Consider the following 267,676-nt stretch of genomic DNA (forward strand, 5'->3'; position numbering starts at 1 on the left):
ATGGGGCGCCTGGGTGGCTCAGTCAGTTAAGCGTCCGACCTCGGCTCAGATCATGATCTCGCGGTCTGTGAGTTCAAGCCCCACGTCGGGCTCTGTGCTGACAGCTCAGAGCCTGGAGCCTGCTTCAGATTCTTTGTCTTCCTCTCTCTCTGCCCCTCCCCTGTTCATGCTCTGTCTCTCTCTGTCTCAAAAATAAATAAACGTTTAAAAAAAAAAAGAAATAGATTGATAATAAATAGGTATTTAAATACTGCTTATTGGTCAGGTTATTTATGGTTTGTTCATCCACGAGACTGTGAATGTCATCGGGGAAGGGAACTTTTTTTTTACTGTTGTATATTCCATGCGTGTGTAGTGTTTTGCCTGTGGTAGTGCTAGAAGATAAACCAACCAAGGTGTATTAAAAATTCTAAGAGTTTATTTGAGCAAAGATTGATTCTAATTGGGTAGTGGTAAACCAGAAGTGTTTAGGAGTACTTGGCTGACAGGAGCCAGGGAAGACTTACATATAAAGAAAGGAAATTACTTGGTTGGCTATAGCTTAATTCTTTTTTTTTTTTTTTTTTTTTTTATGGTTACTTATTTTGAGAGAGAGAGAGAGAGAGAGAGAGATCAGGGGAGGGACAGAGAAAGAAGGAGAGAGAGAAACCCAAGCAGGCTTCACGCTGTCAGCACAGAGCTGGGTATGGGGTTCATCCCACGAACCATGAGATGGTGACCTGAGGTGAAATGAAGAGTCAGATGTTTAACTGACAGAGCCACCCAGGTGCCCCTATAGCTGAATTCTTAGTTGTCTGTTTGTCACTGGTTGTTCTCAGATTTGAATTCTGTAGACTTGAATCATTTACACGCTTACATTTTGGTGTGCTTCTGTTGGCCACCACAGCATCAGAGCCACCTCGGTCTAATGGCCTCCCTGGTTATCTAGTAAATGAAGAAGGGAATGAATTCACAAGCAAGGACTTAGCAGAAGAGGAGTGAAGAATAAAGAAATCCTGAGCAGACAGTGTAGAGTTAGAGCACTTTGAGATTACAGAAGATGATTCTGTTTGGACTTTGTGGTAGTTAATTAATAGCCCCCACCCCACCCCACCCCACCCCAAGTACACCCATGTTTGAATCCATGGAACCTAAGAATATGCCATGTTTCATGTCAAGGGGAAAGTAAGGATGCAGATCAGGTGCAATAATCTTGAAGTAAGATTATTCTGGATTATCTGTTGGGACCAGTGTTGTCACAAGAGTCCTTTCAAGTGACCAGAGAGGTGGACACAGAGGTCAGAATCAAAGAGAGAGACTGGCAGATGCTGGGCTGTTGGCTTTGAAGATGAAGGAAGGGGCCGCAAGCCAAGGAAGACCAGTGTTCTCTGGAAGCTGGAAATGGCAAGGGAACAGATTCTCCTGCGGAGTTTCCCGAGGGAACATCATCCTCCTAACACCGACGTCAGCCCCGTGAGACTCACTTCAGACTTCCGACCTGCAGAAGTTTTCCTCCTTTGTATCAGGTGAGTGTGTGATTTCAGACCTGGCCACCTGGAACATTGCATTTGCCTGGTCATAGTTTTTCCTTAAGAGGTGGCTATACCCGAGTGAATTAAGAGTAAAAGCCTTTTTCTGGGACCTTTGGAAGAGAGGCTTATGGGCCTAAACCCTGGAGATGTGGGGAGCCGTCTTACCACCATAGAGAGCCCCAAACTAAAGGCAACGTGAGGAGCTCAGAGCCCTTGAATTTCTCTGTGACATGAGCCAATAAACTCCTTCCACCTATTTTCATCATAGAGTCTGTGTCTATGCACAACCAGTCACTTTTTCATCTTTAAGAAGATCTGTGGGAAAGCAAGCCGGTTCCCAACACCACCGCTTCTGGCTCTTTATAGACATGCGGTCACTTTGAATCCGTCTGACTGTTAGTCTCAGGATTCGATCAGGAAGACAGTACCCTATGGTGGAATTTTGAGGTAGCAGATGTCACTTCTGTCTCTGTGTGCTCTACATTATATTTCTTAGCATTATGAAATTCTTCTCTTCCTCATTTGAAAACATCAGCTATTAGGGTTTAAATATTACCAGGAGGTTGTTTTTTTAAAGCACAGTAAATTTTTTTTAATGATTTGACTTCACTAAAAAAAATTGTTTGGTTTTCTTGTGGCTCATCCATAGTTAATTTATTTCTTAAAAACTCACCAACTTGATTTTATACACATTGGCGGTTTTATTAGTTGAGGCATATTTGTCACTGGGTCATTCCACATCAAAGAACAAAATTTTCTCTGCGTGGAGGCCTCGCTTAGGAGGCTTCATCCTGGATTGAGGCTTCCTTCCGTTCACACGGCGGGGTGGGGGGACTTCTAATTCAAGTGCTTGTTGAGACCGAGTGGGTCATGGATGCCATGGGCCAGTGGGCTGGGTGGGGACTGTGGTTCACAAGAGAGCTCACGTTGGTCGGAAAGGCCCTGTTGCTAAGGGCCAGCTGCTTCCTGCTGCAGAATGGAGACCCAATTGTTGATCTTCTAATTTTTCAAACAAGGTCATAAATCTGGATATTTATCTGGGAAGCTCCAGAGCTTTACATATAGGAAACAAATTTTTTAAAAAAGTGTTTTATGGGCCAAATAAATCCAAACAAACGATAAAAGTCATGTCCCCAGGCTGCGTTGTGGCTCCCAGGCCATAAGTTTGTCCTTCTAGAATACACCGATTCCTCCCCTGCATCAGCAGATGGCACAGGCCTCACTTCAATCAGTAGTCTGGTTGTGTTGTCTATGCTGTGTTTCATCATCATGTGTTTTGGGACATTATTAACCTGACACGGCCAATAAGTCTCAACACTGTTGAGAACACTGGCAAGGAAGGGCCACAGTTATGATGGGAGGGTATTAGAGAAAACACAACACAGGAAAATGTGACAAAGCACAACTTCTGTCAGAAAAGGACAGAAGTTAGACACACATCATGGATGAATTCTTTGGGGGTAGGTATGATTCTGAAAGAGAAGGAAAATCTTATAATATGTGAAAAGTCCATGCCCATGTAATCTTCAAAAGTAGCAAGAAAAGAAGGAAAGTTGTGCTAAACTTTTTTTTAAAGTATTTAAAAAAAATTTTTTAGTGTTTATTTATTTTTGAGAGACTGAGAGAGACAGAGGGTGAGCATTGGAGGGGCAGAGAGAGAAGGAGACACAGAATCCAAAGCAGGCTCCAGGCTCTGAGCTGTCAGCACAGAGCCCGACGTGGGGCTCGAACTCACAAACCGCGAGATCATGACCTGAGTCCAAGTCGACATTTAACCGACTGAGCCATTCAGGCACCCCAGTTGTGCTAAACTTTGATTGACAAAATGGAAAGCATGGTGGGGTGCCTGGGTGGCTTAGTCAGTTGAGGGACCAACTCTTGATTTTGGCTCAGGGCGTGACCCCAGGGTTGAGGGATCGAACCCAACACTGAGCGTGGAGCCTGCTTAAGATTCTCTCCCCCACCCTCCTCTCTCTCCCCCAACTCCCTACCCCTCTCCCCTGCTCACACTCACTCTCAAATAAATAAATAAATAAATAAATAAATAAATAAATAAATTCATTAAAAAAGAAGGAAAACATGGCGAGTGCTGGCTGTAGGACTCAGCAGTAAAATAGATGGTTATTAACCTAACATTTCCTAAGAGAAGGCTGGCAGTGTGTTGAACTTAAAGAGTATACATGGTGGAAGTCCTGCAGAAAGTTTTGGGACAAGCCATGGGTATGTCCATGGATCAAGTCCTGTTTGGGTAAGTAGGTGGCCAAAAGTATGAGCATTTTAGGCATTAAGGAGTTTTCCTGTGACATTTGTGGATGTCCTCAGTGAAGAGATTTATTTACCTCGGCTGAATTTCAGTATTGATGGAGCTGTTTCTTTTTGTTTATTGAGATATGATCTGTGTAACATATTACTTCCATTTTAACCATTTGTAAGTGTTCAGTTCAGTGCATTCACATTGTTGGGCAACAATTACAACCATTCACCTCCAGAAAATTTTCATATCCAACTGAAACTCTGCACCCATTAAACACTAACTCCCCATTTCCCCAACCCATACAGCCCCTGGCCACCACTATTCTACTTTGTGTCTGTATGAATTTGACTATTCTAGATACCTCATGTAAGTGGAATAATATTTGTCCTTTTGAAGCTACTCTTTTTTTTTCTCAAAAAGATTTTTTCATTCAGTTAAATACTTGTTGAACCCTTAGCATGTGCTAAACTTTGATCTATGTGTGGGGATATGGTAGTGGAAACAATAGACCTGGTCCTTGCTATTTAAGTGGGTGGCAGGAGACAGACAAAAAGGAATAAACATAAAACAAACGAGGTAATTTCATAGTAGACTTTGAATATATTAAATTTGAGATTCCCATTAGATGTCCAAGCAGACAAGTTGAATAGGAGTTGGATGGTGGGTGAGCCTGGATGGCATACCTGAGGCTAAAGCCACGGTGTCCTTTTCATAGAGATGGCATCTAAATCCATGGACTATCGGAGGTCATCTAGAGAGGGTGTAAGTATATCCAAATGGAGCGCTACAAAACTCCAAGATTTAGAAGTTGAGCGATGAATGGAGAAGGACAAATGACTTGGAGAAACTCAAAAAGACAAAGGAGGAGAGGTCAGTGAGAAGGGAGATAGGTGTGTGCAGTGATTCAAAATCCAGGAGAAGAGACTGGTTGCAAAATGGCGGGTTGGTCAGCTGAGCACAAATGGCTGAGAACTAGAGATGAACAGGGCACAACCTTTGGCTTTGGCCTCACAGAGAGCGCCTGGGACCAGGTGATCCTAGGGGCAGGGGAGAGATGAAGAGGTCAGCCTGCACTGACCTTTCTCTGAGAGAAATGCTCTGAAGGAAAGTCATGGAATGCGAGATTCTTCCTGAGAGAGAATTTCTCAGTAAGTGGGAGAAGTTGATGCCCCTCTTTCAAGACTCCTAGATCCACTCTCTGCTTTGGAGGAGACACCTCAGGAATTGCCACCTTCGAACTTATTAACAAATCCACTTGAGAACCATCTCTTGAAACCTAAAGTATTTGTAGATAAAAGAGTGTTTCTAAGCATGTGTCTCCATTAAATCTGAAGGAGGTTAGAATATTTTGGCAAACTTTTTCCCCTAAGGAAATTGGGCCAGCAGTTTGCATAGTAGGTCATGTGTTAGCGTAGATAAAACATTGTTTTATGCTCAGGTGGAAACTTTTCCATTTCATAGCGATTTTATGTGGCCGAATTACTCTTGATCATTAATCAAACAGTGCAGGTAGACAGATAAGAGAGGAAGAGAAGGGACGATAGGTTCTCAGGTGATTCCAACAAAGGCCGGGATATTTGAGGAACACCACTGCAAACAACCCTCAAGGCCACTGGTCGCCATCCCTCCATGCCTGGCTTGAATTATCAGGCTGCTTAGTGCTGAAGTAAGTAAAGCAAGAGCAGTACAAGCATCAAAGAGGGACCAAAAAAAAGACATTATGTTTTTGAACATTTAAAAAAGGCACTCCACAAAATCTTGTCAAAAGCTCTAATCGTGCCCAAGAATTAACAGTTGTGGGAGATTTAGAGTTTCCTCAAGACCTCCCAATTTTTGTTAACAGTGTCTTCCTGGTCAATAAATTTAGGGCAAAAAGTGGTTGAAGAACATGAATAAACTGTTAAATTTCCTCTCTGAAGGCACACTCTATTCCTTCTTTCCAAATAAAACCCATACCACTCAACAACCCACGCATTTTCAAGCTAAAGCATCATGGCTGCGGGAGGAAGCTGCCGCATTACATCGTCCCAGCTGCTCTTCCAGCCACAGAACTTAACTCTCTCCAGATGTAACCCTTCACTCCTTCTCCCTCCTCATAATTTTTGTCTTGAGCAAAACACAACTCAGTGAGTTGTTTTTTTTTTTTTCTTGGCTCATGTGAACTCAAAAGCAGGAGACGCGAAATTGCAACTTCAGTGATGAATACTTGGTGGAGTGTGTTTTTTCTCCTGTCCCTTGGATATACATATAAGGGTGATGGTATCATGAGGGAAAAAGGAAAAAGGATACTTAGAGTGGGGTCGAAAGGACTAGATTAAAAAAATATGGTAGTTTATATCAAAGGAAAATCTTGGTTCTAGATTGAAAGGGACAATTTACCAGTAATGACTCTTTCACAGACAATAGTATTAAGGATGAAGAGGTGTGTGTGTGTGTGTGTGTGTGCGCGCGTGTGTGTTGAAGAGAGAGAAAGAGAGACCTTGGTTAAGCAGCTAGAGCAATACTCTATATAATGGCTTATTCTGGTGGTATTAATAGTCTTCAGGTTGTTTTCAGAGTTAGTTATATGAATATAGTTGTTATCTTGTGTCCGTGGGATGAGGTGAGCTCAAGATGTTTCTACTCTGCCATCTTCTCTGACTGTGAAGGTGGTGATAGCAGGATGACTTCAAGACACAGAAGTCTTGGGGTGCCTGGGTGGCTCAGTCAGTTAAGCATCTGACTTCAGCTCAGGTCATGATCTCACAGTTCCTGAGTTAGAGCCCTGCGTCGGGCTGTGTGCTGACAGCTCAGAGCCTAGAGTCTGCTTCGGGTTCTGTGTTTCCCTCTCTCTCTCTGCCCTTTCCCCACTCACATTCTGTCTCTGTGTCTCTCAAAAATAAACATTAAGAAAAAAAAAGGAAAGAAGCCTTGGTGGGACATGACTCATTGGGTATGAGGAAGGAGAGGGAGCCACGATGGCACAAAAGACTGAGGGTCTGGTTAAATACAGAATAAGGGAGGACACGAAGAGGTCCTTTCTCTGGTACTCAATGCCTTGCTGAGTGTCGGGGCTTGGAGTATGGTAAGGGAACAAGACTGTGACGGGCAGTGTCCAGGGCATGACTCCAGACAGGTACGGCGGCCACCACTGATGAAGATGTTGAATTAGACTTTTGTTCTTAGAACTTAGGGCTTACAAATTACCAAGCACAAAACGGACCTAATTTTATATGGAAAGCTATTTGTTCACACCATCCAAAAAGCTGGATGCCCATATTCTAAGCTTACAGTGAGGCATCTAATAGCGTATCTGTGTGTGATCAAGAGAATATTATTTTAATCACTTGACATGTTCTTAGCTTGTACAGGTAAAAATAACGTGCAGAATGCAATATGTCTGCTTGTGCTATGTAACTTACAGGTATATGTGTTTACTTGACTGGAGGAAGGTCTGAAGTTCAAAGCAGGAATTTTTAATAGTTCATGAGAAGTTTCAGCTTTATAGTAATACTATCATTGTAAAAGCAGACTATAATGAAGTCTGAAGATGACAGCACTTCAAAGAATTGAAGAGTTGCTAACATACTGTTTACCCTGTTACAGTTCCATCCATATATACCTGTTACACTTGCCCATACACATTTTCAAAATGTTCCGTGCACATATATATACATTTACACACACATATAATATGAATATATTTTCACATGTGTAATATATCATTATACTTAAATCATGACATGTAGCCCAAGAGTGATTTCTCCCTTTTCGGCATGGGAACCCTCCTCTAGTTGGGGAGAATTATCCTATCTCAAGATCTGTCGTGTGACCAGGCAGGGGACAGGGTGGTGGAACGGAGGTTGAAGAGGAAGACCCTCTCTGCTCCCAGGCCACCATGGGCCCTGCTTACTGCTGGGAACTCCTGGACATGGGCGCCTCAATGGGACGCCCTCGCCTCACACAAGCTAGAGTGGAGGAAGATTCCAGGGCGTGTCATACCTCCCTTTATTTGCCTAGCACCTTTATCCTTCACAGGAACCGCACAGCGTGGTGGTGAAGACTGGCCTCTGCATGAGGGCTTCTGCAAGCTTGTCTTTCTCTCAGACAAACCGCTTATATTATTATGTATGTTATTTCTCTGGTTGGCAGGGGTCAGGTGATCTACACTAGGCTTGGGTGGGGGTGGTTCTGTTCCACGTGTCTCTCACCTTCCTCCTGGTGCAAAGAGCTTGCCCCTGGCATGTCCTTCTGGTGATGGCAGAATTAATGGACAGCAAGCTTTATTATGCATGCATCTTTTCATGCCTCTGCAAGCTTCCCATCTGCTAACATCCCACTGGCCAAAGTGTGTCATGTGGCCGAACTCAGACTCATGGTAGAGAAGGACGGGGGGCCTTTTGATGGGGGAATAACAAAGCCAACATGGCAGAGGGCATAGACACGGGGAAGAGTGAAGAATCCAGGCCATTCCTGCAGTCTGCTGTTGAACCGCGGATCGAATTCCACTGAAATGAAATCCCTGAAAGGCACTGTTGTGTAAGCGGGGAAGACTTTCCCATTATCCTCGGGAAGAGCACCCATGGAGTGTTTCCTTCCTTACTCCTGTCCTCAGTTTGCTCATTCAACCAAGCTTCCCTTTTCTAATCTCCATGCTGCAGATCTCAGTCTGCCCTGAAGGAAAGGCCGCTTCTCACTCACCAGACCACCACATGGTGCCCATCCCTGTCCGCAGCATGGCGCTTCTGCATGTCTGAGCATTGAGGCTAGTGGAATGTTCCTTAGGAGGCTTTATTTTTATTTTTTTCTTTCTGAAATTCTTTTTTTAAACATGAAATTTATTGTCAAATTGGTTTCCATACAACACCCAGTGCTCATCCCAACAGGTGCCCTCCTCAATGCCCATCACCCACTTTCCCCTCCCTCCCACCCCCCATCAACCCTCAGTTTATTCTCAGTTTTTAAGAGTCTCTTATGGTTTGCCTCCCTCCCTCTCTAGCTTTTTATCCCCTTCCCCTCCCCCATGGTCTTCTGTTAAGTTTCTCAGGATCCACATAAGAGTGAAAACATATGGTATCTGTCTTTCTCTGTATGACTTATTTCACTTAGCATAACACTCTCCAGTTCCATCCACATTGCTACAAAAGGCCATATTTCATTCTTTCTCATTGCCGAGTAGTATTCCATTGTATATATAAACCACAACTTCTTTATCCATTCATCAGTTGATGGACATTTAGGCTCTTTCCATAATTTGGCTATTGTTGAGAGTGCTGCTGTCAACATTGGGGTACAAGTGCTCCTATGCATCAGTACTCCTGTATCCCTTGGGTAAATTCCTAGCAGTGCTATTCCTGGGTCATAAGGTAGATCTATTTTTAATTTTTTGAGGAACCTCCACACTGTTTTCCAGAGCGGCTGCACCAGTTTGCATTCCCACCAACAGTGCAAGAGGATTCCTGTTTCTCCACATCCTCGCCAGCATCTATAGTCTCCTGATTTGTTCATTTTAGCCACACTGACTGGCGTGAGGGGGTATCTGAGTGTGGTTTTGATTTGTATTTCCCTGATAAAGAGCGACGTTGAGCATCTTTTCATGTGCCTGTTGGCCATCTGGATGTCTTCTTTAGAGAAGTGTCTATTCATGTTTTCTGCCCATTTCTTCACTGGATTATTTGTTTTTCGGGTGTGGCGTTTGGTGAGTTCTTTATAGATTTTGAATACTATAGCCCTTTGTCTGATATGTCATTTGCAAATATCTTTTCCCATTCTGTTGGTTGCCTTTTAGTTTTGTTGTTTCCTTTGCAGTGCAGAAGCTTTTTATCTTCATGAGGTCCCAATAGTTCATTTTTGCTTTTAATTCCCTTGCCTTTGGAGATGTGTCAAGTAAGAAATTGCTGCGGCTGAGGTCAGAGAGGTTTTCTCCTGCTTTTTCCTCTAGGATTTTGATGGTTTCCTGTCTCACATTCAGGTCCTTTATCCATTTTGAGTTTATTTTTGTGAATGGTGTAGGAAAGTGGTCTAGTTTCATTCTTCTGCATGTGGCTGTCCAATTCTCCCAGCACCATTTGTTAAAGAGACTGTCTTTTTTTCCATTGGCTATTCTTTCCTGCTTTGTCAAAGATTAGTTGGCCATACTTTTGTGGGTCCAATTCTGGAGTTTCTATTCTATTCCATTGGTCTGTGTGTCTGTTTTTGTGCCAATGCCATGCTGTCTTGATGATTACAGCTTTGTAGTAGAGGCTAAAGTCTGGGATTGTGATGCCTCCCGCTCTGGTCATCTTCTTCAATTTTACTTTGGCTATTCGGGGTCTTTTGTGTTTCCATACAGATTTTAGGATTGCTTGTTCTAGCTTCGAGAAAAATGCTGGTGCAATTTTGATTGGGATTGCATTGAGTGTGTAGATTGCTTTGGGTAGTATTGACATTTTAACAATATTTATTCTTCCAGTCTATGAGCATGGAATGTTTTTCTATTTCTTTGTATCGTCTTCAATTTTCTTCATAAGCTTTCTATAGTTTTCAGCATACAGATCTTTTATATCTTTGGTTAGGTTTATTTGTAGGTATTTTGTGATTCTTGGTGCCATTGTGAATGGGATCAGTTTCTTTATTTGTCTTTATGTTGCTTCATTATTAGTCTATAAGAATGCAACTGATTTCTGTACATTAATTTTGTATCCTGCAACTTTGCTGAATTCATGTATCCGTTCTAGCAGACTTTTGGTGCAGTCTTTCAGGTTTTCCATGTATAATATCATATCATCTGCAAAAAGTGAAAGCTTGACTTCATCTTTGCCAATTTGGATGTCTTTGATTTCCTTTTGTTGCCTGATTGCTGATGCTAGAACTCCCAACACTATGTTAACAGTGGTGAGAAAGGACATCCCTGTCGTGTTCCTGATCTCAGGGGGAAAGCTCTCAGTTTTTCCCCATTGAGGGTGATATTAGCTGTGGGCTTTTCATAAATGGCTTTTATGATGTTTAAGCATGTTCCTTCTATCCCAACTTTCTCGAGGGTTTTTATTATGAAAGAATGCTGAATTTTGTCAAATGCTTTTTCTGCATCAATTGACAGGATCATATGGTTCCTATCTTTTCTTTTATTAATGTGATGTATCACATTGATTGATTTGCGAATATTGAACCAGCCCTGCAGCCCAGGAATGAATCCCGCTTGAGCATGGTGAATAATTCCTTTAAATGCTGTTGAATTCAATTTGCTCGCATCTTGTTGAGAATCTTTGCATCCGTATTCATCAGGGATATTGGCCTGTAGTTCTCTTTTTTTGCTGGGTCTCTGTCTGGTTTGGGAATCAAAGTAATGCTGGCTTCATAGAATGAGTTTGGAGGTGTTCCTTCCCTTTCTATTTTTTGGAACAGCTTGAGAAGGATAGGTATTATATCTGCTTTAAACCTCTGGTAGAATTCCCCAGGGAAGCCATCTGGTCCTGCACTCTTATTTCTTGGGAGATTTTTGATAACTGATTCAATTTCTTCGCTGGTTATGGGTCTGTTCAAATTTTCTATTTCTTCCTGTTTGAGTTTTGGAAGTGTGTGGGTGCTTAGTAATTTGTCCATTTCTTCCAGGTTATCCAGTTTGTTGGCATATAATTTTTCATAGTATTCCCTTATAATTGCTTGTGTTTCTGAGGGATTGGTTATAATAAGTCCATTTTCATTCATGATTTTATCTATTTGGGTCCTCTCTCTTTTCTTTTTGAGAAACTTGGCCAGAGGTTTCTCGATTTTGTTTATTTTTTCAAAAAAGCAACTGTTTCATTGATCTGTTCTACTGTTTTTTGGGGGGGACTCTATATTGTTTATTTCTGCTCTGATCTTTATTTTTTCTCTTCTTCTGCTGGGTGTTGGGTGTCTTTGCTGTTCTGATTCTATTTCCTTTAGATGTGCTGTTAGATTTTGTATTTGGGATGTTTCTTGTTTCTTGAGATAGGCCTGGATTGCAATGTATTTTCATCTCAGGACTGCCTTCGCTGCATCCCAAAACATTTGGATTGTTGTATTTTCATTTTCATTTGTTTCCATATATTTCTTAATCTCTTCCCTAATTGCCTGGTTGACCCATTTATTCTTTAGTAGGGTGTTCTTTAACCTCCATGCTTTTGGAGGTTTCCAGGCTTTTTCCTGTGGTTCATTTCAAGTGTCATAGCATTGTGGTCTGAAAGTGTGCATGGTATGATCTCAATTCTTTTATACTTATGAAGGGCTGTTGTGTGACCTAGTATGTGATCTATCTTGGAGAATGTTCCATGTGCACTCGAGAAGAAAGTACATTCTGTTGCTTTGGGATGCAGAGTTCTAAATATATCTGTCAAGTCCATCTGATCCAATGTATCATTCAGGGCCCTTGTTTCTTTATTGATCCTGTGTCTACATGATCTATCCATTGTTGTAAGTGGGATATTAAAGTCTCCTGCAATTACCACATTCTTATCAATAAGGTTGCTTATGTTTGTGATTGTTTATATATTTGGGGGCTCCTGTATTCGGTGCATAGACATTTATAACTGTTAGCTCTTCCTTATGGATAGACCCTGTAATTATTATATGATGCCCTTCTTCATCTCTTGTTACAGCCTTTAATTTAAAGTCTAGTTTGTCTGATATAAGTATGGCTACTCCAGCTTTCTTTTGACTTCCAGTAGCATGATAGATAGTTCTCCATCCCCTCACTTTCAATCTGAAGGTGTCCTCAGGTCTAAAATGCATCTCTTGTAGACAGCAAATAGATGGGTCTTGTTTTTTTTATCCATTCTGATACCGTATGTCTTTTGATTGGAGCATTTAGTCCATTTACATTCAGTGTTATTATTGAAAGATATGGGTTTAGAGTCATTGTGATGTCTGTAGGTTTCATGCTTGTAGTGATGTCTCTGGTACTTTGTGGTCCTTGCAACATTTCACTCACAGAGTCCCCCTTAGGATCTCTTGTAGCGCTGATTTAGTGGTGATGAATTCCTTCAGTTTTTGTTTGTTTGGGAAGACCTTTATCTCTCCTTCTATTCTGAATGAGAGGCTTGCTGGATAAAGGATTCTTGGCTACATATTTTTTCTGTTGATCACATTGAAGATTTTCTGCCATTCCTTTCTGGTCTGCCAAGTTTCAGTAGATAGGTCTGCTACTACCCTGATGTGTCTACCTTTGGAAGTTAGGGCCTGTTTATCCCTAGCTGCTTTCAGAATTCTCTCTTTATCCTTATATTTTGCCAGTTTCACTATGATATGTCATGCAGAAGATTGATTCAAGTTATGTCTGAAGGGAGTTCTCTGTGCCTCTTGGATTTCAATCCCTGTTTCCTTCACCAGATCAGGGAAGGTCTCAGCTATGATTTGTTCAAGTACATCTTCAGCCCCTTTCTCTCTCTTCTTCTTCTTTTGAAATTCCTGTGATATGGATATTGTTCTGTTTGATTGAATCACTTAGTTCTCTAATTATCCCCCTCATGATCCTGGATTTTTTATCTTCCTTTTTCTCAGCTTCCTCTTTTTCCATAATTTTATCTTCTAATTCACCTATTCTCCCCTCTGCCCCTTCGGTCTGTGAGAGGCTGAAGCAGCCTCCATTTTATTTTGCACCTCATTTATAACATTTTTTAGTTCCTCATGACTATTTTTTAGTCCCTTGATCTCTGTAGCAGTAGATTCTCTGCTGTCCTCTATGCTTTTTTCAAGCCCAGCGAGTAATTTTATGACTATTATTCTAAATTCTTGTTCCATTATTTTGCTTAAATCGGTTTTGATCAGTTCGTTAGCTGTCGCTACTTCCTGGAGTTTCTTTTGAGGAAAATTCTTCTGTTTCGTCATTTTGGGTAGTCCCTGTGGTAGCTGGGTGGGCCGCAGTCAGACCCAATGTCTGCTCTCAGCCCACCGCTGGGGCCACAGTCAGACTAGTGTGTACCTTATCTTCCCCTCTCCTAGGGGCAGGACTCACTGTGGAGTGGTGTGGCCCCTGTCTGGGCTGCTTGCACACTGCCAGGCTTGTGGAGCTGCTTTGATGGGATCTGGCCAAGGGCGTATCAGATGGGGTGGATCCACAAGGTGCAAAGGGGCGGGAGGGGCAAGCTTAGCCAGCTTTGCTGTCGGTGGTCCCCTGTGGGAGAGGCCCTGCAGCACCAGGAGGGAGGCAGGCCCATTGGAAGGATGGATCCACAGAAGTACAACGTTGGGCGTTTGCGCAGTGCAAGCAAGTTTGGTGCCGTGAACTGGTTCCCTTTGGAATTTTGGCTGGGGGGGGTGGGAGAGGGCAATGGTGCTGGCCAACGCATTTGTTCCCCGCCGAGCTGAGCTCTGTCTTCCAGGGCTCAACACCTCTCCCTCCCAGTGTCCTCTCGCCCTCCTGCTTTCCGAGCAGAGCTGTTGACTTATAACATCCTGGATGTGAAGTCCGGCTGGCTGTCAGAACACACTCCGTCTGGCCCCTCCGCTTTTGCAAGCCAGACTTGGGGGCTCTGCCTTGCCAGGCGGGCTGCCCCTCCACCGCCCCAGCTCCCTCCCACCAGTCCGTGTAGCGTGCACTGCCTCTCTGCCCTTCCTACCCTCTTCCGTGGGCCTCTTGGCTACGCTTGGCTCAGGAGAGTCTATTCAGCTAGTCTTCCAGTGGTTTTCTGGGTTATTTAGGCAGATGTGGGTGGAATCTAAGCGATCAGCAGGATGAGGTAAGCCCAATGTCCTCCTAAGCCACCAGCTTCCTTTCTTTCCTCGGAGGCTTTACGGTACAGTCTGCTTTTCCAGTGAAGCTCCCTTCAAGGTTTCCCCACCAGTGTGCATTGCACATTCTCTTTACACACATATTCTCCCTCTCTCTCCCTCCCCCCCACCAACACACACATCTCATTTACATCCCTTCCACACCTATGAATAAAAACTAGTTCTTGAACACAGTGTGGTCCAAACCCCTGAAGAGAAAGTACAATGTCTTCTGTATTTCCCTGTCTTCCTACCCAGCCCAAATGAAATGCCTGCCCCATGAGGCATCAGGCAAAGCCACACATCATTACTTTTCCTTGACCCATGGTCTTCCTCACTGTCTGTCCAACAGGAGAGCGAGTTAGGAGAGATTCATTCTTCTAAGTGTACACATAGCATCTTGATTTAAAAATAAAGTTTAATATTTCAGCATCACAGATCCTGAATTACATATGAACAGACATCGATGCTGATGCAGTTAGCAGACCTCCTTGGTGTAGGATTAAACTGGAATTCTATTTGTCAGGGGTTAATCCTTTATTACCTCTGGTTTCCAAAAGATAGGAACAAAACATCAGATTAGTCCTCTGAATAACTAGGTCACTAGACAGCAATTGTTTTAGGGCTTGGCAGGACATTATATGAGATCACGGTTTGCTACAATGAAACTGGAAAAGTCTAGATATTTTGATCTGACACACTAAGTTTATTCCAGCTTGAGGGCTTCTAACCAGTAGCTTTTTAGTATGAGGAAAACTATTTAAAGTACACCATTTTCCAACTCTGATATCCCTGTGGCTTTGGGAGTCAGTGTCAATCTTCATGAATGACCTAAAGAATGAGTTTCTCAATCCATATATTCTTCAAATAAAGTAATGTATACCTAACTTGTAAGGTGTTCACAGGTGTTGAGAATATATCACCATATGCATGAATCTAAAGAGAGTTTGGAAAGTAAGAGAGGACAGGAATTCTCTTGTTCTAATCCAGACTCTGTAACTTGAAGGACCCAGCTCTGTGCTTTCATACTGAGAAGCTGTTATTATTTTTAGTAATAATACATTGAGGGAGAATTTAAAATTAAACTAAAATTTAGAATTTAAAATAAGTTCTGGGAGAATTTAAAAGAGATCATCGAGGTCATGAAAAAACATTTAACTCCATTTTCTTAAGTGATTCTGTCTCTTTTGTTTATTTACTTAGAGAGAGAGAGATTGGGAGGGACAGAGAGAGAGAGAGAGAGAGAGAGAGAGAGAGAGAATACCAAGCAGGCTCCACACTTCAGCATGGAGCCCAATGTGGGGCTCAAACTCATGAACCTTGAGATTGTGACCTGAGCCAAAACCTAGAGTTGGACACTTAACCATATGAGCCACCCAGGCGCGCCTTAAATGGTTCCTTCTCTAGTCTCCACATAGAATATAGTAGGTGCTCTTTTTTTTGGTCTTGGCCTCTGGAGGTAGGCAGACCCAGATTTGAATCTCAGTTCTTCCACCAGCTATGTTGTAGACCATCAAGCTATTTACTCTTTCTAGACCTCAGTCTTCTGGAAAACAGGGATAATCCTAGTATCTGCCTCCTATGGTGGCTGGGATGAAAAATGCACAGGAGGCACTTAGTAGAGGGCTTGACCCAGAGTGCAAGCTTAATGAATTTCCATTTTGTTGCTGTTATTACCTTTACTATTCCATCCCAACTCCTTCCTACTTCTGCCTCCTACTCCTTCTATAGTCCTTCAGGGATTTCCTGTCAGATAATGTCCCCTAGATGTTCTTTTCTCTATATTAGCCATCCTCTTCACATTGTGTGCTTGAGGCTTGTCCTATCTTTGCAGCTTTTCTCAGCAATGATATCCCACCAGGGCAGCTGATGCCTGGCGCTTGCCGGCTTGCACAGAAGCCTGAGGCTGAGTGTGGGGTAAGAGGCCAGTGGCCAAAGGGAAGTGTGCAGGGCTTTCCCCCTGGAGCGGGAGCCACCCCGCCCACCCCACGTGTACACTGATGGAGACTTCTGTTGATGATCTGGAAGAAAGTGGTGGGAAGAACAGACAGGTGCAGCAGAAGCCAGAGACAGGGCCGCTCAGTGGGCTCTGACTCTGACCTGTTGGCCAAACGGTGAGACCAGACTTATGTCTGTTGTTAGGCACCGAGGGTCTCATCTTCTTTCTTTCTCTTTTTCTTTTTGGGTAAACTCCCCTGCCACACACAACACGTGCCCAGTGAATGCTGGTTATCTTTGCTTTGTTTTCTTGTCTCTTGTCTGTTTTCAGCCGTCCATCACGGTAGCTGTTTCTCTCAGCTCTGGTTATTGCACGTTTAAGAACTGTGTTGACCAGTGGGGCTAGGGTTCAAGCCCTACGTCCCCAAATAGAAGCTTTTCTTGGGATTCCCTTACACAGTACCAGCACCGTTGATTCTAACCAGGAGGGAATCTAGTCCCTCGTATCACAAAGCTCACATCTATCCATTGAGTCTTGAGAATAAGATGGTTTTTTCTAAAGAGAAGGAAAGTGGGGAATGAGAAAGTCGGGGGTGGCAGCAGAAAACTGCTGAGCAGAAGAGTCAATCATATGACAAATGCAACTATCTTAATCTTCTAATATGTGTGTGAAGCAGTAGGTGGCAGGGGGGAGGGGCAACGAATATTTATGCATCTATTAGGTACTTGGCAACACTAGTATATTACCTGTGTGAGTAGAAATCAAAAGACAGATACAAAGATACCCTCTTTAAACTCGTCAGCCTATCATTAATTCATATGTGCTTTATCACCTTGTCATCTATCTGTCTTGATATTTTTGCAAGAGGGTATTATGACTTGAATTGTGTTTTGCCAAAACATCGTATTGAAGCCCCCCCCCCCCCCCCCCCCCCCCCGCCTTATCTCAGAATGTGCCTGGATTTGGAGATAGGGTCTCTAAAATGAGATCATTGGGATGGACCCTAAACACCTTCATTTCAGATTTCTGGCTTCAAAAAATATGTGACAATAACTTCCTGCTGTTTTAAGCCACCCAGTTTGTGGTATTTGTTATGGCAGCCCTTTCAGGAAGCTAACACAGAAAAGAAATGGGGAGTTTTTAAAAAATTAAACATTCTCAGAAAAATAAAAATGCTTGCATATGCTCTGACCCTACAATCAATTAAGTGAATGAAAGTTAAATCTGAAATTTTTAATCCAGGGGGGCCCCCTGTTACTGCTTAAAAGATCATCCAAAGACAGGTTGGATAGCAGGGCAATTTGCTGATAACTCGGTTCTTTCTACAACACAGTGCCCAATCAAGATATGCAACAGCAGACAGATACTAAGAACATTCACACTGCGTCCTATCATGGTGCTGAAAGAAGTTAAATTCAAGACTTTTTATTGTCAAGAGGCGCTCGTATCAAGCTACATTTCCATATGGGTTTTGGCTAACAATCATAAATAACAGAGAACTTGCTCATGAACAATCCCAAAAGGCAGTGTGTCAGGCAGATGGCATTTTGGGGGTGGGGTCGGGGAGAGTTTAACATGGCAAGCAGAGTTGTGCTTTATGTGTTTGCTGGCCATTCTGAACGTGCCATTGACTTCAGCAGCACTGGGGGGTTATGGTTTTGCTCAGCTCCCAACTGAGTCTAAAGTTGCAATGCTTTAAACTTTTCATGCTAAAGAAATCAGCCTTTTAATGTCATCAGAGTTCTGAAGAAGAAAATCTGCTACATTTGGGGAGAAGAACATCACACCCTAGGGAGGTAGTATCTTAGCATTCATGGATATCAAGCAAAGGTTTTCACGTTTTTAAAAATTTTTTTTAATGTTTATTAATTTTTGAGAGACAGAGACAGAGCACGAATGGGGGAGGGACCGAGAGAGAGAGAGAGAGAGAGAGAGAGAGGGAGGGAGGAAGACACAATCTGAAGCAGGCTCTGGGCTTTGAGCTATCAGCACAGAGCCTGATGTGGGGCTCAAACTCAGAACAGCGAGATCATGACCTAGGCTGAAGTCGGATGCTTAACCCACTGAGCCACCCACACGCCCCTAGGTTTTCACATTTTTGATCTCCTTGGGGGTGCCAGGGTGCTGTGTTCTATAGACAACCTGTAAGGATCTGTGCAAACTTCACAGAGCAAGTGTGCAACTTGGAAGGGAATTTCACTTTGTCACAGAACCTTACATTCTGATTAGAAAATACTGATGCAGGGGTTCCTGGTGGCTCAGTTGGGTAAGCATCTGACTCTTGATTTCCGCTCAGGTCATGATCTCCTGGTTTGTGAATTCGAGCCCCACGTCAGGCTCTGCACCTTGGTGCAGATTCTCTTGGGATTCTCTTTCTCTCTCTCTCTGCCTCTCCTCTGTTCACTCTCTCTTTCTCTCTCAAAATAAATAAATACACTTAAGAAAAGAGAAGGTATTGATGCATTTAAGTGTCTACATATAAAATGACTGGAAGTGACAAAGATATCAACAGAATTTGTTGAGAAGAGCGAGTTCTCACTGCACGCATCCAACTACAAAGCCTTTTACTTCTGTAAAAGACATGGTAAGATGGTTTTTTCCCTCACTATGAACATGTTTAGGCTTTAACCAGTGCGGTTGGCCTAGAATAGACCCTTGTGTGTGTTACGGGAAGTCTTGCCCCACTCAGGCAAGTTGGTACTGGGATGGTGCTTTGATGGTCAGCTCCGATATTACCAAATCTCAGATTTGGTTTTGCATTTTTTTCATCTGGGATACACAGGCATCCTTGAAAACCACCATAAGCCTTTAGATATATATATGTAGGCTTTGAAGTGTGAGTGATATATAATATGAAGTGAGAGATTCATCTGATAGCTTGCTTTAGGCTATAAGGAAGGCATGGGAATGCGGGGTTCTTCTTGTTGGGATTCATGGATACTGGCCAGACAAATGGCAGGTCTTTAAATGTCTTACAGGGTATGGCCAGCACATTGGTCTATATTAAATGGTTGATAAATATTAGAACTCAAAATTAAATGTCTGTATCAAATAACTGAATTCTAGTGAAATACAATTAAAGTATTTCTTGGAAACAGTTACCAAAATATTTTAGAATACTGACAGAATTATGAAGGAAACAGTATATTTAGGTTAATGCAAATTGATCTAATGCTCTTAAGAAGCAATCTTTTCAAGAACCACAAAAAGCTTCTATACTTTGACCAAGTAAAGACATGTGAAGTTCATTCATTGAAGTAACCAAGAGAAGCCTCATGGATGAAAGTTATTCTTAAAATTATTCTTATTATCCTTAAAATTATTAAAGTTAATTATTAAAATTATTCTTAATGGTATTCTTAAAATTTTTTAATGTTTATTATTTATTTTTATTTTTTAAACTTTTTTTATGTTTATTTATTTTTGAGAGAGAGGGAGACACAGAGCATGAGCAGGGGAGGGGCAGAGAGAGGGAGACACAGAATCCAAAATAGGCTCCAGGCTCCGAGCTGTCAGTACAGAGCCCGACGTGGGGCTTGAATCCACAAACCGCAAGATCATGACCTGAGCCAAAGTTGGACGCTCAACCAACTGAGCCACCCAGGCGCCCTTATGTTTATTTATTTTTGAGAGAGACAGAGATAGATCATGAGTGGGGGAGGGATGGAGGGAGGGAGACCAAGAATCCAAAGCAGGCTGAGCTGTCAGCACAGAGCCGGATGTGGGGTTCGAACCCACAAACCGTGAGATCATGACCTGATCTGAAGTTGGACGCTTAACCGACTGAGCCACCCAGGTGCCCCTCAATTTAATGTTATTCTTAATAAATGAATCTGTGAAGAACTATTTCTGATGAGAGGGGGGATGTTTAAACAAAAGATGGCCTACTAATTGAAAAGAACTTGGGGTAACTATTAAAATAACATTGTATGAACACTATGAATAATGTGTGCACCCTGGGGCTTTGTAATGGAAGTAGATTACAAAAGTACATGTTCCCTGTGATTATTATTATACGCATAGGTATATTTATTTATTTATTCTAGAAATGTTTGTGAGCACTGACTATATAGCAGAGGTTGGTCCTAGGTCCTGGAGACACAAAGGTGAAAAGATTATGTTTCCTGCTCTCATTAAGGGTCAATGCAGTTGGAAGATAGTCATGCAAACGAAAGGAAAAGGCTAGTGACTCGTAAAATGCCATTAGGCAGCTGGAGACACAGCTTGGCTGAAGACACAGAAGAGAGCTTCATAAAGGAGCTAAGATTTTGGGGAGCCTGTGTGGCTCAGTCGGTTAAGTGTCTGCCTCGCGATTTTGGTTCAGGTCATGATCTCACGGTTCAGGAGTTCAAGCCCCACACTGGGCTCCATGCTGATAGTCTGGAGCCTGCTCGGGATTCTCCTTCTCCATCTCTCTCTGCCCCTCCCCAGCTTGTGTGCACTTTCTCTCCCTCTCAAAAATAAATAAATAAACTTAAAAAAGGTGCTAAGATTTTTATATGGTCAAAATTTGAAAGGCAATGTAGAGAAAAGTAATCAGTTGTATAAGGGTAGAGTTATTAGAAGTAACTTAAAAATGTTTCTTAAATACCTTTATTGGGATTTAATTCACATATTATAAAACTTACCCATTTAAAGTGTACAATTCAGTATTTTTTGGTGTATTCATGGAGTTATGCAAACATCACCACAATCTAAGTTTAGAACATTCTCATCATCCCAAAGAAATGTTGTATTCTCACTCTTCCAGATTTCTTCCAACATTAAATGTCTTTATAATAATGAAAAATCAAAGCATAAAGATAGAAACGTTTGATCTCTGCTATTGTGGGAAAGCTGTACGTTGTGTGCAAAACAGACCACAAGTACGTCATCGTGTCTTTAATTTTTCATTTTATTAGTGGCAAGGTTAATAGGCATGTGAAAATCTTCACAGATATCTACATACATATTTAAATAAAAGAAGAAAAAAAAAGGAGTTGAAAAAGTGGGGGTTTCAGTGGTGACTAGTCCATGTTTATTTACTGTATAAAAATCTCCAAGTGTATAAAACTTGATTTGCCCCTTTTTTCCACGTCTTCTAAGCCAGCTGTAAGAATTTCAAAAGGGATATCTAAGATATACATAGACTCTAACAGAAGCATGGTACAACATGAATTATGAAAGTGATCGGCAGTGTTATGGCGAGAAGCAGATACTCTCAGTGCATTGACAGAGTGTTCCTTAAGCGGCGGTGCTGCTCGGGAACTGATGACTGGTGGGTTCACCTGACCTCAGGTGCCCCCTTTCCTCCATTTGCTTCCACATCTAAAGTGGCAGAGGGGGCCACTGTGTGTGTGATGGTCCTCTGTCAAATGTCCGTCTCTGCAGAGAGGACCACTCTTGACTGAGACTGTGAGGAAACCTCAGATCTCGCTCCGTTCCGGGTCCTAGTCTTGTTCCTGGCATCTGTCCTTTCCTCCGGGTGTCTGTGTGACCCAGCTCATGGGGTCCTACATTTATGTAGCCCTAGGGGTTCTGAGTTTCTTCACGAATGTTAACTTTTAAAAGGCAATGGGTGGGTTTTCTCAGGGTCCTTCTAGAACCCCAAATCCTTAGGAGCTAATCTCTATTGGCCCAAAGTCAGGCATGATGACAAGAGTTAGGGTGTTATGTGGGGGCGGAGAAACCTGTTTGGCACTCCTCCAATCACATATAGACAGCCACCTCCTTGCTAAACCAATTCTACCTGGAGGACTAACACAGAAGACCTGCAGAGGCTGGTGTGGGACCCTCAAACTCTCTGAGGCACCTGCGGTTCTCACCCACAGTCGGCCATATGCCCTGGGAGCCAGACTTCTGTCCTTACAACTTGAAACTGCTACCGTGACAGGATTTAATTCACAACTGGGAAAAATATGAACTGCGTCAGAGTATCCTTCCATGAGCCTTGCATTTGGTTTCCAAGGAAGATCTGCAACTATAGCCAAATGGCTGGCCTCCAGGCGAAGGCACAACAGAAAATTTAGTGTCTGTGAGTTTGGCTCATCTTTCAAATAGAGTGTGATTGCTGACGCTGGGAATACAACTTTTCCAACTGCTTTGTAAACCTAAGGATTTTGGTCCACTTGCTCTATTATATGTAATAGGATATTAATTAAAAAAATAACTAATGCCAGTGTAAACATACATGCTTTAGATATGTAGGTCTATAAAATATTGCACATAAATATAAAATTTGTTCAGCATTTCTTCATGGTAATTTTTCATGATCATAAAAAGGCTACAAAACTGTGCAGATTATATAACTTTGGCTGGTCAAGTTTACTTCAGAAACGATGACATTACACACGACTATGGATTATTTACAAGAGTTTTAAACATCAACTTTCTGTGGTGGTTAAATTTTAGGTGATGGGAGAATAGCTTAAATAAAGGTTATTTTCTGAAGTTGTGTATTATAAAGATTAGCGGTAAAAATGAGTAGTAAGGTTAGAATAGGAAATTCTAAATAAAATTCTTAGGAATCCCTTTTCTGGGTTCATCTCACATCTGCATAACTGTATTTCTTTCCCATGTTTGCTTGATGTGTCTTCTCTGTGTATATAGATTTGAGGAATAGTAGAGAAATAGGTGATTTAATCCCAAGCTAAGTATTGCTGTTGTTCCTTATAGATATTAAAAATAATGTTTACCCATATTGTAAAACTGTTTTTGTATCAATGGACTCAGAAATTTTACCCTTACTTTTAAACACCACACAGGTGTGAGAGGACCTTGAAATCTGTGTATTGCTAATTAAGTCAATAGAAAGCATTTTTTTTTTTTTTTTGTATGAAAGGAAATATAAATACAACTTTTTGCCAAGCTAAATCAAGCAGATGTGAGTCCTCGGAAAGTGTGAGTCCAAGTGATTTCAGGTAGCAGGCAGCTAAGTATTAAGTGAAACTGTCTGCTTTTTCTTAGCGCTGTCTAAAGATGTTCTGTGAATTTATCTGCACCAGATGGTTACCTTAGAAGGAAATTTAGTGAGTGATTTCGAGAACCAGCTAACCAAATCTTCATGTCCAAATCTTCTAGATGACCAGGATATCTGCCCAGAGACATGGAAAATAAATAAATAAATTGTTATCCTCAGTTACAAGATTATCTTTGTCGTTTCAAAAGTACTTTCACAGTACCAACAACATATGCTTGTCTCCCTGAGCCATAACTTCATTAGAAATGCTTCTTTTCCATAGGGAGGTGTCAAATATTCCGCTGGATACAGTAGTGTTGGAAGGTTCGGTCCTAGTTCACCTTCTGAAGTTGACCGTAATTCCAATAGTTCATCTCTGCGACTTGAGTTGGATTTACCTGGAAAGCAACTTGAGTTCCCATGCCCATTTCAGAGTGTCTGCCAAAGGCAGAATGACTAAAGCAAAAGATGTCTTCCGTGATGGCTAATGGTTTCCACGGTGTTGAGGACGTTACCTCTCCCAGAAGGGTCTCTGGGCTCCGTGGCATCTTCTCCAAAGTGCAGCACAGATGAGGTGATATTTCTGGGGCCTTTCCATTTCCTAGGTCGCTGGCGGGTACAGGGAAACCTTTGTTTAACCTTTATGTTCCTTCTTTGCTTTGAACAGGACCAGTGTTCGAGTGTCTTGAACTTTGCTTTTGCTTTTCATGTCTCAATGGTTTTCTCATCTGTGAGTTGTTCCCTGTCATTCATGTCATCCTGGGGTGGTCTTGCTCTGTCAAAGAATCCGCACTGTGAAAAAGAGAAACGGTGTTCTGGGAATGGGTGAAACTCCTCGTTCTAAGAATTTTCACTTTATTGTATTTTCTATAAGAAACTGAAGCTCTGTGGATATTATCTGACCAATTCTCTGAATTAGGAGGGGAAAGCCGAGGATCCTTTACCTGCGGTGACAAATTTATTGCATAAGGCAGAGTGTTCGTGCTAGTGGGAGAATTTCCCTGTGTTATATAATCCACTTAGGGACCTCGTATATTTTTCCTGAGATTATAGCAACAAGGCCCAAAGATTTCCTCTCTGCTTTTCTGCATGTTTTTTGGAGCCAGCAGAAGTGCTAACTGCTGCTGGCCAGGGAAGGGGGACTCTCTCCTGAAGTGTGTCATAGGCTATCTCAGGGTGGAATTTAGGAAAAAGAGAGGAGAAACTTGCATATCCCTCTGTACTTGTGGAACACAGAGCATAAACAGGAAAAGCAGATTGTCATTCTTTGTCTAGAAAGGTCATTCCTTTAAATCCCAGAACATCTAAGCAACTTTCTAAAGATCAACCAACAACTTGGGGAAGAAGTGATTCTAGAATCTTAATCCTCCTGAATTTCAAATTAGTATTTGGTCTAGGAGAATCTAACTTTCCCTAGAAATTTTGACCTCAATCCTTATTTATTGCTTCTTACACCAGAAGCCAAATGCATTGGGTTTTGTTGATAACTATTGAGTTGTCTTTTTTTTTTTTTTTTTTTTTTCTGCAAGACTAGGACCATATTCTGTCAATTGCCACACTATCATTTATGGAAACAAAGATGGTATAAATAACAGAATAACACAAAGGTCTATTTCAAAAGGTAAAAAATTCAGTAGACCGTGTAGGCTCAGGATGGCACAAAACAATTGATAATGATCAGGAAAGCCGTTATTTAACTCACATGGCAAGGTTTTCTCCATTTTTTAAGCATGCCACATATTGTTTTAAAATAAAAATACACTATGATTTTGGGGAACCCCAACAATAGTGGTTAACTAAGATGTGACTAGATTAATTACTCTTACAGTCATGTAATTGTGCCACTGTTTCTTTTTTGGAATGGAAAGGTCTGTGAAACTTGGCAGTCGTGTTGGTTTTCAGGCCAGAAACACATGAAAGAATTCATTAAGCCTTCCTAATGGAGATGGACTTATTGGCAAGATCAAAAAAAAAAAAAAAAAAAATTCCAAGCATATAACATGCATGATCTATTTGGCCCAAGAGTCCAAGTATCAGTTAACTACTATATTAATTGCATTTGTGGTGCTTAAAAAGAAACATCTCAAACAATTGCTGATGGGACCATGTCAGCAAAAAGCTTGAGATCTTGATTAATTAAACAAGAAAAAGAAGGCTTCACAGTAACATTTTCACCACAAGTATATTGGAAAGAAGATCACAGGTCTTAGCTAAGAAAGTCTAACTTTCTCTGTATTTATTTACAAGAAATCTCCAGATAAAAGCAGCATTAAACACTCTTGGTCTTCTTAAATGTCAGCTACACAGGCATAGTAAGTTTGCCAAGACAAACAAGACACAATTTTCCCTTTATGTCTGTTAAAAATCCCCAAATCGTGCCTCTGGCATTGTCTTTTCAAATCACTAGGTGGATCCTTGTAAATCCCCTCAGTGGCCTCTCTACTCAAAAAGAAAAACAAAATAAATAAACTTACCTTCCATAAAGCTAAGGTTAAGATGGCCAGAACCAATAATCCGAGAAGTATTGCTAGTATTATTACCCATAATGGGATTGAGAAGGAAACATTTGGGGTTGCCCAGATAACTGATGTCTTAATCTGAAATGGAAAATAAAGCAAATGACCTCAAATTTGAAAACTGTTGGGTGAAATAAAGTAGTAATTACCATACAATACTGGGAGTAGTTCTGAAAAGATCCATATAATAGTTGAAATCATCCTAGGGGAGATCTGAATGTCTACAGAACTCAAACATAAACTCTTAAAAAACAGCACATTCTGAGGTCTCCTGGGTTGAATGGAAGATCTAATTACAGACACTTGGTGGGTGTTTGGCTTAGAACAGCCCAGAAACCCTGGAATGGAATTGAAGTGGATCAAGACTGAGAACCAACAAGGTGAAAAGGAATGACCTTAAATTGGGCTGGACCTTTTGTGGCAGTAATGACTGCCATTGACCCTATGAAAGGCCAAGTCCGTCCACACACATTTCTCTACAGAACTGGGCTAACCTCACTGAGAAGTGAGTTGAATTGGATCCACTGGATTGTTGAATGTGCAAAAAGATTAGAAATCACCTAATATAACCACCACTACCCCCCCCCCCATTTTATTGATGAGAAGATTGAGTCCCAGAGGAGCTAAGTGAGTCACACAACTAATTAATGCCACCACCTCTTTATCTCTAGCTTCTGTGTTTATGATGGCCCACAGCCTCACTAGCCATCTTGGAGTTTATGGGAGTAAGCAAAGTGAATGCTAAGTGTCTGGGTGCATTGGGGTTGCCTTCAATCCTAGATCCAGTTTTCGGTTGCTGTTAGGACTCATTTCATTCCCCACTGTTGCAAGGGAATTTGGAGGAAAAGAAGACCTTCCCAGCAGGACTGCATGCTCAGTGTCCATGAACCACCCCTCCCCTCCCCCATGAGCAGAAGCAGCTCCCCTATTGCCCACGTGCTGGGGAAATGTGTCTCTGGAGACCCCGACGGCAAAGAAGCTGTAGACCCCCAGACAAAACCAAGAGACCCAGTCACGCTGCTAACACCTCTGCCAAAGAAAATAGAAATGAAAATATTCTTGGATCTGAAATGTTATTCATCCAGGCAGGTCTATCTGGTTTTAGAGAGAAGTAAGCACTGCCTCTGTTAAACCAGGCAGAGTGCTCCTCGTTTTAACTGTGTTGGTTGGAAGGATCATAGGTCCAGTTCTGATACATGTTTGGGACCTCTAGGTCACAATTCTCTAACCCACTAGTCAAGAGATGATGGACTCATAGCAAAGGTTGGTGGCTCTGGATTGTGTCTTGGCTGGAAATGTATGGGTGTTTTCATAGCCTGTACCCAAGTATTGGGCCCTGACCATGATCACCTCTTTCCTCTGCCTTCTTAACTAGATTGGAGCATCCTGCCCCTGGTTTTCTCAGCTTATTAGGCTTTTCACTGCTCCTTCATCTTGGTCCATTTCCCCTATGCAGCGGACATACTGATGACTTAATTCTCTCAATTCTCCAGTCCCAAGCATCATTGATATCCAGACCAAAGGCATCAACAGTAGTGAGACTGCTAGTCATTCCACATGCACACTAGTGCCAGGGACTTGCTCCCTGCTCTCAGTGAGGAAAAGGCTGGCCATAACCTCCTTACCATTTATACCTTCCTCCTTCGCCCGTTAATGCCCATTGCCAGCACAGTCCCTATTTCATCCAACGCATCAGCAGGAAGTACAACAATTCCATGACCATGATGGGATTACTCTTGCCCTGCTTGTTGCAGTCTAAGGACAGGACACACGGCATGTGAAGAAATGATGCACTGAAGGACTGAAAGCAGTCACAATGCCACCTGGATTCTGCAGCCTAAGTGACTTACTCTAAAACAATCCTTTGCATGTATATGGCTACATGAGCAAGATAGGGACTGATGACTTCTGAATCACTTCCCTTTATATTCTTTTCCCTTAGTGAATTACATCTAATACCTATGAAATCAGTGCTCAATCCTCCTCTTAAAGTGTTTGGAGGAAGGACATGAGGTGATCTTTCAGAATGAAATAACATTACTGGAAGCAGACTCAAACAATTTTGGTAATGAGAATTTCAGACTTTGAAACTACCAGGGATGGTATTGATCATGTATGTATTCACTGGCCAGTTAGGGTGGCCCAGGAAAGAGAAAATCTGGAGCCACGGCCAATTCTGGGGTTTCTTATAAATGTTTCTTCCCCCCGAACTCTAATTTCACTGAGGAAACAACATAGTTTCAGGCTATATTGGGTGCATGTGTTAGAGATTGCCAAAATTTACTAGTAGGTACTTTACAGTAATACAGCTAAAAGGGTTGAAAGAAAGTCCATAGACTATTCTGTTCACATTGTTAGTTTAATAAAAAGCAATGGATTGGGAGAAGAGCTACTAACAACTTTGCTGGGTTTCTTGGCTACTGTAGGCTTTGATGTTGTTATTTAAAAAACTTCTCATTCTTGGGGCACCTGGATGGCTCAGTCAGTTGAGCTTCTGACTTCAGCTCAGGTCATGATCTCGTGGTCTGTGAGTTCAAGCCCCGAATCGGGCTCTGTGCTGACAGCTCAGAGCCTGGAGCCTGCTTTGGATTCTGTGTTTCCCTCTCTCTCTCTGCTGCTCCCTGCTCATGCTCTGTGTCTCTCTCTCTGCCAAAAATAAATAAACATTTAAAAAAATAAAAAAAAATAAACTTCTCATTCTGTAGAAACAGGTAGGGAGGTCACTTACAAAGAATGATGCTACATATGTGGACTTTTTTTTGCAGCAATGATGGAAAAATATGAATAAAATATTAAATTGAACAGGATATGCTTATTAGAGTCTCTTGAAGCAGAGAACAGCATATAGGTACAATTACAAAATCTATTGGCTTTTTGTTTGCATTCACTTCCAAAGGTGCTGACAGTAGTGTCTTAAAAATGTCCGAGACCAGATGATTGCTACTGTGCTATTCAGTTCCAAAATTCTGAAATTCTCATCACCCAAACTGTCATCAGTCTGCTCCCAGTAACATTATGCTCACTTAAAAAATACCACTCCATGGGGCACCTGGGTGGCCCAGTTGGTTAAGCGTCTGACTTCGGCTCAGGTCATGATCTCACGGTCTGTGAGTTTGACCCCGCGTCGGGCTCTGTGCTGACAGCTCAGAGCCTGGAGCCTGTTTCAGATTCTGTGTCTCCCTGTCTCTCTGACCCTCCCCCGTTCATGCTCTGTCTCTCTCTGTCTCAAAAATAAATAAACGTTAAAAAAAAAAATTAAAAAAATAATACCACTCCATTCCCCTTCTCTGGGTATTTTAAACGTTAAGATTACACATGTCATGTACATTTCCTGTAAATCATCATATGTAATTAACCAGGAGGAAAGGACAAAGAGTTCTAAAAGAACACAAACTCAAAAACTTTCCTCCTGTGCCTGTATTCTGCTTTGCTTGCCAGCTGCCTTTAGGATATCCATGTGGCACTGAGGCTGCCCAATCTTCTCAATCTAAAATGGGAGCAGCTGCAAAGACCTTCCTTGGCCCCTGGTGTTTTCCTAAACTTATCTAGGCTTTTCGCTGCCTAGTCAAGAAGTCACTGCACCAAGGCCAGTGGAAATATGGAAAATCAACAACACTGCCCCAGAGCATTTCTCCAGATATCCAGGGCAGGAGAGCTCATCGGTTGTTGATGGAAAGAGGTGGATGAAGAGTCAAGTGTAACACGTCATTGGAAGAGTCACACATGTCTTGGAAAGAGAAGTCTTTCTGAAAACACATTGATCAGGGAGTCATGTGACATATTCATGTCTATAAATGGCAATGGGGGCATTTCATCCGTGGGTGGAAATAGGTAAAGCCCAGCCTTTCCTGAAACTCAATGCTTTGTATGAATTAGAAACTTGAACTGCACAGGCAAACTTACTAGGGAAAGACTTAATTGACTACTTTTATATGACCAAAGCTTATTTAAATCTGTATCAGTGCTATGGAAATTTCAGAATGGTTTGGGAAAGCTTGGCACGAAATAAAATGTTGGAAAATACTGAAGCTTTGTTACTCATTGTTTATGTTCATCTTGCAGCTCATTTTGTTTTTTTGTTTTTGTTTTTAAATTTTTTAACGTTTATTTTTGAGACAGAGAGAGACAGAGCATGAACGGGGGAGTGTCAGAGAGAGGGAGACACAGAATCCGAAACAGGCTCCAGGCTCCGAGCTGTCAGCACAGAGCCTGACGCGGGGCTCAAACTCACGGACCGCGAGATCATGACCCGAGCCGAAGTCGGCCGCTCAACCGACTGAGCCACCCAGGCGCCCCATTGCAGCTCGTTTTGATAAGCCCACAAGAAGCTTACATTATCCATTGGAAAGTAAATAGTAAGAAAAACAGGTCTTAATTGTCAGAGTTTGTCATGACTAAACACTAATTTACTGTAATAATTTTTCACTCATTTCAAATAAGACTGATTTAACACTCCAATGTTCTCTGGAGCTCTGTAGCTATTATCACCAGCTCCAAACTGGAACCTTGTATAACCCTGCAATAGATGAGTGCTGTCCAACAGAAATATAATGCAAGCCACGTGTGTGACTTAGGAATTTTTTGAAAAAGGAAAAAGAAAGATGAGACATTAATTTTAATAATTTATTTAACCCTAAATATCCAAACTATTATCATGTCAACATGTAGTTGATAATAAAAATATCCACGAGACATTTTATTTATTTTTGTTTTTTATTTTTTTTAACATTATTCATTTTTGAGAGACTGAGCCCAAGCAGGGGAGGGGAAAAGAGAGAGGGAGACACAGAATGTGAAGCAGGCTCCTGGCTCTGAGCTGTCAGCACAGAGCTTGACGTGGGGCTCGAACCCACAAACCGTGAGATCATGACCTGAGCTCAAGTCAGATGCTTAACCGACTGAGCCACCCAGGTGCCCCTCCACAAGACGTTTTAAATTCTTTTTTTTTTTTAACGAAGTCTCCAAAATCCAGTGTGTATTTGATATTTACAGCATATAACAACAAACCAGATTTTCAGTGGTAAAAGCAAAATGTAGTCTCACCAAAAAAATATAGCTGCATTTAATGGACAAAAAATCTTAGACTGCTACAGTTTTTAGGTTTACATTTAAATGAGTTAAAATGAAGTCAAACTTCTAGTTTACTTCTTCAGTCACAGTGGCTACATCTCAGGTACTCACTATCCACCTGTGGCTGATGGCTACCATACTGGACTACATAGCTCTAGAACATTCTGTATAGTCTCACACAAAGGTGTGATTTGCCCAATTACCTAAGCCCCTCCTTGTAAGAATCATTCATCTAGAAGGTGGTCCGATGGCAGAAAGGGTGTATTGAGGACTAAAGGTTTCCTTTAAAAATACGAGCAAGTGATTATATATTTCAACTGCTTTCAGAAAGAAGGGTAGGGGCACCTGGGTGGCTCAGTCGGTTAAGCGGTTAAGTGTCTGACTTTGGCTCAGGTCATGATCTCACTGCTCGTGACTTTGAGCCCTGTGTCGGGATCTGTGCTGACAGCTCGTAGCCCGGAGCCTGGAGCCCATTTCAGATTCTCCATCTCTCTGCCCCTCCCCCACTCATGCTCTGTCTCTCTCTCTCTCTCTCTCTCAAATATCAATTAAGAAAAACATTAAAAAAAATGAAAGAAGGGTAATGTTGACTAACTGAAGTACTTAAAATTTAGGGTGAAAAACTTAAGTGTGTGCCAACCAATCAACAAACTGTTTCAATTCATCTTTAAAGAACCTGTAGCTATTTAAAGAAATAGTATAAAATTTTAACAATTCACTTATTATAATTATCTGCAATCTTAGGAAGTGAGATCCATAAATTATAAATGGAATTTAAACTTTCTTAAAGTGATGCTAAGTAGGGAACATTTAATCTTACCTTCATCATGTCATAAATCTCGTTGTTCTTTATTACGGTTGAAGGACCATACATAACTTTTTAATATGCCTACATTTTATCATTGACGTTTATGATATGTTTTTGTATATTTGACAAAATACCAAGGTAGAAGGAAAAAGCTCCCTTGTATTTGCAACTGTAATTAATGTTGACATCTGTATTTATGTCTCACAAAATCTTGTGTAAACATACTTCATAGGGGTCGCAAGAATGGTTTAAATGTACCAAGATGCCCTACCTACAGTGCCATTTAGAATAAAATAATAACATAAAGTGGACCAGCTGAACACACATTTTAACATTTCAATAGCCCCTATGAGATAAGCAGTTTGAACTCCACAAATAATTGTTGAATATAATAACTCTATTTTAAGGTTCTAAAGCTGTGCTAGCAATGAAATGGATTTACAGTTTCTGTATGAGGTTTTTGCTTTAAAAATATTTTTTAATGTTTATTTTTTAGAGAGAGAGAGAGACAGAGCATGAACGGGGGAGAGAGAGAGAGGGAGACACAGAATCCAAAGCAAGCTCCAGGCTCTGAGCTGTCAGTACAGAGGCCGACGCGGGGCTTGAACTCAAACCGCAAGATAGTGACCTGAGCCACCCAGGCACCCCTGTAGGAGGTTTAAGGAAAGATTTTCGCTAACTAGTTTATAACAACTACAATTGCAGTTACTAGACAATAATATTCCTTTTCTGGATGTAAATTATAGAATTTGGCTTCAGTGGCACCACATACAAATGCCAAAGATGATTATTAAGCAAAGTGTTCAAATGACTGAATCCTGTTTTTTTCTCTGCTGCGCTTTAATGACTCTGTGTTCAGTTTATTCCTTGCCTCATGCAACCTTTCCCTCACCTCTGAACACGGCCAGAGTCATGCTTCATGAGTTCATTTGTCACAAACAGACATGCTGCAGGTAGCAAATGGGGATTGCTCTCTTCTTCAAAGAAGCTCACACTGGGCTCAAAAAAATGGCTGAATCATGACCTTGTTGCCAAGGAAGTACAAACAAACTAATCAACCCGCACAAGGGCCTAGGAAAACAAGCCATCAGTCTCTAGGCTCATCACAAAAAAAGTATCCGAGAAGGTTTACCCAATGGCAGAGTAGGAATTGGGGTTCATAATTATGATTCCCAACTACCCATTCCAACTGATTTAGCGCCTTAAAGCAATTCTCTTCTGCTGCTTTCTTTTCCATATAAGAAAGACCTTTGAGAAGAACTTGCTAGAAGAAAACATCAGCCAGCCCAAAGCCCAGTCCTCTCAAAGCAAGCCACAGGAAAATCATTTCCCTTGAGCGTGGGGTGGGGCAGATCTGCGAGACCTCAGAGAACCTTCATTCCGAAATGTTTTCCCAATAACCTTCATATTCATGATGTGGTAAATCATTCACCCCAGATAACAAGGCTTTTGAAAAATGCAATGACAGGAGTGGTGGGGATGGGGGAAGCACATGTATCTGATGATTTTGTGGATCTTTTGAGATGGGTTGAGAACAGCAGGCTGTCACCTGTGGCCAGTGCAGAAAGACACAATACTGTTGATGGGACTGACTGTAACATATGTTTCTTTTATGAAACACATGCTCGGAGAAAACAAAGGGACCCAGATTTATCTCCCTTAGAGCAACAAGCCTTTGAACCTCTTCGGAAGAACATCCTATATTAAAAACCCAAAGCCTCTGTCTTCTAGGTTGAACATAAATCCAAACTGTGGTAGACATCTTGCTAAGGAAAGAGAAATGAGCCACATAAAGAAAGATGTGGCAGTGCTTACTTTCAAATGCCACCAATGTTTACTCAAATACTTTGACATTTCCAGTTTGGGCTTCCTCAACCTAGAGGGAGAGGGTAAGGCATTTTGGGAGGGTTGCTATTACTGACTTGAATACCTTGTTCTAGGTGTAATGCTTGGGCTCCTCAGACATCATTTTATTAACCTTCTTGACAATGCTTTCAGGTGAATATGGTTAATAGCCCCAGCGAAGCAGAGTGATTTCCTGAAAGTTTCTTAATTAGAGTGGGCGGAGCCAGGATGAAGGCCGGAGAATGTGTTTTTTTTTTTTTTAAACTGTTTTTCAATTTTTTTTTAAACGTTTTATTTATTTTTGAGACAGGGAGAGACAGCATGAACAGGGGAGGGTCAGAGAGAGAGGGAGACACAGAATTGGAAACAGGCTCCAGGCTCTGAGCTGTCAGCACAGAGCCCAACACGGGGCTCGAACTCACGGACCGCGAGATCATGACCTGAGCGGAAGCCGGCCGCTCAACCGACTGAGCCACCCAGGCGCCCCCCGGAGAATGTGTTTTGAAACACATTGGAAATGTGGGTCTTGCTCCGTGCTGCCAGACTAGGTGCTAGAGATTCTCAGTGCTTTCAATGTTTTGGGGTTTTTTTGTTTTGTTTTGTTTTTGAGAGAAAGAGTGAGCACAGGGCAGGGGCAGAGAGAGAATCCCAGCAGGCTCTACACCATCAACACAGAGCCCACCGTGGGGCTCAGTCTTACCAACTGCGAGATTACGACCTGAGCCGAAATTACAAGTTGGATGCTTAACTGTCTGAGCCACCCAGGCGCTTTTAAAGCACAGTGCCAGACCTACTGAATCCTGATGTTTGGGGTGAGGTCTTAGCATGTTTTTATCTTTAAAGTCACATGAGTGATGCTTCTTTGCATAGTCAAGAGTTGCAAATCACTAATCAATGGATTCATCTAATTTAAATGGCTAAAAGTAGATCAGGCTATAGAAAGATTAAATTTTATAATTACATTTAAGACCTAGGCTGATAAGACACATTATGATAGTATCAACTTATATACCATCCACAGCAGTGCTTCTCAAATTGTTCTGGGTACACGATGCCCTGATGATTTTGAGAAAATGAAGATTCTAACTCAGCAGGTCTGAGTTGGGTGTCAGTAATGTTTGATAGCCTCAATTTGAAAATAACATTTCATTCAAATGAAGCTCATAGTGTCCTTTTCTTTTCAGGCAAAAATTATAGTTCTTTGCCTAGAAAGGAAAGATGACTGTCTAAGGTCATCCAGCTGTCCCTAAGGAAGAGACTCCTTCCTCCCCACCTCACTCACCATGCTGTCCTTAAAGTTAAACAATCAGAAAAGAAGTAAATAAATAAACAATTAAACAATCAGGGCAATTTCAATATAATGATCATTGCTATCTGGGCTCCTTTCAAACAAAATGGCTTGATTAAAAAGTGATATTAGTCTGGGGCACCTGGGTGGCTTAGGTGATAAAGGATCCAACTCTTGATCTCGGCTCAGGTCATGATCTCATGGTTTGTGAAGTTCAAGCCCCGCCTCAGGCTCTTCCCTGACAGCGTTGAGCATGCTTGAGATTCTGTCTCCCTCTCTCTCTGCCCCTCCCCTGCTTTCTCTCTCTCTCTCTCTCAAAATAAATAAATAAACTTAAAGAAAAGTGGTATTAGTCCTGCACTCTCAAGTTTCTCAAGTTAATGTAATAATCACTTAAATGTAGCACAAGTTGAATAGTGATTTAAAAAATGATTAGTTCAGTGAAATTATTGTGCGTCTATATTTTTCAGATACTTACTCCTATGCTCCCCTCTGGGAGTTTTGCTGGCTGATCTTGATAAGGCATCTTCTTAACTTTGAAGGACACCAGGGATGCAAGAGAATAGGGATCATTTTTTCTCTGAAATTAAAAATATATATTTAAATATATTCCAAGTAAATCTTTTAGAAGTTACAATGGCAGCCAACTGTTTTCAGTGTCTCCCATTTCCAAAGCAAAATTCCACCTTCTTTCTTTCTTCTTTTTCTCTCTTGAAATAAATTTTTTCCCCATCCTATGATCCATCCATCCATCCATCCATCCATCCAGACATCTTTGTAGATATCCATGCAACTGTCCATCCAACCGTCCCCCCAACAATCCATCCTCTTCTTAGTTCTGAAAAGAATTTGTCTTATTAACAAAAGACTTGGTTCAATGATGTTAGAATAAAAGCAGAACATCAGAGTCCCTGAAAGGAGTCAGCACAAGGATTACTACAGTTGCTGCTAGTGAAGAACAAAAGGGAGGTATAATGAGTTACAAAACTCTTATTATATGATAGAGGGAACCGTTTTAGGAGAGAGACTGGTACTAAATTATAAAGGAATTTATCACATTTCATCTTATCAGAAGACCCGGGAAGGCTCTCTCAGTCTCAGTACTGTTAGGATTTGGGTTGAATGCGGGACTGTCCTGAACACTGCAGGACGTATAGCAGCAGCTGTGGTCTTTACCCACTAGATGCCAGTAGCACCTCAACCCCAGGTGTGATAACCAAAAATATCTGTAATTATTGCCAATGTCCCCTGCGAAGCAAAATCCCTTTGGTTAAGAACCACAGACTTAGAGCCATGGCGTTTTTGAGAGAACTTTTCAGCATAAGTTTTTGTCTGTTTAATTGGTTCTCACATTAACTGTTGATTAAAGCCAAAGGAAAATATTTAAGAGCAAGTCAAGGAGAGCCGTTTTGAGAATGTAAGCCTCTGTGGTTCTCCTCCATTTAACTTGAGACAGTGATTACAGCTATCCAGTCTTGGGCTGTAATTGGCTCACAAGGCTCTTGAGAGCAGAGTGTTAAAATTTCAGCAGTTTTGAGTATCAGTAGTTAAACAGAACCAGTATTAAAGTTTAAATATACATAACCTTCAGAAAATTATATTTTTAAAAAGGTAATACACACTCAAAGCTCACTATTTCTTAATTATTTTATTATATTTTACTGGTATCTGTGCTCTGGATATTATTTAGGTCTATTGGACCTGGGAGTGGAAATACTACATGATGGTGTACAGGAGCCTCACCTCCCAATTCCGTATTTGGTGACATTGTGTTGGCAGCTTGAAATCGGCCATGGTGGGGATATTTACACCATGGGAATCAGCAAATGCTACATATTGGAGCTTTTCTCCCGCTCCCCCAGAACAGTTTATTAAACATTGATGAGCACTTCCCCACCTATAATCCAATGTTGGGTTGCTTGCGGCCAGTCCATCAGGTTGTAGTGTAATAATTTTGTTTACATTTTTTTTTTACAAAGTTCTTTTTTTTTTTCCCCCCTGTGGCTGAATTTTTCCCCTCCCTTCGTCCATCAGGTTGTATTGTAATAATTTTGTTTACATTTTTTTTTACAAAGTTCTTTTTTTTTTCCCCCTGTGGCTGAATTTTTCCCTCCCTTCAATAAACCCCATTTCCTCTAGATGATAAGCATAGGCTAGACCATGCAAAACTTTTAAATACTTGAAGTCACTCTATCTTCAACTTTTTCTTTCTTTCTACCCTAACATTCCAGGATAAGTAACTTTATTCATTTGGAAAAAATTCTTTTTTTGGTGGCTCCTGTCTCCTGGCTTTTCCATTTTACCCGAAAGCTGGATTTTTTGTTTGTTTATGTGAGAAGTGTTTTTTAGAACGTGGAAAACCTTGGGGCACCTGGGTGGCTCAGTTGGTTGAGTGTCTGACTTCGGCTCAGGTCATGATTTCACAGCCTGTGAGTTTGAACCCTGCTTCCTGCTCTGTGCTGACAGTTCAGAGCCTGGAGGCTTCTTCAGATTCTGTGACTCCCTCTCTCTCTCTGTCCCTCCCCTGCTTGTGCTCTGTCTTAAAAATAAATAAAAGTTAAAAAAAATTTTTTTAATGTGGAAAACCCGGCTAATAAAATTTTATGTGCACTTGGTGATTTTTTAATTTTTTATCTTTCTTTTTGTGAGAGAGACTGTGAGCAGGGAAGAGGGGCACAGGGAGAGACAGAGAGAGAACCTTAAGCAGGCTCCACAGTCAGCATGGAGCCCAGTGTGGGGCTGGATTCCACAACTCTGGGATCATGACCTGAGCTGAAATCAAGAGTTGGGATGCTCAACTGACTGAGCCACCCAGGCGCCCCTGATCTACTCTTTATTCTCCAAAACAATGTTTCTGCCACTCTTTTCAGTAGGAAAATGTATTTTTGCCCATTTTTCTAAGATGCTCTAGAGCACTAAGGAATGAGAAACGTCAGCTATTAGGCTTCGATCAGCTAGGCACACCAAGGATTCGCTCCTCTTGTGGATGCAGGTCAAAGGCATGGTGCAGATAAGTACTTAATTCGTGAACAATAGTTGGGAGCAGATTCATTCCATGTTTAAAGGTGAATGCTTTCCGCCATGGTCTTTACATAACTACATTATTCTTGTTATTAAACATTTTTTTAATGTTTATTTATTTCTGAGACCGAGAGCACGAGTGGGGGAGGGGCAGCGAGAGAGGGAGACACAGAATCAGAAGCAGGCTCCAGGCTCTGAGCTGTCAGCACAGAGCCCGACACGGGGCTTGAGCTCCCAAACGGTGAGATCATGACCTGAGCCGAAGTCGGTGGCTCAACCAACTGAGCCACCCAGGCACCCCCATTATTCTTATTATTAAAATAAATCATGGGGCGTCTGGGTGGCTCTTGCTTAAGCGTCTGACTCTTGATTTCGGCTCAGGTCACTATCTCACAGTCATGGGATGGAGCCCCACATCGGGCTCTGCACAATCTCTCTCTCTCTCTCTCTCTCTCTCTCTCTCTCTCTTCTGTCCCCCGCCTCTCCTTCCCCCTCTCCCCTGCTATCGCTCTCAAAAAACAAAACAAACAAAACAAAACAATCTCTTCTTCCATATAGCAATCTATTCATGTAGCTGCAATAGGATTGAAAAAGCAGCTGCAGTTAATATCCCTCGACAATATCTCAGACCTTCAACCTGCCCCAGCTAGCAGTCAATCCTCAGAAAATGCCCTATTCCTATAATGGCTGCGTCATTTATACCCTGGTTTTCAGCTCACTAGCTGCCTCTGTTATTCACTTGTGCACAATGATTTGCTTATGGTCTTGGTACTAATAAAAGTCCTCTAGTTGGTAACAAATGGAGAGTGAGGCTTTTGAACTGGTTAAATACAGAGTGTGGCTAGTAACATCATGAGTTCTTTCCTTCCCACCTTCCCACTGCTTAATTCTTTCTCAAGAATTGTTTTTGACCACCCAGCCCATGTGTAAGTTCTCAACATTTACCAGAAACAAAGCCTTGTGAGACGACAAAGATTTTACTGGTAAAATCTTACACTGTGAAGGATTGTTTTAAGCAACAGTCACAGGACAGGGTGTCATTTAGGATTAACCTAAATAAAATCTTTTTCTGACCAGTTTGCACGTTCACCAAGTGGACAGAAACAAACACAATGCAGCAAATCATGTCATGCAAGAATTGTAAACTTTCTAGTTTGGATTAGGAAGGCAGAAAATGTTTACCTCCTTCTGGATTGCATGACCTCCAGTATATAGTATATTCTTTGGGAGGGTGGGGAGGGAGGGAGGAAGGGAGGGAGGGAAGGAGGGAGAGAGAGATTGCAATAAAACACTCCTCTTTGGCAGTCACATTCCAAGACAGGAATAAGCAGAAACTGGGGGTGGGGGGTACCGAAATTTGGGCTATGGCTGAGGGTAAATGCTGGTGACTTGGGCCACTCTCTCTGGTATCTGGTATCAAAGTGGTACTTTGTTCCGATAGGACTTAAGAACGTCCCTGCAGATTGTTCTGGTTTGACTCTGCTTGTGCTAAATATTTATAGTTTGCAAACTTCCTCAATTGGTATTGACTTCTTCCAGACTTACTGGGTCATCCTTAACAGGAAAATGAAGATGGAATTTTCTTTCTTTTTTTTTTTTTAATGTTTATTTTTGAAAGAGAGAGAGAGAGTGTTTGTGTGTGTGTGAGCAGGGGAGGGTCAGAGAGAGAGAGGGAGACACAGAATCCTAAGCAGGTTCCAGGTTCTGAGCTGTCAGCACAGAGCCTGATGCGGGGCTCAAACCCATGAACTGTGTGAGATTGTGACCTGAGCCGAAGTTGGACACTTAACCTACTGACCTACCTGGGAGCCCAGCCCCAAGATGCAACTTTCCCTCTGAAGTCCTCCTGCTGGAATAGATTAACATCACAGAACTGACACATGACATCGAAAACAATCATGTTTCCCTTGACTGTGGTGTTGTAATGATTTTAGTCCTGCTCCACCAAAGTTATTCTCCCTTATTTCAGTAGGATGTGATGATACCCAAAGTAATAGAAGGGATGGATGGTCATCATTGAGAGCGCATGGGCTTGGGAATTCAGCAAGACTCCTCCTCTCAACTCCTCAACGCTGAGATCAGAAGTAACAGCCCCAAAGTACAGGGACCATGAGCAAATTGATGGAAAGTACATGGTACTAGAAAGCAGTGCCTGGTGCATAGTTGTTGATATTTGTTGAGTGATATTTGTCCATGATATTTGTTGAGTGAATGGATAAATAATGGTTTAGCTTAAAAAAAATCAAATAAATTGGGTACTGCACTTCTCCTTGGTTTAGGCATTAAAAACTGGGGTGATTTTGCCCCCAGAGGCTATTGGCAATGTCTGGAGACATTGTTGGTGGTCACAACTGGGGTGTGAGTTGCTATTGGCATCTGGTGGGCAGGGGCCAGGGATGCTTCTAAGCATCCTATAATGCACAGGCCAGGGCCCCCCACAACAATGAATTATCCAAGATATTAATGCTGAGATTAAGAAATCCTGCCTTAGGGGGGCGCCTGGGTGGCTCAGTCGGTTGAGCGTCCGACTTTGGCTCAGGTCATGATCTTGTGGTTCATGGGTTCGAGCACCATATCAGATTCTATGCTGACAGTTCAGAGCCTGGAGCCTGCTTCGGATTCTGTCTCCCTCTCTCTCTATCCCTCCCCAACCAGTGTTCTGTCTCTCTGTCTCCCTCTCTCTCGAAAATAAACATTTAAAAAAGAAAAGAAATCCTGCCTTAAGTTAAAAAACAAAAACTTCACGACCTTTTAAAAAATACCTTTAACTTTCTTTTTATCTTCTTTTTATTTAAATTAAATAAGATTTGTGAGACTATGGAGGTATTTTCAATCACAGAAAATGTGAAAATCCCGAGGTATGAAATTCTGTATTTAATAGCTACACTTAACAGGATTCTACCATTTGATTTTCTATGCACAATGAACCAAATGAATTTTTTAGTAGTTAAAATATGAGCAAGAACGTATAGACTTGGTGAGGTTTTTATTTTAGCTCATTTCCCCCTTTCTAAATCCTTTCCAAACAACAAGGTCACAAACAAAGTAGTCTCATTTAAAAAAACAGCTCTTTCCCAATGGAGAAATTAATCTGCTTAGTATAAAAGAGATTTAAAACCTTGACAATGCACACAACCAGCAGAATTATCTGCAGGAGTGTGGGATGTCACAGTACAGAGAGGCCAAAGCGGCGAAGAAGAATCTATGAATCACACGTATGTGTCTCTTCACCGAGATGCATCCTGGCTGGAACCCAGGCTGTAGGAACACTAAACTACTGCAACTTTCTAGGGCAATCTCCCTTCTCCCTTCTTAATTGGGTTCTATCTTGACCCTCCTGGGCCTGTGGCTTGCACTGTGCTCTTACACTCACCGTCATCCCACTGGCTAATATTTACTGAAGAACTACTGTGTGCTGGGCACTGGGTATAAAGAGGTGAGCTAAAGAGATTTATTTGAATCTAAGTTACTGTCTAAAGGTCTTAGGGACGCAGGGTATTTAAATGGTCTTCACCTCAAAGCTGGTGAAGGAATATCACTGAGCCATAAAAAGGAAGTCCTGTCTTTTGTGACAACGTGGCTGGACTTGGAGGACATTATGCTAAGTGAAATAAGGTAGACAAAGAAAGGCAAATACTGTGTGAAATCACTTCCATGTGAAACCTAAAAAAGCAGAAGTCAGAAATAGAGTAGATCAGATTGGTGGTCGCCAGGGGCTGGGTGGGGTAATTGGGGACAAGTTGGTCAAACGGTACAAACTACCAGCTATAAGATGAATAAGTTCTGAGGATCTGATGTATAATTAACAATACGGTCTTGTGTTCTTGAGAGCTGTTAAGAGAGTAGATCTTAAAAGTTAACCACCTGCCCTCCACAAACATGCCAAGGTAATTACGTGAGGGGTTGGAGGTATTAACTAACTTCAGTGTCGTAGTCATCCCAAAACGTATACGTGTATCAAATCATCACCTTGTACACCTGAAATTTACATACACTGTATGTCAACAATATCTCAATAAAGCTGGAAAAAATAATGTCTTCACCTGATGGGAAAGACGACCGGCTGATACCGGCTCAACTCCTTCATAGACACTTCTCTTAAAAGTGTTTTAAAATTGAAACACTTAAAAATATTCATAAAAATTTTAAGTTAAAAATTAAACAAATCAAAATTTTCAAATGAAAAAAATTCCATTTGTTTTAAATTTTAAAATGACAACATTTAAAAATCCCTTCTAGAAGAGCTTCCTGCTGAGCTTTTGAGAAGAGGTTCCCTGCAGAGTGTGTGCATATGAGTCAGTGTTGTTACCTGAAGGAAGGTCTTGGCCCATAACCGTGATCTGACTTTTAGGACGGCGCTTTCTCCTCCTTCTAGTCGCCCCACCACGCAGGAGATTTGTAAGCACTCGATATTTGTACAATTCTGCAAAAAACACAACAGCGATGTCTTTAAACCGTGGTAGAAAATCAGCATTGAAGTCAGTTTATCTACATTGCATTTTCTCAGAAGTCACCACCTAATCCATAAATTATTCATTTAAATAACAAACAGCTACAGTGAAACAGCTTGGTAGTAATGATGCATCAATTTTACTGGTAATCAAATTTAAGCTTTTTTTTCCCCCTAAGAACTTAAAACAATCTTCCTGCAGCAGTGATTGGACTGTTTTGTTTCATTTTCTCAGAACTTGGGAAGACATTTCTTATAGACATTTACAACACCTGACCCTAAACTAAGCAAGCCCTGAAATGGCTTCAGACAAAGCTCCCTGTGTCTAGATTATCTCAAAGACCCAGTGTTAGCAACCCATGGACAAGCATATCTCTATAACATTCTTCTCCCTAAATTACTTCCTGCTTATAAAGCAGCATCTTGCAGGTTCCATCCATTAAGCTATTTTTAAACTAGTTTCTAGGTTTGCCAATTTATAATGGGTAACTTTTCCTATATGAGATGCATCTTTCTGGGAAGTATTCATTAAACTGATGACATTCTCCCTGTCAAATCATATTTTCTGATTGGATCCGGTATGGAAATAAATGGACAACTCACCTCCATTTTCTGTGTACCCATGTGTAGGATGATACTTCTTGAATTGTACTCCCTTGCTGATTTTAATTTAACGCATAGGCTATACTCTATTTATTTCTCATGTCTCAGGCACTGGGCACTGGCCTATAGATGCTCAATAAACATCAGTTTATTGGACATTATGCGCAGGATTTAACGGAGGCATTTCACTTTAAGTAATGGATAAGCCACAGAGGTACATGTTGCCATGAAAATCTTTTTCAAGAATCTCAGAATTCTCTAAAAGCAAAGCAGTCAGTAATGTGTATCTGGTAAATTCTGGGAAGGCCACATTTCTACATGCTATTTCCAAATTGAGGTGGCTGGGATTTTTGTTCTACTTGGGCTGGGTGCTGAGGTGTTGGGGGTTTTGTGCCTCCAGCAGGAGCAGGAGTCCTGCAGTCCCTGCAGTCCCTGTCACCTGTGAGGACCTGCATGTTTCCTGCGCTCCATTACTGACAAGCTGTGTATCTCCAATCCCACCCTCTGGAGGCAAAGGAGGGGAGTGGGAAGGAGGTGATTCTTATAACTCCCTGGAGCTGTTGATCCTGGTGAGCTAGCTCTGTTGGAGGATTCTGGAGACGGTGGTGCTCAGAATGAACCTTGAAGGGTGAGAAAGAGTGAGGTAGGCAGATGAGGACAAGACCAGTGTGCGTTCAGAAGAGAGGAGAGAAGGGTGTTTGGGGCAGGGTGGACAGGTGGAAATGAGATAGGAATGAGAGAAAGTCTAGGTGGTAAAGAATTTTCCTATTTGAGCCAAGGAATTGTATTCAGAAGATCCCATTTAAGCAAGAGTTATGATTGGGCGTGTGTTTTAGGGGCAGGTGGTATGTGAGGCAAGAATGGCGGGAGGAGAGCAGGAAGCAAGGAGGGTGATAAGCGCTTGTTGCAAGGGTCCAAGTGGGAGGCAAGGAGGCTCTGAACCAACGCTATGGGGATGGAGAGAGGAAGACAAAGTTAAGGGCAGCTCAGGAAGCAGAACGGGATAGTTGGTGACAAATTGGAAATCTTGATGAAGAAGAGGGAGGATGGGCGGGGGGGGGGAACTGAGTGGATGGGCACCAGCATTACTGAGATTGGGAATTCTAGAGAAGCACATTCTGGGGATCATGGAGACAGGGTTTTGGACATGTTGGGACCGGCGTGGCTATTAGACATCCAGATGAACGTATACGCTGCACCCCTCAGGTCCAGAGTGCAGCAGGGATGGCTAAGATAGCAGGAGGCACGTGGGTATGGCTGGAGTTATGATCTTGCAAAACATTTCTCTTAAGGCGTGAAGTTGGTGGGGGAGGGGTGGGGCCCAAGGATGGAATGCAGAGGTACAGGGGCGGATAAGAAGCCCAAGAACAATTCTAAGAAGACGCAGGCCAACAGGCTAGAAGAGAACCAGGGGAGAAGGTTTTTGGGGGAGGCCAAGGGATGCAACTGTTGCAGGAAGCGGTTAATAGTATCCTATGCAGAAGAAGGTTTGAAAGATAAGGTTTCTGTAAGCTGAGTAGGGAAAGGACAAGAAGAAAGCCCGGAGATGAGGAGATGGGGTGGTCCCTACAAGAGCAGCAGGGGCCCAGGATGAGAAAGGCAAGGACATTCTTAGGCGGAGGAGAAATTATATTTCAGTGCTAACGGATACAAATTTTTCCTATGCAAAGTGGAAATTATGATCCCAACACAGGATGTTGGCATTTTGCACTTTCAAATTCCTAATCAGAAATGGGATTCAGTAAGTTGTTTTTAACTAAACAAAAACCATAGGAGGTCTTATTTAACTTTTGATTTTAGAATAAACTTTGTATAATCACTTTCTATCCAGGACTGTTTTGACTTGAGGACATGGGGAGGCAGAGGATTTGCAATTTTCAAACCAATAAGAGAGAAAGAGAATAAAGCATGAGTTCATAAGGTCAGACATGGAAATCAAAAGCTGCCTTGCTGTCATCTGCAAGTAATAAGTTTCTATGATATTCAGAAATTAAAAATCATCTTGCCTTAAAAATCCTTAATGAGAAAGAACAGGAGGGGGGTAGAAAACCTAACCCTACAACAGAAGTGCAGATAATTTTCAAGAGAATTTTAGTTACTGATCCCTACTGCCTCTGTGAACTCATGAGACATACACTATAATGGAAGTTGATTTTTCTAAATTGTTGGTTCCCATATAGGTCTGGGCACTGGTTCTCCAGAGGGCGTTCACATTGGTACTGCAAATTAGAACTCTGTAGATGCCAATCATTGTTTTTCTTTTTTAAAAATTAAATTATAAATTTTTTTATTGAGGTATAATTGATTAATTTTATTGAGGTATAATACACATAATGTATTAGTTTCAGGCGTACAACAAAATGATTTGGTATTTGTATATGTTGTGAAATGATTGCCACAATAAGTCTAGTTAATATCCATCCTCACAGATAGTTACAGTTTTTTTAACAATAACTTGTAAGATCTCCTCTCTTAGCAAGTGTCCAGTATGCAATGCAATATTATTAGCTGTAGCCACCGTTCTGTATGTCACATCCCCAGGACTTAAATCATTGTTTTCTGTTCTTTTGTCCCTCCTGGAAGCTTCCCTAAAATAATAATATGCAAAATTGTATTATTTTATCCTAAGCTGAAGAGCATATCAGTTTCCCTACTCTCGGGTTTGGAAAAACATGACCGTGCCATAAAAATTTATAGGGACTCGGGGGCACCTGGGTGGCTCAGTCGGTTGAGCCTCTGACCTCAGCTCACGTCATGACCTCGTGGTTCCTGAGTTTGAGCCCCACGTCGGGTTCTCTGCTATCAGTGCAGAGCCCGCTTCGGATCCTCTGTCCCCCTCTCTCCCTGCACCTCCCCCACCTGTGTTTTCTCTCTCTGTTGCTCAAAAATAAATGAATATATGTATATATATACTGTATATATATATATGTGTGTGTGTGTGTGTGTGTGTGTGTGTGTATATACATATATATGACTTAAAAATTTTAAAGACTTGAAAAAAATCTGCCAATGACTTTTGGCCAGGTTACTTCAGGTACTTCTATTATAATAAACATTCTTCCCTTGATTTCAGTTTAACTGAATAAGTCAGACTTGCTTGTTGTATTTTTCTGTCCATCTCTGCATTTGAAACTTTTTATGAATGTTATGTTCAAGACAAACATTAAAAATTTTTTTAGCCTTTTTAAAAAATGTTTTAATTTATTTTGAGAGAGAAAGAGAGTGAGAGAGAGAGAGAGAGAGAGCACAAGGGCAGGGGAGGGGCAAAGAGAGAGGGGAGAGAGAGAACCCCAAGTAGGCTCTGTGCTGTCAGCACAGAGCCTGACACAGGGCTCAAACTTAAAACTGCGAGATCATGACCTGAGCCAAAATCAAGAGTCAGACGCTGAACTGACTGAGCCACTCAGGTGTCCCGCATTTTAGCTTCTTTTAAGTGTAGAGTTTGGTGGTATTAACATTGACCTTGGAAGGAGTGAGAGAACTGAACAGAAACTACTGACTCTTGAGCACTCTTTCAGTTTTGCAAAGGGCTGACTAAGCTCAGGACGGATCTCTGACATCCCCCAGTGCTAAGACTCTGTAGGATTTTGGCCCAGGAAATCAAAAGGCCCCCTTCTCATCTCTTCTGGACGAGCAGAGGAGTGTGAGATGTAGGGGCACGTCTGACCTCCCAGGACCCGCTGCCCACAGCTTCTTTCGCACTCTTGTGCTCAGTGTCTGGGGACAGGCTCACAGAGAGAGCTTTGTGTTCTGCAAATGCATTCCCCGCCATGGTTTACGTTCTCATCATTATTTCTCTAACATGGTCTGCATGGCAGGTTGAGAAGAGTGAAAACACTATAATGCAAATACTCCTTTGTCCCCATGGAACATGGCTTTCATGGCTCACTTCATGTAGGGCCAAGACATGGTGGGCCTATCTGAGCACTGACTGACAAGGAGAAACTATAGTTGAAGTTAAAACCATCTGTGTTTGGGAGTTCTGTCCTATCCACCCTTTCCTCTCCCATGTGCGTGCACTGAGACAACTCACGAGGATTTTTGCGGGGCTCTGTCTATGGGGCTCTGGCACACGCACGTCTCTCTTCCTGACAAGATGAGGGATGGTCGAGTTCCGTAGAAAGGCGCTCAGCTCGGGGGTGTCCTCTGGGGGGGTGGCGGGCTGCAAAGAGAAAGCAAGAGATGGCATGTCAGTCTCATAAATGCTTGCCTCCTTTCCATCAGCCTTGAACTTGAGGCATTTTTCCCCCTCAACTGGCCATGAGTCACATGAGAAGTCAGACCTGTCCTGATTTACCAGCAGTGTGTTCAACAGCAAAATGAACTGTGCTGACAAGGACCAAGGCTTCCCATTCTCCAACGATAGGAACTCCTGAAGGATAGGGAATGCATTCCTGGAAAATTTATCTCGTAAGGGTCCGATTTTAGCAGAAGTGATTTCCCCATAAGGGAGTGACTTTTCAAGCAGGAGTCATTTACTTGTTACTTTACTCTCGTTGTATATTGGGGCTGGTGAAACTCAGGAACCTTCTGTGTGGTGAGACGGATCCTGAGGTGGCAGGAAAATGAGGTGATGGCCAGTGTGATGCGGTCAGCGACCCAACTTTGGCATGTCTGAGCCCCACACTCCTACAGTTGTAAAACATTCTCCCTCAGGAGTGAATCGTGTTCTAATAAAAACGACTTTTCCAAAGCATGCCACATGAACATTGTGCTGTGAGGGAGCTTGTTTTCAGCCCTGAGTTTGTTTTGTGAGTGTTCTGGAACTTATGATTTTTATCTGAGGCTCCATGCTGGGTACATCTGATAGCTGAATAAATATTTTTAAAGTTCCAATAAATCTCACACAATATCCTATTAAAACTCTTCATTTTAAACCAAATGAATATAGAACCTTAATTTTCTGTCTTCCCAGGTTCCCCAAACACATGTTTTCCTTTCTAGTCCCAGGAAAAATAATAGTATGCTTATTTCTATGGGATGAAAAAAGATATTCTTATATTGCAGATGTAGGATGCACCACAAAAGATGAAATGAGAGTGCTCAGTGTGTCATAAGAACCTAGAAAAATCTAGTGGATAAACAGGTAGAGTCCAGACTCCTTAGTATGCCATGCATAGCCTACTTCTCCAGCCTCATTTCTTAACCAAGAGCCCTTCACATCCTGCTTTGCACAGGATGCACAGAACCTCCGTCCACTCCTGATGTGCACCAGGCTGATTCCCGAGCCCCTGTTTGATATCCCACATGATGGCTCCACTCCCCCATCAGTACCCATCAAGCTGTATAGTAACTGCCGACCAGTTGCCCAATGAGAAGATGTAAAATAATAAGGATAGGGTTACATATAACATCGAAGGAAATATCAGGAAACAGGGAGAGGAAGAAGATCCAAGGAGGAAAAGTAAGATGGGGGAAATTGGATGTAAGAGACAATCCAAGAAAGTATGGATCTAGGGAAGCCCAAGGAAAAGGAAGCTGCAAAAATAAAGAGTGACTGAGGATGTCCAATCCTGCAGCCAGGTAAAGAATTAGGACTAAAAGGAGTCATTAAGTTTGTCACATAAGAAATTATGGACACATCATCTAGCAGTTGCCCTCTGGGTATTCATCCGAAAAAAGGGAAAACACGAGCTTGAAAAGATCTATGCACCTCCGTGGTCACTGAAGCACTACTTATAGTAGCCAAGATATGGAAGCAACCTAAGTGTCCATTGGCAGATGAATGAATAAAGATGTGGGGTACACACACACACACACACACACACAAATATTATCCAAACATAAAAAAAAAAGAAGAAAATCCTGCCATTTGCGAAAACATGGATGACCTCATGGGCATTATGTTAAGTGAACTAAGACAAAGAAAGATAAATACCATGTGGAATCTAAAAAAAAAAAAAAAAAAAAAAAGACCACCCCAAATCCCCCAAAACCCAAACTAAACCTCTAACTCATAGATATAGAGAACAGGTTGGTGATTGCACAGTTGGGGGACTGGGGAGGGGGGTGAAATGGGTGAAAGTGGTCAAAAAGTACAAACTCACAGTTATAAAATAAACAAGTCCTAGGGGTGGAATGTAGAGCATAGTGACTACAATTAACAGCATTGCGCTGTGTATTATTCCTGTAGCGGTCGCAGTAGCAGTAAAATAATAGCCCATAGAGAAGAAAACTCTTCAGCTTCCTGTGTGGTTGCATCATATGCAGCTTGTGCACAGGTAAAGAACACGTTTGTGGTGGCCCCTGGTGCGTCATCACTTACAAATACTTACGAGTGGTCTCTCAGCAAAACACAGGACTTACTCTGAGCCAGAGAATGAACGAGACCCACAGCAGGGGCTGGTAAAACATGCTTCTTTCTTTTAGCGATACTGTTTTACAGATAGAGGAATGTCCCTCCTAAACACCACACTGAGAAAGTCTTCCAGTGGCTTCCAAACCAGTGTTCTGAAGTTGCATTCCAGAAATCGTTTCAAGATACAAAACAAAAACCCAAAACACAAAACGAACCAAAAACAAAACAAAACACACAAAACAAAAAACAAGGGAGAAGTTATCCAAGAAATGTAAACAACAGGTACAGCCTATTTTCTAGATGAACTTTTGGAGCCTTTTTCACAATCGATTGTGAAGCCACAGGTCATGTGTTTCCTTAATCTGAAATCCTTAGCGGTGAGGGCCTCTTAGCACCCCTGTTAGGCAGACGTTCGGTGCAGAATACAATTTGCTAAGTGCTCCGAGCAGCTGGTGGCAAACACTCAAGTATCTTCTTCAGAACAAATGTGAAAATTGCTCCTTTCTGTAATAAGGAAACGATTGTTAGTAAATATGGTTCTTTCCCCCCAGCTGCTACTCAGATTTTGACTCCAACAGGAGTTTTCTATTTTCATGACTCTTCACCAAGCTCTTCACTCTGGGCTACGTTTAAATTTATGAATTAAAGGAATACTGGATAGCTGGATTGAGCAAGACAGCTGGAAATGCAGCTTTTGAAGAACACAGTTGGGTGAGATAAGATTAAGGGCTCTTTGAACCCAAACAAACACAACGCATGCTCTCGTCTTCTTGTTTGTGATTTGTCTTTGCATCTCAGGTAGTCCTAGTTCACAAAAGATGGTGGGCTTTCTTTCATATAACTCTTCGTCTACAATTAAATCGAAGTAGGGACAGACCATGGAGGTCAGTCTACCATGTAATTTCCTTAAGACATAAATGTTAAGGATTTGTCAGGAGAGGAAAAAAAATCCACTTTTTTTTTTTTATACATTCTGAAAAGTTCATGCGAAGAATGACTAAAAGAATCAATTCACTCCATTGGCGATTTTGAAGCTTTTCTTAGTTGTGGGACATGTTTTTACATTTTAAAATTTACAGGAGGACCTGAAGACCATCTTAAAGAGAAGATAAGGCAGGGGCACCTGGGTGGCTTGGTCGCTTGAGCATCTGACCTCGGCTCACGTCTTGATCTTGCAGTTCCTGAGTTCCAGCCCAGCGTCAGGCTCACTGCTGTCAGCCTGTTAGTGCAGAGCCCATTTTGGATCCTCTGTCCCCCTCTCTCTGTCCCTCCCCCACTTGTGCTCTCTCAAAAGTAAGTAAGCATTTGAAAAAGAGAGAGAGAAGATAAGGCAAAGAGAAATTGACCCTGGAGAGTGTATTCCCTTTGGTGGCTGAAAATCGGGCCTATAGGCACTGTTAAAAATAAAAGGTGGGGCACCTGGGTGGCTCAGTTGGTTAAGTGTCCAACTTTGGCTCAGGTCATGATCTCATATTTGTGAGTTTGAACCTCATATCAGGCTCTGTGCTGACAGCTCAGAGCCCACTTCTGATCCTCTGTCTCCCTTTCTCCTCTGCCCCTGCCCTGCTCAATCTCTCTCTCTCAAAAAAAATAAACGTTAAAAAAAATTTTTAAAGTGAATGAAATAATTCTATCAAGGGGAGCATGAGAGAGAGAGGAGAGAACACAAGTGGGTTGGGAGCTGTAACCAGTGTTCCTGCATTCTGAATTAATAAGAAGCAGTAAGTAAATGGAGGCAGTAATGAAGGAAAAAATTCTCCTAAGTGTAAGACACAACTGCAGATTTGCCAAGCCAAGCCACAGTCTGTGTGCTCACCGATTAAAAACAAAAAAGAAATAGAAAAACCAACAACTAGTTGTAGAGCTGTAATCCTTGGCAAACGGCCTCTGTGTTTCTGTGTCCACGTTTGTACTATCTGGTTGTAATTCGGGCTTCCTGTGAGAATGATCTGGTTCTAGACAGTTGTAACCTTCTGCCTTCCAGGCTCCAAGGTCTGTTCTTTGGGCAACAGTGGCTTTCTCTCTTGTTGCCGTCACCCTAGCCCAGCCTCTGTCCGATCGTTTGTGCCTCCGGCTTCTTTCTTGAGCTGGGGCCCAGAACGTGGTGCCCTGATCTCCGTGCAGGTTGAATTCCGGCACCTTGCTTGTCCCCCGCCTCCCTGGGGTACAGTCTGACATTGCGCAGCCCTTTTGTCCGGTTCTCATACTTGGCTGTTGGTGACGAAATCTTGCCAACTTCAAAAAACATCCTTTACTCTTTATGCAACTTGGGTTCCTAAATAACGTTTGCTTTTTCAGCTACATCTTATTGAGAGATCATAGCTTGTCTGGAGGACTCCCCAAACCCCAGGATAAAGTTCACCAAAATAAGATAACGGATAGTTTGAAATCATTCTTTGACTGCCTTTAGAATGGTTGAGAAATGCTGTATCCAACTGTAAAAATTTATTTCAAGAAGGATCTGGAATGAATTAGATGTAATGGATTGGTTGGGAATGCTGCAGACAGTTGAATGTTTCACAATGTTTTAGATGGTACAATGTGAAGAGATTACCGCGTTAAAATCCTGTCTCTGGGGGCGCCTGGGTGGCTCAGTCGGTTAAGCATCCGACTTCAGCTCGGGTCATGATCTCACGGTCCATGAGCTCGAGCCCCGCATCGGGCTCTGTGCTGACTGCTCGGAGCCTGGAGCCTGTTTCGGATTCTGTCTCCCTCTGTCTCTGCTCCTCCCCTGCTTGTGCTCTCTCTCTCAAAAATAAATAAATAAACATTAAAACAAAATTAAAACAAAATCCTATCTCTGAAGCCTGGAGGCAGAACCTTCATGGCCATCTTCTTACGCCCCTAAGCTCTTAGAAGACAGAGAGATGAACTTGATGAAGTGAAACCATCATGGGAAGAACAGAAAACAAAACACAGCAACCATTTCACTGGGTGGCAGAAGTGAAAGCAGGAGTGAATGTCCAGGTGCTGCCCCACCCTCTGGTCCCCCTGTGCTGGGCTGTGTGGCTCACTCACTTTTCCTGAACCCCATCACCTGCACACGGTCCCATTTACCTTCACACTTGGGTGTTTGAACAGCATCAACAAAGCAGGCTAAGCGAATCCCCACAAAGCCTGATATGAGGCAAGTATTTAAAAAACAACTCACTAACTTCTAGAGGCATTTGAGTGTGTCCTTGCCTGCACCCCAGACCCCCCAAATTTAGTCACTGATGCTCTGTATTTGGGCAATGAGTGCGGGTGAGAACTTCTGCCCCTTGTCTCCCATGATCATGGTGGTGACTTTCAAAGGCAGACTGCTCTTCAAACTTTGGGGACATTTGGGCCACTTGGTGGGATAATTAAACTGTACCGGTCACTGTTTTGAAGACTGAATTCTGTTCAGACCTTATCAGACTTTGAGGTTTATGTGAGGAGACTCACATTTGGAATGCATGTTCAATTTACAGATGGGTTATATTTCAGACGATTTTAGACTAGGTGTTTGGCACTCAGAATGCATTTCTCTTTAGAAGCAATCTTTTAAATGGTGGTTCAGTTTTCAGGCCAGCCCACAAAAAAAAAACCCTTACTTTATCTACAATATGGCTTTGATGAGTAAAACTATGTATTTTCAATAAAAAACAAAGCCAGGAGGTTGCTATAGGAGTAAGTTTTTTTAAAAAGCAGAAAGAAGCCATATTGTGTTAAATACATTAGTTTTATTAAATGCTATTAGATTTAATTAGGCAGAAAGGAGAAATTATTTTGAAATGTTGTAGAGCGTCTGCAGGGGATATCTGGGGAATTGCAAAGGTTTTAGAGTTGGTGCTGGTAGGTACTTGGAGCAGATGGCCTAGAAAATGCTTCTAAGGAAATCTGGACAGTTTCTTTATCATCAGCACATTTCCTGAGACATTTGTGGGAGCTGCAAAGAGGCGATGAAGAAGGGAGCTACTTTCAGTAGTGAAGTTGGAAAAAAGAGAATATATACAGAAGGGGAAAGTGGACAAAAAGGCGTTTGTGACCCCGAGAGAAAGGGATTTTGCTGCGGGGAAATCAGTTGAATGGCTGGAGAGGCAAACATGGTGGGGAACTTGAAAATCGTCCAGAGGACACTTAAGACTGTGGCTGGCCTGGGATATTGTGGTGGCTTATCCAGTGGGGACTACAGTATCCTCAGGAAAAACTTAGAGAAAATAAACTGCTCGTAGATGCAGATGTTTTAGGAGGCACTCACTAATTATTGCTGTATTTATAAAGAAATTGTAGGAGCACCTGGGTGGCTCAGTCAGTTAAGCATCCTAGTCTTTTTTTTTTTTTTTTAATGTTTGTTTATTTTTGAGAGATAGAGACAGAACACGAGTGGGGGAGGGGCAGAGAGGGAGGGAGACACAGAATCCGAAGCAGGCTCCAGGCTCTGAGCTGTCAGCCCAGAGCCCCATGCGGGGCTCGAACTCTCGAGCTGTGAGATCATGATCTGAGCCAAAGTCGGATGCTCAACCGACTGAGTTACCCAGGTGCCCCAAGCATCCTATTCTTGATTTTAGCTCAGGCCATGATCTCACGGTTCCTGAGATTGAGCCCCAAGTTGGGCACAACACTGAGCATGGAGCCTGCCTGGCATTCTCTCTCTCCCTCTGTCTTTGCCCTTCCCCTGCTCAAGCTCTCTCTCTCTCTCTCTCTCTCTCTCTCTCTCTCTCTGTCTCTCTCAAAATAAATAAATAAACTTTAAAAAAAAGAAATTATAGAACCGAATCATAAGGAATTTTACCTTGGTGGGCAAATGAGATTGATTATTGATTACTAGGATTTAATTTTTGCCTAGATGAATGTATTTTGACTGCCTGTTCCTTTTGCTACACCCACTCTTTCTCTGCTTCCTAAAGAACTAAGTTAAAAAAAGTATATTTATTTTTAAATATCTATATTAAAAATATAGCAATTAACTTTCATGTAAGGATCTGAAATTGATACCTAAGTTAAAAAAGTTTCCCGCACCTATTCTAGATCTAATAAATAATTTGTTCTTTACTAATTTCAATTCATATTTAAGACAGAGAAAAGAATGTTTAGCTCTGTATTATCTAGGAAGAAATAAATTGCCAAGTAAGTTTATAGCAACTTCACCAGGAAATTATTTAATATCTTAAGCAGAAAATAACTTTCAGGTACTCTCAGTTTTTGATAGCTGCTGATATAAAATTTACTGATAATTAATTTTTAAAATCTATTCACTGATAAAATCCCTTTTAGACTGTCCGGGTTATACATGCTACATATAAGTAAAGGTACTTGGAGTACCTGAAATTAAAAACACTTCAAGTTTTTCACTATTCTGAATTTCAAGAATTCATGAATTGTTATCACTTGTTATTTTGGGGAGCTATTCCTTCACCCTGTAATCAAATCTTCTTATATTCAATTTCCACAAATTGAGAGTTTTATAAAAGCATAATTAAGTTGCATTTAAAAAATTACTAGCCTTAGGTTTTTAAAAGATGTTTATTTATTTATTTTGAGAGAGAGAGAGAGCATGCTTGAGTGGGCAAGGAGCAGAGAGAGAGACAGAGGGAGAGAGAGAGAGAATCCCAAGATCCCGAGCCCCAATCGGGGCTCGATCTCACGAAGAGTGACATCATGACCTGAGCCAAAATCAAGAGTCAGACGCTTAACTGACTGAGCCACCCAGGCACCCCCTAGCCTTAAAGTTTTAATCAAAGGCTATACTTTAAAGAAAATCTGTGTGGCAGGGAATGCAGGTGCACGAATCTGTCAACACTGAAGGCAAACGATCTATTGGTATTGTTCCAGTCACTGCAAATAATTGTTAAATGGCAAGAAAAAAGAATTCATAACCAACATGGGTCATATCACACAGGTTACATAAAATATACAAACATATATAAATAGTGTCATATATAAACCAAACATTACACTCGGGAGTTTAGAAACCTTCCCCATGATCATGTGCTCCAGGAATCCACGACTGAAGTAGAGAACCCAGTAACTACAGCACATGAAATGTGAAAGCTTTAATTGCTTAGATGTTACACATTATTAACATTTGAAGACGTTACTTTATAGTAAGCCACTGTCTTTGAAGACATTAAAATCATCTCAATGAAGAGCCAAGAGAGAGGAAATGGAAAAAAAAATTCAGGGAGGCAGTATTTTAAATAATTTTGTGGAATACAAGTGGCCTTATTTATTATTTCCCCTTGAAGAAGGAGACTTGTTGCCCTATAAATCCTTTAATACTGAACCCCTTTTACTCTTCCTCTCTTGGAATAGAAGGCACGTTGGGTTGAAGAAGAAAGCCTTTCATAACTGGCCACGTCTCAGCGCCACCTGTTCCAGGAGAGGCAGACCCGCGTTCCAAATGGTTGAGTTAGTATTTCATGAAGCACCATTTCTAACAGACACACTGTCTCCCTGAGCTACTAGACAACGTTCATTCTTAACACGAAGTTCTCTTTTGAGGATAACATCGGGTTACAAACGTTTTTTTCCCCCTCCATTCAAATGTGATATTCTCCAGCGTTGATGCTAATTATGTTCTTTTCTTCCCAGAAGAAACCTAAAGCCAGATTTGGATCTTAATCTGAATGAGATGAGCTCCTTGGACATTTGAGCTCCCAGCATGGATGTCAGGTGGGGGTTGCAGAGGGGCAGAGTTTCAGGCCCCCCTCAGGCCCTGCCTCTAAACAGACCTCCAGGTGATTGGCTATGCTTAAGAATTGGAAAAACACTGCTCTAGGCTTCTCTATAAGCTGCACTGAAGAACGGGGTCCAGAAATTTCCAGTCTGGGGGTTCTCAGGGCACTGAGATGGCCTTTGGCAAATTATCGCATTTTGCTACTTGCTATTGACAACATCTTGAGAAGCCCATTTTGGCAAAGATCCTTATATCTTTTGGCAATGTACCAAAAGGACTCCAAAAATAGCATTTGGTACGAATTCTCCAAAACATGACATGTCTACTTATGATTTTGGTTTGGTTGTGCTGCAAGTCAAACCATATGCAAAAGGTACACATTCAAATAGACTAAATAAATGACAGGTCGCCATGAACAACAGAACCAAGAGACATGTAAGTTTTCTAGGAGTGACAGTTGAAGTTAGGTCTGGCATTTTAGCCATAAAACGAAAAGAAAAGGCTGGACAGATGATCACTGAAAGACCTTACTCTTGTAATTATTTTGCCTTAAAAAATAAAAGCTACAGTTTTAATTTTTTTTTTCCTTACCCTAATAAACAAGCAGAACAGCTTAGTTGGACCAGGCTCCTACCTTTATATCTAGTGGGTTGATGTCAGGATTTGTTTGACACTGCAGAGGTCCGAGAGTTTGAATATGAAAAATGTAGAGGAGAAATTCATCCCGGGCAGAGAATGGCCAGCCCACCTCCAGGAGTGTGTCACTGATGGTACTCGGTCCAATATTGTGCAGCTACAAACAAGGAACACATCAAATGATGGTACAGCACAAAACAGAAAGATGAAACCAAACTCCACATACTTCATGCCCAGTCTAAAGAAGCACATATTTTCGGCTTTAATGCATCTGGGCGATGATAGTGGCTATACGAAAACAGAATCTTTATCAGCCAGAGATGCTCCGAAAACAGGTGCTGGTGCTCAGACAAGAATCTTCCATTTTATGAAGCTCTAAGGGCAGATTTCCTTAGCAAAGACCATGCAAAGACCAGGTCTGATGATGACGTTTACCTTAAATTTACATTAATTTAATCACAGTGCTAGAAATGCAATTTTAATTATGCACTTTCAAAACCTAGTTACTCTTTCTTTACATTGAAATCTGCCGTTTTCCTGACTGCCGACTTGTCAGTTGTAACCATCTGTGGTGCACTGTCTTTCACCCTCTGGAAAAATGGTTACCATCAAATGCTGAAGACCGTCCAGCCTCACCCCAGTTCACTGCAAGTGTGCATTTCAAAGCTGGGCTTCTTTTGTTTTAATCAGTGAATCTCAAAGAAAGGCCACATCTCATAAAGAGATGAGCATTTTAAACACATGAATCCTATACTCACAGGACACAAAAAACAGCTTGAGAAGTTCACTAAATGTACTTAAATTTCTTGTGGTTTTGAAAATTCACTTCAAAGTTAGCAGGAAACTTTTGCCCCCTTTTTTTCCCCACAGTTCTGACCATTATACTGATCAATGAAACAATTTATAATTGGTTTTGCTTATTAGGCGGCTCACTCAGTTCACATTATCAGAGCAACATGACATCCACTGATAACAGTATATTTTGAGAATGAGAATAGCATGGAAGAAACATGTGACGATTGCTTTGTCACCATGGATTATTACCCTAAAATCTTATGATCCGTTTCTTCTAAGATTAGAAGCAGGGCTTCCCTGAGAATCACTGAGCTTGAATATGGTGGCAGACTTTAAAGTTTCACCCTTCTTAAGCAGAAACTGGTGCACACAAGTTTAATCAATTATTTGACAGCATTTTTTTTTTTTTTCTTTTCCAGCGAGGTTCTTAATCCGAGTGGCCTTGGGGACTATCTTATCCTTTTGCTAGCAAGAGAGTTTAGGGCAAAGCTTTGATCCAGCTTTGGACAGGGCTGATTCTGAACCTCAGGTTGGGCAGATGACAGAGGTTTTCGTGTTGACGCTGTGCAGGAGTTGATGCTTCTTTCCCACATATGTAAACAGCTCATCAGTTTTGAAATGGCTTCATTGTTAACCTTAGAGAATGCTATTCATGTCCCTTGTAGCTTGAGATGAAAGTCACAGTCAGGATTATTAGGTCAGTGGAATGAGTTATACAGGAAACAGACAGCATTAAATAAAAAGGGACCTCAAACAGAAGACGGCTTGGAGCATCATTTTTACCAAAATTCTATCCCTGATCCTTTGACAATGAACAGGAATAACTACTCTCCACTAATGGTATTTATTTTATTAAAAAAAAAAAAAAGAACAACTACTGAACTAGCCCTTTACTACATATTAGTTTCTAACTCTAAGAAATTTAAATGTTTCAGTAATTTTTGTGATGTTTATTTATTTTTGAGAGACAGAGACAGATCGTGAGCAGGCAAGGGGCAGAGAGAGAGGGAGACACAGAATCTGAAGCAGGCTCCAGGCTCTGAGGTGTCAGCACAGAGCCCGACGCGGGGCTCGAACTCACAGACTGAAAGATCATGACCTGAGCTGAAGTCAGGTTGCTTAACTGACTGAGCCACCCAGACTCCCCTAAGAAATTTATATGTTTCAGATGATGTGTCAACAAAGTTACTCCTTATTCACAATTTAACACTTGAAGTAGAAAAAGATCATCAGGGCTTTTTCATGAGCTGCTGGTTTCCTTCTGGAAAATATTTTTCTAATTGACGACTATTTCAAATCTCAGAATAAGTTATATATATATATATATATGCTACTTGCATATATATATATATATATATATATATATATATATATATCTGTTATAAGTTATATATATGGGTTTTAATATATATATACATGTATGTATATATGTGTATATATATATGTGTGTATATATACATATATATATATATACATATATATATATATATATTTTTTTTTTTTTTTTTGTACAATAGTGAATAATCCATAAAATTTTCTCTGTCTGGTACCTTCTGGTTGGTGACTTTCAGTTTAAGAGGTGGGTAGGTTTTAAATGTTCCTACATTTGAAAATGTAGGAAGAGGCAAATACAGTTTAGGAAGCTCATCATTTTGATGCTTAGGCTGTCCAAACGTTAAAAGAAGAGGAATTAAGGAACATTTAAAAGAGAACAGTAGGGGTGCCTGGGTGGCCCTGTCGGTTAAGCATCTGGCTTTGGCTCAGGTCATGATCTGGTGGTGCTTGGGTTCAAGCCCCACATCAGGCTCAGCGCCTGGAGTCTACCTCAGATTGTGTCTCCCTTTCTCTCTGCCCTCCCCTGCTCATTCTCTCTCTCTCTCTCTCTCTCTCAAAAATAAAAACATTAAAAAAAATCTATAATAAAAAGAGAACAGTAACAAGATAAAATAGTCTCACTACATAACGGCTCTTACCACTAAAAAGCAAGCGACTCATACAGTCCCCCGCTCCAATATGATAGCAGCATATAAAGCTCAGATCTTGGATCGGTGTCTTTCAAAATGTTACTAAGAGTTTATTGGTAAAGAGTGTAAGAGAACACTCCCAACACAGCTTTAAGATAGACGAAAGCTACCTCATAAATATGTTCCACCACTGGTCCAACTCCCTCCTCTTTGTGGAGCTCCTCTTCTGGTTCCCAGTTAGGAACGGGCAGAACGATCTGCGGAGGGTGCGACACTCTGAAACATGGAGCGTTTTGTTAATTGCTGCTGATGACACAGGTGAAGAAGGCTTCACTAGTGGATGGTATACGAACAGCAACTGGACAAAGTGGCCCTCAATTTATTTGAACTATTGAACTATAGACTTATAGTCTATATAGACTTATAGACTGTTTGAACTATAGACTTAATTGTCTATAAGGAAAAAAAGTATGGAAAGTGATGTCTAGCAAAACAGCTAAAGGAACCGTAAAGGATCTAAAACATCTTCCGAAGGCTCTTAATTCCTAGTCTCTAGCTCACAGGTGGACTATTTTATAGTATCTCATCTCTTGGGCACTAGGGGGCAGAGTGGAGAGCATTCCTGAGTTGAGATGGAAAATTAAACATACACACATATAAATGTATAAAGCTACCTATAGGTCCTGTGCAAGTGTATGAGTGTGTGTGTGTGTGTGTGTGTATGTGTGTGTGTGTGTATACAGGATATAAATCCCTGCTTCAAGCCATACCAAGAACTGGGACTTTTTTTTTGTGGATAAAAATCTAGAATACCGTGTGGTGTGTTAAATAATGAGTTGTGAAGAAATGTAGTTTTTAACTAAATACTTCAGAGGAGAAAAGCAGCCACTTGTATAATCCTCCTTCTGAGATTTCTTGGGCTTTCCCCAAGGCTAGGCCCAGAGCCAAAATAAAGCCTGATGGAGTTCTAGAGTTGTCTTCTAGATAAGTTAAGGGTAAGAGACAGAGAATCACATGATTTAATCATGTAAGTAGGATATTAACTTGATACATGGATATTTCTTGCCTGCCATTTACACTTAGAAAGAGAGCACCGGGTGAATACAGTACAGTACCTGGGCATTATTCTACAGTAAAAGCTGGTTACAAACCAAATTGTTATTTTTATATAAGCTTAAAAAGGTGAATTCCCAAAAGAACAATTTTTTTTTTTTTTAGCAATTTTTGGGTAAAGTATGTTTAAAAGAATTCCTAGACCTTTAGTTAAAAGCAACTCGAACAGAAAATCCCTCTTTTGGCAATCAGATGTCTTAAATGCCCTTTCAAAGGCATTAGTACTTAACACAGCCTCTAGCAACTTCAAACAGCTATCTTTATTTTCCCCTCTGAGTAATCTCTTTCTAAAGCAGAAAGCAAAATTTACTGGGCTAAATACTGACCCAAGGGCAAGTAACTTAATTTCTGTGTGTCCCTATTTCCTCATCTGGAAAATTATGATAAACTCTTCGGGTTGTATACCACAAATGATTGGAAAACAACTCAAATGCTCTTGGTCAAAGTTAATTTGGCTGCATTGTCTTCTGGGGGTGAGTGGAAGAAGTAAGTATATTTTTTCAACTGACAACCCACAGAAATTCTACTAAATTATACAATGCTTTGCTTTCATCCTTAATGGGCAACTATTTAACAAAAAGTGCAGGGCACAGCCTTGAGGGGCTGGTACCTCAATGTTGCCTACCCTTGTATTGCTTTGTTGGTATGTGATACTCCCCCTTCTGACTTGATTTGATTAATTCATGTTCAGACCAAACTCTGGGAACTTGGCGACGAGAAGAGTACAGAACACAGAAGGTTACTTTCACTTGAGTGAAGCCCAGAGAGTTTGGGCTTGCTTTCCCATGGAGTTTTCACAACCTAACCATCCAAAACTTTTCTTTGCTCTTAGCAAAGGCCACAGAGAGCTGACTCCATGCTCCACATCCATTGTGAGGCTCTAGGGAAACCTTTTTTTTGTTTTGTTTTGTTTTTGTTTTTGGCATAGAGAGCAAGTATAGGACACGTATAGAACAAGTATGAAAATTTTTTTCTGAAAAATTGTGTTCTTATGGTCATCAATCCTGTAAGACTGGTCATAAATGCTCCAGTATCACAGAATCATAAATACTTAGAACTTGACAGGTGCTATGGAGGCGATGTGTTCAAAACCCCTCATTTTATACATGAAAGGAAAACGTGTTCAGAAAAGTAGAGGTTAGTGGCAGGTGAAGACCAGAGCTCAGGTTTACTCAGAACCATCCATTTTACTTCCAATATATGGTTGACCCTTGAAAAACACAGATTTGGACCGTGAGGGTCCATTTATATGCAGATTTTTTCCATATATAAGATACAGTACTGTAAATGTTTTTTTTTCTCTTCCTTATGATTTTCTTGGTGACTTTTTTCCCCTCTAGTCTACTTTATTATTACAGTATATAACGCATATACAAAATATGTGTTAATCAACTGCTTAAGTTATCAGTAAGGCTTACTGTCAACAGTAGTTCAGTTTTGGAGGAGTCAAAAGTTACATGTGCAGGGGGTTGGTGCTTCTAACTCTTGTGTTGTTAAGAGGTCAACTGTGTTAATGCACCAACAGGGGCCACTAAGCAGCAGTGATTTTAGCAAGGACAACTTAAACTTCCTGCCCCATTTCTGTAACAAAATCAAACAGAAATCTGCAAGGAAACAAATAATCTATTATAGGGCATGGCAAAATCATTCAAAAGGTATGGCTCACAAAATTCAGTTATCTACCCTCTAAGACTTTTTCTTTTCTTTAAAAAAATTTTTTTTTAATGTTTATTTATTTTTGAGAGACAGAGAGAGACAAAGACAGAGCATGAGCAGGGAAGGGGCAGAGACAGACAGAGACATGGAATCCAAAGCAGGCTCCACGCTCTGAGCAGTCAGCACAGAGCCCGATGTGGGGCTTGAACCTATGAGCCATTATATCATGAGCTGAGCTGAAGTCAGACACTTAACTGACTAAGCCACCCAGGTGCCCCTGAGACTTTTTCAAATCTGGGGAAGCCATGGCAAAAACAATGACTCTCTAAAGATTCCAAATAAATAAGTGAAAGGTTATTCCTGGTTTCCAAAATTATTATTTTTTTTTAAGAAGGAAAAAAGAGTGTAATCAACTATTAGCCTAGGATAAACAGCCCAAACAGCCCTTACTGAATAGTGCTCACATTCTAAGATGGAGGACAGACCACTGCTCCATGGAGATGCACCAGTAATATGAAGAGTGGGGCACCAATGGTAATACTAGACATTAGGAAGGGATTAGGGAAGCAAGGAATTAGGTTTTTGATAAGTTAAAGTCTATATGCTATTGGATGTTCAAATCTGATGCTGCGGTAGTATGGTAGGGACCCTATTTTCGTAATCCTATTTTCTTTAAAATTTTTTTTTTTTCAACGTTTTTTATTTATTTTTGGGACAGAGAGAGACAGAGCATGAACGGGGGAGGGGCAGAGAGAGAGGGAGACACAGAATCGGAAACAGGCTCCAGGCTCCGAGCCATCAGCCCAGAGCCTGATGCGGGGCTCGAACTCACGGACCGCGAGATCGTGACCTGGCTGAAGTCGGACGCTCAACCGACTGCGCCACCCAGGCGCCCCCGTAATCCTATTTTCAAACACTATTAGTCCTAAATAGCAGACTACTATTTATTGTGGGGAACAACAGTGGCTCTCACCGCGATGGCCAGTGTCCATACAGACCATGGTTGTTCATGATGGCAGTGTCCCTTAATCAAACCCACTCAATCCTGATTATATTACAAAGGACATGATTTTATTACTCATTGTGAGCTCAGTACATGTGGTGCTGCCTCTTGTGGCCAGATTTACTTCTTACAGACTTCAATGCTAAATTAATCCTTTGTCCCAACAAATGACATGTAAATCTGCTGAAAGACAGTGTTGACACCATCTGGCTTTAAAATCAGTAGAACATGGGGCGCCTGGGTGGCTCAGTTGGTTGAGCGTCCGGCTTCGGCTCAGGTCATGATCTCACGGTTTGTGGGTTCAAGCCCTGCGTCAGGTTCTGTGCTGACAGCTCAGAGACTGGAGCCTGTTTGGGATTCTGTGTCTCCCTCTCTCTCTGCTCCTCCCCTGCTATGCTCTGTCTCTCTCTCTCTCTCAAAAATAAATAAACATTAAAACAAATTATAAAAAAATAAAAATCACTAGAACAATTCTCAGTATTTTTCCCCATTAAAAGAAATCAATCCATTTGAGTTTATTTTTAAAATTATAAAAATGAAATAAGAACTGCTAGAGATAGTGGATGATAAAATATATTGGAATAAACCAACTGGCAAAAAAAAAAAAAAAAGATTTTTCTGGAGACTGAGTGTGGAAGATTTTCAACACAGCAGCTGTCTGTTCCTTGAAGAATTAAACATTGGAGCTAATATTTTTGCTGAGTATTTGGAATAAAGAGTTTTATTTTGCAAAATGGTTAAAAAGAACTTTAACACTATGTTAGAGAATAAACTGTGGTCAAATGCTGGACATTTATCTAGCGATTAAAAAACCTGCACCCAGATGAGAAATCCAATTCTAATGACCTGCTTTGAACATTGGTAAAATGAATAGAAAATGTCCTTCTTTTTAAACTTAGAAACATTGGTGTCATCATAAATGATGGCAGAAATGCACTTGTAAATATTTGTCTTACAAATTGGATATATAAGAGTAAATACAGTTATTTTACACACTGTGCCGCCTTGGACTGAGTTATGTCTTATGGAATAAAAATAGATCCCAATTTAAAATTTGTTTTGGAATTTAAAAAGTTTCAATTTATTTTTGGTTAGCAAAACAAAGAAAAACTAAGCTTAATGAAGTAGACAACATTTCATGTATTCTAAGGTATAAATGTTAAAAATATGTCAAAATAAGATAGTACAAAAATGCTTATTTCTTCTCTGATTTTCTTTAGTGTTTTTCTCAGACAGGGGAGTTAAATAAGAAATGCACAAAAATGAAACATCTGGATTAGCTCCAATTATCTATAAATCAGACTCATTTCCTGTGAGTCAACTCATGAATTGAGGAAGAAATCACAAAGGAAATTACAAACGCTGTGACTGAAAACCCAACATATTCACATTTTGGTATGTGCTCCAGCAATTCTTAGAGGAAAATTTACAGCACTAAATGCTTATGTAAGAAAAGAAGAGAGGTCTCCAGTCAATGATTTAATTTCTACATAGAGGAACCAGAAAAAAAGAGAAAATCGAACCCAAAGTGAGCAGAAGGAAGGAAATAATAATAACAAAAGCAAGGGCCAATGGAATAGAAAACAAACAAACAAACAAACAAATTAAAAGAGAGGGTAAAAAAAAAGAAAGAAAAAATATGAAACCAAAATGAAACCAAAAATCTGGCTCTTTGGAAAGGTCTTTAAACTCTCGTTAGAGTGACTGGCGGCGGGGGGGGGGGGGGGGGGGGGATGTGGGGGAGTAAAAGATACAAATTGCCAATATGGGGAATGATGAGGTCCTACATACATTAAAGGGCAAATGAGAGATTATCATGAGCCATGCATGTAACAACTTAGCTGAAACAGACAACTTCCTTGAAAGACAAACCGAATGTTTCCCCTTAAGATCAAGGTAGGATCTAAAAACAAGGCAGAGATGCCTTTTTGCACCATGTCTATTTGATCCTGCCTTGATACTCCTAGACTGTGCAGTATGAGAAGAAAAAGAAATAAAAGGCATAACTACGTAGTAAACAACTTAACCTTTTCCCCAAACTGGTGTGGCCTTTGGCCTCAGCTTCTGAGAGGTAAAATCTAAGCTCTAGAAATTTTATGCCTGAGAGGAAGAATTATCTTTGTTTTCTTGGGGGTCTTGGGTCCCACTGGATATTCTAACTATGATTTAGAGTGAGAGTTGCCCACATCAGAAAGACCAACAGTGTGATTCAGGGTGGGAGCTTGATCACATCATATCAGACAACCTGGAGACTGAGATCAATTAAGTGGTCAATGAATCGGTCATGCCTACATAGGCAATAAAAACTGTGATTGGGGATCACAGTTGGATCCTGGGTTGGGGATACTCCATATATACTGTTACATACCCATACGAGGAAAGTAACATGTCCTGACTCCATGGAGGATAACAACAGAAGCCTTGTGTCTGGTGGTACTGTCCCCAGGCTCCAACTTATACACGTCTTCCCTTGGCTAATTTTAATTTTTATCTTTTCCCTGTAATGAACTGAGCCCATGAGTATAATACCTTTCAGTGAGTTCTGTGAGTTCTTCTATGTGGATTATCAAATCTGAGGGGGGTTTGGGGAACCACTCAAATCTGCAATTGGTGTCAGACATAAGGGTAATCTCTTGGGGCACCTGTGTGGCTCAGTCGGTTGAGCGCCGACTTCGGCTCAGGTCGTGATCTCACAGTTCGTGGGTTCGAGCCCCGCGTCGGGCTCTGTGCTGACAGCTCAGAGCCTAGAGCCTGCTTCAGATTCTGTGTCTCCCTCTCTGCCCCTCCCCCACTTGCGGTTAGTCTCTCTCTCTCTCTCTCTTTCTCTCTCTCTCAAAAATAAACATTAAAAAAAAATTTTTTTAAAGAAGTAAGGGTAATCTCTTGTGGGTACTATTGCCTTGAACTTTGGAGTTGGCTAAACTTTTGCACATACAGATGAGATTAGTCAGGATAAAAAATAAAACTTTGTATTCACAGATGACATAGGAATGTTATAGAAAATTCTAGGAAATCAACAAACAATAAAGCTACTAGAATTTGTAAGTGACTTTACGAGATCTCAGGATACATTGCTTGCATTTCAAGACTTATTATACATGTAGATCAATGGAACAGAATGGGAGGTCTGGAAACAGCTTCACAGATAGACAAAGGTATCAAGCAATTCAATGGGGGAAGGATGGTCTGACAACCAATAGCATAGCAACAATTGGATATTCTTATACCAAAGTGAGCCTTGGACCTTACCTCAGATCAGATTAAAAAATAATTTAATCATAGACCAAAATGCAAAATTGTAAAACTTGTAGAAGAAAACAATAGAAAATCCTGCGACTCTGCAGAAAGCAAAGATTTTTTTTTTTTTTTTTACAAAGGACAAAAAGAGGGCAAACTATAAAATATTTAAAGTCGAATTTCATACAAACTAAAAATGTTTGCTTTTTGAACATCACTGTTAAGAAAATAACAAGCCAAACCATAAACTGAAAGAAATATTTCAGTAAGAAAATATTTGCAGGACACATATCCGATAGATGATTTTGCATGCAGAATATATAAGGAACTTTTACAGCTTGATAATGATAGACAATAATAAATGGGCAAAATTTTATTTATTTTTAAAAATTATTATTTTTTAAATTATAAGGTTGGTATTAATGTTTATTTATAAATTTATATTTATTTTGAGAGAGACAGAACGTGACTGGGGGAAGGGACAGAGAGCGGGGGAGAGAGAGAGAGAATCCCAAGCAGGCTCTGTGTTGCCAGAGAGCCTGTGAGATCATGACCTGAGCCAAAATCAAGAGCCAGATGCTCAACTGACTGAATCACCCAGGCACCCCGGGCAGAATTGTAAAAGGCACTTCAAAGAGAACCCTAATGGCAAATGAGTTGTGAACAGATGCTCAATATCACCAGTCATTAGAAAATGCTAATTAAAACTCCATGAGATTCTTCTCACATACTTATTACAATGGATAAAAACGAACGAAAAAAAACCAAACCTCAAGCACATTGCCTACAAGCCCACGGCACAGCTGGAACTCCCATCTGCCGGGGGGGGGGGGGGAACGTCAAATGAAAATGGCACAGCCACTTTGAAACACAGGTTGGCAGTTTCTTGTAAAGTTAACCATACCTTTGCCATACAACTCCACTCCATTTGTGAAAACAAATACCCCAACAAAGACCTGTATGTGAATGCCTCTAGCAGGCTTATTATTTATAGCCCCAAACTTGGAAACAACCCAAATGTTCACCAACCTGTGGACGGATGAACATTTCACGGGACTTCTGTATAGTGGAATACTTCTCAGCAATAAAAAGAAACAGACCACTGATACATGTAGGAACATGGGTGTTTTTTTCAAATGCATTATGCTAAGTGAAAGAAGCCAGATTCAAAAGGCTACATTCTGTAGGAGTAGATTTATATTATTTTTCTGGAAAGACAGTGACAGAAGATAGATCAAGGTTTCCAGAGCCTGGGAGTGAGGGCTGGGTCAACTACAAAGGTGCATGAGAAGCTATGTGGGGTGACAGAACTGTTTTACATTGAACGTCCTTGTGGTGTCTTAATGCTTCAAACTGAACATCTAAAAAAAAAAAAAGGGTGACTTTTACTTTATATAATTTATACCTCAATAAACCTGACTTAAAAAAAGATAAACCCCATAAACTGAAAAGATATTTGCAACCTCTGTAGCTGATAAAGGATTAGTGTTTCAACTCTAGAATAGGAAAGAGGGCTGCCTCGTGGCTCAGTTGGTTAAGCATCTGATTTCAGGTCAGGTCGTAATATCACAGCTTGTGAGTCTGAGCCCTGCATCAGCTCAGAGCCTGCTTCGGGCTCAGAGCCTGTCGGCACAGAGCCCGCTTCGGATCTTCTGTCCGCTTCTCGCTCTCTGCAACTCCACCACTCACGTTCTCTGTCTCTCAAAAATAAGTGAATATTAAAAATAAAAATTAAAAAAATAGAAAAGAGTTCCTATGAATATGAAAAAAAGTCTCTTAGTAGAAATGTGTCTTTAAAAATGAACAGAAATTACCCAGTTTGGGAAGAATGGAGTCAGCAAATGCATGAAAATGCTACTTGGTCTCATTTAGGAATCGGGGAACAGCAAATTGAACCTTCAGTTAGATAGTATTTCTTATCCATCAAAATGAAAAACTCCACCATTCTGTGAGTTTAGTTAACAAAGTGGAGAGTTCTTTGAATGATAACTTGGTATAATTATTTTGAAAAAGTTTGGTACTATTTAAAAAAAATTTTTTTAATGTTTATTTATTTTTGACAGAGAGAGAGAGACAGAGCATGGGGGGGGGGAGGGGCAGAGAGAGAGGGAGACACAGAATCGGAAGCAGGCTCCAGGCTCTGAGCTGTCAGCGCAGAGCCCGACGCGGGGCTCGAACTCACAGACTGCGAGATCATGACCTGAGCCGAAGTTGGACGCTCGACCGACTGAGCCACCCAGGCGCCCCAAGTTTGGTACTATTTAGTAAAGTTAGTGTACATTGTCTGATCCTGAAATTCTACCTCTAAGCAGGTACCCTTCCCACCTCCTTCTACATGTGTACCATGAGGTATGCACAAGAAAGTCTGTAACCAAGGAAAAAGAAAAGCCCCAGTGTTCATCAAGAGGGGAATGGATGAGCAAGTTTCATGTTGCTTTACAATGTTAAACCCTACTGCAATTAAAATGAATGAACTATAGGCACCTTCCCTAGAGTGGGTGAATGTCAAAAACACTCATTTGAATGAAAAAAAATCACAGAAGCATAAACAAACAAGCTTTTGCATAGCTAAGGTTCAAAGAACTCTCTCATAGGCCGCACGGCATGATCATTTATAAATATGCACCTGGAGGCAGGCTGCCTGTACTTCCATGGTACCTCCCCACTTCCTAGCTGGGTAGCCTTCAACTCCAAAATTCCCTCACCTGTACAGCAAGGATACTGGTCCACATTAAGAGGTGCCAATGGGTTGGGGTAGCACATGGAAGGATCAATCCATGTTAGGTATTATTCTGTTCTAATCCACTAAGTGGCACCTCACTGGTCCCAGGAGGACAGGCAGGGCTCCACCTCCCCACCTCCCTCACCCTCACAGAGGGCAGCCAGAGGCTGCAGCATCCTGGAGACAAGGGCTCTGAATGCAGTGGCCCTAGCTGCCAACATGGAGACGTGGGAACCACTCAGGACTATGAAAAGGATAAGGGAACTGGGATTGCTGGAGCCCCAAAGACAGTTCGGCCCAGAATACCAAGTCCTAGATTGTCCTGAAGGAATAAGAATTACAATGAAATCAATGAGGTCCACATTTGTGTAAGATAAGAACTCTATGCCCTCCATTTCTAATGTCTTTTCATCCCCCAGGCATGGATTTCCCAAGATGGTAGTTCTTCTAAGCCTTTTACTTGACCACTTTCCTCTCATCTCTCAACTGATTGCTTATTGGTACCTTTTTCAAGGAATAGGACAAAAGGAAAAAGATATAAGACGGAGATCCCATCAACCCTCACTCACATCTACGAGCTGGCCATTTGTTAAACTCAAGATGTGGTATGGTGAGGCTAGGTTTTCATTATATTTCCAAAATAATTTTTGGAGAAGTGAGACTCTCAGGGTCTCACCTGTCTGTCTATTTTATCTGGCGTCACTAGTTTTTATAGTCTGATTACTGAACTGTCAGTTTGGGGAGTAAAGTGATCTCTTGTGCTGATATCCTTCAAGTCAATTACCATACAGGGTTTACTCTAGTTTTTAATGGAAGGCTAATGAAGGGTAGAAAAGCATGAAATTTATAACCAGAGTGAATTGTGATTGCTAATGCATTAGGAAAATTCCATATAGTTTTTCCTAGTGTTTTTCATAACGCTCACATACAGGAAGCCATTATTATAGTATAACTACTACAATATCTTGATTATTACTTACCCTCTTATTTCTACTTGAGCTACAGCAGTGATGTTGATTTGCAGGCTCACAAAATTGCTGTCTGGGTTGTCCTTGTTGGAACTAAAACACAGCGACAATATGATTTCAATATATTTTCTCAGCCATGTTACAACATATGATCATAAAAAACATTCCATATATAAAAAGAATAACAAACATTACTACTTCAGTCATTCAGAAAACAATGGCGTATCCATTCTACGAAATCACAACCATCTGAAAGTGGAAATGCTAAGATTTTCTATGGGTAAAAATAATGTAACTTTCCATGAGGCGGCATCTTATCTGAAAACACAACAGACATCTAGGAAAGCTAATGCTTTTTTGTTTCAATGGCTAAACCAAAAAGGCAGTGAGCTGAATTCATTTTCCACCTTCTACCTTGGACACATTCCTTAGCTTCTCTGTGCATCATGTTTATTGCCCATCAAATGGGAAAGGACAAGCACAGTGAACTCCTGATTCTCCATGCTAATAAAGAAGAGAACTGGCAAGAATAATCCAAGGGCAGCACATAATGGAAAAAGCGTTTGCATTTGGCTCTGGAGTGCATCATACCATACATTGTTTTGGCAGCAAATTTATCTTACTTATGGTTTATTTCTGAAGTAATATTAAAATAACTGCACATTCACTGCATGCTCACTGGCTGACTAGGGTGGGGGGCAGGGACTGAATTAGAAGCATAGCCAATGACGATGGCAGGAAGAAGGAAGACCCCAGGAAGTCTGGCAGCTCAGACTGACGCAATCAGGAGAGGCCATCGATGCTGTCCAGGGCATCGAGAATCTCAAGATAGAAGGTGAATGTTTAATTATGTTTCTTAGAACAGTGGCAAAATTATTTTTAAGTCTGCTTTTTTTTTTTCTCTCAAGCAAATATAATCACGTATGAAATTTAGCTTTTGAAAAATACATGTGTTGGGGCACCTGGGTGGCTCAGTTGGTTACGCCCCCGGCTCAGGTCATGATCTCGCAGTTCTCAAGTTCGAGCCCCGTGTCAGGCCCTGTGCTGACAGCTCAGAGCCTGGAGCCTGCTTCAGATTCTGTGTCTCCTTCTGTCTCTGCTCCTTCCCCATTCGCACTCTGTCTCTCTCTCTCTCCAAAATAAACAATAAAAATATTTTAAAAATTAAAAAAAAAAATGCACGTGTTAAGCGGGCAGTAAAGAAAATGAAACATGGTCTCATGAGAGGCTTGACCAGTAGCTGAGCTTTGAATGCAGATGTCATTTGCCTTTATTACCCTCTTGTGCTTTCACTGAAGTCACCCTCATATCCCCAAGATTATGCAGCTTTCAGCAAACAGATGTGGCCACACCACCACTGACAGGTCATGTTTATATCCAGGTCTCATTAAGAAGAGAAAGCGTCCGCTTTTCATCATCGACTTTCACACAGATTCAATGGATAATGCTTTAACACTGCAGGAGTGGTAATGGGGTATGTTCTGACTAGCTTTTGAAGCTTCCCAAATGTGGGAGCTGGAAAGGAGATGTAAAAGTCAGCTTTCAAAGGAGGAGGAGGAGACAGAATCATCCCCACAATGCTTTTGAAAAGTCTTGTCTGATTGTATATACTGATAAGGCCACTTAAACCACAAACACACATAAAAGATATAAACAGGCCAATGTCAGGCTCATTTCCTGCAATAGGGCATCACTACTAAGCTAGTGATGAGCCTAGGGGGACTTGTTCACCAAAGTTTGAACCCCAGTTTCCAGGCCACTTTATTATTATCACATCTGGGGAAAATCAGTTAACTAAAAAGGTTTTTGGGTTTTTTTTTTTTAAGGCAGAATTCTTAATTACCAGCAAGAAGTCATTAAGTCTACTTGTTGTACATTGCATGGCTCTGAATGCATTATGGGAAACTCTTCAGTTTGGAAATTTAGGTCTCATTGTTGCACACGTTACCCAGACTTGGTTCTATTTTCTAGTTCACACTGCTTTGCAGCAGTGAATGTAAAAATGATGAAAAAAAAGTCGTTTCATTTAAGCGATCCTGTAACTTCATTGTGTTTTGTTTCCATGTGGTTTAAATAACACAATTGTCTTTACTCACAAAAAAAGCCAGCAGATGTCAAGCCCTGAAATCATCTTTGGACAGGAGTCTAACATGAAGCTTACGGAGGCTATTTTACCATGTAATGAAAGCAATGGCAGAGGTGGAGACGAAACCTGTTGGCTAATCAAAATCATCTGTCACACAGCCTTGTCATGACACTAGGTACTGCCATCAGCCAGTGGTGTCAACAAAATCTCCCAGTAAGAAAGGCACCAGGCTTGATATACAACTTAGATGCTTCCTTGACCTCTTTTCCTGGAAGGAAACCTCCTTCACTAACACCACTGCTACATTCAAACAAGCAATCCATCACCGTCCGGGATGCTGAGCTATTTATACTGTCGGTGCTAATTCTGCATGGGAATGATGGATTTCCTCTCCACAACTACGCCCCATGTCATGCACCAAGGATAAACACGTTTTTCATTTATCACTCTGATGCTATTTTCCTTTTCTTTACTGTTCCCTCTTTTCTAACATTCCCTCTGTACTTTCTGTGGTCTTTGGAATGCTAGCAAATACAATACGATGTTCATTTCACCGCTGCTGAGGAAGCAGTTTCACTGATATCACAAAAGACCTGTTTGTATGTGGGAACTGCTATCTGAGACCCGCTCTACACAGGGAGGAGAATGTTTACATGTCACACAGAGCTGCGGCATGAAGAGACCATTTAATGAAAACATTTGGTAACATGAAATATTTTAAGTTGATTAATACATAAAGCCCGTTTCTCTTTGGGTTCTGTTTGTGGAAAGGGGCATTAAAAGTGGGTAATGGCGATCAATATGGTCAAAAGCTTAAGAACTTAGACTTCAGAATATTTGGTTTAATTTACTTTAGGTTTTAACACATTTAAATTGAACGCACACCATCCATAAATATTGATTTATGCCTTTGGAGTCTGCCAACGAGGCATGTAGATAAATGGTCACTCGTGAATACTTCACTATTTGAGTGTTAAGTATTCTCAAACGTTTTTATCTTGGAAATGTCTGTTTTTGGAATTTGATGCTTTGTGTATGTTCCTGTAGCCTCTCTGGTTCTTCCTTCATTTCCACATTTTTATGTTTTTTTCAGAATAATGTTAAAATAGTCATGAGTTTCTATAGCACATAAGGATGGAATATCATCATGGTCCACTCTTTTAGATGAAGCGAGATGTTAGAAGTGTGACCGTTTCTATCTTCCATCAAATTTAGCACTTTGTTGCTAAATTCACTGGTTGGAGGATGATCTCCAGGATGGGTCTGGGGAAGGCATTTGGAATATTAGTTGTTGTCCTTTGTCCCCAGAGTGAACTACTCGTTTCATTTATTCTGTTATCTGTAGCTGCAATCAAAAGTAAGAAGGATGTGTCAGGGAATTTGCTTTGCATCTTTGTAACAGATTTTATTTCTAAATAAATGATTTCTATTTTGTGAGGATGTATCTTCATACTGTTTGTGGGACTGACATCACAGACAGTGATGGTAAGAAATAGAAACTTGAGGCTGCTGTCTGGAGTGATGGTTCTCAGTATAGGGTGCCTTTACTTTTTTTTTCTGAAAAAGTTAAAAATATAAGCAAAAGATTCCCCAAATAAAAATATTTAGGACTACCTAAACCTTTTGGAAAATATACATTTATGTAGACATAAAGAAGTGATTTAATATGCTTTTGGTAAAATGGTATTACAGAAATCATTGTGTCAGCGTCTCATCACTAATATGGGTAAAATTTTTTTAAAATCTCTTAAGAATCAGCAGAAAGTATTAAGTTAAATCTTTAAAAAGACTTAATTAAGGTCAGAAAAGGACGTAAGGTAGGTGATAAAAACCTTCCTTCTTAGAAATCTATCACAAGATTTAGGGATGTGGTTTGTGATACAGGTTGCAGATTTTTTTTTTTTTTAATGTTTATTTATTTTTGAGAGACAGAGACAGACAGATCGTGAGCAGGCAATGGGCAGAGAGAGAGGGAGACACAGAATCTGAAGCAGGCTCCAGGCTCTATGCTGTTAGCACAGAGCCCGACACGGGGCTCCAACTCACGAACCATGAGATCATGACTTGAGCCGAAGTTGGACACTTAACCGACTGAGCCACCCAGGCGTCCCGCAGGTTGCAGATTTTAAAAATCTGCTATGTTCTTATACAGTTTATATATTTTATTTTATTACTATTTTTAATTTTTTTTTTAACGTTTTATTTATTTTTGAGAGACAAAGCATGAGCGGGGATGGGGCAGAGAGAGAGAGGGGGACACAGAATGCAAAACAGGCTCCAGGCTCTAAGCCCAACATGGGGTTGGAACCCACAAACGATGAGACCATGACCTAAGCCAAAGTCGGACGCTTAACCGACTGAGCCACCCAGGTGCCCCAAGTTTATATATTAAAAAAAAAAAAAAAAAAAAAAAAATAGAAACCTTTAATCCAAGTAGCTATTAAAAAGTAATGCATTGCACAAAATCATCGCTCTCTAATCACTTCTTACAGGATAGAAGATAAGTGTAGAGATTTATCCATATTGCACACTAGTATTTGAGGACCAAATTGTAGATACTGACTTCAGAGTTGTGTTATAGAACAAGGGTTCACCCAGCTGAGTATGTGCTGTCGACATCAATGCTGTTTAAAACTTTTTTTTTTTAAATGTTGTTCAAACTTTTAAAATCGCAGACCACAGAAAATTATTGTATTTCACAGGGTGTCTTACTATGCACATTTACATTTCTCTAATTGGATCGTTTCATGAAGAAGACTGTATTGTATTCCATTCACTTTCCTTTTCTTTTAATAGTGGCCTGGAGTCATTACATTTATCCCATCACTGGCTAATGGGTTTAAGTCCACACTTGGGCTTTTATGCACACTGCTACCTCCAAGTCTTTCCACTCATTAAATATTGTTTTTGGCCATGAAGGAACAAACAGGATAGACAGTGAAAAGATAAGTCACACTTGAGTCTCTGAAAAGTGTCAGTCTTAGAAAAAAGGGGCAGCTACCTATATGCTTTGTCTTACAGTTACCAAAAAAGGCTCTGTCCTCTGAATTTCACCTGCTTCCTGCCATGGGGCTCACAGTGAAACCGTCAGAGACCCATTCATTCCTGACAAGTTGGATTTCAAGTTTGCAAACGCATAATCTATGCTTTCTTGCAGAGATTTTATTCTCAGGGATTTAATGACCCCCAGCTCAGAGCATGGCAGAGATATTGTTGGGGTGTTGGTGAGGGTGGGAGAAAGGATGTAAATCAGAATCAGGAAAAATGGAGGTAAACCAGGGTGCGAGGGTACCCAGGACAAAATTTTACTAAAATAACTTGGCTTACAGAATGGATCTCTTTTCAAAAGCAAACAAACAAAAACCAAAAACAAACAAAAACTTACAAAACTGAAAAAAACAGACACAAAAAATGATCTGTGAAAAGTCTGGGTTCTAAGTTCAGGTTAAGGAGTTTGATTCGTGGCCATTCATCTCACTATGGATCTCTCTAATAGTGGATGCTGACCATGATTTTAGGCATTTAAAGATCTAACCTTCTGATTTGGAGATCGAAGTTAATGCTCATGTTTGTTTTCTCAAGTCGTGGAACTGCAAATCGGAGGCCCAGAGAGTACTAAAAGAAAAAAATCACAAGACACTAAGGTTATTACAGGGAGGGACCATATACACAGCCTAAAAATCTTTTTAAATCATCCCTGCACTTCTCTCTCTCTCTGCCCCTGGTGGGATTCTCTCTCTGCCCCTCGCTCACTTGTGCCCTCTCTCTCTCAAAAAAATAAAAAAATAAAAATCATCCCTGCAAATCCCTATCTCATATTGCTGCCCTTTTCCCTGCTTCCACCCCGGGGGTTGCCTAGAGGAAGCCACGGAACTAAGACTGCAGAGGCCAGACATTCAAGTCCCTCTACATTGTGGTTCATTCTCTTCATTTAGTCCTGTACGAATTCTCCTGCCACCTTCCTATGTGCTAAATTAAAAACAACCTAAATATACAAGAGGCAATTGATTTGGAAAACTGTAATGCTTGTATTTGATGCACATTTACGGCGTCATTGAAACTGACTGCGAATTGGGTCATTGGGTGGGACGCCTACGCAAATACGTGGAAAATGCTTCTAATGGAACGATGACCGATAAAGAAAAAGGTTACAAAGTTGTACATGCAGTGTGTTTCAGGTATTGTTTTAAAAGTTTGTCGGTGGAAAAATGACTGTACAGGAGTGAGGGTGTATTGTAAAAAAATATATACCAGAATACTATGCTATGGTAATAATATTAAGGTTATGAGCGTAGGGATTGTTTTTGTACCTTTCTTGATTTCCCAAAGTTTTAAACCTCTTATTTTTTTAAGCTGAGGACAGGTTTTTAAAACTTTGGGGAAAATTAGTCCAATGATAATATCAATAAGGAAGTAAAAATAAGAGCCAATAATTCTATCACTTACTCTCCTATGTACTGTGCTAAAGCCTTATATGCCTTGTCTCACGTAATCATGACAACCACCCCATGAGGTGGGTACTCTGATTGTTGACATTTTACACTCTGAGCAGTCATCTGAGGATCAGGGAGATCAAGTGCCTTCCTCCAGGTGCACAGCAAAGGACCTGTAGAGTTGGAATTGAAATTCTTGCAAGCTGACTCTGGAAGCTGCACTCAAGGCCACTACGCCCCGAGAATCAGATCATTGATTAAAAACTCGTGTTAATATGAACCAGTAGTAATATGAACTAATAATAAATCATCATTCTAATCATAAATCGTCATCATTTCCCTAGCCCTTACTGAATGCGTTACAAGCAGGCACTGTCCCAGTGGCTTTATATATATCATGTCAGTGCACTGCTCCAAACTTTCCTGAATGTGGTGATTCTCCCATTTCAATGTGACTCGTCCAAGGTATCACAACTGATGAGCAGCAAAGCTGGGATTTAAACCCATGTGTATCTATCAAGCCTATGCATCCTTATGCCCCAGCCATGATGAATTCTTTTATGATATCAAATGTGCAATTTTTGGTCAGACCCCTGGGACTTTGCACATACACTTCCCCCTTCTTTGAAAACCTTAAAACTTTTCTGCTTTCTTCTACTTGAAGACGTTCTACTCATGCTTCAAAGCTCAGGACAAGAGATCCTCCTGCAACATACTATCCGATCCCACAGGCCCGGTCAGGCAGAAATTTTCTCTTTATTCCCCCATCTCCTTCTTTGCAACCTCCGATAGTGTTAATGTTGAGTTTCTTATTGAATGGGCGTTGTATATTTTCATCTTGATATTGTCAGACTCTAGCTTGGTACCAGGTATACAGAAGGGATGCACTAAAACAGTTCCAGTGGTGGGGATCTTACTCTATTGGGATGAAGCCTGGCTAATGTCGGTTCCTACAGAACAATTCAGCCTGGTACAAAGATACAATAAAGATGTGACAATTTCATATTGTAAGAGACACATGTGTTCTCAGCTAGAACCAAACACCAAATATCTGGGCGCTGATTCTGAAGGACTTTTGCTGAACCACCATTTACTCGTCTTCCTGCTTGAGAGATTTTCCAAGTTTTTATAAATCCTATTGGCACCTGTTTTATATGACTATAGCTATTATATGAAAATGACATTACTACTTACAAATCAGGAGTAATACTTCTGAATACTACCTTGAATGTTTTGTTAAATTAAAATAAAATCACTCGAAAACTGTTTTTTTTTTTAAATATTGAGTGGGACTTAACTAAATGTTTCTGGTGATTTATGATGCTTTTTAATATTTAGGGCTGCTTTTATATTTGGAATTTTACTACGATCCACTGAGAGTATTTTTTTTAGTACAAAATGAAGAAGTAAATAAATCAAAGTGTTTTAAAAGAAAACAGAATGCAATAAAATTTGATGTGTTTAAGGGCATTAAAGGGTGAGATAAGAAAGCTATTAGGTTTCTTCCACTAGAGACCTCACAGATAAATGAATACAAACAATTTACCTCCTTGACTTCCAAAAATTATTTGCTGGTAAAACGGGCAGACATCATTTCACATAAATACATCCATGGTTAAGACCACACTGCATTTTTACCCTCTTTGAATGACACCAGTGGCCAGTTTTGCTCCAAGATTATTATTTGTTATTAATGATCTTGGATGATCTCTGGTTTAGATTGAACACTTGTAATACTGAAAAAGGAATGAGTGCCTGGTCATTTTTATAAAATTTTATGCAAATGCCATGGTTACCATGTCAATCTGTTCCTCTTTAGTGTTAGGTAGACCTCTTCTTCATGCCAAATTAGGTGATTGGATTTTTCTTGATAACCAGCAAAAGGATTTATTAGTTTCTGGACAAAAGGATTCTAATGGAAAATGTCCCAATTTCTCAGCTGAGAAATCCCATTCTGTCTTTCATGGCTTCGTTTAAAAATCTCATCTTGTCTGTTATTCATTAGTTTTTATCCAAATACTTTTCCCAATTTTGCAGACCAGACACAACATGGACTTTGTGTGAGGTCCTGGTTCGAATCTTGGTTTCGTAGTTCATTATCTGTGTGATTTGGGGAAATTTATTTGATATCTCTCAGTCTCAATCTCGTCATCTATAACACAGGAGAAATACTCAACTAATGGGATTGTTGGTTGTGAAAATTTAACGAGATAACATAAAAAAAGTACTTAGTGATGCATTTATAACACAGAGAGCAATCAGTACATGTTAGCTAATAAAAAACTGTTATAAAATTTTATCTTTCATTTAAATAGTTACTTCTTTTGGCCTAACAAGTGAATTTACCAGACTATAGCTTGGCACACTTTATAAATAACTGGGAGTTTAAATAAAGAGCGTAAAAAGTGTGTAAAAAAGCAAAAATATTATTTACTTTTAGAGCGTAAGAAAGCAAAAATATTGTAGCAGAATACCCTAAAGTAAAAATTGGGAATAGGAATTACTTGATACTTTCAAATGCTCAAATAAATGTGAGAGACCTTGGGCTAAAAGGTTTATTTACTGCAGGACTTCTCATCACCTTTAAAATGCAAATGTGCACCTAAATGTTCCAGAGGAGAATATGATACCCAGCAGTGACCACAGAACTCCCTTTTAAAGCCTTATCTCAAGGGATCAACACTCTTTGGAATATACTTTGGGAAGCTATTCTAATACAAACCTATGCAATTATGAATTTTTATGAAATTTTTTTCAAATAGGCCACTTCATTGATAATCATAAATATCTAATTTAAAACAAAGGAATACATATGTTTAGTTTATGAAACATTTAAATATGCAGTATTTGCAGATTTCAGAATTTTTTTCTGATTTATGACTTCATAATAAGTATGTCCACTGGGATATTTATTACAACAAGTTACTATGTGTACTTAAATGGCAGTTGCAATAAAATAAACTTATTGTCCACAAGAAAACCCGAATGAGAAGTTCCTAAATCTGGAAACAAGGAAAGAAGAAGAAAAACATGTCTTTATTCTTCCAAATTCACATTACAGATCATTATTAACTCTCTCTTTTTCTTGCTACAAACACATTTCAGTATTATTCTCAAGTTCAAATGCATGGAAAATATAGACCTGGCAGAGCTGACTCAAAACCTAGATCATGGTAACATTTTTAATATGAAAATACTGTGAATGATACCCATACGGGACGGGACGTATGTCAAAAATCCAAGTTTAATCACCTTTGCTAAAGTCTTTACTTATGTTATTTCTTAAGTCATTTACGGAATACCGAGAAACAATTGAACTGCCGTGAGATTCAAAGAAACAAATATCCCAAGAAAAGATCTGTAGTAAAAAAGAAAAAAAAAAAAAAAAGTCTTCATAGATGTGTACCATCTAAAAGACATGTTAAGAGTAAAATGAAAAGAGAAAGCATATGAAAGTATCCATCTTTTCATGTGTTTAACCTCAGGGTTCCCACTCTGTATAGGATGTAATGCCCCCCCCCCCCCCCCCCCCCCCCCCCCCCCGTCGTTTCCTGCCTAATTTGTTTTTGTTACCAGGTGCTAAACAGCTGAGTGCCAGTGGGGGCGCGCTTTCCACGAGCTGTCTTTAAAATGCAATTAGAACCTAGGAAGGGCTTCTGGGTTTCTCTTACATTTGTTCCAGCCACCATAGGGTTGCCAAGGTCACACACCACCATCCGGCTTGTATTTTCCATCTTGTACTCACAGCTCAGTGGACGTAGCCCCTGCAGTGGGAAAGAACACCAGCATGGAGTTCGGGGGGGTGGCGGGGGGGGGGGGGGGGTGGCGGCAAATAAGTTACATCCTGTCACAAAGGCAACGCGGTGTGGGCGGCAAGCTTCCCTTGATTTCAAACACCCGTGTGGGCCACCGGGCCCAGGAGTTCACGGGTGACCATTAACAAGGAAGAGACGCTTGGGAGACAGAAAGATCAGAGTTTAATTTGAGAAGGAGGTTGGAGCGGTAAGCGCGATGTGTTTCACGGAGGAGCAAAATGCTTACCACGTGCAACAAGGAACGTTTTAGAAATTATTGGCACTATTGCTCATGTTAAATTTGGGCCAGGAGGATCACAGATGAGTAACCACCACGGAACAAATTTATTCTTGCCAAGATGAAATGGCGGCTATTAGCAGAGGGTATCGTATGCCTCGGTGACCATGTGCAAGAGAACTGCTCTGAACACAGAGTCCTACACACCATGGTCCTAATTTTGAGGCGACACAACGATCTCTGTTCGTTCCTCTAAATACTCAAGACAGGAAGAGAACGCTTTCGTGTTTCCCCAGTGCTTCCTGTCTCCCTTCTTCCCCTTATAGCCTGTTCTCATCAGAAAGTATAAAAACTCAAGTTTGAAGAGGCGTTTAGAGCTAGGTGCGGGACAAGTTCTCAAGGTTACAGCAAACGAAAGGGAGAAGTGAGGGAGCTTTATCTCTGAACTTCTTCCCTCTGCGTCAGGTCTCTCTCGTGTCTTGATGCTACTCCCAGCTGCCTCGAAATCCGCACCTTGCTGTCCACCCTTAGTCCCTTTCCATTTTTCAAAACCTGATGTCCCTGTGGCCCTGCTCCACCTCCAGTGATAGCTACAAACGTTCACCCCTTATTTCCCTCTAACTTACGAAGTGCCACTAACATGACCCGTCATCCTCATACCCAGAGATAAGCTGACAACAGGGGGACCTTCACAAGGAGCAACCTTTTGGGAATTTCCGCCCCAGGAGAGGTCCGTGGAAGGAAGAGTATGAGGACCATCTGTCCATCTGTCAGCTCTACCGAAATTTCATTTAAGGAAGTAATGTGAATTCTCATGTAAAAGTTTCAGAAATCACCCTCTATCCCATTCTTCCCACTTCATTGAGGAAAAACCAAGATCCAACACCAAAACAATGAGAAGCTAGACAAACAACCAGACATCAAGGTGAAAAATTTTGTTAATTTTGCCTCGAGAAAATTAACCTCAGGGGGACAGGGGTTTTTTGTATCTCTTTTATTCCCAGTGCCTGGAGCCGTGTTGGGCACAGAGCAGTAAATGGTGTCAGGAGACAGCAGGAGCAGATCACACGCTTTGCTAAGATGGGGCTGAAATGAATGGAAACACAACTAACTATAAAATCCTCCCTCCTGGGGGCGCCTGGGGGGCTCAGTCAGTTAAGCGTCTGACTTCAAGCTCAGGTCATGATCTTGCAGTCTATGAGTTGGAGCCCCACGTCTGGCTCTGTGCTGACAGCTCAGAGCCTGGAGCCTGCTACGGATTCTGTGTCTCCCTCTCCTTCTGTCCCCTGCTCACACTCTCTCTCAAAAATAAATTAAAAATCACACACACACACACACACACACACACACACACACACAAATCCTCCCTCCTGCAGTCAACCAGGTAGGAACACCCACTGAAAAGTCTGTTCAGAATGATCAGAAAGGAGCAACTGACCGATATCTGGAGGCACCTTAATATATGCTCTCTCTAAATAACTTGCATGACACATTAGTATCTAGGCAGCTAAGAAACATATTTTCAAAAAGCTGGTAATGCTCTCTCTTCTGAAAGATAGCATTAGCATGTATTTAAATTTTTTTTTTAACTTTTTTTTTAACGTTTATTTATTTTTGAGACAGAGAGAGACAGAGCATGAACAAGGGAGGAGCAGAGAGAGAGGGAGACACAGAATCTGAAACAGGCTCCAGTCTCTGAGCTGTCAGCACAGAGCCCGACGCGGGGCTTGAACTCACGGACCGTGAGATCATGACCCGAGCCTAAGTCGGACGCTTAACCAACCAAGCCACCCAGACACCCCTTTAAATTCTTAAGGATCTGTAACTAACCCTAATTGTACAGAGATGTTTGTGTTCAAATTATTAAGTCAATCCTGAAAACAGAAAAAAAGAACCCAGCTAAAACGTTTTTTAAAATGTCCACGAGCCCTTTGAATATATAATTCAAAGTTAGTTTCTATAGTAAATATTTTTATCTTATCTAAAGGTTAAAAGTTATATGTACATTTTTCCCAGCTTTCTAGAAATAGCTTTTTCACATCAATCAAAGATCTTTTCTTTCCCCAGTCCCTCCCACCCTTTTTCTTTTTTTAACCTTTACTTCCTTTCTCTGAGAGGAACAATGATTGTTTTTCTAGATATTTCTAGATTATTTTCCTTAGGTGTTCCAGGGACACTCTTGCTGTAATCCATTTATAGCTCTTAACATATTATTCATTCACTAAAAATATGTACTGTGTACCTGCTATTTACCAGGAACTGATAAAAACTCCTTGTCCTCACCGAATTTCCAATTACTGTAACAACCATAATAAGTAATCACAAGCATTCTAAAAAGTAATGGAAACATAATCAGTGCAGTTTCAGTTTTACGATAGGAGAGATTCATAATGATAGAGGAGGTTATGCACTTAGATGTAAGTAGCAGATTGAAGGAGGTGACATCAGGCTGCTGGGGGGCAGTGCAGACCAGTGGTTAAGAGCACGGGATTGGACCCACCAGTGAAGTGTATGCCAGGCAACAGCTGTGTTAGGCATGTTAGTAAATCTCTCCTCCTCTGTAAGTGGGGGATACCGATAGCCTTTCTGTTTTGCTACAAGTCCGCTACGGAGATTAAGTAAATTAAACCCATATAAGATCTCAGAGCAGTGCCCAGCCCATCTCGATTCTTCAATACACGTTTGCAGCCTCAATCATGACTGAGCTGAGACTTGAAGGATAAAGAGAAAGAAGTGAGCTGGATAAAGGGGAGGAGGGAGTGGAGTTGGTGCATCCGAGAGAATGAGCAGCAGCCACAAACTCTTGTGGCAACAGAGCACACGTGCACTCCAGGAACTGGAAAGAAATTCAGTCCTGCTGGCATGTAGGGTGCGGGGGAAGGGAAAGGATCCAAGCCCAGGGACGAGAGGCTAAAGAGGTGAACAGGGGTGACAGAAGTAAGGGCCTCGGTAGTTACTGAGGGGCTTTGGGCTTTATCCTCAAAGCAATGGGGACTTAATGAGGGGTTGCAGCAAGAGGGTGCTGTGGTCAGATTTACATTTTAGGGAGAGGACGACCCCTTGCAGAGAGGGGAGGGGAGGCAGGGAGATGGGGAGATTAGTTAGGAGACATTTGTGATCTCGGCAGAAGATCACGCCAGCTCTGATGAAGGCAGGTGTCAGGGGCGGTGTCAGGGGCAGCAGGTGGAGAGAAGAGATGAACTGGGGACAGAGGTGGGCTGGAGAAACGAGGTGGCTCCTGGTGCCTTTCTCTGACCCAGGCCATGGAGGCGGGAGAAGGGTGAGTCTGGGAGGTTGACAAATCTAGTTCTGGACACGCTGGATGTGAGGTGGCCAGGAGGCAGGGGAGGTGGTCCATGAGGTCCCCCGGATACCAAATGCATAGAGACAGAAAGCTGACCTGTGGTTACCAGGGGCTGGGGGAACAGGTGTTAGTGTTGAGTGAGTACAGGGTTTCCATCTGGGAAGATGAAAAAGTTCTTTGCTGGATGGTTTTAGGTAAAGGTTGTGCAATCATGTGAATGCACTTAATCCCATTGAATGACACACTTAGAAATGGTTAAAATGCTAAAATATATTACATATATTTTTGCCATAATAATAATGCTAATCATAATCATCACATAAAGCACATAAGCCCTTATTCCTAGAACATTTTAGAAAAAGTCAGCAAAGGGAAGTATGAAGTCTGGCTCGGTGAAGGTTTCCAGAGAAGGAGATGGTCAGCATTTATATTTTTGAAATGATGAATGTGTTCAACAAAAGAATAACAAAACTTACAATCAGATAATCCTAATACGTTTTCCCCTGAGAGAAGATTGTCTAAAAAAAAAACCCTTGAGCTGAGTTCAAAAAAAAAGGTACGCAAACCTCAAACTGCTTAGAGAGAAAGAACAAATTAGAATGTGGCTTCAGTCATGCGAGATTCAAAGACTGAGCTAAGTCTCTGCCCAAGGGAAGCTGATGGAAGAAAAAAAGTTAAGGGGCTTATTTGAGACTGTGGACGATGTCCGTTGTAATGTTTACAGCCAGAGATGGAAACGATAAGCGTTCTCCCATATTTTCCATGCAACCAAGTCCACGGTAAACTGGATGTTTTGCTAAAAGAACATTTTAGAAAAGACGCTTTGTTTAACGAAGTCGGGGGTGGAATGACATGAAGGAACTGAAATGAAAACATGAGTGAAGCCACGGAACATTTTTAAAAATAACATACTCAAGCCTCATTTCTTTGTTTGTTTACATAGTATTTGCATGTAAGTGTGTACAGGTGATATTTTTCCATAAATTTCTCCAACAGAAACTCGTAATGATTCTATGACTGTCAAAGATATGTGATGATCACTCACCTGGATTTCTTTTTTTATTTTTCACGAAGAAGATAATTTAACCAACACATGAACCGCAAGCCTAGAGGGGTGAGTAGAGATTTTAATAATCTCTACATCTATAAATGCCTATGAAGTATCAACATCGCAACAGTTTGCTGACATTAATTTTTTTTAAGTTATTGTCTACCTTTTTTTTTTTTAATAATTTCTAGGGGTGCCTGGGTGGCTCAGTTGGTTGGCGTCCGACTCCGGCTCAGGTCATGATCTCAATAGCTTGTGGGTTTGAGCCCCTCGTGGGGCTCTGTGCTGACAGCTCAGAGCCTGGAGCCTGCTTCCGATTCTGTGTTCCTCTCTTGCTCTGCCCCTCATCCACTCATGCTCTGTCTCTCTCTCTCTTAAGAATAAATAAAAAACATTAAAAAAATTTTTTTAAAGTAATCTCTACACCCAACGTGGGGCTCGAACTCATGACCCTGAGATCAAGAGTCACATGCTCTTCTGACTGAGCTAGCCAGGTACCCCTGCTAACATCTCTTGAGAGAAATCGTTTTTCATTAAATTATTTAGTCTTTATGGGGCACCTGGGCGGCTTAGTTGGGTATGCAACTGACTTTTGATTTCAGCTCAGGTCATGATCTTGTGGTTCATGAGTCTGAGCCCCATGTTGGGCTCTATGCTGACCGCGCTGAGCCTGTTTGGGATTCTCTCTGTCTTGCTCTCTGCCCCTCCCCCGTTTGCTGTCTCTCCCCCACACCCTCAAAATAAACAAACTTAAAATTAAAAAAATTATTTAGTCATTAGAATGTTCATACGCCTCAAAGTATGTGGTATTTGGAAATTAACAGACATTTAACAAATAGTAGTTCAATGAACAAACCCATCGGCATGTCTTAAAGGAGTTCCCTTCGTGCCTCGTTCTATGTGAAGCACAGAGGTGGCCATGAGGAAATGTTAAAGTGGGTCTCTGTCCTTGATTGTGAGTCTGTACATTTCTGAAAATGAGGGACTTTCCCCACTGTCCTGCAATGTATTTTTGATGTGTTTTTAGACCAAGTGATTAAAAACACAGCAGAACCTGAGGATACCCTGAGTGGGAAGATTCATGTTCTGATAAAGGAGAGGAAAGATCGTAAAAAGCATTGTCAGTTTAATAAATGGTGGCATTGCCCGACCAGCAAATAATGACAAAGACCTGGCTTTTCTCGGTCCTGGTCCCAAAAAGGTGGGCCACGAAGAAAGAAAAATGAACGTGTTTCCTTTCCAGTGCCTGTCTCTGCTGTTATCAGTGCTCAGCTGGGATTGGTCAGACCTTCCTCTATAAGCAATAATGAAAACCAGAGCTCCCGGGACCTGCTTGAAACGAAGGGAACTAAAAACAAAGGCCTGAAAACAGCCAGCGAGGGTGGGAGTTAACAGGGGAGTCTAGCTGATAGATCGCATTAGTGAGATTCTTCTCTCAGCCAGCTGTATTCTCTTCCTTGCTTCAGCTCTCCATCTTTGCCCAACTGATCTTTGCACTATGGCCAAGAAAGATATTAATATTGCTTAAGACCACCTCCCCTTCCTGGCTCACTGCTATTATGATTAGCAAAGCCGGGTGCCATTTTGTTCTCCTTCATTTGGGAAGAAAGTCTCAGCTAAGATGGCTCTACTTAATGTCGCTTTGACTTCAAATATATACCGGAGTTCTTTCCGACTTCAAATACTGGGCAAGGCATTACCTTGTTGCTGCGTTCAATCCCAACATAATCTGCCTCTTCTGGTGTCATCACGAAGAGTTCAGCTTCGTAGGCACCTTCTCCTTCATTTCTTGCATTGATTATGAGCATAAGATGATTTTCATCTCCAATGATGAGCTGATACTTATCTCTAAAAACGTAGTTTAAAAGGAATATTAGTTACGATACTTCTCTGGATTCGCAGATATTTTATCTAAGGACTTGGAAGGAAAGAAGGAAGATAGGGAAATATGAGACTTCGACAAGAAGATGGTTGGATCATCATGAGGGGGTGGTGAGAAGAAGTAAGAGAACCGCATCTGTATGGGCAGAGCAGGAGGACATCCAGTGGTGTGCTGGTAACGCTGAACAACATTACCAAAAAAAAAAAAACAAAAAAAAGAGTACCAATGTGTAGCATTTGCTCATTCCAGCGGCCTAATCCTCCCACTGTGGTCAATTTCAGGCTACTGACATACTTAATCTGCCAGAAAGAAATCCAGGAAATCAGGTGATTGGTTCCCAAGCCAGAATAAGGCAGCCCTGGCGTATCACTCAACACACCCGACAGGAAGACGATGAGCAGTGGGTGAAAAGGCAGAGACGTTTTAGAAACGGACAGGGGGAGGTGTGGATGCCAAGAGAACTGTAAGAGGGAAGGAAAGAGGCAGATACAATAAAATCTCAGCCGGTGGAGGATTCTGAGGTATTTTGAGGAATTTTCCTTCTCTCCAAACCTCAAACTGAGCCGATTTTGCCACTTTTAACCCTTAATCAATCACAGCTGTTGTTTCGGACACTGGCTCAATCGTGAAGTTTGGGAAGAACATCCCCTAAAAAGACTGCCAAGCAGGTTCCAAACACTGGCGGCGAGATGGGCCTTGGGTGGGTGTGTGTTGGGGATGAGAAGCCTGAATCTGCTTTTCCCGACATAGGATGTTGTACATCTGACTCTTGTTTCTTGCCCTAACAAGATGCAGTGTAGTTACCAGTGCCAGACTGGTGACTCTCCATTACAGGCAACCGGAAAGACTTTTGATTCTTAATTTGACTTGGGGACACCTTCTGCCTGACTCCACAGAGTGCCATTAAAATAGTTGTTTCAGCAAAGTAAAAGCGATTACGGTTTGACAACTTTAAGGATGCTTTTGAGCCATGGCCCCCGCACAAGCTGGTTCGGGCTAAGGCGGAAACAGAACCAGCCCGAGTCTCTTGCACGCACGACTCAGGCAAGTACGTACAACTTGAACCACCCCCCAGATGAGTTTACTTTGAACAAAAACATTTTTTTTTCCCGCTTTTGCTGAAAGATGAAAACAGCCCAAGCGAAATCTTAGGGTGTGTTCATTTCACACCGGTGACAAAGGACTGACCCAAACCACAGGCTGACCCGAAGTGTTGCCAAGCTCAAGAATTTCACACAGGGTATTTTTTTTTTTTTTTTTTTTTGTAGTCGTTGGAAGTGTATACTTTCTCCAGAGAAGCTTTAAATAAACACCTGTATTCCATTAGATAAAACGCACAAGTTTATTTATTTAAACTTACGGTCTAGCTGACAGCTTCAGGTCAGGAATGCACATGTTGTCTTCTCCACAGTCCACCAGGATGTGAGCCTGTGTTGTGCAAACAGGCATCAGGAATAATCTCGGAAAACCTGAATCACATCCTTTTTTCTTGACAACTATGAACGATTCCACAAATTAAACCAAGGCTTTCGTTTCTCTCTGCGTGAATTCTGCCCAGCTAAAAACCCGAAGCAAGGCAGTGATCTTCCGGTATAACTTCGTTTACATAATAGCCTGATCCCCATTCATTCGGAAATGTCCATAAAGAAGGTACTCGGGCAGCACTTTGAGGATCAGAGGCTGTATTGATTCCATTACAGCCACATTTTGAACAAATTAAGTCTTGGTTGCACAAGGGGAAGGGCTTCCGAAAACACAGTGATGCAGCGTTTCAGGAAACACGTTAGGAAAATCTCCCAAACGTTACAAGTTTGTGTGCAGGAATGAAAACAAAAGAGGCTGGATTTGGTGTTAAGGTCACAGGAGCGCTGCCCAGGGCCTGACCGAGAATCAACCATCAAAGACCGTCGGGGACCTACCTGCTCGGTGACAGTGTTTTCCTTGTAGTAATTCAATATTGGTTTCACGTCCAGGCCTTCTTTAAAGGTGGATTCATCCAAACTGTAATTCAAACTAATGTTGATTGGAGATAATTTATCTCGGAATTCGGTTTCATCCTAGGGAAAATAATCACAAACGCAAGGAAGGCTCTGTGAAATAGCTACATGATGTTAGTCTGCGAGAGGCAGGCAACAGGTGACCTCAGTCAGTGGACGTGAACGAGGAGGTAATTATCACGGCAGCGGGCTTAGGTACACGCTGACTGAGGTGGAATATAGGATTAATTAACACACGCTCGGGAACGAAACCGTTTAGACTTGTGGCTTCGTTGAAATAGATGCTTCTGGAGGCAGTTTTCAGGTTCTGCAGATCTCAGTGACTCACACAAATTGGTTAAATTGCAAAGGAAAAAAACATACTCATATACGCAATAAATGTCATGGAAAGTTTCGTGACTTTTTATTTTCATGAGGTTGGCCGCATTTAGGAGTCCTCTTGGGCTCAGGAGAAGGAAACATCTTGATTCTTTTCCTCTCTTATTATCTCTTTCAGCTTGCATGAACTGCAAAACACCTTCACCACCCTCGGAAAAAACAAACAGAAGCCCTCCAGGGGAAGAGGGTCGTACCCCCAAAGGCCTGAAGGGCGGAGACAAAATAAGAAAGAGGATAACCCCACGACTGGTAAAAAAGCTGGGATAATAGTGTTATATATATTTCGGCTCTTTTATTCCACAGTAGGTCTTGGAGTTACTGTAAATATACATTTCTTTAAAAACAGAATTGTAAATTACTTTCAATAAAGGCATTGAATGCCTGAACGTTTTCCCAACTTGGCTCTGAAATGCACATCGATAACATCTGGCCAAGCATCCTCACGCAGGAGAAAAATTCAAATAAATTGCGTTTCATGTTTATGGTTTTTTGGGAGGGAGGCAGTGAGAAATAAAAACCACCTGAGTGAGTACTATTATCAGGCTAGTGTGCAAGACAGAAAGAAGCTTTGGGAATTAATAGCCACATGCTGTTCGGTCAGCTGAAGAAAAGCTCAAAAACGGAGCGTGTGGCCCTTAGAAGAAAGTTTCCTCCTATAAAATGAAAATAGATGTGGATCTCTGTGGACCCGAAGGATGGTCCAGTAGAGAAGAAAGGTTGGAATTGGAGTCTGAACGTTAGGAGGCCAGAAGTGTGATTCTGGAACACTCACTCGGAGGTAAACGACAAAGTCCTGGCATTGGAGGGATTTCTGCCGCTTGATGGTGAGAGGGAAAATGAAATGTGACTGATTGTTGTCAAGGAAAAGTGTGCGTTTGACGGCTCCTTTTTGTTTCAGAGTGTCCAAGTATACCTCGGCGGTCAGGCCTAAGGGACAGAAATAGAGCAAATATAATCAGGAAAGGCAAAGTATTCAGTGAATGCAGTGCTCGAATGAATTTCTATTTCCACTTGCTTATTCAGAAAACATTGTTTTCATAGTTGGGATCAAAAACAAATACACGAGCTGCAAAAGTTTTATAAAATACTCCCCAAGCTATGAAACTTGTTTTGTAATGGTTTGACACAGTCACTTCCCCCTCCCCCATGATGGTATCTGTTTTTATAGATAATATTAACACCAATTATTCAAGGAATATTTACAGAGAGGTTTCCATATATACAGTAGAAATCTTAATATTAGAAACGGGCTCATTGAAAGTTTTATAGGGTCTGCAGAGGAACGTTTATTGTTAACTTTTCTCAGTGTAGCATAGGAGTGTAAAAATGAAAACATGCTTACCTATTGTATTTGAAATGCTCTGGCCCGCTACTGAAGCACATACTTTTAAAGAAAAGCTATGGAAAATAATAGTCAATAATGTATTGGTTAATAACATTTTGAATCTGAAATAGAAATCTTACTTCACCCCACCCCAGGTCAAATGAATACATCATTTTTCCTTTATACTTCTCAGTATACACACACACAACTAACTGAATATACATGTATTTGTAAAAAAATACATACATACATATACACATATATACATACATACATATACATATATACATACATACATATACATATATACATACATACATATATATACATATATATATATATATATATATATATATGTATATATATATCTCACCAGTTGACCATAATACAATTAAGACAACTAACATGAATACATAGGAAGGTAATACTTTAAAGCATTACTAGCAGCTAACTGATTTAATCATTGGATTAGTTAATTACTGGCTGCTTTGATTCAACAAATACAAATGAATATCATCCATGTGCCAGGGAGGGAAGAATTAGTCAATGCAGCTGGGGAACAGCCAGTCATAGAGCCTGGAGATAAGCAAGAACATGACTCCATTTGAGGAACCTGAGGAAATTCAGTATGGTTGGTGCATTCGAGCAAGGCCGGAAGCTAGAGGAGGGGAGGCTGGTTGGGTTGATCTGTGGGGAACAGGACTTTGAAAGTCATGTTAATCCTAAGAGGCACGGAGCCCTATGGGATGATTAACCCACATCCCCACCCAGCTTAGGAGGAGATGGGGACCTGGTGGTAACTTGCTGGGTGTGGGTATAATTTGAGGCAGAGACATTCCAAGAGGGCAGGGAGAGAGAAGGAACATAAGGAGCTGAGTGTGGCTGTCTCAAGCTGGGTAGGCACAATGATATGGTGTAGAGAGACTATAAAAAGAGGGTTGATGTGCGTAAGAAACACCTTATAGTTTTGCTGGGAAATTGACCTAAACTCCAAAGAGATGTCTGCCATGGTTTGTAGGATGACCGGCACTCGGACCTGTTCGGTGGCCAAAGAGGGAATGAGAAATGGCCAGTTGTCTCTGCCTGGCTTTGCACAATGTGCTCACGTCCCTCCTGAACAATGGTAAGCCCTAACAGCCAGCATTCGGAATGGGGCTTTTTCACGTTTCTAAGAAAGTAAAAATAGAAGAGACGACTTAACAATGATTTAAGGACACTCTTGACGTTTTCATTAATAAAATACTATAGTATAATTTGAATATTTCTACAGCATCCAAAAGCTGTAAATAATCCCCAATCATACTTTAATTATGTGTCAGCTTCCTGTGTCAAATATAATGAAAATGTGTCACATCTGGGACTCATCTATCTACCGTGACCTCAGTCAATGTCTCCCTTCAGGGTAAATAATTTGCCACATGCCATTAAGCCAATAGTTTCCTGAGATGTCTCTGCTATTACAAGTGTTTGTACCCCTTCCCCAGAGAAATCACAAATTCCAGCCCACTTCGACTTTAATTAGAATTATTTAAGAAAGATGAGTGGTTAACCATATCTTTAAATTCTGCAGCAGGTATGGCTTTCAAAACTGAAATATTTTCTGTGTCCAACTTTTTTTGGGAAGTACTTGGCTGTGTGTTAAAATCATAGACAAAGTTCATTAACTTTTACAAGATAAATTCCTATTTGTAATCAGATTGTCAACTTAGCTACGTTAAAATAATTTTATAGATAGGATTTTGTTTGACATGAAGATTTCAAAAGCACTGGAGTTTTTGAAAAAGTAATAAACGAAACTATGAATGTGAACATGATTGTCTCTTTGCGAGGAGGTATTTGATCGACAAATGATGTTAGCAGCTGAGTTATGAATTATATCAGTTACCGGTCAGTGTTATTCTTAACTCCCCCTTTCTGTTACCTTCAAATCATTAACTGGATGACTGTAACTTTCTTTTTTTTTAATTTTTTTTTAACGTTTATTTATTTTTGAGACAGAGAGAGACAGAGCATGAACAGGGGAGGGTCAGAGAGAGAGGGAGACACAGAATCGGAAGCAGGCTCCAGGCTCTGAGCCATCAGCCCAGAGCCCGACGCCGGGCTCGAACTCACGGACTGTGAGATCATGACCTGAGCCGAAGTCGGACGCTCAACCGACTGAGCCACCCAGGCGCCCCTGTAACTATCTTTATACAGGTTTAAAATAACTGCTACAACTGATCGAGTTATTGTTAGTAGCACCTCAACCTAAATGTGCTAGTTTGTAGACGTCTTTCAAAGAAAAGAGTTACCAAATCAAAACGTTCCAGGCCCCCTGGTTCTGATCTAAAAGGAAAACCTCAAAATTTTATAGTAGTGGACAAAAATATTCATTCTTTTAAAGAAAATTTTTATTATCGGGCACCCGGCTGGCTTGGTCCCTAGAGCATGAGACGCTTGATCTCAGGTCCTGAGTTCAAGCCCCACACTGGGTGTGGAGCTTACTTAAAAATTTTTAAAAAGACCTAGTTTTATCAGGTGTCAGAAAATGTCATCCAGTTATAATAAATAAAACATTTAGAAAATTTTTATTACTGAAATATAGTAATATTTCAGTAATACAGTAATATAGTAATATCACATACAGTGTTCTATTTGTTTCAGGTGAACGACCCAGTGATTCAACAGCTCTATACATTACTCAGTGGTCACTGTGATAAGTGTAGTTACCATCTGCCACCAAACTTACAACAAAATGATGGACTCTGTTCCCTCTGCTGTCCTTTTCATCGCTGTGACTTACTTATTTTGTTAACTAGAAGTCTGTACCTCTTCCTCTTCACCTATTTTGCCTATCTCTCCGTCCCTCCCTCCTCTCTGCCGACTGCTTGTTTGTCCTCTGTATGAATCTGTTTCTGGGTTTTTTTGTTTGTTTATGCATTTGCTTTGTTTTTTAGGTTCCCCGTATGACTGAAATCATATGTTATTTGCGTTTCTCTGACTTATTTCACTCTAGGTCCATCCATGTTGTTGCAAATGGCAGAATCTCATTCTTTTATGGCTGAGTAATTTCCACCGTGTATCTATACCCCATCTTCCTTATCCATTCATCTATGGACACTTCGGTAGCTTGGCTATTGTAAATAATGCTGCAATAAACATAGAAATCCATATGTCATTTCGAATTAGTGTTTTTGTTGAAGCATTCACTCTGAATTTAGCAAACTATATATTGTACGTAAACATACACATATATTCACTATGTGTTTTATCTGCCAAAACATTTGGTCCACTCACGGTCTACACCTAATTATAAAGTACTCTTGCATTTTCAGGGAAAGCTGTGACCTATAATTAATTAGAGTTAAAACTGCAAACTTGAATTTATGGTCACATCCAATATGGTACATTAGTCTGAATAGGTCTGATTGGAGCAAAGACAACAAATCAACCCAGATCCCTCATCACATAAGTTCTAAAGGAAACTGACGTCTGTAGTGCTTCTAATATATCAGAAAGCCGGACAATACGTTATAAATCCTCTGACACCAGCCCCAACCCGATGTACAGTTGGAATAATGATGCTGTGGTATAACGGTGAGCGTAGCCATGCTTGATGGAAAAAGAATGAGGCGGATATGAAACAGGATTTAAAAGTACAAAGCAGTTCAGTTTTCAGCCTACGCAATTTAATTCGATTTCAGTGACAGCAAATATCAGATTTTGCATAAAGGTAGGCATACTGGAAAAGGTTTCCTCAGATTTGAAAAGTGGATCGGGATGATCTTTTACATTTATCAAATGAAATATCTTACTAAATGCTTTTTATTTTTCTAATTGATTAGTAACACTATTAATATTTGTTGTGCCATTTTTTTTTTCTAATTTAGAAATACCAGTAGCGGATCATTTATAAAAGGACACAGCTGTTTGAAAGACAGAGAAATTTACATTGGCAGACATGAAGAACTATTTCCCAGTCCGGGTTCACTCAAACAGTTTTCAGATGTAGAATACAAAGTTCGATCACATACAGACAAAACTACAAGAAAGCACATCAACAAATGCCTGTCAATTATTTTGGAAATACTGACCTAAATTCCTAAAATAAACTTACAAAGTGTCAGAGAAACACATTCTAGACTGAGCCAGCTGTTAACTTGCATCTTCTAGTACTCTGAGGCACCATTAATTCCAAATTTTTGCATGTGAAAATGAAATGTTTTGCAGAGAATGCATGCAAGAGGATGAAATAAATAATTATAAAGACATATCCTATGCATTTTCCCACATAACAAATTGCATTTTACCTTAATATGAGGTAGTGCAATAAGGAAAATGGCTCATGAAAAGAAATATGTTCTTTTACATAATAAATAAATATATATAAGCATATACGTATAATAAATATATAATAAATATAATAAAGTAATACTCTTTCCATAAAACCAAACAGACCCCATCTCTGTTAAAAATACTTATATTTTATTTATTTGTTTATTTATTTTTAAGTTTATTTCTTGATTTTGAGAGAGAGAGAGAGAGAGGGCACACGCCAGCATGAACAGGGTAAAGGAAGAGGGGAAAAGAAAGAATCCCAAGCAGGCACCACGTGGAACCTGATGCAGGGGCTCGAACCTACGAACGCTGAGATCATGACCTGAGCCGGGAAACCAAGAGTTGGACTGACTGAGCCACTCACACGTCTCTTATTTAAAAACAAAACAAAACAAAACACCTAAAAATCCTTTAAAAAAAAAAAAAGATGTAGTTCAAAACAACACTTTATATCAAAGTGTGCCACACACAGATACTTCAAAGAATCCAGCCTAGGGTCCATTCAGCCATGAACCGGGGAACACCAGACTCTTTGGGGAACTGAAGACTTAACACTCTTGCCCAAGTAGCTCCCACAGAACATTTCAGTTAATCACGCCAGGGTAAGGATAGATGCTGACTCTTTCACATATTTTCTCAGATCAGGTTTTCATTATAATATTTTATGGTTTTAAACCCTTTGAAAATGTGCTCAGGGCACTTCCCCGCTCTGTCCAAAAACTGGCAAAGGAGAGGGCATGCCTCGCAGAGTCCTTTGCCCAGCAAAGGACATTCTTCAAAGACTTGTTCAGGGTCCCCCTCACTCCCCACCCTCCACCCACGATGGCTTTGACTCTGGTATGAGCTCCTGTCAAAAGGCCATCAACAACATGCTGAGACTGGCTGGAAAGAAGTTCTCTGCGTCAACCCTGGTTTGTTGTGCCTCTAACAATTCTCAGGAACTGAACATACTGTCTGAGTTCGACCACACCTTCTGGAAAATGAGGGCAAATCTCAAACACTCCCAAGTATTTGTTGATTTTTCAGAGGCTATGCCCTGTTGGCATTACCCAATTAAGACAGACCTCTGACCCTTGAGGACCTACATACTGAGAAACAAAGTGACATGTTCCCAAGCCGTGTTACAACTGAATTCCATTTGTACTTCCTTCAGATGCCTGGCAAGATTGAGAAGGAACACTTCCAGAAGCCATGTAAGTTGTGTTCTCCTATGGCCCACCAAAGGAACCGTAATTTTACTACTATTCCTGATAATGTGATCACAGCCACAACCACAGAGTTTAGAGCAGGAAAATCACTATTTTTATAATGTTTACCTCCTGTCAAATTGTGCGTGCTAAATCATGAAACTGACGTGTGTTTTCAGCACAGGAAACTGAGTAGTTTCACTAAAGCCTGACTAAAAGAGAGAGACATATATGTCTGGAAAGGGGTCTCCATAAGCATACACAAATATGAGAGTCAAGGTATTTTCTCCTATTTGCAGTGCGGTTAATATTTATTTCAGCATGCAAAGAATCCAAAAGAGATCACCAAGATTTGTTACACTGGGAATTTTCCCAAATGTTTTTATGTTTCTCCTTTCACCTGGAGCCTGCAGACTGGGGAAGTAGCCTTCAGGTGACAGGTTAACAACAAAAGATCAGCATTATGTCCTAGATCCTTCTCTTTTTTTCTCTATCTGTATTTATTTCTATCCCTATATGTTGAAAAACATGAGTTCGCATTCAGGCCTCCCATTCCAGCTTCGCACCACAAGAAATATTCTAAATTCCCTCCTTTCTGTGTTTGTACCTTTCTTCTCCCATGCTGAGAAATATTGCCACCATTGTCCTCATCATACTTACTTACATCGCCAATCTCTCTGAATATCGTTATCTTAAAAAAAACATTTCTTGAGCATCACTGCCACACACTGTTACATTAGTTTCAGGTACAGGATTCCACGATTTGACAAGTTGCTACGTTACGCTCACCAGCGTAGAGCTACCTTGTGTCCCATTACACGGCTCTCACGGTCAATATTGTTGACTGCGTTCCTTATGCTATGCTTGCACTCCTGTGACTCACTCGTTCCGTAACTGGGGGCTTGTGTTGCCATCTCCCTTTCACCCCTTTTGTCCAACACCCCCACCCCCTTCCCCTCTGGCGACCATCGGGTCGTTCTCTGGATTTATAGTTCTGATTCTGCTTTTTGTTTCTTTGTTCATTTCTTGTAACGATTCCATTTACGAGTGGAATCATGTGCTATTTGTCTTTCTCAGCCTGACTTAATTACCCTCTAGGCCCATTCATATCGTCTCCAATGGCAAGATCTCATCCTTTTTTACAGTTGTGTAATATTCTATCGTATATATATATATATATATATATATATATATATATATATGCGTATATTGTAATATATTGTAATTTTGTACATGTAGCAATATATCACATATGTGTATACAGCAGGAATGTGTATGTATGTATACACATCACATTTTCTTCGTCCATTCAGAAAGACTAACTCTTTGCCACTCAGATTGGGTGCGCAGACCCACGGCATCAACATCTGACTGGAGCTTTTCAGAAATGCAAAGTCTCAGGCCGCACCCCAGGAGTTGCATTTCCCGAGATGCCTGGGTGATTTGAATCCACAGCGGAGTTTGAGAAGCGGCGGACTAACTCACCAGGCCACAGGTGACACAGACTCCGGAATCTGGCATGTTTTATTTTCCAGATTGATAATCATCGGGTGCAGCAAAAGCTGGGCATCCACAGTCACGACCGGCCTTGCTCTGCAGGGAGGAAACAAGAGGTTTCGATGAGCCACATGAACAACACTGCACTTCTAGGGACCACTGCCAACGTTCCCAGCCTTCAGGCCAAGAATTTGCCTCACTGCATGAACAGGTGGGCTCCAGACTTAACTAATTACCTTAAAACACATGTCGTCGCTCATGACTCCAAATGAAGGATGCTATGGGCCCCATCAGGCAAAACTGTGTTCACAGACTCGCTTTGTTTATGGAGGGTGCTCAGGGTATTTGGTGCTATTGCCATGCACTGCCTCTCTGGAATCTGCTCTATTCCTATCGGAGCAAATTCGTCATTCTGCCTTCACTCGTGCCTGTAAGTACTTGAGTTTTGCAAATTCTCTCATCTTACGGGCTGATGGTGTTTTATTTTGATTGATAATGTTCTATGCAAGCTTTGCAGATTTAGCTAAACTCATAAGGGTGGGTTGACAAGATCATTCTGGACTTCACGCAGAGCAGTGGCTGTCGATCCTGACTGCACAATGTAAGCATTCCAGGAGTTTCCAAACAGGTAATATGTCCAGGCCCCACCACAGATGAAGTGCATCAACTCCTCAGGGGGTCAGGGCCAGTCACGGGAATGTTAAACAAACTCTCCAGGTGGTTCTAATGCTCGGCCAAATTTGAGGAGAGGGAGGAATGTAGAGCAAATGGAGTTCCGCCCACCCAGGTGAGGCTAAGCAGAGGCGCAAGTAACTCATTAGGGGAGGGGACAGGGCAAGTTTTGAACCTGAGCTCCGAGATACGAGAGCTAAGAGCCAAGTCCCCAGATGACAACAAGAAATGATGTCGCGTTGGGTAAGTTTTCCTTTGACAGGAGGGAGGGCCGTGCCTTGGGACAGTGTGTGTTTATGATTATCACAATGGGCCCCACCGGGAGTTTACCCTACACGCCTTACCTCTACTTTGTTACATAATTTTGTTTTTAATATTGTGTTAGCTCCAGGCCTTGAAAAAGCAAGACAGTAAGACCGAGTAAGACATGCCCGGAGTTAGACAACCACTGGGGCAAATACCTATGAGGAAAGACAGGGAGGGAGGGAGAAGCCTGGCGGCCAGGCGTCAGCCTGCGAGGCAGGTTAATAGTAATCTTTCCCCACGGGTAGCCCTCCTCTATAAGCACCTTTCAATGCTTTTTCAAAGCAAAGAGAAAAATTCAAACATCGCGTATCGTTTTAGAAGTTCTCCTAAGATTCATATCTTAATTTAACATTATGTGAGTAGGGGCTGGAAGTCTGGTCATAAGGTATGAGAATAAAAAGACAGAGAGATGAGGGGCGCCCGGTGGCTCAGTCAGTTGAGCATCCGACTTGGGCTCAGGTCATGATTTCAGGGTTCCTGAGTTCGAGCCCCGCGTCGGGCTCTGTGCTGACAGTTCAGAGCCTGGAACCTGCTTTAGATTCTGTGTCTCCTTCTCTCTGCTCCTCCCACGCTCTATCTCTCTCTCTTTCTCTCAAAAATAAACAAAAAAATACAGATGAAGGAAAGCAATTGAGAGCAAAAATTCCTCCAAACTTTAAAAAGAGCATCTACATGTTCTCCAAAATAAATAGTTGGGACGTACTCTGTAAGGCAAAAAGAAACAATGAAAAGAACACTTGCATACTGCAAAGCACGTACCTGTAAACAGCTACTTTTCCTGTTCCGAAGGCACCTACAATCAAATCTAAAAAAAGACAAAAACTCAAAACACATGCACACACTTTACAGAAACAATCTTAGCTCATAATCATAAATAGCATATTTAGCACCCCAAAATGCTGATGGTAGAGAGTGAAGCTCATCAAATGAGAGCGGCAAACTGCACCGTCCTGAAGACATTCTGGAAAGGATCCTGGAACATCACTGTAACCCAGGAGGACACAGAGACCAGTACCCTTCTGGATTTAGGAAGGCCAACTTTCTCGAAGTGCTTTAGAAATCCATCATAACACCCTTTCTCCCATCCTCTGGAGTTAAGACCTACGTGTGAAGGAAAGCAAAAGGGGAGAAAACTGGTGCCTAGTGCCTGTATATACCAGGCTTGTGACACACATTGTTTTCCCATTCCTTCCCAGCACGTGTGAGGCAGGTACTATAACCCATGAAGCGATACATGTTGACTGTCAGGTTGACACAACCATTCGCTCTTTAGGAATAGAGTGGATGGTGAATATCCTCTTGGCAAAGCGATTAGTAGTTTATGAAGTAACCGATGTGTCATTATCACGATCTTAAATGACAATAACGTTGGTAGTAATAAATAGCACGTGCTGAACACTTCCTCTAGGCCAGGAATTCTTCTGAAGGGTTGACCTTAATGATTCCTTGCCACAAGTTAGGAAGTCTCTATAATTATTAGCACAGTTTTGCAGGTGAGTAAATTGAGGCTTAAGAAGGCAAAACTATGGGGGCGCCTGGGTGGCTTGGTCGGTTAAGCGTCCGACTTCGGCTCAGGTCATGATCTCGCGGTTCGGGAGTTCGAGCCCCGTGTCGGGCTCTGGGCTGATGGCTCAGAGCCTGGAGCCTGCTTCCAGTTCTGTGTCTCCCTCTCTCTCTGCCCCTCCCCCGTTCATGCTCTGTCTCTCTCTGTCTCAAAAATAAATAAACGTTAAAAAAAAAAATTTAAAAAAAAAAAGGCGAAACTATGAATTCACTGGGGCTGGTCTACGGCCGTGCTGAGTAATAGAACAAGCTTAGGTGGTCTGAGGGGTAATGTTCACACTGATCCCAGTGATCGGCTAATACACAGGTAAAGCGGTCTGTGCTTCTAAGTCTAATGTATCATGGTTATCCTTGGTAGAGGGCAACCAAACAAAAATTAAAATGACAGTGGCTGAATCTGCGGAGCAAAATTTAGATGCAGATGTGAGCAAACGGGACCTGGTAGAAATAACGGCCACAGAAGGAAACTTGCAATAGTTCAGACCATAAGTGGTTAATCCTAGCAGAACAGAAATGAAAACACACACACACACACACACACACACACACACACACACACACACACACACGCAAAAGGAGGGGAACGTATCTGGCCGATCCATATGGAAAACCGATCATGGAATTAAATGGGTTTAACGGACTTTGCAGGAAAATGATTTGTAGACACTCACCTTTCCTGGATGTAGGAGCAACATGGGGCTGTGAACAGGGATGATTCCCCTTGGAGGACGGAAGTGCCCTGGCCTGAGCCCTCAGCTAATGATGGATGGATGCTGATGATAATTGGGGACGCCCACTTCCTCACCCCTCCAGTGGGATAACTCTGAGGCATCTTCTGCCCCGTCTCCCACATGTCCCCAGCTCCCGCTGTCCACCGAATCAACCTGCTTCATAAGCATCTTCATGGTGTTCTCCCTTCCCACGGCCCTCTTCCCTCCTGCCTTAGCAACGTTTCTTGGAACCACTTTTCACATAAACTGCTTGCTTTCCAATCCTTGTCTTAAGGTCAGTGCTGGAAGAACCCAACCTAAGACAACAATAATTCTTGTGAAAAATGTTGGTTTAAAAAAAAAAAAAAGAAAAGAAAAGAAATGGACTCCGACATCTTCAAGGTTAAAACCACAGTCAAAATGCCTCGTGTTTTATAGCCACAGAATCCGATTCAGATAATAGGCTCAAGACTCCAAAAGCTCCGCATCTAAAAAAGTGTGCATGCTAATGTTCAGAAAGGTGAAATGAAGGTCGTCTTAAAGGATTCTGTTATTTGTGAGATTAAAAGACACAGATTAAAAGAAAAAAGACAATTTGGAGGCGCCTGGGTGGCTCAGTCGGGTAGGTGTCCGACTTCGGCTCAGGTCATGATCTTTCAGTTCGTGAGTTCGAGTCCCGCGTCGGGCTCTGTGCTGACAGCTCAGAGCCTGGAGCCTGCTTCAGATTCGGTGTCCCCCTCTCTCTGCTCCTCCCTCACTCTCTCAAAAATAAATAGACATTAGAAAAAAAATTTTTAAAGGAAAAAAGACCATTTGACAACTGTGGCTCATGGAATAAAATAGCCTTTTCCAAGGATCCAAGTCTTTGAAAGCCAGAAACCAAAGTTTCTGAGTCTACCACTTTTAAAAATTTTATCAGAATTTCAACTTTTTCAAGTATTTTCACATATATTTTTTCTGTTCCCTTCTTCTTTTCTAGCATATCCGTGCATTTCTGCTATGTCAGAGGAAAAAAGAGTTACTGATTTGAAAATACAGACTCCAGTATTCAGACAAGTGTGGGCCACACGGTCCTCAGGGTGATCACTATTTGTTGAAATGACACCAGATGAGAGTTCTATGAAAAACGACTCAAGAGGAATTGTGTGCTTTGTTTTGGGCTCCAAATAAGGTTAAATATTAATATGCCAAGATTAGACATTTTATAAAAGATGGGTTTTAAGAACGGACTGTCCAGAAATGGCAAAGAAAAAAAGACTAGAAGCTCTTCCAAGGCAAGAATCTTTCTTCAGGCTTGCACATGACAAGTACTTCATGGGATGGTACAGGTTGAAATAAATGAAGATAGAAATAATTTTGGGCTGCACAGCACCAGGTACAGGGCCAGATTTGGAACAGGGGCTTTATAAATGCTTGAACTAGGAGAATAAGTAATAATGAGATAATACACTAAAGATAAGAGAGATGAAGAAGTGCAACAGACTAGCTAATGGAAAACAACGGTTAAGTTCTGCTAGAGTTTTGTGTAGGTGCACATGCACATGCACGCACACACACACAGAAGCCCCAGCCAGATTCTAGAAAATTCCAGAAAGTGGTACAGAAGCTGCATCATGACTAGATCATCGTTGTAGACAAGAAGGTGAGAAACACCGTCCTGACAGTAATGAACAAGAGGCCTTTTCCTTTAGGAACTTTGATTCATTCCTGTGCCTCAGGGTGGGAATTTTACTACTCTGGAAAAATAAATTAACTGGCAAAATAGGCCACAATTTTCTTCAGGAGAATGTGGCCACAGTTATTCAGAGACCAAGAAAGCAGTTATCTACCAGGAAAGTATGTTTGCCTTTGGAGACACCATCTTGGTATTGTGCCTGCTGGAAAAGGCTGGAAACATTTAGGCTCCGGACCTTAAAATTCTGGGATCTCTGTAGGGGGAAGAACTGATCTTCCAATTTTTTTCCTAACCGATTTGTCCTTTCAAAATATGGGATTTGTTTTAAAAAGTACTATGCAGTTTCCACATATGTGTGTATGTATATATATACACACACACTCACACATGCACATATTATCCTTATATATACATACATATATTGATGTTTGTGTATATATGTACACACATATGTATGTATATACATACATATATGTCCACACAGATATACATGTGGGTGTATATTATATATATATATGCATATATATGTGAACACATAATTTTTTTTAACCTTGTGTAATCTCATCATGCTTAGGAATTTAAAGGACAATTGGAAGAAAAAGTAATTTGAGTACTGACACTTGCATTCATAACTTCCTCCCTTTGAGATAACAGGTCTTATACTATTATGTGATGGATATTCTCCTTTCTTCTAGAAACTTCTTAGAGGCAGATTCTGAAAACAAATTAAAAATTTTGCCTTTCTTTATATAGAGACACAGCCATTTTTTTTTTCTTGAAGAAACAGCTGGCAACTAAAATAGGTTCTTTCCCCTTAATCCAAAACTGTTCCCAAAATGCTGGAGTCCTTTGTTATCACCTCACATTGCCTGAGAAACTTAGTTTATTTTCCTTTTGGCTTTTGATGAAACAGCTGAGTACTTTTAAGGATACAAGAAGGGGGACATTAGCATGAATGCAGGATCAGTTGGCAAGAAAAAATAACCCTAAAAATGTGAGGTCGTAGGAGATGTATTACACCTCCGGTTTGCATTTTATTTCTCCGCAATTATGATTATTAAATGAGGAAGAAGAAAAGAGCCAAACTTCTAAAGTGGTACTTGGAAGGAAATTTTAGAGGCGGAAGACGTTCTACGTGAAAACATCAGCTTGGTTTTGAGTATGGGTGTAGGTGGGCAGGAGGGAGTGGAAACTTCCTAGAGGGGACAGAGGGGAGTCGGTGGGAGGGCAGACAGCAGGAAGAGGAGTGACCCTGCTGTGTTAAAGGATCACCCAGAATCCTTTAGTAGAAGTCCTCTTGGCCGTCCAAGTGCCGCCATTTCACAAGACGTGAGCCTCTTACCAGCCACCTTCTCACTTTTCCTTCCCACACTCATCTTGTTGAAGAATGTACCAATGCTTACGAAAATGCCATCAGACCACTCTTTTTATGGTTTGGAATTAAGAAGCATTTACTATTTTAGAATAATTCTGCACAATGAGAATTGCCATAAAGAGCTTCCAGGCACACTTTCTCTCCATCTGTCTCAAAATAAATAAATAAACTTAAAAAAAATGAAAAAAAAAAAAGGAGGGGGGGAGCCTGGGTGGCTCAGTCAGTTAAGTGTCGGACTCTTGGTATCAGCTCAGGTCATGATCTCACACTTTGTGGGTTCAAGCCCCGCGTCCAGCTCTGTGCCCACAGTGCACAGCCTGCTTGGGATTCTCTCTCTCCCTCTCTCTGCCCCTCCCCTACTCTTTCTCTCTCGTCCCTGCCCCCCAAAATAAATAAACTTAAAAAATGATAACTTCCAGACAATTGAGAAATATGGGAACATACAACCAATAGTTGTATAAAAAGATTACAATTACTCAAGAGAGAAGGCTTCCTCAAACGTGACCAAAACAATGTGGGAATCACAAAGGAATTCGAAAGTGTAAATTCTTTTGCAAAAAAAATCGAAGCAGGGTCAAAAGAAACAGGAGAAGATGTTTACAATGTATATGCTTGATCAAATGTGAGTATTTTTCAATGCTTACAAGAATGTCTGGCATGGAGTGAAAAATACATAGTAGTTATTATTAACCCCAATTCATACTACACCCATAGAAATTAATAATAAAGCTATAAATATTCTAGTAAAAAGACCGTAAAGAGGCAATGTACATAAAGATAAATAGCCATAACCAACAAATCTATAAAAAGATGTTCAGCCTCATTCGTCAGCAAAGGCATCCAAAGGAAAGGGACAATGAGGTATCACTCTGACCTTTTGATTGGAAGATATGAAAGGTTAGTAGCAGGCAGTGATGGGTGGAGAGCAAAGGACTGAAGTCATGCTGTCTGTGGGAGGGAGGGTAAACGGGCACGATTTTCTTGGGAGGTAGTTTGCAGAGGGCTGTGACAATGCAAACTTTTGACCCAGCATTTGCACTTCCAGGAATATATATATATATCCTGAGGATATATTGGACAATTGTGCAGAGATGTGTCAGACATAAGCTAACTTTATAAACTATTTATTATTTAAAAAAAATTTTTTAATGTTCATTTCTGAGAGAGAGAGAGACAGACTGTGAGCAGGGGAGGGGCAGAGAGAGAGAGGGAGACACAGAATCCGAAGCAGGCTTCAGGCTCCGAGCTGTCAGCACACAGCCCCATGTGGGGCTTGAACACATGAACCGCGAAATCATGACCTGAGCCGAGGTCGGGTGCTTAACTGACTGAGCATCCAGGCGTCCCTATAAACACTTTAAAGATACAAATTCCTTTGCTGCAATAACTCCAAGAGATGCATCCTTTAATTATTGCCATTTCAAAATGAGGAAAATGAGATACAGAGAAGCTGAATACAGTACGTGACAAGGTCAAGTTTTAAACGCAGGCAGTCTGGCTGCAGAGCTGATCCATTTCCTGTTCTACCATATTGCGTCCCAGCAGCACATCTACAGGCCATTTTTTCTCTCTTTAATTTTTTTTCAAATTAAGGTATATTTTTCCTAGAGTAATTGCCTCCTTTCTAAGCAATCGTGTTCCAAGAGCTTTGATAAATGCATCCAGCCATATAACCACCACCATAATCAAGGCATAGAACCGTTCCATTACAATGTCCCCCATGCTGCCTGTCATCAAACCCACCCCACCCGCAGCCCCAGCATCCACTAATCTGTTTTCCAGAATGTCAGAGAAATGGAAACGTACAGTGTGTAGCCTTCTGGGTGTGGCTTCTTTCACTAAGCTTGGTGCCTACGAGAGTCACCCACCATGCTGTGTCATGAGTCCATTCCTTTTTATTGCTGAGCAGTATTCCACTGTGTGGGTGGCCCGGAGTTTGGCCATCCCCGTCTAGGGGACACTTGAGTTGTTTCCCGTGTGGGGAAGATCACTCTAAACTTGCGTATACAGGATTTTGGTTTTGATTTGTAAATTGTCTTGTTGAATCTCTCTCACATCCTTGAATCTCTCTTATAAAGCAGTGTTTTAATTCAAGTGGAAAATCACTGAGCGGAAGGTAAAAAATTGGGAATTCTAGACTCCAGTTCATCTTGCCACTGGTTTCCTAATGGCTCTGGGCAAGTCACTGTTCTCTGATGGGTGTCTGGCAAAATCTTCAACGTTCTCATGGTTCGAGAAAGCCACGAGCTCCGTAGAGTTGGTGGGGGTCCCATGACTGTGCCTCCCATGCTCTGTTTTACTGTCCAGGCCTCTCCCTTGCCTGTCATTCAGCCTTGCTCCTACAGAGTTTCTATCTCCCCTTGCCCTCACTCTGGGACGGCCAGTTTCTGCCTTTCTTCCTGACTTACCCAGACTCAGGCCTGCGACTTGCTTACCTCTGTCACTCAGCTGCCTGAGCTCTTCGTTCAAAGACTTCTGGCTGCTGTCATAGCATTAAGTGATGCTCACAGCTCCCGACATCCCCTCCAGGCCCTTCTCCTCACTGTCCTCACTGTCCAGGCTCCATCTCTGCTAAGCCCTCCCCACAGCATGCAAGTGTCCCCAAGACGAATGGAGGTTGTCCAATAGAGTTGTATACCCGGCCCCGCCCAGGCTCTCCTCATTTTCCTACAAGGACGCCATTCAGAGAAATGGTGGGATTACAGATGATGTATAAAATGATGGGGTCAAAGGTGGCGAGTAAATATGGCAATGTTGACTTGTAAATAGGTTATGAAATTGGCTTCAGCGTTTAGCACTAGAGAAACAGCTCATGTCTGCGGGAAGCAGGCATTAAGATAAGTCTCCTCGAGTTTGGCAAACGTGTCAATCTAAAAATAGACAGAGGCTGCCTTTCTTCCTTGCTTTTTTATTGCAACATGCAAAATATTACTGAGAGGGGAGGTTATGAGTTGAGGAAGAAATGCCTGAAAAAAAAATTGCTTGGTTTTATCCCAGAAAGTAATAATCCTAACAATCTGTCTGAAATGCTTCCAAATGAACTCTGGACAAAAACATTTATGAGCTGGAATGCAGTATTAGGTTGCAACATTCTAATTTACGGAGAGTTTATTTTCCTTTTTTCAAAAAAGAGTCCCACAAAAAAATAAGAGTGAAATATCAAATGATGAGTCTGTCTTATGAAAACAGTTTTCCAAACATTACTGGCTTCTTGGGGCGGCAAGGATCACCTTTTTCCCTCCGCTGTTGCTTGATGTTTTACTTGTTGCGTTCTGTCACCGAATCAAAGGCGTTTCACTTTATCCCTGGTGTGGCCACGTTAACAATATGTGTGCCGTCCAGTCAGTTGCTAAAAGTCTTGGAGAAAAGTCTGTTTCTTTAGGACCAGTCCCATTTATAAGTGGCTGCCAATTGGGAGTGATTTCACAGTCTCCAGAAGAGCGTGGTATCTCACAAGGCACTGGCCCCACATGCAGCCTGATAGATAAAAGTCTAGGATCCAAACCTTGTGAGGCTTTATAAGTTCGCTAATTGTTAGAGTTTACATGTTGTAGTCCTAACCCCCAGTACCTCAGAGTGTGACTTTTTTGGGGTCTTTAAAGAAGTAATTAAATTGATATGAGGTCACGAGGGTGGGCCCTATTCTAATCTGTCTGGTGTCCTATAAGAAAATTTGGGCATAGGCACAGCGAGAGGGCAGACCATGTGAGGACACAGAGAGAAGATGGCCATCTAAAAGCCAAGGAGAGAGGCCTCAGAAGAAATGAACCCTACCTACACCTTGAACTCGGACTTGTAGTCTCCAGAACCACGAGGAAATAAATTGCTATAGTTTGAGTCCCCTAGCACGTAGTACATTGTAATGGCCGCCATAGCAAACTGATACACTAAGATACACATTTATAGAGTTGCAAGGGAAGTAGGAGGGGAAGAAGAGAACATTTATGCAGTGGTTCCCTCATTCAGACTTGCTATTGAACACCTGCCATGAGCCCAGTCCTGTCCTCGCTACCAAAGATTCAGCAGAGGGCAAGAAGACACATTCCTTGCCCGTGAGGCACCTGTAGTCTGTCAGCCATCTCTCTGAGGGGACTTGTTAAAAATGCAGGCCAGTGCCCTCTAAGTCAGAGTTCCTGGGTGTGACCCACTTCCCCAGGTCACTTATATCCTGATAAGAACGAGAGTGTTAGCTCCTTCCCCACCACACATTTGAGGAAAGGAAAGAGTGTATGTTTCTGTAGCTGGTGTGGAGGAGTGATTGGGGGCAGAAAGAAAAGGAAGAGGGGGATGAGAAGGGCTGAACATCCCCCCAGTGAGCTTCACCTACTTCACCATTTAGCTTGAGGGCTGGCCAGACCCTGAGCTTTCTGTTGTACCTTCATGCTCTCGTGAATTTCCGTCAGGGTTGATAGTTTTTAGGAAACCAGCTATTAGTAATGTCACCATGGGAAAATGTCAGTAAGGAAATATGAAATGATGGCCACATAGAAAGAGGAGCATCACATGAGCAATGTTGGCAAAGAGAAAGTACTGAGAAGGATTTTGCTCGTGTTAGTTATTTTGAAAATTTCTCATCCCTTTCTTGTTAGGAGGCTTTAGGCATAAGTTACCTAAGTCATCACCTTAAGGCAAAGGCGTAGGTCTGGCTCAAAAAGCCTGGGTCTCTGCCTTAGAGCTAGATCCCCATCCCTCCCACCTCTGTTTGGTGAGTGCGTTAAGAAATAACAACAATCGACTACGTAGAGGCCTTCACAGTTTGCAAACTGTCTTCATGACAGTCTTGAGGGGTGGAGAAGCCATGGTTAGGAGACGTGTAAGTGGTATGTCCCAGGCTACAGAGGTGATAATGACCTTGACTCCGGTTTGCTGAGGTTTCTAGCATGCTGGCTACTGGTTCTCCTGGCTTAGCAGTTTGAACAGCAAGTGGTAGTCAAATGTCCGGCAAATACAGAACTAGGGTCAAGGGTTCTGCTTGTCAAGAATGAGGGCACCACTTGAATCAGGCTTGCCGTGATCCCAGGAGAGGATGTCAAGGTTTATTTTAAAGGGGCTCATCATCTCTGTGTACATTTCCATTCTCCTTCCGCACAGGAATAAAATCGTTTACTGGATCTAAGCGGAGCTGGAAGGTAATGGTCAGGGCAATAGTGTGTGTGCCAAGGTGTGTGGCTATGAGAAAACTGATTGATTGATTGAGTGATTCACTCATTCATTCATTGAACACATATTTACTAGGTGCCTTTTCGTGTCAGCCACTGCCTTGGGCACAAGAGACTCCACAGTGAGCAAATCCAAACCAGTGCTCGCCCTCACCTAATACAGGGTCCAGTGTAGTGGGTGAAATAGATATTTATCAAATAATCGCACACATGTGTACTTCCAATTGGAGATAAGTGTTCTTAGAGAAAGTCAACAGTCAGGGAAGACTTCTTAAGGAAGTGACTTTTGAACCGAGTTCGTAAGTGGGAAGTGAACTCCCGGGAAAATGTCCAGGGTGCATAAAGACAGAAGGGATGCTTCAAGTGAATGACTCTGAAATATGGCTTTTAAATCACATACTAATAAATCAAAAATGACTTGCAGAAAGAACATGCAGTGGGAGGTCAGAAATAATGCAGAGGTTCTAAGTCTGGGAGAACTTCCTCCTGCTCCTCCACATCCTGCCCCCCCTTCCACCCGCCCATAACGGGAACCGTGGTAAGGCATCAAGTTTTTATTAGCTATATCTCTACAAATAAGATCGAATATAAATGATATCCTGTCATATTTACTGTTGCCCTGGGTTTCATAAAGAAGCCAGCTTCTCCCCTTTCTGGTCTGGCACAGACGAAGCTTGGAAGTCACTACTCCATCCCAACAACAAGTCAAAAGCTGAATAAACTGGGGGCGCCTGGGTGGCTCGGTCGGTTAGGCGTCGGACTTCGGCCCAGGTCATGATTTCACGGTTCGGGAGTTCGAGCCCCGCGTCGGGCTCTGTGCTGACGGCTCGGAGCCTGGAGCCTGCTTCGGATTCTGTGTCTCCCCCTCTCTCTGCCCCTCCCTGGCTCACGCTCTGTCTGTCTCTCAAAAATAAATACACATTAAAAAAAATTAAAAAAAAAGCTGAACAAATTGGAAAAACCAACCGCTCTTCTGATATCCACAAGAGAAGTGACGTCACAGGGCAAAGAGCTGTGCAGAAGTGGAGAAACTGACAGGCGGATACAGCAAACCGCCTACTGGAACAGCAGCTGCCTTGGGAGCCAGGGCCGGGATGCAGAAAGAAACCTGACCAGCAGCTGATGAATTGCTGGAGGCCCAGTGTGGAGGACTCCGCAGACTAAAAACTCTGGGGGTGGGGGGACCCAGTCACTGGGGGATGGGGGGAGGTACACCTTAGTGAGTTTTATCTCCTGTGTCTCTACCAGGTTCTCACAATAAATATTAGAGGAAAAATCCCTTTACGCTTCTGGCAGGGGGAGGGGAGACACATGCTCCATTCTTTAAAAAAATTTTTTTAATGTTTATTTGTTTTTGAGAGAGAGAGAGAGAGACCATGAGCAGGGAGGGGCAGAGAGAGGGAGACACAGAATCCAAAGCAGGCTCCAGGCTCTGAGCTGTCAGGACAGCTCAGCTCAGAGCCTGATGTAGGGCTTGAACTCATGAACCAGGAGATCATGACCAGCGCCTAAGTTGGATCATGACTGAGCCACCCAAGCACCCGGATATATGCTTCATTCTTAGCAAGGTCTGCCCTCAGGAAAAACTAAACCAGAGCCGAACCTGCTGGGGTATTATCAGAGCCTAAATGAGCTGGGGGAAGAGAAATACTAACTCCAACCCACTCTTGACATTCTGCTCAACATAAAAGGGGGGGGGGGCGCTAAGAAGCATGTATAAATTTCACAGTCCTGAGGCTCACTAAAAGACTGAGACCTAATCACGAGATTATAAAACACTTCCCCTCCCCCAACACCTACCATCCCGTCGCTAAGGCCTGTTTATAGCAGTTCCTTTTATTCAGCATATCATGCCCAGTAATCAAAATGTTACAAGACACAGCTAAAAGGCAAAAAATACAGTGAGGAGACAGAAAGAGCAAGCCTTAGAACCAGGTTCAGATATGGCAGGGATGTTGGAATGATTAGACTTGGAATTTAAAATAACTAGGTTTAATATGCTAAGGGCTCTGATGGATGAAACAGATAGCATACAGAACAGCTACTCAAGGTAAGCTGAAGGATGGAAACTCGTAAGAACCAAAACGAAATGACAGATCAGTAACACTGTAACAGAAATGAAGAATATCTCTGATGGACTTATTAGTAACCTCTACACAGCAGGGGAGATATCTGAGCTGGACGGTTCTCAGACTGAAAAGCAAAGAGAAAAAAGAGTGGAAAAGAACAGAACAGAATATCCAAGGACTGTGAGACAACTATAAAAGGTGTAACATATGCATAATGGAAATCCCAGAAAGAGAAGAAAGAAAGGAATAGAAGAAATGTTCAAATGATAATGAATGGAAATCCCAGAAAGAGAAGAAAGAAAGGAATAGAAGAAATGTTCAAATTATAATGAATGGAAATCCCAGAAAGAGAAGAAAGAAAGGAATAGAAGAAATGTTCAAATTATAATGAATGGAAATCCCAGAAAGAGAAGAAAGAAAGGAATAGAAGAAATGTTCAAATTATAATGAATGGAAATCCCAGAAAGAGAAGAAAGAAAGGAATAAAAGAAATGTTCAAATGATAATGATGAAAATTTTCTTGAAATCAAAGTTCCAGGAAGCTCAGAGAACACGGAGAAGGATAAATGGCAAAATAGGTCACCTGTGCATATTACTTTCAAACTACAGAAAATAACAACAACAACAAAAATAAATAAAATAAGAAAATAAAGAAAAAAATTCTGAAAGAAGCCAGAGGGGGAAATACCTTACTTATAGAGGAGCAAAGATAGCATTGCATCCAACTTTTCTCCAGAAACCATGCAAACCAGAAGAGAATGAAGTGAAATACTTGAAATCTTAAGAGAAAACCCCCCCACCAACCTAGAATTCTTTACCCTGCAAAATTATCCCTCAAAATTCAGTTCAAAAGTGAGGGAGAAAAAAAGTCCTTCTCAGGGAAACAGGAATTGAGGGAATTTATTGATAATAATCCTGTCTTCAATAAATACTAAAAAGAAGTTCTTTAGAAAGAAGGAAATGATATAAGTCAGAAACTTGGATCCACATAAAGAAATGAAGAGCTGGAGAAGGAATAAGTGAAAGTAAAATAAAAACTCTTACTTTCATTATCCTAAATGGATCTAACATGTAATAGCAAAATGATAATAGCAACACTGCATTTGACTGTGTGTGTGTGTGTGTGTGCATATATATAACTTAGCATGTATATACATTTTATTTACATGTTATGCGTGTATGTCATATAAATATATGGCAGCCATGATACAAGGAATGGGAAGGAAGAATTAGGATTATTTTGTTACTATAAAGTACCCATACTACCTGTAAAGTGCTACAGTGTTATCTGAAAGTGCATTTGGATTAGTTGTAAAAGTATACTGCAAACTCTGGGGCAACCACTTAAAAGTCAAAAGGAAGTATATATCCTTAGTAAGAAGAAAAAAAATGGAATCATAAAATGCTCAATGAAAATCACAAAAGGCATAAAAAGAGTGAAAGACAAAAATAAGAATAAAGAATAAGGGCAACGATGGAAAGTAGGAACGAATACAGTAGAACTTAATATAATTATATTAATAATCGCTTCAAACTTCAATGGTCTAATATACCAATTGAAATGTAGAGACTGTCATAGTGGATTTAAAAATAAGACCCAAACGGGGCCCCTGGGTGGCTCAGTCGGTTGAACGTCCGACTTCAGCTCAGGTCACGATCTCGCGGTCCGTGGGATCGGGCCCGCGTCGGGCTCTGGGCTGATGGCTCAGAGCCTGGAGCCTGCTTCCGATTCTGTGTCTCCCTCTCTCTCTGCCCCTCCCCCGTTCATGCTCTGTCTCTCTCTGTCTCAAAAATAAATAAACGTAAAAAATTTTTTTTTAAAATAAAATAAAATTAAATAAAATAAAATTAAATTAAATTAAAAAAAAAATAAGACCCAACTATATGTTGTCTATAAGACACACATTTTAAATATAAAGATGCATATAGAATAAAAGTAAATGGATGGAGAAATATATCCATGGTAACATTAATCAAAGAAAAGCAGGGGTAGCTATATTAATTTCAGACAGAGCAAGCTGCAGAGTAAGGAAAGTTATCAGAAATAGAGAGGCATTACATAATGATAAGGGAGTCAATTCTCCAAGAAGATATAATGATCTTTAATATGCATGTGCCTAACAACACAGTGTCAAAATACATGAGGCAAAAACTAATAGAAATTAAAGGAGAAATAGATTAATCCACTATTATAGTTAAAGTATTCAACACCTATTTGATAATGGTAGGTGAAGTGGAACAATTTCTTGAAAGAAACAATATGCCAAAACTAACACAAGAAGAAAGAGAGCATTGGAATAGGCCTGTATCAATTTAATAAACTGAACTAACAATATGAGTTCATCTGTGAATTCTACCAAAGATTTAAGGAAGAAATTATAAAATTATCTACATTCTTTTCCAGAAGATGCACGTGGAGGGAATATGTCCTAACTCATTCTACTAGGCCAGCATTACCCTAATATCAAAACCAGACAAAGGCGGGGCACCTGGGTGGCTCAGTCGGTTGGGCGGCCGACTTCGGCTCAGGTCATGATCTCACAGTCCATGAGTTCGAGCCCCGTGTCGGGCTCTGTGCTGACAGCTCAGATACTGGAGCCTGCTTTGGATTCTGTGTCTCCCCCTCTCTCTGACCCTCCCTCGTTCATGCTCTGTCTCTCTCTGTCTCAAAAATAAATAAACATTAAAAAAAATTTAAAAAAAAAACAGACAAAGGCAATACAAAGAAAGAAAACTACAGGCCAGTACCTCTCATAAGCATAGATACTAAAGTCTTCTAAATATTTACAAATTGAATCCAAGAATGTATACAAAGAATTATACATCACAACCAAAGGTGATTTAGGTAAGCAAGGTTAGTTCAACATCTGAAAATCAATTAATGTAATCCATCACATCTAAAAGCTAAAGAAGAAAAAATCACATGGTCATACCAGTAGATGCAGAAAAATAATTTGACAATATCCTACAGTTATTCAAGACCCGAACTCTCACTAAACTAGGAATACAGAACTTCCTCAACTTTATGAAGAATGTCTACAAAAACCGAACAACTAACATTATACTTTGTGGTAAGAAACGTGAAGTTTTCCCATTAAGATTAGAAATAAGACAAGATATCCCCTCTCACCACTGCTTTTCAAGATCACAACAGAAGGCCTAGCTAATGCGATGAGACAGGACAAGGAAATAAAAGGTATATAGATTGGGAAAAGAAGAATAACACTATCTTTGTTCACAGATGGCATAATCATCTAAGTACAAAATCCAGAAGAATCAGCAAATAAACTCCTGAAACTAATCAGTGATTATAGCAAGGTTGCAGGATATAAGGCAAATATACAGAAATCATTTTCCTATATACCAGTTAGATACAAATAAATAAAATTTGAAATTAAAAACACAATACCATTTACATTACCACCACCCCCCCGCCCCCCAGTGAAATACTTAGGAACAAATCTAACAAAATATGTACAGATCTGTATGAGGAGAACTAAATAACTCTGATTAAAGACATCAAAGAACTAAATAAATGGAGCAATATCCCATGCTCATGGATAGGAAAACTCAATACGGTAAAACCTTGCTTTGTGAGCATAATTTGCTCTGGAAACATGCTCATAATCCAAAGCACTCAAATATCAAAGCAAATTTCAAGGACTATTGGCTCAGTTATGATCATATGACATTCAGTGTCATGTACTACTCGTATTACAAGACATCGCTCGTTTATCAATTAAAATTTATTAGGAATGTTTGCTCATCTTGCAGAACACATGCACAACAAATCACTCACAATCTAAGGTTTTACGGTATTGTTAAGATGTTATTGCTCTATAGATTCAGTGCGATCCCAATCCAGATCTTAGCAAGTTATTTTGTGGCTCCCAACAAACCAAGGTGCGTACAGGGAGGCAAAAGATGCAAAATAGCCAATATAATATGGAAGGAGAGCAAAGTTGGAGAACTGACACTACCTTACTTGAAGACTTACTATAAAGCTAGTGTAATCAAGACAGTATGGTATTGGTGAAAGAATAAACAAATCAATGGAACAGAACTGAGAACCCAGAAATACATCCACATAAATGTGGTCAACGGATCTTTGACCTAGGTGCAAAGAAAATACAATGGAGCAAAGATAGTCTCTTCAACAGATGGTGCTGGAAAAACTAAACATCCACATGCAAAAACAAAACAAAACAAAACAAAACAAAACAAAACTAGATACAGACCTGATACTCTGAACAAAAATGAACTCAGAACAGAAAACTGACATACATGTAAAACACAGAACTGTAAAACTTGTATAAGATAACATAGAAGAAACCCTATGGATGGCCTCGGGTATGGTGATGACTTTTTAGATACGATACCAAAGACACGATCCATGAAAGGAAGAATTGATAAGATACAATTCATTAAAATTAAAAACTTCTGCTCTGTGAAAAACAACGTCAAGACAATGAGAAGATAAGCCGCCAACTGGAGAAAATATTTGTAAAAGATACATCTGATAAAGGATGCTATCCAAAATACACAAAGAACTCTTAAGACTTAAGAGTAAGACAATGACCCCAATAAAAATGAGCCGAAGTCCTTCACAGACACCTCAGGTGACAGTGAGCCTATGAAAACATGCTCCACCTTATAAGTTACCAGGGAAATGCAAATTAAAGCAACAAGTTATCATTACACAGCTATTAGGAAGACCCAAATCCAGATCACTGGTGAGGGTGTGAAAATGGAGGAGTTCTCACTCACTGCTTGTGGGAATGCAAAAGGTTGACGGTGACCCTGAGCCTGTTGACCCCAACACACCTCCAGGCTGCAGTGTTATTACTGCTGGACTCTCCTGGTTCAGTGCACGGCTTTACCTGAGATATTTTCATGGCTTTTGCCCTCAAGTTTCTTTTGCATTACTGCTCGTTCCGATCATTCCTGAAGACTGAAGTAATTGAAGTGTCATTTTGAAATATACAATCTCTTTTCCCCATTATTTTCCTAATAAAGTACCAATTAGTTATGCTATTCAAGGCCCTTCATTACCTGCCCCAAATCTACCTTTCCTCTCTCCATTTATGCTCCCATGAGTTTGAACCAAATCACTTCTGAAATCACATTTTCTTACCTCTGAGCCTTGCTCGTGCCGTGTTCCTGTTTTGGAAAGCTGTCTCCTTATAACCACTTAAAATCATACCTATATCTTAAGACCTTGCTTAACCATTACTTCCCCCAGGAAGCTTACTTTGAACACTTTACTTAGCTACAAGAAGCTTCTATTTTTAACTCATTCAATATTAATTTTTTTTTTACCTCTTAAAACTCTTCTTATATGCTGTTTGTACTATAGTTAATTGTTGGATGCTTTATCTCCAAGATTGGATTGTTTCTTAAAGGCTTGGATTAAGTCAAAATAGTATCAATAGGTCACTTATAACTAATATTTAGCAATTCCTACTAGGTTTTGTTCACAGTGTCAACCGCTTTATACATATTATACATACGTATCTAGCTTAACTTTCACAACATCCCTTTAAAGTAACTTGTCATGCTTACACAGTCAGCCATGGTAACAGCTAGAATTTGAACTCTGGCCCGTGAGGACAGGGTCATTGTTTAATTCAGTGCTATATCCTCAAAACCTAGAAGAGTGCCAGGCACACGAATGGCACTTAATAAGTATTTGTTGAATAAATTAATGAATTGTATTTCAAAAGTACAATTTCTTGAATATCATATAATTAGTAAATATTATAATACCTTTATCCTTAAAAATGAAGAAAAATGGGAGCTGTTCTCAACATTAGCCGAATAATATTAATGTTGCCCAAATACCTGTTGTTGGCAATTAAAATGAAAAATGTTGACTTACAAAGCATAGGTTGAATCATGAAAACATGATTTGTTGATTTCAAGCACTACTGATGGTTTGCAATGGAGCTATAATGTATGACAACATGGCAATCTACAGAATTCCATGCATTACAAGTCTTGACATGCTCGTTACCATGATAAAACCTAGTGTCCAGATCTTGATTTCTAAATATTGTTCTTCAATAAAGAAACTGTAGGTTTTTGAAGAAAGGTTGATTCCAGGGCTGAAGCACCGAAAATACAAGATGAGCTCAGAGCATACTGTGATGTTATACAGTGAGGAAATGTTCGTAAGAGGATGGGAAATATTAAAAGAACACATGCTAGTCAGTTAAGTGCTGCACTTCGGTTCAGGTCATGATCTCACCGTTCGTGGGTTCAAGCCCCATGTCAGGCTCTGTGCTGACAGCTCAGAGCCTGGAGCCTGCTTCAGTTTCTGTGTCTCCCTCTCTCTGTGCCCCTCCCCCGCTTGCCCTCTGTCTCTGTCTCTCTCAAAAATAAATGAAAGTTAAAAAAATAAAAGAATACAGGAATGAACTGGAAAGCATTCCCAATGGCCAAATATCGAACACAATAGGCAACAAATATAAACAAATGTAGTAATAGTTTATAGCCCCAAAATAAACATCCATGAAATCATACAGATTTAAAAAAATTAAATGGGTAAATGAAACATCGTTTTTCTTAAAAAAACTTTTTTATTTTAATTCCAGTATATTTAACACACAATGTCACATTAGTTTCAGGTGTACAATATACATTATCTATACATTACTCAGTGCTCATCATGGATGAGTGTACCCTTAAGCCTCTTCACATATTTCAATCACCCCCCTGCCCACTTCTTGTCTGGTAACCATCAGTTTGTTCTCTATAGTTAAGACTTTTTTTTTTTTTTTTTTTTTTTTTTGGTCCGTCTTTTTCTTTTTGCTTGGTTGTTTTGTTTCTTAAATTCCACGTATGAGTGAAATCATACAGTATTTGTCTTTCTCTGACTTATTTCACTTAGCATTATACTCGCTAGATCCAACCATGTTGTTGCAAATGACAAGATTTCATTCTTTTTTATGGCTGAGTAACATTCTTTCTTTATCCACTTCTTTATCCATTCATCTATCAATGGACACTGGGCTGCTTCTACAATTTAGCTATTAATGCTGCAGAAATATAAGGGTGCATTTATCTTTTTTGAATTAGTGTTTTTATATTATCTGGGTAATAGCAGTGAAATTATGGGATCATATGGTAATTCCATTTTTAATCTATAGAGGAAGCCTCCACAGTGGCTGTACCAGTTTGCATTCCCACTAATAATGCATGAGGATTCCTCTTTCTCCACATCCCCACCAACACTTGTTGTTTCTTGTGTTTTGATTTTAGCCATTCTGACGGGTGTGAGGTAATATCTTATTATGGTTTTGATTTGCATTTCCCTGATGATCAGTGATGCTGAGCATATTGTCATGTGTCTGTTGCCCATATCTATGTCTTCTTTGGAGAGATCTTTGTTCATGTCTTCTGCCCATTTTTCATTGGATTATTTGTGTTTTTTGGATGTTGAGTTATGTAAGTTCTTTATATATATTTAGATACTAACCCTTTATTGGATATATCATTTGCAAATGTCTTCTCCCATTCAGTATGTCGTCTCTTAGTTCTGTTGATTGTTTCCTTTGCTGTGCAGAAAACTTTTCTTTTGATGGAGTCCCAATAGTTTACTTTTGCTTTTGTTTCCCTTGCCTTGGGAGACATATCTAGAAAAATGTTGCTATGACCAATGTCAGAGAAATGACTGCCTGTGCTCTCCTAGGATTTTTGTGGCTTGAGTTCTCACATTTAGGTCCTTAATCCCTTTTTTGAAGTTGTTTTTAAGTTTATTTATTCATTTGAGGGGGTCCGAGAGAGGGAGAGACAGAATACCAAGCAGGCTCTGCACTGCCAGCGTAAAGCCTGACTCAGGGCTCGAATTCACAAACCATGAGATCATGACCTGAGCCAAGATCGAGTCAGACGCTTCACTGACTGAGCCACCCATGCACCCCTGGTCCTTAAATCTTTTTCAAGTTTATTTTTGTGTATGGTGTAAGAAAGTGATCCAATTTCATTCTTTTGCATGTAGCTGTCCAGTTTTCTCAACACCATTTGTTGAAGAAACTGTCTTTTCCCCTTTGGATATTCTTGCCTCCTTTGTCGAAGATTAACTGACCATATAAATAACAGGTTTATTTCTGGGCTCTCTACTCTGTTCCATTGATCTTTGTGTCTATGTTTGTGCCAGTCCCATACTGTTTTGATTGCTACAGCTTTGTATAACTTGATATCTGGGATTGTGACACTTCCTGTCTTGCTCTTCTTTTCCAAGATTGTTTTCACTATTTGGGGTCTTTTGTGGTTCCACACAAATTTTAAGATTATTTGTTTTAGTTCTGTGAAAAATGCTGTTGGTACTTTGATAGGGATTGCATCAAATCTGCAGATTGCTTTGGGTAGTATGGACATTTTAACAATATTTGTTTTCCCAAACCATGAGCATGTAATATCTTTCCATTTATTTGTGTTGTCTTCAATTTCTTTTTCTTTTTTTAAAAAATTATTATTATTATTTCTTAATTTAAATTTAAGTTAGTTAACATATGCAGTATTGGTTTCAGGAGTAGAATTTAGTGGTTCATCACTTACATGTAACACCAGTGCTCACCAAAACAAGTGACCTCCTTAATGCCCATCACCCATTTAGCCCATCCCCCCACTCAACACCCCTCCAGCAACCTTCAGTTTGTTAAAAGTCTCTTATGTTTTGTCTTCCTCTCTGTTTTTATCTTATTTTATTTTTCCTTCCCTTCCCCTATGTCCATCTGTTTTATTTCTTAAATTCCACATATGCGTGAAATCATATATTTGTCTTTCTCTAATATAATGCACTTAGCATAATACATTCTAGTTCCATCCGTGTTGTTGCAAATGTCAAGAATTCATTCTTTTTGATCACTGAGTAATATTCCATTGTATATATACACCATATCTTCTTTATCCATTCATCAGTTGATGGACGTTTGGGCTCTTTCCATCTTTTGGGTGTTGTTGATAGTGCTGCTATAAACATTGGGGTGCATGTGCCCCTTTGAATCAGCCTTTTTGTATCCTTTGGATAAATACCTAGTAGTACAATTGCTGGGTGATAGAGTAGTTCCATTTTTAATTTTTTGAGGAACCTCCATACTGTTTTCCAGAGTGGCTACACCAGTTTGCATTCCCACCAACAGTGCAAAAGTGTTTCCCTTTCTCCACATTCTTGCCAACGTATTTTGTTTCCTCAATTGTTAATTATAGCCATTCTGACAGGTGTGAGGTGGTATCTCAGTGTGGTTTTGATTTGTATTTCCCTGGTAATGAGTGATGATTGGATGTCTTTTTTGGAAAAGTGCCTATTCATGTCTTCTGCCCATTTCTTTACTGGATTGTTTTTTGGGTGTTGAGTTTGGTAAGTTCTTTATAGATTTTGGACACTAACCCTTTATCTGATACGTCATTTGCAAATATCTTCTCCCATTCCGTCAGTTGACTTTTAGTTTTGTTGATTGTTTCCTTTGCTGTGCAGAAACTTTTTATCTCGATGAATTCCCAATAGTTCATTTTTGCTTTTGTTTCCCTTGCTTCCAGACACATGTCTAGTACAAAGTTGCTGCAACCAAGGTCAAAGAGGTTGCTGCCTATTTTCTCCTCTAGGATTTTGATGGTTTCCTGTCTTACATTTAGGTCTTTCATCCATTTTGAATTTATTCTTGTGTATGGTGTAAGAAAGTAGTCCAGTTTCATCTTGATGCATGTTGTTTTCCAGTTTTCCCAGCACCATTTGCTGAAGAGATTGTTTTTTTCCATTGGATATTCTTTTCTGCTTTGTTGAATATTAGTTGGCCATACATTTGTGGTCCATTTCTGGGTTCTCTATTCTGTTCCATTGATTTATGTGTCTGTTTTTGTCTAGTACCATGCTGTCTTGATGATTACACCTTTGGTTCTATGCATCAAGGATATCTAACAAGTGTAAATATTTATGCCCCCAACCTGAAACACCCAAATATATAAATCAATTAATCACAAATATGAAGACACTCATTGGTAATAATGTAATAATAGTAGGGGACTTTAATACCCTACTGACAGCAATGGACAGATTGTCTAAGCAGAGAATCAATATGGAAACAATGCCTTTGAATGACACATTGGACTGGATGGACTTAACAGATATATTCAGAACCTTCACCCTAAAACAGCAGAATACATATTCTTCTCTAGTGCACATGGAACATTCTCCAGTATAGATCACATACTGTGTCACAAATCAGCCCTCAACCGGTACAGAAAGATCAAGATCATACTATGCATATTTTCAGATCACAACTCTATGAAACTCAAAATCAGCCACAAGAAAAAATTTGGGAAGCCCTCAAATTCATGGAGGTTAAAGAGCATCCTATAAAAGAATGAATGGGTTAAACAGGAAATTAATGAAGAAATAAAAAAAAAAATACATGGAAGCCAATGAAAATGAAAACATGACAGTCCAAACCCTTTGGGATGCAACAAAGGCAGTCCTAAGAGGAGAGTATATTGCAATTCAGGCCTATCTCAAGAAGCAAGAAAGGTACCAAATACACAATCTAACCTTACGCCTATAGGAACTATAAAAGGAACAGCAAATAAAGCTTAAGGCCAACAGAATAAGGGAAATAGTAAAGATAAGAGCAGAAATAAACAATATAGAAAAAACAGACAAAACACAGTAGAACAGATTAATGAAACTAAGAGCTTATTCTTTGAAAAAAAATAACAAAATTGATAAACCCTTAACCAGACTTATCAAAAAGAATGGAAAAGGACCCAAATAGATAAAATCATGAATGGAAGAGGAGAGATCACAACCAACACCACAGAAATACAAACAATTATAAGAGAATACTATGAAAAAATTATATTCCAACAAATTGGGCAACCTGGAAGAAATGGACAAATTCCTAGAAATATACAAACTACCAAAACTGAAATAGGAAGAAATAGAAAATTTGAATAGACCCATAACCAGCAAAGAAACTGAATCAGTAATGAAAAATCTCCCAACAAACAAGAGTTCTGGGCCAGATGGCTTCCCAGGGCAATTCTACCAGACATTTAAAGGAGAGTTAATACCTATTCTCAAACTGTTCCAAAAAACAGAAACAGAAGGCAAGCTTCAAAACTGATTCTATGAAGTCAGCATTACCTTGATTCCAAAACCAAAGACCTCACCGAAAAGAATTACAGGCCGATATCCCTGATGAAACTAGATGAAAAAATACTCAACAAGACACTAACAAATTGAATTCAACAGTACATTGGAAGAATTATTCACCATGATCAAGTGGGGTTTATACCCGGGCTGTGGGACTGGTTTAATATTTGCAGATCAGTCAATGTGATGTGCCATATTAATAAAAGAAAGGCTAAAAACCATATGATTCTCTCAATAGATGCAGAAAAAGCATTTGTTTGTGTTGTCTTCAATCTCTTTCATCAATGTTTTGGTTTTCAGAGTACAGGCCTTTCACCTCCTTGGTTAACTTTATTCCTAGATATTTTATTATTTGTGCAATTGTAAAAATAATTTTTCTTAATTTCTCCTTCTGCTGCCTCATTATTAGCATTTAGAAATGCAACATATTTCTGCACATTGATTTTGTATCCTGAGACACTACTGAATTCATTCATCAGTTCTAGTAGTTTTTTGGTGGAGTCTAAATTTAGGGTTTTCTATATATAATTTCATGTCATCTGCAAATAGTAACAGTTTCACTTCTCTCTTACCAATTTGGATGCCTTTTATTTCTTTTTCTTGTCTGATTTCTGTGGCTAGGATTTCCAGTACTATGTTGAATAAAAGGGCTGAGATTGGCCGTCCTTGTCTTATTCCTGAGCTTAGGGGGAAAGCTGTGTTTTTCACCATTGAGTATGATGTTAGCTGTAGGTTTTCCACATACGGTCTTTATTATATTGAGGTATGTTCTGTCTAAAATTACTTGGTTTGGGGTTTTCTTCATGAATTGATGTTGTACTTCGTCAAATGTACCTTTTCTGCATTTATTGGAATGATCATGTGGTTTTTATCCCTTTTCTTATTGATGTGATGTATCGCTTTGATTGATTTGGGATTATTGAACCACCCTTGCATAAATAAATCCCACTTGATTTTGGTGTATGATTTTTTTAAATGTATTGTTGGGTTCAGTTGTTGAGGAGTTTTGCATCTATGTTCATCAGAGATATTGGCCTACAGTTCTCGCTTTCTCTCCCTCTTTTTTGTAGTGTCTGTATCTGGAAGGCAGTAAGTCTAGATCTTGGATTATAAAATCTGATTATAGAATCAGAAAGCTTGGAGAAGTTTTCTATTCATCCATATCACGTTCAGGGGAGGAAAGTCAGGCCCAGAGAAGCTGAGTTACTAAAATAACATTATCTTGGGAGAACTGGTTCTGGAACTCACATGTTTATCTCTCCATTCACTTTTACTTCCACTTTACTGAATTCAAGTCCAGGAACTCTGTCAGTTGACTTATTTAATCTAATTCATAAGATTTTTTTACAAGAAATGTTAATATTCTAATTTACAATGTATTTATAATGAAATTATGAAAATCTTGTTCAGTAAGGAACATAATGTTTTGCTTTTCAGGAAAACCTGAGTAGTGGGGTTTGAGAAGTAGAAATAAACTTTGACTATAGATTTGAACTTACTTCAACTAAACTTCAAATCAATTCCAAGGAGTTCAAGGTATGACTATGCATTATTCCCTTTGGTTAAAACCCTTTTATTTCTTATGTGTAGGTTCTCTCTTGCTTGGTTGTTTGCTTGCACACACACACACACACACACACACACACACACACACTCATGCACACAGCACTCATTAAAACAAATAATGGGTCATTTTTTTTTTCCCATTTGGTATAATTGTCTGAGATGGCTTCATGGTATAATCATCGTGCATTATGGGCTTCAACAAGACAATGATAGTCTTGGCATTCAGCCCACGTTTTCCCCTAGTTTTCATTGCCTGTAAGATTTCTGCACCTCAACAGAATCTGTACTTCCCCTCCTCCGCTCTCCAAAGTCTGGGCTGTGCATTTAGCAGATGGTCTTGTTATACAATCATGTTTAACAGGATTAGGCTAGATCATTGAATTTTAGGGATTTCTGACTATCACAGCTGTTTCTTCTCTGAAATGTTTTCACTCAATTAATGTATACAAGATACTCCTCTGCCCAACCCTCATTTTCTAATCAGCACCAGAACAGAAACCTGAATACATCCATATTTGGAATAGGAAAAAGAATTTTGGTGCCAGGAATCAATATACTAATGACTCCTATTTATATATGTGTACTGATGATACTATTTACTGTAAGAAACCTAAAAAAGTACTGAATGGTTAATCTAGATATTAGGAAAATTATTCCAAATACTATTTCTATGGTAGAATCTCTTTATTTCTGTAACTAAATCTCCCCATGCCTGTCCATTATGCCATTCTTTTCTTGGGTACACTGGATAAAAATTCCAGAGTCATCTTTAACATCTCTTCCTTACTAACCCCACATCCTCTACCTTCTATCACGGCCAGTCATTATCAAGCTTTGACTATTTTTCATTTACATGATTTCTTTAATTCCTTCCTTTCAGTTTCCATTGTCGTCACCTAGTTCAGGCCCAATTTATATGAAATTAAATGCCTTTAACTGGTTAAGAGGTTAAGAAGGAAGAACATTTTCCATTCTTGGCATCCACTAAATGACAGTAGTGAGAAATGGGAGAAGTCCCTTGTGCACCATCTTCCATGTAGGGGTGGGAGGTAGGATGGGGTGAGTGGTGGGGCTACATCATAGCAGGGCAGTAACCGCATGACATTAGCAGAAGATTCTAGTGAGGGCCTAGCAACAGGACTTTTACAAGAGATTGCCAACCCAACAGAGTCTCAATGTCAGTGTTCCTCCTTTCATATTCCTATTTGTCTGGGTGGGGGAAGAAAATATATGGGGACTATGGGAATTAAATAAGCAAAAGAAAATAATAGCAATAGTGTGTATAAGAAAATAATGCCTCCAAAATATAGTCTTGTTTCAAAACTTAATTGGGGGGCAATCAGTCAGTTAAGTGTCTAACCCCTGGTTTCAGCTCAGGTCATGATCTCATGGTGTGTGGGATAGAGCCCAGGGGTGGGCTCTGTGCTGACCCTAAGGAGCCTGCTTGGGATCTCTCTCTCTCTCTCCTCTCTCTCTCTCTGCCCCTCCTCTACTCTCTCTCACAATCTCTCTCTCTCTCAAAATAAATAAACATTAAAAAAAAAAAAAGAGTGGAGGACATCAGTGAGACCCTGAACAAAGAGAGAAAAAAAGAACAAAGCAGAGATTAAGAACACAATAAATGAAGTTAAAAATACACTTGATGGAGGGGTACCTGGGTGGCTCTGATTAAGCGACCGACTCTTGATTTTGGCTCAGGTCATGATCCCAGGATTGTGAGATCAACTCCACATTAGGCTCCACACTGGGCATGGAACCTAAGATTCTCTCTCTCTCTCTCTCTCTCTCTCTCTCTCTGCCCCCTCTGCTCATTCTCTCTCTCTCTCTCTCAAAAAAAAAAAAAAAAAGAAAACTTGATTGGAGAGCTGCCATTTATTAAACTATGTTCTATTTAATCTCATTTTAACTTAAACACATCATCTCATTTCACAGTATATAAATAATGCCATTTTATCTTTAAACCAACTTATTATATCCAATTTCACAGATAAGAAAATCGAAGTTCAGAGAGGTTAGGAAATTGTCCAATGCTTTTATACAGCTAGGAAACAGTGGGGTCAAGTTTGAAACCCATTTCGCCCATCTCCAAAATCCTAGAATGCGGCTTTTCAGCTTTTTATGTGGCCCAATATGTCTGTGAAGTAAATTAGCTTTGTTTGTATTCATGTCAATCAGATGGATTTCCTTTTTTGTTCTAAGCCATTTCATAACATTTTGTAAACACCTTTTCCAGACTTAGAAAGTGCAAACACACACAACCAAGTGAAGGAAATATTATTAGCCTTATAATTTCAGGTAAGGAAATAGAAACTCAGAGAACTCAAGTAATTTGTTCATTGCCACACAGGCCATCAATGATGGATGGGAATCTTAACCTGGCCAGTCTGATTTCCCTTCTCCTGTTCCCAGACATGTTGCTAACTTTAATAGGTTATTTTTATACGGGTTTGATGTTTCCCAAAAAGAAAAATATGGAGTATCATCTAACCTTACCCTATAAACTCTCTTGGGGTACACATACACACACACACAAAATACGCATGCATATATACACATATGCACATATAAGTGTGAGTGTATGTACGTGTGTGCATAAGAAATATTCAAAAATAATATTCCAGAGGATATGAACTGTATTTCTCTGCTATGCAGTGGATGGCATAGTAGTAAATCAAGCCACCTTTTGGACGTCTGTGCTTTTGATTATTTCGGGTACTATGTGACCTGATTTTTCGTCAGTCCGGAAGGTGAAACAGCTGTAATTCGCAAAGAAAAGCACATCAAACATCACCATCAACCTTACTCTTTCTTCCTGCAAAAGGCAGCTGGCTCGTATCACAAACATGTAAAGCGTATCTATCTTTAGAGAGAGAGAGCACGCTATCTAAGGAACGGGCAACATGTGTGCCTGCCATTATCACAGGTAGGTTTCATAGCAGTGTGCCTGGAAGTGGGTAGATGGCAGGCAGTGAAGACGAGGGGAAGCCAACACTGCTCTGCTCGCAGACATGGCTGCTAACACTTGGTGCCTAAAATGAGGTAAAAAGCGTTCACCTCCGGAATAGGATAAATTACCCCTTCAGAAGCCATCAGTTTGGGTAAGCCCAGGTTTTCAAGTGTGTTCCGTTTAACAGCAACTCCAAAGGGTTTGGCTGATTTCAATGCAGAATGTCAAATCTACCGTTTGCTTGGGCACTTGTCTTTACCTGAACTCTGCAGGTGACCAAGTAGACAGAGGGAAGAGTTTTGGGATTTTTGTTTCTGACCTATTTAGAATGGAGGGCCACTGAGATCCCACCATGCCTGTGTGTGCATTTAAAAAGGTGGCCCTGCCCCATCCTGCAGGGAGGGAACTCCCTGGTATATGAATCTGCCCTCACCTGCCCCTTGGCTGGACACAACCTGGACATAATTTGTAGCCCTGATCATGGAGTTAGCCTGGCTCCTGGAAGTTTGTCAGGGGGAGTGGAGGTGCCTATCTGAGGAACCGCAGAGCTCATAGTTCTTCCTCAGCTGATTCATTTAATGAAGACCAAATCATTACAGAAGTTCCAAAGGCCAACAATACTTCTATCATAATAGACTTAAAATTCATAAGCATAATGTTCAGCAGCCATGCTTGAATTTTTTCAGATGTTATTATGTTCCAAAACCGGTTTAGCGCTTAAAGCCTTCAGTGTTTCGATGCTCACACTTTATTGTAATTATTTAACTGTCTTTCTCACCTAGAATGTCAACTCTGGGAAGGTAGTGATAGTGGACGCCTTGCCACTGTCCCCCCAGCACGATGTCTAATACATAGCAACCACTAATACATATGTTTTGACTGAATGAAGGAATTTCTTTACGTATTTTTCTTTTGGACCTTGAAACAAAAGGAACAAACATACAAAGAGCGATGAGCAATTAATAACCACTTTTATTACTTAATTTTTATAACAAAAGATTTTTGTTTTCAATTATCTTCTTCCCTTCGTATTTCCTAGGGCCATTTTGTTTTGTTTTGTTTCACAGGAGCATCAAGGTGTGTATTCCCTGGCATACTTGCCCAGTCCACAAGTCAACGCTTACTTTCTTTGGAAGATGTCACCCTTTGCCTTAGAGTCTATAAGATTCCCTTCCCTACAATGTGGGACTGAGATGAATTGTAGACAGTCTCTTTGAGTGAGTAAAATTGCAACATGCAAAGCCTGGAGCTGACACTTCACTATGTGCTCAGAGAACTGTGGTCCAGACAGGGAGAGGGAGAGAAGGGGAGTGAGAGAGAGAGGGGAAGAGAGAGAAGCAGATGTGCAAAGAAAAGCAGAGGCAAGAGTAAGAGAGAGGCATAAAGGAAGTCTTGGCCATCCAGGATCTCAGTCAGTCCCATCCAGAGGCCTAGGAGAGTTGCTGTCTTTAGGTTTCCTTGAGATATTCCTATAGCCTTAATATAAATGGCTCCCTCTACGGCTTAAGCCAGGTTAAGGTGGGCCAATCCCTAACAAATGGATACTATATTTTAAATGGAAGCCAATGAGGCATCATTTTAAATGCACAGATAACTCCCAGGAGATGCAGAGCAGTGCATACAAAAAAAACCAAAAAAACAAAAAAACAAAAACTGAGTATTTTCAATGGACCTTCCTTAATTTTTCCAGATGAGGCCAGAGCATGTTTCAGGGTCATGCATCCCAATGGCCGTAACCACACAGAGGCGACCTGGAGAAAAGACCCTTGGGTTAGTTTGACAACTTGAAAAGAATAAATGGACTGGCAGAGTTTAGTGAATGGGTCCTTGCCAAAAGAGAACACTGCATATCCAACTACCGTAGGCATGGGAACTGAGCACAAAGCCTTGAGAGCGTTGTTTCTCACAGTAAGGTCCTGGGTAAGAACCTCATCTCAGACTCCGTAGGTCAAAATAGCTTGCTACTCAGGATGTAGTATGAAGCCGTGAGGCAGTGATATAACTTGGGAAGCCAGTAGAAAGGAGGAGTCTTTCCTACTCCTTTGACCTGAATCAGAATCTGTATTCTAACAAGATGCCCCATTGATTCGATACTCATTAAAGGGGGAACTTTGTTCTACGTCATTAGTTCTCAGGTGGGTTGAACATGGGAATCACCCAAGTGACTTACCCATGTTATTCTGGTCTGACCTCTACCCCCCTCCCAGAGGTTCTGACTTTGGAGAGTTTGACTCTAGGCTTGGAGAGTGACCTGAGCAGACAGAGTTTTTAAAGTTCCCCCAAGTGATGGGGCGCCTGGGTGGCTCAGTCGGTTAAGCGTCCAACTTCGGCTCAGGTCATGATCTCACGCTCCGTGAGTTCAAGCCCCACGTCAGGCTCTGTGCTGACAGCCCGGAGCCTGGAGCCCCTTTCAGATTCTGTGTCTCCCTCTCTCTCTGCCGCTCCCCTGCTCATGTTCTGTCTCTCTGTGTCTCAAAAATAAATAAAAACATTAAAAAAAAAAAAATAAAGTTCCCCCAAGTGATTCTGATGTGCGGCTAAGATTAAGAATCACTGCTTATTGAAGACCACCAGATATATCTTAGAAGAAAGTCAACTTGTTAAATGGATTTTGAGACTCCTGGAAGGCACCATAATCTGAAAGAAGATTAATTCTGATTTGAGAGAGCAGGACCCCAAAGAGAAAGAAACCTATACTTCTTTGTAAGTTCCAGGTAGAACTGGTTTAGAAAAAATCACAAGATAGACCATGGGGGACCAGGACATACAGTTTATAAAATGAGCTATAGGATTTGAAACGCATGCCACCCAATAGCCTCAGGGTGGGGGAACACTGCTATTTCCCAGGCAAAACCTAAGAAGACTGAAACTCCATTAGGCTGGAGTAATAAGGTGTCTTGGTGATAACTTAGCAATGGCTAAAGGAATAATCCAGGGGGATAAACAATCTCAGAAACCTGAAAACCTAACCTGTAAATGTCTGGGTCCTAACCATAGCATGGAAGCACGTACTAAGAACGGACCAGAAGAGGCCAGAATAGAATAAGGATTCATGACCCATGGAACTTTTGAGCAGTGGCCACTACAGAGGCCATGGTATTAACCACAGAAACTTGAGCACTGCGTGAAAGGCCAGGAGAGACTGAATTATCCTTCAGGCAGAAGCTAGTAAAAACAGATGATGCATTTGGGCCGGATGTCCCTTTCCTAGTCCCTGGACAACAGGCACGCCCTTTGCCACTCCCTTCCTTGAAAGAGTGGCCTCAGAGACAGGAAAGGAGAAAGTCTTGAATCTAAGTGAACATCTGTTCAACTGATTCCTGAATTATGCCTGTGGATTTCAAATCCATCGTAGTGGTGAAGAGAATGTAGTTATTACCCCCCATTAGGGTTTTGCCTCTGCACAGGTCTCTGGGGACTTGGCGTCACTCTAAGGATTCTTTGAATGTCATTCTTTTGTAAAGAGATGGGGATCAAGGAAAATGTTCTAGGATCATGAATCACAAGACATCCACATTTCCATTCGAGAGGCAGAACCGGGACCAGAACCCAAGTCTACTAAGAAGACGTACAGTCGCACACCGAACGCCTCGAGATCATCTCAAGGGATAAGAATCCAATTAGTGGCATGAATGGTCCTGCCTTAGTGAAGGACATTTACTTTACAGATAGATACACAGACTGCATTAACCTCATTAATTAGTATTAATTGAATCAGCCTCAGTAGGTACGGTTAACGAATGGCTTCAAATGACCTTTTTCCGATTGTTAAGAAGGGATAAAAGAAGACATAATTAAGAGGTGACTAGTTGCCAACATCTGCCTACTTTAGCTTCTCTCTTCCCTGTCTGCCTCCTCTTTCCCCGCTCCCTCAACCCTCCACCCACCCCCAGAAGAAATATTCCTTGAGATAAAAATTGTCTTATGATCCTCTCCTTCCTGGCTTTTATTTAGGAGACTTGAAAGAAAGTTGATGAACTTCCTAGGCGCTCAATACATCCCTTATTTCCTTTACCTGGCGGAAGGTACAGCCACCTGTCTGTCAAGTTCCCTGGTACTAAGGTAAGAATATGACAAGCATAATGAATAGCAATAGCTTTCCAAAAATAACTCTTCATCTAAGATTACAGCCTATGAGTTGAATTTCATGAACCATCCTGACATATTTTGGGAAGAAATCACATAAGGGACTAATTTTTGGATTATTTAAAATAGAATAGATTATGAATGACACCCTCCTCCCCCCAAAAAACCCCACTAACCTCACTGATTAGACTAGTATAGTATAACCTAAGAAAATAAACTTAACTAGACGCTCTTGAAATTGCTGAGGTAGGATGTATTCGTATACGGTATAAAACTAAATCTGCTTTGAGCCCATTAGAACGTCTTTGGTGGTGCCAGGAAAGATTTCTGGCAAATTTATGAGAAGATGATACAGTATCCTTTTTGCCTGATGCCAGAGGGGAAGAGAAAACGGAAGGATGGAATTAGTTATGTATGTTTAGGCAGTCAGTGTATTGGAATGTTGCCCCAAACCAGAAAAAAAAAAACCCTCGACATATGGAAAGCACCCAATTAGCGTGAACGTGGTGGAATGAGACAGGTTTTAATAAATAGTTGAAGCTGTTGGTTAACTAGTAGTAATTTCTAAGTATTTGTTGAAACCATTTTAAAATAACTAACATAAAAATGAAAATTGCATCATAAAACCAAGAAGTCTAATGCTCTCTGCTAAAAACCCTGGGATTCCCAAAACAATCCTTTAAGACAAACTGTGCCTTCCTCCGGCACGCACAAACCGTGAATTATCTCGCTGGGCAGTATAATTTCCACGAGCCCTCAGTCGGAGTGAAGTCACCAAGAACAGTTTACCATCTTTCTTATCAACCAGTTCCTTTTGCTTCACTTTGAAATACGCAATCTATTTTGAAAAACCCCAAAGGACGGCTAGAAAATACTTATGCTCCAAAAGCATGAGCTTGATGACAGAAATGTTGAGGCTCGTGAGTTAATTAACAGGAGCTATGAGCTCAAAAGGGAATTACAGGGTTAAAATAAATTGCTCTAGCTGGCCCTGAGGCAAGTCTTCATCAATGGACAACAGCTTACTGAGGGGTTTCAAACAAAGACTTTTGTCGCAAAGTTGACAAAGTTTTACATCCAGTGCAGGTTTTCAAAAGCCACCTTGCCTTTCTCACATTGTTTCTTGGTGGGATGGGGAGTGTTTGTTTTGTCCGCCTTCCTTGTTTTGTCACTTGGGAATCATGGACAAAAGCCCGGGGCCATCTGTGGGTAAGCTTGGCCTTCCCCTTCAGGAGGGGAACCACTTTCACACGATGCACTGTCCCGAGAACGGGCTTCCTTCTGGGAAGTGGGCTCTCATGGGAAAAGAAAGAAACCCTTACCTGGGTAATCATTTTTGTCTATGTCTGAATCTCCTCTGAGAGTAAAGCCGAATCCAGAAGGGATGGTCTGGGAGGCCCACAATCCTTGCAGAATCTGGGACGCCTTGGTGTGTAAGCCATCCTTGTTCCCATTGTAAATGAGCACTTTGCCTCTTTGATCCTTGCCTGCAAAGGGTGCCCCGATGGCAATGTCTACAAACGGACACACATAAACATATTTTTTAAGTCAGGAAGAATGTTTGAGACGTGGAATGAAGTGCAGTCGAAGAGCCGTAACGTAAAATCCAAAGGGCTTATTAAGCTTTCCATGAAAATTTCATAATACTGCAGCAACCATAAGTTATTCGTTTGCCTTTTATCCATCCTGCAAATATTTATCGAGCGACTGCTATGTGTTGGACGCAGCAGTTGTGACAGCAAATCAGATGCTGCTTTTCGAACATTCATATTCTAGCGCAGGTAGTAGACAATTTGAATAAAGAAGCAATCAAGGAAATATGGAAAGTGACAAACTCTATGCAGAAGAACCAAAAATATTAATGTGATGGAGAACGGTTGTTATTTTTACGTATCTTTTTAAAAATATTTATTTTGAGAGAGAGAGAGCATGAGGGAGCGTGAGAGGGGGAGAGAAAGAGGGAGAGAGAGAATCCCAAGCAGACTCCATGCTGTGAGCTCAGAGCCCAACGCAGGGCTTGATCTCACGAACTGTGAGATCATGGCCTGAGCTGAAATCAAGAGTAGGTTGCTTAACCAACTGAGCCACCCAGGCGCTCTGTCAGGTTATTATTTTTAGATTAGGGGATCAGGCAAGGTGTCATTAAGGCTCACGTTGAAATGGAAATCTAAGGACAAGATGAAACCAACCATGTGAAATCGGAGGGGAGAGCGCTCCAGGCAGAAAGAACTGGTGTGCAAAGGTCGAAGGTTGGAAAGCACTTGGCCCATCGGAGGATCAAGGCAGAGGATGGTCTACCTGGGAACTTAGCAACAAGCCACAGGGAGGGCTGGGTCCCATCACTAGGCTGAGTAGAACAGGAGAGACACCTTTGCAGGGTACTTACGAGTTTCTTGTTAAAAGGAAAAAAAACCAATCTCTTTCACAGAGATTATCTAATGTAATGATTACATCGCCCCATGAGGTAGGCAGGACCCATTTTACAGTAGAGGATACAGAGAAACCTGGAAAGGACCCTACCACTCGACTCCCACTTAAATATGGCACTGAACGAAAGTTAACTTCCACACACTGTGTCCATCAGAATTGTTCTAAACAATACACACAAGGGGCGCCTGGGTGGCTCAGTCGGTTAAGCGTCCAACTCTTGATTTCTGCTCAGGTCATGATCTCATGGTTCATGGGATCGAGCCCCGCCTCAGGCTTTGTGCTGACAGCGGGAGCCTGCTTGGGATTCTCTCTCTCTTTCTCACAAAATAAATACATGAATTTAAAAAACATAAAACACTCGAATATTTAGTTTTACATAAAAAAAGAGCACCAATAACACAATAACATAATAGCTCGCCACAGCGGGTGACAATTATGTATCCCCATTTTGTCATTTATTTCTCTTTGCTCCTAAGTTTGACAAGACTAAGTAAATCGTGAGTGGATTTTGACTACATAACAAGGATTATCATTCCAGCTTCACTTAACAGATAAGGATAAACTATCCCAAATCTCAGATTGTTGTGGAAAATGAAGATCGCATCATGTGGCAGGTGCAAAGGGACCCTTCTTTCACTTCCTCTAGGTCCATCCACATCGGCCCTGTGTTTCATCCCAGTCTGGCATTATTTTGCCTACTTAAAAAAAGTTTATTTATTTTGAGACACACACACACACACACACACACACACACACACACACACACACACAGCATGAGCAGGGAAGGAGCAGAGAGAGGGAGAGAGAGAATTCCAAGTCTCGCTGTTGCCATAGAGCCCAAGACAGGGCTCGAACTCACGAACCGTGAGATCATGACCTGTGCAGAGTCAGTCACTTAACCGACCAAGCCACCCAGGTGCCCCTATTTTACCCAGTTTATACATCAGTGACATCAGAGGCAGAACACGCTTTCTGCCATTAAAAATGCTTCTCTTACCTTTTAAAAATATCACGAAGGGTTTGAGAAAAAAAAAAAAGATACATAGAGGAAAATATGGTGATAAGGATGACTCAACAGATAATGTAGCAAAATAAATATATTTTGCGTGGTGCCCAGGGATAGGGCAGGTTTTGAAAGCAGCTCATCAGTTAAAGATAAACTTGTCTCTCTTTTTATTATTTTCCTGGAAACATGAACTTGTAATATGCATTTTTGTTTTATGGCACTTTAAAAATTAGTAACCATACAGTTCTGGGATGTCTTTTTTCTCAAAGAAAACTTAACCTTACAATACCCCTTGGCAAAGGTACTAATGAATACTGATCTGATGCAAACACTCCCTAGGCTATTTTGTTCGAGCAAATTCGAGCAAGCTTTGTGTGAGCTTGCATGTTTTTCTGAGGAAAGGGTACTTGCAAGGGATTCATAAATTCCTACTTTAAAGAATCTTAATCCTAAACCAAGAATTTAACACTACTGCAAACACTGAAGTTGCTTTAAGCTGAAATTTACCGACCAATTAAAATTCAGCAAAGCCTATATGTAACTCAAATGGGTTAATCACAAGGCATCATTCTTCTTCATATATCAGCATGCATTTCTTTGTCTTGACTGTACATATGGAAGATTCTTTAGTTTTCTTTGAGTCATTAACTCCAAATATTAATTTAAAAAATAATAGCTGCCTTTATTTAGAGCTGATATATGACAACTTAACTTTAAATTGTCTTGAGATTTCTTTAATAGTTCATTAAAAATCAATAATAGGCGCACTGAGTGGCTCAGTCTGTTAAGCGGCTGACTTTGGCTCACGTCATGATCTCACGGTTTACGGGCTCGAGACCCGCGTCAGGCTCTGTGCTGATAGCTCGGAGCCTGGAGCCTGCTTCAGATTCTGTGTCTCCCCCTCTCTCTCCCCCTTGCCCGCTCATGCTCTGTCTCTCTCTCAAACATAAATAAACATTTAAAAATTTAAAAAATCAATAATAAGAACTTTACCCTGTATTTACACTGCTGTAAATACTTTTAAGACGTCATTGTTTCCTTCATGTAACAGTAACATGAATTACAACACATAAACAATTCCACGTATTGGTATAAATTACCATTGTATCCATCTTGGTTCAGGTCTCCTAAGTGTGCCACAGCACTACCGAATCTCCCGAAAACCTCGGTGCCCGCGAGGATCTGTGGGTCTCTGAAGACAAGAGCACTCACTTGCAAATACAGATAAACTTGCCCTACTTCCCTAGGGCTGGTCTCAAATTCACGTTCCATGAAGAGAGGGGCCCCAATCAATACATCATCCATTCTGCAGGGAACAAAGAGAGAGGTCAGAGCACCGACAGACGTGAGATTCCAGGGGGACATTTTTTTTTAATGTTTATTTTTGATAGAACATGGGGTGAAGTGGGGGGAGGAGAAGACAGGGAGACACAGAATCCAAAGCGGGCTCCAGGCTCTGAGCTGTCAGCACAGAGCCCGATGCAGGGCTTGAACCCACAGTCCATGAGATCATGACCTGAGCTGAAGTTGGGAGGTCTCCCAACCGACTGAGCCACCCAGGTGCCGCACCCCCCCCCCCCTCCCCGGCCAGTGGATACATTTTTAACCAACTAGCTTAGTACATTTCCATTGGTATTTTTCCTTTCCCCAGGTACATTTTACAATCACCGTGTTTCTTTCATTGCTTTGTTATGTCTATGGGATAGAACGTTATAGGAAAAGAAGACTTGTTACACTGAGCTTTTAGACTGTGTTACAAATGACCACTTTAAGAAAACCAGATACTTCACCCTTTTCAAAAGATTTTTAGTGCATTTCCAGAAAAATGTAGCTAGACAAGCAAAACATATCAAAAGGACCTAAAAAGGGTTTCTCTCAAAGTGGATTAGTGTTTGTCTACAACAACAGAATGATTCACATAAATTATGAAGTTTTCTTGCAGTAATAAGGTTTAACATAAATGTTGCCTTCTTCTTTCCTCTTGTTACTTCCATTTAAATAAAGCAGAGGGGCGCCTGGGTGGCTCAGTCAGTTAAGCATCCGACTTCGGCTCGGGTCATGATCTCGCGGTCCATGAGTTTGAGCCCCGTGTCGGGCTCTGTGCTGACAGCTCAGAGACTGGAGCCTGCTTTGGATTTTGTGTTTCCCTCACTCTGTGCCCCTCTTCCACTCATGCTCTGTCTTTATCTGTATCTCAAAAATAAATAAACATTAAAAATAATTTTAAAAAAAGGCGGGGGGACGCCTGGGTGGCTTGGTTAAGCGTCCGACTTCAGCTCAGGTCATGATCTCACGGTTCATGAGTTCAAGCCCCATGTAGGACTCTGTGCTGACAGCTCAGAGCCTGGAGCCTGTTTCAGATTCTGTGTCTCCCTCTCTCTGACCCTCCCCCGTTCATGCTCTGTCTCTCTCTGTCTCAAAAATAAATAAAGCAGAGACCAGAGAGGGTTATAGTACTACCTAAAAAGATAGAAAACAAATTTTCATCCCAAATAGGACTTGATAGTTATTCTTTGTAAATGGAGATACACTAGCAGGAAATTAACAGATAATTTTTAAGGTTGAAAAAAATTCAAGAAACAAATACCTATGCGCATTATCTAGAGATAAAGATATAGCCCCCCAAGAGAACAAAATACAAAAGTGGTTAAAAGTGTTCCCTTCACAGAGCCAATGGGCATGAAGAAGAGTACAACAGAGCTACCTAAACTATTTCAGTTTTTAAGAACACATGCATACATTATTTTATTTTAGAAATCTTAGGAAAAGTCACGTCAACCAAAATTCAAAATGTGATCTATACTAATGACCTCTGAAGATGCCCCGATCTTGGGAGAGGCAATAATCCAAAGAAAAATCTGCCTTTGGTTTTTATGCTGACATAGATTAGGCAACATGCAGAAACTTGCCAACTAAACTAAAAATATCACCATTCATCTAAAAGGCAGGAATGAGGGTGATCAGTTACTGAAAACCAAAAAGAAATCCTCCTTTAAGATAGGAGGCATCTGTAAGACATTTGCAACTTCACCCTGACCGCCTCTTCAACTTCTCGCCTTCCCTGCAGTGGTCAACTAGTACCCAGGTTCAAGAGACATTCTGTGTAACAACTGTATTTAAGACATTGGGATAAGTGACTCAAGGAATAGAGCGACAATTAGGTCAACCCCGGTCCTAATTAACTTACAAGTGAAATCAAATTGCCACTCATTTAACTACAGACAAGGCAGGGTGGAAAAAAGCACACAAGTAATCCAAACGAAGTCCTAGAGATCCTGAGTAGGAGAGAGGGCTGGTACTTTGAGAGAGTTGAGCAATGCTCATGGGGGAGACGGCCTTAGACCTGAGTGGGATTCTGACAGGTGGCTCTAGAGGCAGGCTTTCCAGGTGACAGTACTCTGAGCCCAAAGCAGTGTCTCTGAGTGGAGTCAGGGTACAGAGAGCGATCCAGGTGGGCTCCGTGCTAGAGGGGTGCCAAAATTTTAATGGGAAAAGTAAAATATACAAAGAATTCTTAAAACTTAATAATATGAAATCACAGTAATAATAATAACAATAATATATACAGTATGATACCATTATATATTACATAGCATATACTATTGTCATATATAACCAATATTATATGTATGGGATATACAATAGATTACATATGTTATCGTTGTTATATATAACCAATATTATATGTTTATGATATATAATAGAGCAATAAGAAAACAACGCAATTAAAAATGGGGCAAAAGATTTGAACAGACACATCATCAAAGAAGATTTACGGATGGCAAAGAGCACATAAAAAGATTCCCAATGTCAAATATCCTTAGAGAATTGGAAATTAAAACAAAAATGAGATACTGCTACGAATCTATTAGAATGACTAACATCCAAAATACTGACAGCACCAAATGATGGAAAAGAGTGAGGAGCAACAGGAACTCTCATTCATTGCCGGTGAGGACGAAAAATGGGACAGCCGCTTTGGAAGGCGGTACGGCAGTTTCTTACAAAACTAAGCACAGGTTTACCGTATGATACAATCATCACACTCCTAGGTGGTCATGCACGTGAATTGAAAAAACTTAGGTCCAGAAAAAAAACCAAAACTTGCAATTGCCAAAAATTGGAAGCAACCAAGATATCCTTGGTTGCACTAATAACCTGTGGCACATCATATAACAGAATATTACTCATCAATAAAAAGAAATGAACTATTAAGCCACAAAATGACAGGGAGGAACTTTAAATGCATTTTGCTAAGTGAAAGAAGCTAGTCTCAAAAGCCTTCATACTGTATGATTCCATGTGTATAACATTCTGGAAAAGACAAAACTATAGAGACAGTAAAAGCGAGTAGCAGTTGGCAGGAGTGAGGGGAGGGAGAGGAAGGACTAGATAGAGCACGGGGTGTTTTTGGGGCAATGAAAGTATTTTGTACGATACTGTAGGTGGATATGTGACATTATGCATTCGGCAAAACTCACAGAACGTAGAACCCAAAGAGTGAACCCTAATGTAAACCGCGCACTTTAGTTAATAATGTAACAATATTGTAACAAATGTACCACACCAATGCAAGAGGGTAATAACAGTGGAAACTGAGGGTGGAGAGGAGAGAGAATACATGTGACTCTTTAATTCCTACTCAATTTTTCCATAAACCCAAACTGCTCTAAAAAAAATAAGACCAAAAAAAAGATAATTGAAAAAGTAAGTTGAATCACATGATATGGGAAAAGCATGAGTTTTAACGTTCTCCTGATCTAGATTTAAAAGCCGGCTCTTTTAGTAACAAGCTGTGCCCTATTGAACAAGTTACATTTCCTCAAAAATGTGAATGTAGAAATAGGCTACATCATTGGATACATCACTGAAGATCTCTCTCGGTCTCTGTCTCTCTCTGTACGTCTCCTTCCAAATGTGCGTGCACACGTATATAGACAGGTCATACTATAGTAGTTTAATAAATGATAGGTATTGTGAAGGCACTGGGTTAGGTGTTGAGGGAATACACAATATTTTTACATTATAGCAATGTAAACAGAAAGAGCTCTTGGTAAAAAAGAACAATGCATCTCCCCTCTCCCTCTCCTACCTTGTAGGAGTCAGAAACAAGGTGAAATGTAACTCTGCGATAGTCTGGGGCTCCCAGCTACTTCAAGAATAGGCTCTTACTTGTCTCCCAAGCAGGAGACCTATCGCAGGGAAAAGCAAGATGTACCTTGAGTGTTACTTGGCCGACTTGTAAGAAGGAAGGGGTGGGGGGTGGGGGGTGGATGGGGGCGAGGACGGTTATAGATAGACCTGAGGAATGGCTATTATTTTTTCTTTTGTTTTTTAAAAACTTTATTTTAATTCCAGTAGAGTTAACATACATTGTTATATTAGTTTCAGGTGTACAACATAGTGACTCAACATTCTGTATGCACATCACCTTGTGCTCATCACAAGTGCCCTTCTGGAGGTGAGTGGGGGGATGGGTAAATAGGAATGGCTCTCATTTGGGTCTCACATTCCAAAACCTAAGTTGGATTACTATACTTAGGTAAAACGTTAAAAAGAATTTTGTTTAACTGGTTTTTATTTATTTTTGAGAGATAGAGCATGCGTGGGGGAGGGGCAGAGAGCCAGGGAGATACAGAATCGGAAGCAGGCTCCAAGCTCTAAGCTGTCAGCACAGAGCCCGACACGGGGCTCGAACCCACGAACCGTGAGGTCATGACCTGAGCTGAAGTCAGATGCTTAACCGACTAAGCCACTCAGGTGCCCCAAAACATCTTCTTAAAAATAGGACAAGCACATGGATTAAAAAAAAACAATTCCCATTGCTTGCCATCCTGCTGTGCTCCAAGACCAGAGGAGAGCAGGGATTGGGGGTATTGCCTTGATCTTCCCCCGCAGGTCTGTGGTTGCTTCTCTTTCTGTTACCATTATTGGCAGTAGGCAGGGCCATTCGCTAAACACCTAATTGTGTTGCTGCCTTGTGGTTCAAAAATGTCTGAAGTCACTGGTCTCTACTGCAGAGATGGAGTGGGGGCCATTTTCTCATTCTGTAAAGAAGGAACAAGCCATAAAATTGGCCCCCAAGGGTGCCAACATGATGCAGGACTGGCACGGTTGGTGCAGTGCCTTTCTCCCTGCCGACACAAGTTCTAGAAATGGGAAATTATTCACCGCATCATTGAGACAGACTAGCACACCCATGGAACCTTTGGATTCTTGGAAGTATTACGACAACCTTGATTTATTTTGTTAGAAATATATTCCCTAGATAGTTAAGTGTAAGTCTTCTAAAATGTTCAAATTGCCATAAAAACAGAGGAAGACATTTGTTTTTCATTTATAATTGTGTTTCTCATAAGGTTGAAAGACAATAACTGTGTTGGATTTAATTGGTACAATGTGCTTTATAGAATACTTTGCACTTAGTGTCAGTATTATTTTATTACAGCAATACTGCTTAAGAGCCACAATATATATTATCGTTTAGGCTGGTGTTTTTAAAGCTTGGTTGGCAACACATTAGTGGACTGCAAAATCAATTTTTAAAAACAAAACAGAAAACAACAGCAAATAGAGTGAACACATCACATGAGAATAAATATTGTTCCATGTCATTTTTGTTTCAGTTGTGTAGTGTGCTGGGCTGCAATGTCAAATGCATTTCTTATTATGGACCGTAAGGCAAAAAAACCCTGAAAAAAACCATCGCAGTAAGCTATGTGTGCTATTAGACTATTTCACAATTGGTTTTTGTCAAATCCTGGTTTTGAAAATGCCCCCCAATTCAAGTTTAAAGTTTTAAAATATCTATTAGTAAAGATATTTTTCAGTGACCTTCTAATACCTAGTTATGTAATAGGCTGGGTGCCATTCTAAGATATATATATTCTCTTAGAGATCTATATACGTATATATACATGTACACATATATATACATATACACGTATATATACACGTATATATATCTAAGCTATAGAGATAGAGATATATATCATATATATATGATATGTATATATCACCCAGCCTGTATTTTTTATCTTAAAACAATTAATGATGAGGAAATAATATCAATGATGAAGTTTTCACTAAAATCCACTCTTTCTGTTTGGGTCATGTTGGTGGTTTGTATGAGACCTAAATTATTATGTAAAGGCACTTTATAGAAGGATATATACACTAAATTTCACTTTATCCGAAATGTCTAATGTTTAAGCACAATTTTCTTTCAAATCTCTGGGTAGCATACACAGGTTTTATTTGTGTCTCTTTATGTTTAAATCCACTCTGATAATATAACACAATGCAAGGCTCAATTTCTCATCCTTCACATGTTGTTTGGGACAGAGACACTATAACTATTTTCCTGAAAAGCAAAGCAAAAATACATTGAGAGAGAGAGAGAGAGAGAGAACCCACGAATGAGAATATTCAATACGAAGAGTCTATCTAGATTCAAGTTTTCAGAGTCAGATGGTTTTGTGTTGATTTAATATATGAACTTTTTATGTTTCTTTTTTCCCAATAGTAGATATTGCACATTAATTACCAGGATTAATGTTTTGAATGTGGTCATTTAGCAGAATGCAGATTAGCAGGCACTATTCTAGAGCTGATATCAACTGAATTGTTTTATGGTGGGCAAAAACTAACATTGCTTATCATTTACATTACAGAAATCAATTTCAATTTTCTTCTTTCTGCTTTAGTTTTCCAGATTTTCTACTTATGTCAATCATAATGATAAAACCCATGTGACAGAACATACTTGAACTAAATCTACGGCAAAAACATAGTTACCCAAAGCTGATTCCTTTCAAATACATCTTCTCTAAAATGTTCTCAAGTTAACGAACTGCTAAAACCTCTTTAAATTGAACTCCTTTAGGCCCCACAGAGATGAAAACACAACCCAATTGATTAAATTGTAATTCTGTAAGTTTCTGAAATAGTTTAAATATTGTAAGTTTCAAAAGCCGTAAGAAAAAAACTAATTTGCTTGCTTAGGCTCAAGATGAAATATTCTGTCTCCCTTTGTTAAGTTTGTCCAGAAATTCCTAACAGTTTACATTGGCAGAGTTTATAGCTCTGGCTATCTTAAGATAACTAAACTAAAGTTAATTTCACCAGCTTGTTTATATTTTCAAAACAGTCACAGGCTTGATAATATCAACTACCAACCAGCATGCACACCACTGTTTGGTCTAAACTTTTGGAGTGCCCTCACAATACCTGGAGATTTTTTTTTAATTAAAAAAAAAAACAATGGGGAAGATTTCCACCAAATTACTAATTTGGTCATCATTACTTAATGACACTGTCTTTTTTTACCCCTGCTATCGAGTGTTGGAGGGACCTTGCATTTGTTGCATGGTGGGTACAGAAGATGATATATCCTGTCAGAGAATGTTCACGAGGGAGTCTGATACACAATAGTACTTAATTATCTCTTGGCTGGAGAAGGGAAAGTCTGGTTTAATATCACAGAACATGGGGAAGTCCTAACTTCTGAACCATGAACACTCAACTAGACAAGTGTTCTTCTTAATATCCTATTCTGAGTCACTGCATAACATTTACTCAGATCCAAGGTTTAAAAGAGGCAGGCCTTAAAAAAAAAAGTCTTCTGGGAAACTAGAAATTTGGGTAAAAAATGGGAATTGCATCTCAGTTTTAGTATTGAACTTTGATGGGTGATTGATGCTCACTGATAATTCCTTGATCACTGACTGATAAATGCTGGGTAAGCTAGAAAGGGTTTTGTGAATTTCAAAAAAAAAAATATATATATATATATACTTATAGACTGTAAAATTATTTATGAATCATTACTAATGACTCAGTAAAATGCAACAGACTAGTATGGCCACTTTGATATAACCATATGGACTGAATTTTCTTATATGCCATGCCACAAAAAACTATAACTGAATTTTTTATCGTGAATCAGTTGTTTTTAGAATCACTAAAGGCAATCTTAAGGTTCATAGGGGAAAATAACTTTGAAATTAGGATTTTATACTTTTATAAAGTGGAAGTAAGACCTTATAAAAATAATGGAAATTAATAATATGCACACTTAACAAACAGGAATGTAGATTCTTACAAAAAATAGGGTAAAACATTTAAACACATATGTATGTTACTCTTCGACCACAACCCTTATTTAAGGTTACTGGAATCTATATGTATTCTATACATATATGTAAATCTGGATCAATATATGAGCAGAGAGTGCATCTATATGTTTTCACATATATATGTATATAGAGATAGTTAAATAGATCTATATATGTGTGTGTCTATACGTATAATCTGAAATAGTCAAATTCATGGAAGCAGAAAGTAGACCAGTGGTTACCAGAGGCGGGGATGGAGGCAAAGGGAGATGTTGGTCAAAGGATACAAAGTTGCGGTCATGTAGGATGTATGCTAGAGATCTAGCGTATAGCATGGTGAGTACAGTTAATAACACTGTTACTAGGAGTTTGCTAAGAGAGTGGATCTCTGGTGTTATCACCACGCGCGGGCACACACACACGCGCGCGCGCACACACACACACACACACAGAAGTAACTTTGTAATGGATGGATCGCACAGTTGGGTGAATACAGATGGAGCCTATAGATGGATGTCTTAATTAGCTTGATCACAGTGATTAATTGTGCCTATGTATACCTTAAACATCATGCCGTATACCTGAAACATACAATTTTTATTTTAAAAAATAAAAATAAAAATGGTTATAGAGTGTTTCAAGGACAAATATGTTAATTTCCCAGCTTTAAATTTTTTTTAATGTTTACTTATTTTTGAGAGAGAGAGAGAGAGACAGTGAGGGGGAGGGACTGAGAGAGAGAGAGGGAGACACAGAATCTGAAGCAGGCTCTAGGCTCTGAGCTGTCAACACAGAGCCTAACAGTGGGGTTTGAACTCACGAACCATGAGATCATGACGTGAGCCAAAGTCAGACACTTAACTGACCGAGCCACCCAGACACCCTCCCTTCATGTGTGAATTTTAGATAGCTTCACTGGACTGTAGTTTGGGTTGTCCTATGTTATTAGACATATATTACACAGGAAGACACTTTGAGAAGGGAAAAAACATTGTCTGCCAATCATGCATGATAAAATTTTGTTGCTTAGAGCAATATTGGCTTTTTCAATAGTTTCAGTGGGTAACAGACATTTTTGCATTTGAAATGGCTAAGAAACTGGGGGCACCAAATATATCGTATCCAGGAAAACTTTGAGATAGGGATTCGGGTTTCCTGTAAATCCCATGCAGCCTTCTGATCTCTGCTAGAAATACTGTCAGAAGTCAGAACGACAAAAGCATGCTTTCTCAAAATCGGGCCACATGTCTCTTGACATGGAGCCATCACATGGAGCTTAAGAAAAGTCACTGACACATGCGTGATTCACTGCCTTTCTTTTCTGGTTCTGCTAAGATTTCTGAGGGACAGCAGTTTATGTCTCTGCCCTGATGGGTTGTTTTGTGCCTTCCCTGGGGACAAATACCCACCCAGTGAGGACGCTGCTGTTGCTATTTAGTAGTGGTTTTCAGGCCCCTATCTTCAGATCAAGTATAAAGCTAGACACATAAGATGTCTATTTGAAAGTCAACAATATCAAGTGATTTTTTCCAGAAACACAGGTGCTACAGAGGTGATGGCAAATCGTAGTTTTGTTATTGTAATTTCAGACTTCATGTGAATTGTCTGTCTTTTATTGGGGTGAAAGATTCTCATGGCATCTATAGTTTACTCATTTATAATAGGGCCTTGAATTTACATAGCATTACAGTAACCAAGAATGGCACATGACATCCAGACTGAGGATCTGTGGGCACTTTATCTTTAAGAATGGCAACATCGGTTGGGGCGCCTGGGTGGCTCAGTTGGTTAACTGTCTGACTTCAGCTCGGGTCATGATGTCGCAGTTCGTGGGTTCGAGCCCCATGTCGTGGTCTGTGCTGACAGCTTGGAGCCTGGATCCTGCTTCAGATTCTGTCTGCCTCTCTTCCTCTCCCGGCTTGAGTCTCTCTCTCAAAAATAAATAAACACTAAAAAAAATTTTTTTAGAAGAATGGCAATATTGGGGCACCTGAGTGGCTCAGTCAGTTGAGCATCTGACTCCTAATTTCGGTGCAGGTCACGATCTTACGTTTAGTGGGATCAAGTCCCACATTGGGCTCTGCATTGATAGTGCAGAGGCTGCTTGTGATTCTCTCTCTCCCTCCCTTCTCTACCCTTCCCTGGCTTGCGTGTGTGCTTTCTCTCTCTAAATAAATAAATAAATAAAATTTTTAAAAAAGAACAGCAATATTAAGATAATGGACTCACTTTTTCGATGCAGTCTAAAGACTGAAGATTATACTGCCTAATAAAAAAAGAAATAATGTGCATAGTAATTTTTAAGAACATCGAGAAATAACAAATTATCCCTGGAATATTCCTGTGTCTGTAACTACCATGTTAAATTTGATCAGCAGGGGACCAAAAAGGTCCTTTCCTCACAAGTATTTTTTGGTTTTTTTATTAACATGGCCAAAAAAAAAAAAAAAAAAGAAAAAGAAAAAAGAAAAAAAGACTCTAAGTGTTGTCCCAGAGCTTTGCTATAGACTGGAACGAACGTGTTTCCAGGAAGGAGGCAGTATCCTGCAGGGTACAGTGTTGACCCGAGGGAGAGCCGAAAGGGTTCAGGGCAGGGTGAAGTAAAGGAAGGGCACACACGGAGTCACTTGGGGCCCCATCTAACACCACGTGGCTCCCGGGCCGGAAAAGCCCTTGTGTGTGTTGTGTTACCATCTGTTGAAAGAAACGTGTCTGCGCGTATCCCAATGACCGCCGTGGGATTTTGTTTTGTTTTGTTTTGTTTTGACTAAAGCATGGGCTTCCTTATTTGGGACATCACACCATGTCGTGGACTCACGTTCTTTTTCAGTCCCACCTCTCCTTTTTTTTTTTTTTCCCCTAAATCACTCTGATAAGTCCAGTCCATTGAGGTTGGAAATTATGAATGGCGGTCCTGATTGTTACTTTTCTCTTCACAGCTCGGCTGACGGGTAAAGCAATTTAATTTTAAATCCCTTGCTTGCAGAGTAAGATTGGCAAATATACTTTCAGAATACATCCAGAGTGCAACCCTTTTACTTCCTGCCACAACTATTGCTCTGGCCCAAGGCACTGTCCTGCCCCACCTGGCTTAGGGCAGTGGACCCCCAGAAGGCCTCACGGCTGCTGAGACCCACCAGACAGAGCGTGTCTGATGAAACCAAAGTCAGAGGCCATTCCCTTGCTTAGAATCCCCCCGTGGCTCGCGAGATGTGTCCTTCTTGAAAACAGGCTCATTCTGTCCGTAGCATAGTCTGCGAGGCTCTGGGTAAGGCAGTTTATAGATGCAGTGGCTCACAAAGTTTTCTGATCCTGTGCCCTCATCACCTCTCCAAGCCTCTTTCACGTTCCTTGGCTTCTAGCAGCCCCCACCTCCAGGAACCTGAGCACTCTTTCCCCTTGACCCCAGCCCTGCAGATCTTTCCTCAACTTTCCTCAACTTTCCTCAACCTTAACACCACGGTCTTCCCTATCTACCCCATTTGATATCACCACCTTCCCAATATTCCCTACCTCCCCTAATAGACTGTCTTTTAGAGAAGTTTTCAGTTCAGAGCAAACTGAAGCAGAAAATACAGAGAGTTCCTGTACATTCCTGTTGCCATACGCACAGCCTTCCCGCCATCAGTGTCCCCTACTCGTGTGGTGTGTGTGTTATTGTCCATGAACCTAAGGGACCCATCATCATCACCCAGAGCCTATAGTTTACACTGGCCTCACTCTTGGACTGAACATTCTGTGGATTTTTAAACTTTTTAATGTTTATTTTTGAGAGAGAGAGAGAGGCAAGTGGGGGAGGGGCAGACAGAGAGAGGGAGAGACAGAATCCAAAGCAGGTTCCAGGCTCTGAGCTCTCAGCACAGAGCCTGACGTGGGGCTCAAACTCACGAGCATTGAGATCCTGACCTGAGCCCAAGCTGGACGTTTAACCGACTGAGCCACCCAAGTGCCCTGAACATTCTGTGGATTTGGACAAATGTGAAATGACCTGGATCCCACACTGTAGTGTCTTACAGAGTTGTCTCACTGCCCTAAAAATCCTCTCTTCTCTGGCCTTTGAACACCCCTCTTCTCCCCACTGACTGCTGGCAACCACTAATCTTTTCCCTGTCTCCATAGTGTTGCCTTTTCCGGGATGTCATCTAGTTGGAGAGATACAGTTATGTAGCCTTTCAGGTCAGTTTCTTTCACTCAGGAATATGCCTTTAAGATTCCTCCCTGTCTTTTCATGCTTGATAGCTCATTTCTTTTTAGCACTGAACAGTGCTTCTGGTTTTTGTTTTTTTTTTTCCTATCTAGTGGTCATCATCATCTCAATGCATTTTATTTGACTCATTTGTTTTTTGTCTGGAATTTCCACTTCCCCATGTCTAGTAAAGCCCTAATTGGGGGGGGCGGGGGGGTCCTATTTTGTTCTCTGCCATATCCCAGTGCCTAGAACAGTGCTAGTGTATATTAGATGCTCAAGAAATGTATGTTGAATGGAAGAAAAAAGATATTTTCCAAAAGGTACAAAAGTGACTAAATGTATCTCCATTCATATGACACCACATAATATATAAAGTACGTTTCTGTCTACATGAAGGTCATAGCTAATGTCTTTCAAAGATGTTATCTAAAATGCTTGCTTAATCCAGACCCTGGGATGTAGTCAGACTTCTGCAGGGACTTGATTTCTATAAAAATGTGAGCTCTCTGAGAGCAGAGATCTATTTTGCCTCATTTGCCACTATATTCTGGGCACTGAGAATAATGCCTGGCACACAGTAGGTGTTCCAACGATATTTATTGGATGGATAATCATTCTGTTTCAACGTATTGACTTTCTTATTTAATCATTTGTTTTATCTATCGAGTAGGTGGTTTTAGTGAACCAAAGAGATGTTTAATAATAGTTTATTTTTGAAGTAATGACTTAAACACAACTGTAATTTGTTACGGTGTTTGGTCCAAACTCAAGCATGATTTACTGCTATCATCTGAAAAACTAATATTATTTCATCTTTTCCATGGGTGTTACTAGTCTGTTGGTTAAAGCAATGTCAGGAGAAAAAAATGTTTATTTATGTGCACATGTTTTATGAATGTATCACATGCTAAGGGGTAACGACAGACAGATGAGCAAATGCTTCAATGGCTTTGGATTTTGAATGGCCAAAGACTATTCAATTTATTAAATTAAAGATAAAGCTAAGTAAAATAGTCCTTTTAGAAAATAGATGTTGGGAAAAAAAAAAAAAAAAAAAAAGAAAATAGACGTTGAAAGTCTCCAGAAAGACATAAAATAGGAGGGTTATGTCCTCTTCTCCTGAACCAAAAAACAACTAAAACAAGAGAGTCTCTGTTCTGTTGAGGAAGTATGGAAGGATCTACTTCATGAAGGAAAAAAAAATACAACATCTCTGTGGATGAATATAACATATGGTGAGTGAGGAAGTTCTTATAAACTTACCCATCATTGTTAACATCTGACACTGTGACTGTATATCCAAAATAAGATGCCATCTGTGAAGGGAAACCAGAAGATGACATAGTTTATGTTCAAAAATAATTTTTATAGTCCTCTCTCAATTTTCCCTGAAGGATGAATCTCATTGTGGCAGACTTTTGCAGTGCATTCATAGAGTCCTGGACATGGACAGAGTCTTAAAGTCATTTAGTCTGATCCAACGCATAATTTCCCTCTCAGTACCTCTGACATCTGCTTGGACATCCTCTGCAGATGTTCAACAATCCACTCATTCAATCTGTGGACACAATTATTAGAATTTTCTTTGCAAAACTGGCCGCTCTGTGACTTCTAGTCCTTACTCCTATCTACTTCTGCAATCTTGAACCTCATAGAGTAAGTTTAATTCCACTTCCATATGAAATTTCATATGGAGATATTTGCAGCTGGTGCACCAGCTTCTTTCTTAGAGTTACCACATGTGATACCAAAGAAAAGATGATACCCCATGAACGCACAGCCAGGAGAAGCCTTAAGTAGGATTTACACTCTTTGCTTTGGGTTAAATTATTGAAATATAAAAGTGGCTTTAATTTCAAGGGAAATCATGTCTCAGTATCAATTCACATTGAGTTTATTGTCCACTAAGGTTTCTAAGTCTCTTCTGAGTATAAGTAGTGTGCCACAATCTCTCCACATTTTAGCTCTTAAGATGTTGTTTTTCAAGCTATGTTTTCAACATTTACTGTCTTTTCAGATTTGGCCCATCGTTTGAGCTTGTCAGGATTTTTTTTGTTTCCATATTTCGGCATCGAGTGCTTTAGCTGACTTAGTCTCGCATAATCTACTAATTTAATTAAATTAGTCTACATTCCACGAGAAAGGGTGCTCCACAGAGGGCAGACTTTGGTCTGTGTTGTTCACTCTTCTGTCCATGGTCCAGCTCAGAGTAGGTGCCAGATACTCTTTGCAGAGGGACTAAATACATGGGTTAACAAGAGTCACTCAATAGTTAACGTCTCCTACCTCTTTTCTCCCCTCCAAACATACATGGTTGCTAGAGACTGGATGCTTGTGTCTCTCCCTTCCCCCCACCCCAAATCAAATATTGACCCTAACCCCCAATATGATGGTATTAGGAGGTGAGGCCTTTGAGAAGTGATGAGGTTATGAGGGTGGGGCCCTCATGATGGGGTTAGTGCCCTTATAAAAGAGACCCCAGAGAGCTCTGAAGCCCTCCTTACACCATCTGAGGACATAAGACTATGGCCATGTATATGAATCAGGAAGCCAGCTCTCACCAGATACTGAATCTGCCTACCCCTTGATCCCAGGCTTCCCAGTCTTCCAGAACTGTGAGACATAAACATTTGGTTTTTTTAGCCACCCAATCTGTGGCATTTTTATAATAGTATTCTAAAGACTAAGATACAGGTGCCAGGTGCAAAAGGCTCTTGGCAGAGGGAACAAATGCACGAGATAACTGTGCAGTAACTCAGTTCTCCCACCTCACTTCTCTATTCCAACCATCTACAGTGAAATTCTTACTCCTCGTGTGGCACTGTGTGGCCTTCGCTCAGAGGAATTTCATCCCTCACGCACTGAATTCTGAAGTTCAAGACTGAACAGCTAGATGGTATGGAGGGCACGAAGTTATAGACAGGCCAAATTTAATAATATTTAAAGACCTTCTAATGATAAAAATGTGAAACAGAGCTGGGCAAAAGAGAAGTCTTGCCACATTTTCAATAAACCATTAAATATCATCACTTGAGAATAGTTAAAAAGTTGTAAGTTCATCCAGGTTCACTATTGTCCCAGCCTTCCGTCTCCATATTTACCATAACAGTGCATGAGAGACATTGCCAAACACTTTGTTGAAAACTGCGGAGTAATGGATAGACTAAAGCCCCAATTTGGGGGGAGAATACAAAAAATGTGCCATGCTCATTAAAAAACTCTTATCAATCAAAATTGCTCGACAATGACATTACTGCAAATCTGTATCTCTAGCTAAGAGGGGGGCATCTAAGGATCTTCAACCATGATCCAGGAGGCCAAGATGTAACTTGGCCAGACTCTAATGTGAGGCTTCCTAGAAATTTAGCAGTGTGGGTTTCTGGTTATGTATGGGTTGCCCAGAGAAACTGATTCAACTCATGATGGCTCCCTTAACCGTATCACATTTGTTGTTTAAAGAAATGTGCCAAATTTCCACAGGTCACAGTACCCAGGAAACCTCAGGGTGGTGAACGAAGTATGACCTCAGAGAATGACAGGCAATTAAGCTTTTCTTAATAAGACCTCGGCCAGTAACAGTAGGTGAGGAGTGATATCTGGCCCCTGGAAGGAAGGGACCAGAACCAGGTAGCTTGTGAACCCCCACATAATGTTGCTTTGGGGGGAAGGCTCCAGTCACAGTGAGGAAGAGAGACAGAGTACAAGCTCATTGATTCCGACTGATACAGTGAGACCTAGGAGAAACCTTTGTCTTCTCAGAGGGAAGGCATATACCTGGAACTCACCACCAAGCACGCTCCATACAGGACCAGAACATAACAGGATTGCTCTCAGATCCTAGCAGTTAGCGACATTACAACAGGAGAGCGGGATCCTGTCTGTCAGAGGCATGGTTATATTCCCAGGGCCCGCGACAGTTCCTAGCACATAGTAGGTGCTCAGTAAACATTTCTTTTATGAATGAATAAATGGTATGAACATTGCAATTTACTCTGAGTACCGAATGACATTATTTGATATTAAAAGGTCTTCACCTGTTCACCAGTGAAATTCTGAATAAAAGTCATATCTGTAGAGTTAATGATTGAAACCTGAAATCATAAAAATAAGATAGGTTATATCATTTGACAGAATTGGAGGAAAAAAAACCCACATTTTAAATTATAACTTAAATTATTTTTAAATTTAGGGGAAGAGTGGTAAACAGTTAATGCTATGTAAAAAAAAATGCAATCCCATAAGAATGAGCTTTAAAAAATCCAACTGAACTTTTATTTATGGTTAAGTCTCTGACATTCTCAGATAAAATGCATGCTTACTAATCTGAAAAGGGAAAACAGAAATTGAATTCAACTGAATGCTCACAGCAATTAACCTGCTGGCCAGTTAATTCACCTAATTATGATTTTTATCCAAATTCATTTGTGTTTATGTTATGAAAAATTGATGATTATGGCTCTTTGCAAAAAAAAAAAAAAAGTTAAAATTACAAATGCTATCCAGATAGCAAAAATATTACTTTTAATTCTCTTCAGATATTACATTTACTAGAGTTTTAAAATAATAAACATTATTTAAAATATAACCTTTTCTGATCACAAGGTGTCTTGATTTTCTCTTCCGACTTTTGTGGTAACTAGCTATAATGGGTTTGAATAGTGTCCCTCCAAAATTCACAACACCCAGAGTTTCATAAGGTGACCTTATTTGGAAATAGGGTCTTTGTATGTGAAACAGGTTCAGGAAATTGAGATGAAGTCATCCCAGATTTCGGGTGGGCCCTATGTCCAGTGACGGATGTCCTCTTGAGAAAAGGGGAGGACACACAGACACAGCTGGAGGGTGGCCGTACGAGGCCAGGGGCGGAGACTGAAATTGTGCTGACATACACCGAAACCAGGTAGCGGCCACCTCAAGCCAGAATAGGTAAGAAAGAGCTGCTAGACGCAGGAAGCGTGACCCTGCCTGACGCTTTGATTCCAGACTCTGGTCTCGTGACCTGTGAGAAAAATAAATCCATGTTGTTGCAAGCCACCCAGTTTGTGGTGTTTTGTTGTGTCAGTCTTGGGAAACTAACACACTAGTGCAATAGCGATCGATTTTCTTATTTCTGTCGTATGAGCCGTATGAAAATGCTCAGCCTGTCAGCGACAGTGTCTTCTGCAGTTTGTCCTAGATTATGCACAAGGATCATGCTGGCTTCATGGGTGGGGACCTGTGCTCCGGTCCCCATGTTCCAATGGGCCCCACCCTTGGTTTAATGCCCAGCTGGTGCTCTCCTGAAATTCTTAATAATTTGAACAAAGGGCCCTGCATTATCATTTTGCACTGGGTCCCACAAACTATGTAGTACATCCTGTACATAGATCAGGAAAAAAAAAAAATCTAGCCTCACTTGTTTTTCTTCCTTTTTAGTAAGCAAGCAAACAAGCATGGATCTGCAGGGGCTCACGATTAAAAGACATGGTAAGCCACTTAAAAGTTGAATGGAAGAGGGGCGCCTGGGTGGCTCAGTCGGTTGGGCGTCCGACTTCAGCTCAGGTCATGATCTCACAGCTCGTGAGTTCGAGCCCCGCGTCAGGCTCTGTGCTGATAGCTCGGAGCCTGGAGCCTGCTCCGGATTCTGTGTCTCCCTCTCTCTCTCTACCTTCCTCTGCTCATGCTCTGTCTGTCTCTATCTCAAAAATAAATAAACATAAAAAAAGTCAAATAAAAGGGAACATTTCTTTGCATGTAGAAGAAAATATTGTACGATGCATTCTTGGTACTCACATATCCAAAATTCTGCGCTCCTCTTGGAACTCCAGCAACCAGCTCTGGGGATAAAAATATTCATTTAGAAGGGGAATTACATATATTTTTAAGCCACCCAACAAATGAGTTAAAGAGAGTGCTTTTTACGTGAGTAACCATCACTTGAGGAGCTAGAAGTGTGAGGTCACGGGTTTGCATTTTGCTTCTGCTACAGACCACGGAAAACAGAACAGAAGTCGTCCTGTGAGATTTCCTAGCCTTCACCACCGGTCTCCAATGTGTTTCTGCCTGCGTAGCAGAAGCCTGACTTCTCAGCTCTGCACGCGATTCGTAAGTTAAACCTCTGAGTCCGATTTCTCCGGCTTTCACCGTGGTCACATCTTTTGTGCTAGTGTGAAAAGTACAGCTTCTGTCACCCTCACATGGCAAAACAAGTTCGGTTACCTAAAGAAAAGCCATCATAAATGATACGAGTCTGGCCCCCTTGCAAGTGTTTGTTGGCAGCAGAATTAGGGGGTGACCTGGCAGCTTAGGGTCCCCCAGAAAGGAAGCGTCAGTAACACAAACAGAAGAGGCAACTCTGGGGAAAAAAGTCCATATAATTCATGGCACAGTGATCCGGCTCTAGATTCAGAAGACCGTGGTTCTATTCTTGGGTCTGCCATATACCTGGGATGAATCATTTACCCCCACTTTTTCTGGTCACCTGCAATAGTGTGGGAGTTGGGACTGGCTGGTTATCAAAGATCTTTCGGCTCTTGTTTCTACAAATCTAAACTATCCTTTGATTCATCGGGGTTAACCTTTTAGTTTAATTTAAATAGGAAGGGTGTGGAAGAGAATCCCCTTCTATTTAAATTCCCCTTCCCCTCACCTGCCGTGGAAGGTCTGGCGCGAGTTCTGGCCTCAACTACATTGGATGTGCTGTGCTCTAGCAGAGTTGGGTGCTCATGCTGTTAGCGTGAACAATCAAAGAAGGTTCGTTTGGGGATAGATGTTGGACTTTTCAGCCATCAATCCTCTCCTTCAGTCAACAAACATTTATAGGCAAATGGAGTAAAAAATAGTGAGCACTTGGACAAAAATGCCCTGCTCTCATGGAGCGCATGCTCTGGTTGGAAGAGACAGTCAATTTAAAAAACAGAGTTGAGGGGCGCCTGGGTGGCTCAGTCGGTTAAGCATCCGACTTCGGCTCAGGTCATGATCTCGCGGTCCGTGAGTTCGAGCCCCGCGTCGGGCTCTGTGCTGACAGCTCAGAGCCTGGAGCCTGTTTCAGATTCTGTGTCTCCCTCTCTCTGACCCTCCCCCGTTCATGCTCTGTCTCTCTCTGTCTCAAAAATAAAAATAAAACATTAAAAAAAATTTTAAAAAACAGAGTTGATGAAATGGCATATTTGAAGGGGGTGAGTATGGTGAGTGGAGAAAAACCAAACAGTAAAATGGTACAGGGGGAAATGGAGGTGGGATGAGAAAGGACTTAGGCCTTATTAGGGCACAACTGGCAGGAGAGGACTTGGCAAGAAAAAGACATTGGAGCCAAAAATGAAGAAAGTGGAGATGTAAATATTATGGAGGTATTGGGAAAGTATGTTCTAGTCAGAAGGTATGGCAACTGCAAAGGTCCTGAGGTAGAAGTGTGTCTGGAGTATTCAAAGAATAGTAAAGAGACCAGGGTGGCTGGAGGGGAGGGAGTGAGGAGGAAAGGGGTAGGAAATGAGGTCAAAATCTTATGAATGGAGACTTTTAGGTCATTGTAAAGTCTTGGATTTCAGATTGAAGGAGTTGAAAAATAACTAGATCAAAGAAGTTACGTGATCTGACTTCTGTGTCTAAAGGACCACTTTGGTTGCTGAATTGAGAGCAGACTACAGGAGGGCAAGGGGGGAGAGAGAGAGAGAGACCAGGTAGGAGGCTACTGCAATAAAGTTGGGGGACTTGAATCTGAGTACAAGCTGTGCAGGAGGTGAGAAATGGTCAGATTCTGGTCATATTTTGAGCGTTTCGTTAGCAGGTCTACTCATAAATTGAATATGGATGGGGTGTGAGAGAAAGAGCACAGTACAAGGCTGACTTCCAAGGTATTTGGCTCAAGCAATTGAGAGGATGGTACACCGCGTTCTGGGGAGAAGGTCAGAAGTTCGCTCATGAGCACGTTAAGTTTGAGAGAGCTACTCAAACAGAGATGTTGAGTACTGAATTGAGGCTCCAGATATTAGAACACATATCCTGGAATTCAACGTCATCTGGAGAAATACCTGGAACCTGGAACTCAGTAGAAGCTGGAAAAACAATGAGACTGGATGAGGTTACCAAGAACTCAAAGAGGAAAGAAAGAATCCAAGTGTTTAACCCGGGGGCACTTCAATGATATGAGAGAAATTAAAGGGGAGTCAACAACAGAGAGGGAAGGGGGGAGGGGGAGGGAAGAGGGAGCTACAAGTGTCTGGGAAGCCAAGGGAAGAAATGAGGAGGGAATAATGAATTCTTTCAATGCTCATGATAATCAAGGAAGAGGAGGTGCACAGAGGCCACTGGTTTGCTTGACAGGAGCCATTTCAGCTGAGTGGTGAGTTGAAGACGAGAAGGCAGTAGATACAGCAGAGATACAGCAGAGAAGAGTGACAGCTCTTTTGAAGCAGAGTCTATAGGTGCTTTCTGGAGGAGGGAGTGGAGTAACAAATTTACTTCTTAAGGTCAGAGAAGTATGTTTGTACAGTGGTGGGAATGATCCAAAGAAAATCATGATGTGGGAATGGTTGGAGTCCCTTCTCTGAGTCACAAGAGGCAATGGGGTGTGGTGCAAAGTGGAGAGGTTAACTTTACCCAGGGGCACGGACTGCTCAACCATAGCAATGGGAGGGAAGGTGAAGCATGTCCTTGAAGAATAAAACTGGGTTCAGAATAACTGAGCTATCTGGACAGATTTCCAGGAAAGCTATCAGAACCGGTCGCACGGTGCTCAGTTTTCAACAATATTTATTTGGCGTGAATTAAATTGGCATCTAACAACAAACCACCGTCAAATATAATGGAGTTGACTGATTCCAGGATCAGGCCTGTCAACCAGAGGAGTCTGAAGGGACTGTCCCGTTTGAGATGCATGACAACCACTACTAAGCCTTCCGCAAACCTTCAGAGTTTCATTTAAAAGAAATCAACCATCACACTCAGTAACGTTGGAGTCTGCCACCCCACGTAGTCACAGCACTTAGAAGTTATTAAAAGTCATGTTGGGGGCGCCTGGGTGGCTTGGTTGGTTAAGCGTCCGACTTCGGCTCAGGTCATGATCTCACGGGTTGTGAGTTCGAGCCCTGCATCAGGCTCTGTGCTGACAGCTCAGAGCCTGGAGCCTGCTTCGGATTCTGTGTCTCCCTCTCTCTCTGCCCCTCCCCTGCTCATGCTCTCTCTCTTTCTCTCTCTCTCAATAATAAATAAACGCTAAAAATAAATAAATAAATAAATAAATAAATAAATAAATAAATAAATAGAATGGTTTGGAGTTTTAAGACAAGTTAGAACTATCACTCAACTACAAAAATTCAGTTGGGAGAGAAAATAAGTGACTTTTCTCAGATCCATTTCAATAACTCATAGGAAAACCTTCAAAGATCTCTTAATATCCCTGGCCTTGAAATACATGACCTGGGCATCAACCCCACCAGCAAGAAGCAAAAAGGAAGCTAGTGTTTATCGAATGTTTTCCACCCACTAAGACATTGTGCCACAAGCTTTATAATATTTCCGTAATTTAACCTCTAAAAAGTAGGCATTCATACCCCTATGGACGTGTGGAGAAAATAAGGCTTAGAAAGGTTCAGTCACTGTACATAGTTGGTGAGTAGTAAGACTCAAGAACTGAGAGCCACATCAATGTTTTTTCTACCACACCAAATGACTTTCCTAGGATTGGTTAGGGCCATATCACTTTTTTGGTTTTAGCTCACCATGTTGGACTCTAAAACAAGAACCAAAGATCTTAACCTTTTTTGAGTCATGAACACACTTGGGAAATAGATGAAAGTTATGGATCTTCTCATTGGAAAAATTCATATATATATAAAACCTTGCATATATTTTCTAGGGGTTCAAACCCTGTGAAGTCCATCCATCCCTGTACCACCCAGAATACAAGGATCCCATGTTAAGGGCTTCTAATCTACAGTACATCAAGTCACTCACTAGGTTTCAAAGAACTTCAACTCTTTCCGGTCTGCTTAAGTAAGTAGTGAACATGGGCAGTCTTGGACTTGGTGTGGTCTGATGAATGGATCCATTCTGACGAATGGATCACTCCCTGATAGTGCCTTTACTTTACATATCATTTAAAACTCGGATCCATCTTCTAGATATTTCTCTGATCTAATGGAAAACCACTATGATTTTCTACCATGCTTCCTTGTGATGTGCTGTCATGCACCCCTAATAATTTCCTTGGGTCAGGACTGAATTTTCTCCTGGGGAACTTTCCAATAGGAGTTTAATGCCATGTTTAAAATCATTTGGCATATTTTATAATTTCTTTTGCTAAATCACTGAGTGATTATAAGATTTGACTTTTCTAAGGTACTAGGAATTTAATTTTATCTCTGATGGACTCTAACCCAAGAATTCTTTCTCATTATAGCTAATATTTAAATAGTATTTGTTATGTATCAGTATTATACTGTTTTATGAATGTAGGATTAGCTCACTTAATCCTAAGAATCCTATGATATAGATAATACTATCATCTTCATTGTTATCATTATCAACACCATCCTCCTCCTCCTCAGCATTATTACCATCATCATCATCACCAACATCGTCATCATTACCATCACCACTATCTCTCTTTTAGAAATAAAGAAATGGAGGCACTGAGATGTTAGGTAACTAGGTCACAGACCTGGTAGATGGCAAAGTCAGGATTGAAACCCAAGTGGTCTAGCTCCAAAGTCTATGCTTTTAACTACCACAACAGATTGTCTTTTAAAATCTTGAAGAAAAAAATGTATGGAAAGAGAGAGCCTTTAAGAATTAGCTTGTATTTAGGGGTGCCTGGGTGACTCAGTTGGTTAAGCATCCAACTTTGGCTCAGGTCATGATCTCATGGCTCATGAGTTTGAACGTCATGTCGGGCTCTGTGCTGACAGCTCAGAGCCTGGAGCCTGCTTCAGATCCTGTGTCTCCCTCTCTGCCCTTCCTCCACTTGTGCTCTGTCTCTCAAAACTGAATAAAGGTTTTAAAAAAATTAAAAAAAAAAAGAACTATCTTGTATTTAAAAGAAAAGTATTCTTTTAAAGAAAAAAAAAAAAACACAAAACCTCTGTGTTCAATCCCTACCTCACGGCATAAAGAATGTTTTATTCTCTGTGAATTTCTGCTTTGTAAATCTTTTTGAGATGAAGCAGTTAAAAGAGCTCTGGGGCGCCTGGGTGGCTCAGTTGGTTGAGCGTCTGACTCTTGATTTCAGCTCAGGTCAAGATCCCAGGGTCATGGGATCAAGCCCTACATCGGGCTCCATGCTGAGCTTGGAGCCTGCTTAGGATTCTCTCTCTCTCTTTCTCTCTCTCTCTCTCTCTCTCTCTCTCTCCCCCTCTGCCCTTCTTCCCTGCTCATTCTCTCTCTACAATAGAATACAATACAATAAGCTCTGATGATTTCCAGGGATGGCCCGCATTTCATTTACTCTTAATTCTTTGTGAATTCATTAAAACACCCTAGTGAAAAGCAGTTAAGGTTCATATGAAACAAGATGGAAATACTGATTGATTTATGATTCATTCATTCAATAAATATTACCAGTCTTGTATATGATAGGTATTGCCAGGGACTGAATGTTTGTGTACCCCCAAAATTCGTATGTTGAAACCTAACCCTTAATGTGATAGTCTTAGGAGACAGGGCCCCTGGGAGGTGATGAGGTCATGGGGCTTAGATTAGTTTTATGTTTAGAACTTTATCCTCCCACTTACTACAATTGTTTATCATGTATTTTGTGCTCTCCATTTAATGCCTGTCAGCCCCACTGGGACTATAAACTCTGAGATTGAAGACCATCTGTTCGCCTCTGTGTGTTCAACATTTAACACATAGCCTGGCACATAGCAGGTGCTCAAGAAAAACTGGAAGAATGAATGAATGGCAAATTCCTTAGGAGGGAGAAAAATGAGATCATACAGGAGTTTACAGAAGGAAGTGAAAGAAGGAGATGACATTTGAAATTGTACTAAAAAAAAAAAAAGTAGCATTTGACCTGTCGAAATTAGAGTAGCTACAGATTCAGGGGACGGAAACCAGAGATGGCAGCCATTATAAGGTATAGAGGACAGAGGTGAGGGGCATATATGAGAACAGGAGTTAATTCATTCTGTTATTTTGAGCTTGAGCATGTCCAAAGGGGAAAAGGAAATAATGTAGAGGTGTTGGGTTGGAGCCCAGGAGGGAGTTTAGTAGGGACACGTCCAATGTGAATGTCCAGAAGTTAAAGATGGGGGATCTTGACTTTTCAAATTTGATCTGTCACTAATAGCATGGCTTTTGTGTAGGCCATTTTTTTAAGTTTATTTTTTTTTTAATTTATTTTGAGAGAGCTATAGACAGCAAATGGGGGATGGGCAGAGAGAGAGGGAGACAATACCAAGCAGACTCCCCACTGTCAGCCCAGAGCCCAATGTGGGGCTCAGACTCTCAAACTGCGAGATCACGACCTGAGCCAAAATCAAAGAGTTGGACACTTAACTGGCCGAACCACCCAGGCGCCCCTCTGTGGGCCATTTAATCACCTGTATTTTTCTCATGCATAATATGGGATTATTGGACTTGTTTTTTATTGCTTAACTCAATTTTATAACGATTGACATTCAGTATGATGAAGTTATTTAAGACTTAAAATGCTGTGCTGAAGTGTATTTGGTTTGTTTTTCTACATAATATTATCATACACATTCTGGGATTCCATTATTATACATCTGTGTAGCAAAGAAAATCACATTTATAACAGGGCTTTTCAGGTCCTTTTACCTTTCCCCGTGCTTTATAAATGACTTACATCCAATAATGTCTCTCACCTTGCTCAGAGTCTCCAGTGAATTCCCCAGCAGCAACTGAATATCCTGGGTTAAAGAAAAGGAAAACTAGTCACATGTTTGAAGGCTTTACAAATGAGCTTTATCTAGAAAAATGAAAGAACTGCCATAGTACTGCTTTGGTCAGAAATTTCAACAAATATCGTCACATAAAAGTTTAGGGTTCTGTAATGGGAAAAAACAGTGAAACGAATATGAACGCTTCCGTACTAAATCCTGGAAGCATAATCGGTCTGCTCCTTCTGAACACGGCAACACAATCAGATTGTGAGGAATACTTCATCATCCCCCTTAAAGAGTAAATGGTGGCCATTGTACCTGAAGGTCGCTGATTCATCGGGATCAGACATGATACTCGGAAAGTATCTTTTGTGCTCAACATTTGCTATTTCTGATCGCCAAGAAGGTATATTTCCTAATTTCTTTAATGATGGTTTTCCACAAATGTCACTTAGCTCTAAAGTGAGGTGAGGTGAAAAACATAACTGCATTTTGCTTCATTTATCAAGCAATCAAAATGCCTACAGGATACTAAAGGTGGGAAACAACCGCGGCACATTGACATTGTATGGTTTCCGCATAATACGTTTTGATAACATTCTAGCAACTGGAAGGTCTTTTGTTGTTGCTCTAAAAGCTGGAAAGGACGGCCAACATGTTGCCCCTATAGCACTGGGCAGCCCCACTAATTCATAGTCTCTACAACTGGCAAAATATTTTATGTGCAGGACACTTTTACAGTTAGTGTTTGATTGCATAACTGGATACTACAGCCTAAATCAAAACATAGAAAGTAACCATCGAAATTCCCCCCATTAAATAAGAAATTGACTTTGGGGCTGAGGCCAATGTTTTATTGTGTGAAAGTCATATCCTTCTAGAGTAATTTATTGAAATTTTTAAATCTTTTTTTTTTTTTTTTTTTTTTTTAACGTTTATTTATTTTTGAGACAGAGAGAGACAGAGCATGAACTGGGCAGGGTCAGAGAGAGGGAGACACAGAATCTGAAACAAGCTCCAGGCTCTGAGCCGTCAGCCCAGAGCCCGACGCGGGGCTCGAACTCACAGACTGCGAGATCATGACCTGAGCTGAGGTCGGCCGCTTAACCGACTGCGCCACCCAGGCGCCCCTGAAATTTTTAAAATAAAAAATGGTTGCTGAATTTGAAGCGAAAGTCTGTTACACAGCCTACAAAAGAGGCTGAACCAAAAGAGAAGACTTATATGCCACGGCTGAATAAAAGGAAAGTCCATTCTAAGCTAGTAAGAAAAGAAAATTTGCACAAGCTGCCAGAGAGCAGTGGATAAGTGAGGAATAAAGTTTGCACCTACATTTAATAAGTTTGCCTTTTGAGAAACAACAAATGTGCTAAATAATGAATCTCACCAAGGTAACTGTCATCATAGGAAGCTGGAGCCACGTCTGTCTGTTTCTCTCGAGCCAATTTCCTTAGGATATCCTTGAACGAGTAATTCGCAATGATATCTGCAATACTGGCAGTGATCACCTGACCTGTGTCCAAACAAATTGATGCATTAGCTGAATGAACGCAAGAGGCAGGCCCTCTCTGAGCAGACACAGAACATCTGAAAAACACATACTCCCTCGAAAACAATAATGGAATTGCTTGCATTTTTGAAGATGAATTTTCCCACCTGCCACTAGAACTTCAGGTAGAGTTGGTTATGGCCGGGTAGAGCCTTCCATTCTGACAGAAGAACCAAAGATCACTACATAACATTATCTGTCTTCCTGCTGCCTTCACAATACCTACTCCCTCTACCTCCAAATGATAAAAATATCTCAGTAAAGATACCTCTAGGCAAAATTTATGGATTAAAATTTTAATCTGGAACATTGCAGATAGAAGAAACGTCATCTAACTTGGAGATCATCTAGCCAAATATGACCTCATACGGATGGGGAAACTGAGGCGCAAAGAGCATGAATGCATCCTCTAAGGTCATGTGGTTTTGCTATTACGGTGTCTGGCGTTACAAACAAGGTCTCCTTTGGCATTCTATTAAGACTTTTTGTAGTCTCACAAAATACAGATTAAATCTAAATACTTATTCAATAAATAGATTATGAAATCTATCACTTATGTTAAAGGAAGGAAAGGGGCTCCTGGGTGGCTCAGTTGGTTATGCGTCCAACTTCGGCTCAGGTCATGATCTCACAGTTTGTGAGTCTGAGCCCCACATCGGGCTCTGTGCTGACAACTCAGAGCCTGGAGCCTGCTTCAGATTCTGTGCCTCCCTCTCTCTCTGCCTCTCCTCCACTTGTGCTCTGTCTCTCTCTCTCTCAAAATAAATAAAATGTAAAAAAAAAAAAAAAAAGGAAGGAATTACATAATTTTCGAGCCATTTATTTTTTTATGGTAAAATGTATACAGAGAGCATAAAATTATGACAACAGGAGGCAGTGAGGTCCCGCGAGATCCAGAATTTTAGCAAAAAAAAAAAAAAAAAAAAAAAAAAGGAATCCAAGGCTGGCAACAATGATAGGGTAAGAACTTTGGCTAATATCTCCCAAATGAAGTCACTATTAAAAGTCTTGAAATATGATTGTATTTGGGGTGGTCAAATATCCAAAAGATAGCCAGCCATTTTCCACAATTTCCATGCATTCTCATATTTATGATGGATATCTAAGGGAAAAGTGTGATCTCATTCTTTTTGGGAGAAAACTGGAGATATGCTTTTAAGAAACTTACATTTAACAGTAATTTTAAAGCCAAATGATTCTTTGGGACTTCACTGATAATTCATAGTCTTTCTGTTTGAAGTCCAAAAGGAATAAAACTTCAAATCTGGCCATAAATATTTCCCAATGACTCTGCCTGAAATGACTGTTCTGATATTAAGACAACGATATTCACACATGTACTTCTGAACAATGTCTGTAGAATTTGCCAATTTTCTCTGGGTTAAGGCTAAATCCCCCCTTTCCTCCTCCTACATACACACTGCCTTTGCTTTTTTCCTTTAGTTGCTTCTAAAAACATTATAACCTTAAGCCTAAAACGATTTTTACATTACCTATTACAGACAATGCTTCTATATCTCCTTGGTATGGCTACTTTTCAGCAAATCATCTGTATCAGATATTTTTTTTTAACTTAAGGAAAGAAAAGAATTCTCTGAGTGAATTAGAAGCAAATCTTTTAAACACACACTTTTTATTTCATAACCACCTACTCCATAAATTATATTGTTTTTCAATCTGCAAAATAATTTTTAAGACTGAAATGTTAATTATTTGATATTCATAGTTGTACATGTATGAATTAAGCTTAACAGCAATTTCACATACCATTTTATCATAAACCCATATCCTGGATCTCTTCTTGGCTTTTTAAAAAGTATCTGTAGTTTTTTTTTTTTTATTTTTTTTTTTAATTTTTTTTTTTCAACGTTTTTTTTTAATTTATTTTTGGGACAGAGAGAGACAGAGCATGAACGGGGGAGGGGCAGAGAGAGAGGGAGACACAGAATCGGAAACAGGCTCCAGGCTCTGAGCCATCAGCCCAGAGCCCGACGCGGGGCTCGAACTCACAGACCGTGAGATCGTGACCTGGCTGAAGTCGGACGCTTAACCGACTGCGCCACCCAGGCGCCCCTATCTGTAGTTTTATATTATTATACTTTTTTATTTTCACTACAGCGTAGTTAACATATAGTGTCATATAGTTTCAGGTATATGGTACAGTGATTCTACAATTCTATACGTCGCACAGTACTTGTCAAAATAAGTGTACTCTTAGTCCCCTTCGCCTAGTTCACCCATTCCCCCTCCCACCTCCCAACTGGTAACCATCAGTTTGCTCTCTATAGTTAAGAGTCTGTGTTTTAGTTTGTCTTTTTTTTAACTTGTTCATTTGTTTTGTTTCTTAAATTCCATATATGAGTGTCATCATATGGCATTTGTCTTTCTCTGACTTATTTCGCTCAGCCTAAGTGAAATATGATTATACCCTACAGATCTATCCATGGAGTTGTAAATGACAAGATTTCATTCTTTTTTATGGTGAGTAATAGTTCATTGTGTATATACCACTTCTTTATCCCTTCATCTATTGTTACACAGCTGGGCTGCTTACAGAATTCAGCTATTGTAAATAACGCTGTAATAAACACAGGGGTGCATACATCTTTTTGATTAGTGTTTTCGTATTCTTTGGTAAATATCCAGGAGTGAAATTATGGGATCATTAGGGTAATTCTATTTTTAATTTTTAGAGGAAGCCTCCACAGTGACTACACCAGTTTGCATTCCCATTAACGGGCACGAAGGTTCCTTTTTCTCCAAAGAAAGGATTGAGAATCAACACTTGTTGGTTCTTGTGTTTTTGATTTTAGCTATTTTGACTGGTGTGAGGTGATATCTTATTGTGGTTTAATTTGCATTTCCCTGATGATGAGTGACATTGAGCATCTTTTCATGTGTCTGTTGGCTATCTGGATGTCTTCTTTGGAGAAATGTCTATTCAGGTCTTTTGCCCATTTTTAATTAGATTATTTGTTTTTTGGTATTGAGTTGTAGAAGTTTATATATATATATTGGATACTAACACTTTATTACACATATAACTTGCAAATATCGTCTCCCATTCAGTATGTTGTCTTTTAGTTTTGTTGATTGTTTCTTTTGCTGTGCAGAAGCCTTTTATTTTGATGTAGTCCCAATAGTTTATTTTTGTTTTTATTTCCCTTGCCTAGGAAACATATCTAGGAAAATGTTGATATGGCTGATGTCACAGAAATGATGTCAGTGTTCTCTTCTAGGATTTTTATGGCTTTAAGGTCTCACATTTAGGTCCTGGATCCATTTTGAGGTTATTTTTGTGTATGGTGTAAGATAACGTCCAGCTTCATTCTGGAGGAAATAAAAAATACATGAAGAAAAATGCATTCATTTTTCCAGCATTCATTCATTCATGTAACCTGTCCAGCTTTCTCAGCACCATTTGTTGAAGAAACTGTCTTTTCCCTTTTGGATATTCCTCCCTCCTTTGTCAAAGATTAACGGTCCCTATAATCATGGGTTTATTTCTGGGCTCTCTATTCTGTTCTATTGATCTATACGTCTATTTTTGTGCTAGTACCATACTGTTTTGATTACTCCAGATTTGTGGTATAACTTGAAATCTGGAATTGTGATACCTCCGATTTTGTTTTGCTTTTTCAAGATTGCTTTGGCTAATCAGGGTCTTTTGTGGTTCCATACCAATTTTAGAATTGTTTGTTCTAGTTCTGTGAAAAAAAAAATGCTGTTGGTATTTTGATAGAGATTGCATTAAATCTTTACATTGCTTTGGGTAATACGGGCATTTTAACAATATTTGTTCTTCCAGTCCATGAGCATGGAACATCTTTCCATTTGTTTGTGTTGTCTTCAATTTATTTCATCAATGTTTTACAGTGTTCAGAGAACAGGCCTTTCATCTCCTTGGTTAAGTTTATTCCTTGTTATTTTACTGTTTCTGGTGCAATTGTGAATGGGATTGTTTTCTTAATTTCTCTTTCTGCTGCCTCATTATTATTGTGTAGAAATGCAGTGAATTTCTGTAAATCGATTTTGTATCCTGCAACCTTACTGAATTCACTTATCAGTTCTAGTAGTGTTTTGGTGGAGTCTTTAGGATTCTCTATATATAGTATCTTGTCATCTGCAAGGAATGACCGTTTTACTTCTTTCTTACCAATTTGGATGGTTTTATTTCTTTTTCTTGTCTGATTGCTGCAGCTAGGATTTCCAGCACTATGTTGAATAAAAGTGGTGAGAGTGGCCATCCTTGTCTTGTTCCTGAGCTTAGGGGAAAAATTCAGCTTTTCACCATTGAGTATGATGTTACCTGTGGATTTTTCATGTGTGGCCTTTATTATGTTGAGGTATAGTCTCTCTAAAACTACTTGGTATAGGGTTTTCACATGAATAGACATTGTACCTTATCAAATGCTTTTTTTGCATCTATTGAAATTATCATATGGTTTTTATCCTTTCTCTTATTGATGTGATGTATCATGTTGATTGATTTGTGAATACTAAATCACCCTTGCATACTGGGAATAATCTTGCTTGATTGTGGTGAATAATTTTTTAAATGTATTGTTGGATCTAGTTTGTTAATATTTTTATTGAGGACTTTTTCATCTATGTTCTTCAGAGATATTGGCCTGTTTTCTCTTTTTGTTGTAGTGTCTTTATCTGCTTTTGGTTTCAGGGTATTGTTGTCCTCACAGAATGAATTTGGAAGCTTTCCTTCCTCTTCTATTTTGTGGAATAGTTTGAGACTATGTATTCACTCTTCTTTAAATATTTGTTAGAATTCACCTGTGAAGCCATCTGGTTCTGGACTTTTGTTTGTTGAGAGGTTTTTTTTATTACAGATTCAATTTTGTTTCTGGTAATCAGTCTGTTCAAATTTTCTATTTTTTCCTGATTCAGTTTGGTAGGTTATTCGTTTCTATGAATTCATCCATTTCTTCTAGGTTGTTCAGTTTATTTCTCCACCTTCATTTCTGATTTTGTTTATTTGAGTCCTCTATTTTATTCTTTTTTTTTTTTTTTTTTTTTTGAGGAGTCTGGCTAAAGGTTTATCAATTTTGTTGATCTTTTCAAAGAACCAGCTCCTAGTTTCATTGATATGTTCTATTGTTTGTTTGTTTGTTTGTTTAGTTTCTTTTTCATTTATTTCTGCTCTAATTGTTATTATTTCCTTCATTTTATTGGTTTTTGGTTTTGTTTGTTGTTCTTTTTCTGGCTCCTTTAAAAGGATACAAAGTTAGGTTGTTTATTTGAGATTTTTTTCTTGCTTCTTGAGATAGATAAACTTCCTTCTTAGAATAGCTATTGATGCATCCCAAAGATTTTGGACCATGGTTTTCATTTTCATTTTTCTTCATGTATTTTTTTTATTTCCTCTTTGATTTCTTGCTTGAGCCGCTCCATTCATTGTGTAGTAGCATGGTATTTAACCTCCATGTATTTGAGCTCTTTCACAAGATTTTTTCTTGTTGTTGATTTCTAGTTTGATAGCACTATGGTCAGAAAAGATGCATGCTAGGACTTTGATCATTTTGATTTGCTGAGACTTGTTTAGTGGCCTAATATTGATCTATTCTGGAGAACGTTCCATGAGCACTTGAAAAGAATATGTATTATGCTCTTGTAGGATGGAATGTTTTGAATCTATCTGTTCTGAATATATCATTCAAAGCCACTGTTTCTTTGTTCATTTTCTGTTTGGATGATCTGTCCAAAGTGGCATGTTAAAGTCTCCTACTATCATTGTACTACTATCAATTACTTCCTTTATGTTTGTTATTAGCTGCTTCATGTATTTGGGTGCTTCTATGTTGGATGCATAAATATTTACAATTGTTACATCTTCTCGTGGGATTGTTCCCTTTATGATTATATAGTGTCCTCCTTTGTCTTTTGTTACTATCTTTGTTTTAAACTTTTATTTTGTCTGTTATAAGTATTGTTATCCTGGCTTTCTTTTCACATCCATTTGTATGGTAAATTCTTTTCCATCCCTTCACTTTCAATCTGCATGTGTCTTTAGGTCTGAAATGAGTCTCTTGTGGGAAGCATATAGATGAATCTTGCTTTTTATCCATTCTGTCACCCTACATCTTTTGACTGGAGCATTTAGTCCATTTATATTCAAAGTGATGATTGATAGATTTATACTACTGCCATCTCATATTTGTTTTATGGTTGTTTTTATAGTTCTTCTCTGTTCCTTTCTACTCCTGCTCTGTTCTCTCATGGTTTGACAGCTTTCTTTAGTGATATACTTGGATTTCATTTCTCTTTATTTTTTGTATATCTATTACTAGTTTTTGATTCGTGGCTATCATTAGGTTTATCTATAACCTCTTATACATGAAGCTGTCTATATTAAGTTGATATCTGTAAGTTTGAACTCATTCTTAACTCCTTTCCCTCCCAAGGTTTAGATATATATGCTGTCATACTTTCCGTCTTTTTATTTTGTGAATCCCTTGACTGATTTTTATAGATACACTTAATTTTACTGCTTTTTGCTTCCTACTTTTCTTACTACTACTTAAGGTTGTTCCTTTCTACTCTTTAACATTTCTTGTAGGGCTGGTTTAGAGGTCATGAATTCTATTAACTTTTGTTTGGGAAATTCTTTTTCTCTCCCTCTATTCTGAATGAGAGCCTTGCTGAATAGAGTATTCTTGGCTGCAGATTTTTCTCTTTCAGCACTTTGAATATATCATGCCACTCCCTTCTGGACTGCAAAGTTTCTGCTAAAAAGTCAGTGGATAGCTTTATGGGGTTTCCCTTGTATGTAACCATTTTCTTTTTCTTTTGGTGCTTTTAAAATCCTCTCTTTATAACTACTTTTTGCCATTTTAATTGCTATTTGTCTTGATATGGACATTCTTGGATTGATTCTGTTGGGGACTCTGCACCTCCTGGATCTGGATTTCTGTTTCCTTCCCCAGATTTGGGAAGTTTTCAGCTCTTATTTCTTCAAATAAATGTTCTTCCCCCTTTTCTCTCTCTTCTCTTTCTGGGATCCCTATGATGCAAATCTCATTATGCTTGATGGTGTTACTGAATTCCCTATGCCCTTTGATTTTGCATTACTTTTTCCCTCACATGTTCAGCTTGATTGCTTTCCATAACTCTGTTCTCCAGGGCTTCCTCTAGTCTACTATTTAGTTCATCTCATGTATTTTAAATTTCATTTATTAAGGACATCTCTGATTGGTTCTTTTTTGTGTTTCATATCTCTTTGATAAGGGTCATTGATATCCTCCACTCTTTTCTGAAGTCTGTGACTATGATTCTTTCTTTAAATTCTCTACTGAGCATATTACTTATCTCTGTTTGCTTAGGTGTCTTGCAGTGATTTTGTCCTGTTCTTTCATTTGGGACATATTCTCTGTCTCCTCATTTTGTCTAACTCTCTGTGTCTGTTTCTGTGTGTTAGGAAAGTCAACTACATCTCTTGTTCTTGAAAGTAGTGGCCTTATGAAGAAGAGGTCATGTAGTGCCCCACAGTGTAGTGTCCCCTGTTCACAAGAACCTGGTACTTCAGAGTTGTCTCCTATGTGTGTTGCATGTGCCCTGCTGCTGTAGCTGAGCTACTTTTTCCTTCAGTCCAGTCTTCTGCAGTAGCTCTCTTTGCCTGTTGTGGGCCGTGTTTGGTCCCTGTGCTGTTAGTGGGCCAGTCTGATGCTGCCTTGGGCTTGAGTTGAGTCAGACGAGGCATTTGCCAGAGATTTACTATCACTGAACTGAACAGTACTTTCTCTATATTGTTTTCTGAAAGCTTTCTTTGGTGGGCAGGTCGTTCTGTCAGACCAGCTGTCTGGGGCCACCATCTGACTGGTGTGTGTGGTTCTCTTTCCCTCTCCCCAGGCCAGGAGTCACTTTGGAGTAGTGCTGGCCCATTAGGGCTGCTTGCACACTGCCAGGCTTGTGGCACCACTCTGGATGTCCTCTGGCCAAGGGTGAGAAAGGGGCGGATCCTCAAAATGGAGGGGGCAGGAGGCAAGGTGTTAGCAAGTGCTTTGTTGGTCCTTTGTGGGAGGGGACCTGCAGCAACTGGGACTGAGGTAGGTCTGGCTGGAGGGGACAGATCTGCTGAAGTGCATAGGGTGGTGGCGGTATTAGCAAGTTACGTAGTGAGCAGTGGCAGGGCCATGCTGGTTCCTGCAGACGGCCATGTTTACGCTGGGGGTCAGGGGAGGAAATGGTGCCTGCCAGCTCTTTGGTTTCTGGACAAGTCCCCCAGTGATCTCTGCTCCTTCAGCACACATTCTGAGTTTAGCAAACAACTCTCCCTTCAGGTATTTTTCAAGATGCTGCTTCTACGCTGTATCTCCACGGGGCTGTTTATTGTACTGTCTCTTTAGGGGCAGGGACTCCGTTTCCTCAAGCCCTTTTGGCTCTCTCAGAGCTGAGCCTGCTGATTTGTAAAGTTCCAGTTTTTAAGTCTCACTAGTTAGAAGAACTTGTAAAAAGGCAGCCCCTCTGGTTTTCAAAGCCAAACATAATGGGGACTCATCTTCCCCCTGCGGGATCCCTGACATGATAGTCTGTTTCTCTCCCGACTCTGTGTGTGCAGTGTCCCTCCCTCCCAAGGACAGCCCCGTGGGTCTGGTTAGCTCCCTACCACATCTCCGCCCTTCCTACCCTCTTCAATGTGGCCGCTTCTCTACATTTAGTTCTGGAGTTTGTTCTGCCAGATTTGGGGTTGTTTTCTGGGTTATTTACACTGATGTGAATGTTATCTAGTTGTATCCTTGGGACAAGGTGACCTTAGGGTCCTACTCTCCCATCTTTCCCAGACTCTCAATAATTGTATTCTTCCATTGGCTTATTAATATGATCAGGTGTCTTCCAGTTTAAAAGAAAAACTTCACTCCACTCTTCATCTCTCTCATCGTCTACTCTATCTTTATCCTAAACTTCACAGCCAAAATTCAGGGAATATTCTCTGTCATCTCTATGTAGGCATCCCATCCACATCCACGGCTTTAATTGTCACCAATATGCAAGTGACGGAAGTCTGTACGTTAGCCTAGATATGTTCTCTGAGCAAAAGCCCATATATGCAGACATGAAAAACCCTGGATATCTCAAGCATGTTCACATTCAACATAACCAAAAGCAAATTCATGATCTTCCCTCTCCAACCCACTCCCACCTGTTCTCTTCCAGGGTTCCCCATCTCAGACAGTGGGACCCACCTATAACCATGCAGTCGCAAGTCAGAAATGTATGCTGGGCCTCCTCCCTTTCCTCACCCACACATAACAACTAAGCTGTCTGTTTTCCTCCAAAGCATCTCTCAAATTTCTCCTCCTTTCCATTCTGCACTATTCCCACTCTAAGAAGCAAACGTCTTCATCTGAACCTTAGAGCTAGTTTACCTTAAAAACTTGTGGTTTGCTCACACCTCACTTTGGCCAACCTCCAATTCATCTTCCATACGGCAACCAGAGTGAGCTTTTCAAAACACAGATCTGATCATAGCATCCCAGGCAAAAAACCCTCCGCTGGTTTCCCATGATTCTCGAGACAAGAAACGAATACTAACTATAGCTAAGGCTATCTATTTACACTCCTGCAATCCACCAAGGATTTCTCCTTGTTCACCCTGGCTTCCCTCCATCTCACCTGACTGCTCAATTCAGGCCACAAAACCTTTCCATAGAGCCCCTTCTCTCTTTGCTAGTTACCTCCTAGCAAAGTTCAGATCTCAGTTCAGGGCTGCTTGTTTCCAAGTTAGTGACCTTTGGGCAGCTTCTGGCCTGTGCAGCACCTTTATAAGAATTAGAAGGCATCATCCCCTCTGGGCAGATGCTGTCCTACACCTGGTCCAGGGTTCCCTAAGCACAGCACAGGTTGTTCAGAAGACAAAACAGGTGCACGCAGCCACCCCGGGAGAAGCCTCCTATACTCTCATGGCCCCATCACGACGTACCTTTCCTTCACAGCGAGCATCACGTGTGGAGCGTCCCAGGTATTTGTGTGAATATTGGATTAATGCCTACATCTCCCCCCAGGTGTTAACCTTGTGAGGGTGGGAACAGCGTCTAGTCTACTCATCACTGTATCCCCAGCATCTAGCACGAAGTCTCACACAGCCTCTATAAATTCTTGGTGAACGAATGAATTAAGCTGCAACAGTGTTTAAAAATAGCATTCATATACAGTTGGAAATGATGCCTTATTCCCTGGAGATACTCTGAATCCGGACCTATAATTCATGTAACAAAGGGTCAACATTTGGTGTTAACGGTGTTTCACCTTCTCGTTAGTAACCACAAATAGGCATTTCTTCTCTGCTCACAGAACATACCTTGCCAATAAAAACTCCCGGGTCCTCCCACTATGAGGTCTCCATTCTACAAAACAGAAACAGCAACAATTGGAAAAGAAAAACAGATATTTTTTTTTCTTTTTCAAGGTGACAAATCATTGGTAACAAGCATTGCTAACAATTTGCTACACGTAAAAAAGCAATTTTTAAATGAGGCCCTTGTATCTGGGTCATGCAGTTCATTTTATTTGCCTTTTTTTTTTTTTTTTTTGCTTTCCACTATTTAGTGTGTTAGCATATTAAATAATTTTCGTTTGCCTCAATTAGCTAAGTTGAATTCTCTCCCTTGAGGATACAGAAATTCAGATTTTTGGCACTGATTCAGGTAAGCAAAATAACGTACATGTTTAATGCTGTGTAATTTAGCAGACATGGTCTTGTGAGCTTTGGCAACAAAAGAAAATATGGTTTCTATTTATCTCAAGGCCACAGTAATGCCTATTTTTTCCATACGTCTGCAACCACCCCCTTCCCCCTCTCAGAAGAGAGAGCAAACACCCCAGACTAGCAAATATAAATTTTCCCTTCTCCTTACCACCTCCTTCCATCCTCCTTCCAACTTTCAGTGGGGGAAAAAAAAAAAGACAATAAAAAAAAAAAAAGGCCACAAAAGAGCAAAATTTGTATGCTGGTGAATTTTTTTCTACACTGTTTTCAAACCCACAAAATCTTGGTCCCTTATTATCTCTGTAACTTTGTGAAAGGATGTTGTGAATTTTAACACTCGTGTTAAATCTAATCAGTCAATTACAGCTAAGAGATAAAGCAATTTTTTTCTTTTTTTTTTTTTTTTAGAAACACATTTCTCTCACTGAGTTGTTCAGATTTTCCATGTAAAGGATTATCATTGAGGTGGGGAGAAAGACTGTTGTTTTTCATCATATGTATTTCTGTGTTATTTTAATGTTTGTCATCTGCATCAATTGCTTTAATGAAAATAAAGAACAGCAAAAACATTTAAGGAAGTTGTCAAAACAGGCTGGATACATACCTAAAGGTTCTTTTGTTGGTGGTAGTTATTGGGGGTGGGGATGAGAGCCAGAGGCAGAGAGTAAACAAAAAGAAAAAAGAAAAAATCAAACAGATAATACAACTGCTAGAAGCTACAAGCCCAAACTAATTCATTCACCTTGTAAAAATCCAGACTAAATCCTGCTTGGCAGTAACCCTGGCCTTCGGGATCAGCATTACCTAGAGTGACCAAAATACAGAAATGTTATCACATCATCATTCCCAATATATATTTTAATAACAGCTAGGATATTTTGTTGTTTTCCTTATTGATTTCTCAACTTAAAATGATCAGGGTGCCTGGGTGGCTCAGTCGATTACGTTTCCAGCTTTGACTCAGGTCATGATCTTGCAGTTTGTGAGTTTGAGCCCTGCGTCGGGGTCTATGCTGACAGCTCAGAGCCTGGTGCCTGCTTTGGATTCTGTGTCTCCCTCTCTCTCTGGCGCCCCCCCGCCCCCCCTCATGTTCTGTCTCTCTCCTTCAAAAATAAATAAACATTAAAAATTTTTTTTTTAATTTTAATGATCAATATGTGCTTTATATTTATTTTTTTAACATCACAAAAAATTTTAATGTTTATTTTTTGAGAGAGAAAGCATGAGCAAGGAGGGGCAGAGAGGGAGAGCATGAGCGAGGGAGGGGCAGAAAGAGAGGGAGACACAGAATGCAAAGCAGGCTCCAGGCTCTGAGCTGTCAGCATAGAGCCGGATACGGGATTCAAACTCACGAACTGCGAGATCATGACCTGAGCCGAAGTCAGAGGCTTAACCAACTGAGCCACCCAGGTGCCCCACTTTATATTTACTTTTAAATTCATCATGAACAATTTATGAAATATATTTTCATAATTTATGAAACATAATTTATTTTTTTGTCCCAAATATCATCATGATTTTGTAGTAAGACCACTAGGAATAACATCCCTTGGAGTTACTACATTGGGTTTTACAAGTCATGTTTGTCTAAAGAAGTAAACTCTCCTCTCACCTATGTTCTGAGTTCTGCAAGTGGCAGTAACGGGATTCTGAGTTGCCTGTGTGTTCTGCATGAAGCCACATAGGTCATTCCTAAAGAAATGCCTTGAGAAAGAGAGGGGTCAACATGGTCACCTGGGTGGAGGCTTTCTGCTGAGGGCACCCACAAGGATTCCAATTTTAATGATCTCCAAGAGGAAAGTAATTTTAAATTATTCTATTATTAGTTAGGTACCTTTGCAAATTGCATTTCTTTTTTTTTTTTTTTTTAACATTTATTTATTTTAGAGAGAGAGAGAGAGACAGACAGAGTGCGAGCAGGGGAGGGGCGGAGAGAGAGGGAGACACAGAACCCAAAGCAGGCTCCAGGCTCCAAGCTGTCAGCATAGAGCCGGACGTGGGGCTGGAACTCACAAACCGTGAGATCATGACCTGAGCCGCAGGCAGACGCTTAACCGACTGGAATGTCTTTTGTTTTTTGCTTTCCTTTGATTAGTACTTAACTAATTCTCTAGATGCTCCCTGTATATTTTAATACACTGTTCTATCACATACACTGTATTTTTTTTCACATACACTGTATTCTTTAATGGCAATACCTCTTTTTAATTGAAATGCCGTTAATGTCTCCTGTGTTTTTTAAGCTTAGTTTTTTTTTCAGCTTTATTGGGCTACACTTAATATACAAAAAAGCTGTACATCTTAATGGATACATTTTCATGAGTGTGGACATATGCATACACCCACAAAACCATCACCAAAATCAAAGTAATAAGAATTTCTACCACCTACAAAAAATTTCTTGTGTCCCTCTGTTTGTTTGTGGTAAAAACATTTAACATGAGGTTTACTCTCTGCGATTTTTAAAAACAATTTTTTTAATGTTTACTATTTTTGAGAGAGAGAGAGAGAGAGAGAGAGAGAGACAGAGTGCAAGTGGGTTAGGGGCAGAGAGAGAGGGAGGCCCAGAATCCGAAGCAGGCTCCAGGCTCCAGAGCCCGAGGGGGGAGGGGGCCTTGAATTCACAAACTGTGAGGTCAGGACCTGAGCAGCAGTCGGACGCTTAACCCACCGAGCCACCCAGGCCCTGCAATTTTTAAGTGCACAACATCTTACACTGTATTTTTATAAAATTTACTCCTTATTTTAAACTCTGTTTTGTGGTTTGTAGTTCTGAATGCTATAAAGTTTCCTAAAGGTTCATCTGTATAACCTCAAATGTCTGGTTACCAGTTTTCTGGAAGTTCATGTGTGTAAATACTTACATGCATCCAGAGAGATATATACGAATACCTGATATATGATTATGTAAGCCTATATCTGCAATCTTGAGTATATTTAAGAAACGTATTTTTCTAATGTACAAACCTCTTTAGAAATCCTTTTTAAATCAAGTCTTTCTTTTCATTTTTAATATTGTAAATTATTCAAAGAAGAAATATGACCATCCTTTGAAATTATTTTGCTCCAAAACAGGAAACAAAAAATTAAAAGAAAATACTAATACTTTTCATGAAACTCACTGAGAAAACAACCAACTTCAAATGTTTATTTGAAGCAGTGATTGTAACAGAATGTGAGGTAGTTTTTTTCTCTTAGGGTTATAGTTTATAAGAGCTGAAGGAATCTATCCTCCTGGAATTTCAGAGCATTTAGAAAGTTTACAATTATGTCCCAGAATGAACTCAGGATCCAGGGAATCGTGCTGATCATTCACTACTATTTGTTGGTTTTCAAAGCAAAATGGAAGGCGGTGTGTAAATCATCCCCACCTGAATTATGAATGATAATAAGAGCAGGAGGCATGTCATGAATATGAATGAACAGATTAGTTCCCGGATTGCTCAGCGTATCAGTGGGGTATGTTTGTGGTACGGAATGAGCAGGAGAAGGTTCCTTAAATTCTCTTTTGAAAATAATATTGCTGATGTTCCTGTTCTGTGATACTGACCATATGCTCATGAACAAGCTGGCTTTGTGTTAATGAACTGTAAACTCCTGGGGGAAAGACAGGAAGTCAGCTCCTTGGGTGAATTTCTGGAGGAAAAAGTTTTGTAGTAAGAGAGCGGCCACGAGGAAAGTGAGAACTATTGATGTGAACCAGAGTTGAAAAGGATTCTTGGGAATTGACTTAGCAATTCTGCAATTCGACTCCATTTTTACCCGTGTCAAGCTGTTCGTTTATTTAGGAAAATAAAGAGTGAGTCAATTGGCATCATAATGTGCCCGGGCCACTCAAGACACAAGCCGACCACGATTGTTATTTTCAGATAAAGGTTCAGACTCATGGTTCAGTGCCACGTACTATACTTTAGCCTGAGTTCTCTCGTTACAGAGGCACTCAGTCTACAAGGCAGAACAAAAGGCAGTGACGGGTCTTATAAACAATCACCCTCCACATTAGCTGGAAGAGTACGGTAGATCACCCAGGCAAGAGGACTGTGAAGGATGGACTCATCATTTCAGCTCTCATAGTTTACTGAGATGGGGAAGCATCTTTAGCACATCGGGAGAAGTAGGATATGAAGAGGATTGATGAAACACATTCTCTGTTAAATCTCAGCCGTCCATTAGTTTTCTGATTTAAGTTGGGATTTTCTTTATCCCTCTACCTGACTTCTGTCTTTCGCGTAATAGTAATGGCCTCTCATGGAACCAAAAAACACAACACCCTGAGCGGAACACGACTCCAAATATGCCTCTCTGGGCTGTTGCCCGTGCGTGGGACAGTCCCCCTGCCCTGCTCCAATAGCCATTTGCTAAGAGAGCCCTTCCCATGGTCCTTTCCCAAAGCTCCTCTCCCCACCCGGGCCAGGTCACTCCCTACTCTCTCGCTTTGTTATGTTTTTCATTGTTGCACTTTTCGCTATCTGCCTTTGTATTATGAATTTATTCTTTTTTAGAAGTTTTCTTTTCGTTGATATATAATTGGCATATAACATGTTATTACTAGTCCAAGGAATATAACAGAATGATTTAATACATGTATATACTACAAAATGATCACTACGGAAAATCTAGTTAACACCCAGCACTACATACAAGTATAGTTTCTTTTCTTGTGATGAGCTTTTAAGATCTACTCTCGTAGTAACTTTCAAATATACAACACAGTAGGTGCCTGGGTGGGTCAGCTGGTTAAACCTCCGATTCTTGATTTTGGCTCAGGTCATGATCTCACACTTCCTGAGATCAAGCCCCATGTCAGGCTCTGTGCTGACACCGTGGAGCCTGCCTGGATTCTCTCTCTCCTTCTCTCTCTCTGCCCCTCCCCCACGTGTGCTCTCTGTGTCTCTCAAATAAAAAATACACAATATGGTATTGTGGGGTTTTTTTTTTTTTTTGTTTTGCTTTGTTTATTTCAGAGAGACAGCGTGTGAGTGGGGGAGAGGGGCAGAGGGTGAGGGAGAGAATCCCAAGCAGGCTTCAAGCTCAGCACAGAGCCCAACGCGGGGCTCGATCCCACGAAGCGTGAGATCAGGATCTGAGCCAAAATCAAGAGTCAGAAACTCAACAAACTGAGCCACCCAGGCACCCTCACAATACAGTATTGTTAACCATAGTCACCTTGCTGGACATTACTTCCCCTGGACTTGTCTTGTAAATGGGAATTTACGCCTTTGACCCTCTTCACCAACTCCACTCATCTCCTCACCCTGCGCCTCTGACAACCACTGATCTATTTTCCGTATCCCTGAGTTTGGAGTTTTTGTTTTTTGTTTTATTTTTCATTAGGTTCTGCGTGTAAGTGGCGTTCTTCTTTGGTATTTGTCTTTCTCCGTCCGGCTTATTTCACTCCGCATAACGCCCTCAAGGTCCATCCACGTGGTTGAAAAGGGCAGGATTTCCTTCTTTTTATGGCTGAATAACATTCCATTGTACACACACACAACACCTTCTTTATTCATTCACCCATCAATGGATGCTACGGTTGTTTCCATGTCTTGCCTAAAGTGCATAATGTTGCCATGAACGTGGGGGTGCAGATATCTTTTTGAGATGTTGGTTTCACTTCCTCTGGACCTACACCCAGATGTGGAATTGCTGGATCTGAACATCTACATGTTTGTTTTCTGTCTCCCCTACTTAGAATGTAAGTTTCTTAAAGACTGTGTTTTGTTTTCTCTTGTTCTGTGCTTTATTCCCTAAACACAGAATAATTAGTGCTTAGCGTGTTGAATCGATACATAATCGAGTCTCATTATCAACAAGGAACCTCTGTTTTCAAGCCTTTAAAATAAAATCTTAATTTCACAGATTATTCATTCGGCCGACACTTGTCGTAAGGCGAGGAAGTGGGTAATTTATGTCAATATTTTAAAACAGGAGCCATCATCTTCCCCTTGCCAAAATCCTACCCCCATCTGAGTTAGCTGTTCCACTTTGTTATTTAGATGAAATCTCGGCGGCGTCTTTATTAACCCTCTAATATCACTGATCCATTCTTTATCTGCGTTGTTTTATTTCTGATATATGCTCATTATCTTGCCTAAATTAATCTTGGATTTAAAAAATATTCATGCAGGGGGCACCTGGGTGGCTCAGTCGGTTGAGCGTCCGACTTCGGCTCAGGTCATAATCTCGCTGTTCATGAGTTTGAGCCGCGTGTCGGGCTCTGTGCTGACAGCTCAGAGCCTGGAGCCTGCTTCGGATTCTGTGTCTCCCTCTTGCTCTGCCCATCCCCTGCTCAACGCTCTCTGTCTCTCAAAAATGAATAAATGTTAAAAAAAATTTATAAAAAATATTCATGCAAAATGGGGAAATATTACTTATGGTTTTGGAAATCTAATTTGGGATTGGGTTTTTGAAAAATCAATTTCCCGAAATCAGTTGCTAGAATGTTCCTTCTAACCTTTCTCTCCTCATTGTGATTTTGTGAACTGTCGAGAATAAGGATGAAAATCCCGTGGTTGCTCCCTGACAAATCCCACTGATCTCCAACGACACACGGAAAACTGGAAGAGTTCACAAAAGGACTGAGTAGATCCAAGCAGTCAGAACTGCTGTCCCAAATCCGTGGTGTTCCAGCAAGAAGTGATTAAAACAGCAGTGTCCCAAAGCTGGAACTCGCCAGGCTTGCTTTCAAAGATGCTTTGCTGGAAGATCCCGAGAACGGCCAGATAAGACTTATACTCTAAGCGTGCAGAGCCCTTTTGAAAAATAGGGATTAAACATTTAAGGGAGAAAAGCCCACCATGCAGATAACCCGAGCACACAGCTGCCAAAGAGAGCAACAGCCGGCAGGAACACAGGCTGGACAGAAAGCTGATGTGAGAATGTCCCCAGTTCCTAGCACACTCGCAAACACCACTCCTGCCGTGAACGAGTCAAGTGGGTGGTCACCGTTCTTTAGATTGCGGTGTGAATTCTGAATAGCCGCTGAGAGTTTAAGGCCTCAACTAAGGAACCAATCAATTCTCCTAAAGAAATGTCTACAACACGGAAAAGGACCCACAGAATTCTGGGTCTTGGCCCTCATGTCGCAGCAAGATGTCCTGAAAGGCCGCCCATAATCTTCACCCCATCTCTTTTTCCTTGTCAGTGAGGTTCTGATATTGCCTGCCCTGCCTACCATAGAAGGGCTCTGGAGCTAAAGTGCCCTTTCAAAGAATAAAGTCACTTACTGTTCCGACAAGGCGAATACTCCGCATACGCGCTGAAATTCTGAATCGCTACATAGCAGGTGCCGACCGGGTCCTTCTCCGGTGTTGGTTTAAGAGTTCTCCAGTGGTATAAGGGAGCGCAGGCCTGTGATGCATCGAAGACAAAACATATTTTCGTGGCATCAGTTCCTCATGCTATGATATGATTGAACCTGTTGACTAATGTGTCTACATTCATCACAAACTATGTTAAATTAGTGGCGATTTAAGTGGCCTCCAGCATGCTGGTAAGTACCTCAGTAGGCAGAGTTAATGAAACTTCCAAAACCGTTCTTTTTCCCCCAACATTAATCCACAATAGCATCAGAATAAATTAAACATATAGAAAGGAATGAGCTCTCCCCCCACAGGATTTAAAGTTAAATATGTGTAACCTGGCAAAAGTAATTATTTCCTAACAGCAAAGAACTCACATCTTCTTGTCTTTTTTAAAACAGTTGGACCTACTTAGACTCAAACGATCATTTCAGTCAATAAATCAGTGTGATGTGTTAAAATGAGAGCTCCTTTTTTTTTTGTCTGTTGCTTTAAGAAATTATTTTTGAATTCAAAGATGCAGACAAGTTTGTAAACCTCTGTTTTATGGATTTCCCTGGCTTATCGCTGATGGCATATCTTATGACTTTTTAAACAATGACTTTCATTTGGACATGCTACTCCCTTATCAGAGTGTTCCTGACTTTATTTTTTAGTTAATGGTTTTTATTCATGACAAAACAAAAATTAATTTAAGCAACAGAAAGGAAATATGATTCTTGCATGAAATACTCTGGTTGCTTCTTCAGAAGCTTGGATTCTTAACAAAAGCATGATATTTGGAAGGATATCAAATATAAAAGAGAATATATGAAGTCCTCTTTAAGTAAATTAAGCAACATTAATTTTGTTACAAATGAGAGAGGCAATAAAATAAATGTGTAGAAAATTATAGGCATCTTTTTGACTTGTTTGCTAGCATGAATCTGCCATAAGTGTGTTTTACCTGATTATTCAAGCACTCATTTCGAAGGAAACAGAATTACAGATGCCTGGAATATGGAATCACTGGCCTACCTCCAATTTTGATGATATCACTCTTAAAATTTAAAAATGCCAGGAATATGAAGGCAGACACTGATTTTGAAGTCCTTTCATGGGGTGCTTGGGTGGCTCAGTCAGTTGAGCATCTGACTTTGGCTCAGGTCATGATCTCTTCGTGAGTTTGAGCCCTGCATCGGGCTCTGTGCTGTCAGTGCAGAGCCTGGAGCCTGCTTCAGATTCTGTCTCCCTCTCTCTCTGCCCCTTCCCTGCTCACGATCTGTCTCTGTCTCTCTCTCTCAAAAAAAAAAAAAAAAAAAAAAAAAAAAAAAAAAAGAATAGACATTGAAAAAAAAATAAAGTCCTTTCACGATTCCAAATGTGTCCTTGGTAATCTGCCCAATGCGCAACTACTTTTAGTGAAAATATTTTATTTCTATTCTCAAGTAAGAAGAGTGTTTCCACAACTTGACTCTTTTGGTATTGTGAGGTCTTGGCTGATAACCTAAAAACCATCTATCTCATCCACATTCTTTCATCTTAGGGACCTCTTAATAAACTAACAAACTATGTGCTAATATGTTTAATGTAAGGTTCCAAAGGTGAAAGGCAGTAGTGTGGGCAGTGTGGGCGCTCACCTATGCAGTGAGGTATTCTGAAAACCGGCCTCACCTGCCGGATCTCACCCCTCCCCCCCCACCCCCACACTTAGATGCCAAGAAAATTCTTCCCAGTTCTTGCCTAGAAAGTTATCCTATTTATATCTGCTCAGTTTCACACTGATGTGAAATACACTGATAAGATAAATTTGGACTTTGACCCAAACTTAATACATACACACATGACATCTGGATAGTCAAAAAGATACTTCAGCATTTTGAAGTCCTAATAATTATCACGTAGGGCAGAATTTAATTCTTTACCCTAAATTTCAGTGCTCAAAGGAAAAAATTAACTTGAAATATATTTAATATTATCGGATTTCCTTTTACATAATTTTGAAAATGGAAACATGCCCCCAAATTAACTATTTTTATTATGAACATGGCATACGATTTTCAGAGATGCATAATGTGTTACAGATAAGTTTTCAAGACTCAAAAATATCAATACAGTACCCAGAAGATTTTTTTCAATCCCACATAGTCATTAGATAGAATTAGCTTTCCAAAGCAATTCACATGTCATATGCCACTAAAGGCTAAAAAAGTTTTTACCAACTGTGGAATATGAAAACCATATTAACGCAAGTATAGTTCTATAGAGACCATCCTGTAAATTCTGGATTTGTAACTGGAGAGGGCAGTCTGTATCTTATTATACATTACCTGCTTATGTCAAAATCTCCATGGGGGGGTTAACCACAGACCAAATAAAGCAAGGTATTTCCTTTAAATACTTATTCTTATTAAAACATAATTCAAGAAGCTTTAAACAAATCCTAAAAGCCAAAGTTATTGCTTTATTGTTGTAAGGAAATTAAAGCCAATGGTTTAAACAATTCCCCCAAGAAAAAAATTTCCAGATCAGCTTAATATAGTCACTTATTTCTCAATAGCTTAGAAACATAGATGATTGAAATAAGAGAATCATGAAGCCACAGCACTTTAAAGCTGAACGATATCTACTTGAAAGTGAGGGGTTTTTTTTACTTTAAAAAATTATTAATGTACTCAGAGAACTATGTAATTAGCAGTTATATATTTTAAAATATTTAAAGTTTATTTATTTGGGGGTGGAGGGGCAGAGAGAGGGAATATCAAGCAGCCTCTGAACGGTCACCGAGGAGCCTGACGTGGGGCTCAAACTCACGAACTGTGAGATCACGACCTGAGCTGAAGTCGGATGTTTAACTGACAGCCACTCATGCGTCCAAGTTTTGCAATATTTAAAAATCTCTAACTGATATGGAAAACAAGCTTTATCTCCTATAACTTTAAACACTAGAATAAATTCTTTCATTTTAAGGGCTACTAAATTTATTGTTTTAGAATGCTGGTAAGTTTGTCTTTAAAAATCTGACATGTCCTGGGGCACTGGTGGGATCAAGCCCTGCTTCCGGCTCCCTCTCTCTGCCCCTCCCCCCACCCCGTGCACACTCTCTCTCTCTCTCCCTCTCCATAGAAGTCCTTACATGAAAGCAGTTTTGTAAAACTGAGAACATAATATTGCACACCATCACCACGACTCATACTTACCACAACTTCGCCTCGGTGAGCTTTCACTGTTGCCCCAAACCACTGATTCGATTTAAATTCTATAGGTTCCTTGGTTCCATTAACTCTGATCTTTCTGTTGTCTGACAAGGAGGACACAGAACTGTTAAGAACCCGTAAACCGTGGCAGCCAAATATAATATGTAACAATGAACACGTCCCCGTTAAAACTATTTGAAAAAAAAAAAACAACAATGTTCAGACACGGGGTGGGGAGTTCTCACCAAGCCTTTTCATTTAGAAAAATACCAAATGAAAATGCACATTTGAACATGACATTTCACAACTTCACTTACAGGAAGCATTTTTTATTGTTACCAATTAATATTTTCAGAGATAACTGTATTGTCAAGTTGACATGAACTCTAATAGCCTCAAATCTATGCAACTGTCATTGATTTGCAAAAGATCGAAGACCAGATACTTACAACTGCCTCAAGGAATTTCAAATCTTTCCCAATAGGGAAACCCATAGGAATCTCCCTGAGGGGAGAAGCACATGAGTTAGCTCCTCCCTTGAGTTGGCATGAGTTAGCAAGAAAGATTGTGAAGGACTCCAAGGTCTTGGTTTTTGACGAAGTTAACATGTGTCCACGCAGCCGCAGAAAATAACACCTCAACGTAGTTTTAGACACACTTTGCAGATGTCATAAGAAGGGGGACCATCTGGGTAGAAACTCAACCCAATTATAACACTCTTCGGGTTTTAATAAAAAGCAGATATCTTTCTTTTCACTCTTGATTCCCACTCAGCGTATTTCCCACGTGGCTCTAACCACATGGTTGTCACTGGAGCTTCGTGGGTAATAGCTAATGGATTTCAAAAGACATTTGCACCAGGGAATCTTATTTATATGTGTTTCCTTTGGTATGCGTTTCATTTTTCTTCATTGACTCTATAATAAAGGCATTACAAAACGAACTTTTAACGCCTCTTAAGTGAGGCCAAAATACACATGTAATTAACATGAAGTTGAGTTTCCACATGATTACAGACTTTTAAAAATTATATATAGTCAATCTTAACCTAAAATTGACTTTTACATGTTAGTTGAAAATCATGAATTTCCTTCTTAAAAATCTTACGCTTTTGTTGTTTCTGAGTTTTGTTTTGTTTTGTTTTTAAAAAAAGAGGTTCTAGGGGCGCCTGGGTGGCTCAGTCGGTTGAGCGTCCGGCTTCAGCTCAGGTCATGATCTCGCGGTCCGTGAGTTCGAGCCCCACGTCAGGCTCTGTGCTGACAGCTCAGAGCGTGGAACCTGCTTCTTGTTCTGTGTCTCCCTCTCTCTGCCCCTCCCCTGCTCATGCTCTGCCTCTCTCTCTCAAAAATAAATAAACATTTTTTTTTTAATTTAAAAAAAATTTAAAAAGGTTCTATAAATCCTTACCCAAAATGCATACAACTGGCAGTGAACGGAGCATGTTACAGATTACAGCATAAACTTGAAAAAATAAACATTTATATTTACATCTAGGCACTGTGGAAGATTATAGACCTCAGAGACAATGAATCTTATCACCATGAACTGGGTGATGGGGGCAATTCATTCAGTCTTCGGAGTTTGGGTTTCTTCTAGAAAATGAGGCTGAGAATACCTTCTCCCTTTCCTCTTTCACAGGTGATCAAAGTCATAAAGATGACGTGAGCTACACAAACTCGAAAGTGCCCTCTTTATAAGCTGAGAAGCTGTAGGCTCAGAAATCATGTAGCCATCTAACTGAAAATCCAAACCCTTTACAAATATCTCTTAATTAGAAACCTGGAAACTCAACCCAAGTCCAAGAACTGGAAAGGACCTTGCTGACACACACGTACGATGTTATTATTAGTGATTTTTGGCACTCAGCAGCGAAATTAGTGAGACCTCTCAAGACTGTCCATGTGGCTCTGATTCATTACAGAGAGAAAAGGCTACACAGTGGCTTTGGAATGTCCAAACTGCTAAAAAGCCATGAAAAGACCAGCACCTCAAAAATTTCAAAAATCTTTAAAGGAGATCCCAAAAGAACTTAAGAAAAACAGCCTGCCGGGAGGAAGGAAATGGATCCTGGGGAAAGAGAGAAGCCAGTTCTAAATTGGCCCCGTTCTGCTAGAGAAAATGATGTGACTTTACCTTTGTGACTCCTGAGACGTCCTTTCTGCTGTTCAGAGGTTGAACTGTGTAATAACTAGATTAAAACTGTCAACTGTGGGTTATTGTCCAGCAACAAATTTCTTCTGGACCAAGAATACAAATGAATTGGCTTCACTAATTCCACTAATTCCATACCCAATCCCAAGGATTCCATACCCAAGGATTACAACAGAGAATTCCACTGTCCTGGGTCTATTTACTGAGACGAGCTTTAGTCTAGACGGATCAGCCACTCCTTGATCTGTGAGGAGGGCAAATCACCTTTTCAAACTTCTGCTTCACTATTTTTACAAGTTGTCTGACTTTAAATCTCGTGTCAGAATGTCATAAAATTTCAAACATATAAAATATATTCAGATGGACTATGAAAGTCCATTTCTCACCCTCCTTTTCTGAACAAGAGTCTTTCATGCCAAATACCCCAACACAAGGCACTGTGTTATCTCTTGCCCGCTGGTGCTCAAGAAACCTCCCATGCATGGACAATGTTTTCGATTTGATTCAATCTGATCTTTACTGAAAACACCCCCCAGGTAATAACTGTAAATACTCAGCATGATTTCAGCCCCGCTGAGCCCTCCTCTGTAGGGCAAAGGGCTGAAAGCCTGGAACATACATTTTCTAGACACTCTTATGAGTAGGACCCTTGTGGAATGAGAGGCTCAGGAGAGGACTGGAAAGAGAAGACGGAGAAGCCATTACTTTCTGGTGGCAGGTGCAGGCACACACGTGGGCATCAGCTGTGACAACTGTGATGTTCTTCCCGCAGCTCTTTAAAGTATCCCTTGATAATAATCCCCTCTTGGTGCATCAGTCAGCAGAGATCAAGTCCTGAACTTCCATATTGCTTCATCTGCAGGCAGTGACCTTCCTGACCTCCCCACACCCCCAGTGTTTCCAGTGGCCAGGCGAGCCCCTTCATCTCTGTATGCGATCCCTTCCCAGCTGTACTACTCAAAGTGGTTTTTGTTTTTCTGACCAAACTCCCGCTGATACACTGATGACAAGGGGTAAACAGTTAGGATAGAGACACGTAGATCTATAGCAGAAGAAAGGCACTGGTTACCCTACATGCACTGTCAACCCCAGAGAACTCTTGGAAGGGCCTGTGATCATGGGAGATGGTGGAGATTGATAGTCACCTAAGAAGCAATTCTCTCCTTGGCATATCACAAACTATGGAGAAAACAAAGTCAAAAGCTAGGGAAAAAAATTCATAGTGAATGCATGTGATTTAAGTCTTTCTAAGCAGTAAAAGAGTAATGGGGCGCCTGGGTGGCTCAGTCAGTGAAGCGTCCCAAGTTCACCTCAGGTCATGATCTTGCGGTTTGCGAGTTCGAGCCCCGAGTCGGGCTCTGTGCTGACAGCTCAGAGTCTGCAGCCTGTTTTGGATTCTGTGTCTCCCCCCATCTCTACCCCTCCCCTGCTCACACTTTTTTTTTCTCTCTCTCAAAGGTAAACATTTTTAAAAAGACTATTAAAATTAATAAATAAATGAAAATCGAGGTGAAAGTTTTTTCAAAGAAAAGGTCAGTAGATTTAACTTGTAAAAAGCTCCCAAATCAATAACATAAAAGATTAACATTCTATAGGAAAAAGCTCTAAGGGCTTGAATGGGCATTACAGAATAAAGAAGAAATTAAAAAGCCTGTAAATTCCTAGAGAGGTCCTGAGCCGCAAATTAAAACAATAATGGCTTAACACTTGTCACCTACCAGTTGGGCAAAAAATATTAACATTCACTCTGTTTGCAAGACAATAACTCGACACAGCATTTTGGAAGGGCCATTTGGCAACACATACCAAAGTTTTAAATGTACATTTAAAAAAAAAACTTTTTTTTCATGTTTATTTTTTGAGAGAGACAGAGACAGAATGCGAGTGGGTCAGGGGCAGAGACAGAGGGAGACACAGAATCTGAAACGGGCTCCAGGCTCTGAGCTGTCAGCACAGAGCCCGACGCGGGGCTCAAACTCACAAACTGTGAGATCATGACCTGAGCCGAAGTCGGACGCTCAACCGACTGAGCCACCCAGGCGCCCCTTAAATATACATTTTTTTAACCAAAGAATTCAACTTCCAGGATTTGGTTCAAAGGGAATAATTACATAGATGCTTTAAGATGCAAAAGTGAAGATAATTGCCATCCTGGTTGTGATAGAAAACTGGAACTTAAATATTTATACATAAGGGATTCAAACTGAAATTTCTGTCATCTATAAAACAGACCACTACCCAACTGTTAAAGTACATGTGACAGATTTGTATGCACTGATACAGAATAATGTCTACAAAATATATATACATTTTTTTGTGAGCTCTCCCAAGGCCTTAAGAAAGTAGACAAAGGTACAAGGACTTAATATAACAAACACTTCCATTCCCACCAGGCAGAATTGATGACTCGGCTCTTTCACATTTACAAACATTAAAGTATTCTTTAACATCCATCCCTAGTTCCATTGCCCTCTTTTTCTTCTCCAGAGGCGTCCACCATCATGAAATTGATGTGTATACTCCTGGCCGTTTAAAAAAGAATGCCCATGAATCCTATAGGACAGTGGTCTGCAATTTGTTTTTCTTAAAGGTGATAAAATAAAATACTTCAGGTTTTTCACTCTCTCTGCTCCTGTAGCAGCAACAACCATAAACAGTGTGTAAAAGAATGGGCTTGGCTACGTCCCCATTAAACTTTACGGGCAGACACAGAAATTTGGAAAGGTACAGACCTTTCATGTGTCATTAAATGTTACTCTTTCACAAGATCTTCCCAAACCACTACAAAATGTAAAAGCTACTCTTAGCTTACTGGCCACACAAAAACAGAGAATGGGTCAGATTTAGTTGTAGTCTGACAACAGTTTGTTATTGAGTAGTTTGTGTGTTCCTTTTAACTGGAAAAAAAATGGTTCTGTACTGGCTGCATGATCCGTGGGTAGATAGATAGCTAGAAAATAGGTAGTAGGTTGGTAGATAGATAGGTAGATAACAATTATCTCATTCTTTTAAATCCTTGCCTGGTATTGTATCGCGCTCCATACCCAGGTCTATTTTTTTAGTTTAGGTTAGGTTAGGTTTCTAATTTTATTAATTTAATTTTATTTTACTTTTTAAGGTTTATTTATTATTGACAGACAGAGAGAGACAGAGCATAAGCATGGGAGGGGCAGACAGAGGGGGAGACACAGAATCCGAAGCAGGCTCCAGCCCGACACGGGGCTCTGACTCACAGACCACGAGATCATGACCTAAGCTGAAGTTGGACGCTTAACCGACTGAGCCACCCAGGCGCCTATTTTATTTTTATTTTTTATTTTATTTATTTTATTTTATTTTATTTTAAATTTTATTTTATTCTATTCTATTCTTTTTATTGTTTTTATATTTATTTTATTTTATTTTATTTTATTTTATTTTATTTTATTCTATTCTATTCTATTTTATTTTATTTTAGAGAGAGAGCAGAGAAGGGGCAGAAAGAGGGACAGAGAGAATCCCAAGCTTGATCCCATGAACCACAAGATCATGGAAGAGTACCTTTCCGGCACCAGCCTAGAGATGACATTGCTGGGTCATAGAGAGTCACCACATCCTCTTTACCAGCTTTCCCAGAGTAGCTACAACCCACAAACACAGCAGCAGCACACAGGAGTAGGGCCATCAGCTCCTGTCATCGTAGGATTTTAAAGTTTTTGCCAATTCTGTTTTCACTGGCGTTTCCCTGTATTAGCAAGTTGATCATCTTTTTCTATTTATGGCCCCCATACTTTTTACCTCTGTGACTTTCCAGCTCACATCCTTTGTTCACTTTCTTGTCTGATTTATTTTATTGATTTGTAAGAAGTTGACATATATTCTGAGGATTGATTCTTTTCCTTACGTATATGTTGCAAATATCTTCTCCCAATTGTTACTAGTCTTTTAACTGTGCTTATGGGGCTGTTGTCCGTCTGGAATTTGTTTTTTCAACATGACATGGCAAAGTATTATTTATTTATTTATTTATTTATCTTGCAACGTTTATTTATTTATTTTGAGAGCGAGACAGCGTGAGCAGAGGAGGGACAGAGGGAGAGAGACATAGAATCCAAAGCAGGCTCCAGGTTCTGAGCTGTTAGCACAGAGCCCAGCGCGGGGCTCAAACCCACGGACCACGGGATCATGACCTGAGCGGTTGTTGGACCCTTAACCAACACAGCCACCCAGGCGCCACCCCTCTTATTTATTTTCAGTAAGGCCAGTCGTCACCACACCAGCTGTAGAACAATCCATCTTTTTTCTTGGAGAGTTGTAATTCCATATTGCGGTGCTGAACTCCTGACATGATCTGGCCCCTGTCTGCCTTTCCAGCATCAGGTCCTTCAACTGCCCAGGCTCGGTGAGTCGCAGACACATCGACTTTCTGTCCCTTGAACATGCTCAGCTTTTGCTGTGTCTTCATTGCGTTTACTCTTCTCACTGCCACAGTTTTCCACAGGGCTGAGCACGATCTGAGATGATCTGATTTGTTGGTTGGCATGCTTCCTGTCTGTCTCCTTCAGAATATACGTAAATCCCATGAGTAGAACGTTCTCTGCTTCAAGTCTGTATTGCCCACTTTTAGGACAGTGCCTGACACACAGTATTCCCTGCATGAGTGTTTGTTGAATGAATGACCAAAGCCCCCATGTATTCGTTCAGAAGTTTGTCTAACATATTGTTTACTATGATCTCCCTTTCATTTAAAATATGATCTGGGTGATACTCTGGTTTCTCTTCAGATCACATAAAATACGATTTGGGTGGTGCTCCTGGCCGGCTCAGTGGGTAGATCAATGCAACTCTTGCTCTTGGGGTTGTGAGTTCGAGTCCCATGTTGGGTGTAGAGATTACTTTGAAAAATAAAATCTTTAAAAAATAAGATAAAATGTGATCTGGAAAAAAACAAAAACAAAAACAAAAAACATAAAGCCTGGGTGGCTCAGTCGGTTACGCGTCCGACTTTGGCTCAGGTCATGATTTCACAGCTCATGGGTTCCAGGTCCGTCTCAGGCTCTGTGCTGACAGCTCAGAGCCTGGAGCCTGCTTCGGATTCTGTGTCTCCCTCTCTCTCTGCCCCTCCCCATCTCTCTCAAAAAATGAATAAACATTAAAAAAGAAAAAAAACACCACCAAAAACCAGATTTGTAGGCCAACCTGGAACACTTAGATGGGTGGCAGTAATCAAGTTGATTTGGCCTGTCTTCCATTTCTGGGCTTTGAAGCCGACTTTCGTCAATCAGTAGCTTCAGTCTCTGGGCAATCTGGGTACAAATCCCAGTGGGTGGCAAGCCTACTAGCTTTTGGTTCCTTTTTCACGGGAGTATTCATTTCAGAGCAGGAGTGAGAGAGTGTAGAATATGGTGCACATGTGGGCTCCAAGCAGGTTTTTCTAATCTTTTAGCTTAGTCAAATGGGAGGAATTATAAAAAGTGAAGATAGGTCACCCAGGGGGAGACAGGAGCTGAAACCGACAGAGGTGCCGCGGAACATTCCGGTAGATGAGGGGATTTTTGAAAACTATTTATAGATAAGTCCTCGACCTCGTGCTGGAAGACAGTAAGCTTCCTTATGCCTTCAGTCACCACTTGGAGTGCACAGCCTTAGGGATTTTCTTAAAGCTGTTGCAGGAGCTGTCCAGACATTTCTAATCAGGAAGAGGGAAAAAGAAATCTTTAAACGTTTGTCTGTAATCTCCCATAATCAGCGTGTGCTGTAACAGTTTCATTCAAATTGAAACTACGTATCTGAGAACAGGGACAACTCCTTTGTAAGATTCAAAATAATATAGCTGTGGCAGGAGCACTCCTTGTGGAAAAGAAACAAATCCAAGAAAAAAACCTGTCCCGGAAAAGTAAACTTCCCAATGTATGATTCCTGATACCCTAAAACCACTATTAAAAAAAACATTAAAGGGGTGCCTGGGTGGCTCAGTCAGTTAGGTGTCTCTCTGGCTCAGGTCACGATCTCACGGTTTGAAAATCTGAGCCCCGCTCGGGCTCTGTGCTGACAACTCTCTCTGCTGCCCCTACCCCCTGCCGCCACAAAAAAACAAATAGACGTGTTTTTAAGCATGTTTAAAAAAAAAAAAAAAACATTAAAGAACACCTCTGTAGCTTTCATACTCTTGCTCATTTTATTGTGGTTTTTTAAGTGTTTGAGGAAATACCACATTCATTTTTCCATGTAATGTTCAAGAAATGTGTCATTCTTTTTTCCACCCAGTTTTATTGAGATAGAATTGCCATGCAGCACTGGAGAAGTTTAAGGTGTACAGCCTCGTGATTTGATCTACATAGATTGTGAAATGATTACAATAACACATTTAGGAAACATCCACCATCTCCTACACAGATACAAAAAAGAAAAAAAAATTTTTTTTTCCCCTGATGGTGAGAAGTCTTAGGATCTACTCTCTTAACACCTTTCATGTATGCTATACAGCAGCGTGAGCCTTAGTCATCACTTAGAACATTCCATTCCCAGGCCTTGTTTATCTTACGACTAGAAGTTTGTACCTTCTGACGACCTTCGTCCAATTTCCCCCACCCCTGGTAACCACAAACCTGCTCTCTTTTTCTAATCTTGTTTTCTTTTAGAGTTCACGTGGAAGTGAGATTATACAGCATTCGTCTTTCTGTGTCTTAATTCACCTGGCATAACGCCCTCCAGTTCTAGCCACGTTGACACAGATGGCAAGGCTTTCCCCTTTTTAATGGTTGAATAATATTTCAATGCGTATATATACCGCATCTTTCTCCATTCATCCGCTGACAGACAGAAATGCATTATCCTGATTAAATGAATATTCTATACATTTATTTATAGACGTATACCATATACGTATACAATATACAAATAGGTGTCTATGCACACAGACATGCGCCGAACAGTTTTCCTGTCTTTATCGAGTAGATCAAATCTAAATGCCCTGCCCTCCACAGCGTAGTTCTGGAACCACACCTGATCTCCAGGTATGGCATTTCCTTCCATCCAGGTAACGTCCTCTCTGCTCCCTGTCGAGTCTCACTCCTAGACTTCATACATGATGTTTCTCTTGCAAAATCGTGTTCTTCCTTGTTTCCAACTAATCGAAATCACTTCCTTAAAAACCTGCTTTACCGAGAGTAAAGCGATGGTTACCAGGTGACGGGGGGACGGAGGAAAAGAATGATGGTGTTTAACAGCACAAACTTGTACTGAGTAGTAAACAGGCCACAGAGATCTAGTGCATGGTGGAATGAATATGATTAATATTACTTTTCTATAATGATGTAATGTGATATATATGCTTCAGTGGCAACCATATTACAATATATAAATGCATAAAATAACATGTTTTAAGTTTATGAATTTTATCATGTCAAATTTATCAAATATAAGTAGGTAAATAAGCAAATAAATAAAATAATGAAGTGAATACAAATGGACCCCATGCATTACGTCTAAATAGTGAAATGATGCTCTTATGTGGATCCTGAGAAACTTAACAGAAGACCATGGGGGAGGGGAAGGAAAAAAGAGAAGTTAGGGAGGGAGCCAAACCATAAGAGACTCTTAAAAACTGAGAATAAACTGAGGGTTGATGGGGGGTGGGAGCGAGGGGAAAGGAGGTGATGGGCATGGAGGAGGGCACCTGTTGGGATGAGCACTGGGTGTTGTATGGAAACCAATTTGACAATAAATTTCATATTAAAAAATAAAAACAAAATAAAAAATGAAACTAATATAAATAAATAAATAATGAAATGATATAAACCAAACTATTAAGTCAAATGTATCCGTCATAAAAAAATGCTTTAAAATGCAGCTTCAAAAACTCTTTCTTCTCAAATTGAAATTTTTTTTCAGATTTTTGTTCTTAAAAATTCAAACAATATAAAGTAACAAAACTTGTATAAAGAATTACATAAGGGGCTTCGAAGTAAGTAAAAAAAAAAAAAAAAAAAGAATTACATAAGGTACTTAGAGGAAGGTCACTGGAATCTTACCCCTTGGACATAGTAGCTGTTAAGTTTGGTAAACCCCTCCAACCTTTTAGAATTTGAGAGGCTTCTGGCTCATTCCTCTAGTTTAAGCCATTTCTTTACTGGCACTCATGAGAGTTTTATTTAAAAAATCTTTTTAATGTTTATTTTTGAGAGAGAGACAGAGACACAGAGACAAAGAGAGCACGAGCAGGGGAGGGGCAGAGAGAGAGGGAGACACAGAATCCAAAGCAGGCTCCGGGCTCTGAGCTGTCAGCACAGAGCCTGGCGTGGGGCTCGAACCCACAAACCATGAGATCATGACCTGAGCAGAAATCAGACGCTTGAACGACTGAGCTGCCCAGCCGCCCCATGGAAGTTTTATTTTAAATTATTTTTTTTCATATCACTATTTAAATGCTTTGTTTCATACATATTATACAGTTTTCCTGATCTTGATGGGGATATACATCTTCTGCTACAATTATTTCCACATCTATATTGTCTTGCCAAGAATAAAGGTCGCATTTCCAAGTTCATGTTTTTCACAGCCAATAGTGCCTAGCCAGCGTTCTTTAGACTTTTGTTTCGTAATAATCTGAATGAGTTTTCTACATCATATAATATCGTTTGAAATGCTTTTCGTATGCAGGTTAACCCAGGTCACATGTAAGGTTTGTTCTGGAAATACATATGGAATTTTGGTGGTACGGTGCAAGTGATTTTGGGGGGGATATTCTGCTAATTCATGATGCAGCTAGGGGAACATCTCTCCAAAGGGACATGGTAGGCCATCTCTTTAATCTGGTAGACCAGATTAAAAACTAGAGAAAAGAAAACTTCCCTGGTAGGAAATGAAAGTCTGAAAGGCAGGGATGGACAGAGCAATTGTAGAGAGGCATCACCTCTGACCTCATCTGCTCCCACACACTCCACCGGTGTGCCCCGGCTGGAAGAGTCTTCTCTCGAAGCTCGCCGGCCCCCTGGGACACACAGGTCACACAGGCACACCCAGGCATGCACACACACACACACACACACACACACACACACACCTCTCTTCAGCTCTGGCCCTCTCCTGATACCCACAAATCCCCCTCCAGGCAGGGAAAGAAACCCTTCTTCTGCACACTTAAAGCCTTTACTTTTTGCTGTCACGTCACAGGACCATAGACTACCGCTGCCAGGCGTTGAGGCTCTCATCCACTGGACCTGAATATCGCAAGGTCAGAGACTACGTCTGTCTTGTTCGCCATTTATACCTAATAAAATGGTAGCCCCATGAACCAAGCCGGGAGCTTGGAGTGCATCCTTGGCAATCAGCAATCCTCCCAGATTCCATTCGCTAGTCAGTTCCTGTCCACTCTTCCTTCCGAAGCCCTCTCTCGAGTCCATCCATTTCTTTCTATCCCTCTTGCTACTTCCCTAATTGTGACCGCCGTTTCTTTTGGCTCGGTTTCTGCAACAGCTTCCTACTGGTTTCTCTTCCTCCAGGCTTGCCAGTTTTATGATTTTTTTCCTTTATGTTTATTCATTTTTGAGAGAGAGACAGAGTGTGAGTGGGGGAGGGGCAGGGAAAGAGGGAGACGCAGAATCCGAAGCAGGCTCCGGGCTCTGAGCTGTCAGCACAGAGCCCGACGCGGGGCTCGCTCGAACCCACGAATGGTGAGATCGTGACCTGAGCAGATGTCAGACGCTTAACTGACTGAGCCCCCCGGGCGTCCCAAGGCTTGACACTTTTAAATTCATTCTCTATCCTGAAGCCGGAGATCTCATGCCACCCTTACCTTCCAGTCATCCCTTCATTCCCAACCACAATGATTTTCTTTGAGCTCCTTGAATGCCTGAGGCTTTCTCTCGGCTCTAGATTTTCTCACACTCGGAATAATTCCCTGGTCTCAAATGTCTTGGCCAAGAAACAGCTGGGGAGCTGACAAGTCTCAATATGGCTTATATGTCACCTTCGGATTGGCAGGAACACAGCATGCTTCTGTTTAGCGCCCAACAATTTATTTGCTTCAAGAAGTAATGAAAACCTCTCAGCATGGGAATCTCAGGAAGCAGATTAAATGACATAAATCTCTTCAATATGACCTCAAAGCAATGCTTTTAAATACAGGATATGATTGGGTTTCAGGATGAAGACTGCATAAACTGGCCTCCCAATAGCGTTTGAAAATGTATTTACACTAACTCCTGTCATATGCTTCCCTTTTCCTGGGGATCTCATCTCTGTGGCCAGAAGATGTAGTAAAAAGGATCCCAACCATTCATCTAACAAAATGGTTCACTCTCTGGTTAAAAAAAGAAAAAAAAAAAAAGAATCACCATTCCTAATGTTACCTAAAATAGGCATTTCAGAAAGAACTCAAACCTTCTGTGTCTGCAGTGTATTCTCGCGGGAGATTAACACTCGGGATGGACTTGTTCCCTGGGAGATCTTAAATCCTATCCCAGAAGAGTAGAACCATAACATAAGGTGAGCAGAGGCAAAAAAAAAAAAAAAAAAAAAAAAAGAAAAAATTTATTCCTGCCACCAGTAAATTCAGATTTATAAATCTGCACGGTCCCTGCGCACTGCCTGCGATTCAATCCTGTGACTTCACTGCTCGATTCATTCTGCCCCGGGGACTACTCTTCACCCTTCCTCCTTCTGCTAACCTGCTCCTGCTCCCTTCTCATCAGCCCATAACCTTGCTTCCCGGTTCACGGAGAAAACGCCAAAACGTGAGAAAAGGTCATTGTCTTCATCCTGTCTCCAGACCCACCAAGCTCCTCTCAGTGGTGCCCTTGTTGTGCTGCTGTCCTGTCCCCGAGGAAGAGCTGCCCCTGTCCCCTCCGTCTAAGAGTCCCCACCCACCCCTTTACATCCTTTCCGGATTTTGTTCCTACAGGTCCCCTTCCAGCGTCTTTCAGTCGCTTTCAGTTGCTTCCCTCTCAACAGGATGATTCCTATTAGACTGCAAACACGCAGTAGTATCTTCTCAACAACTCCATTTCCCTGAGCCCATTTATAGTGAAGGTCCCGGGCCCCTGCTGTCCGGGTGGGTCCTTTCCTCGTGTCTCTCCCCACCTCCACGGCAACCCCTTTTGTTCCACAGCAATAACTTCCCGTTCTCCCTTTACTCCACCTCACAGGACTTGCTTCACTGGCTTCGTGACTTCTTCTGCCTCCGCGGCTCTCCTTGTCAATCCCTCCAATATTTCTCCAAATGTCAAGGTGCCCCACGACTCAGTCTCACCCTTGATCTCCCCCCTTCTGTTCCCTTCCCTTCTCCCTTGGTTGTACTTTGCTTCCCCCTTCTCCGGCCACACTCACGCCCCAAGGCACGGTCCTAAAACCGTCCACACACTCGTGGTTTCCCAATCTCAGTCTCCAAGCCTTGTGCTTGAGCTCCAGCTTTCTTCATTTGCCCTCCCACGTGACCTCACCCGGATGTCCAATAAGCAGTTCACATGTCACCCGTCTGGATTCGACTCCTGATTATTTTTCCCCAAGACTTGCTCCTTCCCCGACTGTTCCCTGTCTCTGTCCTGTTCCCCTATGACTCAGGTCAAAACTCTCTCTTTCTTCCACACCTTGCTTCCGATCCATAATGAAATTCTACCGCCTGCGCTTTCAAATGAATCCCAGACCCAACCATTTTTCAACCCCAGCTGCTGTCACCAAACCCCATTCTCCTTCCGCTCTTGCTTGCCTACTGTCTGTTAACCTGATCCTTGGGGAAACATAATTCAAATTATCTTACTTGTCTACTCAAAACCACCAGGGGCTGCCCATCACTCCTTGAATAAAATCCAAAGCCTTGACCCTGGCCTTTCAGTTATTATGTAATCTTTCCTCTACTGGGCTCTCTGGCTTCATTTTCTGTCACTCTTTCCCCTGACTTGGGTCCAGCTCAGTGCCCTTTATCTATCTCCCAAGGATACTCTCATCTCCAGACTTCAGCAATGACTTTACTGTAGGCTGGAACACCACCCGACCCTCCATACTTGGTTCCCTCCGTCACTTAATTACTTTAGGTCCTTGTTCTGATATTCCACCTCCTCAATAAAAGTCTAACCACCTGTGGTAAGCAAAATACTAGACGCCCAAAGTGTCTATACCTTAAACCTCCCCCCCCCGCCCCCAAACCTGTGAATATTTTAGGTTGCCTGGCAAAGGGAATTAAGGCTGCAGATGGAATTAAGGTTGCTAGGGAGCTGAATTTGAGATAGATTATCCTGGATTATCCAGACCGATGTCATATAAAGGGTACTTGAGAGTGGAAGAGGGAAGCAGGAAAGGAGAACCAGAGACTTGAGAGCACAATGACTCAGCCTGACATTGCTGGTTTTGAAAACCGACGAGGGCTGTGAATCAAGGAACGTGGGCAGTCTCTGGAAACTGGAAATAGGTTCTGCCCGTAGACCGTCCTGCAGGAACACAGCCCTGCCAGCGCGTTGATTTGAGCCCAGTGGGATCTAGTTTCCACTTTGGCCTCCAAAACCATAAGATAATCAGTTTGTGTTGTTTGAAGCCACCAAGTGTATGGTAATTTGTTACAGCGGCACCAGGAAACTAATACCTGCCCAATCAAAAATACATACATGGGTGGGGACACACCGCTCTCTGTCACCTTGGCCTTACCTTTCTTTTTCTGTCACTGGCTGTGCACCATAAACCCCACCAGAGTAAGGCAGGCCTTGGGCTCTGTTCATGGCCACACTTCGACTCTTTAGACTGGTGTCTGCTTACGGAAAGCTACTAACCCTGTTCTAGTCACTGAAATTTGATTTTATTGCCTGCTAACATGAAGCTTCACTTTCGATTCCACTGTTGTCTGAAGATAATATTTTTAGAAGTAAAGGTGGGTTAAAATGAACCGCAGGGCACCTGGGTGGCTCACTTGGTTAACCATCCAACTTCAGCTCAGGTCACGATCTCACAGGCGGAGAGTTCAAGCCCCAGGTCAGGCTCTGAGCTGATTAGCTCAGAGCCTGGAGCCTGCTTCATTCCGTGTCTCCCTCTCTCTCCCTGCCCCTCGTCCACTTGGATGCAGGTACGCTCTCGCGTGCTCTCTCTCTCTCTCAAAAATAAATTAATATTAAAAAGTGAACTGAAATGTGCTTTGAGGGGGGAAAAGACGTTGATTTTACAGCACGTATCCCAAGAAGGCTGACTGAAAGGATGAAGGGCATTCGGTCTTCCCAGACAACATTTGTGGTAGAGAATGGAGTCCAGGCAGATCAGGTTAAGGACTGATTTTTGGTAGAAAGTTTTACTCAAATCCCTGCTGACAGAAACACCTTCATTTCCTTGCCATTTATGTGCTCTCTACCGGAAGTGTGAGGGTTGGGACTGCAGCCCCAAAGAGCTATGCCATTTCAGTGCCCCCCAAAAATATGTCCTACAAAATATGTCCATTAGGGATAGAAGAAAAATCAGTTTCAATCACAGTTTTCAAAGCCAACCTCTTTTACTACATTTCTTATCCTACCTGGTATTCTTCTACAGGTTGTAGATACAATTTTGCTAGGTGCGGATAAAAAAAAAAAAAAGCGTGAAGTAAGTTGGCATGGCCAACCTCCGGAGCATGCTTTGGCCTACCAAATGTGAGGAGAAGTGGTGAATGTCCATTCCGGGCAGAAGCTTTAACAAACAGTGTGCAACGCTCTACCTGCCTTTTATAGCTGGAGTGATCTTGAAAGCGCTCATCAATAAGGAACCTCCATTAGCCTGCATCCTTCGTAAGAACCTCCTTACCACCTTACATTAAACGTACAAGGGCGCCTGGGTGGCTCAGTCTCTTAAGCGTCCCGCTCTTGGTTTCGGCTCAGGTCACGACTTCACAGTTTCCTGAGTTTGAGTCCCGCACCCGGCTGTCCGCTTCCAGTGCGGAACCTGCTTGGGATTCTCTCTCCCCCTTTCTCTCTGCCCCTCCCCTACTCATGTTGTCTCTGTCTCTCTCAAAATAAATAAATAAACTTTAAAAAATAAACACACAGTGTGAGCAAGCGATGCACCTGGGTTGTCTGAAGCCAGAGATTTGGAGTCATTCGTTACTACAGTAATTCCTGGGTATGCTTTGGCCTAAGACACGTGAAGATCAATAGTGACCAACCAATAAACGTTCTACCTATGAATCCCGTGGGTTTCCTTAGTTCATGAATTCTCGGTGCCATTCCTAGGAGAACGTGCACGGACAGTCTCACAGAGGCTTCGATTTTACGTGTCAACTTGCCCAGCTCAGGGGGTGTCCAGATATTTGACCAAACGTTATTTCTGGATATGTCTGTGAGGGTGTTTCCACATGAAATTAGCATTTGAATTGGTAGGTTCTGTACAATGGTGCACCCACCATAGAAGGGTGCAGCCCCTTCTATGTGTCAGACCATCAAGTCCACGTTCCTGATGATTCAGGGACAACTTGAAAATGAAAACAGGCGATACAACTCCATCTTCTTATTTTTACACATATAAGGGTTACTGAACACATCCTTAGTCTTCAGTATTTGTAAATGGAAACACCCATAGGGGCGCCTGGGTGGCTCTGTCGGTTGGGTGTCCAACTCAGGTCGTGATCTCATGGTTCGTGAGCTCGAGTCCCTCATCAGGCTCTGTGCTGACAGCTCAGAGCCTGGAGCCTGCTTCTGCTTCTGGGTCTCCCTCTCTCTCTCTGACCCTCCCCCGTTCATGTTCTGTCTCTTTCTGTCTCAAAAATAAAAAAACGTTAAAAATTTTTTTTTAAATGTAAACACCGATAGAAATAGTACATTTTTAAACTACTCTACCATCTATACTCAATTTTCAAAATACTTCAGTGAACTCAACAATTTCACTTAGAAATTTTTGCGTGCTTAATTTTACTAGTTTTCCTGATCATAAATAAACACCTGTTCATAGTTTTGAAAATGAGGTAAAAATGCATTAAAAAAAGAAGAAGAAGGAAAAAAGGGGCACCTGGGTGGCTCAGTTGGTTAAGCATCCGGCTCTTGATTTCAGTGCAGGTCATGATCTTATGGTTCGTGAGATGGAGCCCTGTGGTGGGCTCTGTGCTAAGAGTATGGAGCCTGCTTGGGATTCTGTCTTTCTCTCCTTCCCTCCCTTACTCATGCTCTCCCTCTCTCTCAAAATAAATAAATAAACTTAAAAAAATTAAAAAAGAAGAAAAAACTTTGGTTTTAATCCCACTTTCCGAGGACAACCTCTCAACGTATACCCATTTTTCTTCTCTTCAACATGTCTAGATACAATTTTGAATTTTATGGTTTTCACCTGGCATTAAAACAAAACCATTTTCCCATATTAATACCGATTCTCAGTAGACTTCATGTTTTATGATTATAATACTTAATTGTATGATTATGCCACAATTTACTTGACCACCCAGATCGAGGATGTTTGAAGACATTATATTTTAGTGTTTGTACCTCCTTTCTCCTAAAAAACAATGGGCAGCAACTTCGCAATTAATGTCTAAAGTCTATTTCCCACTGGGAATGGTAGGAAGGGAGAAGCCAAAAGTACCAGAAAGTCATTACGGGGAGAGAAGGTGCTCTGGATGGTCAGGGACACCAGGGTGTGGGTCCAGGGTGAGTAGGGACATGGGTGTGTATGTAACACACGTTTGAGAGACACCCTGTGCTGTGCTGTATTGTGAATGGAGCCATAACCTGACCAGTGGGAGCGGGTTCACCCGGCTACACCTGGGGCCAGTGCTCTGCATGAAGGTGGGCTATGCGAGGTTCCTGCATAAACCTATTCCTGTAGCAATGGTGTGTGCCTTTCCAATCTCCACACATCCTGGAAACCTGGGCAGACAGATACAGAGGCTTCTGCAACATCATACACAAATCTGCGTCCTTATGTCAGATATCTAAGGTAAAGAATAAAACTGAACTAATATTCTTATGTATATGCCCGGCAGGGTACTTACGCGGACTGTGAAAACTACAGGAAATGTTTGAGGTGGGGTCTCCTTAGCCTAATGAAACCAGTGAGGGGTCCCATGCCTGACTTTCAATAAGGATAAGAAAATTACACAAGTATGATGCTTCACTGCAAAGATTTCTTCTTACTCAGCATGTTTTCATTGACAGTGCTCTTACCAAACATACTCTGAACATGTAATCCTTTAAATTGCTTTTAACGTTTATTTATTTTTTAGAGACAGAGAGAGACAGAGCACGAGCTGGGCAGGGGGAGAGACAGAGAGAGGGGGACACAGCAGGCTCCAGGCTCCGAGCTGTCAGCACAGAGCCCAACGTGGGGCTCAAACCCACAAACTGTGAGATCATGACCTGAGCCAGCATCACATACATGTTTAACTGACTGAGCCACCCAGGTGCCCCTGAATATGTAATCCTTTACTTAAAGAATACTAAAGAAGGTCCTACATGATGATCGGACCAATGGTCCCCCTTATTTGGAGGCAGTGGCCTAAGCTCTTCAACGATAATGTGTGTCCTTATACTGCCGGTTATTAGTTCCAATGGTCCAGGAACTTAAAGACCACATGCTCATAGCAATGGTCACAAAACCAAACTGCATCTCCACATCGAATATACAACTCTCTGGCATTCTCCATAAAGATTTTCTTTTTCGTTTCCAAACAGTCAGATCCACTCTTGGTAATGGATCATTCTCTGGGTTTTGACAAAAACACATCAGCCACGTACCCACTGCCACAATCAAGGCGTAGAAAGTTCCGCCGTGCGTCGACCCCCTACCCACCAAACTCGCTTGTTCTGCGCCTCCGGGGAGTCAACACCTCCTTTCCAACCCCAATGCCTGGCATTTTTACAAAGACTTGTTTTGTAATCTATGCCTTGTTTCTACGGAAAACAATTAAAAGGCGAGATGATCACTTTTACCAATGTTTATGGATCTAGAAAATTTGGCAGACCTTTGGGGCCATATACTAAATACCAACGGTTCAGCAACTGGACTCTGCAGAACTGAGATTCAGCTCTGTTTCTTCCAAACTGGTGTGGGAAGTGCCTGGCTCACGTCCAACAAAATAACACCAGTGTATTAGGTAGACTATATCTAGAGTAAATCACCTATTGGTGAATTGCGATTTTCTTACGTACCTTAACTACCCATAACAGAATTAAAATTATGTTTAATCTATTTTTGGATTTCATTATATAGGTGCACCTTGCTTGATGCCTTCAATGTGTTTTTGCTAAGGATATACTTAAACCGAATTTTGAAAATTAAATATTATTTTCTTTTTTTTTTTCAACATTTTTTATTTATTTTTGGGACAGAGAGAGACAGAGCATGAACGGGGGAGGGGCAGAGAGAGAGGGAGACACAGAATCGGAAACAGGCTCCAGGCTCCGAGCCATCAGCCCAGAGCCTGACGCGGGGCTCGAACTCATGGACCGCGAGATCGTGACCTGGCTGAAGTCGGACGCTTAACCGACTGCGCCACCCAGGCGCCCCTTAAATATTATTTTCTAAGTGAGTGCTTTTAGTGGGATCAATGATAAGTCTCCTATCTATCTTCCTCGAAAATCCCCATTTGTGTATCCCTTATTTGTGTAATCCCTATTGGCGTCAGTCAGGGCACATCTGATCTGAGCTTTTCTCAGAATATCGGCGACGCTCTTTATTCACACTTGCATAAGCTATGGGGCTCTCTATACACAACAGCTAAAGTCTGAAGGCACACATCTCATCCAGTCACCTTAAGGGTCCAGGTGCTTTTGTCTGCTTTCAGAATAATTTTAAGACAATTTCCTACCTTTCTCCCAGAACGCTGCAGCTGCTACACAGGCTATTCCTGCCAAAAGCCTGGAAGCCTGTTCCATCACGCAGACTTCTGGCTTCTTGAAAAGAATTTTGCAGATCAGGCAACAACAGGCACCTAGTGTTCATACGACTCAACTAGCCGTGGAGCAGATCTGTTTCCCATTTCTAGTTGGAGTTTCAAGGACTTCCTTTTTCTAATTGCTTCCTCGGTTGCTATGTGCTGTGGGGACCACGGCCTCCTGCCTTCTCGTATCAGGACTCGGGTGCGTTCTGTCGTCTGAGAGTCTGAGCCAATTGGGACAAGGGAAGGTGGTTGCATCTGTCAAGGGCCGTGTGTCAGGCATGGTAGCCATCACGAGCTGCTCCCAGAATAAGTAAACCATCCAGCAAAACCACCCTCAACGATTCCGTGGGATCCACACTGCATGTATATGTACATGTATGTTTCTGGTTAGCAAAACTTATACTAATTATGGCATGATTAATTCTTAATGGAGGTCACGTTGAAGCTGCCTCCTCCCCTTTTCCACTTGCAGTTGAACTTCCCAAAGCCCAGATTTCTGCCGTCCGTGAGTTCTGTCACATTGGTGTTATTTCCTCTGTCATTTACTTGTCATTTACTCCGTTTTTCTTCTCTTTGTTCCTGAACAAAACCTGATTTCTTTCTGAGGGAGCTGGGAAAAGCCAGACTTAAGCGACCAATATGTTTCCCAACCCCTCCCATGAGAGCGGGCACACCCAATATTATCAAAAAGCAACCCCTGTACCAGTCACAGTGCCAGATGCTTGAAGCTGCTTCTTATTGCGGGCTCACTTAACACAAAATAAAACAGACCCCCAACACAAAGGCTTCCTTCCGGTCCCCAAGCTAAAACACAACTCCCACGAAAAGTCGTACCATTTCAGAGCTTTGAGATAATCCTAGCCAAACCCCGTCTTCCATTTCAAGGTTTTGTTTTGTTGTTGTTGTTTAAACACAAAGATACTAGATAAAGGCCAGGCAAATTCTGGTACTTTTTCTCAGAGGATTCCGAGTCTCAGTGGCACCTCCCACCTCTTCCTGTTCCTTCTTTCGGTGGGTCCCTAATTGCCAGTGGTTCCCAGCTGCATTGCCTCCCCGTTATTCTTAGCGATACGATGACCCTGATGGGTAATTAGCTCATGCCATTATCTTTCTGCTCAAAATGTCTCACTTGTGTATTTAATTAGATATTTGCACACCGTGCCTGTGCTACTATTGTTGCAATTTGCCCATCATTCCAAAGATGAGGCTCCACTGACTCTATTTCACTCTTTCCCCTTTTGGGGGCAGGAAGGCTGAAACGTAGCAGCTTTATTTACCGCACACATGGGCTTAGAAACCGCCGGAAAGAGAACTAACGAACCTGGGAGTCGATTTAGAAAGGATGAAACACGAATTTGGCAGATGCGATGTTTTAAATTGTTTGAGGCACGGGGCACAGGTTAGGGAGTTTCTGAGGCAGAAGTGAAAGAGATCAATTTGGTGATGGGGGAATTTTAGTCCAGTGAAGTAAGAGGGAAAGACAGAAGGGAGATGAGAGAAGTGCTTTTCTGCAGCTCCTTGATTTTATACAGACCAGGAAAATTATCTACTCTTTGCACTTTGCCCCTCCCCCACTGCCATATGCTTCCCTAAGGTTTCCTTTCTCCGTACTTGAAAGGACCACAGATTTTAATAGTATTCATGCATTTGAAGTGTGAGGCTATTCCTGGCTTCCTGTTTTTGAATTTATGGTGAGGAGGAATTTTTAAAATCCAATAAGATATGGTAATATCCAGTCTTTATATGATGAGGTAAAAATAAAATAAACGATTATTTAATGAAAAAAAAATAATCACATGAACTAAATGGAAGTTGAAAAAAGAAAAAAGGCAGTTGACCTTACATAAACTGAAGTTCAAGATCACAACCAGATCCAGGGACTGAATTATAGGCCAGTCTCCTTCAACGACTAAGCTGAGTTTAGTTGGTTACCACTGTGAACACGAAATTGTAGACACCCCAGGGGCCTGCACATGTTGAAGCAATGTCATTAAAAGGTCAAATTCACTTAGAACACCTTGAATTCAGATGTAACAGTAAAAGCAGACCCAGAGCTAACACACAGGGGGAGTCAGGACTATCTTTTCAGAGGAATATTTGCAATATAATCTGTATTTCTGCCTGAGACATCACACTAGTTCGTGAACGGCAGCTTCAGCACTCAGAGCCACTACTATGTCAAGCAGAGGAATTTTCTTCCTCTGTTGGGAAAACCGTACATTGCCGTCAATGGGCAGAGAGTAAGACAGGAGGCAGGTGACTGGGGACAGTGAGGGGACACAGCCCGCTGTGGGGAGCTCTGGCAAACCAGGGGCATGTACGACCCATCATTCCTGTGGAGACAAAGACTCCTCTGACCTCCGCTTTCCGCAACCCCCGACGCAAACCGCTTTTCCCTTCCAGATCCTCTCTAGAAGATCATTTTAATCGCAATTTGTGAGGGTAACTGCGGGGCGAGGGAATGGAACGGGGCGGGGGGGGGGGGGAGCAAGCCATGTCTCAGCTCCACAGGATTGGACCCTGAATTTGCACCCTATCAGGACCAGGCTTCTCCCTTTCCTGGAAGGAAGGCAGGGTGAAGAGGCAGGCTCTATAGCAGGCAGACCTCTTTTCCAACCGTGCACCCACCGTTTACCACGGTGTGGCCTTGTGTGTATCTTTTTTTAACACGTTTGATGTCAATTTCCTTATTCATAAAACGCATGTTATGGATTAGAAATAAGTGGTATACAGTAGGTGATCAATACATGTAAAGCATGTGGGAACACTGACAGCCAGACGCCCGAGTCAGCAGCCCCTTTGTTTCTGCCTTTCATCCTTGCTTCCAAGATCACACTCTGCACAAAGAACAGAGGCTTGAACTGGAAATAGCTACACTGACTCCCGGCGCCCCTCCTCTGTTTCCCTGCTTTCCGGCAAATGGCAGCCACTGGCACTTCCGTCGTCTGGGGCACCTGGATAAGAAACCGGTAGAAATGAGGTGTCCTGTGCTTGCTAGCACCCACTCAGTAGCCAAGGTCAAGCCGGGCTGGGGTTCCCAGATTCCTTTTGCCCCACCGTTCCCAGGCCATTCCCAACAGCAACCAAGGTTCCTAGGCCCACAGTACCCCCTGATGGCTAACACGGGGAACTTTCTTTACTCAAAGGCTTTTCTCTCAGGGCGATTCGCCCAAGCTTTCACAGATCACTGCTTTGTTCATTCCATCACAGACCATTCATTTCTCACAAACGTGTGGTTGCCTAAGCTGTTTTTGTTCTTCACTTTTTGCTCAATGATTTCAGAAACGTCTATCTCCCTCCTTGCTTTTTACCCCTTATCTTACTCCTTTTATGAGTCCTCAAATCATTGCGGTTATGGTTGCTAAGTATAATTGTAGGATAAGGACATCTGTCTGTCAAAAAAAAAAAACACCCTAAGAAACCTCCATTCATTTAGAAGTAAACTACGACATAGCGGAGAACCACAAGCATTAATCTCTAAAGCCCTTTGAGATATCCAGAAGACTTCCTCAGAAGTTGCACAGAACATGCCATTCACCCCTGGCTCTTTCTCCAAGTAACACTGATCTTTGCTCGGCATCCTTACCATTTTTCTATTTACTTAATTGCTAAAATTATACTAGTTTGTCCCCTACTGTTTCATTGCAAACACAATTCGGCTCCAATAAGGGTTAAGTGCATTCCTGTGGGCTATTCTGGAAACCAAAGCACAGTCTTTCAGCATTAGTTCTCTATGGGAAAGTGAATTCAAATCTCCAAGCAGTTGCTTGAGGAGGAACTTTTGGAAAATCTACCTATTGTAATTCAACACTGGAAATTTGGGGCTGGGAGTGTTCAGTTTTTAAAAATTCATACTGATGTCTGTATTCTCTGGTTTTCATCTATTGAACCATGACATCTACTGGGATTAGCACTTAGAAAGGTATTCAGATGTGACTTATCCGGGCAGACATCGGTTCTTCTTTTATCAAAGGAAAAATATACTAACCAGATCCTGATTTGGTATGTTATGGGAATGTTCTAGAAGGTTACAAAATTCATGTCCATGACTATAGATTGCTTCTCGGTAAAAAGGCATTAACATATCTTAAAGTATAAATATTTATTCCCCTTAACTTAAATTCAAATAACACGAATGCTTTGTCTTTATTTATCAAGGCTTAAGTTTTAAAGACTTTGAAAAATACAAATGATTTTGATATGGATTATTAAAAATGCCATTAATTTGATGCTTAATTCTTCTGAATGAGGAAATTTATTCTCAAGCTGGAGGTCAGTAATCAGAAGCATCTAAAATCCCAATCAAACAACTAATTGTTTTATAATTACAAATTAACATCAAGTGGCTTAATTTTTCTTATTTCTAATAAATTTAAAAGTCAAAGCTTGTAAAAATTGGGATGAAATAACTGAGTTATGGTGACTGAGCTATTGTAACTATATATAGATACATATGAAAGACATAATTTGAAAATGCTTTTATAAAATATTTTCCTTATTTGGTCATAATTCAAGGTAAGCCTTGCATACAATTTTTTCTTTGAAATGATTTCCATATTGAAAGAATCGAAATTATTTTCTCTTTTAAAAAAATGCAAATCGGTTAAAAACAGGTAAATACCACCCATCCAGTTTCATTAAATGCTGTGAAGATGAATTTTCTACATACATTCTAAATGCACTCTAATGTAACAATAACGAAAAATGAGGTCATGAAATAGTTGTGTGGTATTTTATAGCAAAAGGTATTTTAAGTGGTTGATCATCCAAGAACATTATTTGAGTCCACATTTTTCTGAAGAGAGATATTTGGTTTGTGATAATGTATACCTTTTGAATTCATAGAGTTTTAGAGGTACAAATGAAAACATCCAGTGTTAATGCTTTTGAAAGCATTACGTTTAAATTATTTTCTCAGGACCCAAAGAGAAAACACCAGAGGAAACAGAACCAGCCTGAATTGTTTAAAATGTATTTGCCCTTTAATTAAATAAGAAACATCTGTCTAGGGATTTTGGAAATGAATGTAATCCATCCACACTCTGCCTGTACTAGTTTGCATCCAATGTCCAATATTTTGAAAGAAAATTCTTTCTTTCTGTAAAGAATTAAACAGCAACATGGAGCGATGTCTGGGTCTATAGCAGCTGAGTCTTGCCTCCGGAGTCTGGGCACTGGAAACGCTAAGGATCTGTCTTTTCCCAGATCTGTCCTTGGGAAGCAACCAAATTCTCTCCATAATCAAGATTAGGGTGGAACGCTTGTATGTCTTCAAAGCATCCGCTCACCCTGAAACTGCTCATCTTGGGGCAGTAAGGAAACAGAAGTTACTAGGACATATCCAAATACTCAAGGTCAAAATACCAAGGTTCCCTGTCTGGGGTTCACCGTTCATTTTCCTCCCCTTCACTCAGGCTCGAGTGGAGGGACCTGGACAGCCCACAACACCAACTCATCAGACGGGCCGCATGAGGAGAAACAAAGTGGGGGAGTTAACTCCAGGATGGCTCTGGTTCTTTGAAACGAGGACCCACGTTGAGAAGGACAAAGATCACTTACTGGTGTTGTCAAACGGGATCTGCTTGCACTGTGCAGACCCCTCGGCGGGCCAGGGACAGTAATAGACCGCTCCCCCTTCCACGATGTCTGGCTGGCTGGTGTTGGCTTTGGGCGCCCCCACCAAGACACTCGCTCTGCGAAAGGGTTGGAGAAAATCACTCCTTGGGAATCATGAGAGCGTGCGCGTCTGATGCAGTCTCCGTAGCCGCGTGCTCGCCGAGACTAGGGGCGGGGGCGGGGAATTGGGGGTAGAAACGTATCTCTGATGGAGCCCGACTGTCAAACTTGATTTCCCGTTGGAAACCTACGGGCGCCGGAAACCTGGTTTTGAAGAGGGTGCAAATAGTCCCAATTCTTCTCTAGGTGGAGCTGTGTATGCAGTGAGATGAGAGAAGGGGAAAAAATAGCAAAGGGCAGAGCCCAGCCGCTTGCAGCAGACCGCACTTGCGCCCAGACGCTTAATTGTTACAGGCTACGCATAAACAGACTTGGATCTGTTCGGTCCCGTTTTCCCCTTTGTACGAGGCTCGGGTCTTTGCTCGAGTCCTGGGAGCCACCCCCCTCCCCCCCGCCCCGGACTTGCGTGTTCTACACAAGTGGCACATTATTAATTTAAAGTGGCACATCATTAATTCAAAGTTCACAAGGCACATCTAGCATGGAAGGGGGGTGGACAAGTGGCGGGGAGCCCGAGGGGACCCCAAGTGCGCAGCGGGACGGAATCTCAGGAACCTCCCTCCATCGGGCTGTGGGCACAGGCGCGGGTCCCCCGGGGCAGAGGGCCAGGGACCCAACCTGTGGCCGGACTCGCCCCCCCTTTGCGCAAAACTCCCCGCGCGGGGCGACTTACGTGCGAGCTGCAGGTATGTGGAAGTCCACCGCGTAGCCGAAGTAGCTGCCCTCGGGGCCGCTGTACACGGTGAGCTTGTCCACGTCCAAGTTGAACGCCTGCGAGGCGGGGGTCCGCAGCACGCCCAGCGCGGCCGAGAGGCACCAGAGGGGCGCGAGCCACTGCGCCCGGCCGTCCCGGGGACCGCGGCGGGCCCGGGCAGACATCGCCCTCCGCCCCGGCGGATGCTCACCCGGGGAGCGGGAGCCCAGGAAGCCGGCGCTGCACCTTAGCGGGCGGCGACGGGCGGCGCTCCCCCGATGCTCGCGTCCCGGGTCGGTGCGCGCGGCGCGTCCGCGGTGACAGCCCCGGGCGCTCCGCCGCGCGTCCTCTGCGGTCTGCTCCCCGCCTGCTCCCCGGCCGGCTCGGGGGCTGGCCGACAGGGGATGCCGTCCCTCCTCTGGCAGCGGGCGGGGGGCCCGGCGCGCTCGCGGCGCCTCCTAGCGGCGGCTCCGCGGGCTGCGGGGGCCGGAGCGGGTGACTCCCGGCCGCCCGCGCCCCTGCTGGAGGCCGGCGCCAGGCGCCTGCTTCGGCCGCCCGGCTGTCCCCCCGCAGTCGCATCTCAAGGAAGCCCTGAATCTCGCACATACCAATTCGGGCCATTGCTTTGGAAGCTACGCGCCCCCCCCACCCCCCGCCCCGCCAACCACACGCGCATAGGACGAGAGTATGCTCCAGCTTCTCCCAAATGGAATAATGTGAAAGCCTCCCCCACCACCCCCCACCCCCCCCCCCCGCAGCGAGATAAAGCCAGGCGAGTCTCTGCACCGCCTCTGCAGCCTGATGACCCCTCAGGGTCCATGCGTGTTCATCTGTGGCTGAGGGTTTAAATCCAGCAATACTCTCCTCCACCTCCACCCTATCCCCCCCCCCCCCCCCCCCCCCCCGCCTGCGGAGGTTAGCTAGAAAACAAAACCTCGAGGCTTTATTTAGGTCTTAGGGCATGTAAATGACTTGGTACTAAATCTTCGGTGACCCGGTGTAATTGTGATCAAGAGTAACAAAGTCAGAAATGTTCGAATTTAAAATATACCCTGGGGTGGAGGAGGATAAAAGGTAATAGACTGGAAACTGCAGGAATTCAAACTTCAGTTCCAAAGCAGGGACATTATTGATCTCTTTCTGTGCCCTCGGTCTGGGGGAGGGAATGAAGAATGAGTAGGTGAAGAGGGAGAAGAGAGAAACGTGGTATAGACCCACACCACACACTCTTATGGGGAAGCAGGGCTAAGGCGCCAACAGAGCGATTAAGCGTTAACCTGGGTGGGGCTGGGGCTAGACAGCAAGGAGAGGTGAGCAGTTTCCAAAGAATTTGAAGGTGGTTTGGTGGCAGATGTAGACTTGGGCTGCAATTGGAATAGGAGGCTCGGATTTAGGCAGCGTGGGCTGAGACCTTGAGGAAAAGTGTTAGCAACACCAGGCTGGGAGGAAACTGTTGTGTAAGGGATAGAATAAGAGAGGATTGGGGAGTGTCAGGAAATAAGGATGGATCTCCGGAGACAGAGGATCTTAGAAACAAGAACATTTACTGAGCCTAAGAGAGCCAGTTCTAGAGCAGAGGAATGACATACCCACAGGGATTCAAAACATTTCCTGGCAGGGAGGTGTGGGGGAGGGGGCGGGACGGGGGCGGAGGGGCGTGGCCGTTGTTAGAAGGCAAGGAAAGCCAAGAAGCTCTTGCCCAGATGTTAACAGGGGACGAGGACCTGGACCTGATTAAAGAAAGAAGGGAAGGAAGGCCACCGTGCTAATGAGAAGGGAAAAGGTCAGAGATTAGTGGCAGAATGAAAGTGAAGGAGAGTCGAAGGTGAGTCCGAAAGTGTCCACTTAGAAGAGAAGACTACAAACTGTAGCAATGGGCAAAGAGAGGATGGGGGTCACGTGGTGCGTCAAGGCTGCCTTTGTTGAATCTGAGTTACAGGCGTGGGAGCCCCCAGAGGCTCTGGAAGCGTACATCCCAGGCAGTAGTCAGTCTGGCAGTGCAGGTCTGGGAGGCTATCCACAGAAAGACTCTGAGCCCACTGGAAAGGTGGACTTGCTCATTTCTGTCGCATCAGACCTCACTTGGTGGACTGATTTGAATTTTAGGTCATTGTCCTTCTTGTCTTATCCCTGTAACAATAGTAAAAATTAATAGGCTATCCGATTACCTGGCAATATCATCACATCTAGATAATTTCCTAACTGGATGGTCCTTTCCCAGACAAGGACTTAAGAGTAAATGGTAGACAACGTTTTTCTCGGGCCAAGAGTCCTTTTGTGTTGGACAGGGAGTCTGCAACTCAGGTCAGGTTACAATGTTAATAAAAGTGATGTTCCCTGTAGTAAATCTCAATGAGTAATTCATATGCAACATACACAGGGGCACATTCAGAGCTGTGGCTAACACTGAGACTAGGGGGTAATAACCTCAACTCCTTATTTGCTGACACTGACATGATGAAATTTGGAAATTCCTCATATTGTAGGCAAGTCTTTGGTAGGAAAACAATACCTAATTGGTAGAAAGAACTAATGTTATATCAGACGAGCTCTTGGCCCCCATACTGACTTCGTGGACAGAAGTCAGTAGCTATATATTATAAAATGCTTTGATTTCTATATGGCAGCCTATCACCAAGGTATCCCCTTGCTTTGCAGTATTTCCAGTGTATTCTTTATCTTTTTACTCAAGATAGAGTAGGTAGGGAAGGAAAATTCTACTCATTGCCATACAATTGGGTATATGTACTGTTCGTCTTTTCTAATACACACTTGTTCTTACGCAACATGCCTACGTTTTTAATAGTGTCAGTTTGCACTCTATAGAGAGGAGGGCATTAAGGTTTGGGGAATTGCAACAATATACATATTTACAGAGCAAGGTCAGATATCAAAACCAGTTCCCCATGCTATTATTAGGTCTGTAAGAATTTTTTTTTTTAAGTTAGGATAATAATGAGGAGTCACTGTTCTAGATTTAGTAAGCTCTTCTGGGCTAACCTTTTGGGCCTGCCTGTGAGTAGTGGTGGAGAGGTGGCATAAAGCAGATGAATACTTCTCCAGGAGGTCCTGGAACAAGGTTTGGTGGCACCCCGGTATCCAAAGACTGGAAGCCCTGTGACCTCCCTGGGAGGCCAGAAGCCTGGGAGAGCAGTAAATCCCCCAAGAAGACAGGGGGAGAAAAAAGCCAAAAAACAAACAAAACAAACAAAACCCTGTAACAATGGCAGGGACAGGATAAGTCTGAGTAGGTGTCTTGTACATTTCACTACTCTGACACCTGGAACCATGCCAATCAGTAAGGCCTGGGGTGCTGTCTAAGAAACACATGAACAGTGACAGGTCTCAGGCTGAATGAGAAGTTTGACGTTTTAAAGATCTACCAGCAGTGATTTATTTGTCAGAAGAGCAAGTCTGGGAACTGTTTATCATGCATGTGAGTACGTGTGTATGTTTAATCCTGGGAAAGGTATACATTGTTGTTTTCCTGAAAAAGAAAAGAACCCAAAGGTCAAAGATGGAAAGGATTTGGCCCCAACTCTCCAAAAATAAATAAGGAAAAAGCACCACAGGAAAAAAATGATCTCTGGGTTGTAGCCATGCACTGAGTACTTAAAAATAGAGATGCCAAAACATTTGACCATTAGTGCCTACATACTTTTTAACAGAAGACCAAATACGTTTGTAACTTAGTAACCAAGTGTTATTCCTACCATGTTTAAATCTATTTCTTTAAAGGATCAATTGCTCCTGCCTTCAAATCAGGGGGTAGGAGAGTCCCCACAGCACTATTTCATTCATACAACCATATTTTCAATATGTTAATTAAACCATTTACAAAATAAAGCGACGTAACAACAGTGTGCTCTTGAAGTTTCCATCAGCCTTAAAAATGAATGCACCCAAAAAACGAATGGTAGTTTTTCAATCTCATCTTGTATTTTGGGTAATTGAGGTGATCTTGGGTTTTTTGTTCTTGTTGTTGTTTTTTAATTTTTTTAATGTTTATTAGTTTTGAGAGAGAGGGAGAGGGAGAGAGAGAGAGAGCAAGCAAGGGAGGGGCGGAGAGAGAGAGACACAGAATCAGAAGCAGGCTCCAGGCTCTGAGCTGTCACCACAGAGCCCGACGTGGGGCTGGAACTCATAAACTGTGAGATCATGACCTGAGCCAAAGTCGGTTGCTTAACCGACTGAGCCACCCAGGCACCCCGGTCTTGGGTTTTTCATTTGCTCCACGATGCTCGATGCTCGGTTTTCCTGCATTATTAGAAACAACTGTTACTAGAAACTGGTCAGTTAAACTTACTGAGGGCAAACTTTGAAATCCGTCGTTGTCTCTGCTAACATAAGCTTATGTCTGAAACTTTTCTGTTCTGGTACCTGGAGGGCGACTCTCCCTACAGTAATTATCTTTTTGGTAATTTTGTTTGCAGCTCTCTTTTGTGATCTCCCTTCACCACTTTACTAGCCGCTTTTAAGTTCAAAGCGCTGCAGGCATGGTCCCTGTGTTGGCATATTTTCAAGCACAGCCAATAGTTTAGCTGAAGGAAAATTCCCACTAGTCAAAAACAGACTCTGACTTGATCTCTTTTTAGAATGAGCCTTTTTAAATATGGCTCTGCTTTAAACAAAAATAAAAATAAATAAAACGAGTCTTCCTCTAGAGGTAACTAAGGAAAATAGTGCTCGTTCAGATCCTTGACGTTTGGGCCTAAAGAAATCTTCCTAAGAGGCAAAGCCCCAGGGACACCCTTGGCTCCTGAATCCAGCCTATGCTTTTCTGATGGGTTGGTGAGGTGGGCCTTTTAGGTTACTACTGGCTTAAGTGACTAAAGCAAACTTCTGGGGGGAACTTCACAACATCTTAGCTGTAAACTTGGAGTGTGGCAACTGGGAATCCAGTTCTCCCAGAGCTTATGTTTGCCACCCACATCCCCAGTGCCAAGTAAGGCTGTCGGGATATATCCAGGGGGCTTGTGATTATTATTAAATTTCAATAAGGTTAACACCGTAACGTGGTTCAGGGCACGTACCCCGCTAGTCTTGGGGAAAGTGGGTCACTTGAAATGGGGAACGAGGCAATTTCCCCACCTGTGCACATGCCCGATGACTTCGTCCCTTTGGGCTACCACCAAAACAAAATACCGCAGACTGGGTGGCTTATCACAAACAGAAATTTATTTCTCACAGTTCTGGAGGCTGAAAGTCCGAAATTGGTTTGCCAGCATGGCTGGGTTCTGGTGAGAGCCCTTTAGCAGGTCGTGGACAGCCTTTTTCTTGTTTTCTGTCATGGCCACATGGCCAAACGTGGGTGAGGGAGGTCCCTGGGGTTCCTTCTGGAGGACTTGGATCCTCCTCATGAGGCCTCCACCCTCACGGCCCAATTACCTCCCAAAGGTAACCTCCTAACACCATCACACTGGGAGCTAGCACCATATGAATTTGGGGGGCGGGGGGAGGACACAAACATGTAGGTCATTGCACCAGGACTGGAAGGCAGAGGCTTTCCCGTGGACCCAGGATAAGACAAAGGAGCAATGGTGTGGGCCAGAGACAGCAGCTATGGCCCGAAGCAGCCAGACACCTCCTTCATGTAGCCCTTGGGGAAGGCTGAAGGACTCAGGGGAGGCATCGACGCTCTCCTAAAGTCGGCGGGAAGCCATGGAGGAAGTCCTCCAGTTTCACGGGGAGGGGAATGCTGGGGCATCTGGTTTATTAGTATGAGTGTATTTTAAACCCCAGGCTAGATTGCTGTGTGTATTCCCTTTGGAAGACACCACAAGGGTGCCTAGGACTGCCCTCTAGTGTCTGGGATCCTATGGAATTTTCTCAGGAAAAGTGGTTTCATCTCACAACCATTTAGATGACTTTTTTTTCATTAAAATGTTTCCCCAAACTGCGTTGATCTCTCCTACAGTCATCACCATCTTTTTTCCCCCCTTATTACAGCTTTGCAAATCATTAGGCAAGAAAGAAAAAAAGAAGAGAGATAAGGATGGAAGGAAGGTTAACCGTTCACCAAGTATGAGCTGGGGCTATGTCTCTGGTGCTGTGTCAGTGCTAGAGATAGAGTCGTGAGCGGAGATAGAGTTTCTCCCTTCATGGAGCCTGTGATCTAGTGACGAGGTAGGGGGCAGACAAGGTAGCAACCTGGTAACAATATAATTAATGGATTTTTAAACTGATAAACGTCAGGAGCAAAACTAAGAAGGTGTGCTTAGAGGATAATGGGGGTGAATCTTTTATATTCTAAAATATAAGGTGGTTAAGCTCTTATGAGATATTTTTCCTCAAAGAATACAGCCATGTGACAAGCCAGAGAATGAAACGGACTCTTCAGGCCACGACTTGAGGAAATATATACGGTCAGGGCGCCTGGGTGGCTCAGTCGGGTTAAGCGTCCGACTTCCGCTCAGGTCATGATCTCGCAGTTTGTGGGTTCGAGCCCCGTGTCGGGCTCTGTGCTGACAGCTCAGAGCCTGGAGCCTGCTTTGGGTTCTGTGCCTCCCTCTCCCTCTGCCCCTCCCCGGTTCTCTCTCCCTCTCTCTCAAAATAAAGAAGATTGAAAAAAAGAAAAGGTCAGTTTTAGTAGAATTCACTGTTGTACACAGAATCAAGTTAGGGCATTCAGCGCTCCTAGAATTCCAGTGTATTTTGTCATCTGTGCATTACATAAAAGCCTCCTCCTTACCACAACAGTGAGTTACCCATGCCCATGGCCTTGATCTTTTCAATTCCCTCTGTTCAGGAATGCCCTTGTCTATTTCCAGTGTTAGCAGCCTTCAAGAGAACAACTTGAAGGTTGGAAGTGAATTTCTTGTCTTCTACTTAGATTGCTTAAAACGTGACTAATTGACTTAAGTTGACCTTTCTGGTTTTTATTGTTTTGAATTATTAAAAAATATGTCCTTTTCCCAAAGGCCTCTGGGCACATGCACAAAAAAATAGAAATATGACAAGTTAAATTAAAACCAGCAGATGAAAGTTCAAATACCCTCATAAATGGAAAAGAAAGATGCCAAATAGCGTTACTGGAAGGAGAAAAGTAAACCAAATGGATTACGCTTAGCCCAGTTTTCAACTGCTTTGCAAGGAGGACTTGTTCGAGGTAGGTTGTAGAGTAACTTCCTGTAAAATCCTTGAAAAACTTTTGTCACTGCTTATTATCATACAAAATCAGGGAAATAACGGTAGTCCCAGAAAGAGATGTGTTCTAAATTGTGATTCTTTTAATAATAATGTTGGGATTGGTGACCAGCCCTTAGTCCCTGTGTGATCTCACACATTTCATCTCACTCTTGCAAGGTGACAGGTTAACCCTAAACATAGTGAACATTTCTTTCTTGAACCCTAAATTTCTGCCGTGAGCTCAGTCATGGTATGATTCTCTTTGAAAACCAGTTCATACGTGTTGAGGCCGTGCATAACATAGGCATGAAGAGCATGAATTCCAGAGCCAGATATCTGGGTCCAGAGCCTAAATTTGCCACTTACCTGCAAGACTTTGGGCAAGTTACTTACCACTTCTATGCCTCAGTTTCCCCAACTGCTAAATGAAGATTCTAACAGTATATCACAAAGATTTATGGGGATTCAAAGAGTCGAAATGTATAAACCTATAGGAGAGCCCATATGAAAAGAAATAAGGGGTCCCTGAGTGACTCAGCTGGTGAAGCATCCGACTCTCGATTTTGGCTCAGGTCATGATCTCACGGGTTCGTGAGATTGAGCCCCACCCATGTCGGGCTCTGTGCTGACAACACAGAACCTGCTTGGGATGCTCTCTCTCTCCCTCTCTCTCAAAAATAAACAAATAAGCAATTAAAAAAAGAAAAGCAATGTGTTAGTCACTATTATTACTTACACTTCTAATTGGTTATAGAATGACATCATTTCCTCTCAATTATCCACATGTGGCTACCCTTCACCAAGGAGTACTCAGGCACTCACTGTGGGCCGGACCCTAACCTGGAGATGATCATACTTTTTTTTTTTAATGTTTATTTATTTTTGAGACAGAGAGAGACAGAGCAGGAGCAAGGCAGGGGCAGGGCAGGGGCAGAGAGAGAGGGAGACACAGAATCCGAAGCAGGCTCCAGGTTCCGAGCTGTCAGCACAGAGCCCGGCACGGGGCTCAAACTCGTCAACTATGAGATCATGACCTGAGTCGAAGTCGGAGGCTCAACTGAGTGAGCCACCCAGGCACCCCTGGAGATGATCATACTCTTAAGCACTGTGCCCTTCTGTCGTGGTTGAGCTTTCTTAATTAATACTCCTTTGGGCAAAAGCAGTTTGGAGAGAGGTTATCAAAAAAATCTTGAGGTTTTTTTGGGTAACAAATGATATTTTAGGCATATTAATTTAAAAGTTATGTAAAGGAGGGAAAAACAGAGGATAGTTGGTACATAATTAGTCTACATGTGAAAAAATAAAGATTAGAATTAAGGTGGTACAGGGGCACCTGGTTGGCTCAGTCCGTTCAGCGTCTGACTCTTGATTTTGGCTCAGGTCATGATCTCACGGTTTGTGAGTTCGAGCCCCGCGTCAGGCTCTGTGCCGACAGCTCGGAGCCTGGAGCCTGCTTCGCATTCTGTATCTCCCTCTCTCTCTGCCCCTCCCCCACTCATGCCCTGTCTCTGTCTTTCTCAAAAATAAATAACATTAAAAAAATATATTAAAAAAATACAAAAGAAGTAAGGTGGTACAAGGCAATGGCTGTCGCTAGTCAAAAGTTCTGTTTTTAGTGTGATGTGTGTAGTTGTGATTTTTAAAAATTTATGCTTCTATACTTTTGAATTTTAACTTTGAATCTCTGGTTTAATGTCTTAAAAAAAACTTCTTGGCTATTATGTTTTCAAGTGTTGTTTCTTTTCCATTCTTACCTCCTTTTTTCAAAAAATATTTTTATTTTAGTTTTGGAGAGAGGGAAGGTAGGTGGGGGGGAGCAGGGAGAGAGGGGAACGGAGGATCCAAATTGGGTTCTGTGCTGACAGCACAGAACCTGATGCAGGGCTTGAACTCACAAACCATGAGATCATGACCTGAGCTGCAGTCAGGAGCTCAACTGACTGAGCCACCCAGGTGCCCCCACTCTTGTCTCGTTTTGAGACTCCAATTAGGGTGTGTTTGACCTTCTCATAGTATAGTCCTTTAGAAAAACAGAAGATTCAGGGTGTCTGGGTGGCTCAGTCAGTTAAGCATCCGACTTCAGCTCAGGTCATGATCTCACAGTTTGTGGGTTCGAGCCCCACACTGGGCTCTGTACTGACAGCTCAGAGCCTGGATCCTGCTTCAGATTCTGTGTCTCCCTCTCTCTCTGTTCCTCCCCCACTCATGCTCTCTCTCTCCCCTTCAAAAATAAATAAAAACATTTAAAAAAAGAAAAATAGAAGATTCTTTTGGGGAAACATGGCCATCGATATTGGCTACCAACTCTTCTGGACATTGGCTCGACAATTCCTTAGTGACTTATAAATGCTCCAATGTCTTTAAGACTAAGGGAAAAAAATACTTTGTCAAGTTTTTAAAATTATACTTAGCAGGAGGGTTAGTTGAAACATCTACTCTGGCATTACCAGAGTCTGAGTCTAGATAATTTGGGTGAATTATGTGGCTCCTTTTAGAAATGTAAAATTCTAATGTGGGACTTAGTTCAGGGAAAATGATTTAGCTTCAGATATTTTGAATTTGAGACAATATTTATACACACATATAGAGTTTTGTTTGAAATACAGGAGAGAATCTTGATAAATAAGTCAACTGATTCTTGCGTTAGATTTTGCCAGTGGAGAAGAATATTTACCAAAGCATTTATCTCTTGCTCAAAGGTCCAAATTGCAGAAATATTAGGTGACTTGCATCCTAAGGGGTTACTAATATTTATTGGTCATGAACTTGATGCTTCGCTTTACCATATGTGTGTGTGTGTGTATATATATATATATATATATATATATATATATATATGTAGTCTCTCTGTCTCTGTCTCTCTTTCTCTCTCTCTCTCTCTGTCTCTATCTCCCTCTCTCCCTCTCTCTCTCTCTCTCTTTCTCTCTCTCTCTCTATATATATATATATGCATATATATATATATATGTATATATATATATGTATATATATACATATATATATATATATATATATATATAATCTCTTTAACATATTTTTAAATATTCCATTTTAAAAATGAGGAATATGGGCTTAAGTAACTTGCAGGAGGTCACATGTCTGCAAAGTGGTAAAACTTGAGGATAAATCACAGAATGTCTCTCTGATTCTCAGTAACTTACTTTTTTCTACTACTTCATTTCTATTTTCTAGATGTGGGGTAGGAAACTATCATCAGACTCCTTGAAAAATCAACATAAGGGATGTTCAAACAAGTGCTATCACTGTGTGGGCCTCAAGACAACACCTAGTAGCCACAAGCAGACCCAGGGACCAGCCTGTGTGTCTGACATCATTCTTCAATAAAAGGAGTCAGGGCCCCTTGGAGAAGTGGCTGTTCTAGGGCTGGGGGAGGCAATATGTAAGATGAAACTAGAACGTCTTGTAGTGTAGAAAATAAGGGAGGACTCAACAAACAGATGGGGGCGTGTCAAGGGGACACGAGAGTCAACTTAAAGAGCTCCCAAAGGCCACTTGGACAACGAAATAAATAATATAGTACTGGATTACAACCCAAAGTATAAAAGAAATCATCATAATCCCTGTTATGGACTGAATTGTGCCCTCCCCCAAGCCCCACCAAATTCATATGTTGAAGCCCTGTCCCCCAGGGGGTACATATTTGGAAATAGGGCCTCTAAGATGGTAAATTATGGCTCATATGGGCGGGACTTTAACTCCATAGGACTTTAACCCAATAAGAAGAGGAAGAGACACCAGATCTCAATCTCTCTCCCTCTCTCTCTTTCTCTCTCTCTGCATGTGCACAGAGGAAAGTAAAGGTACAGTGAAAGATGGCCATCTGCAAACCAGGAAGAGAGGTCTCATCAGAAACCAGCCCTACTGTTCCCTTGATCTTAGACTTCCAGCCTCCAAAACTGTAAGAAAATAAATTTCTTTTTAAGTCATCCAGTCTGTGGTATTTTGTAATGGCAGCCCCAGCAGACTCCTACAAGTCCATAGTGATATAAATAAATGATTGAATAAGTAAAGAAGTGGGGAGAAGAGACAAATTCCCATATGGAAGAATTAAAAATAAAAAATATATATATGTAGACACTGTCCCCTTAAGAAGGTGAAGCATAACTTCTTCTCCACTTAAGGTGTGGACTGTATGCAGTGACCTTCTACCCAGTATGGAAAGGGGGTAAATGGTCAGAAGATTAACATCATCAGTGGAAATTCATGTTGATAATGTACCTTTGAAATGATGTGATGAATCGTTTCATGACATACCTCTGTGGTCTTCTTCCCCAAAACTATAATTCCACTGGGATTAGTGTAATCAAGAGAAAACCATCAGACAAACCCAAATTGAGGGACACTCTACAAAATATCTGGCCAGTATTCCTCCAAAGCGTCAAGGTTGGCTAAAAGAAGCAGCCTAAAAAAGGTCACCCCTTAGAGGAGCCTCAGACATGACAACTAAGTGTGATGTGGTACCTTGGGTGGCCTGGAACAGAGAAAGGACTGGGTAAAAATGAAAGACATCGGAATAAGGTACGCGATTCGGTTAGTAACGTATCAATTTGTTTGGTAAGTCTGACAAATGGACGGTACCTAGTGTAAGCTCTTACCAATGGGGGACACTGGGCAAGGAGTATTCTACAGAGACTGTCTGTACTATTTTGTTTGGCGAATTTTCTGTAAATCGAAAACTATCCTAAATTTAAAAGTCTATTTAAAACAAACATGCAAAATTACGTATTTTTTTATATCTTCCCTATAGCTTCTATCTTACGTTGTGTCTCTGAATATTCCCAAGTGAATTTTTTAAAAATGTGTTTTACTCATTTAATTTTGGAGAGAGAGAGAGACCACCCGACTGAGCCACCTAGGCACCCCCTCCGCCCGCAAAGTGGATTTTTTTTTTTTTGCTTTATCTTGGGAGGACAGTTTAGTTTCTTCTCATGCACCCAGGTTCGCAGTTCATATTATGCCACGTCTTGGCAGAAGCCCAGGAGGTAAGGAAGGTTGGGGGCGGGGGGAGGGCTCAAAATGAAGCATGTTTATCTGTATGAATGAGGAATCCCTGCAGGTATACCTTTTGCTTTTTTCTTCTTTCAAGTTTGTTTCTTATCGAGAGATTGAGAGAGTGAACGAGCAGGGGAAAGGCAGAGACACAATCCCAAGCAGGTTCAGAGCCCGAGTCAGGGCTCGAACTCAGAACCGACAGATCATGGCCTGAGCGGAGATCAAAGAGTCCGTTGCTTAAGGGACTGAGCCCCCCAGGCACTCCTGCAAGTATACTTAAAAGATGCCTGTGCCGTCCCTGTATTTGAGGTCTCCACAGCTTCGTCCTTCTCTCCCTTAGTCATCAATTTATTTCTCCCTTTGTAGGCAATCTCTGAAAACTCCTGAAAACAATATTTGCTTTTAGATGTTTTGGATTAAATCCTCTATTGTCTTTTTTCCTTTGAATCCTCTTGTTCTCCCTTTTCCCACAGAGAGACTCCCAGATTTTTCATTTTAAGATTATGTTACTGAACCAGATGAGCCAACTTCATCCTTGGCTTCTCGGGCTCCAAAGGAAAAAAACCAAAAAGGAAGAAGCCCATGCCGTGGGATTCAACAAACACTTCGACCTCTTCCCTTCCAGACGCCGTCAGCTGCGCCGTTCCAATAGCACTCACAGCAAATCTACGACTCCAAACCCCATTCCTCCTGGAGTTTAGTGCTGGCTTTCAACCAAAAACTTGCTCCAGCTGTACCGGCTTCTCATTCTCTTAACCCTTTCCTCTTCTTTACGTTTGGAGAGAGACAGAGGAGAGGGATTACCTCCTTCTACCCCAAAATGTTTATCAACACGCGGCTACACTGGCCGCTGAGATTACAGCAGGAGATAAGGCAGGGGGGGTCCCTGCCCAGGTAGAAGCTGCTGTCTAACGGGTGGGCGACAACCACGAAGCACTTATTACTGCTACGAGCGTTTTTTGCCTGTGTGATCCCACTTAGTCCTGATGATGTGGCCGCTATTGTTATCCTCATTCACTGACACACAGATGCTGACTGACTTACCCAACGTCACGCAGCTAGTCAGTGATGGGGACGCAATTTAAATCCAAGGGCTCAGTTTCCACAACGCTTGGCTCTAGCCTAACCGTTATAAACATTGGTAAAAATTGTTCTTTGGGGGTAGGTAAATACTGTCCTGGTTCTTTCTGTAATCTAAAAAAGTACATGCTCCTTAGACTATGTATGTATCTGTAATGTCTATCATAATTCTGAAAAGAAAAAGCAGTTCTCTTCTAAGGAAAATGATGCAGTTGGCATTGAATAGTTGCTTATGTGGCATGGCATCCATCCCTTGTCTTTCCCATTTCCATGGGGGACCTCGCACCCCCTCCACCTTCTGACCCTCTCCCCCACCTTACAGAACATTCAGGCCTTGCAGGTGGGATGGACGTCAGGATAGGCTCTGATTGGCGCTAGCCAGATAGCCTGTAACATCTTTCTGGCCACATGATTGGTAGGGGTGAGGTTAGTGCTCAGGTGTCAACCAATCGCGAGTCTTTTCCTCCAGATTAGGAAGGAGGAAGCACGCACCTGCCCTGATGGCTGCTGGCCGGCGTCACGGAGGAGGCACCAAGAGAAGCAGAGGTAAATGGAGCCAGAGTTCTGGCCGAACCGCGCCTTACATCTGCCTGGCTCCTCAGCTTTTCCGTGATGTGAGTCGTAAATACTCTTTTACTCTTTATTGTTTAAGTCACTTTGAGCTGGAGTTGCTTTTAGTTTCGTCGGAACGCGTGCCATCCGATACAAAATAATTTTTATATTAGGCGTATAAATTCTCAATACGGAGGTTTTTCAAAACAAATTTCGCTAGAAACTAGGAGACCCCCCCCCCCCCCCCCCCCCCCCCCCCCCCCCGCCCCGCCACTTAACTGATCTAGAAAGCTGTGAACATTCAGAGAACATTTGCAGACAAACTTGAATCTCTGACTTAGGTGAAAAAAAAAAAAAAAAGATAAAATCCACCTAGCCCGGGGATTGCTCGGTTTCACACGTGAAGATAAGACTGTGGGGTAAGAGTTTGGGGTCAGATGTAACAGATGCTTAGTTAATTGGCCCACACTATGCTGGTTTCAGATTGTAGCCTACAGTTGTGTTGGATTTTGTTGCTAAAAACACTCCTGTTTTTGCCAAACAACACTCTTTTGGAGGCCTGCCACCACAAACACAGAGAGCTTGCTGTGATGAAAGTTTGTCCTTTCGGTGGGACCATGAGACACCACTAGATTATAATAATGTGAGAGGCAAGACATGAGTCTGTATGCCTTCAATTAAGCACCTCCTACCCAGTAAATGCAAAAGCCCAGCTTCATTCTCAGTAACCAGTAGCTACGAGTGAAGGTAATAGTGATGTGATTAGGACTTGAAAATGTACCGGAAATTGCATTCTATCTAAGGGTGAGCACACATCCAAGGACGTTCCCTCCATGTCCAATTTCATGTTCCATCCAGCTATCACCCTCTGAGGATTCAAGACCAAAGCTAATCAACAATCAGCTGAGATGTAGCACAGACTTTTACCAAATAGGGAAGACACAGTCTGGAGAGAATTGAGCTCTCTGTTAGGAAATAACCGCGTAGTTTTCAGTTTCCCTATTAGCTTTGTTGGCCCAAGATGCCTGTGGAATAATAGTGAAAACGGCAGCCTTCCGCTCTCCTCTTAGAACAAAATATTAAGAAAATAGAGGTCTGGCTCCAGTGGTAAAAACAGAGTGGTTAGAAGATTTTACCTTCCATTTCTATTTTTTAAAAAATATTAACCACTGTCTCTGACAAAGTGGGACATAGATGGGCATAAATCATATATTTATTCCCATAGGAAGAAAATATATCTGAATCTCTGCCCTGTTCTATTAAAACTAATGAGGGTGAAATTCATGACTAGTGCAAGTATAACTTGACATGCAAGCAGTGACTAGGCTCTGGACAGACTGTGCCCTCAAAGCCAGTTTATTTGAGTTGGATGGAACTTGGAACATAGTTTTTGATGGGAACGAATGTGATTGTCAAAAAACCAGCCCACCTAGTTTGTTCACAATGGCCTTGTAATGGAACAGTATGCCACAAAACACAACCATGATGTTAATGGTGCTTCTGGGGTGAAATGGTTCAGACCACACTAGGTTGCTGTCCCTCTCCCTGAATGCAGTGGGACTGAGGTCCTTCTTGGCTATTCCATAGGGACATAGCAGAGTAGTGTGGAGAAAGTCCTTGATGGGTAGGAATAGGCAAGTCCGAAGGTCTCTGCTTATGACTCCTCTCCTTTAAAAAAAAAAAAAAGTTTATTTTTGAGAGAGAGCACAAGCAGGGGAGGGACAGAGAGAGAGAGAGAAAGAGAGAAAGAAAGAGAGAAAGGAAAGAAAGAGAGGAAAGAAAGAAAGAAAAAGAAAGAAAAAAAAAGAAGGAAGGAAGAAAGAGAAAGAAAGAAAGAAGGAAGGAAAAAAGGAAGGAAAGAAGGAAGGAAGGAAGGAAAGAAAGAAAAAGAAAGAAAGAGAAGGAAGGACGGACGGAAGGAAGGAAGGAAGGACGGACGGACGGACGGAAGGAAGGAAGGATCGAAGAATCCCAAACAGGCTCCACACTGTCAGTATGGAGCTCGACTCAGGGCTCCATCTCACGAACCATGAGTTCATGACCTGAGCCAACATCAGGAGTTGTGTGCTCAACCAACTGAGCCACCCAGGTGCCCCGTGGCTCCTCTCCTTTTTAAAAATTCTTATCTTCGGGGCACCTGGGTGGCTCAGTCGGTTAAGCATCCGGTTCTTGGTTTGGGCTCAGGTCATGATCTCACAGTTTCCTGGGTTTGAGACCTGCGTCAGGCTCTGCGTGGGCAACTCAGAGCTTGCTTGGGATTCTCTCTTTCTCCCTCTCTCTACCCCTCCCCCACTCATGCTGTCTCTTTCTCTCTCAATTAAGTAAATACACTTAAAAAAAATTCTTTGAGGATATCAGGATATAGATTTTGCCTAAGGTCATTTCATAGACATAGGAAATCATAGGGCATAATTCAATTCAAAGAACTGGGAGGTTTCAGTGAATCTTGACACAAGCCTAGTCTTTTCTGATTTTGCCGAACACCTCTAAGTTCTGTATATTAGAATTTTCAGCACCTAAAGAGAAGTCAAAATCGAATAGATGTCAAATATTAACCTGACACGAACTTCACTGTAACAAAGGCCTTGTCATCATCTTATTTTCCTTTTCAAAGGCAAACAAAATTCAATTTCTCTTTGAAATGTGAGCAGAGGTAGAATTTTATGTATCATTTGTGAATTTTAATTTCAATTTTAGGAAGTACACATTAACTTTTCTATGAAAAACCTAAGTACATTTCTATATATTTAGTCACTGTGAACAAAAACCCTTCTTCAGTAAAATAAGTTACATACACCTTTTGGTCTGCTCAGAGTTGTAAATTTGGAGAGGAACTGGAGATTTTTCAGCAGCGTTCAAAATGGTGACCTTGAGACTTATTCGTTTGCAAGGACTAAATTCCTTTTTTTAAAATGATAATTCTTGTTTGCAGATGACAAGAAAATTCAATATACTTGTGGGGGTTTTATGTATATCTTAGCAGTTTACAAAAGAGAAATGTTGTAAATATATAACATTTATACATAACACAGAATATTATATTTATATTTTAGGGATTATTGAAGGGAAATATGCATGTAAGTTACCCAAGCTAATGATAATCCCAGATGATGAAATTAATATTTCTTATTATGACACTTGGTCCAGGTTGTTACTAACGAAAAAATATACTGTGTAAGCTCTTCAGGATTGGCACCTCTGCCTTCCATGTTCTTTGAAATTCTTTAAAAATCCAGTCTCTTGCTCTCCATCTTTTTATGTAGATCATAATAGTACATTTTATACTTGGGCAAAATAACTACTCACTGGTAGTCTCTCTTTCTTCCCTTTTGTTTTCTGATTACCCCCAGCTATTCAATATTCTAGTTACTCTCTTCAAGTGTTAATGTCTCTGCCAATGTCCTCTGCTACTCTTAATTCTTTCTGGTATTCCGCTGTAATGATCTTTGCTCGCTTCACCAGCTTTCTGTTATCACGGGCTTCCTGAAATTCCACTATGCTCCAATCTCCTCGCTTGGCAGGAAAGAACCAAGAACATAAGCATCAGATAACTATCGCCTGAGCACATTCCCGTGGATGTCAGGCAATATGCTTTGTGCTGGGGATGAGATACATGGTCTCTGCCCTCGAGAAGTTAACATCCAGGCAGATTGAGCAACCTGGTTAAGACGTTCCAGGAGCTTCTGTCCTTTGCTAGGAAGAGAAAGGGCTGTTGGAATGAATAAATTGGGGGCCACCTAGCCTGCCATATTTACCTATCAGATATGTCCCCGAGCATTGTCTGGGCGCTAAGCAAACATGCCATGCCAGTCGCACTTGACAGAGAGACAAGAGTTGCACTTGCCAAGATGGTGGCCCTTTTATACTCTGAGAACATTCCAGTTTTCCTACAAAAAAACAAAAAACAAAAAACCAGTTCCATTCTTTCTTGACCACTAGGATGATGTGTCATACTTTGAGGAAAACTGCTTTGGACTTTAATCAGTCCATCGCTCAGCCAGTTAACGTGTTCGCCGAGCACAGGTTGTTACGTGCCAGATTCCAGGCATTCGGCTGAGAACAAGACAAAGCCCCCACATTTAGGAGTTTGTGATCTATTGGAGGGGGTGCAGATGAGGATCCATTACGGTGTCCCCTGCTTCATTTCTCTTAGGCCTGCTCTAGTTTGCTTTAAGTCCTATGGGTGCTATCCCTAGCCGGTTTGGTTTGCTTGGAAGAGCCAAACTTGGAACTCCTTAACTTCAAAGCCCCCAGTGTGTGACAAGGCCCCTGACCGTAGCTCACTCAGTGGTAGTAACAGTGGCTTCTCTGCTACCATGGTTGATTTTACTGGCTCTGCGAGGATCACTTTTCAGTAGAGAGACCGTGGTAACCTTAACGACTCTGAATGGAGTCACAATAGTGTTCTTTTGCCAAGTTCTTGTACAAGATAGACAGTCTGCCAATTGTGTGTGCTCCTGTGAAACTCATAAAGGTGGACGTGATCCATAATAGAAGTAAGAGTTTTTCCAGAGGTATTTTAGTTTGATTTTTGGGAAAACAAATGGTAAGCCAAAGGCTGGGATACAGCCTTCAAAGCCTTTAAGGGCAAATAATCCAGCAGAAGGGGGTTTAACCGTGTGAGATTCCACTCCTCCTTCGTCCTAACACTGCCTACACCTTGCTTTAATGCATTGAGAACATGACGTGTGTCCCTCTATTCTCATTCGGGACCCTATGCTAACATGCACTGGAAACAAGGACTTTCTTCAACTAGCACCATCAGGTTTTCTCGTTATTCCCCACACTGTGATTTCCAGAGGGAATGAATACCATCCTGGTTAGGTTGGTGTGTTTTTTTGGTTTGGGGCCCATCGATGCCTGCTTCATTCAGCCACCCATCTACAACCTGGGGGGGGAAGAAGAACACCCCTATATCTGACACTTGAGGATCTGTGGCCTTCTAAGTTCATTAGGGTGCCCACTTGGCACCGTGGTGGTTAATTTTACGTGGCAACTCATCTAGGCTGTATGCTCATGTATTTGGTCAAGGCTTCTGAGCGTGTCTGTGAGGGTGTTTTTGGATGAGATCATCTGGTCATGATCTCATGGTTCACGAGTTCGAGCCCTGCATTGGGCTCTGTGCAGACAGTGCGGAGCCTGCTTGGGATTCTCTCTGCCCGCACCCTGCACATGTGTGTTCTCTCTTTCTCTCTCAAATAAACTTGCAAAAAAGATACTTAAATGTTATCCAACAAGACTTTTAGTGGCCTTAAGTCTGCCATGACATTACACTATGTTGCCAACTATGGGACCTGTCCATTGATTGACTCACTGATTTATTCAGAAGAATTTGGGCCGTCAGAACCCAGTCTCCTCTTGATCAAACTGAGCACTCAATACCAGGAACTTTAAAATGAGATGTGACCTAATTATTGGAAATTGTGCTCAAAGAAGGAAGTGGTGGTAATGTAGACTATCTACCATTTGTTCGTCTACCCAAGCTCCCATGTTCATGGATAGGGATGTATGTGGCTGGCAAAAGAGCTGATGTTCCTAATCTTATACCCTGGATTGATTTCACTCAGATACCATCTTTTTCCTTGCTTTCTCTGTGGAAATCATCCAGAAAAAGTTGACTCTGTTCATTGACGTGTTGCCTGTAGTGGTCACATTTTTTTTTTCCAAGGACTCGGCTTTCTTAGAGTGCCCACCATTCCACTGTCCTTCCCTTGTCATTACAGAGCCTCGTTGCCACTGGTTGCGCTTGTTCTGATAGCGAGTGTTTACAAACCATTGGTCTGTTTATTCAAGTGTGGTCAGAAAAACAGTGACTCTAGGGGCGCCTGGGTGGCTCAGTCGGTTGGGCGTCCGACTTCGGCTCGGGTCAGGATCTCGCAGTTCGTGTTTCAGATTCTGTGTCTCCCTCTCTCTCTGCCCCTTCCCCGCTCATGCTCTGTCTCTCTGTGTCTCTCAAAAAATGAAGAAACATTAAAAAAAGAAAAACAGTGACTCCAATCCTATTGATTCAACTTTATTTAACTTCCTAAGTGAACTGCTTAGGAATAAGTGTTCCATCTGGCTGGACTAAGCTGACCAGAACAAGGTTATATGGTTGAGTATCTATTTTAAAACCTTTGAAAATGATTGATTTCTAACTTCAAACACATTCACAGATTAGCTAAGCATATAACCGCTCCATAGGTTACCTGGTCCCATATGTCCTAGATTATCTGGCCACCTAATACTTCTACAGTCTGGCCACGTAATACCAGAACTTAGTCCCTATTTTGTCTCCCACTTTTGGAGAGCATTGATCTTGAACAGTAGTTCACCACCTTGGCTGTGCCTCTTGTGAGGTTTCAAAAAGTATTGTTTTCAAGCTTTGTGCTAAAGTTCCACCTCTGAATATTATGATTCAGTAGGCAGAGAAGGAGGCCCATTGATGTATAGTCATAATATCCTAGGTGATTCTGTTGTCGGACCGAACAGCTGACTGTTCTAGACCTTCCAAGTCTGGTTCCATCTGTCCACTGTATACAGATGATCAGCCATGTGGATTCTATCAATTGATACTCTAATATTAACTCCAGAGTAGAGCCCCTTACTAAAAGACACATGCGCTACATATTCCTAACAGAATTCAGTTGTAATGACTCACCATAGCTCACTAGCCAGAACACTCCCTTTTGTATCAATCATTGTTCCATTCCTGCTGGTCCCCTGCCATCCCTGGCACCACTGTTAACCTAACAGCTGGTCGGTATTAAGGAAGCTATCCCTATACACATATAAGGAGTTCCATAGCTAATGCTGGGCCCCTGGGGGAGGGAGTCGGGGAGATTTGTGAGTCTGGGCTTACCTCCAAACACAATGTACATTCTGCCTGCACCAGCTGCTGGAAGACCCCGACTTCTGAATCTCCAAGGTAACGAGAAGCTATCTTCAAGGTCTTCCTGCCCCATACATTCTACTCATGTTCATCTTGATCACCAAAACTCAAGATTCCCTTTTCCTCCTTGGATCTCCAAATGTGTGTTAGAAGACGTTCTGGGCATCCGGTGACATTAACATCAGCCCCTGGGAAGAGTCTGGGTCAAAGAGGTAGTTGGGGTAGTTGAGGTAGTTGCCACCAGGGGGTGGGCAAAGGGTCTGGGAACGCCCCCTAAGCCAAAGAAAGTGGTTGCAATAGCTTTTATTAAAAGCAACTGCCCCCTTGAGTTTTAGTGGGATGAGTCACTTAGATGCCACCTCCCACCTGCTCTCTTTCCCACCAGGAAGCGAGGGGTGGCACTAGCCAGGGCAAACCCTAAGGTCCCTAGAACACTGCTGAGGTGCTATAGGAGGATTTTCTGGTGTGGTTTGGCTCTTGGTTTTGTTTTGTTTCTGAGAGCGGTAAAGCCCAAAGCTCAATTTGTTTTTGATTAGTTGCAATTGCTGCAAAGAGACCCTTTGTCTTGGGCAAAGCCAGGGAGGAATGTATAGAGCAGTAATGCAATCCCAGATACTTGATTGAGGGTCTGTAGTTAAGGCCAATCGTGATAGGTGCAGACAGCTCTCTGTAGAGGGGACTGAGGCCGTAAGTGTATAGGGCTGAGAATCAGGCTGGATTCAGAAGACAGGGTTTTGAAGGCATCAGGAATGATGGCTAAGGGGGCTCTGGGAATGTAGGTGAGCCGTTTCCATCAGAGAGCCCGGGTTTCTGAATAGGGCCGAGTTATGGGGTTACATCTCTGTTTTCATGAGGTCCTGGCCAAGAGCTGTGTGTGTGTGTGTGTGTGTGTGTGTGTGTGTCTGTGTTTTGAATTTAGCTCTAAGAAGTAGAGCTAGGGAATCAGAGGCTGTCTTGTGGGCTTCCAGTGTTCCAAATTTTTTTTCTCTTAACAACTCAGACATTCTAAATCTCATGTGGAAGTATTCAGAAATACAATAACTGGAAAGACTTTAGTCAAGCCATTAACAGCTTGCTGGCACTAAATAAGGAAATGCGAGACGATCCCACTGGTACTGATGAACCTTTGTGTGGATTGCTAAACTTTTCCTGGTCACAGGAAGAGGCGGCCACCCGGTGGTCCTTCCCTGCCACATCTGTCTTCTGTGAATGTACAGCTCCGTGCGTACTAAAAGAATAATGAAAGTATCTTTTCTTTTTATCATCAAGGGTCTGGGACCCACGTCCGCCCTCCTCCTTTGCCCCTCTCCCCAAAAGAAAGACACTTCAAAGCATGTATCTAAGTTAGGAACGCTTCAAATTTTAAGGAAATTAAATACAAATAAAACCCCTCAAGTATAGATCACAAAATCTATCATTGTGCCATGAAGTTCATTATATAATGACGTAATCCTAGCAACCAATGGATGAAATTTCAGCATTTAAATCCCAGTCATTGAAATGATGACATCACAAAGGCCAATGTATTAAATGCAACAGAACCATGGAGCTTCTTCAGGTTTTACTGGCAGCACTAAAAACATTGTGCGCTAATTTAACTGCATACCTTGCCTTTTATTAAACCACTTTTATTGTGTTTCCCACACTAATTGTCAAGACATTAAAGGGCAGAAACCAGGCACAGGGAACATTGCTTTAGTACCAGCAAATTGATACACATCATGTCTCAGGGCCAAAATATTTTTCTCCCATTGCAAGAAGTATTGATATCTGACTCAATCTATATTTTGGAAATCATTCCACCGTTATTAAGAGTTCTAGGGCAGGGCGCCTGGGTGGTTCAGTTGGTTAAGCATCCCACTTTGTCTCAGGTCATGATCTCACAGTTTGTGGGTTCAAGTCCCGCATCGGGCTCTGTGCTGACAGCTCAGAGCCTGGAGCCTGTTTCGGATTCTATGACCCCCCCCCCTCTGCCCCTCCCCTGCTCACACTCTGTCTCTCAAAAAATAAACATTAAAAATTTTTTTTAAAAAGTTCTGGGGTCTAAAGTCAATGAAAAATTATAATGTTTTTTTTTATTATACACCCACATTTATAGGAAAAATTAGAATACACAACTAAGCATAACTGAAAAGGAATCTTATTTAATTTAATCTTATTTAATTTAATCTTATTTAATTTAATCTTAATTCCTTCCCAGAATTAAGCCCTGTTAAAACCTTGGTGCACGTTCTCTCAGGTCTTTTGCTATGTTTGTATGTATGTGTGAAGTAGGGTGACCAGTCATCCCAATTTGCCAACTGAAGAGTTTCCTGGGATATTGGGCTTTCGGTTTTACCACGGATCAATCCTGGGCAAACTGGTAGAGTTGGTCTGTGTAGGTGCCTCCATGCACGCACACACATATGCAGTAATAGATAACACCGCTTTTATTAGAAACTGTGAATGCAAGGTCAACACTAAGTTCTTTACTTGTGTTATCATTATCGTTAATTTTCCTTTTTTTTTTTTTTTTTTTTAGCATTTATTTATTTTTGAGACAGAGAGAGACAAAGCATGAACGGGGGAGGGTCAGAGAGAGGGAGACACAGAATCTGAAACAGGCTCCAGGCTCTGAGCTGTCAGCACAGAGCCCGACGCGGGGCTCGAACTCGCGGACGCGAGATCATGACCTGGGCCGAAGTCGGCCGCTTAACCGACTGAGCCACCCAGGCGCCCCCATTATAGTTAATTTTCAAGAGAGAAACTGAAACTAGGAGAGCGGTTGGGTCACTTGTGAGTGTCCTATTCCATCCTAAAGGCGTTTTCCCTTTGGGATGGGGTATAATAATGTCAACTCTTGGTCAGCCACCTGTGTACTTTTTTCTAGCTTGTCATTCCTGTTTTAATTTTACTTCTGGCTTTCTATAGACAGAAATTATAAAATTTTATGTGTCCGTGCTATCATTTTCCCTCTTTATGTCATGCTTAGAAAGTCTTTTTCTATCCTAAGCCCATATAAAGTCACTTAGAATATTTACTAGTTGTATTTAAAATTTTCTCCAGTTTTATCGAAGTATAATTGATCTACAATGTTGTATTATTTCTGGGTGAACAGCATGATGTGATATATGTATATATTGCAAAATGGTTATAAGGTTAGTTAACATCCAACATATCAATGGTTACAATTTTTTTTTTTTTTTTTGTGGCGAGCACTTTTAAGATCTACTTTCTTAGGAACTTTCAAATATCCAATATAGTATTGTTAATTGTGGTCACTATGCTGTACATAACATCTCCAGGGCTTAATTATCTTAAAACTGGAAGTTTGTGCCTTTTGACCACTTTCACAAATCATGCCCCCCCCCCAACCCCTGCCTCTGACAAACTCAATCTGTTCTGTGAGTTCAATTTGTTTTAAGACTCCACATAGGAGTGAGATAATACAGTATTTTTTTTTTCTCTGTCTGACACAATTCATTTAGCATAGCGCTCTCAGGATCCGATCCATGTTGTCACAAATGGCATGATTTCATTCTTTTTTTTTAACGTTTATTTATTTTTGAGACAGAGAGAGACACAGCATGAACGGGGGAGGGGCAGAGAGAGAGGGGAACACAGAATCGGAAGCAGGCTCCAGGCTCCGAGCCATCAGCCCAGAGCCCGACGCGGGGCTCGAACTCGCGGACCGCGAGATCGTGACCTGAGCGAAGTCGGACGCTTAACCGACTGAGCCACCCAGGCGCCCCTCATTCTTTTTTTACAGCTGAATAATACTCTATGGTGTATATAAACCACATTATCCATTCGTTGGTCGATGGACACTTAGGTTGTTTCCATATCTTGGCTATTGCAAATAATGCTGCAGTGAACCCGGAGGCATAGATACCTGTTTGAGGTCGTGATTTAATTTCCTTCAGGTGAACAACCAGTGGTGGAATTGTTAGATAATTGTTCTAACAATTATCCATCTAACAATAGAAACATTGTTCTATTTTTCACGTTTTGAGCAACCTCCATACTCTTTTTGCATAGTGGCAGCCCCAATTTACATCGTCACCAGTAATGCATGTGGGTTCACTTTCCTCCTCACGCCCACCACACTTGTTATTGTCTTTTTGATAATGGCCCTTCTAACAGGTGTGAGGTAATATCTCATTGTGCTTTTATGTGCATTTCCCGGGTTAACGATGTTGAGCACATTTTCATTTACCTGTTGGCCATCTGTGTGTCTTTGGAAAAATGTCTCTTCAGATCTTCTGCCCATAGTTTAATCAAATTGTTGTTTCTTTTGACTATTAAAGTGTATGAAACCTTTATATATGTTTGGATATTAATCCCTTAGTTACATGGTTTGCAAATATTTTATCCCATTCAGTTGGTTGGCTTTTCATTTTGTTGATTTCTTTTGTTATACAGAAGGTTTATGGTTTGATGTAGTCCCACTTGTTTATTTTTATATTTATTATTGCCTTTGCTTTTGGTGTGAAATTAAAAAAAATCATTGCTAAGACCATTGTCAATAAGCTTATTCCTTATGTTTCCTTCTAGGAGTTTTATGATTTCAGGCCTTATGTCCAAGTCTTTAATCCATTTGGGGTTGATTTTGTGTATGATGTAAAATGGAGGTCCAGTTTCATTCTTATGCATGTGACTGTCCAGTCTTACCATGACTATTTAGTAAAGAGACTAACTTTTCCCCCCTCGCTGTTTTTGGCTCCTTTGTCATAAATTGACCATACATATATGATTTATTTCTGGGCTCTCTATTCTGTTCTGATCTATGTATCTATTTTTACGCCAATATGATATGTTTGATGATAATAGCTTTGTAGGAGAGTTTAAAATCAGAAAGTGTGATGTCTCCTGCTTTGTTCTTCTTAGCCAAGACCACTTTGGCTTTTCAGAGTCTTTTGTAGTTGCATATGAATTTTAAGTTTGTTCTATTTCTGTGAAAAATACCTTTGGAATTTTGATATGCATTGAATCTGTTGGTTGCTTTGGGCAATACTTACTCTTTCAATCTGTGAGCATTTATTTGTGTCTTCTTTTATCAATGTCTTACATTTTCAGTGGACAGATCATTACCTCCTTGGTTGAATTTTTTTCCTAGATATTTTAATCTTTTTGATGCAACTGTAAATGGAAATTTAAAAAATTTCTCTTTCTGATGAATCATTATTAGTATATGAAACCCAACAGATTTTTTTAAGTTGATTTTGTAACCTGCAAAATTTGCTGAATTCACTTACTGGTTCTAACAGGTTTTTTTTTTGTTTTTTGGGGTTTTTTTTTTTAGGATAATATCCTATCATCTGCAAGTTGAGATGGTGTTATTTCTCCCTTTCTGATATGAGTATTCTTTATTTATTTTTCTTGCCTAGTTGCTCTGCCTAGGAGTCACAGTGTTCTGTTGAATAAGAGTGGTGAGGGTAGACGTCCTGGTCTTATTCCTGATCTCTGAGGAAACCCTTTCAGGTTTTCATCGAGTAGAATGTTGGCTGTCGGCTTGTCATGTATGGCTTTTTTCTTTTTTTTATGTTGAGGAATGTCCCCTGTACACCCACAGAGTTTTTATCATGAATGGACAATGAGGTTGTTAAATGCTTTTTTCTGCATCTACTGAGACAGTCATCTAATTTTTATCCTTTGTGTTGTTAAAAGGGTGTATCACACTGATCTGCAGATGTTGAACCATCCTTGAATTCCAGGGATAAATCCCACTTGAACATTTGTTGAAGTTTTTGCATCCATATTCATCAGGGACATTGGCCTGTAATTTTCTTTTCTTACAGTGTCCTTGTCTGGTTTTGATGCCAGAATAATACTGCTCTTGTAAAATGACTTTGGAAATATTCCCTCCTCTTCTATTTTGTGGAAGAGTTTGAGAAGCATTGGTATTCTTTAAATGTTTGATAGAATTCACCAGTGAAGCCATATGGTCTTAAATTTTTGTTCGTTGGGAGATTTTTGTTTACTGATTCCATCTCAGTAGTAGTAATCAGTGTGTTCAGATTTTATAAGAAGTTTCTATGTTTCTATACATTTTTCCATTTCTTCTAGATTGTCTAATTTGTTGGCATAATTGTTCATAGTAGTCTCTTATGATCTTTTGTATTTATGTGGTTTTACCTATAATCTCTTGGGTTTCTGATTTTGAATCCTGTTTTCTTTTTCTACCTTGATGACTCTAACTAAAGGCTTGTTAATTTTACCTTTTCAAAAGAAACAACTCTTAGGTTCAGCTCTTCTTTTGTATTTTTTAGTCTCTATTTCATTTACTTCTGCTCTGATCTTTATTGTTTCCCTTCATATTACCTAACTGTGAGGTTTAATTTGCTCTTCTTTTTCTAGTTTCTTGAGGTGTAAAGTTCAGTTGTTTCTTTGAGATCTTTTTTGTTTCTTAACGTAGACACTTACTGCAATCAGCTTCCCTTTGAGAACTGCTTTTGTTGTTTCCCATAAGCATTGGTATGTTGTATTTCCACTTTAATTTGTAGACAGTTTTTTTTTTTTTTTGAGAGTGAGCGCACATGAGATGTGGAGGGGCAGAGGGACAGGGAGAGAGAGAAGATCCCAAGCAGGGTCCACACATAGGGCAGAGCCAAATGTGGGGCTCAATCCCACAACTGTGAGATGTGACCTGACCCAAAATCACAAGTTGGGCACTTAACTGAGCTGCCCGGGTGCACCTGTCTGTACATATTTTAACATTTCTCTTCTGATTTCTTTTTGGACCCATTGGTTGTTCAGAAGCGTGTTATATAACCTCCACACATTTGTTAGTTTTCTAGTATTTTCTTCTTATATTTGATTTCTAGTTTCATATCATTGTGGTCAGAAAAGATACTTGATAGGATTTCAGTCTTCCTAAATGTATTAAGACTTGTTTTGTGGCCTAACGCATGACCTATGTTGCATTATTTCCCATTGTGCTTGAGAAGAACGTGCATTTTGTTGCTTTTGGATGAAATGTTCTGGAAATGTATATGTCCGTCTGGTCTAATGTGTGGATTCAGTCCAGTGTTTCCTTATTGATTTTCCATCTTGATGATTGTTGAAAGTAAGGTATTGAAGTCCACAACTATTACTGTATTACTGCCTAATTTTCTTTTCAGGTTTGTTATATCTGCCTTATATATTTAGGTGCTCCTATGTTGCATGAATAAATATTTACAAATACAAGAATATAATATAGAAATATGCAAATACAGTGTAAATAAAAATGTATATAATTATATACAAAAATACATATCTAAATATATAATTACATATGACATATGTGTATATACAATTATATACATATATATAATATATATATAATATAAACATTTACAAATGTTATATCCTCATTGGATGTTAATCCTCGTTGGATCGACCCCTTTATCATTATATAATGACCCTGTTTGTCTCTGGTTAGTCTTTGAAAGTCTATTTTATCTGGTGGAAGTATAGCTACTGTTACTATTTTGTAGTTATTTTCTGGCTGTTATACAATTCGTCTGTTCCTCCTTCTCTTGCTCTCTTCCTTTGGTACTGGATGACTTTTCTGTAGTGGTATTCTTAGATTCCTTTCTCTTTACCTTTTGTGTATCTGTTACAGGTTTTTGCTTGGTGATTACCATGAAGCTTCTATAAAACATCTTATTTTAAGCTGATAACACCTTAATTTAGAGTGCACATTGAGGCTTTACATTTTTGCCCTCCTCCATGTTTTATATTTTGACGTCACAGTGTAAATTATAAATCACTTTATGTTGTGTGCCCTGTTGCAAAGGATGTAGGTAATAGTTTTATTTTTTAACCTTCATGCCAGGTTGATATGCTAATTACCCACCAAGATGACGGTTAGAGTATTCCAAATTTATATTGACCTTTACCAATGTGATTTATACTTTCATGGGTTTTCTTGTTACTAATTAACATCCTTTTGTTTCCACTTGAAGAAGTCCCTTTACCCTCTCTTGTAAGGCCAGCCTAGTGGTGATTAACTTGTTGCATTTGTCTGAAAAACCTTATCTTTCCTTAAATCATGAAGGACATCTTTTCTTGGTAGAGTATTCTTGGTTGGAATTTTTTTCTTTCAGCACTTTGAATTGTGCTACACCCTTCAGCTTATGGGGGTTCCCTTAGATGTAACAAGTTGTTTTTGTCTTACCACCTTAAAGATTCTCTCCTTGTCTTTAATTTCTGCAAGTTCATTACATGTGTCTCTCTGTATTCATCTTAACTGGAACACTCAGGCTTCTTGGTTATGGATGTATGTTTCTTTCCCCTGGTTAGGGATGTTTTCAGCATTTTGCCTCTTCTTATTCTGTGACTCCTATAATGCCAACACTGGTCTGCTTGATGTTGTTCTGTGAGTCCCTTAATCTACATCTTTTTCATTCTTTTTTCTTTTAGCTCTTCCACTGGGTGAATTCCATTGCCCCGTGTATGAATTAAAAGATCCCTTTGTTCCATTTCATCTATTCTGCTGGTGAACCCCATTTGTTGAGTTTTCAGTTCAGCTATTTTGTTTGGTACTTGCTTATATCTCTTTGTGGACATTCTCACCCTATTCATGCATTATTCTCCCAAGGTTACTGAGAATCTTTATGACCGTTATTTTGAACTCTTTCTCAGGCAAGTCACTTATCTCCATTTCATTAAGGTCTGTTTCTTGAGTTTTATCTTTTTCTTTTGTTTGCAACATACTCCTCTGTTTCTTTATTTTTCCTTGACTCTCATTGTGGTTTCTGTGTGTTAGATAAAATGGTCACCACCCCCAGCCTTGAGAGAGTGTTCTCCTATCCCCCAGCCTTGAGAGAGTGTTCTCCTGTAGATGAACCTTACCATGCAGCCCTGCCCTAGCTCCCTAGCTCCTGGGTTTTCCTCTGAACATTGTGATTGTGCCAGTTGCCTTTGTTCTTAGTGGCTCCCAGTAGTCGAGGGTGTGACAAGACTTTTCAGCGTCCAAAAGGGAAGGGTCTGAACACCTAGATGCAAGCTGATGAGAAGCTGGGCTGTAGGCGGCATTTCCTTTAAAAAAGTTTTGGTTTTTTTTTTAATTCATGTATAGTTGACACACAATGTTACATTAGTTTGAGGTGTACAACATAGTGATTTGACAAGTTTACACGTTATGCTATGCTCACAAGTGTAGATACCGTCTGTCACTGTGTCGCACTGTTACAATATCCTTGACTATACTTTCTATGCTGTGCCTTTTATTCCCATGAATTGTCCATTCCATAACTGGAAGCCTGTATTTCCCACTCCTCCTCACTCATTTCGCCCATCCCACCACACGTCTTCCCTTCCAGCGACCGTCAGTTTGTCTTCTGTATTCAGAGGTGTGATTCTGCTTTTTGTTTATTCATTTGTTTTTTTAGATTACACATAGGAGTGGAATCACGGGGACTTGTCTTTCTCAGTCTTATTTCACTTAGCGTAATATCCTCCGGGTCCATCCACGTTGTCACAAATGGCACAGTCTCATCCTTTCTTATGGCTGCGTCATATTCCATTGTGTGCGTATATATCCATTTGTCTATTGATGGAAATCATGCCATGCATCTTTTCTGACCACAAAGGTATGTAACTAGAAGTAGATCACAAGGAAAAACTGGAAAAAATACGAACACGTGGCGTCTCCACAACATGGTGCTGAACAGCCAATGGGTAACAAAGCAATCAAAGAAGGCATTAAAAAACCAAACACATGGAGACAGATGAAAATGAAAACACAGTGGTCCCCAATCTCTGGGACACAACAAAAGCAGTTCTAAGAGGGGAACAGAGAGCAATAGGCAGCAACTTTCAAGGTTCACAAGTAGAGCTCTTTCAAGGGAAGGACTGGGAGATAGGTGTTTCTGTCTGCCCCCTCTGCGTTGAGCGCTGGGGTGGGGGGGATAGCCAGTTTTTTTGTTTGTTACAGTCCTTTGGAATCAAGTGCTATGTCCTGTGGGTGGCAGCTGGTAAAACTGGCTGAAGCAGGGCCCACAGATGGTGTCCACCGACCTCTCCATTTCTGGAGAAGATTGCCATCAAGGGTCCAAAGATGGTGTCCAGACCTCCCCAGTCTCTGCAAAAGTTTGCAGTCAGTGCCTAGCTTTGTATTAATTTAGAAGTCTGAACCTCAGGATGAAGCTTTTAAGAGGAGCAGGTAGGCCTCTTTCGTGGCAAGACTGGGAGATAGGCATTTCAGTCTACTCCCTCTGTGCTGAGCCACCTATGCCCTGGGAGGACAGCCACAGTGACTCCTTGTGATCCTGCTCATTGGCTATATATAGCCTCGTGGGTCTTGTGGACCCAAGCACCACTGGCTCTCAGAGTGTTTTGGGGGCCCTTCTCTCTGGTGGAAGTCTTAAAAATTGGGGCACTAGTTGTTCGGTCCAACCTTTCACTCCTAAGAGAGAAGCTGGGATTTGTGAGTTCCTTCCCAATTGCATGTTACTGTACCAAGGGGTAGGAGTTACTTAGCTGGTTTCTGGATTTCCTTGACAGAGAGTTGATTCATATCATGGCAGATAGGTTGTGGTCATGGAAGGAGAAGGCTCCTGTCTCTCCATCTTGAACTGGATCCCTTACTAGGACTCTCCTGTCACGTGCATTTGAATATATTTTATTACTAGGTGTGAGGTAGGAACACAACTACTTTTTTCCCCCTCAAATGGATACATGTTGACACATAAATCATTCACCCTTCTCCCATGTTTGAAACACCGCGTCTTCACACACATATGAATGCGTGTTTGTGCACTCATGAACTCATTTCTGCAAGCTCTGTTTGACTACGTTCATCTCTCTGCTGCTGGGTCTGTATCACACTGTTAATTATCATAGTTGGGTTTTTTTTTTTTTGATGTTTATATATTCATTTTGAGGGAGAGAGTGAGAGTGAGAGTGCGAGGGGAGCGGTGGGGAGAGAGAGAATCTCAAGCAGACTCCATGCTCAGCGGGGAGCCCGACGTGGGGCTCAATCTCCCGAATGGTGAGATGATGACCTGAGCTGAAATCAAGAGTCGGATGCTTAACCAGTGGAGCCACCTAGGTGCCCCTCATTATCATGTTTCTATTATGAGGACGGCTGGGCAGAAGTGTTAATTGATCCCAACCCTAATGTAGGAAATATGAGAGTAAATATGGATCAATAGATAACAAGTGAGCCATGAAAGAATGTTTCCAACGCAACTGTGGTTTGTTGGGTTCAGTAGGAGGAACAATGTGTATTTCAAGACATGTGTTGATGTTTTAAATTTCCCATAGAGACAGACTGCGGAGACCCCCAATGGGGTTTAACCTTGCAAAGTTCTTAAAAGAAGTAACAGACAATTTTCAGTCTCATGTCTGTTTTATTGCTGCACAGCACTGTCTGATCTCCTGGTGTTGTCTCACAATGAGCATGCTGAGACAGTTCCCTCTTCTTTCTTCTCTTCTTCCTTCTCTCCTCCTCTTCCCCAGCCCCCCTCCTTCTGTAAGCAGTCTTCATGCCCAGCAGAGAGCCCAACACGGGGCTTGAACTCACAACACGGATACCAAGACCTGAGCTGAGGGGCACCTGGGTGGCTCAGGCAGCTGAGCATCCGACTTGGGCTCAGGTCATGATCTCACAGTTCGTGGGTTTGAGCCCTGCATTGGGCTCTGTGCTGACAGCTCAGAGCCTGGAGCCTGTTTCGGAGTCTCTGTCTCTGTCTCTCTCTCTCTCTCTGACCCTCCCCTGCTCATGCTCTGTCTCAAAAATAAATAAACATTAAAAAAAAAAAAGACCTGAGCTGAGATCAAGAGTCGGACTCTTAACCCACTGAGCCACCCAGATGCCCCATACTTCACTCTTTCTAATTAAGTTCCATGTCTTTCCTGGTTAAATAAGGAAGTTTGAAGGGATGGAAAGGATAGAACAGTAACAAGAAAACTGTGGGAAAGAAACAGCTGTAATTGTAAGGGTCTCACAAAATGTTGAATTTTGGTCCCATTTTCAAGTGCCTCAGTGGAGTCATTCACGTTTTCCTTTTTGTCTTTAACTATGATACTAACAGTAAAGATAAAAAAGGAAATATCAGGGACACTACTTACCTGTAATGATAAATGTTTTTCCTCCGTTAGTGATGCTGTTAAATACCTCAAGCTGGTTTTATCGGTTGGCTCGTTACGTATAGTTTAAAGCACTGAGAAAAAAGACAAGTTACTCCTCCTTTTGCTGTAATTTTTTAGTGGCCGCAAATTCATTTGTCAACAAAAACATGCTTGGCCTGTTTGCAATTTGCTTTGTCTGTAAACAGATGATAAACATAGTTGGAAAGGCTTATCAGGTTTTAATCAACAGGACAATTGTTTTGTGGTCTAGTCCTTGAGAATGTACGCCATTCCCCCCTTTAGTTACAGTGTTCAAGCAAAGGCCTCAAAAATAGCCAACTGCCAGACAAAGACCTTCTAAATTCAGGCTTTCTTGGGGTTTGTAATCCACTCCATGCATCCTAAGAACTTAATTTAGTTCATAAAGATTGCAGTGAGCAAATGAGCTTTCAAAGTCAAATGTAAGCGAAAGATATAAGACATGTATCAAGTTGGTCCGTCAGTGCAGAATAATCAAAAGGGCAGATCTTCCATAATCAATAGAAATCTGCAATACACCATTGGTTCTCAGATTGTATGGCAAAACTCTGCTACGAGAACGCCCCCGACTGAATGTTTCTGTCCCTCCGAAATTTATATGTTGAATCCAACTCTCCAAGGAAATGATATTGGGAAGTGGGGCCTTTGGGAGGTGTTTCGGTCGTGAGGGCAGAGCCCTCATGAGTGGGATGAGCGCCTTCATCAAAGAGGCCCCACAGAACTGCCCTGCCCTTTCCACCAGGTGAGGACACAGCAGAACGATGGCTGTCTGTGAGCCAGGAAGCGAGCTCTTACTGACACTGAGTCTGCCAACACCTTGATCTTGGGTTTACCGGCCTCCACAACCGTGACAAATAAATTCTCATTGTTTATAAGCCGCTCAACTCTGGTACTTAGTTATGGCAGCCCAAATGGACCCACACAGAGACACGTCAGCCTCCGACTTGGCAATATCTTTGTCATGTGCCCTTTTTAAAGGTTGGGAATTTCTTCTATGATGTCATTTATCAATTCACTTAGCAAATGTTTCTCAAGTGCCCGAGGTGTGCCGGACACGAGGTGGACGCATAGGACAAAAGTAGGTAGAAGGTCCTTCAAGTCCCAAGGCTTACTTTCTAGAAAGGAAAGACAGACCATAAAAATCATAAAACCGGGAAAGACCTCGCATACCAAACGGTAAAAAGTGGTGTGGAGAAAAGGAACACGAGGGAAGGGAGAGAGCAAACGCCTGGTCAGCAGTTGGTAGGGGGGTGTCGATAATTGATTTAGAGCCGATAGGAGGGCCTCACGGATAAGATAGCGTGTGAAGATTTGGAGGAATTGGGAGAGTGAGCCGTGTGGGTATCTTGGGGAAGAGCGTTCCCAGGAGAGAGAGTGGGAGGCCCGCAGGCCATGCCCAGTGGATCTGGAGCACAGGGAAGCAGTGTGGATGGAGTTCGGGAGGAGAGGCCCTGACAGGGACTGACGGTCCCTCTGGGACTGACAGGAGGGGATGAGGGGCTGTGCATCGTAGGGGACTTCCAGGCCGTGGAAGGGTGTTGGTTTTTACGTGAGTGAGATGGGAAGTCCTTGGGGGATTTTGAGTGGAGGCATGACTGTTGGCTCTGACCTTAACAGGATCCCTCGGCTCCTGTATTGAAAATAGATCCTAGGAGCGCCTGGGTGGCTCTGTTGGTGGAGTGTCCAACCCTTGATCTTAGGTCATGATCTCATGATGGTGAGATCGAGCCCCATGTCGGGCTCCGTGCTGAGAGTGCGGAACCTGCTTGGGAGTCTCTCTCTGTCTCCCCCTGCCCCTCTCAAAATAATTTTTTTTTTTTTTTTTTTAAAGAAAATAGATCCTGATGAGTCAAGGTAGGGGATGCAGAGGTCCCATTTGGAGGTTTTTGCAATAATCTAGGAAGAAGGTCATGGAGATACAAAGAGGCGATTACCTTCTGGATATATTTTTAAGGCACAGCCAACAGTGTTTGCTCATGAACTGGAGGAGAGGAATGAAGACAGTGGGAAGGGTGTTGGGCTGAACAGCTGGAAGAAGGGAGTTTAGCTAACAAATAGCAACCGTGCTTATCTCACCGATGGCTCTGGCTACGTCTCTGGGTTTCTTTTACTTTGGGCCGCACCGCTCTACTGATTCCATTTTTTTTTCTTTTTAATTAAAAAACTGAAAGAGCAGTTTTAGGTTAACAGAATAATTCAGCAGAAAGCACAGAGATTTCCCATGTGCCCTCTGCTCCCCATCATACGCTGTGTCCCCCACTATCAACATGCCCCCCCCCCCCCAGAGTGGGACGTTTGTTACAATTGATCAACTTACACTGACACATCAGAATCACCCGAAGTCCGTAGTTTCCGTTAGGGGTTCACTCTTGGTGTTGTATATTCTGTGGGTCTTGACAAACGTATCTACCATTGCAATATCCTGCAGAATAGTTTCACTGCCCTGAAAATCCTCTGTGTTCTGCCTGTTGTTCCCTGCCTGTGAATGCCTGGCAACCGTTGATCTTTTTATTGTTTCCAGTTTTGCCTTTTCCAAAATGTCCTATAGTTGGAATCCCAAACTAGGTACGTTTTTCAGATTGGCTTCTTACACTGAGCAACAGGCATTTACATTTCCTCCATGTCTTTTCATGGCTTGATAATTCACTCCCTTTTTTGTGCTATTAGAATATTCTGTGGTCTGTTACCCTACGACCCAGCAATAGCACTGCTAGGAATTTCCCCAAGGGATACAGGAGTGCTGATGCATAGGGGCACTTGTACCCCAATGGTTATAGCAGCACTTTCAACAATAGCCAAATTCTGGAAAGAGCCTAATTGTCCATCAGTTGATAAATGGATAAAGAAGTTGTGGTTTATATATACACTGGAGTACTACTTGGCAATGAGAAAGAATGAAATATGGCCTTTTGTAGCAACGTGGATGGAACTGGAGGGTATTATGCTAAGTGAAATAAGTCAGGCAGAGAAAGACAGATATCATATGTTTTCATTCATATGTGGATCTTGAGAAACTTAACAGAAGACCATGGGGAAGGGGAAGGAAAAAAACGTTACAGAGAGGGAGGGAGGCAAACCATAAGAGACTCTTGGATACTGTGAACAAACTGAGGGCTGATGGAGGGTGGGGAAGAGGGGAAGGTGGGTGATGGGCATCGAGGAGGGCACCTGTCGGGATGAGCACTGGGTGTTGTATGGAAACCAATCTGACAATAAATTTCATATTAAAAAAATATTCTATAGTCTGGATGTCCCACAATAAATTTATTCATTCACCTACTAGAGGTTATGTGGGTTCCTCCCAAGTTTTGGCAATTATGAATAAAGCTGCTATAAACATCCCTGTGCAGGTTTTGGGGTAGACACAGCTTTTGGACTTTTTTGGGCAAATACCAAAAAGTGTGATTCCTAGATCACATAGTGAGATGTTGTTTAGTTGTGTAAGAAACCGGCCAAACTGTCTTCCAAGGTGACTGTCCCATTTTGTGTTCTTGCTCACAGTGGGTGAGTTTGTGATGTTCCACATCCCCGCCAGCGTTTGGTGTTGTCCGTGGGTTGGCTTTTGCCCATTCTAGTAGGTGTTCAGCAGGATCTCATTGTTGTTCTGTTTCTTTTGTCAACGGTTGCCAAAAGTCTGTTTCTAAAACATAAACTGGTCTTTTCCAAAGACCCGATCCTCCTGGATCACGGAGGCCTTTTGGACTTCCTCTCAGATTTTAGAAACAGCTGCTTGGGTCTCAGATCAGACGAACCAAGAAACAAGGCTCTGTATCGGGCATTGCTAGTGGCCAAAATCATCTGAGACCCAGAGCCTACCGGTCAAAGCTTCCATACACTTGGCTCTCTTCGTGGCCGTTGGTGTCTGTGAATGGCCCTGGGACTCTGTTAGTTTCTCTTTTTTTATATGAAATTTATCGTCAAACTGGTTTCCATACAACACCCAGTGCTCATGCCCATCACCCCCCTTTCCCCTCCCTCCCAACCCCCATCAACCCTCAGTTCATTCTCAGTTTTTAAGAGTCTCTTGTGGTTTGCCTCCCTCCCTCCCTCTCTTTTTTTTTTCTATGTGAGTTTCTAAATCAGATCATTCCCTTTGCCATGACTTGCTGTCCCCACTCTCTGCATAGTCTGTCAGAGTGCATCAACATTTCAGCCGTCATACTGAGGCTACTAAGTCTCAAATTTGCACCTGCAACCCTAACTTCTAGCCTAACTTCTCACCTAAATTCTAGCTCTGTGTTTCTGGGTACCTAGAGAATATCCCCCTCACGTGTGTCTCTCTCTCCATGTCCCTCTCGGGGTCTCTGACGTTGTATGTCTCTGGGGTGTGCGAGTGATAGTCTTGCGTGTTCATCTCTTTTCCTCACACCCCCCCTTAAATGCATCCATGGGTCTTCCCCCATCAGATGAACTATTACATTCTATTGCAGGATGAACTCGTCTATGTTGCAAAATAGTGAGAAGATTTGTGGGTAGAGGTGAAAAGCCTAACGAGCCTGGTGATAGCTGGTTGCCCAGAGTGTATCCACTGATAGGACAGTCCTCATCTCGGCGACTTGCACCCTAATCCAGATGAGGAGCTACCCAGAGTCCTGCGGTAGCTCCCCACCTGGTCCCTCCCCCCCACTGTTGCTCCTTTATGATACATCCCCATAGAGCAGCCAGAGTGACCGATTTTCCCCAGCTATCTTCGGATGTAATTGACATATTGTATCAGTTTAAGGTGTACAACATGTTGATTTGACAACAGAATGAATGGTCTTTTTCATTTTATCTATGTGTCTGTTGTTGTTGTTGTTATTATTATTATTTTTAGAGTGTGAACAGGGGAGAGGGGCAGAGGGAGAAAGAGAGAGAATCCTAAGCAGACTCCACACCATCAGCACAGAGCCCAAGGCAGAGCTTGATTCCACGACCCTGGGATTGTGACCTGAGCCAAAACCAAGAGTGAGCCACTCAACCAACTGAGCCAGCCGGGCACCCCATGAATGAGTGATCTTTTAAATTCAATCCTGTCACGTCCTTGCCTCACGTTTTCCAGTACCCCATCGCTGTCAGAGTGAAGTTCCAACTTTTCACCGTGACCCGAAATTCTGTGCTATCTCCCCTCTGCCCACCTTCCCTAAACTGATCCCCTACCCTTATCCCTCTCAGTGCCAACGTTCCAACACACAAAGCTAGTTCCCACCACAGGGCCTTTGCACTTGCTGTTCCCTCTGCCTAGAATGCCTTCCCAAATGCTTCCTTCACTAGCTCATCCTTGTCATCAAGCTCTCAGGTTTCCCTGATCTTCCAAGGTGATGGGGTTACCACCCATCAGTTCCATCCACACTCTACCGCATTTCCTAGTTTTATTTCCTATATGACATTTATAAATTACTATGGGTAATTATCTTATGTGCCTACGTGTCTGCAGTCTGCCTCTCTGCAGCAGAGTGTAAGCTCCCCAAAAACAGCATTCTTGTCTTAACCCCCACTGGGGCTGGAGCTTAGACCGGCCTCTGGCACATTGTGGGAGATCAAAACATATCTGCTGAGCAGATATATTTGAAACTCACCACTTCCCTCCAGTAACTCCTCATCCAATTTTTTTCCATCTGATTCCAAGTGACTTTCTTCCTTCTGCATTTTCCCAATCCTCTACGTGAAAATTTTGGAGTCTTCCCCATTGCTTCCTTTTTATTTGTTCCCTGTGTTCCATACAACCCTCAAAGCAATTCCTGTCGATCTTTCTTTCCTGTGATTTTTTTTTTTTCTTTCAGATTCCTTCTTCCCTTCCCTAGTCATGGCCCATATCATCGATCTGTTTTTCCATCTTTGGTCTTTCTATATTTTCCCAACAATCTGAAGAGTGAGGCCAGACATGTTTCTAAAAATTTGTTTTCAAATGTTATGCCCAAATAGGGTACATTCCTTTTAGGAGTCGGAGGCAAGTACAGAAATATCACTCTGTACAGTTATTGCTAAGTAGAAGCATAAAGAAGTGTATGTGATTAGCTATTAGAGTCACTGATCAACCGCGAGATCTTATGTATGTATTTTGCTGTTGAAACTGGTATCCTTGAATTGTATCCAGAAACCACCCATTTAAATTTAAACTAGTAGATGTGTCCTTGGTAATCTGGTGGTTTTTAATTCTGAACTAATAACCGCACAAGCCAATATTATTAAGTCTTTAAAGTAGAAATTTTTAATTTTTTTAATTTTTTTTAATGTTTATTTATTTTTGAGACAGAGACAGAGTGTGAGCAGGGGAGGGGCAGAGAGAGAGGGAGACACAGAATCCGAAGCAGGTTCCAGGCTCCGAGCTGTCAGCACAGAGCCCGACGCGGGGCTCGAACCCACGAACGGGGAGATCGTGACCTGAGCCGAAGTCAGACAATTGACCGACTGAGCCACCCAGGCGCCCCTAAAGTAGAAATTTTTAAAGAGTGAAATCTGGTTTCTCTGTCTAGCATTGTCCGTGGGACTCATTGCTTTGACTCTAATTGACCAGTTCCAGTGATTAAGATGAAAATATTCTTTGGCTTGGAGAATGATAGCCGTAGGTGTTATTAGCTTGCTATAATGTCCTTTTGGCAAGGCAGAGTTTTTATTTATTTTTTATTTTTTATTTTTTTACTGGTTGCTTGCTCCCCAAAGGATCAGGAATTTGGTCTCCCGTTCAGATCTCTCACAAGGACCTGTTGGCCGTACCTGAATGGTACTGAGTTTCAGTGCAGGTAGATTTCCCAAGAAAAATTAGGGAATTGACATTGTCATTTATAAATCAAGCTCTTGTGAAGTTGGCTTGGGTGAAGTGATCTCACAGGAGTTCACACCTGGCTTAAGTGATCAATTTGCAAGGCTGGATGTTCAGTCTGTATTTGGTCCAGACACTCGCTGAGATGGTTGTGAGAAGCTGTTCCTTTGGCTGCTCCCAATGCCCCACATCCCCGACACTCACGTCCTGATGTAGTCCCCTTGCTCACCATCTCTGTGCTTGGCCACGTGTCTAACCTTGGCTGTTGCAATAGCAGCTAATGAAACGTGAGTGGAGACCTGGTGGGTGGCCAGCCTACAGCAGCTCAGCCACACAAGCAAGGCCATTGGGAATTTTCCCCCATCCCAGGGTCCCCGTCCTGAGACATAGTTTTCCTTTCTTGAAACACCTTTGGCCTTTCTACCCTAATTTCAATTGCATGTCCTTGACATACAAATAGTAACAAGCATAATACAGCCTTTATGCAGCATTTGCTATGCACCAAGCACAAAGATCACTGGTTTATGATGTGTGATAACAATTCTGGGGTAGTATAAATTTCAAAAGTTTTTTTTTTTTTTTTTTTTTAAGTTGATTTATCTTGAGAGAGAGACAGAGAGCGGGTGCTCAGGAGTGAGCAAGCGATTGGGGAGGGAGCAGAGAGAGAGGGAGAGAGAGAGAGAATCCCAAACAGGCTCAGAGCCTGGCATGGGGCTTGAACTCATGAATTGCAAGATCGTGACCTGAGCTGAAATCAGGAGTCGGTCGCTTAACTGACTGAGCCACCCAGGTGCCCCAAATGTCAAAAGATTTTAACTCCCCCCAACCCTGCCACACCCCGAATCACTGGCTTAAACCATAGTTTGCCAAATGTTCCTTTCCCATCCTTCAACAAATTCTTCTCTAGAGTAATTAATTCGGCAAATGCTTACTGATTTCCCACTATGTGTTAAACCCTGGTGATACAGTCGTGAACAAAACAAGCAAACATCCTTGTTCTCATTGAGCCTACATTCTGTTGGGGAAATATAGATAAGTGTATCAGTTGGCCTTAGAGTTAGTTATGTGGCGGTAACAACATTCAAAAACAATGACGACATTTACATTATATGGCCTTCACAGGCTGGCTGCTGTTTCTGTGAGGCTCGGGATATATGGGTAAAGAGAATTTCAAGAAAAGGGAAAGCAAGTGCAAAGGTCCTGAGGCAGGAATGTGCATGGTAGTTTGAAAACAGCGAAGAGGCCAGTTGTGGCGGGAACATCTGAGGGTCTCTGTAGGGTGGTCATAGGAGTAAGATCAAAGAGGAAATGGGGGGTTATGGGTACAGATCATATCTGGCAGTATTAGCTGGTGTAAGGACTTAAGCTTTGATTCTGAAGAAGAAAGGCGACCCTTGGAGGGTTGTGAACAGGAAACTGACATGATCTGAACTGCATTTTAATAGGATTGTTCTGCCTGCTGTGTTAAAAATAAGATGTAGTGGGGCAAGACTGGGAGCCGGGATATAAGTGGGGAGGGAGGCTTTTTGGAATAATCCAGCAACAGAGCATGCTGGCTTGTACCCAGAATGAAAACGGTGTGGTGGTGAGAAGTAGTTGGATTATGCACATATTTTGAAGGTAAAACTGACAGGCTCCTTTGTTGGTTTGATTGTGTGTGTGGTGGGGGGGGGGTTGGTGGTGGAGATTAAGAATAATTTTAAGAGTCTTTAACTTGCAGCTCACTCAAAATGAATCTAGTCTAAAGCTTGAATTTCAAACTCAGTGTCAGTCTCCCCTCCCTCCATTCCCCACCCTTACTGGGACTCTGCCTACTTGGACGAGGGGTGAAGGGGGTGCTGGGGGTGATCCTCCCATGTGCCGGGCAAGCAGGGAAGAGGGGGGAAGGGACGGCACCCGAAGGTCCTGCAGCCCCCTCTTGGCTGACGCTACTCCTTTCCTGGGTAACCCTAACCTGCCATCGATCCTCCCACTCAGGGGTGCCCGGTGGTGTTGTCTCAAGGGGGGGGGGGGACACGGATGAGCTGTTGACAGCGCGCTGAGGGGCCCCCTTCCGCAGTTCTCTGATGCGTGAGATGCTCTGCTCCCTGGGCTGCTGTCCCCGCGAGGCCACTTGGAAATAATTCCAGCCCAACTTCTCCCCCTAGTGCCCCGAATCAGTAGGAATGAAAGTGGTTCCAGTGTCGGGTCGCAGCTTCCCTTCCCTCCTGTTCAGAACAGCTTATGAACCCGCCCCCGGGACCGCTGTCGGAGGAGGTCTTTCACCCCCTGTTACAAAACATGTTTCTCCTGATGCCTTTCATTTGGTTTCAGGGAGGGGAGCCTCCCTACCCACTCCCAAACCTGGTCTGAGGAGGAAATGCCCTCTGAATATTGAACTCCCGCAAGGATGACCGCCCCAGAGACCCTCTCTGCTCCTCCCCTTCCTCTCGCTTTCTCACACAAAGGAAGGAGGTTGGTGGTGGGAGAGTGGCCGGTGAAGCCGTGCAGCACTGCTGATGCGGGACAACCAGCATCAGACTCTTTGGGGTCAAGATGGCAGAGAATTTGTTACAGAAGGAAGGGTGCTCATTGGCTTGGCCTCCTGCCCCTGGAGACCAGACTCCCTGCTTGTCAGTCTCGCTGTGCCTCTGGCCTGGGGACAGGTGGGTCCTGATAGTAAGAGACTTGCATTTGAGCCCCTGCTCGGTGACCTCGGGCCTCAGTCTCTGAGTTTTTGCTTTCTCACCTGTGTAGTAGGGGTGTAACATGAACTCTACCAGGTTACCTTCTATCTGTCTTTCTGGAGAGCCTTCCTGCCTGCTGTTGGAAAAGAATTCCATCTTGGATTTCACCTTGGGGTGAAAACTCGGCTCATGAGATTTCCCTTACTCAAGTGGGTGGGTGACTATTAGAATGGATTACAAATGGGGATTGTATTGAATAACGATTTAACACACCACGGTTGAGTTTGTTCATTAAGGTGTTATTAGAACTACAGATGTGAGATTTGGTCGCTACCTCTTAGAAGCCCAAAACTTATTGTGGTGATTATTAACGTTGTAAGTGAGGTCACAGACCCACATTGGGGAATGTACGACAACTGTGATCCTGTCCCACAAGAAGTTGGACTGTTTGGGACCTTGAATATTTTAAACGTAGTTCTAGTTTTTCTGTCTAGTCCCAGCAGATGTGTGCACCATCGTTGTTAGAAAAAGAGTATTTTGGGTTGGTCAGGATACAGAATCATTAGTGGGCAAATGAATAACCTCAACATCAGTAGTAAAGATTATAATACCCACCACTTACTGAGACTTTACCTTGAGCCAGAAAATTCATGCCAAATATTTAGAATTCCCATGACAACCCATTTCCCAGGTAAGGAAAACAAGATAAGAGACAAAGCAACTTATTCAAGGATGCAGAGCTACTGAGTGGTAGGACCTGTGCCAGGGGTCCACTCCGACCTCAGAAACGTCTACTAGTTCAACCTCTGGCTTCAACATCTGGAAAGATTGTGTATTTCAGTTAGGATTCTGGGGCTCTGCCACATGGGCAAAAGTGGTACCAACCTCCTTGAAATTATAAAAATGAGGAGATAAGAAGTGTGCCCTCATAGGAAATTTGGCACATGAAAAAAACTCACCATGTTCTGTTTGTTTGTTTGTTTGTTTGTTTTTCTGGGGCAGTGTGATTTTGACATGGCATATTTCTCCTATTAAATTTTTACATAATCATATGTGCGTTTATGTGACAAAATGTTTTAATTTAATTCTGCAAGACAGCAATTGCGAGCAATTGCTTTCTCGCTCAGAATATTTGTTTGGCATTAGTCACTCGGTTTAATATGGAACACCAGTTAGTGCGAACACGAAAAGAGTGCATTGACAGGGAGGAAAATATTATTGCATAATATAACCACTGTGTTGATAGAATGAGTTAGTGTTCTTCAGTAGAGATGTTTAGCATTAATTCTGATTTGGAGCTTGGTGAAAAAATACTTGTACTGTGAGTCTTCTCAAAATACTTTCCTAGCCAAACATTTCTTTTCATGCTTAGAAAATTGTTTGAAATTACATATGCTGATAGGACACATACTGTGTTTATATGCCAGTTAATCATGGGATGCATTTTTTTTTCTCCAATTAGTCATTTTTACAAATTCGGGACTGGTGTAAATTTGGTGTGCAGTACAAAGTGTTTCCCAGGTCTCTCTGGCAATTCTGAGATTTTCACATTCCATCTTCTTCATGAGGAAGAGGTGAGCAGAAAAGAAAAAAAAACATCCATTGATCATCTAGTATGTGAAGATATCTTTGATATCTTACTTAGTATGTGTAGTATAGTATTCACCAAGTTCTTGTGAATGAGATGAAGATCCTTTTCAACCTCATTTTACATATGATATATGTATAGAAGTATTTCGGTTGCCCAAATCCACTCTAGGGGCAAATATTCAGAGATGAGACCAGGCTTTTTTGTATCCCATTGTACTGAGCTGTGCAAAGTCGTCCTGTCTTTGAAAGCATGGGTGACATTGACTGTTCTCTGGACTTAGGGCCACCATGGCTTACTGGCATTCAGGGGAAGGGTACGAGGGAGAGACAAGACCAGCCTAGCGTCTGAACCTTGCTATGTTCTGATCATGTGATTATGGGCAGTAACTTCATGTCTTAACTTTAGGTACTACGCTTTAAGATGGGAAAACTTCTATCCTGGTGTTGTTGAAAAGTCTTAGGACAAGTCCAGTGGCTGACGCAGGGACACCATAACAGTGGTATCTGTAATTATAACTGAAAGACTTTGAGAAGGTCATACTTGACACACTGTAGGAGCTAATGCTGATCTTGACCCACAGTGTGGCTTTTTTCTCTAGTTGGCCTCTTTTTTCTGATGGTTACCAAGAATCCTTATGCCAAGGAATAAAACAAGAGAAGATGTTTTCAACTGGCTACTATTGAGTGTAAATTAGAGTGGAGAACAATCACAGCTTAATTCCTTTAACTTTGGTAACAAATGTGTGAGGCAGGCATAATAATTCCCATTTTACAGCAGAGGAATTAGAATTCAACCGTTAAGTAGCCAGCACGCTGCCTGGTCTAGCAGCTAGATTTTATGATCTCAAGTCCAGTGTTCTTTCTGCTCTATTGTCCATCTTCCTGGAATGGACTGGGATGAGCCTAAAATATCAATGGTATCTCGTGTTACTTATTTAGCAATTAGTGTTTGATTTTAAAAAAAAGTTTTTTAATGTTTATTTATTTTTGAGGGAGACAGAGACAGAATGCGAGTGGGTTAGGGGCAGAGAGAGAGGGAGACACAGAATCCGAAGCAGGCTCCAGGCTCCAAGCTGTCAGCACAGAGCCCGACGCGGGACTCGAACTCACGGACTATGAGATCATGACCTGAACCGAAGTCGGACGCTCAACCGACTGAGCCACCCAGGCGCCCCAGTGGTTGATTTTGAGAGAAGAGGAATATGTTGGTTTCCTTAGCCTTTACCTGTCTCTTTTGTTTAGTTTGTCTATGAGTATTATACGTCCCTATCACTAACATCATTTTTCATTTGAGATAGAGTTGATCTATAACATTGTATTAGTCCAAGCCGTAAAATTTAATGGTTTGATATACGTATACTGTATTGCAAAGTGATTATCACGGTAAGTTTGCTGGAGCATCCATCACCGAACATAGTTACAGAGTTTTATTCTTATGATGAGAACGTTGAAGATCTACCTTCTTGGCAACATTCAAATATATAGTACAGTATTGTTGGTTATATTCACCATGCTGAACATTAGATCCCCAGGACTTAATTATCTTGTAACTAGGAGTTTGTACCTTTTGACCACCTTCATCCGCTTCAAGCACCTCTCACCCCACCCCCATCCCTGCCTCTGGCAACCACCAGTATGTTCTCCGAGTCTATGAGTTCGTTTCTTTTTGATGCACATATAAGTGAGATAATACAACCTTTGTGTCTGACTTATTTCACTCAGCATAATATCCTCTAGGTCCATCCATGTTGTCACAAATGGCAAGGTTTTCCTTTTTCTCCTGGATGAATAGTATTCCATTGTAAATGTATACCACATCTTTATCCATTCATCCAATCATGGACTTTTAGGTTGTTTACATATCTTGGCTGTTGTGAATAATGCTACAGTGAACATGGGGGTACACACATCTCTTCGATAACATGTTTTCATTTCCTTTGGAGATGCACCCTGAAGTAGGATTTCTGGATTATGTGACAGTTCTGTTTTTAAGGTTTTGAGGAACCTCTGTACTCTTCTCCATAGTGGCTGAATTGGGACACAATCCCACCAACAGTGCACAAGGATTCCCTCTTCTGCACATCTTGGCCAATTTTATTATCCCTCATCGTCTGGGTGATAACCATTCATATAGGTGTGAGGTGATACTGTGGATTTAACTTGCATTTCACTAATGATTACTGATGTTGAGTACCTTTTCATGGACCTGTTGACCATTTGGACATCTTCTTTGGAAAAATGTCTATTCAGTTTCTGTGCCCATTTTTAAATCCAACTGTTTGGGTTTTTTATTGACTTGTAGGAGGTTTTATTTTAAAGTAGATTTTGGATATTCAATCATTATCTGTTGGGCTTGCCAATATTCTCTCCCATTCTGTAGGTTGTCTTTTCATTTGATGATGGTTCCTCTTGCAATGCAGGAGGTTTTAAGTTTAATAGAGTCCCATATGTAGATTTTATTTTTTGTTTGTGCTTTTGGAGAAGTATCCAAAAAATCATTACTAAGACCAATGTCAAGGAACTTCTTCCCTATGTTTTCTTCTAGGAGTTTCATGATTTTGGAATGTTATGTTTAAGTCTTTAATCAATTTTGAGTTAATTTTTGTTGGTGGAGTAATACAGGGGTCCGATTTAATTTTTCTGCATGTATTTATCCAATTTTCCCATGATCGTTTGTTGAAAAGACTATCCTTTCCCTTCCAGATGTCCCTTATCACATTAGTTGATTATATATGTGGGGGTTTCTGTCTCTATTCTGTTCCATTGGTCTTTGTGTCTATTTTCATTCCAGAACCACACTGCCATGATACTAGTTTGAAATCAGGAAATGTGATGCCTGTCTTTTTTTTCCGATTTCTCATGATTTCTTTGGCTTTTTGGGGTCTTTTGTGGTTCATTACACATTTTGAGATTGTTTGCACTATTTCTGTGAGAAATGTCATTAGAATTCTGATAAGTATTGTATTGAATCTATATAGTGCTTTGAGTATCATGGATAATTTAATATTAATTTTTTCTTTCATTCTATTAATATAGTGTATCACATTTATTGATTTGTATTTGATGAATCATTCTTGCATCCTAGGGATAAATCCCACATGGTCATGGTATGTGATCCTTACAGTAAATTCTTGACTTTGGTTTGCTAACATTGTGTTGAGCATTTTTGCCTCTTTGTTCATCTGGGATTTTGGTCTATAGTTCGCTTTTTTTTTTTTTTTTTTTGAGTGTCCTTATCTGGCTTTGGTATCAAAGTAATACTGGCCTTGTAAAATGAGTTTGCAAGGTTTTCTGTCTCTTCTGATTTTGGAACAGTATGGGATGTATTGGTGTTACTTTTTTAAACATGTGGCCAAATTCACTAGTGAAGCCATTTGGTCCTGGACTTTTCTTTGTTGGGAGGTTTCTAGTTACCAGTTCAATCTCCTTACAGTAGTTAATCTGAATATATTTTCTATTCATGATTCAATTTTGATAGGTTGTGTGTCTCCAGGAATTTACCCATTTCTTATAGGTGTTTTGACATAATTGTTCATAATAATCTCTTGTGATCCTTTATATTTCTGTGGCATCCACTGTAACTTCTTCATGTTCATTTCTGATTTCATGAGTCCTCTCTCTTTTTGTCTTGGTGAGTCTAATTGTCACTTAAAAAATATTTTCAAACACTCAGCTGTTAGTTTCACCAATCTTTTCTGTTTTGTTTTCTGTTTGTGTCTATTTCATTTATTTCCCACCCGACTTTTGTTCTTTTCTTCCTTTTTCTAAATTTGGGCTTAGTTCTTTTTTCACTTTCTTGAGGTATAAAGTTAGGTCGTTTATTTGAGACTGTTCTTGTTTCTTAATGTTAAGTGTTGATTGGTATAAAATTCCCTCATCCCATAAGTTTTTGAATGTTGTATTTCCATTTTCATTTGTCTGCAGATATTTTCTGAATTCTCCTTTGATTTCTTCTTTGGCCTGTTCAGTAAGTAGCATGTTGTTTAATCTCCATGTATTTCTTAAATTTTCCAATTTTCTCCTTGTAATTGCTTTCTAGCTTCATGCCATTGTGGTCAGAAAAGATGCTTTACAGGGTTTTATTTTTTTATGTGAAAAATGTTTTCTAATGTTTTATTTTTGAGAGAGAGAGAGAGAGAGAGAGAGAGAGGCAGAGCATGAGTGGGGGAGGGGCAGAGAGCGAGGGAAACATAGAATCCGAAGCAGGCTTCAGGCTCTGAGCTGTCAGCACGGAGCCTGATGGGGGACTTGAACCTATGAACCACGAGATCATGATGTGAGCCAAAGTTGGACACTTAACCAGCTGAGCCACCCAGGTACCCCTATATGATTTTAATCCTCATAAATTTATTAACACTTGTTTTGTGATCTAACACATGATCTTTGCTGGATTATGTTCCATTGTGTTTCAGAGGAATGTGCATTCTGTTGCTTTGGGGTGGAATGTTCTGGAAATGTTGTGTAAGTCCATCTGGTCTAACGTGTAGATTCAGTCCAATGTTTTCTTACTGATTTTTATCTAGGTAATCTATCCACTGTTGAAGATAGAGTACTGAAGTTCCTACTATTATTGTGTTGCTGTACATTTCCCATTTCATATTTGTTAGTATTTTTTCTTAATATATTTAGGTTCTCCTCATACGTTGGTGCATACATATTTATAAATGTTATATCCTCTTGTTGGATTACCCCTCTTTTTATATATTGACCTTTTTATGTCTCTTATTATAGTCTTTGACTGAAAGTCTATTGTGTCTGATAAATGTATAATATCTCTTTATTTTGATTTCATTTGCATGGAATATCTCTTTCCATTCTTTCCCTGTCAATCTGTGTGTGTCCTCAAAGCTGAGATGAGTCTCTTGTAGACAGCATATAGTTGGGCTTTGCTTTGTTTTTATCCATTCAGCCACTCTGTCTCTTGATTAGATTGTTAATTTCATTTACATTTAAGTAATTATTGATAGGTATAGACTTATTATTGCCATTTTTGTGATTCTGATTTTGTGAGCCCTTTGAAAACTGTCTCTTAATTCATTATAGCCTTATGGGTCTCATGAACCAAAGCCCTATTAATCTACAAAGCTAGATGTTTTGGGAGCCCATCTCTCAGATGGAAGTCTTGAAAGCTGGGGTACCAGATGGGGTTCGGTCTCTTCAGTCCTCAGTTGAAGTTAGGAGTTGTGAATTCCCAGTTGATTGCACGTTGCTCTACTGGGGTTGGGGCTTATGGCAAGACTGTGTCTCATCTCCTACTTGTTTCATTGTTTTTTTCAGCGGTGTTGTTCACTTGAAGGGTTGGAGTTGCTCAGCTAGTTTCCGGATTTCTATATGTAGTGGTACATGATGTGTGTCCTTAGGAGGGGGTGAGTGAAGGAGTCTCCTGGGTCACCATCTAGAACTGAACTCCCTTAATCACCTTCTTTTCTTTTTCTTTTTTTGCTATTTGTGTGTGTGTTTTTCTGTTTCTCCTGATTATCCTCTCTCCACATATTTATGTTTTAGTCCTTTCACATTTCTCTTATCAAAAAGTGCTGTCAATTATTGTGTAAGGATATAATTTAATGTGTTGATTCCCACTAGCCACATTTCAGCCCTGAAAGCTAGGCTAAATTTGCATATGAATTCTTTCTTGTGACAAAATGTATACATAACATAAAATTAGGTATTTCAGTCAATTTTAAGTGTACAGTTTAGCGGCATTGATTACTTTAACAATGCTGTGCAATCAGTACCACTATTTCCAAAAGTTTTCGTCACTCTAAACAGAAACTCTGTACCCAGTAAGTATTCATATGTATTTTTAAAGCCATCAACATAACCTGATGAAAATTATATTTCTGAGAGTATCTCAAATATCAGTCTCCAAGCAGGAGGGTATCACTATATAGATTGCTTACTTCAATTCCATTCTCCATCCCAATTCCCTGTTTCCTCTTTGCTAACCGAATTCTATTTGCTTCAGGTGCCCATTCCTCAGAATTGATGACCTAAGTGACAGTTTAGTGTAAATCCTGATAGTCTAGACCTTTGACAGGTCTCAATTCTCCTTGTGTGATTGATTTAGGTTTGAGCATATTGTCCAGTTCTGGCCAATGAAACATAAAAGGAAATCAACTGGGAGGTTTCTAGGAAAGCCTTCCCTTTCCTAGGAGGAGAAAGATTCTCTCTCCTCTCTCTCTTTTTAAAATTTTTTAAATGTTTATTTATTTCTAATAGAGACAGCATGAGTGGGGGAGGGGCAGAGAGAGAGAGGGAGGCACAGAATCTGAAGCAGGCTCCGGGCTCTGAGCTGTCAGCACAGAGCCCAATGTGGGGCTCGAACCCACAACTGTGAGATCATAACCTGAGCCGAATTGGACGCTTAACCGACTGAGCCCCCCAGGCACCCCAACTCTTTGTCTTTCTTTGATGGAAGTTGCCACAACTGGACATGTGGCTTGGAGCTATGGCAGACAACTGGCAACTGTGATGATTGCCAATCTGAGTGCAAAGCAGGTATTAGGAGACAGAGAAGTCTAGAAGAACTTGACTCCTTGGTGACACTGCTGAAATACTGAACTAATGAGTCTTGGAGCATTTTATGACTGGAGTGGTATACGTGAGTCCACCTCCTCGATGTTTAATTCTCTTTCTACTACATCCCATCCCTCACACTCCCACATCCAATCTACTTCATCCTGGCCAATTTTTTTTCCATCAATTCATCACATAACAGTCCGTATAATTGACTTACTATGTATGTTGTTAGTTGTTTCCCTGATAGAAAATAAGATCTGCAATGACAGGAATTTTTATTTACTGAGGTATGCCAGGTACTTAAGGAAGTGCCTGGTACATAGTAATTGCTCAGTAAAGATCTACTGAAGGAAATAATACATAAAGAAAATCCGTGTTCGAAGAACAAAAATTGACAAGCAACTGTGAAGCTGTAAATAGGTACACTAGAAAGCAAAAGTGGTAGGAGCAGGGACCCACTAACAGGAGAATTTACTGTCGATCATGAAGTCATAGTGGAAAACCTCAAAGTCAACTGCACCTGCCCTGTCTTAACGTGTCTAATATATGTCACCTTTCCCTATTCAAGGTCGCAAGATTTTTACCAGCCATATTTTCATTTTTAGTTTAAAAAAAATTTTTTTTCAACGTTTTTTATTTATTTTTGGGACAGAGAGAGACAGAGCATGAACAGGGGAGGGGCAGAGAGAGAGGGAGACACAGAATCAGAAACAGGCTCCAGGCTCCGAGCCATCAGCCCAGAGCCTGACGCGGGGCTCGAACTCACGGACCGCGAGATCGTGACCTGGCTGAAGTCGGACGCTTAACCGACTGCGCCACCCAGGCGCACCTTCATTTTTAGTTTTAGATGAGGTGTAACTTCCGTACAGAAAAGTACCTCAACCTTCAACATGGAGTGCTGTGGTCTTAGGCACATGAATATACACCGATAATCTTTGCCCACATAAAGATAGACTACTTCTGTACCCTGATAGTTTCCCTCATTCCCTTTCCTTGTCAATGCCAACTGAAAAAGTAACCACTCTTCTGATTTCTGTCATCATAGATCAGTTTTGCTTATTCCCCACTCCCCCAGTTTTATTGGGCTATTATTGACATACTGTACTGTAGAAGTTGAGTTGTACGGAATAATGACTTACATATATTTTTAAGTGAATAACACAACGAGTTTAGTTGATATCCATCTCATATAAATATACAAAAAGAAAAAAAAAACCTTTTTTTTCCTGTTGTAAAGAGAATTCTCAGTTAAGTTTTCACATATACCAACATAGACCATCAGCAGTGTTAGCTAGAGTCATTATGATGTGCATTATATCTTCCATACTAATACGTGGAAGTTTATACCTTTTGACCACCTTCCTCCAATTCTACCCCTCCCCCCCCAACTCTGGTAACCACAGATCTGATCACTTTTTCTATGAGTGTGTGGGTGGGTGTGTGTATGTGTTTGAGAGTCCACATATGAATGAGATTATATAGTATTTATATTTCTCTGACATTTAAAAAAATTAATTTATTTTGAGAGAGAGCACACACAAGTGCGGGGGAGGGGCAGAGAGAGAGGTGAGAGAGAGAATCCCAAGCAGGCTCTGCTCTGTCAGTGCAGAGTCCAATGTGGGGCTTGAACCCATGAACAGTGAGACCTAAGCCAAAATCAAGAGTTGGACGCTTAACCAACTGACTACCCAGGTGCCCCACGTCTGACATTTCACTTAGCATAGTGTCGTCAAGGTCCATCCATGTTGTTGCAAATGGCAGGACGTCCTTATTTTTATGGCTGAATAATATTCCAATGTATATATGCCACTTTTCTTTATCCATTCATCCATTGATGGATCCTTAGGTTGCTTCTGTATCTTGGTTATTGTGAATAAAACTGCTGTTAATGTGAGGGTACATGTATGTTTTTGACATAGTATATACATTTCCTTCAGATATATTCCCAAAAGTGGAGTTGCTGGATCATATAGTAGACCTGTTTTTAATTTCTTGAGAACTCTCCGTATTCTCCCATAGTGGCTGCACCAATTGACAATCCCACGAACAGTGGGGAATTGTTCTTTTTTTCTCTATATCATCATCAGTATTTATATCTTGACATTTACTGCTATTCATTCTAACAGGCATGAGGTGAGTTTGTCATAAAGGTCTTTATTGTGTTGAGTTCTGTCCCTTATTTCATTTGTCAAGAGTTTTCATTGTGAATGGATATTGAATTTTGTTCAATGATTTTTCTGTGTCTATTGGATAATCATTTGAGTTTTTCTTTCATTCTATTAATATGATATTTTACATTTATTGATTCACACATGATTTCATTGAACTTAAATCTCAGTTTTAGAGGAATCAATTCTTAACAATATTATGTATACAAATCTATGATTATGATATATTCCTGTATTTATTTATGCTTTTGTCTCTTAGGAGTGCTTCCCAGTTTTCGGTGTAGAGACTTTCATGTTGTTCTTTGGATTTCTTCCTAGATATTTGATGTCTTTTAACGTCACTGGAAAGGATAATGATATTTTCCAATTGCCGAATCATGTCTATAAAAATATAATTGTATATTGACTTTAAATTCTGCAAGTGGCTGAATTAACTTATGAATTCTAAATGTTTGCATAGATTCTTTTGTGTATTATTAATCATAATACTTTCCAGTGGTTGTACATGTTATTTCTTTTTGTTGTCTTACTGTCCTGGCTAGGACCTAGACAGGGCAATGCTATACAGAAGACACATAATGGAAAGTAGTGATTCTCCTAAATTTGGTGGAGAAAGTGGTTAACATTCACCATTAAGAATGTCTTTTGTAAACATCGCTTATCATATTTAAAAGTTCATTTCTAAGTTGACTGAAATTTTTAGTTTTTATTAATTTAATTTTAACTTTTAATTGTAGTTGACATATATTAGTTTCAGGTGTACAACATAGTGATTCAACAACTACATACTTTATGAAAGTAACAGTTACACACATTATGAAAGTAACTACACCATGATAAGTGTAGCTACCATCCGTCACCTAACGAAATTATTACAATGTTATTGACTGTATTCCCTTTGCTGTACTTTTCATCCCTGTGAATTATTTATAACTAGAATTTTGTACCTTTTAATCCCCTTTACCTATTTCACTTACCTCCCTACTCTCCTCCGCTCTGGCAACTACCAGTCTTTATATTTATTAGTCCATTTCTATTTTTGTTCTTTTGCCTGTTTGTTTTTTTAGATTTCATATATAAGTGAATCACGTGGTATTTGTCTTTCTCCGTCTGACTTCCTTCAATTAGCATAGTATACTCTATGTCCGTCCACGTTGTCATAAATGGCAAGATTTTACTCTTTTTCATGACCGAGTAATATCACATTGTATGTGTGTATACTACACCTTCTTTATCCATTCTTCTACTGATGGACTCTTAGGTTGCTTCCATATGTTGGCTATTGTAAATAATGTTGTAATAAACATAGGGGTGCATATATCTTTCCAAGTCAATGTTTTCCATGTTTTGGGGTCAATCCCCAGAAGTAGAGTAACTGGATCATATGGTACTTGTGTGTTTAGTCTTTTTGAGGAAGCTCCGTGCTGTTTTCCACAGCAGCTGCACCAATTTACATTTCCACTAACAGTGCACTAGAGTGCACAACAACAAGTGTTGTCAACACTTGTTATTTCTTGGCATTTTGATACTCTCCTGACTGGTGGGAGGTGATATCTCATTGTGGTTTTGATTTGCATTTCCCTAATTGGTGATGTTGGGCAGTTTTTCATGTGTCTATTGGCCATCTGTACGTCTTCTTTGGAAAAATGTCTATTCAGATCATTTGTTCATTTCTAAATCAGATTATTTATGGTTTTTGGTGTTGGGTTGTATTTATGTATTTTGGCTATTAGCCCCTTATTGGATGTATCATTTGCAAATAATTTCCTTTTAGTAGGTTGCTTCTTCATTTTTATAATCTTTTGAAACTTCATTTTGTTTTAATTCCAGTATAGTTGACATAGTGTTATGTAGTTCAAGGTGTACAATAAAGCAATTCAACAAGTCTATATATCACCCAGTACTCATCACAACAAATGAGCTCCTTAAACCCCATCCCCAATTTCCCTCAATTCCCCTCCCCCACCTCTACTCTGGTAACCATCAGTTGTTTTCTGTATAATTATGAGTCTTTTTCTTGTTGTCTCTCTCTCTCTTTTTTCCCTTTGCTTATTTGTTTTGTTTCTTAAATTCCACATATGAGTGAGATCATATGTATTTCTGTCTCTGACATATTTTGCTAACCATTATACTCTCTTGTTCCATCCATGTTGTTGCAAATGGCAAGGTTTTATTCTTTTATGGTTGAATAATACTCCATTGCATATATATGCCACATCTTCTTTATCCATTCATCTATCAATGGACACATGGGCTGCTTTCATAATTTGGCTATTGTAAATAATACTGCAATAAACTTAGAGGTGCATGTACCCCTTTGAATTAGTGTTTCTGTATTTTGGGGGTAAATACCCAGTAGTATGGTTACTGGATCAAAGGGTAGTCCTATTTTTAACTTTTAAGGAACCTCCATACTGTTTTCCACTGGTGACTGTACCAATTTGCTTTACCACCAATAGTGTCCTTTGTAGTCACCACCACTTGTTTTTTGTGTTTTTGATTTTAGCCATTTCGACAGGTGTGAGGTGGTATCTCATTGTAATTTTGATTTGCATTTCCCTGATTATGAGTGATTATGAGCATCTTTTCATGTGTCTATTGGCCATCTAGATGTCTTTATTTGGAGAAATGTCTGTTTGGGTCTTCTGCCCATTTTAAATTGGATTATTTGTGTTTTGGGTATTGAGTTGTATAAGTTCTCTGTATATTTTGGATACTAATCCTACATCATAAATGTTACTTGCAAATATCTTTCCCCATTCAGTAGATTGCTTTTTGCAATTTAGTTTTATTGATTATTTCCTTTGCTGTGCAGAAGCTTTTTATTTTGATGTAATCTCATTAGTTTATTTTTGTTTTTATTTCCTTTGACTCAGGACAAATGTCTAGGAAACTGTTGCTATGTCTGATGTCAGAAAAGTTATTCCCTGTTCTCTCCTCTAGAAATTTTATGGATTCAGGTCTCACATGTAGGTCTTTAATCCATTTTGAATTTGTTTTTGTGTATGGTGAAAGAAAGTGGTCCAATTTCCTTCATTTGCATGTAGCTGACCAGTTTTCCCAACATCATTTGTTGAAGTGACTGTGCTGTTTCCCATTGGATGTTCTTTCCTTCTTTATCAAAGGTTAATTGTCCATATAATTGTGGGTTTATTTCTGCATTTTCTATTCTATTTTGATTTATGTTTCTATTTTTGTGCCAGTACCATAATGTTTTAGTCACTACAGCTTTGTAATATAACTTGGAAGTCTGGAATTATGATACCTCCAGCTTTGCTTTGCTTTTCCAAAATTGCTTTGGCTATTTGGGATCTTTGGTGGTTCCATAAAAATTTTAGGATTTTTTTGTTCTAGTTCTGTGAAAAGTGCTGTTGGTGTTTTGATAGGGATTGCATTAAATATGTATATTGCTTTGGGTAGCATAGACATTTTAACAGTATTTTTCTGCCACTCCATGAGCATGTCTTTCCATTTCTTTGTGTCATCGTCACATTCTTTCATCAATGCTTTATAGTTATCAGGGCACAGGTCTTTCAACTCTTTGGCTACTAGGTTTATTCCTAGATATCTTACTATTTTTGGTGCAGTTGCAAATGGGATTGTTTAATTTCTCTTTCTGCTGCTTCATTATTAGTGTATAGAAATACAACAGGTTTCTGTACACTGATTTTATGTCCTGCACCTGTACGGAATTTATCAGTTCTAGTCGTTTTTTCATGGCATCTTTAGGATTTTCTATTTAGTATGATGTCATCTGCGAATAGTGAAAATTTTACTTCTTCCTTACCAATTTGGATGCCTTTTATTTCTTTTTACTGTCTAACTGCTGTGCCTAGGACTTTCAGTACTATGTTGAATAAAAGTGCTGAGAGTGGACATCCTTGTCTTTTTCTTGAACTTAGGGGGAAAGCTCTCAGTTTTTCCTCATTGGGTATGATGTTTACTATGAGTTCTTTGTATATATGGCCTTTTTAATGTTGAGGTATGATTCCTCTAAATCTCCTTTTTTTGAGGGATTTTATCATGAATGAATGTTGCACTTTGGTCAAATGCTTTTTCTGCATCTATTGAAATAATCGTGTGGTTTTTGTCCTTTCTCTTATTGACGTGATATATCACATTGATTGATTTGCAAATATTGAACTACACTTGGATCTTGGGAATAAATCCCACTTGATGGTGGTGAATGAGCCAACAACCTTCATGTATCAGGCAGGCAGAAAGCCAAGCCATGTTCTTAGGATGTAAAACAAGATGAGAAAGAAGGCAATAGATTTTTGGCAGGGAGAAAGGATCAATAACCAATAGGTCTGGATTTGGAAAGGAAGAGACGATGTGAAATTTTATTCCCCGCCCCCCTTTGCTGGGCTTAGCAGGTAACCTATTTACAAAAACTCTTCAGGATTCTCCCTGTGTTTAAAAAATACTTTAACTGTGGCTTTTAGCTTTAGCCTTTGACTAAGGAGTAAAAGATACCTGAAAGATACAGGATCACCTATAGCCTTGGGTAAATTTTTTAAAATTTTTATTTATTTTTATTTTTTATTATTTTTTAATTTTTTTCCCATTTATTTTGTAAATTTATTTTTAAAAAGTAACTGTTTACTAGTCTCTTCAGAGGGGAAAGGCCGTTCAGACAGAGGATTACTAGGATGAGTACTCAACTAAATGATAGAGGGAAACAGTAGGAGTTACGTCAGTCTTGTAGTCCTTTGGTGTAGGTATCTTTTCAACTCTTTTTCATTAGCTTTTTTGGAATGAATTTCAGTGAAACTACTTGGGAAATTTGAAACCTTCAGGAGGCTTCTGCATGCCATTTGAATAGGTATCCCATTCCACTAGGGAACCCTTGTTTTCAAGTGCACTTCTTAAGTGATATTATCTAATTAGAATGATTCTCATAATGGCCATTGTATTTCTAGGTTGTAATTCCCCTGAGGGCTAGCTGCAGTTTGGTAGGACCCTAGCTTCAAATGGAGTTAACCCACATTTCTGTCTGGCCTAATTTTGGGGCCCCCCTCCTGATGGTCACCAAGCCAAGTTCCTCAGGACATGAAATAAGCTTAGTAAGATACTGCCATTTTTGCTAGGTATCTGCAATTTCTGGGACTGAAGTTCTTAGGTGTACTGGAAAGCAGTGCTTTTGACTCTTGAGAATTTAAGGATTCCATTAACCAAGACTTTGGGTTTCTCAGAACCAAACTAGTACCTAGAAGAAGGGATGTGCCTTAGGGGTGGAGACTGTGCATGATTTACAGTGTACTTCATTACACAGAAGTTTCTTGAAGTTGGTGGGTGACAGAGTGTCAATCTAACTCATGCTGTTGCCAAATTTTTCCATTATGGGAGTCTTCTTGAGGTCATGAGCACCCTCCTCCTATCCTTTAGATATTTGACCTGTGCCCACCAATTTTTGCAGCTTTTTGGTCTCCAAGATCCCTGTTAGCCATAACTTTTATCTACATGAAACAAGGCAAATGAATGTGGGCACCTTAATGTGTCAAAGGAATTGAGAGATATTACTGTGTCCAGGACACAAGGCCCTTTGTGTACCCACCAGTTCCCATCGAAACTTACTGAGGTTTTCCACCTGGGGAATGTGGTCTGAAAGGCTAGAGGCTTAGCTCTAGCAGACCCTTCTGATGGTTCAGTTGGGCTCTGTGCAAAACTGCCAGTTCATGTGGGCTCCAGGCATTACCATCTGACCTCTCAAGCTGACCTGTCCTGTAAAGGAAATCCAACTCCTCTGGGAGGTCAAAATGCAAAAGTGACTGGAGCTCGGAATTGAGAGGGGCTTTCCCACAGCCCTCAAAAATGGCAAGAAAGTGAACTGAAAAGCTTCTCAGGTATTATGTCTGTGTTTCTTGTAG

The 267,676-nt window shown here is 41.1% G+C and overlaps 1 protein-coding gene across 1 annotated transcript; it reads right to left on the bottom strand.

The window, feature by feature from the left end:
- Positions 1-21,268: 21,268 nt before the first annotated feature.
- Positions 21,269-209,678, bottom strand: ITGA8 (integrin subunit alpha 8). Its single transcript, XM_042944993.1, has 30 exons — positions 209,379-209,678; positions 208,529-208,662; positions 183,028-183,128; positions 179,774-179,897; positions 173,293-173,354; positions 172,143-172,188; positions 161,672-161,797; positions 160,267-160,311; positions 153,236-153,279; positions 151,498-151,554; positions 148,727-148,779; positions 135,259-135,464; positions 132,045-132,236; positions 99,183-99,228; positions 97,434-97,541; positions 90,463-90,518; positions 89,893-90,047; positions 88,665-88,802; positions 88,106-88,173; positions 86,564-86,711; positions 80,151-80,243; positions 75,582-75,661; positions 69,973-70,053; positions 59,432-59,537; positions 56,501-56,659; positions 46,962-47,090; positions 42,185-42,298; positions 35,333-35,434; positions 25,802-25,924; positions 21,269-24,119 (listed from the first exon to the last, which is right to left on the bottom strand). The coding sequence occupies exons 1-30, from the start codon at positions 209,582-209,584 to the stop codon at positions 24,033-24,035; spliced, it is 3,189 nt and encodes a 1,062-aa protein (XP_042800927.1). The 5' UTR covers positions 209,585-209,678; the 3' UTR covers positions 21,269-24,032.
- Between the last annotated feature and the right edge of the window lie 57,998 nt (positions 209,679-267,676).

This window comes from Panthera leo, chromosome B4 (genome assembly GCF_018350215.1).
Source record: "Panthera leo isolate Ple1 chromosome B4, P.leo_Ple1_pat1.1, whole genome shotgun sequence".
Taxonomy (NCBI): domain Eukaryota; kingdom Metazoa; phylum Chordata; class Mammalia; order Carnivora; family Felidae; genus Panthera; species Panthera leo.

Coding starts and splice junctions, on each gene's coding strand:
- ITGA8 (XM_042944993.1), bottom strand. CDS start 209,584: ATGTCTGCCCGGGCCCGCCGCGGTCCCCGGGACGGCCGGGCGCAGTGG. Junction 172,189..173,292: donor TTAGTCTGGATTTTTACAAG/GTGAATGAATTA, acceptor TCTGTTTTGTAG/AATGGAGACCTCATAGTGGG. Junction 86,712..88,105: donor CTGAAGCTGTCAGCTAGACC/GTAAGTTTAAAT, acceptor CTACGTTTTTAG/AGATAAGTATCAGCTCATCA.